Here is a 288,358-nt window from a genome sequence, read left to right on the forward strand (position 1 = left end):
CTCGATGCCTTGCCCTGGAATTTGGTAAAGATATTGTTGGTGGTCAGAGGATGAACCATATAGATTTGTTTTTCTAATCCAGTGATATAACGCGACATTTCTTGGGCAAATTAACGGAATGTTGTACATGTCAACTATTCGATTGAATGATGAGATTATGAAGTACTGACATCTTCCCCTCCCTCAACATTTCATTATGCTTTTTATCTCGTGCCATCATTTGGTCAAAATTGAATCCTTGTCTAAAAGATACTTTGGTTTTTAATCCCAATCCCATTACCCTCAGCTGTATTTTGTGTTATTGTGCACTGACAGTTGCATTTGGCTTAAAGCACTCACATGCCTTAGTTTAGCCTCTTAGCGCCAATAGATGTTATAATCTGTTTCTCGTAAGAACCCCAACTTCATTGATATGCAATATTAGATCACTGGAGGCCATTTTAAACTAGGTTGCAATTTATTAATAAGTAACATATTCATGTTGTGATACATGTATGCAGTTACAAAATCAACAAGATAAATAAATACAATGTGTCAACTAAAATATGACTAAATTATATACGTGTCCTTGTTTTGTTTAATCACCTTTTAAACACTTAAATCTATTTAGGCCTCAATGACATGGCAGGTAAAATCTTGTGAACATTTGGACCACCAGTTTATAGCCAGTGCCGCAGCACAATGAAGCAGGTTTCCATTGCAGCTTGGGCACAAAGTCTCTCAACCAAGATAGATTGTGATATTCTTCCCGCCTCCAGATATGAAACTACAGTATGCACTTAGTTTCCCATCTGTCTGCACACAGACCCACCAGCAGTAGCAGGGAACTCGCTCTCTCCTCTTTTGTCTGTGTGTCACTTTTTCTCTCCTCTGTGCTTTTCTTTCTCTATGCATGTGCACACAAACAAACCAATGCAGCAATTTCCCTTTCCCAGACCCCCAATGAATGGGCTGTGCTGTTTCTTTTTTTTGTTTTCTTTTTCTCCCCATCTCTCCATCCTTCATTGCTCTGTCCCGCTCATTTTCTTAAACTGCAAAATTGCTGTTCTGCGGTTGGGAGCCAGCTTCGATTATCTACGGCAAATTCCCTGATAAAGAACTGTGTTTCTGCGCCTATTCAAGCACTTAAAGCTCCTCTAAATGGCTTTAGCTGCAGGGTCCCCTCTTTGGAGACTACACACACACACACACGCGCTCTCCTTCGTGTACACTCTCTCTTGCACATACGCACACAGCCGCCCACACACACACACATTTCAACACCCATCATAGGAACTGCAGGATAAATTCTCTTTTTTAAGGTTTGTCAGCACATACAAACCTCTCTCTCTCTCACTGTTTCTGTCTCTCACACACACACAACAAGCCACAAAAACTCACACAATCATTTGCTTATATGCAGATGCTGGACAATCAGTGTTGAGTAAGTAGAGGAAATGTTTGTGTATTTGTTGGGTCTGTCTCCTGAGGAAATGGACAGCACGTGTCATGTGTTCAAGCAGCTTAAATGGTCAAATTAAGTTCTTATACTGAGAAGTTGATGGCAGATGGATGTGCTTACAATGTTTACCACCCGACACAGATAAGAGCAGCTCACGTCCTGTCCTTAAAGTCATTGAAACTTACATAAACAGAACACCAACATGGACTCTTATCCCCATCAGCATGCATGTGTTCAATCTTCATCGTCGTTGAATAAATGAACAACAGGTAGACAATGATCAAAGTCGTGTTACCAGGCAACACCTGCAATCCCCTCGTTAATGAATGCTTTAGCAAAGATAGAGGAGGACAGGGAGGAACAGAGGAGAAGTGGTTAGTTTGAATGAGATGTTGAATTAATGCAACTAGAATGGACTTATCCAAGTCAGCCAAGTCCAGACCAAAGATTTAAACATTAATAACCGTTAATCACTTACTGCTGAGAAGATCAAAATCACTGCATGCGTAAATGTGAAGCAGCTGCCAGGCTCTTTAATGCTCATTTAACTCGTTTCCCTCTGCTTGTTGTCTCTGTGCTAAGCTAAGCTAACTGCCTCTGGGCTGCAGTGTCATACTCAACAACCAGAGAAGGAGAGGTGTTGATCTTCTCATCTAAATCTCGGCAAGAGAGACAATTACATGAATTGTTGCTGCTATCATTTATAACAACTTCACATTCACAATTATCTCTCTTGTTGTTTTCAACAACAACTATTCAGAGCTGAAACCCGATGCTGCTCCTGGTGTTTTTTGGAAGGATCATTAAATTGGATTTTGGAATGCTAATTTTGAAAAGTGTGAATCACTACCGGGATCAGTATTGAGGACTGTCATGCGGGTCAATAAAAGGTCAGGTGTTTCCTCTGATAGACAAGTTATGACCTGCTGCTTATTTGTACCTGCTGCAGAGGAGATAAACCAGGGGGGGTGGGGGGTGTTGTGCAGATCACGCTCCTCGTATTTCAAGCCCCTTATGAAAACATAAGTCTCATTCATTCGTACCATGTTTTTTGTTTGTTTCTACTTGTGTTAGAGTAGTTTGAAAAGCTGCTCTGCCGCCGCCCTCCACGTGTGTATTTAGAGGTAAAGTGCTAGAGAACTAGTGGTGTGAAAACACTCACTCACACACATCACGTGCCAGTTGATGAATCCAAATATTTTTTTAAACAAAGAGGTGGCGACACACTCAGAATCAGCAGTGGCATAAAGTTGCTGTTGACATCTCTGCAGATAGACAATCCAAACAAAGCCATCAACTCACGATAAAATGTGAGTTATTATTTGTTGTGCTGGAGTAGATTAAAGAGTGTTATTGGTTTTGTGTGACATGATGGAAGTGATATCACTCAAATTTACAACAACAGAACTCATTATTTTATTTTATTTTATCCAAAAGTTGGGTAACAATACAGCTTTCTGTATTCATAACTTTCATCCTTGTAATCATTTTTGTTCAAGTTCAAAGTTATGCTTAAAGACACATGAACACACAAAACCTAAACGATTTATATATGTTTCATTTCGGGTCCATTTCCGTGGTTGGCTGTAATATATTTTTGGGAAATGTACACTACTTCCACGCTACCTCCAAACGATTTCAGAAGATTTAAAAGAATGGCACTCAATAGAGATTATACCTCCAGCAAGACCCAACAGTCTCCTTATGAAACCACATTTAATCCGGATTCTTTATTTAGACCTGCACCATACACCGACTAATAAACATCAGTCCCCTTAACATGTCTGAACATTTTCAAAAAGATCCACGAACTATACTCTGAGAAATCAACAAAAAAAATGGCCGAATTGCAATGTGAAAGAAAGTTAGAAAAAGAAAATCCATTTTCCGCCTCCTAATCGGATTTGCACCAAAGTTTGATTGGTTCTTCCTCTGGTCATGCCCCACCCCTTCACACAATTCCATTGAAATCGATTGAATAGTTTACAAACAAACAAACACAGGCAAACACTTCCTTGGAGGAGGTAATAGATCTAAAATATCAGTTGTAAACAAAAAAGCAAAAGAGAACATCGTCTCTGGATCATTACGTTTCCCTGGTATTCATAAATGCATCCTGAAAACACAATAGATACCAATATGCCCACTCACAGATTTGTATATTTACTATAGCCTAATATGTGGAGCATGACTCATCTGTTTACCTTCGTTGGGAAAACTCTAACAACATAGCTGTATCATTATCACCCTCTTTACCACTAGGACTGCAGCAGGCCTGGTGAAGGTACCAGTTCACAAACAGACAATGCTTGATCATTTAAATAAACCAAACACTCCAAACCTAATTAAATTAAAACCGAATCACTATGTGTTTAAATGCCGCTCTTGTAATTGGTCCGTTGCACTTGTCAGGTCATTACTTCATCTGAACACATCCTTAGATCCCTCCACTGTGGAGAGATCAGAGACAGAGGGAGTGTATTGTAGATCAGTCTCAGTCGGATTAAGTGTGATTAAAGTTCAACTACTGTTCAGTGTAGATTCGACTGCACTGCCTTAATGACTGATGGCTGAGCTGCACCTGTCAGACGAGACAGTCAGTGTGTGTGTTTGTGTGAGTGGGTCTTTTAACTGTGGGTGTGTTTGTTCCAATGCATATAGAGATGTGTATGGGTGGATTTGGTTTGTGTGTGGCTGCATGCTTACAAATGTATGCATGAATGTACGTGCATGGACGTGTGTTCCGACATTATGCAATCATCTGTTTCTCTGTGTGTGTGTTGACGTATTTGAGTATTTTTCTGAATGGAGTGGACTCATTGTATCTTCTCATCCTGCTAATCCCTTTTGTTAAAAACAAAGTGTGTGTGTGTGTGTGTCTGTGTGTGCGTGTGTGTGTGTCTGTGTTCAGTCAGTGCGATGTTCAAACCGAGTTCTCCACTGATGTTTGTGTGGATGCAGCTGTCTGTGGGGTCAGTGTGTCAGTTGTGGAATGCGACTGTAAATGAACCACTGTGTCCCCGCTGCATGGAGTAAGGCAGCCCACATGTGCGCACACACACACACACACTTACACGCACACACACACACACACACACAACAGTCCAGTGCACATTCTCTGTATTCATTCAGCCTCACACAACACATACTCCATTGGATTCACACACTAGCAAAGGCACAGCTCCAATTAATGAAGATGACATGGCATATTGTCATCAGTGTCATCCAATTATATGTGCGTAACAGATAGAAAATGACATAATGCAATTAAAAGACATCAGCCTGTGTCAGTTGAGTCAAGAACACCTGGTGTGGGCATGAGTCACCGAAAAAAATACAAGAAATTAAAGTCAGTGCTTTGTTAGTGAGTTTTCTGCCACAGCAGTCTTTTCATAATTAGCTAAATCAGTTCAGCAACAGCATTATACCCAAGCTTTGCAGTTGTGGATCAGCTTTGATTTGACAACTGTCGTCTTTCATAATCATGACACAGTGGGACTCCTGAGATGAAACTGATGAAGCCCTTAGGGGTCCTACACAGAAAGTGAATGTGGCTGTTAGTCGATTATTTGTGGTGCTACAACTTGAGCCTCATTGTTTTGTTGATGCTGAGTGAGAGACATCTGTCACTTGATAACTTTGCACTGGATACTGGACAAAATGTGAATATCCTCATAGCTTCTGTTGCAGCAACCTAAAGACACCAGATAACTATCCAGATACAACAGTGACATGCAGCTGTCCACCACAGGTAATATCTGTGCTTCATAGCTCTCCCTCTGTCTCAGTGCTTCCTGCACCAATGGGGAAGCAGGGCTCATGAAGATTTAACTAAATAGTTTAAAAATAATTAGAAAGTTAAATGCGTACATGCCTTGTTAAACAGGAATGTTTTTTTCTTTTACAAATGTCCTTATATATATTTAATCAGGTTCCCCTTCCTCCTCACTCCTCTTCGTCTTGTCTTATTTCCGTCTGTCTCCATAAAGTCAGGAGAGGGGGAGTGTGAGTAGACTACAGTCTGCACTATTAACACACGTCAATATCACGCCTTGTGGAAAATGGATTCCAAATAGAAGTTTCCTCACGTTCATGTGTGTGTGTGTCTGTTGCCGCCGTTCTCATATCTGCTCCACTGTCCTGATCTGACCTGCCGTACACCGTTAACTCTGCTGCCACCTGTTGCAACAAGCCCAGAGTCCAATAGTGCAGAAAATCATTTAGTGTGTTGAATAGTGTGTTGAGTTGAGCCATATTCAGACCTGCAGCACAACATTGGAAATGGAATTTCAATTGTTGCCACAGCCATTAGCACTTCAATCTTTACAGGTGTTCGAATGAAAAAAAATATATAGTCCAAAAAACACCCTTGATTTTGTCGCTGCTTTAGATAGATTAGAAATCAAGACAGTAATACAGCATCTGTCGTTTCTCATGATCTCAAACCTTTTGTTTGTTTTCAATCCCTGGAGACACAGAGATTCTGCTGTCTCTGCTGCTTTCTGTTGTCAATGCTCATTGGTTCTAATTAACCCTGATTTTTGTTTAACAATAGATTTTTTGAATCACTAACACTTACAACCAACACTGTAAAAATAAAATAATTTAAGAAATAACTTAATAATATATAGAAAATGGAGTAAATGCCAAAATAAATGTTAAAATAAAATACATATAGTTTAGTAATGAAATGTGTATTTCTACACTGTGTGGCAGCTTCTCACTGCGGACTGTGTCCTGAGACACCAGCTCTATGGTGATTAAAAAATCCATGCTGGTTTCTCCATCTTTAAACCTGTGGATTGGTTGTTAACTAGATGCACAGGTTTGAAATGTCACATGGTAAACAGGTTTGAAGTCCGATTAAACTTTTTCTTTTAATCTTAGCAGGAGCTATAAAACCAGAGTGACTGTGCTGGTGAATGAAGAGGATACAAAATGCAAACATCTTGGTTCACTTGCTTTTATCTACTGGGTCGTGAATGCACACGAAAGGACCAAGCGGTTCACATCCAGCTCATGCCCTTGACATTCTCTCTCCTTTCTGCACTTTATACAGAGGAAAAGTCTGTTTAAAAAGGAAAGGGGATTATTGTAAATGTTTATACTTTGACTGTGGTTTGTACAGTTGGACTACAGTTTAATATATGTTTTGTGTATTTACAGTTTATGTATAGGCCGATGTTTGGACGTGTGTCTGCGTGTGTTTGAATTGTAAATGAGAGTGAATAGCTGCTGGATGCTGACACACGCACACACAGACACACACACAAACACACACACATTCAGAGTGAGGCCAGCAGGCATGGATGTGATCTACATGTGAAAGAAGTGGTGTGTATAAATGTGAGAGTTTGGCAGAGGTCTGTGGCTTTGTGTGCAGTCAATGTGCCAAGAGCAATAAATTAGATTGGTACAGAACCATAACGCCCCTACAGCTTTATGTGATGTGGCAGGTGGGCTTCAGGATGGCCCTGACTCTCTCTCACTCACACAAACACACACACACACACACACACACACACACAAACACTCAGAGAATTGAAGGTCTGGATAATTTAAGGTCCCCTTGGATCAGATAATATGCAGACGACATGATATATGAAGTAGTAACATTTTGTCATATTTTAATGCCACATCTTTTAATGAGTAAAGATAACCTCAGACTGGACAGATAATATTTTAAGATTGCTTTAATGTTAAATAAAATCTTAGAGTGTAATTATCATGCATAGTGTACAAATACAGTAATATACACAAAGTACCATAAACAGTTTAAAACAATGAAAAATGTAAATTTAAACATGACAAATCTGGGTAGAGCACACAAAACTGAATCTGTTTGAGACTGTTTAAGGAGCGTATGTATGACACCAGGAAGAAGAACTTTTTACCCAATTACAATATCCTCATGTATTTGTGCCAACTGTCACTTTTCTATACCAATGTCTTTATCCATAACTCAACCCCTCTCTCCGTTTGATCTAATTCAGGCATTAGAGAAAGACTATTAAATCAATAAGTTGTTTTTCAGTTCAAAGACATCCGCTTCCTTCCTCTCATCTCGTTGTCCCACTGTCCACATGTGCTGCTCAGTTTTCACTTATTTATAGAATTTATAAAATACATCCGACAAAGTTAGATAAAAAAAATGCAGCAAAAATAGTCACTCTCAGTATGTCCGTTAGTACAGCATGTTCCATTTCCTCCACTCTTGTCAGGCTTCTATGTTGCTGCTTGTGTAGATCTGGTGAGCAAGTACATGGGTGGTGAATGTGTGTGTGTGTGTGTGTGTGAGGGGGGTCAGGTCTGTTTTGTGTCTATTGTGTCTACGAGTGTGTGGAGACGTGGTGAACTCAGTAGGATATGAGAAAGTGTGTAAAAAACGCTTTTGACCACTGTACGCGTATGTTCACATTGTGTGTGCGGGTGTGTGAGTCCAAGATGCTAACAGTGGCTGTATTGTCCTGATGGGACGGGCAATAGCATCGTCATCTGAGCCACTAATCATGGCTGGGCTGGAGATGAAAGACGCTATTGACAAGAAGTGAAGTGTTGGAGAGAGAGAGGAGGCTGGGTGGGTTGGTGGGGGGTTGCGTTGACAGAGAAGAACGAGAGCCAGCAGTAGTTACAGCGAGTGTACACAGTGCTGTATGTGAAATCATGGCTGGATTAAAACGGTTCCAACAGCCTTTAAAACATTATTTTGTGTCAGAAGTCGTCACAGACTAATAATCTAATAACCATTGAGGGTGGACCACAATGAGGTTTAGTCAAAACTAGGGATGGGTATCGTTTGGTTTTTATCCGATACCGGTTCCTAACCGATACTTTGAAAACGATACCGGTGCCTAAACGGTGCCTGAACCGATACTTTTTTCAAAAAAGTGCACAAAACGATGCTTGACTAAGAAAGGCTTTTTTTATTGCCAAATATATTAACTGTTTAAAGTAGATTATAAATATAAATAAATACAAAACCCTTTTTAACTTAAAACTATGAATAACATACGAACTGTTAACAAAAGTTTACACTATACTTAAATAAATAAAAATAAATACAAAACACACACACTCTGACTCGTGACTCAAATGAAGACTGAGGGTCGCTTTTCACTCAGAGACCCCCGTGTCTCCGCGGCGGGGGCTGTCGCAGGCAGGCTTCAGCCCGCCTTCGCCCCCCTAAAATGCGGTCGCTTTTATGAAACATTTCTCGGCGTGGTCTCCGTTCCTCCCGCCCCGAGCCTTTCCAAGCCGACCCAGAGCCGGTCGCGGCGCACTGCCACGGAGGAAATGCGCCCGGCGGGGGGGGAGGCAGCGCCGGGGAGAGGTGTCGCGAGGAGATCACCTGCCACCTGCACGGGAGCCCTGACGCACGCGGGGCGGGCAGCGCGGGGACAAGAGTCTGTCCACCGGCCGCGGGGGCCCGACGGGAGCCGCCGCTTCCCGTGAAGAAAGGAGCGGAAGTGTGAGGAGGCGGGACGAGCGGAGACCTCAGTCTTCCATTGGCTCAGGTACCGAAATGAGGCACCGAAATCTCCGTTTCATTTCGGTCCGGGTAGTTACCGGTTGTATTGGAACCGGTTCTCGGTACCCAACCCTAGTCAAAACTGGATAACAGTAGAGATGTGGACATTAATGGTTAAATAAAACTACTACATGTTCCAGATAGTTGCCTGTTATAAGTGTTGTCAATTAGTTTGAGACTTTGGTTTATCGACACAAGAAATCGAGCAAAAGGAACCAAATATTATCTTGTGTCCGTACCAGCTCGCATTACAGTGCACATAGCTAACATTCAGGGGAAATGAATGGAGAGAGAGTACTTTGTTGCTCGGCTGATTGCATTCGGTTTAATCTTCCATATCCAGACCTATCTCCACAGTGCTGGGTCAGCGCTGCTGAACAGTCAGGCTGCAGCCATTGTCGCTCTGTTAAAGTGGGAAAAATAAAATTATCTTCGTCTTGGGTGGTGCTAACTATTTGGATGCTGCAACGGTGCCCATACAGTGTCGTGTGGAAGAATTGTTTTGGTGGAACATTACCACATGGGGAGATGAGAACTGTCCTTAAAATGTCTAATTCGGTGCAAAGAAAAAATGTCATTTGTCAGTCAGTTGGAGATACTTGTAAGTAAGAGTGAATCTAACTCTACTTTTGACTGTAGTGTTTTGACTAAAACTTGAGCTAACATCCATCATCTTCATCACACAAAGAAGAAAGTAATAGCAATAATGGCGCTGATGATTTATCAATCCTCAAGCAGCACCTCTTCACTAAGGCCTTTGGCCTCAGTTAATGCTCCACCCTGCTGTTTATTTCTATCTTGCTTTGTACTATTACTTTTTCTTTTCTCTTCTGTTTTGTATTCACAGATATATGTAAAGCGTCCTTAGGTCCCGTGAAAGGCCCTATATAAATGCATGCCACTATTATTATTATTATGATTTAGGGATTCCAGCAATTTTGCTTTTTTTGGACTACAACTTTCAAGATTTAACCTGTTCCCCAGTGCATTCTGGGATAGACCCAAGCCTTTTGTGATGATGAACTGGATAAGCAGATATAGACACAAGTGGTGGGTGGATGAATGGAATGAAAAATTCAAAGATAATCAGTCCTCCCTCTCTTTGTCCCTCAATCTTTTTTGTCAGTTTTCATTCATGGCAATCTTTCCCCATCCCCACTGACTTTATATTGAACAGGTATGAAGCCAAATAGCTTTCACTTCTCTCCCTCTCACTTCTTCTTCTGTTTTATTGAGTTGAACCAGTTGTCTCCCTCTCTCCTCTTTCCTGTATTTCTCTGCTCTGCTGCTCTGTAGTAAATATACTGTAGAGTTCTTCCTGCAGCCCTGCTGGTAATTTATGGCTGTTTACCTGCTATCACCATGCTGCACATCAGTGGCTCACCCGGTGCTTGTTTTCATATTTGGGTAATGTGTAGAATGGGTCTACTCTTCCATTTGTGTGTTTTAAGCGCACACTGTTTAGATATGCATCCTCACCTTTTCCTACTTCCACACACCTGTGTCACAAATTGTGTTTTTGTGTGTAGTCAAGGTGCTTATGTACTTCTGTGTGTGTATTTCCACTTTGTCTCCTGTATCTTTTAACGCTTCCAGACAATCGATACGCAGAGGAGCAATATTTGGCCCTGTCTTCTTTTAAAAGATGCACTCCGCACAGTAGTGCGAGCCAAGTCGAGAAGTCAATAAAACAAAGCCGACAGTGCCCTCATTTGTTTTTTGGACCTCAGCACTGAGGGCCTCTGAGTCTGTGGGCGAATATTAAGTTTCCTGTCACTTGGATGGAAACAAATGAATCCCGTTTGTCAGATCTCTGGAAGTGCAAAACACAAGTCCATGAATATATTGACATCTGTGTTTGCTAACACATTTCTGTGTTTCTCTTTCTCAGGGCTAAAAGCAGTCAAGGCTGAAGATCAGGGGATGAGGTTATAAAACTACAGCGGAGAAAGGAGACAAAAAAGGAAGAGGAAGTCGGCTGCTTGGAAACTCTTCTTTGTATCATCGTACCCTGCAGTCCTATAAGGCACTGACTGATCCTGACGTGCATTACACAGTCAGGAATACACCAACGCCCACACGCTCACCCCCCCTCCCCTCACTGCCATGTCCTCCCACCTGAACCCACCCCTCCTCGTCCTCCCAATCTTCTCACTGCTCCTCTCCTTTTCCATGCCCTCCACCTCCACTCTCTCGTCCTCCTCCTCCCCTCTCCTCTCCTTCTCCCCACCTGAAGGAGGTCTCACACATTTGGTGGTGCACAACAAAACCGGCGAGGTCTACCTGGGCGCTGTAAACTGGATCTACAAGCTGTCCAGCAACCTCACCAAGTTACGAAACCATGTCACAGGCCCTGTGACTGACAACCCTCGCTGTTACCCTCCACCTGGTGTGCAGTCCTGTCCCCATGAGCTGGTGCAAACCTCTAATGTCAATAAACTGCTGCTACTTGATGCTGCCCATAACCGCTTAATTGCCTGTGGGAGTACTTCCCAGGGAATATGCCAATTCCTGCGTCTGGATGACTTATTTAAGCTCGGTGAGCCTCACCATCGTAAAGAGCATTATCTATCCAGTGTTGCTGAAGCAGGCACAATGTCAGGTGTCGTGATCTCGCCGAATATCTTTGGTGAGGGTGGAAAACTATTCGTCGGCACTCCCATCGACGGGAAATCTGAGTACTTCCCAACCCTGTCCAGCCGCAAGTTAATGTCCAATGAGGAGAACGCAGACATGTTCAGCTTCGTCTACCAGGATGAGTTTGTTTCCTCGCAGCTCAAGATTCCCTCAGACACGCTGTCCAAGTTCCCAGCGTTTGACATCTACTACATCTACGGCTTCAACAGTGAGCAGTTTGTGTATTATCTCACCTTACAGCTTGACACCCAGCTCACCTCGCCGGATGCAAGCAGCGAACAGTTCTTCACCTCTAAAATTGTTCGCCTGTGTGTTGACGATCCGAAGTTCTACTCCTATGTTGAGTTCCCCATCGGCTGCACCAAGGACGGAGTGGAATACCGCTTGGTTCAGGATGCTTATTTAGCCCGACCAGGGGCACACTTGGCACGTTCGCTCGGTATTGAAGAACACGAAGAGGTTCTGTTTACTGTATTTGCCCAGGGTCAGAAGAACCGAGCCAAACCACCCAAGGAGACTGCTTTGTGTCTGTTCACGATGAGACGGATAAAGGAGAAGATTAAAGAGAGGATTCAGTCGTGCTACAGAGGAGAAGGGAAACTCTCCCTGCCCTGGCTTCTAAACAAAGAACTGGCCTGCATCAACTCGGTGAGTGTTTAAGATTGTAGCTTCCAAAAGTTATTTTTGGATTCTGATTTTGTTATCATCATAAGCTTTGCTAAAGAGAATGGTGGTGCAGGGGTTAGCACTATTTTCCAATACCTAGAAGGACCTGGAATTGAATCTGTAAGCCTCTCTTAGTAGATTTTGCATGTTCTCTGTATGAGTCTAGGGGTTTCTTCCGGGTGGTCTTGCTTCTTCCCACAGCTCATAGACATCAAAAGTAGGTTGGACACTAAATAGCCTGTAGGTGTGAGTGTTATTGGTTGGTTTTCTCGATATGTTAGCCCTGTGATAGATTAGCAACCGGTCCAAGGTCCATCCTGCCGCTTGCCCAATGCCAGCTGGAATTGGCTCCTGCTCCCTCAGGACCTTCAAAAGAATGAATTAACCATAACAATTATTGTTGGAGGTTTTAGTTTGTGGTCTGGTGTGCATGGTATTGTTTAAATTTGTTGAAACAGAATAGACCATTTCACAGCATACAAGCGCAGTGTCTAGTTCCTGAAATGAGAAGTGTTAGTTTCAGTGGGTTTGTGTGGCTTCAGCTCAACAGTGGTTGGACCGCCTGCCTTTACCTCGCACCTTGCCAAAAGCATTTTGGTGGTCATGGGTTCAGGGTGTGTTAAAACCAAGTAAGCCTGGAAAGCATTTACTGTATTTATTCAGATTGCCTGTGTAGGTGAAAATGAATACAACTCTTAACACATCTAGCAATTTCTTAGAAGTGAGAAGGGAATCAAAGCCAGACTGTAAGAGAACAACAATCCAAAAAGCCTTAAAAGGACAGTGTTTGGGGCGAGTTCCAACATTAGCCTAATGTGAAATATCCAGTAACTGAATACATTTTAGCTGCACGCTGACACTGCAAAGCCCAGAATCTCCACCCTGGCAGGATGGCAAATATTCAAAAGCTGCTAGTGCATCCATTTGACGTTCCCTGGTTAACCTTTTAGTGGAAAGTATGAATCACATTAAATCTTACATGCAACAAAGTCATATTTTCCACTGTGGTTTAGGCCGAAGCAACTGAAGTGTAGGTGGGATTGCACACGTAGTGCCACATAAATGCTGTTTCAGTGGCTTTTCCAATCCAGCACAATAGCGACAAGAAGAATGTGGGTAGCAACTGCAAAACGTTTGACATGAGACCTTCAAGTCACATCCACCCATTCACAGACATTCATGAAGCCATTCTTTATGCAGCACCTTTTCTATGGTACATCATTTGCCAAGGGCAATTTGGAGTTCATTGTTTCGCCCGAGGACACATTGGTGCCGGAGGATCGAATCCCCGCCTAGTGGAGGATCTGCTCAACCTATGAGCCACAAAGAACAGTCTCTGGTGTTTTCTTGACCCATCTTTAATGTTGTTAGCTCTTGAATAGTATTGGTAGTCAGCATTGTATAGCATACTTGTGAACTTAAATCATCACTGCCATTCTTGACACCATTTGATATTTTTAAAATATCTTCACTGATAAAATGGGTGTATTCCTTTATTCAGGGGACGAGACGGCTGTCTCTCTGAGCTTCTATCTGCTTTCGTAGGAATAATATCTTAGGAAGCTAAAGGAGCTAAATGAACAGGCTGTGGAAAGCTCGTCTGCCTCATAGATGAGCTGGCCTAAGGGTCCCTTAGACATTAAGTGTGTGCATGTGGTTGTTTCACCTGCTCCCGTCACACACATTACACACTACACACACACACAGACCACAGCCCTGTATCCTCATGAATAATTCACATTGTCTCACCTTCTGTTATCCAGTCGGTGCTCCATAACAACCTGCCATAAATCTCTCTCTCTCTCTCTCTCTCTCTCTCTCTCTCTCTCTCTCTCTCTCTCTCTCTCTCTCTCTCTCTCTCTCTCTCTCTCTCTCTCTCTCTCTCTCTCTCTCTCTCTCTCTCTCTCTCTCTCTCTCTCTCTCTCTCTCTCTCTCTCTCTCTCTCTCTCTCTCTCTCTCTCTCATCCCATCTTCTTTTTGTCTTTCATGTCTTTCACTCTAACCCCATCATTTACATAAAGAGTTTTTCACTTTGCTAACCCTGTTGTCCCTCCGCTCGTTCTTTTGGCTTGATCTCTCTTGCTCTGCCAATCTCTCGTGTCCCCCACTCCTCTTCTGACCCTTTTTGTCTCCAATTTTCAACCTTTAACCTTCTTAATTTCCCCACTCTTGCTTATTTCACTCCACTGGTCTGCCTCTCTCAAGCATTAGCTCTTTCGCCATCCCTCTCTGCCCTCTCCTTGACTTTCCACTGAGTGATGAGGTTTAAAGTGACTTAGAGTGTAAAGCCAGTGCCCGGATGTGATCTGGAAATGCAATGTGAAGGGATCAGGCAATGCAATCATAAAGGCAGGAGAGTGATTGGCAATAGTTGCAACATTTATCGACACATGCAGGGTCCCCAGAGGATGAATCCTCCAATAACTAAAAATGAATTGGATGGATTGAAACATAATGTTGTACTTATTTTTGAAATGAGGTGCACATTCATGTTCCCCTGGGGATAGATTATACTCTCTTTGGTGATCCTTTAAATTTCACTCGAGTATTTCCATCACCTGTTCTTTGTGTTTAGTGCTAATGGATACATAGTAGCGTGGTAAATACTCTAAAGATGTTTACAAGGTAAACATTATAACTTTGAATCATTTGCATTTAGCATTTACTCGCATCTGTTCAGCTACTGGGCGTACTGGGACGTCAGGAGACACTCAACACTGATTGGCTTTCTGGACACGGCGTCACGCTCATTTTGAAACATTCAGCAGTTCAACTTCCAACAAGCAAAAGAAACAGATTTGTGTCCCTCTAAGCTGCTCTGAATTTGAGTTAATAGATTAGTATTAATACAAAAACTCTCTCCTGAACGACTGTGATTTTGAACCCTGATCGAATCATGGTGGGAAATGGACCAGTCTTTGTCAGATTGTCCATTTGCTAATTGTCTGTAATGTGTCATAAAAACTACTGATCCAGTTGTGACAACGTTTCGGGGAGTTCTTTTTGTGCTTTGACAGGTTGGTAGCTGTAGAAATGTAGCTGTGGCTGTCATCATCTCATTTTGAGGTAAATGTAAGAAATGTGAGACAGTCAGTGGAAAAAGTTACACACTTCTCTTGCTACACAGCAAATTCCCACTGTCTGTGTTCAGCAGGAAAACAATATGCCTTATTAAATAAATGAAGCACACTCAGCAAGTCATTGCTATAGTTGCTAATTCGATCTTCACTTTAAAAGTGTCACAGCTCATGTAAGACAGTAACAACATTACCTCTCGGTCACGAGCCAAGCGGTGCTGTGCGAGCCACATGTGGCCTTGTAGTCTAAAGTGTACTGTATAGGCATGTGATTATGCTAATGAGCGTACAGTTACATGATTGTCCTTTATGACCATCTGCCGTTCCGCCTACGATCGATCAAGGTCGTGTCAGCGGCGCTCGCTTTGGGACGCCGCTGTGATGAATTTATCATCCCCTCGTACAGACATGTTCAATGTTTCCTGACGAGAGCGGTGACAGCTTGTTGCCTCTGCGCTAGTGTCATGTGGAACCTTTCATAGCGGCTCATTTCAGGAGACAAGGTCAGGTCAGTCAGTCCACACTCAGACACTCCTCCCTACCTGGAAACGATCAAACTTCATCACGCGGCACAGCCCTTGAGAAGAGCATTTTATAAAAAATGCTCCAGAACTCTGTGAAATTTTTACTATTGTAAGAAATATAAATCTTTCGTGCCAAATTATGATACAGCTCCCGCAGTCATATGGCCATAAATTGCAATTGACTACTTCAGGATTATAGCTATTAAAAGGAAGAACTTTATGGTCACAATTCCACACCTGTATTAATGAACTTGAAATCTGTCCAAGTCAAATTATCTTGTTATTGCTTTAGTAGTAAAAGTCATCTACAGAAATTAATTTGTATGTTTCAGTCCTTGAGTGTCTCTGCAATGTCATCCATGCTTTGAGTTCTATATTGACTCTCCGGTGGATTGTGTGAAGGAGAAATGTAATTATACAAGATGGACAGAAAGATGGACAAAGTCCCAACTGAAGGCGGTCTCTGTTAGATCTGCTTAACCTCTATGCATTTGTCAAATACAGCTGATTCTGATCTAAGATCACAGTACAAACAGTAACCAATGCAGCACAAATGTGATCAACGTAAGGAAATGAGAATGAAGCTCAGGTGTAGACCATAGCTGGAAATAAAGAGTGACAATTCAACAACAGCTTGGGGTTAATCCAGATAAATGTAGCTGGGTTTGTAGCCAACGTCACAATGAAATCAGGTTTCCATTTCCATTGCAAACACTTGGACATTTCCACACATTTCCTCTAATCAAAAAATTAAAAACAGCCAGCAAACATCTCTCTCCACATTTCTCATCTGACGCATGATTTTCCTTTTCAAAAAGAAGCATTGTGCTCAACCAAAGACAAAAAGAAAGTTGTAGGTAGAGTCACATGGTTAAAGGTGGATCAAATCTCGGTCGCAATCTGGACAGAATGTAGGGTTTGATGTTTGTCAGATTGTGTGATGACTCTATAGTGATTTTTAGTGCATCGTATTTATGATGGAAATATTAAAAGATGATCCTTTTTCATTAAAACACTTCAAGAGGTTTTCTACCCACAAAGTTCTTTGTTGTCGGTCAATGGGTTTTTTTTTTTGGTGGCCATATTATCTTTATTTAAAATAGGATATACGACATGTTTCGCCAGCCAGTTGATTCTATGTCATTTCATGTTTCATTCTAATTGGTTTAGATGAATACATTATCTAACCAATACTAGAATTAGACACATTGTGGAAAGAGTTTTAATGTCAAACTATTTAGTAACTTTTGCAAATCAACAGCACAGTTCATATAAGACATAGTGTTGATGCTGAACTTGGTTAATTCTGATGAGGCGTCTTTGCATTTTCCTGCAGTATCTAACAGAAAAGCTTAGCTAGACATTCTCGGACCCAGTAATGTTTAAAAAAAAGAACTTGTAAATCCACCTCCACACCACGGTGGGTGTGGCTCACACTGCAGGTCTCTCCCTATGCATCTTTATGTCCACTCATTATAGAGAAGGGGCCAGCGTTGGTCTTGTGAGAGTTAAAACTGAGCGGTGGGTGACCTTCGCTGGCTGTGGGCTGGCATCCAGCTCTACAGCTCTGTAAGCAGGCCGACCCAGCAGCGCTACGGCTTCAGCATGACTAATGAGACTGATTCAGGCAGAGACAGAGAGAGAGAGAGGGAGAGGGAGAAAGAGAGATACTATCCTCTGTGTATATACATGTGCGAGTTTAGGACTCACCTTATCTCCTTTTTGCTGCGTCTCTCCTCTCATTGGATGCTCATTTGTGTGTGTGTGTGTGTGTGTGAGCGTGCGAGCGTGCGTGCGCACCTCTTATCCTGGCCTGTGAAGAGGAGGGACAAAACAATAGTGGAGGCAAACATAGGAAAATAGGCTGATAATAAGAAATGTGTGTATGTGTGTGTCTGTGTGGGCATGTGAGTCCGCATTGTCTACAAAAACACCAGGTGGATGTCGGAAGGAAAACTGCTTGCAATAACATATTGCAAGCAGTCTATTGTTATTGCCTCCTCTCTGTCCCTACCTCTCTCTGCCCCTTTCACTGTCTTTTCTCTCCTTCTCTTGCTCTCTCTCTCTTCCTTTTTTTCTCAAAGCATAATAGTGCTTATTAATATTTATCAGTGGTGATCACCGCTGGCCAGGATTATAGTCTATTTCTGTGGCATTTTGTATTCTCTCTTCCAGGCGGGTGGTGACTGGTGTGTGTGGTTGTGTGTCTGCGTGCATTTGTGTGTGTGTGTGTGTTTGTGTTTGAGTGTGAGCGTGTGTGTGTGCTTCCCTTTTCTTCGTTCACGCTCTTTCTCTCTGTTGTATCTTTCGTCTCATTACCGTTGGCCTATGCCTCAGTGGATGGATCACCCACATTGCATCATGCCTTGGACCTGCTGGGTTGTTCTAATGGCTGCACTTACATTATGCTAAGTGATATTTCCGAAATATGTGATAAAGAAACGTTATCTGTTAATGAGTTGATGCCTGATAATATCCGAATGTAGCATGTAATTACCCAGAAAGTGGTTTATCCTTGCTCCTAAAAAAACATGTTTAAGTGGTATTGATGGGCTATTCCTGTATTATTCAGACATATGCTTTTCACTTTTGTGGGTATTTAAGTGACAAGGTGGCAAAAGCTGCTTAAAGAATTTAGGATACCAATTATAGACCTGTTCACATATTTGTCTTGCAGTTTGAAGACTTCTAGTTGTCTGGGATAAGAGATTAAACTGTAATGATTTTATACATTAGCGCAAAAGATAAGCATCCGCTGTACGTAAGTTAATAATTGATTTAAAAGGATGGGGCCATACAATTATGAAATAATACTGTGATTGCTCAGAACATTGTAATAATAAGTCCACAACTTCACAGTGTTCACAACTTAAATGAAGAAACGTGCATCAATGGGACTTATCTTCGGAGAGCTAAGACTCTCTAAGTGTTTTTAGACCAGTCACTGAATTAGGTCAATCAATAAGTGCCTCTGTCAGATCACCATCAAAAAAACACCAATGGATCAAACATTGATAAAGTCCAGATGATCCAGTCCAGTAAAGTATTTTGTACAAGACACAGTACATCGTGAAAGACACTCATCGACATTGTGTAATTTCAAATATCCTAGCAGACATGGTTGTCTTATTCATAACGTTCTTTTTGTTGTTGATGTTTTTAGCTTGTAAGAGGCAGTAAATATGTGTCTTCGGACATCCTATAAATGTCCAAACTTACTGTGGTTATAGATCTAGTTTGGTCGCCATCAGTTGCTGACAAATAATTATTCAATCAATTAATATTCAATTTGCTTCAACAGCATTGTCCGCTGCCTATAAAACAATATGATGAGTGTGTTGATATTCAACCTATATAGTAAACATTTCACTGTAACACCAACACGTGAGTGGAAATTATCTCCTATAGACGTGTTTTAATACAATTGTTACTAATTTATGTTTTAGTCTAAGCAATTTGCAAATAAATGCAGTAATTGTAATTTTTATGAAGAAACTCTCTTAAATAAAGTCATTTCTTAGGTGTTGACATTATTTAACCATAAAAACTATGAAAATGGAGTCAAAGTCACGCGGGAGCCAACATGTGATTGTGACATTTTCTTCTAGTGGAGCTGGAAACAGATGGTGTTATCTCAGGTTCGAGGTCGAGCTTTTCTCTTTTTAAGTTTTTACGACTCAGTGGGAGATTTAATGACTGGTAGAGATGGATTTTTGTGTGTGTAGTGCTGAGGTGAACTGCTGTCAAATGCGGGAGTACAGCCCATTGTGAGAGACCCTTTTTGATGAGGTGCAGTTTTCTGCCTCTTGAGACATTTAGATGCATGACGGTGCAAAATGCTCGATACATACAGAACCTCCAGTCATTTTAATGACTCCAGCTGTAACACTTCCCCATATGTTTTTGTCTTGTGATATTGTTCGCCTCGGGGTGAATCGCACGGGGCCCATCATGCTGTGAAACCTTCCTAATTTATAGTGAATTCTCAATGGGGAGATTTCTCGCATCCAACTACAGTATGAATGGTTTCTGTGAACAAAATGTATTGCACAGTGGTGCTCTTTGTTAACTCTAGCACATGACAAACAGGATTAATGGCTTCTATAGGCTCATGATGGTGTCAGCTTCTTGTGGATTTGTAGAATTATGGAGCTTGCGGCTGCTTAGCCTTAAAGCTGTGTGACCCTTTCCTCTGAAACTCGCCAGTGGTCTGAAAGAGATTTCACATGTTGACAAACTACAAAAATATCAACTGACATTTTGAAGTTTAAAAGCTTCAGTGTTAGTGTCACAGTGTCTGTATCGATAGAAATCAGTAATTAGTTGTGGTTAAGTGGTTCAACGACTCAATAACCTCCAACTTTGCGCTTCTCTTTCATCATATCATCTCTGATTTCTCAGAAGGATCTGCTCAGAGGGAACTTAACACTCTGAGAGTCTCATTCATATATCTCATGACTGCTTAACTGGGTCAAATATCAAATATAACAACTTCTTGACTTTATTCAAACCTGCAACCGGTCAATACAGATCTCCGCATCACATTCAGACTGCTGACCCAGCAGCATCTAATGAAGAGTGTGATTATTTATTTATCTGGTTCATGCTGGGGTTGTATCTGTTTTTGTAGGTTTATGACAGATATGAATGTATTCATGTGTGTTTCTGACTATATGTGTTTGATAATTCATATATTTTTGTTTTTATGTATGCGTGTGTGTATGTGTGTTCCTAAAGCAGTCTGTCTCAGCTGTGCTTGTGTTTTCCTGCTAGCAGTGCAGCGGGCGCTGTGAGATGAGATCAACCTTAAACATATCTCCTGGCTTCATATTTTTGTTTGAAGGGTGTGAAGATGTGTGCTGCATACACATACACACGTTTATGTGATGACATAAACATATGAAAGTTACTGCACTAACTGAGCACCTTGTAAATTGAACATGTCCTACATTTAAAATAAAAAAAAAACATATTGACATGTTTAAAAGAAATCACATTTAACCATAGTTATTAGATTTTTCCTGTTAGGTGGGCAGTGTTTTTCTCCAAACAACAAAAACTAAAACCTTGTCACCTAAATGTTAAATTGTGCACAGCATGTTAAGCAATGTGTGTGCTGTCATGTGCACGAGTGTGTCTAGTTGGACCTGTGCTCATTCACTGCCTTCCACTTTTCCCAGTACAGTATTTTACAGGCTCCCTTGTTTGGGTGAATCCCTGCAGTGGTCTGTAATAATTGGATTATGGCTGTCCTGGAGGGCTTTAGTTCAGATTACACAGATTGTAGTCCTGCAGTGCTCAGATGGACAGTGGGGCTTTAAGAGCATCATCTGGCTTGTGTTACATAGAAAGAGGATGTTGGCACACTCGCATATGTGATGTTTGCCTACATTTGGTAAATCTAGGCCAATAGTAGCAGATGTGCCCCCCACGCAAAAGTTTAACAGAATCTATCATCTGCCTGTCTAGACATCTGTTTCTAGAGATTTATGGAGATTTAGATATCTGTTAGGGATGTCCCCCATCAAGTTATTTTGGCTCTGATTCTGATCCAAGGAAACAAAACTGGAAACAGTTTGATCTGAGTATTGAGCAGCTGAATAGAAACCTACACCCTGACAAAATAACCTTTAATTCCACTAGATCTGGATTTTTATTTGGATCCGCACAAATCTTTACAGCATCGATGCCAAATCCCTTAATGTGTTGGAATGTTTTTCATTAAGGTTCACACGAAATAATGAATATGTTGCAAAATGTCCTATCCATTAATAGTAGAGAACGAGAAAAAAGGAAAAGCTTGATCTGCCCCTAATCCAGATCTGCACCAAAGTTTAGTGGGTTCTTTCTTGACCAATACCACATCTTTCTACAGAGTTTTCTGGTAATCTGTAAAGTGGGGTTTGAATAATCCTGCTGAGAGCACATGAAAACAAACTCCTTGGAGGAAGTGATAATATTATTCAATAATGTAATTATATAATGTGTATAATATAAGATTATCTGGTCCATTGAAATAACAGATTACCTTATGTAATAGGGAGTAGCCCTCATGATTGAAATAGAAAGAGTTTGGGTTCAATACTTTTAAGTTTAACATTATCTATACATAAAAGAGATAAACTGAGAGAGTGTGTGACTCCTGGAAGTGATGATATCCGTTGGAGAAATGATGGTGTTGTTGGCCGACGTGCAGTTGTACAGGGGTTTTCATAAAGTGGAGTCTTCTGTGATCTCACTGGCTACATTTGAGGAACTTATTATGTTTGTTGTAGAAGCTAAGGCCTTGAACACAGTAGAATCATTCTGACTCATCCAACAGGAAAGGTCCAGTTGGTTACATTGACAATGAATCTGTAATCAACACAGTATTTAGACGTGTGCATCTCCCGCTGTGACATGTCACAGTGTCTGCTGTGAAAAAGGCCTGTGTGACAACTGACTGTATCTGAACCTGTGTAATGTGCCAGTCCAGGTGTCAGAGAGCTCAGAGTCACTCATGAGGCCACATCATTTTTCACACTCACTCTAACATTGTGACAGCCTGGCGCAAGTGCACCAGACTCCGTTGAGCACAGCAAAGCAAGGCCTGACATTCGAGTTGAAATAATTTAGCTTGATACCAATCCATAACTATGTATCTAGAGTAGGCCAGATGCTGATTAAGGGTTTTGGCGGGTCTCAAATAGTTTTAAATTTAAAAAAATTGGAATCATAGGCCTTTAAAAAGACAAAAAAACTATGTGAGAATGTGATGTATTATTAAATGAGGTTAGGGATTAGGGTTCAGGTTAACCCCTAACAACCCTTGGGTTAGGCCCTAACCCAACAAATGAAATGTGAATAATTATAATTCAACATGGATATAAAGTAACATTCCAGGATTGTTGATACGTGGAATTCTCCCTTTATATTGAGAAAAACGTCCATGTTTGATTAAATTGTAAATGCTTGGGACACAAAGATTAAAAAACCACATCCACAGCAGGCCGATCGTTAAAATCTGCATCGCTGCTGTCACCAAACGTCTGCTGTGCCAGGAAAACCCAAACCTCAGAGCGGAGCGTTCCATGTGGCGTCAGCTCAGTTGCAGGCCGAGGCGATCTGGGGTAAAGCGAGTGAGCTACTGTCCCACTGTGGCACATTAACCTATATGTCCAGCTGACACCGGAGCACTGGAGCTCAGCCCTTGCTTCCCCCAGTTCTCTCTGGCTCTCTCTCCACGGGATTCCTTTACTTTGCGCATTTTGTTTTTTCTCCACACCTTCATGAAATTATGACCCAGATAATGTTCTCATGGGAGCCAAGGCAGCCAAAAAAATACAGAAACTGAAACTGGCAGAGATTCTGAACGCCCTCCGCCTTGTTTCTGCACTTAAAGCAACAGGCTCACATTCATGATTCAGCCACCTTGTCTAACCTCTGCAATTAAACTCAATTATCCCAAAAGAGTGTTTCAAGGTGTTTCACAGTATATTGAGTGTGACTAATGGAGGCTCGCTGATGAAGCTTCCCGCATGTGTGGATTATTGTTTTGAACGATGGAGGACGGAACAAAGGAGACAATGAAGGGATTATTGTAGGACCTTAACGGATCATTTCTTATTTTATTATATCTCTTACTCTTTCCTTTTTTTACTTAAAGAAAGAAAATAGAGAGGACATGTTTGGGTTACGACTGACACAGACACAAGTGGCTGTTACTTTTTTCACACACCATCACACCTCAGGGTTGCAGGTCAGTCAGGCTTTTTCAGAATTATGTTACAGCTCCATACATGTGTCTTCAATCAGTGAGCGGGAGTGACAAAAAAAAAAGAAAGATGCAGTGGAAGAATGTTAGAAAACAGCAAAGGAATCGAAGAATACAAGTAAACCAGATCGGAGTATGGGTAGGGAATGAGCAAAGAACCAGTGTGGAATAAATCTAGCCGCAAAGTAAATGTTGATCTCATGGCATCCCAGCGATTCCTCTGCCGCTGACCTGTGGGGCCCAAGTCTCTCTTTCGCCTGCAGCTCCTCGTTCCAGCAGAGCACATCTCCTCACTGCCAGCCTCTCCCTCCATCTCCAACTCAATACTCCTCATTTCACCCGAGCCAAAACAACAGATGCTGAAATGTAGAAGGGCCTTGCCCCCACTGGTGAACTCGCAGAAAAGTAAAAACCATTTGGCAAAAATAAATAAGATTCAGTCCAGTGATGCCTTGCTGTATATGCAAGAAACAGAACCACACAAAACATAAAATTATTGGCGGTTCTTCCAACACCGTCACATTTCCATGAAGAATGTAATGGAGTTAGTGTCAGTTTCCTCACTGGCTGTCGTTCAAAATAATGTGGGAACCTTTTGTATTACATCATCAGGACAGCGCCTAGTGATGTAACTCGTTATTTAAAAAAAAAAAAATTGAAAACTTTTACATATATTGCTCCACAAGGTCTGACTTTTCTTTTACGTTCTTAGACAAAAGAGAGAAACGGATAAGGGCAGAAACCAGCCATATTTGAACACTGGCCAGCAGTCATGTTCCCCTCTGCATCAGGATCACCAGCAATGATTGAACAGTCTATTAACCTGCGTACCTTTGTGTATGCTACTTGACCACAGGATCCAAAATATGGCTCCACCGCTGTGTTCAAAACTCCACATGGTACTTGAAACCTAAATCCTTCTTGTTTCAATGCTGCATTCTAGCTCTTATCATGACCACAGGTGGTGTTGTCATTTAACTCATGTTAAATTTCCTCAATATTCAGCATCAATATCAGCACTCCCTTAAATTATCCTGGGAAATATCAACACAAATGATACTTGCGACAAACTCTCTTTCTTTTCTTGTGATATAAAGTTACAATAGTCATTATTAGGTAATGAAAGTAAGAACGTGTGGGTGTGTGTGTGAAAGCATGTGCATGTGTGTGCGTGGGTGTGAGATGCAGATGCCTGTAGTTCTGTCTCCATTAGAGCAGAATGTACTGCCAGATGTCTGCACCGAGTCCACAGTGTGTGTGTGTGTGTGTGTGTGTGTGTGTCTGTGGATATGTTGGAGAGGCTGTACACTTTCCTCTTTCCCAGTACGCACACACACACTCTCTCACCCACATGCACACAATTCCACATTGGTCAACCAAGTGTGTGGGTGTGTCTGTGTGTGTGTGTTTGGGTTTAAGCAGGTCAAGGCTTTGAGTGGCCCAGTCTATGGGACAGATGTCTAAGATCCCCACTGCAGCCCCAGTCCCTATAACACACAAACACACACACACACACACTGTCTTTCTCTCTCTTTCATGACAAACAAACGCAGATACACACACATGCACACACACACATGCACTCATTAATGACCAATTAGAGAGCAGATATTGGCTCGCTGGGGGAATCTAAAGGCCAACCAGTGTTGTTCTGCGCTTGCAACGCCAAGTCACAACAACAACAACCTGGATATCAGCCAGGGGAGTGTGTGTGTGTGTGTGTGTGCTGTTGACCTGTTGAAGTTTGGCAGTCCATTCCCATCTCCTCTACTTTAAAAAACACAACACACTAACAACACACACTAACCCTCTCTTAATTAAATGCATTTTTTCCACTCTGCAAGTTCTGTTGTTCATTGCATCAGCTGGCAAGGTCTCAGTGTTTCTCACATGGGAACGAGGCATGAGCTATGTTTAACATATACATGCGCGCACACACAGGCCCACTCACACACTCAGAGAGAAACACACGCACACACTCGCTCATTCACCCTGGGATTAGAGCGATGTGTTTATGCCAGTGCTGTATGATGAGATGCTTCAGACATCTGGCTCTCTGGAGACCATGTTGACAACATCTCTCTCTCTTTCTCCCTTCCCCTTTACCTCAGTCACTCTCTCTAGCTCGCCCCTTCTCTCCTTTTCTCCCTACGTGGGAGGCCACCTCTCACTGTTTTCTTACATCTCTGCAAATGAGAGAGGATTTGAAAAACAACGTTCTGACAATTGAAGTTGATTAGACGGATGTAGCTGCTTTCGTTCGCAATAAACTACACTGCAGTGAAGTGACAACAGAGAGAGAGAGAGAGAGAGAGAGAGAGAGAGAGAGAGAGAGAGAGAGAGAGAGAGAGAGAGAGAGAGAGAGAGAGAGAGAGAGAGAGAGAGAGAGAGAGAGAGAGAGAGAGAGAGAGAGAGAGAGAGAGAGAGAGAGAGAGAGAGAGAGAGAGAGAGAGAGAGAGAGATTTTTTTTTGATTTTTGAAAAATAACTTTATTAGGTACTATTTTTTAAACAATACACATTGAAACACCTAATAAGTTATTTTAAAATACACATTTGGCCATAAATAAATAAATAAAAGAAATCACACAAGATAATCAGCATAAACAAGTTCTTGATTTGTCACAGAACATAAAACATCTTGAAAACACCACAGATCGTTAAAAGAGTCCAGGTCACCTGCTGCTTTATAAAAAACGAAATCAACCAATATTCTGGATTTTATCATGTTGACACAGACAGGGACCGACTCAATGTGGACGTCTTGCTCTACCTTCCTCTTCCTGGTTATATACACAGCCATCTTAGCCTGCCCTAAAACAAAGTTTAAAAGCTGGCTTTTGTGTTTTTGTTTGCGAGTGTATTTAAAACCATAAATAAAACCCTGCTTGTTGAAAACCTCTTTAAAACTGGTAAAAACAACTTGTAAAAACAGAAACAAACCAGAGAGACGGTGACACTCATAAAAACAGTGAAAGAGAGTTTCCTTTTCATCACAAAATGAGCATTTGTCTTCCACTGTGTTCTTGATTATTGATAAGAAAGTGTTCACCGCCAGGATGCCGTGGAGCAACCTCCACTGGAGGTCTCCGTGTCTCTTGCTCAGTGGAGGTTTATACAACGACCTCCACTCAGGTCCGGTTTCCTGGGCTCCAGTAAAGTAGCTCCTCCAAGGAGTGTCTCTCCGTCCGTCCAGTTTTTTAATGTTAAGTGTTTTTACCAATAGTTTGTATAGGTTTTTTCCGGAAGCTCCCTCCAGGGAGACCGGGCGAGCCGGCTGTATCAGAGGTCCAGAACATTCCTTTAAATCCAGTGCCAGAAAAGAGGCGGGGAAAGGGTCCTCAACATTGGGAGAAATGGACCCATCTTTAAAGGAGTTTAAAAGCAAGATGTCTTGATCTGTGAGTCTTGTCTTCCAGTGGTCCAGCACCCTCTTCATAGTTCGCTCTGATCTGGTCCCCAGTTTGTTGGTCAGCCCTGTGGGATCTTCTAGTTCAGGACCAGTTAGCTCCACCACCTGGCCCAGCGTAGAGATCCCGGCAGCCTGCAGCAGTCTGGAGAGGGTGCCTTGTGCCCAGCGGGGGGGATCTAGAATGGTCCCATACAGGACAGGCTCCTGCAGCAGCCAGTGCAGGGAGTCCCCCTGTAACCTTCGCTCTTTTTTTAAAAGGTTCCAGACTTTAAACACACTCTTATAAAAACCAGGAAGAGATGGTGAGACTGTGTTGTTATTGCTCATTAAAAACAGGCTAAAATCCAGACCTAGGCTGTTAAAATGTTGCAGGATGCACCGGGATAGAGGTCTCCACAGAGCGTCCCTTGGCCCGGTCAGTAATCTTTGGACAAACTGAAGGCGGAAGGTAGCACCCCTGCTGGCCAGGTGGACCAGGCCCTGCCCCCCCTCCTCCGTAGGAAGGAAAAGGACACTCTGTGGGATCCAGTGCATCCTGCCCCAAAAGAAATCTATTAAAACCCGTTGTACCTCTGCCAGGAGAGAAGGTGGAGGATCAACGCAGGCCAGCCGGTGCCACAGGGTAGATGAGACTAGGTTATTTATAATTAATGTCCGGCCTCTGTACGACATTTTTGGCAAAAGCCACTTCCATTTTTTTAATCTACCATTAACCTTTTGTAGGACATTGTCCCAATTCTTCCTCATGTGGGTCTCATCTCCCAGGAAGACTCCGAGGTATTGGAGTCCTCCTTTCTGCCAGGCCAGACCTCCAGGCAACCTGAGCCGATCCCCCAGCTTCTCTCCAACCATCAGAGCCTCGCTCTTCCCCCAGTTCACCTTTGCAGAAGAAATCAAATTAAAATCATTTACAGTATCAGATAAAAAATCAATGTCTTTTTGTGTATTCACAAGAACAATAAGATCATCTGCATACACAGATAATTTAAAAGATACACTGCACCGGGGGAAACACACGCCTTTTAAAACCTTCCTTAACCTATGGAGCAGAGGCTCGATGGCCAGAGAGTACAACATCCCAGAGAGAGAGCAGCCCTGCCTCACCCCTCTGTTAATGTCAAAAGGAGCACTCAGCCCCCCGTTTATTTTAAGAACACTCGCAATGTCTGTATAGAAGACCCGGATCATGGCTATAAAGCCTGGGTTGAACCCAAAAGCAGCCAGAGTCTGAGGTAGCCTTCCGTTCTGTAAACTGTCATTTACTACCTCTAGCAGATCTTGTCCTACGATTTCCCAGAATGACTTAAAGAAATCAGCAGGAAGGCCGTCTATCCCCGGAGCTTTGCCGCTCTGCAGGCTCATAGTGGCTCTGTGCAGCTCTTCCTTTGTAATTTGTGCGGCTAGCTCCGTGTTGTTGCTCCTGCTTACCTGAGGGAGACCATTCAGAAAGCTGCTGTGCACATCTGGATTACTTGACCACTCACTCTTAAAGAGGTCTCTATAGAAACCGGTAGCACACTTCCTGATCTCAGACACGTCTGAGACTTCAGAGCCGCTACCCGTTCGTAAACAGTGAATGGTCTTCCTTTGCCCATTTTTCTGCTCCAGACCAAAGAAGAACTGGGAGGGGGCATCTATCTGCGAGATGTTCATAAACCGGGACCTGACCAGAGCTCCCTGTGCTGAAATGCCCAGCAGGTTGGCTATAGCCGACTTTTTGGTCTTGAGGGAGTCTAAATGCCCTCGATTTCCTGTAGAAGCTACTAAAGATTGTAATTCTTCTACCTGTCTCTCCAGATCTCTCATTGTCCGGGTTAAATCTCTACTGACATTGCGAGTGAACTGCTGGCAAAGTTGTTTTATTTTAGCTTTTCCAATGTCCCACCACTGCTGAATGCTACTGAAGGCAGGCCTGCTCTCTCTGTGGGAAAACCAAAACAACTTAAAAGCATTTCTAAAAGCCTGGTCATTTAAAAGAGCTGTGTTAAAATGCCAATAGGCGCTCTTTAAACGAACATTTCTAATAAAAACGGAGCAAGAGACTAAACAATGATCAGTAAAACCCACAGGCTGAATAAAACACCTTTTAAAAATATTTAAATGGTGTTTAAAACAATAGAGTCGATCCAGTCTAGCCAGGGATAAAACATTGTCTCTTGCATGGCTCCAGGTGTATTGCCTGTGATTACTGTTAAAAACCCTCCACACATCACAAAGTTCATGTGCCTCGGTTATCTGATTCAGCCTGAGACCTGATGCGGGATGTGGCTCTAAGTGATTCCTGTCCAAGGTGGGATTTTCTGTGCAGTTAAAATCACCTCCTAAAAACATAAAATCATCACCACTACAGTTTTTGACAGTCTCATCTAAAATGTTTAAAAGTGCCATCCTGTCCACTCTATTGGTGGGTGCATAGACATTTAAAAACACCAGCTTTATATTCTCATATTCAGCTTTTACTTTTAACAATACACCTGGAATAATCTCTTCTGCAATAAAAGAAAGTGGTAAAAAACTCCTGGCAAAAAGAATCCCCACCCCCCCACTGCAGCTGGACTTATGACTTAAAATCGCTTCTCCATTAAAAGCCCTCTTCCATTCACACTCAATGTCCTCGGTACTGTGGGTTTCTTGTAAAAACATAACATCTATCCTGTTAATGTCCATAAGTTTAAAAACAGCCGCTCTTCTAAAATCAGCTCTGGCTCCATTTACATTCAAAGTGCTGATTTTAAAATCACACATGGATAAAAGATAAGGAAAAACAGTCAGAAAACAGGTCAGTAAAAGAGAAGAGTAAAAAAACTTTCTAACACTCGTCATCATCAGTAACTATTTCGCAGTTAACCCTCAACATGAGTTTCCGGAGTCTGTAAATCTCCTGGTCTGTTATAAAACCATCGCTGCCTGTTTTCCTGGTGAGCGGTTTAGCGGACTTTAAAAATAGTTTTAAGTCAGGGAAATGATCCTTAAGTGATGGTAGCCTCTGGCCTTTAGTGGTTTGTAGGAATTTTTTGATGTCAGAGGGGGGGTATAGGCCTTGGGTGTCTACCTGAGAGGGGGGGGATACACACCCCTGGCTGGACCTCAGCCCACGGCTTGCTTTGCATGCTTTTGCACTGCTGTGCCCTGACCCTGAGTTTTTCCGTTTTTGTGTCATTTTAAACATTTCTTCATCACTCATGCCATCATCCATCTCAGTTTCATCTATATCAATTGGTTCTGGCTGGCTGTCGGTTTTTTTTCTTGCCTGCTCAGAAACACTGTTCACAGCGGGGGTTCCCCCCTCGACTCCCACCTCCGGGAGCGGACTCTCCGGGGCTTCGGAGGCTACCTCAGTCTCCAGCACCCCCCCCTCCACCAGAGGAGCGGGAGGCTCTGTCGGCGGAGCCCCGCCAACAGCAGCCTCGGGCTGGGTTGCTCGCGGAAGCTCCCCGCCAGTGGCAGCGGGGGCCGCTGCCTCAGCGGGAGCTGCCGCAGCGGTAGTGACGGCCGGAGTCGGAGCTGCCACAGCCGGGGCCGGGGCGGGGGCCGGGGCCGGGGCCGGGGCGGGGGCCGGGGCCGGAGCTGCCGCGGCCTCCGCCGCAGCTGCCGGAGCTCGACGCGCTCCACCCTTCCCCGGGCAGGAGCGGGCCAGGTGCCCCTCCTGCCCGCACTCAAAACACTTCATATTTTCAGATGTCACAAAAATCACATAATTAAACCCCTCAATTTTAAACGAAAAAGACATGTTCATCTCCTTGGTGTTATCTTTGAGGACCATGTAAACTTGTCTCCGGTGACTCACTACGTGCCTCAGTTTGGGGGATTTGCTCCCCAGAGACACCATTTTTATTCCAGACACAATCTGGCCGTACCGGGACAATTCTTTGGCCAGAGTATCGTTTTTAATGAAGGGGGGTGCATTGGATATTATCACCCTCGTGGCTGGGTTTACAAGTGGGAGAACATGGTTAAAAGTCCCGTGGATCACCACTCCCTTCTCCACCACCTCGTTCACCTTTGTTGTGCTATCTAAAAACATGACAATAGCTCCGTTCATTCGGGAGGCCGACCTGACCGAGTCACAGCCGACCACCTCTCCCACAGCCAGCGCGGCTTCTGCCACACTGCATTCCACCGCGGGGATCAGTTTGATTGCATGTCGGCGAGTCAGACTCTCAAAGTCTGCTGCCACTGCCGCTGCCACAGGCATGCTGCCTGTTAGCACAGGCGCACACAGGCGCGCACACACTCACACACTCACACAGCAAAACTAATCTAAACAAAAAAAACACAACTAGAGAACTAAAGACAAAAACAGATAAACATACACCTAAATGATAAAGCTCAGTAAAGTTAAGTCTTAAACCCACAATACCTTTCACACTCACACACAGCTCTCAGCTCCACGCTCACTCCGCCATGACAGAGAGAGAGAGAGAGAGAGAGAGAGAGAGAGAGAGAGAGAGAGAGAGAGAGAGAGAGAGAGAGAGAGAGAGAGAGAGAGAGAGAGAGAGAGAGAGAGAGAGAGAGAGAGAGAGAGAGAGAGAGAGAGAGAGAGAGAGAGAGAGAGAGAGAGAGAGAGATTTTAATGAACTAAAACAACAGGTCCAATTTTCTATGCGATATTTAGTAAGTTTCTCGAATCTACATATGCACAAGTGTTTTGATTGTGGTAAACTGATCTCAAGTACAATAGATGAAATACTTATACAGTGGTATCCCAAGTTTTGAATCCAAAAAAGGGAAGAAGGTCTTAGGATGTTGCACAAAAGCTGTTTATGTTGAGGTTCATTTGAATGGATTCATGTTGAACACATACTGGATACTTGAATTTTCATACTGAAACAGACTGAAAGTAGTAATTAGTGCAAACTGAAGCTGTTATCTGATTTTTTTTCCGGATTTTGTCTTTCACATATGAAGAGTGCAGCAGGAGATTGCTTGGGTCAGACGCGTTCACAACAGCAGTAAATTGTCGGGAGCATCCAGGGGACAAGTGGCGCCTGAGTAGAGCATGAAGGAGGCAGCACATGATGAATATGTTCCTTTGCGTTTCTTGTTTACAACAGCACATCGACACTAGAATGTAGTCTTTAAAATGAATCTTCTACGTGTTTGGCACCTCGTTAAATTCTGAGATATTTGTATTGTTCCCGTTTCGTTTTCCTCTTGTGTTAGAAACATCATCCACATTATTCTTTCAGGGGCTCACTTTCACATTTTTCGTGCATGTTGCTGGAGTTGTTAAGAGGGGGCTGGCACCAAAAGTTCTGAAAAGTGGTCTTGGACATTTGCATCCTCATCGACAGCCCCTCCAAAATTTTTCTAAGAAATTTCTGGACTTCTGAGCAAATCTGCAGCTATAGAGAAAAAACGGCACAACACAGACAGACGTTTACTGTGATTGTAGTTTTACGAGGGATGCAGGTTACCTGTTTTCTCCAGAGCCACATCTGTTGAAACCACATTCTGCTCAGAGCAGCTCTCCCGTGCACACGCTTAATGGAGAATTCATGAATCCAATCTCACTCTCTCTCCTCTCTCTATCTCTGTCCCTCTCTCTTCCTGGGTTGAGGCTCATTAGTGGCGACAAGAGCACTGTTGACCCTTAGCCTTCCCTCATGTCCCTCCCCTCTATCTCTCTCTTTCTTCTGTGGCTTTCTCTCCCTGTCTCCTCTCCTTTCCCTTGATCTCACTTGCCCCACTCTTTCCCTCATCACCCAGTCATCATTCACCCAGCCAGAGTTTGGCAGTGGTCTACTTGTGTGTTTGTGTGTGTGTGTGTGTGTGTGTGTGTCTGTGTGTGTCTATGTGTGTGTGTGTGATGCCAGGGGCCAGCCTGCGTCTGTGTGCAGGAGAGTTCTTCAGCAAGGACAACACAGGGGACTCTGTCCTTGTCCAACCCCCTGGAAATAGAACAAATGTGTGTGTGTGTATGTGTGTATGTGTGTGTGTGTGTGTGATGCTATGTACAGTGTACGGGGCGTGAGCGATATGCATTAATAATAATAACACGGTCAGAGGTGCAGCAGGCCAACAGGGACAAACTATATGGAGCCTATAAAAGCACTAATAAAAGACTACAGCGGGTCACCTTATGTTTGAGACCCAGTAAAGGATTCTGACACAGATTTACAGCAAAGGCTGTATAATCATAGGTGAAGATACTAAATTCATAAAAATGTAATGGGATACAATCCATGTCCATCCAAAAAAAGGGTTAATGTTTTTCAGGTATGAATGCACCTAATGTTTAGATTGTTTTGATTTAGATCAAAGTCATCAAATAACACAATTTACTTGGGGTTTTCTTTTCCTTCCTCTGAGAAAGATAAGTTTGTCATGCTTAATGTAGAGTATCAAACAAACTGTTATTTTATTATTAACATAGTGTCACCATCTCAGGTATGACCAACCCCAGCTTTCAGTGAGCTGAGGTATTACAGTAATGTGTTGGACAAGATGTCTTCATTTCTATTCTGTCTTGAGTAACTTAACTGGTAAATGGACTTTGCTTATATAACGTTTTTCCAGACCACTCAACACGTATGTACAGTACAGTCCCATTCACCCATTCACGCAATGGTTCATACACTGTCGGCACAGCCATCAGTATCTCACCCAAAGGGCACTTCAGAATGCACAGTGGAGTTGCTAGGGATCAAACCACCAACCTTCTGCCTTCTGGTTAGTGGACAACCCCCTCTACCTCCCGAGCCACAGTCACTTAACTTTACGTGACTGTGGCCTTGGCTGCACATCCTAATGTCAAACCTCTCTTGGACACACAGTACACATGAGATCCAACAGTGCACCTGGATGGACCAGTGTGAAATGCGTATTCAAAGTCATTCTAACTGCATCTGAATGAGATGTTTTTACATGCACTTTAACTTACGCTTACACTCTATTGGTCAGATCACAAATCTGGAATCCGTCTTGGTTTTCTTTGGCTACTTTTTGTACAACTCCAGTTCAGAGAGTGGTGGTCCAGCACTTGTTAGTGTTGAACTGTTAAAAAACACTCAAACAACCAGTACAATAGTGTTAAGTCAAAACACGTGTATATACTGCACCAGGAGGTCCCTGCTGTCTCACTCACACACATCAGTCACTGGTTTGGCTGATCAGGGATCAGATAAATGCCACAGCAGCTCATCGTAACACGGGCTTAGTTGTTTGTCCCAAAATCGCTGGGGTCATTTTCTCAGGAGCAACAGGAACACCAGCCACTGTCACAGGGGACCGACCCTGCGAGTGGTTAAATCCACTGACGGTGTCCTGGATTTGCTGAGTGACAGCTCGGGGAAGGTGAGAAGCTTACACATGTGTCAGGAAGAGACAGGGGCTTTTACACCTGCTTGACATGTGGGTGCATTTGGTACATCCATGGGGTTTTGGTCTGTCTCAAATACTTTGTGCATTTACACTTGTAACCAGATAACAGCGTATGAGGCCCAGTGTTGTGCCATTGGGGTCATCGTGTGGACCTGCATTAACCATGATTGAATAATCATTACATGTTGATATTTTATATACGTCTATAATGTCATCAATGATCATGATTACTTGTCTTGAGTCATAGACATTAATGTGAGCACATGGTGGTCAGATGTTTTTCTAAGGTTTTTCAATCATGTCTGTATCATTGATTATAATCTCTCCAGCGCCTCCTCAGTGAGTCGCTGCAGAGGAGTGACAGAGCAGACTGTAGGAATTACATGTCTACAAGGCACAACACAGCCAGCAGATGCCAAGTCTGCGTGAAGCCACATTTGTCTGCAGTGAAAACACGTCGCCTGAACGCTCCACTGTGCCTCAATCTGAGCTGTTGACTCTATGGTAATGATGCAAGTCAGGCTAAACATAACAAACCATTAGCATCCTCAGCATGCTGGCGACGGCGGTGGGAAGATGGCGATCTCACTTCAGCGCGAGCATGACGAACACTGGGAATGCAGATGAGTTTACAAGAGTGAAGCGCCTGCTGTAAATAAATCCAGGCCCAACGATGGAACAGCGAGTCACTATTATAAACATTTTTTTTTTCTACTCGGGTTGTGTTTCTTCAGACTTTTGGTTCGGACAGCAGCCGTTTTTCGATGCAGCAGAACAACAGTGTTATAGATATTCAGTAGCAATGCTTTGACCCCTAGTCATGTATCTCAACCATCATGTGACCTGCGATCATCATCCCGATAAAGGGAGGAACGAAAGAAGGACAGAAAGACGGTCTCAGACAGCTGCAGGCATGTGAAAGCAGGAAAAACAGACTAGCCCTCTGGGAAGGACATGAGTTCCCATCAAGAATGAAAACGATGAGGGAAAAGTATTAATACAGAGCATTCAGGGGAAAGAGGGAAAACAAGGTTGGGAAAGGTGGTAGAAAAAGGAAGAGGGGGAAGTGAGTGAAAGAAATCGATAGAGATCTGGTTCTGGTCTTTATCAGAGGAAACGAAGGGGGAACAGTGGCAGGGATACAAGGCCAGGGTTCACACTGTCACTGAGGCATGGCCATCTCTCTCTACCCCCCCCCCCCGCCCCCCCCTTTCTCTCCTCTTCCTCATATCTGTCTCAATCTTCTCTGCATCACTCAAATCACTTTCAGAACATTTCCAAAATTGAGAACGTGTTTATGTAAATTATGTAAAAGCCAAAGCTGTGTGTGTGTGTGTGTGTGTGTGTGTGTGTGTGTGTGTGTGTGTGTGTGTGTGTGTCTCACCCCCTCCCTCACTCCCTTTGACTCACTTTGTGTCTTTGTTCATTCAACTTAAACTTGCTGTTTTTTCTAGATGCCTTTGAAAGTCTGGTGGAAGGCAGACAATGTCCGCCACAGGCATTTTGGCAAAATTTATTTAAGCCTGCATAACACACACACAAACGCACACACACACACACACACGATCAAGCCCCGCACAATAACACAAATGAACATGCCAGCTTTCTCTTGTTCATTACAAGACAAAGTATCTCCATAAAGACTAATCAATCACACCACCCCTACAAAACTGCAAAGCTGTCAAGGGAATGTGTGTGTTTGCGGGTGTGTGTGAGCATGTGTGTGTGCATGTGCCAATTACCTTCGGTGTGAATGTGTAGCTTTAAGTTTATGTGTTGCTGTTTGCATGTGTTTAATTAGGTCTATACGTAATTCCCTCTGAAGGTTTGTGTGATTATTCCTTAGCATCTTTTCATTTGCATGGTTTTCACTGCAGGTGTCAATTTGCACATTGATAACATGTTAGAATGCTTAAAAAAATATTGGGACCTTTTTATGCTGATTTGGACAAGATGCAACAAATTGCAATAGGACAAAGAGGAATCCTGATGTTAAACATGTGGTTTAAACATCTGTCAAGCTTTTCCACAGATGAATAGTCCTAAAATAGATCAGATCCGTGTTGTTCAAATTAATACATGAAACAAACAATCATCTTTCCACCAGATTTTCTACCTTCAATGGACCACCAGCTGCTTTATCTCAGTGAACCACCCGCCTCCTAAAAGCATATCAGTGGGGAATGTGTGTGAAATCAGATTATATTTCACTGATTTATTTCATTTAGGCTACATGATTGACACCTGACTAATGTGAATGTGCTATTTTTATCTCAACGTGTGTTCTTCTTAAATCTCCTGTCAGCGGTGGAACTGAAGTTGTGCTTTTTCTAGTCTGCTTTTCATCAGGAGTCCGTGTGTGTGTGTGTGTGTGTGTGTGTGTGTGTGTGTGTGTGTGTGTGTGTGTGTGTGTGTGTGTGTGTGTGTGTGTGTGTGTGTGTGTGTGTGTGTGTGTGTGTGTGTGTGTGTGTGTGTGTGTGTGTGTGTGTGTGTGTGTGTGTGTGTGTGTGTGTGTCACGTAGTACCGGTAATACAGATGCTGTCGATTATCTCTCATACACATGTCACAGTCAGGGGAACCTCCTGATGCGTACATACCTATCACAGGCTTTTAATGACATGCCTATTACACCCCCCCCCCCTGCATACATACACACACACACACACACACACACACACACACACACACACACGGTATGTTCGTAAATCAGACGTGACATATCAGCATATCTGGGTGCCTGTACGAGACACTTTGATTAGGGTATGCTAATCTGACCTATAATTTACTTCCTGTCATTTCTCTGTCATCTGCACCCGCTGTCCCGCTCGTACGTTCACCCTCCCTCCCCCCCCTCCATGTTTATTCCAGTTCCCTTTGATTTACTCCCCATATTGGCTTGTCTCTTATTAGAAACTACTCTGCCAACGCTGTATACAAAGAAATCAATATTTAAAACATTAACAAACAGCTGTGCATTCATTCGAACCACGCTGAGATGCTAAATTGCTCGGGTGGACATCACGTCCAAAGAAATAATCAAAGCAGGAGTGTACAGAGGAGAACACCCCCCATCACAGGAGAATTCAGCGTGTTCCGATGAGATTAGATAACTTTTCAAAAAAGTCCTATAGGAGGGAGTTGAGGAAACTGAAGTTAATTTTTTCTAACGACGCCCATCAATTTCACACCATTTCTCACTCAATCTGTAGCGTCTTGGCTTAGCTTCAGAGCCATAAAACGTCTACTAAGTGCTGAGGGGATGGAAAGCCTCCCCCTTATTTAAGAATTAATGTTATTTTAAAGAAAGAGATTTAAAAGGTGTTAATGCTTGAGTTAATGGCGTTTCTCTCCTTCTATCCTCACCCCTCTCTGAACACCCCAGCCTCTGCAGATAGACGATAACTTCTGCGGCCAGGACTTCAACCAGCCTTTAGGGGGCACCACAGCCATCGAGGGGATCCCTCTTTACGTGGACAAGGACGACGGCATGACCTCCGTGGCGGCCTATGACTACCGCGGACACACTGTGGCGTTCACAGGCACTCGCAGCGGACACATAAAGAAGGTAGGTCTCCTGAAGTTTGTGTTTGTGTCTACATGCAGTGTGAAATCGCTATGGTGGTTGTGATGTAAAAACCTTGGAACTCTACTTCTGATGTCTCGTGGCTGTGTGGCTGGGGAAACTCTTAAAACATTTAACCAAGTTTGGGTCAAAACATTACTTTTTTGATAAGAATATCACGGCTAGAGGAACAATGCTGCTTTGCAGACACAGTTTAATAGGAATTTGTGTTATTTTTCATTGGGTCTTTTCTGGATTTTGACACCGGATGCTGCTTATACAGTACAGAGATATAAATTAATCAGTGAGTCAGTGAGAGAGATAGAGAAGGTGTGTGTGTGTGTTTTCTTGTACTCTACATTGTGAGGACCATATTGAGCATAGTCCGTGCAGAGTGATGACATTTCGGCCAAATCCTCACTTTGTCAAAGGCTTGTTTGAGGTTTAAGACTTGGTTTGGGAGTTAGTGTTGGAGTAAGGTTTAGGTTAGGGTTATGGTTAGCCATTTAGTTGTTGTGGTTAAGGTTAGGGTAAAGGGCTGGCCAATGCATTATGCCAATGAGTGTCCTCACTAAGATAGAAGTACAAAAATGTGTGTTTGTTGTTGTTGTGCATTGTAGAAAACCGTTTTCACTTTGGAACAATTTTGTGTAATATTGTGATGTGTTTTCAAAAGTCTTTTGTTTTGGTGTTAATGACAACTACTTTTGTCATCAGCTGTAAAAGTGCGTGTGTGTACTTGTGTGTGTGTGTGTTTTAACCGCTTCGTCATTAGATGCGCTCAAACACACTGAGACATGCAGGTTTGTGTGTGTGTGTGTGTGTGTGTGTGTGTGTGTGTGTGTGTGTGTGTGTGTGTGTGTGTGTGTGTGTGTGTGTGTGTGTGTGTGTGTGTGTGTGTGTGTGTGTGTGTGTGTGTGTGTGTGTGTGTGTGGAGTGGAGCTCATGCTGCTTGACAATCTGGAGCTGTGTGCATGTTATCTTGCTGAGTGTTGTGTGGTGGTCCACTCCCAGGGTCTGTCAAGAGCCAGGGAGGGTTTCTGAGTTGCCTGCAGGTGGGGGCGTGAAGATGATTTCTTATTTGTCCTCTGAGTACCTTAGCCGATAAGAATCCCAGTAATGAGTGTGTGTGTGTGCATGTATGTGTGCGTGTGTGTGTGTGTGTGTGTGTGTGTGGTCTGTGCTTAGTGTTGCAGCGGGTTTGTCAAAATCTAGCAGTAAGTAGTAATAGCAGTAATTTCCCGTCATGTTCAGCATAGACGCAGCATGGTGTCCCTTTGTGTGTGTGCCTGTGGGTTTACAGTAGGTGTGTGTGTGTGTGTGTGTGTGTGTGTGTGTGTGTGTGTGTGTGTGTGTGTGTGTGTGTGTGTGTGTGTGTGTGTGTGTGTGTGTGTGTGTGTGTGTGTGTGTGTGTGTGTGTGTGTGTGTGTGTGTGTGTGTGTGTGCACCTCAAGTACCCCTGTTGAGTAGACCGCATGGTGCGTGTGCCAATCAGCATCTCCTTCATCTGAGTTCCCACCGAGCCGCTGTGAGCTTGTTTCTTCTTCTATTTTTTTCCACCTCTTGCCTCAGCAGGGACACGCTGGAGTGTGTCCGTGTTCCAGATACTCCAATAAACAATCACCTGAGGATAAGAATCATAATTTAATTAATACATACATAATTTAAAATAATGAAATAAAAAAAGTTAGATGCATATTTTAATGTCATTGGCATTTAACTTTGAAAAGTTTCCAGAATGTTCTTTGAAGTCCACTATTTTTTTGCAGGTGCTTTTGTCCTTTGTTTCAAATGATCTCAATGAGTTTACATAGTACTTTCTGTCACGCTCTATAAAACTAAACTAAAAGGCATCTACATTATTCAGCTTAGTTTGAATATGACCACTCAGGATTTAGCTCTGTGTGTCTCTGTAGTCAGGGGAATGTGCTTTCTTACAAGCTATGATGATATGCACAACACACACACACCGGCACAGAGACACACACACGCCTCCTTATAGCTTCCTGTCTCTGGCGTTTTGCTAAGTCGACTGAAACCTAGTCCCCTAGTCCTTGCGCCTGACCCCTGGACTGTCTGTATGTGTGTGTTTGTGCAGACGGATGATTTGTGGGTGTGTTGAGCGTGTGGGGTCAGCAGATCCCGGATGATATCCCGCTGATCGGAATCCCATTTCCCCTCAGCCGGCCAGTCTTCCTGAAGGAAGGTGAACCCGGAGGTGGAGGCGGCCGGTGTCCTCACACAGATCAATGCAGATGCTGCAGCAACATGCAGGCGTCTGTGCGTGAGCAGGGAAATGGCGACACAGGGCAACAATTGCTATAAATCAGCAGTGACTCACACTGTTGTTTCTTTATGAGGCTTTTTTTCATTTGTCTGTGCCTGGTAACTCTTTCCTCTAAACCGAGAGTTGATTAGTTTGGTTGTAAATTCAATTTTTTCTCTCCAACCGAATTAGAGAACAAGTGTTAAACGGCTGAACTAGATTAGTGCAGAGTAAAACTCAGGACGGAGGAGGACGGGGGGGTAGAGTTAGGACGAGGAAAAAGAGAGAAAGATGCTGAGAGGGAGAGAGATGGTTCCGGGCTGTGTGGTTTTATTGCTTTTCATTGGGAGTTAAACCGTGCTCCTTGGCCTAATGAAATGTAAAGCTGCAGTGTATTGACGTCTACACAGGCGCCCGCTCACACTCATTAGAATTCATACAATGTGAACGTTGCTAAATGCGTGTTCGCCTGCGTGGACATGTCTCGACTGCTAGACTCCCTGTATCGATTGATCCATGAATATATAATCACCAGTGTAAATCTTAAACCTATCGACAGTCCGTTGAGCAAGTGTTGGCATCTCTGTGCTTCGTGAGAGAGATGGAGCTGGGACGTGCACCAGAGTTAATCCATGCTGCTTGACGTCAACATAATCACAATGCACACAGCATGGAGGGCCAAAATCCCTCCAACATTTCCATCCCTGTTGAGTTTGTTGAGTTTTCTGAGTAACATGTTTTATTAGCTGTCCTTGTCGGCTGCTGCAGTTCTTGGTTTTAAAATGTTCAACTTATCATTCTGTTGTAAAGTCTTTTCACGTTTTTTTTTACGTGGTGCAGTGGACGACATCTGATTAATATCCCTGAGTCAAAGTAATGGCTCTTTTTGGCCTTTGTTAATATACAGTTGTTATCAGAGAGAAGACAATAACAAAATACTGGCACTGAATACGCGGTGATCTGTGTATCAGACGCAACAATTAATCACTGAATTGATGAGTCCAATTTTATAATGAACAATTTTATATTAATGATAATGGATTAATCATCTCAGTTAGTTCTGCAATAGGAATGTGCCGCTTTGATAAATTAAAAAATTATTCAGCAGATTATGAAAATAATAGTTAATTGCAATTGAAACCTTTAGCACAGCGCATGTCTTAGAATGGATGGCCAATATGATATGTGGAATGGTTGATAAATAAAACGAAGTTTTCTTGGACCTATGATGTGCAATGGGAAACATTGCCCAAGCAGCAAGGTTCCGCCGATACGCTCGACCAATCATGAGTCAGTCTCAGGTGTCAATCATGACATTTTACCTTATTTTTACAAATAACTAATATAAACCTACAAAAACTGCATTAAAAAAACATTGCATACATCAGTGTGATAAGAACTGTCTGAAATTACAGAAACTATTGATGGGAATTACTTGTTTGACCTGTACTATGACTTCTCTACTAATATGGAGGAGGAGGTATATTTAAACTATTGATTAATATGATATGACCAAGACTGCAGCCACCAGGGAGCCATTGAGACGGTTTGGCGAGATTACAAGATAAAAGTTAAAACGTTATTGACAGTGCTTAAGATGCAGACGAGGAGTGGTTGAGGTACTTATTAGTTCTGTGAGCTGCCTTGTGCTCCGTTTACCAGACACATTCATAAAAAAAAGAAAAAAACCTCCTCAGATCTCGGTAAAACCTGGAAATCCTTTAATTCCCCTCATGTCGTCGCCTCTTTTGTCTACCGGGGAGAACAAGGCGCTCCTGCCACATCAGGGGAGAAGAAAAGAAACTCCTCGACAGCCTGTGGTATTTCCAGGTTTCAGAAACAAAGACAGACGGAGAGAGAGGGAGAGAGAGATTTACTCCGAGCGGTGTGAAGGTGTGTGTGTGTGGTTGGTTGGTTGGGAAAGGGGGGGGGGTGGTTTCTTGTAATTTCATCATTTCCCTGCTAGCAGCAAATCCAATTACTTTACCCATCGTTTCAATCTTGGAAGATAGCCTGAGTGACAGGATTGGAGTACAGCACTACCGAGCTAACCGTGCCAACAGGTTGATTGACACGACGCTGGCACTTCATTGCCTGGAGACAAGGAGACAAGGAGACGAGTAAGACTGGGGACACTCGAGGCTTCTCAGAGCTGCAGAGGTGAAACAGGAGTTCACCTGCTCCTGCCATGTCATTCGCCCCTCCCACTCCCACTCCGATTATCCAACGCAAGATGTTCCACTTGTTTCACTGAGAGTTTTTCACAGACCTGACACACAGTATATTTCCTCATCCACCTACCCCCAACCTTTACTGCTTTGTGTATTGTATGATAATCTCCCACCATATTCTAACACTATATAAAGGAAACCTCACCAAAGGTAGAGTTCCCATCGAAATACCATTTGAATATCTGGTGGAAGCCCAGAGAGGTCAGATTATCAAGTTACTCACAATCATTAGTTGAAAGCTCTAAAATGAATTGGTCTAGCTAACTGTATGTGAAGTAGATGAACTTGCTCCATGTCAACTAGTCAAGTAGTAAAATGTTACAAACACGGTTCAGTGTTACAACAGTGGTAGTGAATAATACAGTAACTAGTGGAAGTATATAACATAAATATGTCAGTTGAAGTGTATATAATATAGTATGTCATGTAAGTGGTAGTTTAAACTATAGTACATAATGTCAGTTGTAGTATATAAAATGGTATATGACAGTGGTAGTTTATAAAATGGTATACCATGTCAGTGATGGTGTGTATACATAACGTCAGTGGTAGTATTTCAAATGGTATATAATGGCAGTGGTATTGTTTATAAAATAGTAGCTACATAATTCCAGTTGTGTTGTATGTCATATGATACGTTATGCCACTCATAGTTTAAATCACCGCATAGTTTCACTGTTAGTGTATAGATATAGTATATAATGTCAGTGGTAGTAGGCCTATATAATATGATGTTAGTTTCAGTTCATATAAAGTTATAAAGAGTATTTCATATTGTTTATTTAAACATTTACTTGAGTGAATGAGCTAAGTTCTTATTCCATCATTGAATGATTTTCTTTCTTTCTGTATCTGTCTTTGCTATTTTAACAGAACAACTGATAGAAGCCTGAAGAGACAGAACCATCCAGTATTTGACACAGAAAGCAATTATTACAGAAACGTCAGTAAGACTGACAATATTTTTTGAATGCCTGTGAATCAATTTGAGTTTCCTCATATGAAGCTTATGATCCATTGGAGGGGCTGTGCCCGCGGGTCGGGAAACCACTTGTCGAAGCAGTGCATCAATCTCCTCAATTCCCAGGATCCGGCCAATGAGAGCGCCTCAGATCTCCTCCTGGGGTTTCAGATGGTCGTGCGAGTATTGGCTCTGCAAGCTAAGCAGTATTACTTTCTGTCAGAATGATTAAGACTAATCAGGAAACATGGGATGGGAGGTAATTTAGCATGTGAATGCTAATTAGCAGTAGCATTTAGACTGGCAGATGATGATTGAAGCAGCGCATCGGCTGCTCAGCCTGGTTAAATGGCAAAAACACCAAGCTGGAGATGATTGATAATGTTGGGCCGGGCCGCTGTCTGTTTTGTGTGTGAGCGACTGAAGTGTCTCTCCTCTCCGATACAAACTCATAATGAGCAGATGAGCACAACACCTGCACACACTAATTCCGTCTTTATCTCATTAACTAGAAGTTAGTGGAATAATGTCTTATCGGTTTCCTCAGAATACACAACAGGCTTTTCTGAGGCCTTGTGCGAGATTGGTGTCATTTATACATGGATGGAGCTTCCTGCCAGAGTGACTCCCGAAGGCTCTGAGCACACACACACACACACACACACATACACACACACACACACACACACGCACACGCACACACGGTATGCACATGCTCAAATGTGTGATCTGAAAGTTTACACCGTGTACATGTGTGCAGACTGTACAGCATCTAGGTAATAATACACATCCATATGTTTATGGAGCAGTGTTTTTTGCAGGTGTGTGTGAGTCTAAATATATATGAATGTGTGAGAAAAGCTGTAGTGAGAGGCTGTTGAGGGAAGTCTACTGTGTAAATCATGCAGAGATAATATTTCTGCTGTGAGCGTTGCTAGTGTTTGACTGAATTATCCTCCTGTTCTCTCTACGAGAGAGAGAGAGAGAGAGAGAGACTGACTGATGATCATATATAAAGTAAGACTTAAGGTGTTTTATATCAACATTTATAACAACTTTATATGTATGTATTGGGTTTTTTTATTCAACCAGAGAAAACTATCATTTACATTAACATATTTTTTAGAAGAGAGACCTGACTGAGTAGGCAGCCAAATACTGCTACAATAAAAACAATACAAACAAACACAGCTGTTAAACATCACATTACAATTCCTCAATATTTACCCTCACTGACAATTTCATGTCCTTCTGTAGATTACTTCAGGAAGAGAGGGCAGCTTATTTGTAATCTTTTTCGGGTAAGAAGAACCAACCCAAGGAGAGTTTTATATATTAAAGCCAGCCAATGTAAACATTTGCAGACATCATTAGCAGCAACATACAATGTACTGTGATGGGCAAGATTTCCACAACCAGTAATACAATACAATTCTCACTGGTGCATTCATAAAAATCAGATCACAATAATTCAGTGAAGGTGAAAAAAAGTTTTAAATACAGGTTTTATAGATGGGTTTTTTAAACATAAACCTTCATGTTTCATATTCATGCAGATTTAAGCCGTACATCCGAAGAAGATGTACTGGCTTAATAAATACAAAATAAAATAAATAAATGCAAAAAGTCTCATAGCTTTGGTTCGAGTCTTGATTTTTAAAAACTCATTTTACACAACACTACTGCACTTAACACAGTGGCTGATGCTCAGAGAGTGAGTCATATACCATCACTGTGTCCTTGAGCAAGACACTGAACCCCAGCGGTAGCTCGCTGTCATCCCTGTGTCACTGAGCAAATGAGAGGCAAATTGTAAATCATTTAAAGTTTCAAGGCGCATTATGAATGCAGGCTTTAGCCTACGGTATAGTGAGCCTACATTAATGCAGGCCGTGTTAGTCTTATACCGTTTGTTTGTCTTCAGCATTAAAGACACATTTTCAAGTTTTATTTTTCAAATTATAATCAACTGCTGCACATGAAAAGTTACTGTTTTCTTTTTAGCTCCTCTTCATCACCCACTGCCACCCATTGATAAACCATTGCTGGCTGCTGTGAGATTTCACAACACTGTACATTGGATGAGAGTTTTAATGGAGATCGGATTTTTTTGACAGCTTTCCCATCTATTGCAAAAAAAGGAAAGATAATGGACAGGACTTTATATCGTATCTGATATGGTCTATTAAAAATGCTTGAATGTTCCCCATCACTGATACAGCAGGTAGGTTTTTAAGGGACCGAAATAGATCCAGAATATGTAAAGCATGATGTTATATCATCAGATTTTCTAACATCTCCATCTGAAGCACATGTGATTAGTTTTCTTTTGAAGAAATCGCAGCACTTCTTCCTTTCTTTGTTACTGTCAGAGTTATACCATGCAGAAAATTAATGCATCAGAGTGAACATGATTCAGTGAGGCTGTACGTCAGACTGACTTCCACACGTTAAAATGTCTCCTCTGTGCTCATTTGAATTTGAAGTCCCCAGCTGTTGCGTATTAAAGAATGAGAAAAACGGACAGTAGTACTGGAAAAAGCCTCGAAGCCTTCTTTTCAAAGTCAGCACAGTGTCAGGTGAGGATGGACCGATGCAGAAATAGTCCTTCTTTAGTGCCTGTGAATGTAAAAAAAGCGGGCTCATGCCACCTCCGGGACAGGGGCTGACATGATACTGTGCCGCATCACTTTTTCACTGCTGCTAATGTGCCTTTGTGGTTGTGGGTTCAATTCCCAGGTGGGCTATAACTTCATACACTACCCCCTGTGTCCTTGAGCAGGGCATTATCTCAGCGGTCCCTCCGGAGGAATATGGCTCGGTGTTAATGGATGGATGACGTGCACGGGGAGCTAGATGGATATATTAGTGAGCTAATGAATCTTTGATAAGTGGGAAGGCTTTGTGTGTGTCGAGAGACAAAGTAAAGATCACGGCTAAACCTGTCGACTGGGAGACGACTTTAGTTCAAATAAAAAAGTCTCTGACATTGGTGTCGCTGTCAAAGATGTACTGGAATGTACTCTCACAGCACTGTAGCAAATCCTATCGAAAACCAACGCCATTTCTTTTATTTTATATTTAATCATTAAATGAAGAGTAGACTATCCATGCAAGAATATCCATGTTCTTGTCATGTTTAATAACTCAGAGCTGCTGTTTGTTTTAGGAGCAATTTGAATTCACCAAATTATCATAACAGTGTTATCACACACACACAGTGAGCTATTGACAGTAGTTTTCACAGGTTGAGTAATCAACCAGATCTTTACATGTAAAGCTGGGAGGTTTGCCTCGTAGTTTTATTCACTGACAGGTATCAAATTTGAATTAACTGATAATCAACAATGTAGCCAATACATGAGCAAAATTTCCATTCATTTGTCGCCATGCTTCCAACCATCCATCAACCAAAATTTGACATTCATTCTGCTTTTAGCTCTGTTTTGGTCTCCACCAAATTCTAAGGGAAATCGATACAATATTTACCAGCCTTTTATCAACTTGGCCTCTCTGCTGATATGATAGGTGAATAGAGAGGACACACAGTTTGTTCTTTTTAAATTGAACTGAGGTAGATGAGAATCGTAGTATTGAGACTGTAAGACATCTTTTTAATGAAGACCTGCAGGTGCAGCAACCTCCTTTGCCCCATCATTCATCCATAGATACAGCACAGATGATACTGTAGATGACATAGATGCTGATGGCTATTAAAAAGGCTTCTTTTGCATTAGTTAGTTGTAAATATTATTGTATAGTATATTTCCGACTCTCCATGATCCACTGTCTACACCGTGTACCAGGAAGGGCTTCCCCTTCTATGATGTAATCCACATCTGCCACAGTATGAATATTGAGCATTTTTTGATGACAAAATGAAAACGTGCAATGAGTCAAACTCAGCAAACCCACGTGGACGTCACCAGCCCAAACACTGAGTCTGAACATCCCACTGTTAGGACGTGCACCGCCATGAGTGCAGACAAACAACAGACACACACACACATATGCAGACGCTCAGCCACAGCCAGCGATGCAGTCAGACAGCTGTTGTGCTGATGACCGGTGTCAGGTGCCAGCGGCCTGATTCGAGCTGGCTAACCTCCCCACATCACAACATGTGTCTGCACAGATACAGGAGGTGATGGGCAGACATGTGTCTCCGAGTCTGGCGTGCATCTGGAGAACAACTGGCGTGTTGGGGGTCGCTGTGCGTCTGGCAATGTCGGCGTGTGTGCATCTGTTTGTGTGTATACAGGTCTCTTTATGAATTGTGCTATGATGTAGGTTCTAGGTAGAGATGTAGCTGTGTGTGTGTGTTGGTGTATGTGTGTGTGTGTGTGTGTGTGTGTGTGTGTTTGTGTTTGTGAACAATCTTCAGAATTAACCTCACGGGAAAGATTCTGCCTCAACGTGGGTTTCTGTCTGATTGAAAGAGTCATTTCATTGTGATTGTGCATGTATCTCTTACGTCTCTTTCACATCTTGGGAAATGCGTGTGAGTGCATGTGTGTATGCACATTTGATTAGAGGACACATGCAGGAAGGAATACAGACTTTGTGTGTGCGTGTGTGTGTGTGTGTAATATGACGGCACAGGGTATATTTTACATTTGTTTGTGTGCAAAGTGTGTGTATGCATCTCTGAGACACACTGAGCCTTAGATTATAGGTAATCTGACAGTGTGAGTGTGTGTGTGTGTGTGTGTGTGTGTGTCTATGTGTGTATGAGCGAGGCCATCTTCATCAGTGTGTGCACTGTTTAGTGTAGGAGGAAGTGTGTGTTTACACATTACAGCAGCTGTGCTTTCTTCATGTAGAATGGGAGCTGCCACTACACTCACACATACACAACACACACACACACACACACAAACACACACACACACACACTGGTGCCACTGGTGCCAGTAGAGATTCTTTGTGTGTGTTTGCTGCAGCAGGGAAGAGAAAGGGGGCAGCTGCAGTGTAAAGCCTTCATCAACTGCTTCTCTAGACTGCCCCATCTGTCTGTCCATTAATACACTCACACCCACACACTAATGCATATACATGGTCCTTCTGTTGTCTGAGCAGACACACATGGCGTGCTTCATACTTCACACCGGGCTCTGTCAGGACAATGATGTGTATCCTCTGATGTCTTAAGTGAGAGTGTGTGTCTGACACTATGTAACGCCAATGGCGGTAAAAACGATACAATCTAGCAAATAGAGGAATTGTGTTGTAAAGTTGACATGAAATGAATTGTCCCTGGAGCTTTACTAGAGGGATAAACATAGAAAATTCTAAAGATTTAACTGTATTTGCTGTTTTGAAGATGGTGGAAGAGAGCGCCAAACTTTCCAAATAGATTGAGGCAGACTGTGATAGCCACAGGATGTGACTCATACCATATTTGTACACGTCAAACCATTCAGGGTGGAATCAATCTTCTCTCATGTATGTTTCCCCTTAGTTTGTCACCTTAATGTACAAAGGAAGACGCGCATGCAGGCCCATATATACTCAGCTCCAACCTGATTATTATGCCTGTCCCAGCCCACATCTTCACCACTAAAGTGGATGTGTTCTTGTGCTGCCATTAGCCGACAACACATGACACACCTCAGCCATTTCACCTAATACTGCAGCAAAGCAGTCACAGCTGTGTATTCCACAAGTCACCATGGTCTGCTGCTCCACACCAGCCTGTTGGGTTGAGCGACAATTGTGCATGAGTATTATTATTTTTTCTTATCAATAGAAGGTTGTGGCAGAATCTCTATTATCACATACTAATAACAACATTTTCATTATAGAACCACTAGTCATTATATTGCAAATTTGACAGTGTCAAGATAAAGACGTATATTAAAGGGGAAGCACAAACAACACATGTCCATCCATCATCAGACAATCAGAGAGAAACCTTCAAACATAATTACATGTTATGTGTCTGTTATGTGCAGCTGACCTATGCACATCTACATGAACTGAATGTAAAGTATTTATCAATTGTAGGCACTCCTCTTTGTCCATGAATGTGTGTGTGTGTGTGTTTGTGTGACACTGTAATGCTGTGAGGCCGACCTTGGTTTTTCCAGTGTATGTTTTAGTGAAAGGCTGCTTGACTCTTAGACACAATAAAGTCATAGCTCAACACCCGTAAGTTTATGAGAGAGAGACACTGGGAGTCAAGGAGATGGAAAAATAGGAAGAGTGAGAGCGTTGTCCTTGATGATGTATATGCCTTTGATTGGCCGTCTCTCAAGGAGTGTCCTGATTTCTGATTCGGACACTTTGGACATTGTGATTGCAGCGAGAACATCTAATGTCTCAAGTGGCCTCTGCAATCAGGGACAATGACCCTTCACTCCATGGACTCTCTCACACAAAATCTCACACAAACACTCACACAAACACTCAGATATGCTTACTTACATAATGTTTAACAAGCAACAGCAGTTTTTTGTTTCCCTGCGTTTTGGCTGAATCTCTGCTCTCAAAGATTACTTGTCTCAGTTGATTCATTGGATACAGGGGAAAAAACAATGAATTTCTTGTTTTTCTCTCAAATCTTTCTACTTACATTATTCTATCAATCCCTGACGTCGATGTGACCCAGTGTTGATTTTTGAGTGAGAGTATGTGATGCTGTTGGGCTAAATACACAAATCAGCACTATTACACATCAGTGATATTTGGGCGCCTTTGTAATTTCCTGACTGCCAATGCTTGTCTCCTCTTTGTTAACTTTTCCGAACAAGCAGTTATCGACATAGTGAACCTTGCTTTGGGACAAACCACAGCTACTTTTAATAGAACACAGTTGCGAGTCTTTCTCTGCGAGAGGAGCACCTCTCTCTGTCAGAGAGGCTGTGAACTGTGTGACACACAGAAGCTGCTCTCACACACACACACACACACACATTCTGCAACCCTAAATGTTTTACATCAACCAGAAGAGCTGCATGTGAAAATCAAATTTGAAGCAGACATTAATCAGACTTTACTCCCATATCTCCCTAGTACAAAGTCCATGTAATGTCCTTTTGAGCCGATGGGTGAATAGAGCCACTCATTGTCTGGAGAATTCACAGTGAGTGAGTGGGCGAGTTGATGACGCTTCTATCATTTCTCCTGCCCACCCCCCTCTCCCAAACCGAATAGAATCTTAGGTGAAAACCTAATGGACGGTCCGAAACATGCTGACACCAGGCAGAATATATATACGTCACAATGACGTCATGAATATGTTAACTGGCGTATTGCGGTTCCACATCAATTTTCAACCATGGCCGTATTGTGCCCATTGACCCTACATGGTTAACCCACATAGTCGGTTGCAACCCACTCTTTTTTACCATTCTTTTACTGATTCATACTCTGCCTTCCTGTGATATAACTCGTCTGGTACAAAATCAATGCATTGATTGTCTGGATGCCTGTTGGAAGAAACAGAGTTTGTTTCATGAAGTAAAGAGACAAACGGAAAAACAGACAGACCAACAGATGAGCAAATAGTGGAACTAGAGAGACAAGCACATACAGGTTGACAGTGAGAGAATGGAGGGACGACAGAAACCCAACCAGTGCTGGTGTTCAACCATCTGCTGTGTGTGTGTGTGTGCACCTGTTCCATTGTATCTGGAGACACCGGAGAGAATGACTTAGATTACTAAGACTGATATCAAAGTCACACTCTAGGATACGCTCCAAGTGCTAGCCCTGCGAACTCTCTCTCTCTCTCTCTCACACACACACACACACACACACACACACACACACACACACACACACACACACACACACACACACACACACACACACACACACACACACACACACACTGACACTCCCTGTTTCTGTTTCTGCAGCCTGTTGGTTATCATTGAGTAGCATACAAAGCATCCAGATGAAAGACAGGCGACCGTTGCGTCATGTGTGTGCATATATTTTGTCTGTGTGCATGTGTGTGTGCAAGTGTGTGTGTGCATGTGCGTGTGTGCATGTGCGTGGGTATCTTCTCTAATTGAAGTGTACAGTGTCTTGGCAGGCTGCCTGATGTTGCGGAGTCATATGGAGGGACAATAGACAAAGAGAATGGCAGAGAAATGGAGACAGAATAAAGGAGAAGAGTAGAGGGGGGTAGAGGAGAATGGGAATGAGCTGATGATGGAAAGAATTAGACCATAACAACAGGACTAATGCAGTTAGTCTGTCCCAGTGGATCATAATGCAGCAATATTACATTTCTATCTACATTTCTATCATTACGTATCACGCTATATAAATGGAGTCATGTTTTTATATCTTTGAGCCTTTTTATTACAGCAACAATTCAAGAGGTGCGCTACATCTCCTCAATGTCACATGTTTTATGGTATCTACACCAAATTGTGACACTTTGCAATAGTGCCATATATATTTTATTAGTCCCTGTTTTAAATAGACCAATGGATGTCCACGCAGCTGTCACTGGATAACAGTTATACTGAAGACTTGTACCTATAATGATTATCAGACAAGCTCGGGAGTTATAAGGGTCCTCTATTTTAGTGGATTTATGAATTCCCATTTTGAAACCTTTATTGTCGTGTTCAAATTGCTGAACATATCAGCAGCTAAACTAGGATACTTTCTCACAGCCCCTCCTCATGTTATTATCACTCCATCTCTCCCTCCTGGGAGGCAACACCTCAGATCTTCTTAATATTCAAAGGCAGAAACATTCACATTGTGATCTGTTATCATTACTTTTTTTGAATAAAATAATTATTTATTCACTTTTAAAGTGAGACATTTTATTACTCCTCTTCTCTCGGCATTGTACATTGATCTCCTCCACATCTCGTTTCTGTATGTTTCTTGCCTCTCTCTTCATCTCTCTCTCGTTTTATTTTGTAATAAAACAGGAATTTTACGTACACAGACAAGGAGCAAAAATGAGCAACTGTGGTTGAAGCTAAACAGCATTGAACCAGAACCATCAGCTGATGAGCCAGAGTGGTGAGTTTAATCCATCAGATTACAGCAGATTACAATGCACCGGGGACGGCTGAATGGAAGATTATAGCGGAGAGATTATGGATAGAATAATGGTTGGGAGAGATAGAAGTTAAAGCATCTAGGATAGATAAAGGGATTGGTATTTGAACGTGTTTGCTGATTCGCACTTGTTCTCTTGTTGAAGCATTGGCTCAACTGTTCTTATCACAAATGAACAAGACAAGACCAGGATCTGACCTGCTACTCTTTGTGTTAACTCCATTTCGATTATTGGTTCTGTGCTGTGATGTTCTACCAGGTGTATGCATGTACCATATAATGGATGAGATAAATTATACACAATGTGTAACAATACTGCTCTAAAATTATGAATTCACATTATAGTGTCAAGCTCCTCATTCATTTAAATCGGCAAATTCCTGATCCTTCACTGGCAAATTTCTGCTGCCTCTGGGAAGTTACTAAGCAATTAATGACATTTACCATTCAGTATATCATTATGTACTAATTGCTTTTATCATTATTTATTTTAAAGTACAGTAAACAAATACGTTCTCCATAATAGTCTTTATAATCGGCTGTTGTCGTTTTCAAGAATGATTAAGGAGATATTTCTTGTCAATGCACAGGTGCAATGAGATTTTGTGCCGAGCAGGGCTGTATTAAATAACACACACAAGTTGAGACTATAAGTAAAGGATAAAACATGACATTTTATGTAAAGAGTGATGGAAATAGAGAAAGTGTTGACAGTACTTAAATCAGTGACGAATCCAAATAAAGTGACTAATCTGAATAAAGGGACATTACATGAATATCATGAATAAAAAATGACCCATTTGAACATTCTCTGATTTGAAAACTCTATGGGCAGGAACTCAATTTTAGTCAATCACTTTTACAAGAATATTTTCATTTGACTAATTTATGATTTGCTCCAACTGTTGTTAAGTTAAGTTAAGTTACGTTTTGGGGCAAACATGACAAGTTAAAGCCAGAGGAAAAAGTCTGTTCAGTCTCATTCAAAGTGCAATCGTAGGTTGACCTTCTGCACTCTGAACCAGTGGCGTGACATTTAATCCATGAGCCAGTCAGGCCAGCGGTAAATGGGACCATGAGACCTTTGGGACTTCTGACCATGTTAGTGGACCACGAGGCCTCCTGCGTCCGAGCACCACAACATATGACTTCTTCCCCACCCTGTTAAGAAGAAGGTTCCCCGAGGAGCCCTCGGCCAAGGCAGTGGAACAGTTTAGTGTGGTAATAACTTCTCTACTATGGTTTGCCGGAGAAACCTGAAGAAGCTGTTTCTGATACTCGGGCATGTAATACCCTTTTGAGGCCATAATGTACATGCAGAGGATACAGCAGAGGCAGCCTTATATCTCAGCACTTATTCGTATTAATAATGGTAATTTATGGTTAATTAAACAATGGTAAAGTTAAACGATTTTTCTCAGGGGACCACGGTTGCTACCGCAAGGACCCATCAGTGTCCAAAGGGCCAGGAGGGTTCAGAGGGTTTGTGTGTGAGAGACAGCTGAGGGGCAGACGAGGATGGAGGACATCTCTGAATGGTGGATGACCTGGTGGTTTTGGGGGGTTCAGTTTCAGTATTGATTTAAAAAATGTCCGCCCTCGTTTGATTAGATGACATGACACAGAGACAGTTGATTTTATGAAGACATTGGCTTTGGAAGGTCCAACACAGATTGAATCACTGATTGGTGTTATGAGCCATGATCAACCAATAAATACAGAATTTGGCAACTAAAACGAAAATTGTCTTTGTAATATATCTCAATTTATCTGATAAAAGGGTTATTATTTATATTCTGAAGAGGAGCTGCTAGCTTACGTACATTCTTGTAAATATTTGATGGTGTTTCAGACATACAGTGCATATGCAGAACAGTGTTGCTCACTGGAAAACACAGTGGAGAGGCTGCATCAGAAGAACAGACTGGGCAAGAGTGGAAGAGGAGGGAGCAGAGACAGGCGTGAGAGAGAGAGAGGGGAGAGATTAGAGATGAGAGGGCTCTCCACATCCTCCTGCATCAGTCCAAACAGCCTGCACACCAGCCAAGAGTCTCACTGTCTCCCTCTTTCTGTGTCTTTCTCCCTCCCTCTCTCTCTCACTCTGCCAGATAGATGACAGAATGTGGAGCGAGGGATTAGAAAGGAGAGATGCAGGAGGACAGAGGGAAAAAATGCAAAATGTGTGGGTCTTAACTATTGGAGATGGTTTTGCTGCTTGTGTAAGCATTCATGGGCGTGCATACCATATCTATTATCGATTATCTTGCTAATGGTTGTATCCAATTTTTTTTTGGTGAAGAACACAAACATTTTTTTGTTTTTTTATATTTATATTATAATGTATATTAATGAGTAGCATGATTAGCTTTTCATTGAACAACTGTCACTTTTTCACATGAACTATCAGAGCTAAGTGAGCCAGTTGATCACCATCTTGATGATCAATCTTTTACCCAGAATCCCCTGCCAGGTAATCCAAGGAGAGCTGGCCCTAAAAAAGAGCTTACTTTGTGGTAAAGGCCACTACTGAATGTGCTTGTCTTTGCATATATACTGTACCTTATGTATTCGCTCTGCAGCCCTATTATGATTACAAATTGCTTAAGGATAGCAGACTTTATATTGAACACCCCTCCCCCCTGCTCTGTAAGTATTTTATTATCGGAGCCAGCACAGCACAAGCACAGAGGACATGTTGCCTCGAATACTGGGTATCAAGCAGAATTGGAGCCCATGGGGGACATTGGGTGTGTTTGTATATACACACTATATATTGCCGTTGTTTTTTTCCTCAACTTTATTGTTTATTTGGATTGAACCAGCAATCTGCAGCATTGCTCCCAGGTCAGCCATCTATCACTTGTTTACTTCTGTGAAGGAGAAAGAAAAAGGAGCAGTTTGAAACATTTAAGAATCGTCAGTCAGCCTGAGGCTGCGAGCCTGCAGGCCGAGTTCAAAAGGCAAAAAGCTTCACTTGTGGAGCTTGTGGGGAGCTGCGTACAGCGGGGTCAGAGGTCAACAGAGAGGAAGTTTAATAAAGAAAGAAAGGGAGGGCAAGAGGGGCGTTTGATTGATTGTTTCCTGTCTGGACCTCAAGTCTGCTCTCATAATTTTCTACTGCCCAGCTGTGTCTCAAATGGTTGTTTATTAGGAAATATGTCTCTGCAGTGTGTAAAATATAAGAATTACGAAACAGCAGATGAATGATTTAACTTATTTAACCGGGGTTTAAAATATTTACTATGAAATCATCAATATGTTTAATAACCTGAAACAGTCGTAAAAATTCAGATTAAATCATTCAAAACAGAAAGGACAAAACTGAACATGTCGTTTTTCTCATGTGTGGGTCTGTGTGTGCCTGTTTGTGTATGTGCATTTGGGGTCACCCTTGGTCGTCCTCTTTTTCCTTTTCTTTTTAATTTTCTCCTCCAGGGTAAAGCAGCTATTCAACATGTTACACACACACACACACACACACACACACACACACACACACACACACACACACACACACACACACACACACACACACACACACACACACACACACACACACACACACACACACACACACACACACACACACACACACACACACACACACACACACACACACACACACACACACACACAAAAAGTCTCCCACAGCGGCTCAGAGAAAGGAACAAAAAAGGCAAAAGACAAAAAGATCAAATTATCAGCTACATTTAATTAACCGCAAGTAGACAGACACAATAACAGAACCGAATCCAGATTGTCTGTCCGCGAAAGAGAGAGAGAGAATTGAGTCGGACTGAAGCTCTCTCCATCCTCTCCCTCATTCCTTTGCAGCAGGGAGCGTTTCTTTTTCTTTTTTCTTTTGAAGCCATTGCTGCAGAGTGAAGTGATGACAGCTTATCGGATTAGGGATCTCTGGATAATAAATACCCTTGTTTGATTTCTCCACCCATACTCCTTAAACATGATTACTGCTTACTGTTACCACCAGCATCACATTATAGCACAGTGCGCGGCAGCACCGACATTTGCATAATGGTTATAAAGATGGAAAGAAGTGTTGTCTGCAGAGGGGATGGATGCTGAGCAATGCATTGAGCTGTCACTCCCCCTCCATCTCTCTCTTTCTTTATCCTTTCTCTTCCTGTTCTGTCTTGACCTTGTTACCACTCGCTATGAAAACACATGGAGCAGCTGACTCTGCCTGTGTAAGAGCTGCGCTGGCTGTGCTTGTATACAACCACCTCCAAAATGACTTCAACAATACCTTTAAAAAATGCTGAATAATTTACATTTATTATTACTTTTGATTTATAACCTTTGGCTGCAGTTATAGCACACATGTAGCCACAGGTGTGACTGTGCCATCTGAATCTCAAGCTGACACACACACACACACAAATCTGCTCCGTCCATTAGTTAATGAAAAAAATGAACAGATATACGGACAGACTTCCCTCCACTTGTAATGCAGCTTCAAAGTGGTCAGTGACAGATCAGCGTAAGTTTGCATCATCATTCAATCATTTAATTAAAATGCAAAGATGTCAAAATAAATCTCTTTGCATCGAGTTAGAGGAGGAACGGATACAGCATCTAGGGAAAACTGGTTGCCGTCTTCTGGGCTGCTCCTCCCCCATTAGCCTGGGCTGACTTTAATGTATCCGTTTTAGATAAATGTGAAAAAGCTCTTTTGGTTAACAAACTATTTTTAAGTGTTCTTATGTCTGCGCTAACTTAATTGAGAGTGTAATGTGGTTCTGAAGTCTAAGTTGACTGTGTTACTTCAGTTTTAAGAATCTCTCAGTAAAACTTCCATTCCCATCAAATCAATAATCACATGAATAGTTCTGATTCTGAACTTGTTGTATATGGATCAGGGTGCTCACAAAAAAACAAAGGAAAGGAAGAAGGATTTAGATCCTATATGATTTGATCACATGCTTAATCAACACATTCCACCACGTGTATTGTGCCATGGTTTGTGACGTGTATGTTTCTGTGTGTGTGCATGTGCACTGGTTTATCTCTGCTCTGCACCAGGCCAGTGTGAGGCCACATTGAGTAATAGAGGCCCTCAGCTCACCAGGCAGGTTCTGTTCCTGCTCCACCACAGTGACACTGACCAGACGCCCAAACTATGAGAGTGTAACATGCATGTGTGGCTCAGCAAATAAGTGATATCAGTGTGTGAATGTATGTCTATAGGCTACATGTATGTGTGTGTGGGCACAGATGCACATGTGTGCACATGCATGTGTTGCCTCTTAATGAACTTGTGACCTCTCAGTGAACTTCACTCCATTCTCATTCACTGAGCATCACAGAGAGCCTGTTAGCGGCATTAGCTAATTACAGCTGGGATGCTTGTTGGCTTCCCTCCCCACAGCTCTCGTGCACATGCATGGGTGTGCACGTGACGTCCCCCAGCACGGCTCTAAGACAACTCTGTCTAGACATCGCCATGATCGCTCTGCCTCTGCAGAAACAGAAAGGCATCTGTTGATGTGTCGTTCAGAACCAGTTGCTAGTGATGTTAAGTGATTTAATTTTACAGTGTGTGCAGCCTGAAAGTGTTCAGTTGTCTCTGCTTTCCAAGTTTGTTGAAAGACATTTAGAGGAAAATTATATCATTGAAAGTAAATTTCAATAATTTTAATTGCATTTAAAACCACTTCAAAAAACATATATTGGATATTGTTGAGTTGATAAGAAGAATAGACAGGAAGCTTAAGATTGAAAACACAGATAGAAAGAGCATTAGATTAATTCTCTATTTTCCTTCCAGCCAAATGAGGACAGATAAACAGATGCATGAGGACAGGCGAGAGATTGTTCTAATTTCCACAATGAGAGAGTCTTTTCTGGAACCTGGCTACAGGGTTTTTGTGTTTTTCATTTAGCCTTGAGAGCATTAGTGAAGTCGGCCTCTGGTGGGGGGTGGTGAGGCCTGACGTGCTGTCAGCTTTTCAATTCATCCCAGAGGTGCTGGACTGGGCTCAGGTCAGTTGTTCCCTGCGGGGCCACTCAAGTTTGTCCACACCCGGCCATTACTTTACAGACATGTTCTTCTGAACAGGGGCCTTGTCGTGTCGAAACAGGAAAGAGCTTTCTCCCACGTGTTGCCACAAAGTTTGAAGTGCACTGTTGTCTCAGATTTTATTGTATGCTGTAGAATTTTTATTATAGGATACGTTCACATTTATTACCTCCTCCACGGATGATTTGTTTTCATCTGTGTTTCTTTGTTGTCTGTTAGTTGGCAGCATTACACAAACATACCTGAACAGTTTACCACTACACTTGGTAAAGGGGCGTGGTATGAGTCTGCTAAGTACCCATAAAATATTGGTGCGGAATCGGAACTTTGGTTCCACTTTCTTTAGCTGCTTTAACCAGTTTCCTAGTGAATAACACATGGATCTAGATGAAAACTAAAAGTCGGTTTATCTAGGGAACAGATATAGCCCTTCTGAGTGCTGTTTTCAAGTGTGTTTTTAATTTCATAACTGTTTGAGGTGTGAAATACCTTTTCTTTAAATTTTAATAGCAACCATCCACTGCAGCTCAGCAAGTCAAACACACACAGAGAGAACCCTGAACTCACAAGACTTTAAATCTACTGGATTTGTAGAACATGTTCAGCCGAAGCCTTACTTCCATCTACAGTTTGAAATACAGTTTACACACGACACTGACTTCTCAATTGCTTGTGGAAGCAATCTCTCTCTGGTCAGTTTGAAGGATTGAAGTTACCTAAATAGTTTAAACATTATCTACAAATAGGCATTTGAGTGTTAAGTCAGATGTGAAAGTGTGGACTTGTCTTTTGACTGGAATGAAGTGACCTGTCCCCCTCAGCCTTAGAAGAAGTAGTCACCATCTCTAGTGGAGAAAAAAAAAAAAAAAATCTGTTCACTTCTTTCTCCGCAAAGGAAATAACATTTCCCCTGCTAGCAAATGGGAGAAATGCAATATTCCGTGGACTTGACAGTTAGCGCGACAAAGCACCACATGTGACACGTATCTCCCTGGTGAAACATGCTGTCGATTTATTGACTCCCTTGACGTCTCTGTCATTGTTTTTTCTTCCCTCCACTGTATGGACCTACTGCCTTCTGAAGCACATGCAGTGATGAATGTCTCCTGTGTCTTTGCATTGGTCGACTGAGTTTACGTGACAAATCCAAATCCGATATCCTGGATGCACGCTGCCAGCATTGTAAGGGTGATACGATTCAACAGCACCAATAACTCTGGAGATACACTAAATAATGAAAAACAAACTACTGTGTAGACTTTTTCTTACTCGAGGTTCAAAATGACCCCGGTATGATGAATGCTGAATGACTGATTACTTACGAATGTCCAGGGGAAACGAGGAAAAGGTAGATATATTCCCTTCATGGGGATTTTATTAGTATAATTTGCATAGGCACATCATTTTTAACAAATGGAGTCCCAGCAGTGTTTTCATTTTTTTGGTATTCAAATTTTATTCCAAAAAGAGTGTTACTTGTGTTTTTGTCATCTTGTATTCAACGCTTGTCCCTTACTCCACTGCAGTCTGATTCGATTAAGCTCTTACTTGCAGGCAATGCATAAATCTTTCACAGAACATTTCCTATTAAATCCATTTAAGGAAGTTCAGATGAGTGAACGGTTAGAGAAACAGGGCTACTTGGCCAGCATTCCTGTGTGTGTGTGTGTGTGTGTGTGTGTGTGTGTGTGTGTGTGTGTGTGCGTGCGTGTGTGCGTGCGTGTGTGCGTGCGTGTGTGTGTAGTGTCTGCATTTGGCGGACGTGAACTTTAGCAGCCCTGTCAGTAACATGATTACCCTCTAGCCATGTGGCCCATGAGTTGACACAATATACACACACATCAAACACGCACAGACACACACACACATACCAGGCCAGGCCAGGCCATACTGCCTGTTACTGCGAGTGTCCTGGCTTGGAGACCCAACAGAAACAGACAGCACCAAAATATCACTGCAGGGTTGCCGTGTCAACACTAGCAGATGCAACATTAATTCAATCAGCCATGGAAAGTCACCGAGCGGAATGGCTGCGAGAAGTCCAGCACAGTGGCAGTGTGTGGGAGACTCAGAGGACTGCAGAGAGTTTATTCCATGTTCCGGGTTCAGTTGACCCCTTGTATTTAATGGACAGCCGTCCCAAATGTCAGTTTTTAATGGCTTCAGACGTTTCGGGATCAAAAGAAAAACATAAATCCTGTGAGTGGTTTCTTGATATTTTTTCGGGGACAGGAATTGTATCTTCTCTCCTGTCGCTGGAAAAGTTTGTCTGAATTAGTGATGAGAGTTCAGAGCGGTTTTCTCCCGTGTCTTGCCAGGCGCCGTTTAGTTTGAACAAGTTGATGACAAGCGCCAACAGGCTCCAATCAAAATCATCTGTTGTTGTCAACATTCATTTTTTTCTTTGTTATTCTTGTTATAGACTTTGCCTTTGTCAGAGTTGCTGTCTTAATTAACTCAAATCTAACATGTATCAGTCGACATTTTCCCACTAATTTTGGCACCTCAGCTTCTTTAATGTGATGCAGATGGAAGAGCTGTGGTGACTGATGTCAGACTGGTTACCTCCTGTATGGATGACCTACTTAAGATCATAATCGGTATCCTGTTGTTGTGGGTGTGACAGCGAATGAGCAGGAAACATGTGGCACATTCCAAGTTCAGGGCATAACTGCTCAAATAGCCATTAAGCTTATAAGATTATGTAAATATTATCCTTGAGACCCAGTAGTAAATGTTTTATGCAACAGTCTTGCTCTGCAGCTCAGGTCCTGGGAACCATGATCAGTATTTGACACTGACAAATTCTATTTTGGTTCTGGACCTCTGAATCATCAGCCGCATCTTTAATTTGTTAAGTGATCAAATACATCAGGGCTGTTTTTGCCAGTTGACCAATCCGAGCTATGGGATGAATAATGGGACGCCATCCCTCTTACACAACCATCGTTCAACCTGGAAGCTGGCAGCTGCACAAGTTACTGAAATTCAATTTGCACAAATAACAACTCTTACATCAGCATATTTCATCCTAACACTTCTGCGTTAACTGGTCCATGACAGCAGGTTCCATGTGAAGCTTGGACATGGAAAGGGTCACGCTGTCTTTACCTAAACCACATATCACGTTAACCCACATTTTCCGCCATGTCCCTAAACTTAACTTGTCTTAAGTTAAATGGAGCTTTTACCAATAACAAAAATATAATTTTAACCAAAACCTCCAGTTGGATTTAGTTAGTCCTGACACTTAGATATATATATTATGCATACACCAAAAACACAGAATTCACATCTTTATTAAGATCACATCAATAACTACAGCAAATTGGATTACTAAGTAAGGACTTGAAGAAGTCCTCTTATTTTAAATGAATGACCGAAGTAACTGTTGCTGAATCCCAAAATCACAGTCATACAGATAATGCTCCAGCAGCAGGAGTCGGGCACACCCACCATCAAGCATAAACACAATGCAATGTTAGCGATGTGCAAACTCAGACTTCCTCCACAGAAAATGCAAAGCAAAAGATCCGAGAATAAATAAATGTGTCTCTGTGAGGTGAAGTGCAAAAAGATTCACAACACCGAATACTTCTAGCAAAAGGGAGAGTCAAAAGAGAAACCCTCTCCTCCTGCTCTCACTGGAATCTTAAGCAAAGTTAATATTTGCAGAGGGAGTATTGGATGACCTGTGAAAGAGACACACAGGTGGGTCTGTTTGTCCAGCTTAATCTGCGAAGCCGAGACAGACACAGAGCAGAGCACGCGACCACATTTCTGTCCTCGACTTGTCTCACTCATGGAGGGAGGATAAGAGTGGACGTATCCCTGCAAAGGAGAACCGGCTAAACAGTTGTTTATCCTCTGTGACACTTCCCAGGGAAACACGCCTGACAAAGAGCACGATTTGCAGATGTCGGTGTTTAAAGGCTGCAGTAAACGTGTGACTTTGAGAGGACTGGTTTGGTTGGCCTGTTACTCTTCTGGAGCATACAGCATGCTGTGTTCTCTAATCCCTCTTCATCCTTTCGGTGTCATTTGCAGTGAGAAGTGCTGCACTGTGCAATCTGGCTGACATTAAGCATATCCTGCCATTCAGCCCTCTTCTTTACCTCCATGACTGGTGGCTTACTGTGACACAATCTGTCTCTGGCATTTCTTCTTTTTTTTTTCTTCTTTAAAGCTATTCATCCAGGAAATGTTTGCTGAACACACATATTCTGTTACAACATCCTTCTGCTTTACTTCCATGTAAATCTGCACTGAGCCATGCACAGTTACTAATGGGGGCCACCGGGTAGCAGTTAAGGGTTCAATGCCTGGCTAAAGGGCATCTGACCCACATTTACCACCACCTGTTATGGTGTCGACGAACTTTCATATTTAGATCAAGTGATAACCACTGAGGAAACTGTTGTGAGGTGCTGCTCGTCCATCAGGAAAGTGTGAAGGTGAGCTGAAGGAATGGATTAAAAGACAAAGTGTAAGTACAAATGTAGAACGGCTGTATTGCAAGAACCTCTAACAGTAATGTATATGAAATAAACCAGGGCCAACCAAGATGGAAGTTTGTAAATGTGGTTATTTTGAGGCTTTATACAGAGACTTTTGTTTCTATTGTTGGCCTCAAGGAAAGGTCCGATACCAGTGCCTTGAAAATAAAAAGACATAACATAGTTTAACAGCTGTATGCACTAGCTCAGTTTAAACCCTTTGAAAAACAAATAAATACAGAAAATGAATGCTATAGAACTTTTTTATTATCTAGTTCGATAGTTATAACCGAACAAAAACACACAAAGAAAATAATCTAGGAGTACATAACAATTACTTCCTTGAAATAGCCCATATATACCCAGACTGTCCTAAGGCGCAGAATATAAACACACTCCAAAACCTGAGTGTAGTTGGAAAACAACCACCTAAAACCTGAGCGTTTTCTGAAGAGCTGTCAGAATTGCCAACGTTTACAAAAACTTTTATTTCTCAGCTTTTCAAACAGATATAGCGATGAAATAAAAAAACATTTGATAGCTTAAACATTTGGTTTTCATGCTCCCTTCTTCTTCCGCTTCCTCTCAGCTCCCCTCATTTAGAATGGTCTGAATCGCTACTTAAAATTGTAATTGCCTCAGAGGGCTGAAAAACAAGCAAATTGATTTCTGGAAATGGAAAATCTCATTTCACTTTGTAATATATTAGTCAATTACGTGAATTAGTATATTACGTGGTATCGTACGTAGATTTGCATTCTTTTTTATGCAGTATTTTCAATGCTGGTATCTGTATGGGAAGATATCTAATTGAAAGAACCATGACCTCACCACCACCACCAGCCCTCCTTGCCCTGACTGTGCTTTACCCCGTCTCTGAGGGATTTGGATGTGGCACCAGGGGACCAGCGAGTGGCACAAGTCAACATGTGCTGGGCCAATGGAAGACGTGTGTCTCTCTCTCTCTCTCCCTCTTTGTGTGTGTGCGTGTGTATGCTTGCACACATGTGTACAGGCACTAAGCTGCTATGAGGGGGGTCCACCAGGATTAGTATAATCGGGGGGGCTTGCGAGGACCCCCTCCAACCCCCACAGCGCTTCACCTCCTTATCCCGTCATCCCTCTGCTGCTCGGCCCGCCGTCCGTCACCCCCTTCATCTCCCCCTTTATCCTTCCCCCTTATCCCTATATCCTTCCCTCAATCTCTTTACAACGCTCCGTTCCTTATTCCCGCTCACACTCCCATTCATCTCCCTAACCTCATCCTCTTACAGTTATCCTTATCATTACCCTCTGCATTGTAGGCATTTAGCTCAGCGGGTTGGAATTACAAGCTGTAGTGCCTAGGCGGAGTGCGGCTCCGAGATACAGAGAATCAGAGAGTAGACGTCCCGGCCGTGTCGAAAAACGTCTGATATCCCCGTGAATGCTGACCAACCACTTGGGATCACAGTGCCTGGAAAAGCAATTTAAAGTGAGGAAGGTATCTGTGTGTAAGGATGCGCTATACGGATTTTAAGTGCTGATAACTTAACAAACGCCTACAATCTGAATGGAAACACAGCATGTACGTGTGCTTGATTTGTCTTCATGTTCTTCATTTACATTCCACAGGAAAGATGAACCCTTTATCCTCTGGGCTGTTTGTTCCTCACTCCCTTATGTCATCAACACTTGTCATTAAGACTACATCTTAGCTCTAAGGGCCTGATCTACTAAGATCCCAATTATAGAGTGCTAAATTGCCTGAGCATTATATCACGTTTGGTTGGTGGGCGTTTTGCGGGAGATCTACTAAAAATAATTGCGCAAATGATAACAGGTGCAAACAAGGTAGAGGTGCAGTAGTATTTAAATGAGTGTTTTGCGTGTGTTACTGGTTTCGGCCAATGAGCATTACAGTGAGCAGAGTGACCGCCTGTCAGACGCAGTCACAACCACAGCAACTATTTTCAGGTTTTGTAAATCACAATGCAAAGACACATATCATTATGTATTTTCATAGTTAATTAACGTAAATGTTCTTTATTTCCTTCACATTATGCTATAGGAAACCTTATTAAGGTAAGTGTTGGCTCCTCTTGAGCAACCACTATAAAAAAAACAAGCTCCTGATGAGAAGAGAGGGAAATGACTTCATACACATCATGTTTGACAGAGGAGGTGCTGTTTTTTACATGAGCTGTTTTTTCCTTATTTTCCTTATTATTTCGTTATTTTGTCTTTTCATCATTTGGATAGGGGTTTATATTGTTTCACAGTCCACAGGACTTTGTTTCTGAACTGTACCTGTTACATTTTGTGTGTTTGTTTGAACACGATGTGTTTTCTCCGCGGGCAAACAGCTCTTTTGCCATTTTCTAGTTTTCCTGCTCACACCTGCTCTTTTAGAACACCTTTTGTTTTTGACAAACGTAATCCATCAGATATCTCTGTGACTTTTTGTTGTCTTTGAGCCTCACATCTTCTTCACTTGCCTGGTCACCTCTTCGCTCATCGTAGAGACGACTCCTCTGAGCCAATGATGAGCCCGACTGTTTATAAACTGATGCTGAAATGACAGAAATGTAGCAGAACACATGTAGAACCCGGTGTGTTAAAAGGGTTGTACTTGTATCCTTCTTTTCATATGTGAACCTAGGTCAAGCTGAGATTTGTGACAGTGGACACTTTTTTTTATCAACCTGAATGTGCAGAAGCTCGGAGCCTGAAGAATGAAACATGTGTAACTACCTAAATACCAACCATCTGTGGATTACCTTAAAAGTGCATCAGTCAGGTCCTCAGGGTAAATAAAGGTTCCGCTGACCGTAGCACGGAGATGTAAACACATTTAATAAAGTGGAACCGCAGATTCTTTACCTCAGAGAAAAGCAGCCAGTTGTGTGAAGGTGTGCTACTCAAGCTTTGGTTTAAAATTCAACGTCATCCCCCATGTTCTCAGCTCTCCGTCTGCATATATCTCCTTAAATGCTCCACTTTATCCCATCCCCTCATCCATTTATCTTCCTCCCTCTGTCATCCACCCCCTTATTCCAGCACCGGCTCCTCCATACAGTAACTCAACGCTCCTCACAGTCAGCCTCATCTACTTATCTTCACCCTTTCTAAAGGTCATTACACGCACAGCCTGTTTTGCCAGATTAAAATAGAGGCCTATGGAAAGGAAGATGAGGTGTGTCATGTCTGCCAGCCTCTCATCAAGCACACACATACAGCGTGCACTTTCAGATGCAGGCACACATTTGCTGAGATGGACAGAAATACATGCAACCTGCTGCCAGCCAAAGTGCAGGAACGCTAACATGTGTGTGTGCATTTCTAACACACATCCCACACCTGCATGCGTTCTGTCACATATTTGCAAAGGTGCAGGCTTACGAGCCAGGACACAAAGTCTCCCCCACATGTGTTTGTGGTTGTACACACAACAACACACACACTCGATTACATTTACACCTCAAACGGGCTAAAATAAAGTTATAACAAACCTTAGACACTCAAAGGAAAGTAAAATATTACAGTTACATATTTACTTGAAGAGAAATGAAGGGATGTTTTGAAAGTGAGGAGGGAATGAGCAAGTTTAGAGACGAAGAGGAACTGGGAATTTCTGAAAAGAAAGAAGGGGAGGCATGGAGAAAGGGATTGCAGGATTTGAAATAACAAACAGCAGAAAACAGAACAAACTGGGCCTTTAGAACAGGAGTTAAAAAAGAAGGGAGGTTGTTCCTCTATCTGTTGTTTTTTTGAATTTATTTTTTGAGGGAGAGAAGCTGAGAGGAAAACCATAGGAGAAGGATTTGGCTGCAAGTGATGCCTGAGCCTTGTCGAATACAGATGAGTTTGAATTCACGTTTTTTTTTTTTAAAGAATAGAAAGAACCATTGTCAATCTGTTAAAAAGAAAAAAAACAATTATAGCAAAGGTAGCCTCCATCAATGGCGCCGTGACTGGTGCAACAACAGGGGACAAATTGGGATTCCACGGTCGCACAAGTCTCCCTCGCTGTCTGTAGTGGTCCTTGTTGGCGTAGGTGGTCTGTTTTATTTTGTCAAACATCACAACATATAATTGGAATATTTACAGAAATAAAGAATTCTGGGAAAATCAATTTGATTCCCATGGTTCATGATTTATTGTTTGGTTTTCGTGGACTGAAAACCACAAAGAACACATTCATGTATTGTTGCCAAATCCTTAAATTCACTTTCTTTCTTTTTGTTTTTTACTATTGGCCGTCACTTTCCCTCCTTCTGTTGCCTCCCTGTGTGTGTGTGTGTGTGTGTGTGTGTGTGTGTGTGTGTGTGTGTGTGTGTGTGTGTGTGTGTGTGTGTGTGTGTGTGTGTGTGTGTGTGTGTGTGTGTGTGTGTGTGTGTGTGTGTGTGTGTGTGTGTGTGTGTGTGCGTGTGTGTGTCCATTTCTTTGAGAGGGTCAAAGCCTTGTATAATGTGTGTGTGAAGCCCTCGTGGTTTTCACATGCAGATCAGCTACGTAAGACTCTCCCCAAAGGCCTTTCACATGGAACTCCTATAGTATTCAACTTCTTGACAAAACCCACTTGTCCCGTATAGTTGGCTGACGGGCCACCAGCTCCTTTCTGTGGCTATAGAGCTCCGTGGCTGCCGCGGCTGTTGACTCGGCCGACGGCTGGAGGGTCCTGTTGATTCTGGCTGAGATGAAGCCTTTGTTGTTCTGCGCTGTAGAGAGACCTCCGTCCAAATCTCTTTGTAATCAGGTTTTGAATGTTGACATTCTGTGTCCCTTAAGAGAAGTGTCCATGTGCAGTCCGTGTGCATTCTCATGCAAATGAGAACTGACACGTTGAATTAGAAATAGCGACTTGTGTTTCCTAATCCTGAACTAATGTCATGCTGCCAAACTTACACATTAATTTGGTGTGCCTGCGCCGCCTCGCTGAGTGACATGTGAATTCAGATTTGTTGTTGTAATGATGGCAGCAACTTCTGATTATGTTCATTGTGAGTTAATCTTTTGAATTATCCTGTGATTAAACAGGTTGTAATTTATCAGAAAGTCTTCGAAAGCACACACATTCAAACTTGAGAAGATATAGGTGCTGAACACAAGTGACGGAAAAAGGAAATGTCTGCACACCAGAATTTTTTTAATTGCCTCCCATGTAAAATTTTGGGCATGTTAAAAACAAAAAGAAGGGCGTGTGTGTAGGTAACACAAGGCCCATGTAAAGTTTCAGTCACAGAGTCGTCACCAGGGGGTAAATAAAAAGTCTCAAAGGGGTTTGATGTACATTTCTTGTCTTGTAAATAAATCTTTGTCCAAAAATGTCCATTACACGTTTCCAGATTCCAAGATGCTTTCCACAATGAGCAACCTGAACCCTTTTGCGAAATGTCGTTTTCATTCAGATTCAAAATAGAGAAAAGCTGACATTTCCCTGGTACACACAGTTTTTCTCTTTTCTTTGTTTACCAGGGAACGTCCTCTCTCTGGGGCGTCTTGATAGCCGAGGCTGTCAACCCTTTTCGCATTTAAGTTTGATTTGAAATTCAAACCTCCATCCTCTAAAATTTTACTTCCAGGAGTTTAGGATGTTCAGCAACATCCCAATGCTGCATTGTACTAGCAAGAGTTGCCTGGCAACATGAGCTCTCTGACCATTAGCTTAACATATGTGTATGCATTTGTGTGTGTGTGTGTGTGTTAAGGCCTTACACTTAACTTTAGCTCACTCAGTTTTATTGCACTTTGTTTCCTGTGGGGCATATGCTGCAGAAATAAAGGAGTACACACTGCTGATTCCAGAAGACATACACACACACACATCCACACGTACAAAGTCCCATTAAATATTAATCTGAATGAGTGGATAAAACATTCAATGTTTGTATGCCATTTACTTATGCACATTACCAGCTATAATGCCACAAAGCAAATTATCTTAAGGGGAAGTTTAGAGAAAGGAATGAAGGATTATCTTCTAACCTTGACAAAAAAAAAAAAACACAAAATAGTAACATTCTTAAAAACTGCAGTGGAATTTTCAGAAAATGTCAGAATTTCCCAAATGCGTTACCAAGTTAACAGAACTCAGCAAACGGGCCAAAGTGATGTGAATGTCTCGTTTTCTTCTTTTCCCTCTCCTCATTAAGTTGGCTGTGCCCGAGCTGTCCTTCCAGAAATATAATTGAAAACGGAGAGAAAGGCAAATGTTGCTTTAATCTCATTTGCGGGCGAACAATGGGCCTGGGACTATGCTAAATTCATAAAAGTGGCTTTAATGCAATGAAATTTAATGAGGTAATTTGTGATGGAGCGAGATGGTGGAATTATCCTGCCATGTGCAAGGGTGTACACACTCAAACACACACGTACAGGAGGGACGAGCCACCTGGGAAGTCAATCTCTCACACTGTATGGACGTTCATAACAGGAGTAAAAGAGAATATTCATATGCACAGGAGTTTTTATCAAGGTGGACTTGAATTGAGCTCTTATTTGTGTGATTATGTTATTTGAAAACATGCCGTGTTTGTCAAACAGAAAGATAAAGGTCCTCGCAGTCGAAGGGTACATGGAGCTGCAGAGTTTAAGAATCAAGATCCACAAATGCTGACACAAAATTAAAGATTAAAGCTGTTGTTGTGATTTGAAAAGATATGATTGGGAGTCTTGTGTAATGCATGCACACATAAACATGCTAAAATGCGTCTGAGAGGCTCCCTATTGATCAGGCACAGACGGGATTACATCTGTAAATCTAGTGATAAATCCAAAAGTGACTTTAATGCCACGGCTGTGGCATCTCTGGCTCTGGTTGTCAACTAGGTCTGTGGTTCGATCCCTTTCTTCCCCATTCCAGGGGCCGAAGTGTCTTTGGGTAAGACACTGAACTGAGATAAAGTGTATGATTGATGAATGATAGAGAGAGTGCTGCATTGTAGGAAGGTGATGGAAGCATGAAAGCATAGCACGCTATAAGCTAATGAAGCTAACATAATTCAATGGGTTTCAGGGGTTATCATGTCCGTTGAGTGAGCCTGCAGGCTGCTCAAAGCTGCTTCTGCTCCAGAGGCTCTCATCTGGTTTCGAGACCCTGAAACAAGGTGGTCGGAGTAGAGTCCCAACAGCTACGAGGATGCTCCTCTGCCAGACGGATCGGTTGTGAAAACTGCGATGCCGTCTCCTTGTTGACATTTTTACCGGCTATCGGAAACTGACGCTCGAAATGCTGTAAAATCGCATATGAAGCTTCTTTGTGATCAGTGTGACAGCAAAAGAGTAGAGACACAGAATTGAATTGTTGTCAACTTCTTGCGTATTTAAGTTTAACAGTTACATTTGTATTATTATTGCATTTATACACTTGCTCCAAATTATCTCAGACGGCCAATCAAATTATTTTTTAACTTATTTTTTACAGCATTAAAAAACACTGATGCTCGAACATCACACCCAAGTGAAACCTTTTTACAACTTTCCTCACAGAATAGATATTATCCTCTTTTAAAGTTTCAAACATTTTGTGTTTTACTGTCATCATTGCGAAATTCTTCTTCACATATTGGTTTAATTTCCAGGCAGCTGGTTAGCTCACGTACGCCAATGTACTTAAACACCATATATCGCTTTTTTGGCACCAAACCCGCACTATCCTCCATTTCATTATGAATGAATCACGAGTGAACGCTGAAATTAAAAGCTGTGAATGATTCTCTTCATTTCATGACCTATTTCAGTACCCTAAAGAGTGTTTTTAAAGCTGCACCACTGGATAGGAGAGTCTACACAGTATATTTGTGTTCCCCTTTGATGCAAGCGTCTGTAATGTTATGCTAAGAGATAGCACTGTATGGGGCAGTGCGCTGTGTTTTCATTGGATTGGCTTGAAAAACTAGGATAATATTCCACCTGCATATTTTTCCTTTCTCCTTTTACTGGAGCTCCCACCACATCCTCCTACCACACCATGCTACTTTTTCACTAGAACAATTCATTTTAATCATATCATTTTATATTCGACTTTGCAACAGTGTACATACACAAACACGCACTTCTTTTTTTCTGCTGCCAAGTCGCGTCGCTGTTGCTTTGCTTCCTCTGCAGAAGCCAATAACAGTTTAACTGCGCTGTCACTCAGCAGCAGCGAGCGGGTACGAAAGGGAACAGAGAGAGACGGAGGGGGGCAGAGACATGGAGCAAGCAAGAGATTAAAAGTAGAGAGATGGATAAGATGGAGTGAGGAAGCTGGGGCAGAGGAGAAAAAAGTGCCAATTAGATCAAGTAAAACATGGTAAAACGATGAAAAATAGTAAGATCAGAACTTGGACGAAGCACATTTATTAAAAAGTGTTTTAAGAGTTTATATGACGTATCGCTTTAAGGAGATTATTCCACAGAGTGGGAGCTCTGAAAGAAAAAAGGCCCAGTCACCTCTGGTCCTCAGCCACTGTGCAATTGAAGGGCTTTCTCTGAGGACGTCTGGTTAAGACCAGGCACATATGGTGTTAAAAGATCTGAAATGGACTTAGGTGCAGATCCAGAATGGGCCTTAAAAGTCAGCAATAAAATGTGTTCTTAAATCTACTGGAAGCCAATTAAACAAAGCTAAAATCTGATTAATATGCTTTTATTGAACAGATTTTGACAGGCTGTAATTTATATCGACTGCTGGCTCAGGTGCAGGTGAAAGCATATTGCTCTTATTTATTTTTCAAACACGACTACACATGAGAAGTCTTGAACCTTCAGATACCCAGCTCTTTTTTCTCCATCTATGTACGGAGTAATCTTTGTGCCAAGATTAAATATCTCTTCCCCCCCTGTACGTCAGCCAGCCCTCTAAGCTCCATTAGCCAAGAGATGAGGTGAGGACGAGCCACATTATCTTAACGGAGGTGAATCACCTTCCCACTGGCTCCATAGGGGTTAATCACACTCTCATCTCGGGAATGGGATGGTGACGGAGGAGAGAAAAACAGGGTGACCTTCTGCACTCTTGCGGTCTACAGTCTCAGGTCAAGGTGGATGGGTGTGGACTCAGACATAAAGGAGTTACCATCACAATCCCTGGAGTGCATTATATATCCCTCCATGCATTATTTCAATGCCCACATGTTAGTGTGTGTCATCTGTGTGTTCATGCACGTCTGTGGGAGTGAAACTGTGGAGCAGCTGAGCAGAAAATGAAGTTCACCCACTGGGTGTCCAGCCCTCTGTGGGACTTCACATAAATCATGTCTGTTTTGTTTCTACTGTCGCCCAAAATGGGTTTTTACTATGCATATAGTATTTTTTTTTTTTTTTATCAAGGCCCATGAGCACAATATGATTTATAGAAGTTTAAACAAGTTGTAGAATAAAACTCTGAAACTGATGTAGCAGATTGTCTGCTACATCAACTTTCAATATTTCATATTATTTAGTATATTGTCTTGTCAACCAATGGATAGATTGACATACATTTTTTAAGGAAGCCCACAATCCCCTGATGACCAGTCCCAATGACTTTGGTCCATGGGCCATTCAGGGTTCATGGTCCCCACAGGATGAATTCTAACAACAGACTCATGTCACGTCACCCTGAAACACAACACCTTCACTGACAGCTTTGTTTTAACCACATGATTCTACAGGCAAGGTTCAATATTGAATTGCTGCCTCCATTAGGAATTAAAACCTCTTTTATTGTTCTAAAGTCATTGTCTAAAGCAAATGGTGCATTTAGGGTCCAAATAAAGTTTTGCAAGTTTTAACACCTGAAAATAATTTCACTCCGTCAAGTGCATGGGCTTGGTCTCTTGATAAATCATGTTTTGGTTGCAACATGCAATAAACCAATCAGAGTGCCATCTCCCAGTCCCCTTTAAGGTCTGGTGAGCTTGCACCTTGGTGGATTGCTATCATTCAATTCAATTTTATTTGTGTAGCACCAAATCATATTAAACAGTATCTCAAGGTGCTTTACATAGTACGTGTGAGACTCTCAGTAACAGGAAGAAACCTCTAGCAGACCCTGACTCAATGTGGGGATGAGAGTAAAGTTAGGTAGAAAACATTACTCTGTATCCATCATGTTTCAGCTCTGTCAGACTGGTTGTCATAAGAAGTGTGATAATTATAGATTTAAAGATGTTTTTAATGAAAGCAGCACCAGTTAATATAATTATAATAATCGTAAACCAATATGAGGATGACCTCTTCCCAAGTAAGAGGGAACGATTGGCAGAGGAGATAGTTGGTCAACATCGCAATTTCTTTCTACCGCCTCTAGACAGCAATGCACCAACAGTGCGTCTGACCACAACTCATTTTTGAGGCCAAAACGCCCATGGGCGTCAGATGTCTCAGATATTTATCTGCAGATCGTCCTTAAACATTAGCATACATTAACAATCAGACTGTAAATCCCCGGCCTGATTGCTCTCATCCCGATGGATTCCACAGCAGATGACCTTTAAGTCCCAAACTCTCATCACCGCAATCAGAGACAAGTGTCAGGTTGTTCCAGACACCCTTTTCCTTAGATAGTGCATCACACACACACAGACACACAGACTCACACACACACACCCTTCACCCAGCTATATGAAGTGACACTAATGGAGCGTTCCATAATCTGCTCCATCCATCTATCAGTAATGGGCTGCACGATCAATCTATCTCAGGTGGGGGTGGCTGGCGGGCGGGGGGGTGTATCAGTACTCACCCTCATTGTAGCAATCGCTCATACGCTGTGTAATAACCGTTCTCTGGGGTAATCTCGGCCGGGATGAGACGGCTTCCAGCCAGCCTTGACCCTCATGACACTATGGCTGTTGATGATGTCATTTCCTCAAATAGGACCCTTGTCTTGAAGTGCGTGTGTGCGTGAATGTGCGTGTGTGTGAGTGTGTGCCTGTGAATGTGTATTTTTGCAAGATGACTGCTCATGAGTAGCGGTCAAAGCTCTGATCTCATCTGTCTTCCTCAGTGCACTGATTGAATCGAATGACCAGAGAGATACGGAGTGTTCAAAGTTGAGTGAGCTTGTGAGTGTGCTTGAGTGTGTGTGCGTGTGTGCATGTGTGTGTGTGTTTCTCATTACTCGGAGGAGAACATGAAGAAGGTTGCTCTATTGATTCTTCTTGTTTGTTAGGAAGACGTAGCGGGACATTTCAGCTTTTCCAAGATCCCTGTATTAATGAGCGTGTTCCTTTGAGGAGTGCCAGCAGTCCCGGGCAGCTCACTCTCTCCTTCCGCTTTTTCATCTTCCACCATCTTGCAGAGTTCACACAAGGCTGGCCTACTGGGAGGATGCTGAAACCTTAAAAAGACAAATTAAATATCCATTTATTGTAAAGAAATATATGGAAACCGCACAGGCTACTTAATTTAATTTGCTTTACTTGAGGTGTATACGATAAAAATAACAGCAGGCCCATTCCTGCAGCTTTAGCAGGACTGGGCTTATTTCATTTTTTCTTTTTGTCAGCAGTAATTGTGAGAGCAGTTTATTTTCGTCAGCTCGCCTGTTGTGCCAGATGTGTTTCTTAGTCCACTTTCTGCTCTGCTCTGTCTGTTCCTCCGCGCCATCTTAATGGGCGCGCTGTTGTGAAGAGCAGCAGTGATCCATGACCTGTTTACACGCCTTTCAGTTTGCAGAGCGCGAGTTTACCCAACTTTCTGGGCCGGCATCAATCTTAATATTGTAACTTCACTGCATGTGTCAAGCAAGCTAAGTAGCATCTAATTGATGTAGGGTTCGGTTTGTTAAAATATGATATTGTTTCATGGGATAAAGCTGAAACATTCAAACGTTTTAATTGGAGCTAAATTTGGTGCTAATTCAAAGCATTTTTCATCATAACAGCCAAATTAAACAAGAGTTCCCTGAGTTAACCTTAAAAAAAAACGAAAAATTGTCTGAAGTTCTCTCTAACACAGGCTGTTGGAAGTTGCAGTTCTCTGATTCTCCGACATGGAGATCAGGTCAGGCACACAGGCCACAGCACACAGGGGGTCCGCGCATGTTGGCATGTGTCAGACATGTGCTCAATCACAATGAAAGACAAGATCTGTTGTTTCAAACAACATCAAATGATCACAAACAACACATAGTTAAATTCAGATGAAAAGTAATCTCTACCAAATGTGAGGATCATGACATTTGTTCATCTGGAGTAAAGGATGCTGTTGCACAGATGGGTCAACAAGACATCAGAGGTTGATACTTGGAGCGCTCTGCTTGTTCACATTTGCTTCTTAATGACAACCAGCATCAGATTATTATAATCAAATTATTTATTAGTTATTTTACATGAAACCACAATCTTCGCTTCACTCTAGCCAAGACCTTTTTGTGGCCAAGCAGAACTAAAACCTTCACAATCGATGTATCACACACTGTGGACGGATGCTTGCAGACACGAGTAGCTGATCATCAATAACATTTTAGCGACACACAATACACAGGGACTGTTTGTGTATTTGTGTATTCCTGGGCGAGTTCTCACCTGCTCTTAGAATTGTCCACTGATTGTGTCACTCAGGATGGAAACAGGTCTGAGCAGGGCCTGAGTCTACATGTGGCTTCATCAGCTCTTTCACTTGGTCATTAAAGGTTCAATGAGTTGACATCAGTCACAAGCATCAGTCTGGTTATTTTAATCCCATGAGGCTGAGAATCAGACACATTCCAAACTGCCACATTTGGTTTCAATCACAATCCAGTTTGTGGCAGCTTAATATTCTGTTGCTATAGAACTAATGCATCATCACTGGGATGTAGCGAAAGATCATATGATAACTCAAGTGAAGCATAACTGGTGAAAATATGATGATGTGGACTAAATAAGATGTCTGCAGTTTTCCAGAGACAGTTTTGCTTACGGCAGCTTTACATGATTCTGTCAACATCCACAGTACTTTAAGACCAGAATGTTTCAATGCTGATTTGCTGTGCGTGTGTGTGTGTGTGTGTGTGTGTGTGTGTGTGTGTGTGTGTGTGTGTGTGTGTGTGTGTGTGTGTGTGTGTGTGTTTGTGTGTTTGTGTGTGTGTGTGTGTGTGTGTGTGTGTGATGTGTGTGTGTTTGTGTTGCAAGCCTATGATGGAGGTACAGAGTGACAATGGTTGCATTGTTTCTTGCAGCAGCTGTGATCGTTTAGAGGCAGAGACCGAAAGATTTTGTGTGTGTGTGTGTGTGTTGTGTGTTGTGTGTGTGTGCTTTTCGCTGGCATCCATGTGGTGCCAGTGTGACTGCAGGATGGTCGCACCTCACTAATCATGACATCATGGTTTCCACTGGGCCATTGCCATCACTCCTCGCTCTGTTTTCTGCCCTCCCTCTGTCTCTGCACTCGTTTCTACTGGCGCTGAACTTCCTGTCTTGGCAAAACTTCCCATGTCTGCGCACTCAAAATGTTCTATATTTCTTTCTTTAAACCTGTTTGCCTTTCTTTATATTTCTTTTAGTGCTTTCTGTGTAACCATGTGGTCATCCCAAGACTAAAAGGAAAATCTTTCAAGCGAACAGGGGAAAGAAGAGACAGAAAAATGAAAGACTTGCTTAAAAAGAAATGAAAGGAGGATGGTGGGATTAGGGCACTTACAGCTGGATTGGTGTCTTTTACTGCCTGGCACAACACACACTCACGCACATACACCCACACACACGCACACACACTCATGAGCACATATACAGGCCCACCCACAGCAGAAAGGGAATCAGCCCATGCCCACATTCCTCCCAAGCTTACCACATATACACACAAACTCATGAGAACCACACTTAATGTATGTATGCAGACATACACAGTGCAACAAACATGTTATTTTCCCTGTATAATCACTCTCTATACATAATAGTAATAATTATAAAAACAAGTAAAGGGACTTCATTCTTCAACTCACTTTTCTTAAATAAGCCTTCGTAAGAGAAAAGCAAAAAATAACTAATGTCCAACAACAAAGTACATGTCTAATTTTATAGTATATTAATTGAAACTAAATTAAGTTCTGCATTTAACTTTATATGAAAAACTGTAGGTAAAAGGTTTCCCCCAAGGGTTGCACATAATTGCAGGCAATTGAATTACTCAGTCAGTAAAATGTATATGTAAGCTCAGAGACGCAAGTTAAAAAGAAATTTCAGCATGATGATGTTTTTTTGTCTTTATCATGGTGATTATTCGCTTTTTTCGCTCTGTGGCAAATGAAAAATAAAGAAAGTGAAAGAAAGAAAGAAATTAGGTCAGAATTTCACTCCAGACTCCTGCATGTCCTGTTTTTGACCCGTTAATCCAGCTCAAGCTGCTCGATGTGTGGACGCTTTCACTCCTTTATACTGTCACCTCACCTGATTCCATAAAGCCTCCACAGATGATAACACATTTCCAGCCTAAACAAAGACATGGCCCTAACATTATAGCAAACAGACAATATAAACCTAGAAAAATGAGTCTGGCAGAATAAACTTAAATTAGTTTTTATGGAATAAAAGCTTTTAATCGGACCAATTATGTAAATAATAGTAGTTTTCTTATTATTCATTATTCTTTCTTTAATGTTGAACTTGAAACCAAATGAATGATACATATTATGTTATGGTAGAACATATTATATTTTCCTTTGTACTGCAAAGAACATTTTGCAGTTTGATGCTCGTTTAAAGCCAGGGTTGGAAATCCTGGAAAAGCTAGAAAGAGCAGGCTTTGAAAATATGCAACCGACAACTTTTCCTTGACTTCTGGCTGTCGTCCCTGCTTCAGCTGTGTATTCCTCCGTGTTCATGTGCAGTGAGAGCACGGGCAGACAGGTCAGTTAGTGACAGACAGGTACACCAGCCAATCATGGAATCTGGTTCTAGTTACAGATTGAATCCTGCGAGCGCCACACACACCAGATTTGTTTCCCTCTTCTTTCCTGAAAACTATATTAATTGATTGTTTCATAATCACTCACTGTAGTTTTTAGCTACATGTTGCCCCATGTTGCCCTTAAACCTGACAAGATATGATAATCCCCCCATGGTTATCAGGATGCATTGCAATATGTCGCGCTTGTAACCAATATGCCAGCGTTGCTATATCATTTTTTCATGATGTAGGAGGTGGATATATAGATTTGACATGTTTCTTAATTTGACTTTTGAATGAGAGTGAGGTCATAATAACACAATGAAATGCAGCTAACATTAGTGAGAGTTTACATAACACTGAGGACAGTTGTCCCTCTGAACACACAACATCCTCCCACAAACACACAAATTACTATTGACAACTTCACATTTCAAGTTGACAGTTTGCGCCCTCATGCCCTTGTACACCCCGGCTCTCTTATACAGCCTGTCCGACCCCTTAGGTCACATTCAAATGATGACGCTGTCACTTCTACAACAGCCAACGTTTGAGTGGATGCTTTTATATTCACAACCCCACAGCTGCATAGAGAGCTGGAGCTTCTGGGGTCGTGACAGCAGATCAGCCCCGGGATAGTGCTCCGTCAGCGGGCAAGATTCAAGACGCCACCCTGGCTCTGTCACGGTGGAGGTGGTGGAAGGTTTTAGAGCTGCAGAGAGCAGCCCGAGGAGAAAATCAAATTCAAAATTTCCTCTCTGCTTGTATTCTCTTTCTTCTGTTCACTCATCTTCCCTCTCTTTTTTTCTTTCTTCCCTCAAACCCTGCTCATGTCGTTCATCTCTGATTTAATGACACAGCACTTTCTGCTATTGGTGCTGCTAACACCTCCTTTATTACTTAGACTTCTCCAACCTCCATGTTAATAACTGTATCATCTATCTGAAGGAAAACAAAGGTTTTACAGATGAAAATAAACATTAACATAAAACTAGAACGATTAAAATAAAGAATATCTTTCAAATTGTGATATTAAAGTTAACTACCTTCTCCCTGTGCAGATGTTACTGTAAACTATTTTCATAGGGCTCAGCCATAATTTGTATATGAAAATATCCCTTTGAAGCTCGTTAACTATTTGACCATTGCTGTTTATATGTTCTTTTATTGGGATTTCCGCCTATGAATGATGTTATGGACAAATTTAACTGCACTGAAGGAAGTGAGAATGAGCATACTGTACAGCCGCGGTACATAATAAAAAATGATTCAATACATTGGCAGTAATATGCTGAAGAATAAACGTTATCCTTTCATTGTAGGGGTCAGTCGATAATTCTGTGAACACCATGTGAGAAAACGTTATATTTTTGACTGATTCATGCAAATTTTATTCGTTGGACTGCTATTATGTAAAATGGGCACCAAGTTGCCATCAAGGAAAAATAAACCAGGGAGAAAAAGGGACGAGACTAAATAAAGAGAAATTTAGTAGGAAAAGAAGGCTGGAAATAACAAAAAACTGCATTTGCTAATGGTTGAAATAATATTCAAATCTTTGCCTGGGGGTGTGTTTGGTTTTTGTAATGGGTGTGCGCCGGCTGGGTGCGTGGCGGTTTAAGGAATGCAAGCTTTAGCAGTACCACCAGCTGTGAAATGAGCTGGGTGCAGAAGCAAAACCCCATATTCATAAATACAGCTATACAACAATAATGGGAAGGATGAAGCCTTTCATAGCCTCCAGTCACGTGGAGCACGCCTGCAGGAGTGGTAGTTTACAGCCAGGCATTATCTGCAATGACGCTGTGGTAAATAAAAAGGTGAGTAAATTATTGTGTGACCCTCGGGGATAAGGCAGCAGTATAAACAAAAATCAGTTACATTTTTGCAAAAACACTGATATATATTTGGCCCCTGAACAAATCCATCCTCCAATAACTTGCTCCAGTTTGATGCGACTCACTCCAGTGTTCAGAACGAATTCACGTCATAAAGATTTTTATCATCTTGGGCGGGTTGTTAAAGTTTAGTTAACGCTATTCTGTGCACATAAAAAGGTAATTTGGGTTTAGTGTGGTTTACACTACAGTCCTGTTTGTTGTTTGGCTCCATAAAACATCCGCTTTGGTGCGAGTTGGAAACTGTATGAGTTGTTAGTGGATTTAACTGCATAAATAACCTTTGAAACCTGCGGGTAGCAAGTCAAAAAGCTCAGTGGGCTGAATTGTGTGTGTGTGTGTGTGTGTGTGTGGATGTGTCGCTGACTGGTACTATAACGAGATTACCAGTCATGAGAAACACTCGGCATGTGCACTGGGTTGGTTGCGTGTCTGTGACTTGTCATGAAACAAGCAGTGTCCATGTGCTGAAACCTAATGTTTGCTAGCACCCTGCCCAACAAAGACCTAGTACAGCAGGGTTGGACTTATTACTGAATTGTAACCACTTTAGCATCACTGTCCGTCTGTAAGGTGGCAAGTCCACCATGTTGAGGCCAGCAGAAAAAAAAGAAATCCCAACAGCTATTAGTGATTTTCAACATTTTGTTCAGTCGTGGTCACCACAGTAAAGGGCTCAGTGACTTTGGTGATCTCCTGAACCTTTCCCTCTAGCGCCTCCATGATGTCTAAGCGTATAGATTTTAGTGTCATCTCTCAACTATTAGAGGCATTGCCATGTCAGCTGGGACAGACATTCATTCCCTCAGGATGGCTTTTAATGAGTCTGTTTTTTAAAAAGAAATTTGAATCATCACACACTGTTGTTATATTATGTATAAATGTTGCATTTAATACCACTTTTAAAATGTCCAAAAAGCCTAATTTCCTCTAATTTTACATAATGGTTCTTAGACTTGATTGACCTTACTGAGCACAGCCAGTGGTCCTGTTGGATTATTGATAATAATAATAATAATAATAATAATACATACAAAAAAATCTCAAATGGAACACACAAAACAAAAACCCTGATAAAAACCAAATAACTCTCAATATAAAATAAACATCATAATCAAACATTAAAATATAAGATTGTATTTCAGAATCAAACAAGCAGTTCTGAGGAGGTGGGTTTTGAGTAGAGTCTGGTGGTGAGGCCCTGACAGCGTGCTGCTGCTGGTACACATACAGAGTGTGTGTGGGGGGGGGGGGGGGCAGATCTAATAAAAGTGCGACTGATATCATGCTGTATGTAACCTGGTGTTAGTTACAGATAGGACAAGTGTCTGGTTACAGCTCCTCTTACACTCATTACATTGATGGACTGTAACTCTATCTCTCACTCTCTCTCACACACACACACACACACACACACAACCATGTTGTTAATTAATTGGCAGATGAGTTACGACCCATGTACACTCGAGGGAGTATTGTCAGGAAAGACACTAAGAGGAACTGCACACACACACACATATGGATACACTGTATCTCTGGGGGCAAAGCTATGTTTATATGCATGAGTGGAGAATTACAATATGTTCACAAGTTACACCATGCTATAGAATGGTTTAGAAGAAATTAATGTGTTTTTGCAAGGTCTCTTTATTTTTGTGCGATTACTGTGTCAAAACGTGCGAAAGGCAGAGAGAAGTAGTGAGAAAAAGAGTGTTGAGGTTTCCTGTGTGTATAGAGGACGGCTACAGGCAGAGAAAGACTGTTTCATCTGTGTGTGTGTGTGTGTGTGTGTGTGTGTGTGTGTGTGTGTGTGTGTGTGTGTGTGCGTGTGCGTGTGCGAGTGTGTGTGTTGGCGCTGTTCGTTCCCTCAAAGCACATTCCTCCACATACCACAGAATCCCTCCTTGTCCTTTCTCTAGTTTTCCTCACTTTTCTTTTCTCTTCATTCCCTCTGATCTCTGCCCTCATCTTTCTCTCTCATCCTGCCCACAACTCTCAGCATCTTTCTTTTTTCCTCCTCTCTCCTCCCTCTTGCGTTTGTTTTCATCCCTCTGTTTGTTTTCCATCTCGCCTAAAAGGTTAAGATTTGTCTCTGCAGATTGAAACGCTTCCTCAGCTGAGTGACTGAGAGTTGCTTTTGGCGGAATACTGTACACTCTGTGTTTGGTTATAGAAAGGTTAGAACTGCGTGCTGGCATTAGTTTAATAAAATAAATCAATATGAACTTTAGAAACAAAGTTACCTGTTAATTGGTGTTAATATGAGAACTCGGGCCACCCATTATCCCCTCACGTCAGCAAATTCTTCCGTGCCTAAAGCTGTCTACTCATTGGAATGCACAGACACTTAGGCTGCTAAGAAATGGCCTCCTGTTCCGGGGACCAGTCATTTTTTTGTTAACAGGGTTCCAGGATACTTCTTTCCTCTCCACTACCGCTGCCTCTATTGCGATCTCTCCGAGTGTGATACCTCTATGCAGACACACTTACTACACAGCGGTGACAGCACCAGGGGAGTGTGTTATTGTCTCCTGCCGTATGGCTGTTTTAAATGGCAATTTGAAGCTCGGCTGGCTCTATAATTAGCTGTGAGCTCCCACAGGAGAGGGGAAAAAAACGAGCTTATCGTCTCTCCTTTGTAATTACACAACTGAGCAAGGCGACAGACACACACATAAGCAGACACGAGTACTGACAGATGCACAAGACATATGAAAGGCGTGCATGTATCAGCGACTACATGCCCATTTCTATTTCCCACCCGCAGTAAAGCACTAAAGCTTCTCTCACGGTGTAACTTTCTGCGTGTTCTCCAAAGGAAGTGGCTTTTATTTCTTTGTGTCAGCAGCTGCGACAAATATGCATAAGTGGAGATGAATGACAGCGCGGCAGCGGAAGAGACGGAGCAAAAATATGATCGCTGCGCCCTCTTTGCCAGCGCTCTCCTCGTGTGTCTCGTCCCTGTGCAGCTGTGAGGCGCTATACGGCAGCAGACAGACATAAAGAGGAAGACCGAGTGTGTTAGAGACCGGGGTCATTAATCTGACTGTCCACTGCTCTGCCTGCTCCCAGGACCAGAGAGTAGGGAGAACGAGGAGAGAGAGGATGTGCGGAGAACAATGAAACCCTGTGAGTGTCACAGAGCACAGCTACCCAGGACATAGCATAAAAGCTTTATGCAAGTTATCTTCAGGTGCAGCAAGACTGGCGTGTCGTCCCTGGACTCTATATATGAATGGATGATGCATTGCCATTCCTCCCAATATCCAGAAATGAAACCAAAATATCCTGGATACAAACACTGCCATCTTGTGCATTTTAAACCACAAGTCTGTGCGGTAGCGATTGGTGGATGGAGCTGCAGGATAGGTCCCGCCAACACACACATCTGACCAATCGCGAGTCAGTCTCAGCTTTCAATCGTGAGATTTCACCCCATTTATATAGCATCAAATAACCAGTTAATACCAAACTTACCAGAATTTTTTCTAACATAGACAATTGTTACATAGATAAGAAACACCTGAAATGGCAGAAACCATCTTTGAGAAGAAATATATTTGACAGAATTCAGCCACCAGGTAGTGGCGCCAGCTTCACTGTTAGAGAACAGTGATGTTGTCCATATTATAAAGATTCAATGGTTGACATTTATAATATAATTTATAAGTCTAAAAACCTGCCTCTGCTCTGCATTCTTGTTTACATGTGTCTTTCTAGTCCCCCAATATTGAGATGGTCATTTTTATGTGAGTAAAATAAACAGGTCAGTATCAGATCATTTGCATTGTTAGATTATTATTACTTTATGATCTCACTAAACTCCCAAAATGTAATACATTGCACTTTTTTTGACAGTACATTTTGGGCTTCATCATGCACTCTTTGAATCATGGACAGGGCTTTTGGCCCTTTCATATGATTATGACAAACTAATGTTCCAAGTGTACTAAGTTAAATAGAAAGTGTAATGAGATAAAAGTTGAATGGTAGGTATTTACCTCAATGAACCCTGGTGTCAGGTTTACGCAGAACAAACTTATTGGCTGCTGCAATCTGTCTACTAACAAGTTTTTGGAGACGCACTGAGGCAATTCCACCAGTGACCGCACAAATAATCGCTGGATCTGTGTGTGTGTGTGTGTGGGGGGGGGTGTGTGTGTGTGTGTGTGTGTGTGTGTGTGTGTGTGTGTGTGTGTGTGTTAGTTACTTCTGGGTTTTCAAAGTTGTATGTAATTCAAAGTAAACTGATGTAACATCGATGATTTTGTATCCATAGTAACAGTGAACAGGGAGGTGAGAAAAGAAGAAAGAGTAGGAAGGGTCGAAAAGAAGACCGGGAAAAAAAGGCCTCTCGTCCCTACTTAATGTGAAAGCTACATTCTCAGATGGAGATTAATGAATGGGGAATAGAAGCACATTTGCTTTTCTTATTATCTTCCCAGCAAAAATTAATAATGCACACCTCCTCTCTTCTTTTAATTGCTTTTCCTTAATGTACTATCACCTCACAAACAAATTGGAGTAAAACAAATATCAAACTAAACTACCAACACACACCTGAACACACGCTCTCTGAGCTTTATCACTCACTCTTAAATCGAGCTCACTTATTGCTTAAGGTGTGGCTATGGATGTGTGTGTAAGTGTGTGCGCACATGTGAGATTGTTTGGAAGTTGCATGTTTCCAGACTATGTAAGTTTGTGTGTGTAAAGCTGTGATAAGCTTGTTGCCTTTGAAAACGTCTCTCTCTCTCTCTCTCCCAGAATTAATCGCCGTGGCAACATGCCAGAGGAGGGGAGCAAAGAGAAAGAAAGAGGGAGACATTTATCATTCGTTCAGTATTCATTCACCCTGTGACCGCACCGTGACATTGTTTTCTTTATTTAGTTCATACGGGCCATCAGCTGATAATTTACACGCACTACGCCTTTAATAATGAGTGTCTCCTTCTTGAGGTGGGGCCAGCTCCGTTGTTTATGTGTACACACACAAACACATGATATACTCAGTCAACATCGGGGTCTTGACCACTTTTTGTCAAAGTCAACACACAAACACACACACACTCAACACACATACTGCAAGAGTGGCAATGATGAAGTATCCTTCCCTCCTCTTGTTTGCTCCAGTCAGGCTGATCTGAAAGAACAGAACCGTGAGTGTGTGTGTGTGTGTGTGTGTGTATGTGTGTGTGTGCGTGTATGTGGTGAAGGTATAACGCAGAACAAAAGATGGAGTCTTGGCCTGGGTATCTGCTTTGTAAACTGGATGTCCCAACATCTTATTGCTACATGCCTGGCTATGGGCTCTGAGATTGAGGTTAAGGTTTGGGTTATGGTTGGGCAGGTTATTGTTAAGGCAATTTGTGTGTGTGTGTGTGTGTGTGTGTGTGTCATGTACTGAAATCTTATCCTTGAAATTCCTTTCCCTTTCTTTAAATCCATACTCCTCTGTTTACCCTGAAGACAGCGGAGCGGTGGTCCTCAAGGCCCACACCTCTCTGCACTTGACAAATTGAGCTAGTTTAGCAGTAGTTTCACTCCTCACTACAGGGCAATGCACACATATACACACAAACGCACACACACACTCACACCTACAGAGGCTCCTGGACTGCGCTGTACAGAAGTGGGATCTGCTTGGCTGCCCATGTGTGTCAGCTGAGCTGTTACATCAAGGGAGAAACCGAAAAAGAGAGAGAGTGTGACAAGTGGAAGAGAGGGTGGGATGAGAGAGAGACAGATGGAGAGAGAGGGAGGGAGAGAGAGAAACAAAAGAGAAATGCAATTGTTTCCAAAGCTCTGAGGAGCGGGTGAGAGGAACGGTGGTGCCAAATCAGATATTGCAAGGGATGTGAACGCTGTGCAGATGCAAATACAGACTCACAAACACGCACACACACACACACACACATCACTGATAAGGCTGGAGAGATGAAGATTTGTCCTCAGTTATCCTCATCTCAGAGCTGTCGAGATAAAACTATTATGGTTGGAGTGTGAAAGCAATAGCTCAGGGCCAGCAGATATATTTTGGGTGCAGGAAGGCATCCTCCGTTCGGATTGGTCTCTCTCTGTTGACCTTGAAGTCGTCAGGGTCACAGGTTAGGGGCATCCCCAAGCATGGGGAAACACAGAGGGCCACACACTGAACACCTCCATATAACAGACGTGCCACCACAGTGCTGCTGCTTTATCACCACAGTACTTCTGCTGGCAGAGCGTTGCCTTTTTGCGTCTAACGGAGCATTTTCCTGATGACAGATGTCGTCAAATTAAGACTCTACTGCTGTGCTAAAATAATACTAATGAGCAGTGTGCACCACTGCAGCAGTGACACAAATATTACTGCTACTCTATAACTGTAGCCATGAAAAGGCCTTGCATGTAGTCTTCAGAATGATTATTTGACACAGCACTGCCAAATTAATGTGGATATCTACTTTTTAATTGGCAATCATTTGGTGCTATAGCATCTCCGGAAACTGAATTGTTTTAATTCTTATCCGTAGGCAGGCACTTTAATCCAGAGTGACCAACAACTTGGGGACAGCTCTAAATCCTCAGTGCAGTACGGCCCTGTTGAACCTGGTATTCAAATGCATCCTAGAAATTTCTCCTGTGACTGGAACTCACTTCCTCGCTCTTTATGCAAATAAGTAATTTGTGTTATCAAATACCAAATGATGTTGTTTTTACCCAGTGTGAGATAACAGATCTTTCAGATGTGTCCCATATGAACTGAGCCCTGGGGCTCCCCTGTGGGGAGGGGATGGGGTAAGGATGTCCTCCCAGGGAGATGTGTCTTTATTAACCTTAATCTTGTCCCAGGGATTTTTAGTGAGTTGAAAGATGATATCACTGATCATCACCTACAATTCATTCACATTTGTCTACTAAGTTTACAACAGTAGAAGTCATTTGTTACATTACTTGTCGTTACTCATCCTATTAGTTTCCTTGAATAGGCCTCCAACAACCCCAAACCTGCCATACTCACACGTCTGATCTTATTTATTTAATATTTGTACAGTGAAGCTGAGATGTTGGTTCAAAGAGCAGCCGACCAAGCCATCGGAGCTTTTCACTGCTCATTAACATCTAACTTATAGCCCCAGCACACAGTCCCCTCCCCAAAGTGAAGGACACGGACTTCACACGTCGCAGACTACAGAACAGAAAACTGAATAAATATGTTTACCACCCAGCACTCTTTCCATCATTGTCCTCCACATGGAGGTCAAATGTGCTCTGATGTGCAGTGAAACCATGACCATCCTGCTCATGATCATTTAAGCATGAAAAAAAAGTGGGGCTTAGGAGTGGGTGGTTTTTAAGGGTTGTATGTATCTGAACCATTCTCAGCAGGGAAATATTACAGAAAACATATATTCTACACACATTGTATGATTTACAATTCAAATATATGCACACATACACCCAGCCTGGAACCCGCTCACAATGACAGTCTTCCTCACCCACATTTCCTGAGGTGATCCAACATTTTCAAACCAGCAACTGCACCAATTACAATCCATTCTGCTGATGTGTGTGGATGTCATTAGATTCACGTTGGCCTCAACCTGCAGGATGTGCCTCTGGGAAGAGAGCGGACCTGTTGTTTCAGCACACAGACAGACCTAGTTATGTCAGCAGCAGTCTCAGGGGTGGCATGGCACAAAGGGACAGAAGGAGCCGAGGGAAGAGAAAGTTCACAAAAAGTACCTCAACATGTCATCTCATCTCATCCAAATCTGCCACTCAGTGTCAAGGTACATCAGCTCAGTTCAGGATTCTCAATTTTGTATATCACTTGAGTCATCGTCATTATTCTTCCTTGTTTCAAGATAATGACACTTGTTACTGTGAGTGAGACAGCATTGAACCAAGTGCTCCTTAATGGACCCCCACTGGTAGAGCATTTATTTTAAAAGTAATAAAGGCTGCTGCACACAGGAGGATTTTCAACCTGATCCTAAAAACAGACTTAATGACAGATTTAACCAATTTTTAATCGTATAATCATCAGAACGCACACACTTGCTGTTTTTAAGAAACAATTTTGCAGTGGAGATTCCAGACTCTCGTTATCTCACAGAAACTCGCAAGATTCTTCTTCTCCAGTTTTTTTATGGGGCTTGGACAAATCAACTTTTTGTGCTCATTACCGTCACCTTGTGAGTGTGGAACACTTGTGTGATTGGACGTAACGAGAAGAAAAAACAAACATGGAGGAGGATCAATGTTGTGTTTCCTGCATGAAATCGTAGCTGAGAAGGCAAAATTGCAGCGTGAGCTGCATGTGAAGTAGAAATGTATTTTTGTTTTTAGTCGCAGCTGTATAAGTACGCAACATTCGATTGGTCACACTTCAAGGTCAGCTCAAAATTATGTGGGTATTTACAATTTTTTTTCATTTTTTAAACCCCTCAGAGCAATAAAATTATAGGAAGGGGCAATCCTGGTCTAAAATCTGCCCGATTATTCTCAAGTGTGCAGCCTTCTTCACTATCAGGCTAAATAATTTAAAATGACGGACATTTTTTGCAACACAAAGATAGCAGCAGAATAATGAATTAAGAGTTGAGAAGGTTGCAAGTGTGGGAGGAAGAGAATAAGGGCGATGAAGTGAACAATAGGGACAGAAAAGAAAAAGAGAAAGCTGAGAGTGGTATGAAGGAGATGAGGGGTAAAGAAGCAAAGACGACAGAGAGGATGAGGAACGAAGCATGCGCTCTTTCCACGGAGTGGTTACAGCTTGTGGTTACGATCAGAGCAGGCATGAGAGGAAAGCTCTGTGTGAGTTTGTGTGTGTGTTTGTGTGTGTGTGTGTACGTGTGTGTGTCAACTGGAAGAAGGTTTGTGAAAGATTAAAGAGGCATTACGACTGCAAACGCATGCTCACAACACACATGTGACTGTTTCTGCTTGGCCCAGGCTGACACTGGAAAAAAAGTACAGTGTTCTGTCTTACTATCTAACAAGTAGGGTACATATTCCAGCCTGGTAAAGGAAGTTGAGTGGGGGCACACGTGCTTATCTGTTATTCTCCTGACTTGAATAAAAAGAGACATCTTCTGTCAGTGTCTTCTGGTTATAATGTGTCATTGCTTTGTAGCACATATTCCCCAGCAGGAATGTAAGTCAAAGGGTTACAGTGAGATTTTGACAATCTCAGTGCCCTGCAGTTGGAATGAGAAATCCTCACAGTGTTAATAGTGCTAATAATGCACGCCAGGGGTCGAGAGAAGAAAAAAATAACATCAGTATAATGCAAGCTGTTGTCAAGTTATACCGCGGAGAATTTTCAATGTGAGTGCATCTAATTGCTCTTGCAGCTTCAGCCACTCCTGTCACATCGTAGCACGTCCAGGCAGCAGGAAAATGAAAATGGTTCACTGCTGCTCAAAACAACAACTACTGGGGAACTAACATGTCAGCCGCTCCGAAACAGTGAAAACATTTTTTCATCATAACTTGGGTCTTGCTTTTGTAGTTTGATACATTATTAGGCATGGATAAGACAATGATAGCCAAATAAATAAACTAATTTGACAAGCCATCTCATAATGTTCTTTCTTTCCCCGCTTCACTGTGTTTTTGAGTGTTAACTCTGTTCCACGCCAAGACTGAAAGTAGCAATGCACAGATTTTATGTATGTTTTTTTTTTGCCGTGGTGGCAAAGAGTCTGTTGTGGTGCGAGAAAACAATTCAGACACTTTTGGGCCACTGCTAAAATCTAGGACAACAAAATTGAAATGTTCTTGCACTGTATCAATATGAAAACTGAAAGTTGCACGAGAGTGGAAAAGCCAATGTTACTTTTTGAAATGCACGCTAAGCTTGGATTTGGCTTTTCTGAAACTCAAGAGAGTTGGAAAGCAGCCAGAGCTTCTTCATGTGTTGCTAAAGCTAATGCACGAGCAACAAATGCTTCCTTTATTGTATGTGTTCTAGGAAGTGTGTTTGACCACGACTGATGGACACGTGTGATCACTTGGAAGTTCATCTCAGCAGGGGGCAACTCTGGACGACGGAATTGGCATAATTCTGATCTTATGACTGGATTGCTGCTGCTATAGACACTGGTTGTGTGTGGATACTGAGGACAAATACATGTTCAATCAGACTAACATTGTGAGTGTACTGCACTTTTCATTGACCGTACCTTGGCAGTGCTGTTCTCCTTTAGCCAGAGCCAACTATTGTTAGCTGGTAAGAAAACAGCTTCATAGTGGCATGCTGTCACCGACCAGCTGTCTGCCTGTCATTCCTTCTGTGTGTGTGTGTGTGTGTGTGTGTGTGTGTGTGTGTGTGTGTGTGTGTGTGTGTGTGTGTGTGTGTGTGTGTGTGTGTGTGTGTGTGTGTGTGTGTGTGTGTGTGTGTGTGTGTGTGTGTGTGTGTGTGTGTGTGTGTGTGTGTGTGTCACCTGGGGCTAGCCTCCTGTTATGAGAGCAGTGGTGCGACAAAAGAACGATGATTAATTTCACTCCAAGTAACCTGTCTCGCTGATGTGGGTCGTGTGTGTGTGTGTGTGTTTTTGCTAGAGAGAGAGCTGTAGACTGTGAAGTCAGCAGGTGTGCTGTGATACTTTGGACGCCCTCCACTTAGGGTCACACACACACCCTTGCATACACACACACTGAGACGACTACATTGTAAATCCAACGCCACGACGATCTAACACACTCTCACACATCATTATCTCTTCCTACCTCCGGCAAGGAGGTTTTGTTTTTATTTGGATTGTTTGTGTGGTCTTTAGCCGGATCACAGATAACAAAATACTTATATGGGACAGGAAATAACCCATTAATTGTTGTGTGGATCAAAATAAACAGGCAAGCCTAGGTTTTTTCTTTCACTTTCTCTGCAGCCTTTCCCGTAGTATTCCTCCAATATACGGCAGTAGCAGTGATGCATGTGCATGCACGTGAAAGTTGCTTTTACAACAGATTCATAGTGACAGGTACAGACTCAAGAGTGAAAGCGTGAGAGAGAGTCACATTGCATGCCACTTGCGAGTATGCCCACAGCTGCCCGCAAGCTAAAACTATGAGGTCTGACTGTCTGCATGCACGGTAACAACTTTATGGAAGATAGTTTTAGGTTAGGGTTAGCCATTTTGTTTGGATGGTTAAGGTTAGGGGCTAAGAGAATGTATTATGTCAATGAGTGTCCTCACTAAGATAGAAGCACATGTGTGTGTGTGTGTGTTTGGTGTGCTCGCAGACCCATGAACCCAAAATCAATTTCATTAGGGATCATGAATGCAGTGAGGAGCTGTTAACACACACTCATTCACCAGCACCCTTGCACACACACACACACACTCTTCAGTGGATTTCATTAAGGAAATGCCTTTTCCCTCCCTCTGTTCCCTCCGTCATCAAAGGGCTACTTGAACACTGAGGACACTGGTTCATTACTCGGCCTCACCGGACATCTGTAACATCGGTCTCACTGAGAAATGCTAACAAGGTTAACAAGCTGCTCCGATCTCCCCCTCTTTTATCCTCTCTGCATCCTCCCCTCATCCTCTTTTCTCTCCTCTGCTTTTGTCCAGCCGTGTAATTAAGTAGATGTTTAACAGCTGAGGTTGGACAGGGCACTGCTGTTTCTGGACACGCACACACACACACGGTAGGTAAAGGACGTCTGTGTTTGTGGCGAGGTGGAAGAACAAGAGGAAGTGAGAGGGAAGAAAGGGGGAAACAGAGAAGATATATTGGGGAATAAAATAAAGTGAAGGAGTAAATGGAAGGAAAGAAGGGAATAAATGGAATACATGTTTGAAATAACAAAAAGGATTAAGATACAAGTGGATAACTGAGTTAATGAAACAAAAAAATCATGTGGCAGTGAAGCAATCAATACCAGAAGTAAAAGGCATAAGAAAGAGAGTGAGGAGAGAAGAGAAGTCAAACACATCCAGTGTAAGAAAAACCAGGAAGAAGATTGAAAGAACGTTTAAACAACATGAAAGGTGGTTTGGAGAAAAGAAAAGAAGAAATAAATGTAAGCAGGTGAAGTCTTTCCGGTGTACTTGACCCGAAGGTGTGACCAGTGTTTGAACCCTGAATGGTATTAATCACTGCAGCAGCTAAACCTCATTACTCAGCTTTGTTCACTTTCATTTCTTTGTCCACAGCTACACACTCACTATTGCGTGCCCTCACACTCAGCATTCCTCTTGTTATTGAACTGCTAAGCTCATCTTCCTCCAGCCTCATTTGTCTCCATCATCATCATCATCACCAACAACTTTTGCCAGTATCTTGGGCCCAGTTCATGCTTGCATTTCCCTTTGTGTTTCATAATAGTCCTGCATTTAGCACGCTAGTTAGAGCTCATTATTGGGCTTATATCAAAATACAGTGTTCCCAGTTTTGTTTTTATATCCTGTAACATGTGTGGTGCAATTCACTTAAACACTGTAAAAACCTACATTGCCTAGCCTGATCAACACCAAACAGTAGTCAGACACAGTTTTCTTGTAGCTGGTGGAAAACGTTTAACTTTGAAAGAGGCAGATATATTTCCCTCTAAAATGGGGAAAAACACTGGACATACATTTATCCACTGGCTGGAAAAACAACCCCAAAGCAATGCTGATATAGTTGGTTGTATAATTGTTTACTGTAAAAGTAATTCAGTCAATTATGAAATTGACTGAATTGAGTTTAAAACTTGTTCCTATTTCTCCTTTAGACTATAATTGTCTATATTTGTTGTTGCTGGTGTTCCAGGTGTAAAGTGTGCTTTATTAGGAAGTTGGATGGAGTTGCTTAGTGTTAAATATAATTTAATATTTGATTAAATATAAAGCCGTGTTGGCTCCTGGGGTTGGCATTACAATTATACTGTTCATTACAGGAGAACCTTTCTTGGCCTAACTCTACTCTAAAAAGTGATGATTAAAAACACTTTTAGTCACATTGTGATACAACACAGAAACTCATAGGGAGAATTTCAGCGTGGATGGATGGAGAATTTGACATTTTCTTCTCATCCAATTCCCATCATCTTCTGCTATTATGTTTGCCCAACCTTAACCTTAATTGTTTTTCTGCCGTATCCCAAATGAACTGTAGGTGTGGTAGTGTGGCTCACATCATCGTATTTGAAGGGATGTCAAATGGAAAACACTCATATCAGCTTTTTTGAAATGTGATGACAATGTTCTGTGTCTTGAGAACCCATTGTTACATCTTAATACTTTATACACTTATAGCTAAGTGTAAATGTTGTGTAGCAAGGTCTGCATTTCTGGGTGCACCGGTTGACTTCAGCATTTACAAAGGTTACAGTGTCCTCGGTCATTTCAGCGTTGGTTTGGTAATGAGCTTTGTCCCAGGAGGATAGAGGAGACAGTTAGGTCTGGTGGCGGGAGGGAGGCTGAGGAGGTGGCAAACATGATGGTAAAGATGGGAGGGGACTCCAAGGTCAGAGCGTGGGTTACAAACTCATCAGAAGGAGTCACCTTTAACTTTCATCCAAATGCTAACTTTCCCCACAGTATCATATCCGTAGAGTTGTGTTAGTAGAAATGGATGAGAGAGACTGTCCTTCACATGAAAGGTTTAAGACATGATATCTACTTTTCCGCCGTCCTCAAGTAAGACATGCAACTTGCCCCTGCCTCCTCTCTGCATCATCCAGGAAAAGTACCCCGGAATATTGCAGAGTGCAGCATCACTGCTTTAAAGTGACTGCACAAATTTTGTCATCGTTTGGCTTGTTTCATCTCAATAAATCTTGTGTTTTTTGAAACACTAATTGAGTGATAATTTGAATGCAAGAGCATCGTTGAATGTTTAGCGCACTAATCAGAGAGCGGTACTGCTGAGCACGATAATAATATGCATACTACAAAAAGGTAAACTAATGAAAAACAGTCTGTTTTAATGACTCTTAAGCTGTCAGTAACTTCAAAGTGGGAACCTTTATGGGCCTTTTTTTCATCTGATAATCATCCTGGGAGCAGTTATGAAAGCATTTTTAATAAGAACCTTTTAAAGCTGGTAGACAGTGCTTTTGGACCGGAGCCTCTTTCATCTTATAGCCGGGGCTCTTTGCTAATAAGTTCCAGAAAGTGAGAAACTGGACAAATGGAAACATAAAAAAACAGCCCGATGCCCCAGTGTCGCCCCTTTTTTTCACTTTTACGGCTTTGAATTTAGTGAGCACAGACTACAAAGAGGGAAGATGTGGAATTTATGGAGCTGGTCCCTGCAGGTTATTCCAGCTGGGTAAACAGATGACATTTATTTCACACTCTAGGAGTATAACGCTATGCTTAATTAAAGCTAAACAAAGTTCTCCACTAGATGTGATTACACAGTCCACATCATTTCAGTGTGAATTCTATGGAAAGCAAATAAAAAGAATTGATTATTTGCGGGTTAAACAAACTCTCTCACCCTTAAGTACTGCCATGTCCTCAGTGAAGACTGTGTTTGGACAGAGTAACTTCCAGAGTGCAGAGGTCGCAGAAGTAGAACAGAATCCTGCAGGCGACTGGAATAGATGAGAATCTATAGTCACCTGCTCCGGTCTGTGGTCCCTCCCTCTCCCTCTCCCTCTGTGCCAGCTGACCTGAAACCCACTCCAACTGCCCTCTGCCCCGAGCTGTAGGGCAAAGTATGCTCCCTACTCCCTCCTTCACTCGACACAAGTGGTTTGACGGCCTCGGGCATGTTGCAGTTTTAGAATGTTTTGTGGGTTTTTTAGTTTTGTTTGTTTGTCTTTCAGAGAGAGGTTGAAGTAACAGGAATTACTAAAGGTCACACTCAATTCACCTCTAAAGTCTGTGTGTGTGCCTGTGTGGGTGCAGTGGCACAAGGGACAGCTAAAGCATATGATCTTTTGACAGTTACAACCTGTGCACACCCCCTTCACACACACTTTTGTTCTGTAAAAGACACTATGAACCATGAGATGCAGTAAACTGCTCAAATTAGAGAAACACCAGATTTGCCTTGTATCACATTCCAGTCAAACCTGCTGCTTTTCCTTTATTTCCACTATAAACATATTCACATTGAGCGTTTGGTGCAACATCTCTACGTTCCCTACTTTGTGTCCTACTTAAGCCCAATACTTCTGCATTGAAGCTATGCTGTAGCTTATGCATTGAGACTCTGATTGGTCTGCTTGGTAGCATGGCATTTTCATTAGACTTGCCATAATTTTTTAATTGAGTTGAAGAAACAAACACGGACAATGTCTTTTTTTTCTTTGTTGCAATTCTATAACAAAAAGTAATTGCTCTTCCACATCCATCAGCTCCGACTCCAACACAATCCGCTTAATAACACTCGCCATAGTTTTCAAGTAAAGAGAGATGCTAGAGAATGGACCACTTTACTGCTAACACTAGCATTTCGGAAGTGTAGTTGCAGCTTGACTCACACACACACACGTACAACTATGACTCCTCGGCCCTTTGTGTAGGCTACGTGTGTACCTGCGGAGTAGCTTCGACGCAGAAGCATGAATTGGGCTTAGCAACGCCTCAGAGCTGATTGTTTGAGCACTTGACTTTTAACCAAAGCCACTTCCTTCTCTTTAGCAACTTAAGCACACACTGTGATGACAGCCTGTCTGTTAGTGAACCTTCTGCTCAGCGAAAGATTAAGGGAACTCAGGAAGTGATTTGGCAGATAATAACCTGGACGACTGTTGGAACTATAATGAGAAAAAAAAAGAGAGATGACAGAGCGAGTCTAGACAACAGAAAGTTTTAGAAAGCTTAACTGCTGCAGGTGATGGATGAGCAGGTGAATGTTGGGAAATTAGAAAGAGGCAGGCAGAAAGAAGTATGAGGGAAAGGAATAGATTTAGTTTCTGGCATGACTCTGTAATTTTGTCAGTAGACTCAACACTGGCAAGAACCAACAAAAGAGCCATCATTTAGTTGAGTTTAGTTTACACCTACTGAAGTCTGGCACCTTAACCAAATGGTCTGATTGTGAGTTTCAGCATAAATTGAGAAGCATATGAAAGTGCTGAAAATGTAATCTGCCTCTTCAATTGCGGTTTTTCAGCTGACTGCAACATTTTAAGTAAACTTTTTGAAGTGTTACAGCAAATTAAATGGGAATTGGCTGCCTTTACATAAGATGGATGTGAATACTTAATTATCCTGAAGATGTAGCTAGTGTACATTGGAATAGAGCTCCACAAGATTAGATGGAATAAGTCAAGAATTAAAAAGGTTTAAGGTGGGGTTGTTGCTCTTCATGGTTAGTAGTGTTAAATACTCTAATACACAGGCGAGGTGGGCCATGTAAACCCTTCAAAGTGAGGACATGGGATTGAGATGTAGTTGGTAGGGAAGGAAGGATTGTTAGGAAACATTGGATTTTTCCAAGTTTGAATTTTGCTCTTGGAAACGCAGCTTCTTTAAAAGTGACCTATTTTCTCTGCAGGAGTTAGAGAGGTGTAGGCAACTGGACTTGTGTTGCTTGAAGATGTTTCACCTCTCACCCAAAAGGCCTCTTCAAAACTGAAGAACTGTTTCTTGATAAAGCTACCTACTGTACACTGTACGTCTCCTGAAGATACCCTGACCATGCTGACTCATAACTCAATCATCACAGATATATGCATTTTCTCCTAATTTTACTTTGAAAAATTAAATTCACTGCGGTCTTAAAGTCTGGGAACACTTCATTACATGGTCTAACACAATTGGACCCAACTGTATGGGTGCTTTTGCTGTCTTGAGTCCTGAAAGTCGCTTGCAAAGTGCAATGTGATTGCTTTGTGTTTGCGAGTTAAGAGTTGTCTGAATTGGTGGTCAAATTCAAGACAGTTAGTCTATCTCTACCTGTAGGGTAGCTAACACTAGTTGACTGGATGTCCATGCTCTGTTTAGTAGAATACTTCAATACTGACAGTTCATAGCTGTACAGTAGAACATTTCTAAAAAGTTCCAAAAAAATGTTTGATCTTGGAGGTGAATAAAGTTTTTTTGTGTGTTGTTATGATATTTCTTGCAAAGAAACTACTTCCTGTGAGAAACGTGTTGTGTGTGTTCAATGGGAAGCACCGGATACAGAATTCAAGTGTACGTTATTTTTTTGTATTGTTGTTTATAGTATTGTTGACTAATAACCATGTTCCTCTATCCTCTCCCAGATCCTTGTGAACTCCATTACCCAGCCTGCCTTGCTTTATGAGAATGTGGTGGTGAGCGATGGAAGCCCCCTTCTTAGAGATCTTCTTTTCGGGCCGGAACACCAGTACTTATACACCCTCAACGATAAACAGGTATGAGAAGCGCATTCATGAACGCTCAGAATACAGTGATACACATCCAGGTGATGTTGGCAGTGTGCAGCCCATAATGTATCTTCCAGTCTCAGTTGTCAACCATCAGTATAAAATTACTTAAGTTTTAGTACATTTTTGCTTTGTGGTTTTTAATGATGGATCTAGTGATAGGTGTTAGTCTGTGGTACACACACACGCACACACAAACACACACTCACACACACACACATACACCTCAACAAAACACTGCCAGTGGCACCATAAGGAGTTCATGCGAAAGTATATATATAGCAATCAAGCTAATTACATACATACAGTACCACATACGGTCCACATGCATTTGCAATTTTAACGGTATTACACATATACACACATGCAGTCTAAAGTGCTTATTAATATCATGAATATTAAGTGTATCAGGCTCCACACCACCCTTCAACCCGGGATAGACTACAGTATATATACAACCTCTGCATAATAATTGCTGTGAAAGATTCAGTGTGACGGCTTTAATGTATTGAATCAAGCTCAAGAGAAATAATTAATCAGTTTTGAAGGGTTTTTGATTGTTTGCCTGTTTGTTATTGGGAAGCACCATGAATTTAACTTAAAGACATTTAATTAAATCAGCATTTAAACCATTGGCTGGTTTTTTAGCTGTGTTGCAACATTGCTAATCTAGAAAAGAGCGTTGTTTTTCAGACAGTTATGTGACAGTAGTTAATGGCACACATAGTTTACACTCTTTGAACATTCTAAAGCAGGTTCAGGGATCGTCAAACAACTTAAGTGAATCAAAATGCTCAATACACAGATAAATGAGTATTGCTGGCAGAACATTTGTAACTGTACACCCCTCAGCCCCGCCCCCTGCACGCTCTATCCAATCCCACCTTCCCAATTGTTTTTTGAAACTTTATTCGTAGCTCAACGCAAGTAGTCTCATTGGACGTAGGTAAGTAAAATGTAATTAATATAGCTACTTTCAGAACTGTGGTTACAAAGTGCTTTACAAGGATAAAGGTGAAGATAAAGAAAGCCAATATATTACTCACGATGCTAGTGGCTAAAGTTAATTTTTATCTGAAATAACTAGGCATTTCCATCTTCTATTGGCACATTTCAGCACTGAGAATATTCACCATTTGCATTTAGCAGTGAATTTGACCGAGCCACAAGAGCAGGCTGCATCCCATTTTACCTGTGGCTGGCCTGGCTGTGGATCATTCAGAAGGAGCGGCTCAGACACAAACAGAAAACATCCTGTTCTTGTTATTGCTCCAGAGAGAAGTGTGAGAGAGAAGTTAAACTAGTGTTTTTTTAAAATAATCCTACAGACAAATGCTGATGAAAATACAACCTTCTTGGCCGAAGTGCAAAGAATTTTCAAATGCATCGCCTCATTTCTAACACTGACCTCATCCGCTGGGTTAAGTAAAGTATATCCAGTAGCCCTGGGCCCCTCATTCCTGAGAGTTTGACAGCACAGTTTGTCTAGAAGCTGCTCCTCAGCCTCCTCCCTTCACCTTCCTTTACCTGCGTGACTCTATCTCCTAACGGTTAATGACCATGATGTGATAACCCTCAGTGAGACTCCCCCGCACGTAGACAGTAACTACCATGTGAGTGCTGTGTAATTTACCAGCGATTAGACATAATTGACTTCCATGTGTCTGGATGAGCGCGAAGAGGGAGTGGAGAGTAATTGATACAAATGGACATCGCCTGTGTTGATGTAAGACTGGGGAAATAAGGCCCTTCCATCATTGAGCAGTCTAGAAGCTGAAATATACTGTACAGGGAGATATATAAATATATAATCAAGCCTAGGGAGTTTAGGAAACGCACACACACACTGAAACACAAAATAATGTATTCATAGAAATCAGGATGTAAATGTCAAAATTATTAACATTTACAATTATGGTAAAATTTTAACATGGACAAAATTAGAGTCTGTGGAATATGGATGAGTTCCGATTCAAAACACAGCAGGCAGTGGTATAAAGCTGAGTTTCTGGATCATGAGCACAATACAAAATCAGCCATATTGCAAAATATAACAGCAATATCAGGTCTTAGCCAAACCGAAGAAGGAGAGGGGGTCTGGAAGAGAGAATAGAGATTTGGGAAACCTTCCGCGTCCTATATGTTAACAAAAATAATACTGATGTGTCCACAGAGGCTGTAAGACTGAAATAATGACATCAATTAGAATGAACACAGTGTAGTGGCATTGGCCCCATGTCCAAAGAGCATGTCTTTGCTGAGCCGCTGCTCAGCACAATGCAGAATGCTGAGCAGAAAGGCCATGCTGGGAGTATTTGCACATTTCCCCTTTAACTCCTGTCACCTGCATTAAAGATTACTGCTAGCTTCACCTAAAAGTCTTTCTCAATTATTAAAGCTACTGTTGTATTTTTGATGAGCACTGATATGTCCAATACATGTCCGTGCATGCCACTGCAGTGACTCCGACAGGTAGAAGTCAGGTGAAAAGTACAATGCTGCTCTGCTCGGAGTTGACTGATGAGACATTTTACTGGTGTTGTTTGTCTGTTCCCCTCTAAAACTTAGACTTTATCGACATTTTGGGAAATAATCTTATTTACTTTCTTGCAGAGCATTTTAAAAAAAGATATCACTCTCATATGAAATAAGCTTTAGCCAGCAGGCGATTAACCTAGTTTAGCATAAAGAATGAAAGCAGGTGGAAACAGCTTGCCGAAACAAATCTGCCTCCCAGCACACTTGAATTTTATTTATTAACATGTTGTGTTTTTTCTTAATCCACAAAGAAACAGGAAAGTAAAACAAAATTATCGCATTACAGGGAGTTTGTGTGATGGCACAGTTTTAACTTTTAAGTCAATGATGTTGTTTTGGCAAGAGTCTGTGTGCGTTAAGCTGTTTTCCAACATGAACTCCGGAAAAAGTCCAAACAATGGGGTGCAGACTTTTCCATTGCCTTTCATATATCGACAACGTAGCAGGAGATTTTCTGGGTCACTTAAACTTTTGCGTTCTCTAACACATTCCCTCTGAAGTTCAGAAGATTATCCAGAGTTCAGTGCATGTCTGAAAAGAGTGATAGGTTTATTCTAAACTGTTTGTTGCCATCAGTTGTTGTACTGATGCTGATCTTATCTAATGTTTTGATCTAAAACTCACCAAAAACCTTTACAATGAACTATTCTATAATATAAATGTGATTAGTTATTTTTCGATTGCAATATGAATAGATTCAAGTGGTTAGGTTTATTTAGTGGCTTCTTTTGTATGAGCTTTTCTTTGCCTAAGACCTGTGGTGAAGTTAGTTTTGTCTTTTTCTTTATAAATAAATGTGTATTTTAAGTTTGTGTAATTTTGTTCTGTAAAATTCAGAATCACAGTATTTCACAGAGTAGATCAGATCAAGTGGCTGTCTCTCTGGAGAGCTGATATAATGGGCTTTTACTTAAACGTTGACCAGTCAGAAACAGATTACATGATACAGAGAGAGAGAGAGAGAGAGAGCGGTGGTGAGAGTTGAGGAGGTTGGGTATTGTGATTGGTTTGCAGGATGTGCTCTCCTCCTTTTCCCGACTCTTCCTGCCTCATCTGTGCAGTATTCTTGGGGGTCCTCACTTCTGTCTCTCTCAGATGGAGTGAGTTTGTGGAGTAAGTGCTCTCCCAGTAGCAGCTTCACACAGCATAGTATAGAGTAAGGATCTTCCTTCTGCTGCTGAATGTGAACTTGTGTTCCAGACAGTACAGGACCAGGGGCTGTACAGAGCCTGCCTGCAGCCTGCTGATGAGCAGCTTCTTCCTCGCCAGAGGCTGTCTGTACTTTGGATAATGTATAGTGGTTTAAGGTCGCTGGCCAAGCCCAGGGGTGTATAAGCCTCAGCACTATTTTTAAGCAAAAAAAGTATGGAAAACAAAAAAAAAGTGTTAAACTACAACTCTTTTGTCTAGTCTGTGGACAGAATTTGACTTATATTCAGGGATCCACTCTGAGGAGAACATACTATGTATTTACAATTCTCAAACAAGATGTGCAGAGATGTAGCTGCTTTTGCCCAAGAGCACAGATTTGCAATATAGCAGTCAGATGTGCAAGAACATATTTTCGTGTTCGCTTCCTCCGATCATCGCAATACCAACCACCGAGGTCAACAGGGTCATTTTTCTGAGATTTATAATAAATTGCAATGAAATAATTGCCTAAAAAATATAATTCCACGATCACAAACTTTCTCATCAGATAATTTTATAGTTGTGTAGGTGAGTACAGTTTTTACTTCAAAATCTATTTAACACTGTGCTTCTAATGTTGAGAAACCAGATAGACTGCTGACGCCAGTGATACGACTGTAACAATCTAACATCAGCTTTGGGAAGGGGAGAGGTGAGACGGAGAGAAAATGAAAGAGAGAAGGTGATGGAGATGAGAGGAAGCAGAGGCACTGCCCTCTGTGCCCAGGATAAGATTAGCATCATGTCCCAGCGCTGTTCTCCACAAGCAACATCTTACTGACCTGATCACATTCGAACAATGTAGACAATTACAACACACACACATACAAAGTAGGCCTATCACTCCTGTTATGATTGGATCTCAATGGAGTGTGTGTGTGTGCGTGAATTTCCCTTTACTTGAACAATTTAATCAAACACTGTCAACATTCATATTCTGATGGTTTGTCATCTTTTAGCCTCTGTATTTCCGGAGTGCAGTGTTGATCATTCATTGAAATGTTTTATCGGATTCTCATTCATTAGGCCTACTGGTCTACACATCGTCTATACTGTCCACCGGCAATTTGTGTTTTGGGGCCTTTATATCCTTTAATGCACAGGACAGTTTAAGCTTGTAAAAGGGGGATGGAGAGAGAGTGGGGAGGACATGCATATATGGCCATGAGGCGGAATTGAACCTGGGCCTCTACCAGCTGAGCTTTACGCTGATGACAAGGTTTTAAAGAAATGATCATTTAATTTTTTGCTTTTTAAAATTTTTCTTGAAATTCGCATGTGGAGAGCTGGGAAGTGATATATTTAGATTGAAGACATTTACTCCCTTGGGGCTAACTACAGTAAAGCTCCAGGCTGTATGAATAAAATAATTCGATAAAAGACATACAAATGAAATAAGAACACGGGGCCTCTCTGTCAGGCGACATGTAACAAACACTGATTTGTGCATAAACTCTGATAAAGTATCTGCATTTTATTAAAAGTTTTTGTGTGAAAAAAGACCAGTGGGTGATGCACTTCACTCCGCAGTACAGCATCACAGAACCTTTCTCCACATGTCCTTTCAAATCTTATTCTATTCACATGAGGAGTGTTTCCAGATGGGCGCTATACCTTTGCTCCGGTTGTCCTCTTCCTCCCCCTGTTCCTGTCTCCTTGTTGAATAATAGAAATGCCAAGTGATGAGAGCTCAAACATCAAAAAGCCCATTTCCCAGCTTGACAGAGCAATTTACCTTTTCCCATATTCAGCCGCACACGTAATTAAAAGCGGTGGATTGGACTGCAGCGTATAGACTCCGTATCTCTATAGCAGCAGTGGCTCACATGAACACGCATTCGCACCCACGTAGAGTGAAAACATAAAGTCCTCTGATTCACTGCAGGTGGAGTGTTTTCGATTAGCGAGCGATGGATTTATACATGGCTCTCTTCGTGTCTGCGCTATACACACACATATTCATACTCACACTCAGTTTTTCTACGTTCTCTGGTTCCATGTATCTTTGCCCGCCTCCAGCTTTTGGTCTGTCGCTGTCTGGTCGGTGACATCACATCATTTTTGCGCTCATAAAAATTAACAACGGCACTAGATCAACTTTATCGTTGCTGTTGTTTCCCCCCCTTGCATGTTCAAACTGTCCCGATTTAATAAAAAGCAGCAGGCTATAGGAGAGATTTTTCATCCTGTCGTTGCCAGACAGAAATATTTCTTGTTTCCTTTTATGTCCCTGTGGCTGACATCACCTAATTGCTTTAAAATAAAGGACTAAGTGGATTACATTTCATAATGTATTGATTTCTGCTGTACTTTTCAAGCAAATTACTCACTTGTCGTATAATTACCAGTCTTTCTTCCAAAGTGCAGCTGAGAGGTGAAGCGTGCTATTTACGTGTTCCCCATTATGATGAGTTATTATGTAATTCCATAAAATATAATAGAGTCTCAGGATTTTATTTTGGTTTCGTGTTTTTCTTTTGAATTTGTTTTGAGGATTTGTAATCTATTTCTTCGCGTAAGCTCCTCGTTGTTCAGTGCAGATCTGAGGCTGAGCCTGGCCTCTGATCTTTTCCCTGCCTAAGCCTCGGCACCAGATTTCCGCCACTGAACTCACAGGCACAAGGTCAAAGCTCTCTGCTTGTAAAACAGCTTCGTAAGGTGACCCCTACCTCGGTGGGGCCGCTCAGACAGTGGCATAATGGTCTGATGATGTACCTCCTTGTATTGATTTAGCTACAGTGCAGGAATATACTGCGCTGCTGTACTGCACAGTGGAGAAACCCTACGCCTGGCACTACATCAGAGAGGGCTCATGTTCAATTCACTCAGCACTTACTGCACTTGGAGGTCAGGGAGAAAAGACTTGCATGCACTTCTTTTTAAAACGGCTTCTTTGGTGTTTGTCCAACTTTGAAGTTGCTTAAAAAATAGAGATGTTAGTGGAGACAGGAACTGGGAGAATAATGAGGAGAGGATATCGAAGTCTAACGGAAGTGCCCTTGGCCCTGTCGCCTAATTGGCGAGTTGAGTTTTGGGGATGGCATGTCTTGGCATTTTTTTATCGTGGGCAAGCTGAAATCACAGTGACAGGATTGTTAAGACTACACTGCTTAAAGATAGGGTCTTTTCAAGCACAGGGTGCAGTGGATACCATTCCTGATGTGTCTCTGAGCAAGGCATTATAGTCATTCAGGGCCACTGCTGTCTGAACTTAAAGACTAACTGGACTTTTACTCTTCACAATAGATCTAAACTATCATGCGTAAACAACACATTATGACTTTTCTGAGTCAAAATACTGTTTTTTTAGTTGATAATTATACAGGAGAAGGACATTTTGTAATAAGTGTTAATCGCCGTCTGTGGAGCAAAATGGATGTGTTGTGGGGGTTTGGGAGCTGGAAATAACTATAGTTCTCTTGTGTTTGTAATCAATTTAACAACGGTAAAGATATGCATTACGTTTTTATATGTATCCTTGCGGGGCAAAGGTTAATAATTTATAATAGCTTTTAAGATATCATGTTTTATTCTCTTGTGTCATTATTATTTTAATCATAGGGTTCTGCCTGACATACTTTCTCGAATTTAAAACGTATTTTTAAAAGGCGTGATACCTTTGTATTTCACACACACACACACACACACACACACACACACAAGCAAACACACACACACACCTTCCCCAGCTGTCAGACTGTCGAGGCAGAGAGATGAGTGATCGGCCGATCACAATGTGATTTGTGAGACGATCAAAGAGACAGACAGGAAGAGAGGGGAAGAGAGAACACAGGGAGATGTCTTCATGTGGTTGTGTGTGGTTGTGTGTGTGTGTGTGTGTGTGTGTGTGTGTGTGTGTGTGTGTGTGTGTGTGTGTGTGTGTGTGTGTGTGTGTGTGTGTGTGTGTGTGTGTGTGTGTGTGTGTGTGTGTGTGTGTGTGTGTGTGTGTGTGTTTGTTTGTGTGTGTGAGGGAGAGAGTGAGTTAGACAGAGTTGGGACGTGGATGTCGAATGCATGTACCCTTTATGTTTGATTGCATGTTAAGATTCTTGACCCCAGCATCATTGAGGGGGGGTAAACACAAGCTGTTTACTTACCTTTTTTAAATACAAAATACCGTTTACGCACCTTTGTAAAGTTTGACACTAATTCATAACCATTGTATACGCAGCATTATATTAGAGTTCAGAGTCCCTGCCCTTTCTCACCGTTGCCCGGCACCCGACCCCTGCTCTCCCGTCTCCTCCAGCTCGCTGCTTGCACCCTCTCAAAATCTCTTTTGCAAACTGACCGAGTTTCTGTGGATCCTTCCTGTAACAACTGTTCATCAAGATGGGACACAGAGAAACTGCTCCTCCCGTTGATTGATTGATTTAGGGTAGTTATCAGAATCGCATGCTAGCAATTACATTTTTGACTTTCCATTATTCTGGTTGGACATTAACGTGGCCATTTTCACAATAAATGCACTCTGTGTATGTTGTTATGTGTTATTACACATGCATGTGTGAGAAAGCAGGATTTTATTTTTGTCTGTCTGTATGGAAGGTAAATAAAAACACGTATACCCCTATACTGTTCCTCCAGGTGACAATAGGCCTAAATAGAACACTTGCCTTCCTTGTTGTCAGTAATATTAAGGGTGTACGATTACATAAAGTCCCAGTGCGGTTTTAAGCTGTAGGTTGCTGCTTTAATCTTACACTGTACACAATACAGGACAGTAATGTCGCACAGCAATGTGTTCCTACTGTTTGCCTTGTGCAGGAGGGACACAAAACAGAAGAAAGGCAAAGAGAAACATTTTAAAGAAGTTTATTGAACAGGTTTGCTAAAGATAGATAAATAGATAGATAGATGGAAAGAAAGAAGGGCTGAAATGATTCTTGAACCTACACAGGAACAACAGTCCAGAAGTCCCCAGCAGCAGTTGCATCCTGTTTTACCTTTTACAAAAGTAAAGTCTGCGTGTTTTCGCCGCTTGGGAGTAGACGCCTCGTTTTTGAAGTCAGAGTCGAGGGAAAGCGAGACTTTTGGACACGCACATTCACACACCTTCATCTCCTTCCTATTCTTTGGTTATTTTTGTTAATGTGGTTTTATGTGAAGTCAAGGCAAACATGTTATAGTGTTCTTCTCTTTACTGAATCAACTGTACATCTCCCCTCAACCCCACCCCCCCAAAGAAATTAAAACAGATATGAACTGAACCGGAGTATGGTTACAGCCCTAATAGATATGGATGGATGGATTGATGAATCGATAGATATCTAGATAGATACAGAAATGGCATATATGTATATATATATATCTAGCATCCAGCTTTCATTGTTTCATCGTGTGTGTGTGTGTACCTATATGCTGTTTGTTCTTGTTTTTCCATCTGTGTGTACGCTCCTGTGTTCACTGAATTTGTTATTTAGAGCCGCATGTTAAAGTTCATGCAGCGTATTAACTCCAGCCTGCAGACCATCTTTACGAGCAAATATGTCTGCATCAGTGTACACATGTCAGCACAAATTGCTTATCTGCGTGCACTTTGCTGGTAACGTGTGTGTTGGTATGGCAGCCTTACTATCCAGCATATCAAGCCATCCATCAACCTATTGTGCAGCGATAGCACCTCATACAACCCCCGTATTATACAGATGGGACAATTACAGCCGGGCTCATAGCTGCAACTAGCTGGGACCACACGGGCCCCCCGAATGTGGAATGAAACATCAGTCGTAATTATATTTGTGTCTTACTCATCAATCCTTCCCTGCATTCCTCATCTCGGCCCCTCCTTTTCACACCCACAGCCCCTTCTTTCCTCTCATCAGCTGCTGGGCAAATTAACAGCCTCTCCATCATGACCCAAATGAGAGAGGCTCATTTGTAGCTCTTATTTATTTGTTATAACAAAACACATGAACATCCACCCCATCATCTCCTCTGCTCCTCCGTCTTGCCTTCACTCTGGAAACTTGGCAGAAGAAAGAAGAAAAAGCATCATAATCCAGCTTGAAGATTTTTTAGTCGATAAACACTGTCAACTATAAGTTTGAAGAGCAAAATTAATGTTTAAAATGGACAGTTTTCCTATGTGATCTCCTTTTTTTCCACCTCTTCTCCTCTTTCTTTTCTTCTCTTCTCTCCTCCTCCTCCTCCATCCGCTATCCACAGATGAATATGTTCCCCTCTGCAGCAGCAAATAGGCCAGGATGAAAATGCCATATTTAATATAACTAGGTGATTCTCACTTACTGTCTCTCACACACACACACACACACACACGCCTGGCATTATAAGACAAAGAGTCTTTGGCTGAGCATCTTTCGTTTCCCATCCCATTATCTGTTTTCTAAAACTCAATAATTGAACTGCTCTCTTGGAATACATCATCCGCCCCACAATCACGAAAACCCATTGAATAAACTTCTCTCCCTGGTTATTGTGCTTCAGCATGACATTTTTTTTCACCTCCCTCTATCAGATAGGCTGTATTACTAGCAGGGTATTTGTCCAGGCGCAAGTAATGACTACAATTTGCTGCTATTTGGTGTCCTATAAGAGGCCTGGGGCTGGTAATGGTAGCATTGTATAGTAGTTATCAGACACAGGTTTCTATTATCATGCTATGAATCTGCCATAAACCCTCATGTCTGACTGTAGATCAGAGTGACAGGGGGAGGAGATGTACAGGGTGAGGAGGAAATTGTGGGTTGTGTTGTTTGCACGAAAGCTGTCTGGGGATGCAAAGTGAAATAGCATCATATCAGGAACAAACAACATCCCTTCTGCAAAAGAAAAAAACTTGCTCAAAAATATATTATCAGGAGTGATCTGTGTTTTCAAAATGTCATAACCGTATGGGTCAGTGATGATTCAGTTAAAGACAATAAAACGTCATACTCTCTTCATTGGGTTTGGAGCCCTGTGAGGCTGTACTTAAGCATTACTGTGCTTTGAGCTCAACAATGATGCAAGCATGCTAACATGCACACAAAACGACGTGCATGCTGATGTTGACACAAAAACTAAACAATAAACAGATATGTTCCAAGTGCGTCAAACATCCTAAGCCTTTTTTTTTTTTTCCTGGAACACACCAAGAAAAGTCACAATCTGTACGGTTTTTATTCCCTCTTCTTCATTTCCAGAAGACTAGGCTCAGAAAGTGCATTACTCTACCCTGCTGGTTAAAAACACAACAATGGAGTGCAGCTTTGTAAACGCAAAAATATGTATTTGTTTGCTTATTTAGAGCAGGGGATCTGAAGCCAGGTATGAACTTCAGTACATTAGGCTGACGACTTTTGATTAAAAATCGCCAACACGTATGTGTGAATCAGGACCTTTGATGCAGACTGCTCACTTGCACCACAGCTGGATCAGGTCCTCACAGAGGCCTCTGCTGGAGGTTGGCAGTTGTCAACTGGTGGAAGCAGGAGTTTGGTCACTGGTGGGAACAGTAAGGTGCTGTAATGGAACATGATGAAAAGCACAGGATATGTAGAATGAGGACATGTTTGAAGTTCACAGTGACAAGATAACTAACATATGCGTTGGTTTCTGATGCAGCATTTTGGGCAAAAGGCATGAGAAAACCTTATTTACTGTTTGAAGGTTAAGAAGTTTAGAAAAAAAAAAGGTACATAAAGGTAGAGTTTCCTCTTTGAAGGTTTCTACACTGCTGTGCCTGCAGCTGTGCCTGTAGCTGCCATTAGAATTCACCCTCAGCACCTTCCAGCTCACCTGGTGTGCCCCCTGCCTCTGCAGTGTTATTGATGTTGTACTTCACCTGACTGAGGCAGCTGAAGGTGTGTGTGTGTGTGTGCGTCTGCATGAGTTCATGTGTGTGGACTTGTCTTGGGTGGTCAGCGATGTATTTAAGTATTTAACAACTGCACCAGAAAACTTGTTTCAAACTCTCACGTTGCTTCAAATTGCAATTTTTGCGGAGTGCGTGCTTGTGTGTGTGTGTTTGCCTGAGGCGGCTTCCTGTCTGCCAATCCACCTGTCACCAGCAAACAGCATCCAGCACATTGAGATTAAACATAGGGATGCTGTACGCTGGATATTTTGGAAAAGAAAGAGCAGAGTAAACATCTCATGATTAAAGCTTTTGAAATGCTCTCATAAAGGATAATTCTGTGACTTCAGAGTGTTCGACAACCTGGGTGAAATTCAAGGTAACGTGTGCTTCCCGATAAGCGTGCAGACAGATGACAGATGGTGAAACTGCCGACAGCGGCAGAAAACATGTCTTTTTAATGATAACTGCAAAGGGAACTGTCTGTGGGAATGGACTCTAAATGGTGTTTCCTGTCTGTCCCACTGCGTCCCGAGATGTTCAGCATCTTTTTTTGGTCGCAGTTTAAAAGACAGGTACATTTGGAGAGCATTGTTTCATGTCCTTCTTAGTACCCGAGTTCTCTCATTCCCCAAAAGAAATCATTAAAGTTCCATCTTATCTCAGTCATGCAGACATACAGATGGCAGCCGGTAGAGATTTAGTGGACAAAAGGAGTAATCCTTGATGTTTATCTCAATGGTGTTAAGTACAATGGCATATTCTTTGCAAGGACTTCACAGGCTTTAGGCGAAACGTAGTCCTCTTATGTTCTAATGGGGAGTTAAGCAGAAACCTGTCGGCCATGTGTCAGAGCCTGTATGAAACAAAACAAACAAAGAAAGTAACTGAAGGTTCAAGTTGTTATGCTCATCCCTCATTTATCTTCTGAAACGGCCATTTTCAATGTTAAACTTTGGAGATGTGTCGTACTTAAATGTTGTCGGGTTACATTGACAACATTTCTTCTTATTTATTTTAAACTAAAGCTGAATCGTTTTTTTATTTAGTTTTTCTGGTTCTCCTGCATTTTTTGTTGCAAAACTATAAATTTGAGTGATCTGCAGAGTTGAGTAATGTTAGGTTCTTCACAAGTTTGGGGCTAAATAGATGTAAAACAGTACTGGTGCCTAAAAAGTGCCAGATTCAATATTTATTTTCTTAACTAAAAAGCACAAAATTATGGTTGAGGATAAGAATTTCTTTTTAAGTGCTTAAGTAAATTGGAAGATAATATGTAATATAATAACTGTCAGCAGTTTAAAATTTACTTAGCTTAAACATACAAACATAAGTGTGTCTCAGGCTCTTCATCAACTTTTGTTTTGTTTTGTTTTCAGGTATTTTCTTCATGTCCTGGTCATTGCCACACTTAAAATGTGTACTGCCATTGGAGTTAAGTCTAATGTTAACTAGACCCAAGCTGTGATTTTTATGTTGCCTCGAATCAGGACAACTATTTCACTCAGAAGCTCCGGAAGCGTAAAATCTTTGTTGTGATTTGGTCCGTAAGGTAGTGAAGGTGCATAAACTGGTGCAGAATTGGTGCTGGATTTCGGTACACAAGCCCACTATTGACTTTTATTGATGTTGATCTTAAACCGTAAAACCAGGTGGAATATACACAGCTCTTAAAGGGATAGTTCACCCAGAAATGAAAATTATCTACTCTACCACTATGATGGTTGGGTGGAGTGTTTGAGTCCACAAAGCACTTCAGGATCTTCACGGGTAAACATTGTTTTAGCCAAAGTGACCTCTTCTTCAGTCATAATAAAAAACAACAGAAAAAAACTCCATATACTGCTTGTGTGGTGTCATCCAAGTGTCCACAAGCCCCAGCAATCATATTTGTCTCAAAACAAGGTCGGATGTAGCAATGCTAGCTGACGTAGCCACTCGAAAACAAACCTAACGCGTGCATATATGATAGAAAGTTCTTGAGCATATATAAAGTCCTGTTTGTCTTAATCTGTGAGGGTGTTGTCCAGACATTGAGGATTATTTTGAGTTTTCAGTGCAGAGATTCTAGTTATTTCCTGTTTTCTCTACATTCGGTTTAGTATCTGTCAAAATAAACAGCTTTTCTTGCATCACTATTTTCTGATCCAGTGAAGAACTGTGGGCTGTGCACAGTCAATAACAGAGAGATGTTTGTCAGAGTGTGTAATCCTAACCCATATGTGTGTTTACATGAGCTTCAACCTCGACCCCCCCCCCCCCCCCCCCCTTTAGCTCGCCTTGCATGCTGCAGTGTGGAGCTGTAAGCAGCACCTCCAGAGCTGTTTATCTCTGATAGTCACAGTGGGCTTGTTCCTCCTTAATCTCATGTTCCAGGCGCAGGACACCTCCAGTACATCCTGTTTAAACCAAGGCCTATATTATGGACTGAGTAGTTTGAAGATGGTTTACGCAGGGTATGTGTGCAACATTGACCAGGTCTGTGTGTGTGTGTGTGTGTGTCTTCTAGGTTACACGTGTACCAGTGGAGAGCTGTGAGCAGTACACCTCCTGTGGAGCCTGTCTGGGATCAGGAGACCCTCACTGTGGCTGGTGTGTGCTGCATAATGTGTAAGTGCACGTACTGTTTACTATGTCGTGTCCGTGCGGTAATTTCAGTCGCTACGATACGAAAGTGCTCCCTGGTTAATTATGATTGGATACCTGGACGGACAGGGGTGTTTAAAACCTATGAATTCCATTTGTCATGTTCATGGTAACAAGATTGTAATTATGTAGATGTGTCTGCTACTACATTTATGTTTTAACACAACAAAAGCCACAATTAACCACTTTATTAAAGGGCTGGGCTCAAGAAAGGAATATGAAAATATATATGTATTGATTCTGCTAACATTTACATTTCCTTTACATGTGTATAGTGTCAATACGAAACTTCATTGTGTAGCTGAAGGGTGGTCGATACAGCACAAACCTCAACCAAGGCCCTACAGTCTCCTCAAATTCAAATTGCACACACTCATAAATGTCAGTTCCCTAAATGTGGCAGATTTTTTTTCATCAAGATTCATCAATGATTCTCTGGGAAAAGTCCCAATCTTGAAAATATTAAGAAGGAACAAATGAAATAATATACAGGTGGAATAGAGAGCTTGAGAGAGAAAGTCAAATCTTACCTATCTTACCACTTTCCCCTGAGGTCAATGATTCGTTCTTCATGGTTTGTCAGTTTCCAAATGTAACAAAAGTTGCTATAGACACAGACGGGGCTTTCTAATCATGATCGGGGGTGGTTGGGCTTGATTGGACTCATCATGTCTCCTTTGTAGTCCAATCAGGGTCTCACTGGTCAATTTGAGTTTCCTAAAGATGGCATTGGTGTAAGAAAATAAGCTTTTTTCTATTTGAGAATAAACTTATATTCTGCTCTTGTCACGAAACATAAAACACTGATACATTCCTATAATCAATAATACATAAAGCCTATAGCACGTAAGAAGCAGGTTGGGGTGATGGAGAAAGCTGTGGCAGCAGCTGGTTTGGCCGGGAAGACACAGGCAGAGTGGTCATTGACAATCTTCAGCACTGCCACCTGTTTTGATATGATTGGGTGTCACTGGTCAGATGATGGCCAAGCAGCTCCTGAATGAGTCACTGATTGTAATGCAAGAAGGAGCAGCTGGTGGATTTAGCGAGTGCAACGTCTGTGCTCCACCTGAGCTAATGCACTATTCTATTCGTTTTTTATTCACTCTCGCAGAAGCCCAGCCTGTTTATAACGATCCCCAGACAAGTTAGAAGTCCAAGTATCATTTCAGATTCAAATTTGTGTTTCAAAACCATTATAGTAAAAGGCACTAGGAAAGGCTCATGTTGATAGTAGATTTAACCCGTCTCCCCCTAAAAAAAGCCCATGAAGAAATAGGAGGTCAAACTGAATTCTGCAGGCAGACTTTTAACTAAGAGGAGCGAGCACATCAGTCCTGTCTTAGATGAACTGCACTCTGCTCCCTGTTTCTTTTAGAATTGATTTCAACGTCCTTTTAATTACCTACAAAGCTCTTAATGGCATAGCAACCTCGTACATCTCTTACCTTTTAATACCCTGTCAACTACAAAAAGCCCTGAGATCCTCCAAAGTGCCCAAAGTACTGCGAAAAACAAACAAACGGCAAAAGCTGCGTTCAAGAACAATGCTCCACTACTCCGGAACAGCCTGAATGTCAATTAGTAGAGCTCTTTGGACAGCTTTAAAAAATAACTTATTATTAATTCATATTAACTGACATAGACTTAAAATGTTTGATCCTGGAAACACATTTTTCATTATTTATGTTTTCATCTTTCATTTTAATAAGTGTGTTTAAGTAAAAAACACATTAGATCACTCTATGGTTTACCAGTAAAGCACCAGCAAATAAATACAACTGCAAAGATGGAACACATTTAAAGTACACATAGGCTACCTATTATTGCCAAGACATCAGGAACCAGACTATGGTTTTGTCTCTCTCGAAACAAAGACTACTTTTCTTTACAGCTTAATTGGAAAAGTGCTGGTTATCTTTTCACCATTACCAAATATATTCCAGTCACAAAGAGAGGTTCTGTGTGAAACCCAGCATCCTTCTGCTGTTCACTAAATACTGTGGAGGCTATCACTGATTCAGTGGAGTCGCACTCCAAACAACCTGAGATATTAACAGCTGTTTGAGGAACCTGAGGTTGTGTTTCACAAGTGAGAAGCAGCTGTGGGATTCAATTACCCTTCTGAACCATGATGCTGAATAAAGTGTGAATTTCTGAATCCTGATTCATCCATTGATCTATTGTATCTGTCTCTTGTAGATGCTCGAGGAAGGACATCTGTGAGCGAGCGGACGAACCTCAGCGTTTCACCACCAGAGTGGAGCAGTGCGTCCGGCTCTCCGTCCAACCTGACACCATCTCTGTCACCATGTCCGAAGTGCAGGTGCAGTGAATAGTTTTGGGTTTTTGTTTTGGTGCTTTTAAATATTTGTGCATATATGTGTCTGTGGTGGGAGAAGTTGATGTTATAAAGATGGAGAGGAAAAGTGAGTCAAACAGATCAGGAGCGGGATTAAATGAAGCGTGTTCTCATGTCATCGCAATCTGTCCATCATTTTGAGAATGAGCTGAAAAGTGACACATACCTGAGAAGCAATTTCTACTGTGTGGTAATAGAAATCCTCTATATTCCATTACCACTGGTGTATATCAGTTTAATTATATGCTGTCTCTCATCTCCTAGTTGGTGCTGCAGACGCAGAATGTGCCCAGTCTGTCTGCTGGAGTGAACTGCTCCTTCGAGGACTACATAGAGACGGAGGGACGCATCTATGGTGGACGCATCTTCTGCCTGTCGCCCTCTACGAAGGAGGTGGCCCCCATCACACGAGACCAGGGTAAATAAACGACACGATATCTGACTGGCTGTCTTCCGGAAAATATTTAAATTTTAGAAAAATTCCGAAACCAGCAATGCATATAGAAACCCAAATTGTTTTAACATTTAGTTCGTTAAAATAGGAATAAACAGTGTCACATGCAAAAACGTTTTTGCAATAATTGAAAAAAAAAAAGATTAAAATTGATCATTACGAGTTTCTTATTTCCATAAAACAAAAACAGCCATTTGGCCTTTTTACCCATGGTGTTATATCATGCTGAGTTTTATTTTGTTATTTATTTAATGATCTACTTTAATGACTGCAGTGTGATCAACTCTTCCTCTCACGCTCCTTCAAGAGGCAGGAGCCAAGTGATTGGCTGAGAGCTGTAAGAGCGACGACAGCACAGTCGTGAAATGAAGAAAGCAATTTGTTCACATGAGGTTATGAATTAGTCCTGCTGCTCTGGAAGCTGCACCCTCTGAAAAGGATGCACACATATAATTAGTTTGCTTCATTCAGCCTGTCCATTCAACTGTTTGAAACACAAAATTATGCTTTTTAACTACAGCCAGAGTCAAAATGAGACTTTAGAATTTAGAAACTGCTGATTCTAAACCTTACTGAATAAAAGCTTGAAATACAGTGTATACACACAGCTGAACCATTTCCTCCGCAGAGCGACTTCTCCACAAATCCCATTGATTCTGCTCCAGGCTCCTGCACTCTCCAGCAGAAACACCGTGCACAATGCATGTTCCACCTAAACTGGAACGGCACTCAGTGGAGTGCGTATACCTCGGCCACAGAGGAGCAATCCCACACATGACCATAGTTCTTATTGTAGAAATATAACAGAAACAAAAGAAGTGGTCTGATTGCCTCAATGATTGATTTGTCATAAAACAAATATATAAACTGAACATGAAAAACAATGTAACATGTATAATGTTTCACCTTCAACTACATGTATCTGCTCTAGAGGGAAAAAGCTTCAAACTATTAAAGACACAAATAGACACAACTAGAGAAGCTGCAATTTAACAACAATAAATAACACTGGTGGAACAAATAGTTGAAAGAAGTATGCAGTACTTGGATCCGAATTCTACTTTTTTACATTTAATGTCACTAAATATGCCAGATTTTTTAAATAAATTAATTGAATGTTTCTGAAAAAAAAAACACTTCTCCAAGCTTAGTGGAAACAGCTGAACCACATACTGGAAGGAAAAATCCCATTATTTTCTGAGCATATGTAAAAAGAAATGGATGAAAACTGTGATTGCGCACGATCCTGGTTTCATGAAATATAAGCTACACACTAACAATGAGTGAGTTGTGCACTATCCAAAAACAGGAGGATCCTATTTTGGAGAAAAGGACTAATAAGTATACGTGAATGTTTTGTGTGTACTTACAGGTGATCGACGCGTGATAAAGTTGTATCTGAAGTCGAAGGAAACAGGAAAGAAATTTGCCAGCGTGGACTTTGTGTTCTACAACTGCAGCGTCCACCGATCGTAAGTTTTTGTGTGTTTTTAAACTTTTTACACGATCTCTCATTGTTCACATGCCATTTTATCCTTACTAACCTGAATGCTAATCCACACAAACACGGATATGATACACCCAGCAGGACACAGACTGGTGGGAAGCAGTGATCAATCGAGCGCTGCCTGTGGTGCTTTTCTAAATACAACAGTGGTAAAATGTTGGCCTGAAAATAAGTCCTATAACGGGGGAATGGAGAGAACAGCATGCAACCTCTGCTAATTCATTATTCAATGTATTCAAGCTTTTTACAAATCAATTACTTAATTAAATCTCAAGCAATGAAGGGAGCACTGGTGACTGAAATATAAATGGATTCCTAACCATGCAAGACGTGGAAGAGCAGCCAAGCCTGAGAAGCTAAAACACGCCAGTTGTGTTCCTTGAAATGAATTATCCCTAATGTAAGTATTGGAATACTGATTGGCTTTTCAGCACTGGTATGGAAACAGATTTCACATATTGTGCAGCTGACTCTTCTGAGAGAGAAAGGTACCACAGACACAGGCTACAGCCACACTACTAGGGCTGCAACTAACGGCTATTCTGATAGTCGATAAGTCACTGATTATTGAAACGATGAATCGACTAATCAGATTATGAATGACACAAATTCTCAATTGCTGTTATTTAGCCAACAGCTTTTAAATTTAGCTTGAGGTTGTTCGAGGCATGTGATGACTGAACAAAAGACAATAAAGATCGATCAATTATTTTGAAAAAAAGTCTTTAAATAAACTTTGCTGCATATTAAGGTACTGTTGACACAAAAGCGAAGAAAAATCTAGTTTTTGTCCATTTAAAACCAAGGACAGGCAAAGTGCTAATAATTTTTTTTTAATTTAAATTCAAGTTTCCCTTTTTCCTGTGAACCAAGAACAGGCCAAGTGCTGATACTAAAAATAAATTAAAAATCAAGTATCCAATTTTTTTTTTTACGAAACTACAGTCTTCTTCGGACTAAATAATTGTGATTAAAAAAAGACGTTTGTCAGGCAATAGAATAACATTTGGCTTTTAAACTCGTTAAAAAAAAGTTTAAACCATATTTTTTGTAATAGATTCTAGAATCCTGCGCACAGGTATATGTGTTTAACATCTGTCCGAGGCGAGTCTGCGTCGTCTGTTACGATGTCAAACGTGCCTCCTCCTCAAACGCGCGTGTCCTGCTTCGATGTAGATTAGGTCCACCGTGCAAATATTGCAGGTAGTTTTTTTCGGGCTATGTTAAGAGTGAAGTTCTCCCGAACTTTTGACTTTGCGATGCAGCAGACGCCATTGGTCCATGTTCTGTCGCTATTGCACATGCGCGACTTTCAGAGATAGGAAGGGAGCGAGATGGCTCACTCCTCAGCTACTTCGATCAGCACCTCCGGTAAAACAACGTTTAGTTCATCTTCACGGCACGGAAAACACGCGCTATGACGTAACCAACGATTCATCGACGAGTAAATTCGTCGGCGACTATTTTTGTCATTGATTTTTGACGACGACGTCGACTAAACGTTGCACCCCTACACACTACTACTTTTGTTTTAGAACACTATCAACTGTTCTACGGATACATTAAGTATCTCTCCTACTTCGGAGTTTTAGAGCCACGTTTGGAAATGCTGCCAGCCCAACTTTAGTTTAAAAACTGGACGGCTTCGACGGACGAAAATTTAAATGTTTGGAAACGATGGGGTAAATACTAAAATCCGTATTTTTGGTCACCCTTCACTGATTCGTCAGGCTCATATCATGTGACCCCCCTTTCAGAAGAAAACAACCGGCATTAGCTTTGGCTACCAGAGTAGAACTCGCTGACCATGTTGTCTTTGCTAACAGCTGTTGTGCAGTTAAACTCTGCATTTTACAATGATACGACTGATTACATGTGTAGGAGATGAGCTGCAAACGTGATGCTATGAAGATGCTTTGAACCCCTGTGAAGAAACACTTTCATTTCAAGGACAGGATGGAGGGAGTAGAGAGAGATAGAGAGGAGCAGCGAGATCATCCTGATAATGAATGAAGAATCTGTTCTTAATTGATCTGCCACCTTAAATGAAGGTTAAATGAAAACAAATAAAATGTCATTGACTAAATGACTCTTGGCTGCTCTACTAGAGAAGCGGAGTGAAATTCATTCACTTACATTCTCTCTCTCTCTCTCTCTCTCTCTCTCTCTCTCTCTCTCTCTCTCTCTCTCTCTCTCTCTCTCTCTCTCTCTCTCTCTCTCTCTCTCTCTCTCTCTCTCCTCCACCTGGCACAAACTCGCATCTCACATAAACTGTGGGTGTCGATACAGACCAAATAAAAACCAATCTGTGGCCTTCTCTAATGCGGAGTTCTCTCTCTCTTGCCAAACATAAACTGACGACAGCTTTACTTCCTTTCTTAATGTTTATAGCATTTAAAAACCCCAAAATAAAAAAGTAAGAGCTTCCCGAAAAAAGCTTGTCACTTATAAATATGTCTAATCAATCTACTTATTTTGGTTCTTCCTGTTTTTCAACCAAATGCTAAACAAGATACATTGTCCTTTTGTTCACTTAAAGTCTTTTCACAATCTGTATTTTTCATATGCGAGACGTGTGCATGTAATTATTCTATTTGTTTTGAAAATTCGCAGTGGGAGATATAATGTCTTGTTTTCCATCCGATTTCTTTCTTTCATTCTTTCTACTGTTTTGTCCGTTTGTATGGATGTTCCTGGATGTCTTCAAAAGTCCATAACACTGACTTGTAAAAACTACTGATTGTGACAACACCTTTGATTCCTGGATCAGCAGTGTTACAAGCTGTGTAATGTGCACTTTTGCTGGCTTTCAAGCCACCATCCCTCCCAGACTACTTCTCTCTTTTCTTGTCCTACCTTCCAACCATTCTCCACTTTCTCTTCTCCCACTTGCTCATTTTACAAGTCTCCCACCCCCATCCCCAGACCCCACTTAGCCCTCTCCATCCCCCCCCCCCCCCCCCCCCCCACCCCAACCCTTTTTTCTTTGCGCCGCACTCGTTCATCAAACCCATTTATTGCCTGCACTCTGCTCTTGGCCCTGCATATATCTGCATAGTAATAGGCCGTTAATTAGACCTAGCGAGTGTGCCTGTGTGGAGATGGTCATAATGGACTGAGCTTGAAGAGAGAGCTCACCTGGGCCACTTCTCAGAGCCTCCAGGCCTAGTTCAATGGCTCTGATTCATTTTGTGATTGTGTGTGTGTGAACATGAGGAGTTTCTGTTTTATGGGTTAGCACTATAGTGTCATATTTGTGAACATGCAGGAGGGGTTTGTGTGTGTGTGTGTGTGCTCCATTCCCCTGATTAACCAGCCCTCAAAGCCGCCTCCTCTTGTTGCTGCATAAACAGCCATACTGCTGTTTAAGCCTTTGATGATGGCTCTGCTGGCCCCTTGAGGCCCCTGTGGATGACTATACCACCAAAGAGCAATTATTACTGCAGAGGCTGTCGCAAATATATTATACACTACTCCCCCTTTGCCGTCACCTTTTACTTCCAAATCTTTGACCCCGCCTGCAGAACGTGTGGCGTCAGAGTCCAGTGGCAGATAATGGACTTTTTCCTCGTGGGCGTGTTGTAGCCTGGACTCCCGACAGTGGACGTAGAGACGTACAGTATCAGCACACAGGCCCAGAAAAGGCTTGTGTGGAACTTCATACATCCTCTTGCAACACGCCTAAGCTCTTGCATCTCTGGCCATACATGTTTCTCATGCAAACACACACAAACAGGTGCACACACAGCCAGAAGGGGCACACAGAGACAGAAGGCACACACTTGGAAATTGCACTGCGAGCTATTTGCATACGCTGTTACAATATTAGACATTTGCATTAAAAAAGAGGTTTGGAATGATTTAATTGAGCAAGCGGGAGGAGGAATTATTCATCTTTAAAGAGAGGAAGGGAAACAAACGGGAGGGAGATTGCTGCGGGGAAGAGTGGGACAAGGAGGAAAATTCACATTCCCTGAGAGCTCTAGAGGGAAAAGACAACTGAAGGAGGAATGGAGAGGGAAAGAGAGATATATAAAGCTGAGTGTTAGCGAACGAGGGAGAGAGATTGTGCCCATTGTGTCAGGAATAATGCGTCCCACACAGCTAAAAGGTTTGCGCCCCAGCCGTAGGCCACCGTGACCATTACAATATGAAAGGGCGGAAATCTATGCAGTGAAAAGAAACACTCGAGGGAGGGGAGAGGCCCACGCTCCGGCGCCCAGGGAGGGGCTGTCACTTCTAGGCTGGCCGTTATCTGTTGCCTCCTGTTCCGCGACCAGCTATCCTCTGGTTAGAAACAGTTAAGAGTCTATTAGTGGATTTTTTTTAGACAATATAGTTGTTGGTTATTTCCGTGAATGTGACCCTGTTTAATTAAAGTGAGGGTGGAGACTCGCAGACTAACTGCTTTTGGACAGTGACAAGATGCAGTAATATCTCATAATGAGTCCCCTGTTTAGAATCTAAACTCTTCATTTGGCTCGTCTGCTGCATAACTTAATCATGTGTGCATCATTTTATTGCTGCTCTCTTTGCAGCTTTATTGGATAAAACACAAGGAGGCCTACGCATAAATCCAGCACACTTGGTCTTATCTGTCCGTCTTCTCAACCCTGCTCCCATGTCTTGGAGATGTGATGTCAAACCATTCACAGGTTTTTAATCACAATCAGGATCAAGAGCTGATAAGGACTCAACCATTTCTGCTTGTTTTGCCATTAAATGTCATTGGCCTGTTTGATTTGGGGTTGGCTCATGTCGACATGTTTTTGAGAGCAGTAGATAAAACACTCATCTCCTGATTAGGAAAGACTCACTGCTGTATCCACATTAACCAGAATGAAATATAGCATATGATCATACATAGATGCTTTTGTGCAGGTCTGCTGCTCGCATATCAACGGCTTTGTTCCATCGATCCAGCCTCGCTAGCACCACAGCTCTGAGGAGATGAAAAGGCTTTTGACCCGGCTCTGTTGCTAGGCCTTGTTAAATAGCAGGGGATTTTATTGATTACATTGCAGCAGCACAGCCACTTACCCAATCCAGTTGTCCAGGCATTGACAGCTCTACTGTAGAACAAGTCTCCACTGCCCAGGTGACTCGAAGGAATGCCAGGATGTCAACATGGGTGACAGCTTGTGTGTGTTAGTGCATCTCGGCTCCACAAGTGTGTGTGTGCCATCGCAGACACGAGCGTGCAGGCACAGCCGCGTGAATGTGAGCGGACATGTGGCTGCAACAAGAAATCGATAAACCCCGGGGTTAATAGCGAGGAGGAACTGGCTCACCAGCTCTACTAACAAACATCATGCTGTTAGCATAACCTCAGTCCACCTTTCTTCCGATGGAAATCCACTTGCATTGATTACAAACCTCACACTGCAGTTCAGTCTTGTCATGACTAGCTTATCTCTGGCTATATGAAGACCCCTCTGTCACTCTTTCGTCTAATACAGGCGATATAGGAGTTGACCCTCGAAGATCTGAATAAACCAAGGACAACAGAGCCAGGATTAGACATAAATCTACTCTAATGCCAGTCTCCCTGGCAGCAAGGTTGTATTGTGAGCCGAGCCGTCGTCTCCCAGTTTGGAGGACCTGGGTTTAAACCCCCATGGTGGCTCATTACTGTGGTGTTTTGGGATTAGATTTGGCAGAGATCACTCGCTGGCTAAACAGTAACAGTATTGTGAATCATACTTCCTCTGACATTAGAATAAAAACCAAACTTGAACTGATCTGATTTGTGCATTAGATACATAGAAAATATACAAAAGGAAAAACAATAGATTTAAGTAAAAAAACACATTATTTGGTGATGTTAGGTCTACTTCTATGTCTTCTTATTTGTTACTTTAGAGAATAAAATTAGAAGTACTTTATTCCACTTTTTTGTCTTGCAGTTACAGTCCCTAACAAGTAGAACACCAGAGTCCTTGAGGTTAAAAATATCTGAGTAGAATAATGGAGATTGTGTGGATATTGAATAAACCACTGCTTTGTTAAGTTAGTCCTAAATGCTTATAAATGTATGTTTCTATAAGTAATCCTCACTATAATCCTCATTTCTAACTCTCAAAGAAAGGATTGAAAGTCAAATAAATGTTAAACAGCTTTAAACCCTAAAACCAGATGAAACATACTCAGCCCTATTAACAGGATGGTGTAAAGTTGGGGAACCAGATTAGACAACCGGCAGAAACAGTCCAACCATTCAGTGGATTAACGGCCACCTGAGGAATCTAACTCTAATATGCAATCTTTCTTCAGCTCTTTTATTTAATTTTGCGACTAGCATATAAACTAGCATACCTTCAAACAGAGTCAGGTTAGCGGTTTTCCCTCTGCTTACTTGCTGTTCTCTTGCTAAGCTAAGCTAACAGCATGGTGGTTTTAGCTCATTATTTAGCATGTTATTATTTTTCTCTCACTCTTGTCTGTCTGTCTGTATGTGGAAAAAGGTATTTTGAGAAACGTGCATGTTATCGCCTTCACACTTGGCAAATGTAAGGTTAAGGGCCCCAGTAAGTATATTATTGAATTTGGTCCGATTTTGACACGTAACATGTTAAATATTAACAAACTCTGAATAAACAGGTGACAAGAGCTCTGTAACAGGGTCTCATCAACGAAAGTGGCTTTGTTGATTGTGACAAAAAAGAAAGAAATTAGAAATGTTTGACTGAAAGTGTATACGTTTCCCAGTTGGTGATTTTGCAAAAACGTTTTAATTGAAGCACTACATTCAAGCTCCATTTTCAAAGTACAATCTGTCCTCAAAATCAAGAGCCCATTTTCAGAAAATCGGACCCCACAGGTTCCCTGTCAGTTTGCAGGGTGGATGTGAGTGGGAGAGCAGAGACTGTGTGGGGGTTGATCTGTAGGAGGTCTGACTGAGAACAGTGACAGGTCTGGTGTGTAATTAGAGCCACTTAAGTGAAACTCGGTTCGGAAGTGGTGTAAAGATTACAAAGCCAGGACTTGTTGTTGCTGGGAGAGAACACCAGGTTTAAAGTTGTACAGCACCTTCTTCTGTCACTCTCTGTAATTATTGTTTTTAACTTTTGACTTTTATTCATTTTTAAACCCAGATGGGAGTTGATTTTAAGTTCACACTGAGCTGACAAAGACGCTACATTAAAATTACAAGAATATGATGATAGAGTTTGGTTCCTGTTCGCCCTGTGGGTGTCACAATGACAATGAAAGCTTAATACAGCACTCATATAAAAAATAAAAGCACTTTCAATCAAGATCACACTGAGAGTTTGAACCAAAATAAAATCAGGCTTATTTCTCCTTTTACATCATGAAATTACACTTTGCTAAATTGAAAACTCAATTTAACTTCTCACACAAACTAAGTAAAAACCTAAACCAACCTTTGTGTTTCTATACAATCTTCCCTTGCTCTTTGTTTCTGCTCGTGACGAGGGCCGTGCTTTTGTCTGTTAATCCATGTTTGAATGTGTATGAAGTCACTTTGCTTCCTCAACTCTTAAGAAGAAAAAAAAGACAAATGTTATTTAAAAAACGACTTATCTTGGTCTGCCAGCTTAGTTTTGTGTAAGCCTGCGAGCATGGAGAACAGGAGGTGAGGATTGGATCACCGAGGTTTCTTTCTCTCTCTCTCTCTCTCTGTCTCTCTCTCTCTCTCTGACAGCTGGAATGAAGTCTTAATGCACGAGGCCACGCTTACACTTGTCAGTTCAACCTGAATTCCTGAGATCTGACCATAAACATTTGATGTTGTGCGACCATGATGAAGCTTGTCCAAGCTTGGCCTGTCAGTGTGCGATACGCCTAGGTTTGCTTTTGATCCGTGTTTCCACTCTTTCTGTATTTGACTTGGCATCAGTTCTCCCTGAGCATATCGTACCTAATCTATAATGAATTCAGGTCATGCTAGCTGGGCTTTCCGTCGGTGGATTTATCCTGGTAATAATGAGCATATTTTAATATAAAATCTGGCAACTTTTCGAGGTGTTTGTCTTCTAAATGTTGCCAAAAGTTTTCTTTTTGATTTGCTCCCAGATAAAAGAACTGAATAAGGAAGAAATTTAAGAATTACAAATCCCCAACAAAGAATTGTCTAATGACTAATGCGGGTTCACACTGCATTAGTCATTTGTTTAGAGTAGTTAATTGAGTTCTTGGATGCCAAAGAAGATCAGAGCTACAGAGACAAGAGAACGGGAAGGGAAAGGTATTTGATTTTTTTGCGGAAAAGTAATTTAAATAATAGAGAAAAACACAAGTGCACTAACCTGGCTCCTGTTCTTTCTCAACTCTCCCTTCTCGCTTGTTATTTAAGACCCACCCAAAGGGTAACTAATTAACTTTAGAAATGACAACCTGTGACCATGATATTAGTTATTCAGCCACGGAGGTTATGTTTTTGTCTTGGTTTGTTTGTCTATTAGTTAACAGTGTGATAATCCGTTAGTAACACACAGATTATCACTACATCGGTGGAAGGACGCAGTATGGGTTAGGAGGAGAGAACCCACTGAATGTGGTTGAGAATCCGGATTGGGGCATATTCAGGATTCTTTTCTCCCTTTCTTTTACATTGCAAATTCTTTTGGGGTTTTCTCAGAGAATAATTCATTGATTTTGTGTGGAATGTGGTGCAGATCCAAATAAAAATCCCAATCTAGTGGCTTTAAATGGGGTATACACTCCATTCTAGCTTTACTCCACATCTTGCTGTTTTTGGTTGATTTAAATGATTGTGTTCGTCCAGGTTGTACAGTTTCCGTCACACCTTTTTCCTAACCTTTTTTCTGCAAGGAGAGAGAGAATACTTTGAAAACAAAATATGAATAATTGTTATGATGATAGCCACCATAGCCGACCATACAAAGAAAAAGAGTGGTTTACCTTTAATATTAAAACTCCTGCATGTTCTTCTCTCACTCACTACAGGTGTCTGTCATGTGTAAATGGAAACTTCCCATGTTACTGGTGCAAATATCGCCACATGTGCACGCAGGATGCCAGCGACTGCTCCTTCCAGGAGGGACGAGTCAACACCTCTGAGGTGAGAGTTAAGCGCACACACACACTCACACACACACAAACAGCACACACACACATTAACAGACAAAATGTCAGAATTCACACCCCAAAAATCCATTAGCACATGTAATAAATTCACAAGTATAAATAGATGAGTGCACTCGACACACACACACACACAAACACACACACACACACAAGTATGTTCAGTGTCTCACTACAGAGCATGCAGCTGGGACCTGTGTTTGTGCGTGTGTGTGTGTGTTTGTGTGTGTGTGTGCTACCATGAGTGGCCCAGCAGCAGCTGTTGTACTCCAAGCAGAGCTGGATTTATTTACTTATAAACAAGGCAGGGTGAATGAGTATGCAAATGGAGCTCGCACTACGCTCTCAGATGTTATATTTGCATGAAAGGCAACATTGATCCAGGAGCTCGCTGCCTTTCACAGTTCCTCTGTCTCCCTCTACGTCTGTTACTCTCACTGTCGTTCATGCAAACACAAAAGTAACAATGACAAAGACGTCAGCTTTTGTGTTTCCAGAAAAATCTCTTCTTTTGGACAAATATCTCTTCTTCTCCCCTTCTCTTCTCTCCCCTTTCTTTGTCGCCTTTCAGACCTTACATACAGTCAGGAGGTGTTCATATGAATGTGCAAGTGTGTCTGCGTACAGGTGTTATAAGATATTATCTGGTTTGTATGTCTGTATATACTCTACATCCATGTATGTGTTACTGAATGTGAATATACGTGTGAACAGTGTCTTATTCAAGACATTTTTTGCATGCGTCTATAAAATGTACCACAGGAGTGAGTTTTGTATGTTCAATGATGTCCAATTGTGCAAAAGAGTATTTTTGTGTGCGCGTTGGTGTTGGTTTGTGTGTGTATGGAAGAGATACCACTTGACTCCACACACCCTGTCATCACATGTTACATCCTTCCTGTAAACACAGCATGCTGACATCCACCCTCATCTTATTTGAAGTGCAACAACAATTCATCCTCTTATTTTCCTTCGCTCTGTCCTTTCCTCTTCTGATACCTTTTTGGTGCAGCCGCTGCTATGGTTACCAAGACTCTTTGAATGTCAGGGTGCTTCTGCTGAATTTTGATAGACACACAAACACACACACAAACACACACACACACACAGACACAGTACCAGTGTCACCACCACATCCTTACATGGATTATGGGTATTAAAGCAGCAGGCAGTGACAGCTTTTGGCTTTTGGGATGGATGCATGTGTTTTGATGTTTCCTTATGTTCTGAATTGAATAAGCGATGCACATGTGCACTTGAGCCGGGCACAAGTAGACGTAGCAGAAGCAGCTTTGTCGTCACACGTTTATCTCCTCTCGCCAAGATTGTGTTCCAACTTGCCAGTCTGCAGCTCCTGCTGAAAGCAATATTGCCCATCTACGCTGCCGGGAAAAAGTTTCCCCCTGTGTCATTAGCAGTCGGTTGCCAAAGTGATTGAATTCACACTACGCTGGTTATCTTCCCAAAGGTATCTGTCACTTTTCTTGAGGCTGACTTCACTTCATATCTGATCAAATTCATAGCATCTGTGAATCTGTGCCACATGTAAATCACAAAAATACGCTCTTATCTCTTTCTCTGTGCGTGTGCGTGCGTGTGTGTAAATAGAAAACCTCTGATGTATAATTCCTGCCCTCCTAAAGTAAACATAAGTCTCTGCCATCACTTCCTGGGTATGTAAATATATATAAATCAGCTGTATTGTGACAGCAAATAAACAGAGAGGCACATTAGGGGCGACCAGGCAGAAAATTGCCAGAGTCGGAGAAACACTTGAGAAGACCATCAGCAGAAATGTGTAGAAACACAAACAATGGGAGGAACAAACACGGAGACAAACAAATTTGCTCTGCTCCAGTGAATCTCGGCGTTGGGCTGGTGAAACAGACTGGGCCGAGGCTCGCCCCTGAGGTCGGCTCACATAACTTCATTCAGATTAGAGAAAATAGGAAAATAAGATTAGTATTTTAATAAAAGGAACAGCTAAAGTAACAAAAAGGGGTTGTTAGCATTTGTTTTCCCGTGTACAAGCTCGCCTGCTAATTCATCTATTGATTGTGATTTTCCTGCTCGTTTAATTAAGTAGTTCATTCATTTTTTACTCTGGATATTTCATGTCCCATAAATGAATTAGCGCAGCACATGATTGACAGCAGAGACATGAAGTCGCTGCCAAGTTACAGCTTCAGACGGCAGCTATGACAAGAAGTGACTTATTTTTCATTTTCATCTCACTGTAAAACAAGTGCTCCGACCTAAACCACCACCGTATACAGCAGGTTGTTTGTCCTTAGCCTGAAATGACTTATATGAGCGTACCAGCAGAAGGTGTAGAAGACCATTGCAGTTACGGTAACAGAAATAAACTCAGGATTCTAAGATAAATCATGTGTTTGACTGTCGATTTCACACAGGAAGCAAACAGTGTCTCCTGTGTGAACGTCTTATATTTTGTTGACCTGTCCATCCACCTCATCCTCCGTCTAGCACAGAATTTTTCACTCTTCATCACTTCCTCCTTTGTTCCTGTCATAATTAATCCTTTTTGCTAGAGGTCACCTCACAATAAACCGTAACTATGGGTCATAATAAGCTGCTCACACAATGAAGGCTTTAGCTCCATGCAACAACAATCTCATCATTAGTAATGACCTGAGCTGCTGATTATTGATGATAAACTAATACTGCCTTCATGTTGTATTGGATGTGTCATTAACATATGTGAGGCAGACACCAATGTGGCAAAATATAAAGGAAAAGTATCAGAGAGCCAAATAAAACAATGTGGAAAGTTATCAGAAGTTTACTCTTCACAACTTTAATCAGGACAGAAATGAATAACGGTAAGGTAAATGGATTTTCACCACAATGCAGTGTGATGTCAACTGGCTGTGTGTAAAAGTTAAACTTCTGCTTTTCTTCAGTTGACTCAGAGCAATAGGTTTGCATGGACATCATGATTCTGCCAGACATTTCAAATGAAAAAGAGGAGAAATGGATGCGTTGGAATCAGAGACATACAGTAATGTATTGTAATTTTACAAGCTTTTCTTCTGTGCCATAAACTGGCAGCATTACCCACAGTGCAACTTGTGAATTAACAGTTTTACCTTTGAGGTTAACGTAGCTGGCGGCGGCTAGCCTTAGGAAGAAATAACAAGTGGGCGACAGAGGACCAGCTCATTTTTTTCAATCTTGTTGTCTTCAGCACCAATTGATGCTGACATGACGTCACTTGAAGCAGATAATTGGACTTTGTGCAGCTGCCTCTAGTTATTTGATGCTATTAAAAATGAGTGCAACTAATTGACAGCTGAGATTGACCTGCGATTGTTGGACCCTCAATCCATAACAAGATCGCAAGATGGCAGCGCTCATACAAGATATCTTGAGTACATTTCTTGATAGTGGGAGCGATACTGCAATCCCATCATCGTCTGTGGTGTGAAATCCCACATCAAACAATGTGCATTGGCGAAAATGTCAAACTGTATTAAAAAAACAGAGGTGCAGACTGGATGATTATGGATGTTACAAGGGACACTGGTCTATTTGAGAGAGCATATCACGATGACAAATCTTCTCACTTCAAGAAACACATTACCCACAACCAACCCCATGCATTTTATTTCTAGTGCAGTGGTATTTTCCTCTTCACCTGAAAAAGTTGTGCTTTTTCACCCAGGCCGGATCAATTTCCTCTTAATGCATCTGCAACAGAGAGCACTGAGGCGTGGAATTTAGACAAATGTTTTCTTTCTGTTAATTTATTCCATTTTTAGGAAAGTGAAGCTTGAAGCTGTTCATGAAGACTCGGGCTGAGGGAAGTCATGTGAATCTGTGGATCAACACGCTCATAATTTATGAGCCAGTGCCGGTTCTGCCTCAGCCGTTCAGAGCAGCTTAACTATCGAGGCACTGACCTTTTCAATGAGTGGAACTGCAACTCACCACCTCACACTGCTCTTTCTCTCTTGCTTTCTTTCTATCTTCCTTTATGTTATCCTTCATTTCCCTTCATTCATTAGCTTCTTTCCCTTGTCCCCTATATAGTTTTTTCTTCTAATTCTAAATTTGTCTGTCCCTTATTATTTTCTCGTTTCCCCTTTTGTTCCTTCATTCATCCTCCATTTTCTCCCTGTGGTCCTTGCATTGTCCTCTTTTCAGCCCTCCTCCCATTCTTCCCATTTGCCCCATTCATCCCTTATATCTTATTTCTCCTCTCTTCCCCTCCCTCTCTCTCTTCTCTCCCCCTCTTCTGTTATTGAAGCTGACCTCCTTACTGTTGGTGAAATACAGTAGGTCCATGATGCATTGCTGCAGCAGGGGGGGATTGAACCCCTGGCTTCGTAGCCTAGCCTCAATGATAATCATTAGCAGGTTGTGTGTGGCTCCAGATGCAAAGAAGGTGAATATAGATGGATCAGCATTAGCCTCCGTGCTGCTAATTAGATGATGAATCAATGTGATGAGTGAGTTGTGTAGTCACCTCACCTTTATAGGACACACCAGCGCAGGCGTGCATGTACGCATGTGCCAACAAGCACGCACGTCTCACTTATCAGTGCTTGAACCGTGCCATGCATCTCACCATCCACATGGGCTCTCCCTGTTTTGCCCTCTAACCCACTGACCTCTTCCTTCATCTTCAACCATTTCTTTCTTCCTCTACAAGTCATGTACCAGGAGCCAGACACCCTCTCTGTGTGTCTCAGCTGAGGGGATCAGAGTTACAGCTGCCCTTCCATTGGGTCTGGTTGCAGGAATCCAGGCTGGTACACAGCTCGGAGATACCCAGCTCGGAGACTCTGGGGCCGGGGCTGGCAACGACCGAGCTTCCCTTCTCCCCCTGAGTTTCTCTGGCTGTGCCACTAATAGACTCAGCTTTGTGTGTGTGCGTGCGCGTGTGTGTGCATGTGTTTATGCCCCTGCACATGTGTGTTAATTATTCAAAGTGAATTAAAGCTTAAAGATGCATCTCCAGATGCCTCCCTGATCGTTGGCGTGTTTAATGGAGAGAGACAGATGAGATGAGAAGGGAAAGGTGGAGCATCCACAATAAAACAAAAGGGGGGGGGGGGGGTGGATGTGGCCTAGTTGTTAGAGAAGGAGCGAGCTTGTTAAAACAGCTACGGGCCTCATATATGAAACTATATGCGAACAGCACAAAGAAAATTAGAAGAAACGATTATTTCTGTAAAAAAAAATATACATAGATAAAAGTGTGTCTGTATTTTCCATCCTTGCTCTGGTAAGATTTTTCTAGCTGATAATTTTGCATATCTCACATGTTGCCCTGTCATTTAACAATACATTTCTAACAGAAGATTGACCAAAGAGGAGAAGGAGCGAGCAGGTTGTTGAAAGGAATGGGATGAAGGAGTGGGAGGAGGATGAGGGTGATGTTTAAGTATTCAGGAAATGAAAGGATACTTCAGGGTCAGGACACCACCTTGTGCCTCGTGTGTTCTTAGCATCTACTCAATAATTCTATGTCATTTGGCTAATGCTCTCTGCCCTACTTTCTGCTCTCCCTGGAAGCTCAGCTGCTTAAACTCCAGATTGCCTCGGAGTTAGAGAGCTTACTTTCGTCTGCGGAACATATCCATTCGTAAAGATGAATATGAAGGATGTATATAGACATCAAGAGGACACTCTTTATCGTTATCAGTCGAGATCGTGAATTCCGCTGTTGCTTTATTCTAATCAGACCGCACCTCTCCCTCCTGCAGGCGTCTTAATATACCTCACTCTACTGTTGCTCCTGCGTCACTGAGGCACATGAGTAATCTTTGTGTGGGTACTCATTTCTAAAAGAGTTTTGATGGTGTTCACTGTTTCAACAGTCATCAACCTGCTAAATGATGCACTGAGGAGGAGAATGAGGTGAATCAGCTGGAGTGTCAGTGCTCCTCACTCGATTGTTTTATAGTAGCAGAGGTAAAGTAAAGCTATTGATATGATTGATTTTTTTGAAATGTTCCTAAAATATATTAATCAAAGAGTGAAATGGTTATCATGGAAGAGTTGACAGCATAAACTGTTTTTTGTTTCCTGTAGTGCAAAATCTACCACGATAGCACTACATATTAAATATTGTTGATGCTAGATGGCAAACTTTCTAAAGCAACTAAATACAGTTACATTACATTACATTACATTTCATTTAGCTGATGCTTTTATCCAAAGCGACTTACAATAAGTGCATACAACCATGAGGGTACAAACCCAGAACAACAAGAATCAATAAATCTCTCTCTTTAAGGGCCCTGTTAGACCACATACCTTCACTGATTGGGCTGAATGGTCATATCGGAATATTGCATACACATGTATTGAGATCCGATACTTTCATATCAATATCTTAGTCTACAGCAGATTTCACTTGTTTTAAGATATTGGCATTGTACACATGCATTCTTTATTTAACTAGGCTCTCTTCACTATTTCTTTGTAAATATACCAAAATTTAAAAACTAAACCCTGGATCCACTTCTTGATCCAGATCAGCACCAAAACTTAACGTGTTCTTCTCTGACCCATGCTGATCCTTCCATCCTACTGTTCATTAGTTTCCGTGTTATGCTGATGGAAGCATAACCTCCTTGGTGGTAATTGCACGTGTTCTGTTATGTGACAATGTGAAGGCTGTTCAGACACAGTGAGATTATTTAACAAGGCTGAGTCACTTAAAGGGTTTTCTATTACAGGTGCCAATACCACACGTTTTTGATACCATACTCTAAGGAGGAGAAAGAAAGTAGAAATATCAAACGCATTATTGGCGGTGGAAGTAACGATCAAAGTCAGAAAATGTCTGATCAAAGAATGTTGGCGGATAAGCTGTTATGAAGGGATTTATGGACACAGTTCAGTGTGAACACTCTAAGTATTAAGGTTCAATATCTAGCCCTGCAGTTGTGTTGGTTTCACCCCCCCACCAAACGGGAACTGATTGAGCTCAAAGGCTGTTGAAAAGCGCTGCATTCTCTTTGAAGCAAACTTACACATCGTTCACATAGACTTCCGAACACATCCGTGTACTCGGAAAGGTGAAGTTTGAGATGAACCAGTTCAAAGACTCACATGAACTTCCCTCTCCCAGACACGGGTGTATAAATTATTGTGCATGATTCATATAATACATGTATAGTAAAAGGAATTGCCCTTTGTTCTTCAGGAGATGTAAAACCATTTTGATGAGAGGTGCTTCATTCAGAGGCAGACATTTCAAAGAAACCTTTATGAAGATGAATCTTACAAGATCCCTATATATCACATGGTGGGAAGTTCATTGTATGTTCGCATGTCTGTTGCTTTCCTATGTTGGTTTTCTTGTTATAGATTAGTGGCAGGGAGGATTCCTTTCATGTAGAGATTTGAGGGAAACCTGTTTAGATTACAGGTGATGAATAATACCATCAGGTTTGCTCAAGTTTTCAAAACTAAGTCAAATTGGCAACATTTTCCAGCGTCTGCCGTAATGAGGTCAAAGCGCTGCTTATGTTCCTGCATCTGTTGAAAGATCTCAGTTCGTAGCAGCGCAGAATATTTCTGTGTTTTATCTGTAGTGCCTCACCCGCCTCGCTTCACATCCCCTACAGTGAAGGGCTGCGAAGAGTGGGTGGACACTCCAAAAGGCTTCTGACACAGTTCAAAGTGTCTTTTATTGAAGAGAAGAACTGCAGGCGCTGTGCGGTGAGGTGCCTGCCCTCCTTCCACCTGAGACTACGACTGAGCTTCATTTGAGCAAAATAGATGAAAAGTTTCCGTATTGAAATGAAGCGCGGGGGATCAGTCACAAATCTGGAATAAAAGATGAAAACAGGTCTCGTAAAGAGAAGCGACCGCTTTCAAAAAGTTTCCGGCCCCAGTGTAGTTGGCTGCCTGATGCTATTCACTGTGTCTTTTGTTTGAAGCCGACGGTGTTGTGTGTTGCTTGAACTTTTCCAGCCTGGGACCTTCGGGTGGAGAAGAATTGTATTCTCTTGTCCCGAGACTAATACTGGAAGTAAACTTAAACACATGAAGTCAGTACATTTATCACAGAGTTACTGACCTTGAAAGGTTGGCGGATTCTTAGGTGGGTCACAGAAGCATCTTGTTATTCACTGGGTCACGGTCTAAAACGGGTTGCAAGTCTCTTTTCGGTCGGTTCCCACATGACAAGGAGCAGTTTGTCATTTTCATTTCACAAGATTAAAACAAAATTCATCAAATTTTGGTCCTGCGGCTTGAAAAAAAGAGAACAGAGGGCTGCGCTTTGTGAGGCCACCCCAAATAACTTCTCATTATCTGTCATGAATCTACCGTACCACCCTCAGGAATACACACACACACACACACACACACACACACACACACACACACACACACACACACACACACACACACACACACACTGTGTATCTTTTAGAGGTTTGTATCGATCCACCAGCTGATGCTTATCCGCCACATCCTCCTCTTTGACCATCCAGACCTGATAGCATCCAGATGGACACACAATCACACTCGGTCATCAGAGATAATACACCGGGTACTGCTGCTCTAATGGAGATGTGTGTGATGAAGAATATAATGGAGTAAAGGTCTTTTTCCCAGTTGTCACAGGGGTTTTTTCTATAGCTTTTCTTAGTATTATATTGAACTGTAGGTAATAGGTTTATCTCGAATAGATTTAGAAAATGTTTTTGTTTTTATTTGTATTTTAATCAGTTATCATGTATAATACAGTATATATATATAATAATAAATAATAATTACAGTATAGAAAATTAGATGTCTATGTTGTGACTGAACAGGTTTAGAGCTAACAAAATGCTTATATATGCCTTGCTATATTCTTCTGAAAATTAGGCTGCACTCCAATCATACAAAACAGAATAACTTGTGTTATATGTAACCCTTTTAGATATAACTTCGTGATTCATTGTTTTATAATTTAACGCCAACAATATAAGTAAATCTCTTATTATTCCCATGTTTGTTTTTGTATGCCAAAAACTTACAAATAATTGTCCAATCACATTTGCCTTCCACTAACTAGTAGTATATAATATTTAGTTCTGAGCATTATTTCACAACATGCTAATTCAATTAATTTTCTTAACATGATAATGCTAATTCACTTACAAACAGTGAATTAGTTTGTTCATAGAAACCAGCTCTTTAAGAAGTACATATGGCTCTTTTTTGTAATAGACTACTGAGTTTCTACTTGTATTTGTTGAATTTATACTTATATAAATGTATTATTGTTAATATTTCTCATTATATTTATAAGTATATACTTATGATATTGGTCCCTGCACTGACAACAGCCGCTGTGCTGAATATAAAAAACACAACTTTGACTGTAATATAGCTGCAAATGCAGTACACACAGACCAGCGATAACTGGGCTGTATTCAGAGCTCCACAGGATATTTATGGCTGCGCAGTAACATTAACTGCAGTACACTGCAGGGATACACATACATACAGACAGTCCCCCACAGTCACCACACCGGAGAGCTGCTCGCCCTGCTGCAGCAGAGGTACCCTCACAGTGACTCTGTCAAAGGGCCGTTAATGTGTTTCTGGGACTGTCAAAGCTCTGCCGGTCCCCCTGTGTCTCCGGCTGAGGGAAGGAGAGTTAGCCCTGAGCGCTGCAGAAAGGGGAATATTTTGAACCTAACTTCATGCACTTCCTGAACCAACACATCTCAAACCAAGAATTGTGTCAATGGGGGGTCTAGTTTCTGTCAGATAAGGGGTCCTTAAGTTGAAAAAGTTTGAAATCCACTGGTTTATGTATTATAGAAAATAAGGATCCAGCTTTAATTATTGTGTACTGACCCTTTAAGAGGGAAAGACAGACATACCTACGTGCATATATACACATACATGTACTGTATATGTTTTCATAGGTCACTTTTGAAACCAGAACATCAAATTGCATACATTTTCTGGAGACTTAACCACTATCAGGACTTGCCTCAACCTAACTCCCACTACAGCCTTCTTCACAAGTCATCACCTCAATATACGATATAGATCATGCAGACTTTTTTTAACCCATAACGTGGCTGTGTATATGGATTTAGGTCCCCCCAACATGAGTAATACCTGGACACTCACACACACTCAACTTACCCACAAGGTGAAAACAATACCAGCAGCATGGCTCGCAGTTTGTGGTTTTTAACAATGTTGTGGAACGAGTAATGAGAACTTTTTAGAAACCGCCGTCATCTTTTGGAAACATATATTATAGCAGCGAGCACTTTGTGAATTGTTTTCTTTCACCAAAGTGAACTCGTTTACAGAATCAGCGCTCGGTCCCTGGTCTGCACTGAACTGAAATATAATGTCTCGGGAGGTTTTTTGTCTCTTCACACAATTTAAAATGTCCTTGTGACTTTAAAAATCTCAAACCTCAATTGAAACAATTTGAATACGTTTTACCAACATTTTCAGTTATCGTTAAAAACCCCAGAGGGTTCTGCAACAGAGTAACTTAGATTTAAATTCAGACTTGGTTAGGAATAAATCCAATTATAGTCCAAGTGTGTCTTTGTAAAACCAACTTCTAATCAATCATACCACATATCCTTCTTCTGGATTAAAATATCTCAAGGGCTGTGAATTTCAGTCACTTTTATAGAATTATGTATTATTTTGAGCACAGAATCCTCATCTCATTACTTCTGTAGATTCCATATTAAGTGTATGTGCTGTTCTAACAACCTTGGGCAAATCTACAGAATAAACAATTAAATCTATTTTACATATCCTCCATCATATATAAATATAGCCTTTAAATAGCATGCAGAAACTATATTGGTGAAGAGTCCATACCTCTGCCAAGGCTAATGCCTCATTAGCTATATGTTAAAGAAACACAAATCTGTATTTTCTCTGAGTAGATTAACAAATACTTACAGAATATTCTGGGAAGCACAATGTTAAAACACTTTGCAGTAGAATGAACATTTAGCAGGAGAGAAAAAATAATCAAACTTTGACGCTTAATACGCTTCAAGTTTCATCCAATGAGCCTTTGTTCAAAGTTCAAAAGGACAAGTAGCTCTACTAAGGAGTACATGCCAACCCATACAGAAGACAGTGCACATTAAAACCAAATAACATTGCATCTGGTTCACAAACACAATTAGTAATGCTATGGCTGTCCATACATGTTATCACCAGTTTAAAAATAATCATATTAGGAATAGAATAAATATATACATATGGAACAAACAGATATGCAGGATATTGCATGCAACTGAAAGAACAATGTCTACGAGCTGTACAAACACATGTCAACCAGCTGCTGCACTGATGGACATTAGATTGTGTCAGTCCTCAGTTTGACCTCCTCTCTGGGTTCTCACATGAAAGAGATTTCCAGCAGTCAGTGCATATATTCTCAACCTGTAGGAAGTTTCCGATACAGGCTCAGAGTGAAGCAGCAGTAACGAGTTGTTTTGGATGCACGGGCTGACAACACTCTCTCCTTGTGTTCCCTCGCTGCTGGGTTACGAGAGACAGACATGGAGAGGTGAAGATGAAGTTAATAGTTAATGAAGAGTGAGAGGAAACCACTCCGGAGGAAAGATGAGTCTAAATATGGGGAAGTGTTTCAGCGGATCTATATGGATACAGTCTTATGACTTGTCTGTGTATTGATCGAATGGAGAGATCTATTGGGGCTACTAGCATGAACCATTACACATTATTGTGTCGTTCTCTGGGGCCTGTGAGTGTGTGCGTGTGCATGTGTGTTACTTTGTGTTAGATGTCCTCCTCTACGGGTTTGACTATATCATTGTTTCAAACAGAGACATTGCTCAGCAGATGACGCGTCCTCCCTCTCCTGGGAGATGTGGTCATCATATTCAGACCTTTTTCTTTTCTTTTTGGTTTGTGTGTGTAATACAGCGCACCGGTCGATGGGGTCTCGCCCCCTTCCTCTCCTGAAACGGTTCATTGGACTGTAACGCTAATCCGCAGGGACCCTCTACACTGCGGTGACCCCCCTTGACACTCACACACATAGACAAACACACAGAGACCCCCTCATCCATCATACTCGGAGGTTGTCAGTGCCTCAGTGAGGTGGCCTCATGGGTGACAGCCGGCAGCCAATGGGGGCCCTATCTTCATCTCTGACATCAGCGGGCGTTTGACGTCTCAAAAAGTCATTTGAAGTGAAGGAAAGAAAGTAAACTGATAATATGACGGCTGTAGGTGCAACAGAGCTGGATATAAATAAAGAATATGTCATGTATACTTCTTTTATCCCATTAAACCTCCAACTTTCATTATCCATCAGGATAATTTAACTTTATAAACATCATGCTCCTGCCTCCACATGTAGTTTGGTTCATTGTCTCAAAGGTACTGTTCTGGTTGTGGTTCCGTTGGCCTGAGTCTTCTACTCCATTCCATCGTAACATCGTATCCCAGCAACCAATGAGGAGGAGGAGATAGGTTGGGAGGGGAAAAGGAGAGGCTGTAGAGGAGAGTAAAAAGTCAATATGAATATCCTGTTGAGCCTCAGTGACAGCTGGTGTTCCTGGCCGCAGGCGTCATTATATTTAAATAAAGAGCAGAGCAGTTAGGGAGCAGAAAGGGAGAGGATCAGATGCACTATAGATAAGGGATGAATACATGTTTTTTTGTTCAAACCAATGCTTATACCTGAGCATGGATTTAAAGCGACCTCCTAAAATATTTCACTGAAAACCTTGATTCCTCAGTAACTGCTGTAGCTTCAAAGTCACCTCCTCAGGTTGTCTGAACTCCATCGCCTTTATGGGGCCCTCAGCAGAATTTGATCTGAGGGGCTCGCCTATTGTCAATACTTGATCATTCACAAACTGTTGATCTAACACACCCATTGTCAATTGTATTAGTTGTAGCGTGTTGCTTGATGCCAGCCTTTATGCTTCTATGGTTTTTAATCTTAATAACACATGATTTCTGTCAGATGGATGTCAAAAACGAAATAGTGTTGATCCCACATCAGCCTTGTATTACTTTAACTTTAGAAGCAATTACTCTTGATCTAGCCACTATCACAAAATACATAAAAGTAAATATTGCCCTTTTAAATAAAGATCCAAATGCTATGCATGTATATAGTGCTTTGGTTGTTATGGCTATAATTAATTCAGAATGACATAAACTCTGTGTTCAGATGTGAGGAGTGAGGCTTTTCTATGAAGTACACCACCTACGTGCTTCAATAGATCCAAGACTCTGCCTTAGAAAATATTTATATTAATGGTGAAATCCAGGATATTTGGTCTACTTTACCTAGTTAAAGATGTTTAATGCATCGCCTGAAGTCATTATTAGTAAGGTAGGAGGGGTCTTGCTTAATTTGCCGGGCCCTACACATCGTGCGTGTTGAGCATAAAGGGTCGTCCGGTTCTGATCACATTTGCACATTTGTATGTAGGTTAGCTTTTGGATAACTGCCCATTAAGCTATGATGCTCAGCATATTCAGCACTAAGCAATTGTATATATTGTCAATACATGTTTTTTTTCAGTTTCCCAGGTCAATAAGACCTGCATATGCATTTTGTAAAAGTCTCTGCACTTGTGTACACCCACCCACAGATGTGCAAGCAACTGACAGATATTTTGTAGATATAATAGAAATGTAGCATTGGATAATCTTTGGAGCATGGAAGGCAAACTTTTTTATTTTTTTCTAAAAGCTTACCATCCCACCTTTGATCATAGTTTCCTTGTATTTGGCCCCAAGGCTACTGTAAAACACTCCACAGGCCTCAGAGAGCACCAGCTTACTGCACAGAGCCAGAGGGAGAGATTTAGTGTGTGTGTGTGTGTGTGTGTGTGTGTGTGTGTGTGTTTGTGTGTGTATGTGTGTGTGTAGTAGGTGTGTAAGAACGAATATGAATGTATTTGGTTAGTGTTTCGACTGTTATGTGCATTTAGGGTGTATGTATCTAAATGGAACATAGTGAGTGTGTGTGTGTGTGTGTGTGTGTGTGTGTGCGTGTGCGTGTGCGTGTGTGTGTGTGGGAAGTAGTTTGGACAGATATAAGCGGTGTGTACGACTCCCCTTGCTGTGCGCTCCACCCCTGCCTCGCTCTGTTGGGAACCTGACCTCTTAGACTCTCATCCCCTACTTTAATAAACGAGTGTTTGGCTCCCAAGACCTTGCCTCGCCTCCTCATCTCCCCCTCTCCCCCTAGTTTCGCTTCACCCCTCCTCACCTCTTTCTTATCCGATGGTTTATGTCAGCTCATCCCTTGCATCAGCGTTCATCCCTGACTTGCACTGCAGTAAACTCACATCTCAACGAGCCACTCCCTTAGATTTACCTTGTTTTCCGGTGGTCACCCAGTTGCAGACTGCTTGTACTGGAAAACCTTTACTGGTGCGAAAATAGTTTTTAGAAAAGAGAATGCCCGCTCTACCTAGACTCTTATTCCAGGATGAAACAAATGTGGTAAAAACAAGGTGTTAGTGGGAGAGAAGGAGAGAGGAAGTATGAAAAATATCAAGTGTGAGTGGGAGGATGAAAGAAGAGAGGGGCGTAAAAGTGAGGGATGGGAGGAATCCCCCAGGTAAAGAGATGGTTGTGATGCATTGTGTAGAACTGCACTGTTATCTGATGCAGACTCAGCTCTAACACCTGTCACCACTCCTAATGAAACAGCTCCCACAATCCTCTGCTCCCTTCTCTTTTGTTCACTCCCTTGCTCCGCTGTGTGTGTCTCCCTTGCACTCGTCTTCCTATATGTGTTTGTGAAATTGTGAGTCTTTGTATGCAGGTCCTATGTGGCTGAATGTCTGTGTGTGTGTGTGTGTGTGTGTGTGTGTGTGTGTGTGTGTGTGTGTGTGTGTGTGTGTGTGTGTGTGTGTGTGTGTGTGTGTGTGTGTGTGTGTGTGTGTGTGTGTGTGTGTGTGTGTGTGTCTGTGTATGTCCACATCTGGATGCTTGAGCCTGGTCTGTCCAACATTAATAATGACTGCTCCTTCAGATGAGATACTGCTCTGCTACCACTCTCTCTATCTGGGAGGAGCACACACACACACACTAGGCTTTTCTAGCCCTACTTTACATTTTATTAGAGCAGTAGTTCATCTGTGTCGCCATCTGTGAATACTTTAAACTTTCGCTGTCAGCCTCACTAATTGACAATCTGCTTCTCTCTGCTCACTTGCATCGATTTCATCTCCTCCTCCTTCCTGTGGAAAGCTATTGACAAAACATGATGATTTTCAGATTTCATCAGACAGAAGCATTTCAGCAAGTCATTTGTAAATTGATAATGCATGTAGAGTGTGGGTATCATTCATTGGACGGGTATCTCATGCAAACTTCTCCTTTCCAAACCTGCTTATTGGTTTAATGCATTCCTTCAGGGCACATACAACTAGATCCCATGTGGTTTGAGTGAGTCCAGTTAATTCCTCCAGAGCTAGAGTCAAACTGATCTCTCCTGTAGAGCACCTTGTTTGTCCTTCTTCATCAGTAAAAGTTATTATCACACAGCAGACATACATCTTTAATGTTACATCTTCACTGTTACGTTTGTACCTCTGTCCATTTCTTTGTTTGAAAGTATGAGTGTGCAGTCATTACTGGACACAAAGATTAGTGGAAGGATGTGGGATGAATCCAGGAAGAACCCTTTAAAGGAGACATATTATGCCCATTTTACCACAAGTTAATATGGTTCCTTTGGGTCTTAATGAAATGTCTGTAACATATTTTGGTCAAAATACCACAAGGATCATTTAAAACAGCACCCCTTTTTACCCTGTCTAAAACAGGCCTCCTTAGATTGATCTGTTTTTAGTGTTTTCATAATATGACCCCTTTAATGTTGGTGCAGATCAGGATCAGGGGGCAGGTCCAATCAATTTTGGTGATTTACTGATTTCTCAGGGAAAAAAATGGATATTGATGAAAACAAAATCTGCATAATTTATTGACCTTACTTCCAAAGACAACTGGGACTGGTATTGATGGCCCTTATTGTAAGTCACTTGGGATATAAGCGTTAGCTAAATTAAATGTAATGTACTTTGAAATACTGTTTTAAAGTGTTTTTTAGTCCCTATTGCACAATAATGTTGCTGCAGGACTATTCTCCAGTGCTGAGTCAGCTATCTTCATGTGATTTGACATCTCCGTATTTATCTACAGAAATGTTGAACTACAGGCTACTGGATTTTTTTAAATGTTCCTTGAGGCATTTTCCAATCTGCATCTTCCCATATGGCATCAGTGCCATCACCTGCGGCTGTGGGAGCGTGCTGCATTACAGTGACGGCTGTGTAGAGGTGTCTCTGGGTCCCATTATGTCCAGACCTCTCTCTACCCTCCGCACCCTCTCATCCGTTCCCAGGCCAATCTGAAAGTCATTACTGTTGCTCCATTACACAGAACCTCGTCGCAGCCTCGTATAGAGATGACTCTGCAGTATGTGGTTTAACGTCAGGTAGTCATTCCTGATTAATGCAGTTCCCACTGATTTATCATGGCAGATACAAACGACTGATATCCTAATAGGAAAATTATAGTTTTGCTGAATAGCGCTTACAGTGGAATAGGACTTAATTTATAAGCTCTACATTGGTGTTTATTTGGCCTTTATGATTGTTTCCCACATCTCCAGATGCACATTAAACATATATTAGTAGATCTAACTAGTTCAGCATAATTTATGATATTGCAGAGGCTCTTAGCAAGCTGCAGAATGTCTTTAAAAAGTTGCAGTCTATCATTCATATTTCATATGAATTAGAATTTTTCACAAACTACCATCTTAGAACAACAAGGAGGTAAATCACCGCTATTATCTGTAAAGTGACACTTGACTCAGCCATCATTGTTTAAAGTCACTATACAAACAGACAATATACAGCAGAGGTTCATAATAGAAGCAGTTCAAAACGTAGCATGAGCAGTGATGTAGCGTGGCTTCTAGCTGAGGGCCGCATATTGTCTTTTGATTAACTTAGAGCTGAACCGCATATTGTCTTTTGATTAACTTAGAGCTGAAAAAAAAAGAAACACCAAGGAATTTCAATTATTTTTGCTTCAGTTAATATGATGCAAAGCCAAACATTTGGTTATTGATTGAAGAGCAGCAAGGAGCTGCTTAATGGAATCTGCTGACCCCTCCGTCTCCTGCTCAAATCCCCAAACTGTAGCTGGTTTACTGTACAGCCTGATGGAATTAACGCTGCCTCTGGATCTCAGTTTGGTCCACGAATCAGAAAATCCTTTTGGAAATAAAAGAGAGAAATCATACCTCCTATCCATCTCAGCCTTGTATTAGGGGAAAGGGTTGATTCCAAAATGACATGCACTGCCACATTTAATATCGAGTGTTTAATAAGTAGGACTAGAATTGTTCCTCAAGAGTGTTGATCCTTATTAAGTAGAGCTTTTGAGTCTGATTCAAATTCAGATTCTTTGTTAATCCCAGCAGAGCAACTTGACACACTGTCAAACCCACGTAAATAAATAAGAATAAATAAATGATTAGACACAATCATACATCAACATGCCACCAGTGCACAAATCAGCAACATCAATAACAATAATCAACAACTTTAAGCATTCTGTAGCCTGATGGCAGATGGAATGAATGAATTTGAGTGATGATTTATTTCATGAGCTGACAGATATTAGCCGCGGGGTGGTGACAGAAAATTCCCTTGAGACCACATCATTATGATGGCGTCTGATTCCTTGTTCTTTCTGGAACACTCGATTCTTCCAGAGAAAGAACACCTTTTAAATAGCATAAACTGTTCTCACAGACAGATTTTTTTTTAATTCTTTATATTTTCTCTCATTTTCAGGAGTGTCCTCAGATCCTTCCCTCCACTCAGATCTACATCCCTGCCGGCATCATGAGGCCCATCACCCTGCTGGCCCAGAACCTGCCGCAGCCTCAGTCTGGACAGAGGAACTACGAGTGCATCTTCCACATCCAGGGCAGCACGCACAGCGTCCCGGCTCTGAGGTTCAACAGCACCAGCATACAGTGTCAGAAGACCACGGTAAGACTCAAAACACGTTCACGTGCACACGCAGCTACGACTGCAGCAGCTCACAGAGCGGACTTCCCAGCAACGTCTGTTAACCCGATAAACGTGAGTTTATATATGAGTTTAGATTGAATAAGGGCCTTGTTATCGACAGATTACCACCGCAGCCAGTCTTAATCAACGACCCCTCTGCTCTGACCAATCCCAGGCTGTTACCTCTGTCAGCAGGAGCTCCGTCCAGGACAGCCACATTGGTTTAACCATCGGGAGGCTTTACAGTTGGTTAGTTGCAGTGTGAGACGGAGAAAGTAGCAGTAATAGACTGGTGCGGTGAGGAGTGGAAACCGAGGCATGTAGCCACAGGGACTGGCTGTCGCAAAGGCGCTCGCTCTTCATTTCCACCCGTCATTCCTGCCTCTCAGCCCCCGAGCCAAACTGTCCCCGCTAATGGGGAGCAGCCGTTTCAGCTATGTTAATTTCCTCCGCTCCAATCAGGGCATGAGACAGAGGAGAGGCATTTTAACGACACCAATTATGACTTACTTAACGAGACATATTATTAACATTTGAGCCGCACGGCGCAGCGCTCGCTCACGATGATAGGTCCAACACAGGGAGTCCTCGCAGTTTAAAGAGGCAGTGGGAGAGCATGTATGTGGCTTTGGCAGATTTCGCCCGGCCGCCTTTACTTCAGCCTGTCACACACTTGTCAGGGGGCTCTGGGTCGTTTAGCCGGCTGATGCATTGCCGCTGGGCTCAGAACACATCACTGATTTGTGGCCACTTGCTGTTTTTTGAGTTCTACCCAGTCACCCACTCCCTCGTCACACAAAGGGGAAGATTGAGCTTCAGTCGAATGGTGACTTGGGAAATAGTTCTGGGGGACGTTATTGAAGTGGATTTTTTAGATCGTAATGATGGTAACCTACAGTTATTTTGTGCTTAGGAGAGCTGTGCATATTTAGTGGCTTATTTTTCTGTAATTGCCCCATGTGATTGACTTCTTATAGATTTGACTTTTTGGGTTGGTATTACTCTCATCATTACATATTAATGTCAAAAGCCATTTGAATAGAGTGAGCTGCAAAAACACTGCAAATACTGAACATCGAATTCCGCACTGAACATGCACTGAACTCCAGATAATCTCCAGACATTTTCCGAAGGGGCTGTGGGAGGCTCCGGATTTTCTCAAGTAAGAACTGTTGAAAATTCTAATTCGCCACAAGTGAGTGGAAATGTTGATGATGTTTCTAGCACGCCCGATGGAAAAAAGAATAAAAACAAATAAGAATACAAATATATCGAGATGAAACGTGGTGCCATACACGTAGAAGAAGGTGAAGATGCCAAGAGAGCTTTCAGTGTTGAGCGCCCACGCCGGTGTTGATGCGCTTTAAAGAAAACGTGATCCCTGCAAGGGAATAACTACTCTACGTCCTGCCTCTGCCTGCTGCTCCACCCCTCACCTAAACGCTCTGGAGATTTCTGTAGAATCTGAGCTGAGAATCTCCTGCTGCTTTGTTCAAGTGTGAAAGGCAAACTCCGGACCGAGTCCAGAGCCAATTGTGCAGACATTCTCCGGAGTTCATGTCTGAAAACGGCTATGGTGAAACCCTTAAAAGACGTGATGGACAGCTTCTATCACTGACAATGTAAACCTATTGCTCCTCAAATAAGAGCTAAGCCAAGTTTTATATGGACCTCAAACTCAGGCATTTTTTCCGAGAAGTTGAAGTTTACATCCCCGGTGTTCAATACACTTGTTACCAGTGCTGCAGCTAGGAAGATACTTTCCCCAACAAAACTCTGATACAGCAGCAAAAACAAAACTGGATCAACACACGAACGCTCTTCATTCGTCAGTGTGACCCTTGATGTTTTGTAAAAACCCAATGTTCTCTCTGCTGGAAAAATGGTAAATATAAAGGCTTCAACACAACTTTGCAGCTGTTGCCGAAGAGAGTGAAAATGTGTGTGTGTGTGTGTGTGTGTGTGTGTGTGTGTGTGTGTGTGTGTGTGTGTGTGTGTGTGTGTGTGTGTGTGTGTGTGTGTGTGTGTGTGTGTGTGTGTGTGTGTGTGTGTGTGTGTGTGTGTGTGTGTGTGTGTCCGTCCGTGTGTGTCCGTGCAGTATTGTGAGGGAATAATCCTTCTCTCCGTGCCCCCTCCTCACTTTCTCGTCAGGTGGGACCGTGATAGGATCCAATTAAGGGAGCTGTAGATAAAATGATGATGAATTGCTGTGTTGTGGTAGACTGACGGACACAAACACACATGAGCACGCACACTCACACACACAAACACAAGGCAAACCACTAAAACACACAAGAGGGAAGTAAAAAGACAAAGAGAGAGAGAGAGCCAAAGAGGAGGTGAGGGAATTTTGGAACGGACAATGACGACACAACAAAGAGTGTGATGAAGGACATAAAAAGAGGGAAGAGAGAATGAGAAGAACAGAGACAGACGGGAGATGGGTGGGGGCGAAGCTCAGCAGACTAGGAGGGAAAGGAACTAAACGAATGAGGGAGAAACAGATGGAGAGAGAATGAATGTGGAATATAAAAGATGTGCATGTCCAGCAGAGGAAGGCTGAAAGAAAAGGAAATCATGATCCGTGCAAAAGTGGGAGTGAGACTGGATGAACTGGACCACAGGGTGGAAGGACGGCTGAGACAATAGGAATCAGTTTCAAAGTGTTTCAGATGTCTAATGATGGTTTGGAGATATTAGATCTGCATTACAGTAGTCAGGAAAAAAAATATCAAGTAAATGTTGAGATAATCTGTTAAAAGAAAGCAAAGACGACTCCCACCTTTCCACTCCCAATGTGAACCCAGATTATTACACCTGGATTGAGTTGTGTCCTTTTGAGTGCAGACTGATTTGAAACGTGTACATTAACATTTAATACGTAGATTTTATGTAATGCAAACTGACTGCTGACTTGAGGTTACAACATTGCAGAATAAGCAGGTTCATATGTACATTATTAATTACATACCATAATAAACCAGTGACTCCTCCAATATTACACATTAAATTATGTTTACTAATTTGGACAAATACAACAAAGCCTGTGATGATGTATACAAAAGTATGTCCTCCTGGGTTCTCTGGTTCTCTGATGCTCCCTGAACACAGCAGACATAGAGAGAGGTTTCCCTCTCACACTGGCCACCGAGCTTTGTAAAATGAAAGGTGCCATGAAAGGTGCCATATAAATCTGTGTAAACATGATATTAATATTTTTGTCAAATTGATATAACTGTTGCAAGATGCTTCTTTTGAAAAGGAAAATCTCAAAAGGGTTGTGATAATAGAAACAACTCACATTTTACATTCACTTTGAAAAAGCTATAACCAATAAGGAAGGATCCGAAACCCAGACAATCAATGACGTAACTTCAGCCGGTCACATGACACATCCCGACCAATGTGACTTGACCACAAACAGGTTTAGGTTTAGCACTTCCCACTGTGGAGGTTTTGCTATAGTAGTCTCTACGTTTACGTTAGACATCAATATTTATATATTTTTTTTCTCTTGTAGGCTTTTGTTTATAGTTTAATCTGACCCTCAGTCTCTCGAATAGAAATCATCATCATCATCATCATCATCATCATCATCATCATCATCATCATCATCATCATCATCATCATCATCATCATCATCATCATCATCATCATCAATATTCACTTCCTTACAAATTTGGGGGCGACCACACACTCACAATAAATCAAATTAATTCACATAGTCAGTTTAAACATTATAAATAATTAAAATATCAATAGAAAACTATTTCCATCCATGTGTGAATGTTTCCTTTACCTCCCCTTTACTAGTAATTACTTCCTCATACATAATAATTAGTGTGTTTTCAGGAACAATGAGAGCACGAACCCAGAGGCTCGACTCAGACAGTAGAAGATCCGTGATTGAGAAGCTGCACCCTGGTAACCATTGTGCTCAGTATCCTCAGCAAGCGGGTGTGTGTACATGTATCACAGCTGCTGTGACGGGGACAGTGGAGTGTAATAAATCACAGAGAAAATTAGCCAGCAGTACATGTACACTCATCCATTCAATCTTACTGTCTCTTTGTGCATTATTTAGCCCCTCGCCAAACACTGAAGCATTGAACTTGCATTCTCAAATACTCCAGGGACCCAAAGTATGCATGGATGATCACAGGAAACACACACACACACACACACACACACACACACACACACACACACACACACACACACACACACACACAGGCACCCCCAGATACATGCAAGCTGCGTGGATACATACTGTTTTGTTTCATGGACAAACACACACACCCTCCCCAGGGGTTTGGGAGCCCAACGCGAAGCAGACATATGGAGATTCTCCACATGATCCTCTCCCTAATCATGTGGAGCAGACGGAGAATGTAGCATCAGCAGCAACCGGCAACCTGCTTTACATGATTTATTACACTGACACACACGCTATCAATATCTCTGTATGCACGTGTGTGTGTGTGTTTCCTACTGTAAGTCCATGCATCTGGCACAATGCGAGAGGCACAGTACATTTTGGGAGGGTGACAGACTGTTTGTGTGTTCACAGTCCACAAATTTGGTCTCAACTTGGCAGAAGTCTGGACTCCAGATAACTTCCACAAACATGCTCCATGTAGCACTCACACACTCACACAGTACCGATGCAGTACGTTATACAGACGTGCATGTTCCTCTGCAACATTAAAGCTAGGGTTGGTGAGCCCGGGACAGCAAGCAAGATGCAGCCCCCTCCCTTCGACCCTCTCATGAACAAGTACTGACCGACGACTGCTACAAGACGACTTCTCTGTGACTCTCTTGCTCACTTAGGACAATCGTCTCTGCTTCAGCGCTGTGTGTCTCTCTGCTTCAGTCATGTGCAGTGAGAGCAGGGACAGGTCGGCTACAGACAGGTACGTCCCAATGTAATGACTGCTCGTCCTGCGAGAGCCACCGACAACTTTATTTTGTTTATGGCTATAGGGACGTGAGGAGGATTCAAACAAATGAGATAAAAAAATATTTTAGGAACAACTTGACCTTCAAGTTGTTCTGTCAAACGCATGTTGGAACAGTGATTAAGTTGATGAGCTCAAGTTGAATGATGGACCAAACTCACAAGTTAAAAGTTGAAACTGGGACTTGTGTGTGTCTGCTTGCTGTTGCGTTTAAAGTAGCAAAATTACAATATCAATATCCTCTTTGCAAATAAAATTATTCCATTAAAAATATCACGAGTACACACATTAGTTGTGACTTAAGGCTCCATTATGCTTCTACGTGTCCGTTTCTCGGAGAGGGTTGCACAGAGAGCGGAGAGTCTTTTTGATTTTTACATCTCCGACGACTGTTCGTTGAAAACAATTCACCCCCAAACCCATAGGTGGCGCAACGGAAGACGAGCTCAGAGAAGCCTACCCCATTTATGGGAAGAAGAAGTCCACGTGTGTCTGTTAACCTCTGTCGGCTGGTCTCCCACACACTGAACCATGGCAACTAACAGAACTAAATAAAGTGACACCCAGCGGGTCAAAATGCTGATGTTATCGTTTCTTAGCGTAGCGGTTCCCCGGTCTTGTTTCCGAACTCTGTTGCTAATTCCACAGCTTAAAGCTCCGTGTAGCTTGAAGCTAGACTGAGCTAGCTAGCTTCCATCCCAGCTAGCTCCCCTCCCAGCTTCCACACACAGTCAGCAGGGACTTCCGGCACTAACTACTACCCAGTGTTTGCTTCTAACCTGACGGTATTATAGAAACAGTGTCATGATAGAAGTGGAATTAAAGTCGTGATGGCGGGTTTTTGCACTGTTACCAACGCAGTTAGAATGGTGGCTAGCCCGCTAGCCTAGCCCGCTAGCGCCGTTTTGAAAGCTCGTTATAACCGTATGTGACCGTGCACATATGCCGTCAGTGCAATAACGAGCCACCGTCAGCCGGACAACTCCGCTGGCTTAACACACACGTCACATTAATCGTAGAATCGTAGTTGTGTTTGGGTTTATTGTCAAGCAGGAAGTTTGAGGTCCGGAAATGACGGCGTAGGGAAATGATGTTGTTCGCGGACCAATCACAGCCAAGGTCTGTCCGTGGGGTCTCAGAAATAAAGACGGACAGTTAGAAAAATCAGAGGTGTACGAAAAGCTCTCCGAGGCGCTCGGAGAGCGCGTTCCACGACGGATAGGGCGGTCTTATCTGTCCGTTTTAGAAAAGACGGACAGATCTGCAGTGCTTGAGTAAATTTGCTTTATTTCATTATAACTACAAAAAACTTTTTAACTAACTAACATTAGGGAAATATTGTATTTTTATTTAATATTAAAATCAATCAATCAATGTATTGTCTTGTTCTTTAAATCAGTGCTGACTTCTATCCAAGACATCACTTTTACCCTTAACTGAAACGTTTGACTTGCCTGAACATAACCACATGTTAATCTTAATTTAGTCATTAGGAAGGTACAGAGGCAGAAAGTATGTGAATGTATCTTGACTGTGTTGGACTTGGTCTGGAGCACTGACTACATTGGGACAAGGATTCTGAATTGGTTTTTGTAATAGGATTTAATAATTCGGATTATAATATTGATAGCTGAATGAATACTGGAACATTATTCAATTTCATGCAAGGGCAGGCACATGCAGATTCAAGTGCATGTTGTCAGTAACAGTCAGTGCTAAGAAACCTAGACCCCCTGAATCCCCTGTGTGCCCACTTTGAAGACACCAAAATATTTTTATCTGGATCTGAACTAGACCCATTTGTTCTTTGAGAGCTGGGACACTGTCCCATGGAGAGCCAATATGTCCTTCTCAAACCTGGCCAGGAGACACAGAAAAAGTGTGTAAATTATAAAGAAACACTGCATATAATCCATGCCAAGAAAGCTGGTAAAATACATCCAGCGTTATTTCCTCTGATTCGCTGCTACACTCATTGTTCTTTGTGCTCTCTGAGACTAGTCTCACCTCTGCACTCTGACCTTTCACCTCTGGAGCAGGGGCTCTTGCTCAGGGACATACACAGGTCGTTTGGTATGCTGTGGCCACAGATGCACTTTGAAGTTGATTGCAGCCGCTGTATACTCTCAGCCTTTCAATCATGTATGATTGTGGCTGGGTCTTTTTGGATTAAATTAAACTTGATTCAGGTAATTGGTACTCAACTCAGAGACTGGGGACTTGAGACTTGACCTATTTTAGTTATTAAGTCAACTAGAACACTGGTACGATACACTGATACTTGCTTTACTCTTTCACTGCAATTCAGTACAGTTTTAGATACAGTATTTTCATTTTCTGTATTTAAAACTTTGAGTTCACTTTTGTCTTTTCTACTCCTCTACATGTATTTCAGTATTGTTACTGGAAAGTTACAACTTACTTTTTGGATATCCATGATTTTGCTGTTCCACATAAAAATGGATAATTATTTTATCAGCAAAGAGATTGAAATCTCCATTGTCTCCAAAAATAAACAAGGAATAAAATGATTTTGTTTTAGATACCTAAATATAAATGTGTATTTATTTATTTTGTGGTACTTTATCCCCATTATGTGTTATTTATTAAAAACAATTCATTATATTTATATGACCACTATACACATGTATGCCAACAGCAGTGGCAGGAACATTACTTCCACTTGGATTATTTACTGTATATTGTGGTGTTGGCACTTTAACTTGGCCTCTTCTCTCACCTCTGTTAGACTAAGTGATTATGTTTATTGGCAGTGAGTAGTTTGCAGATATGTTCAATATACAGGTTTGTAATTAGGATGATATTACAGTTATTCACTACAGTACAGTTATTTACCGTGAATTAGTTGCACAGGTCCCTCCTGCAAACAACACATGCATGGCTTAGTGTAGAAACGTAAGTGTTTTATATTATTTGATTCATTATTTGCATTTTTTTAAAACTTTAGTAATCCATTAATGTGTGCAAAGTATCTGCTTTAATGCACAAACAAAGGAAGAACAATAAAACAGAAGAATTCCATTAACTAAAGCCCCATTGAACTGAAGGGAACTGGTATGAGGGGATTGTGTGTGTGTGGCTGTGTGTGAGCACTGTATTTTTAACACACACTATCCTTCAGCGTATCCTTCAACATGACTAATTACAGGAGGGTGACCTGCACATGGACGCGCACACTTATGCACACACCTCTCTGGGTTTTTTTCTTCCACCTTCTCCTACTCTCAGCAGCCAGCTGCTCTGTTTTGTTAACATTGGCAGTTTTCAGTTCCCCCAGACATTAAAGCACGTACACACACACACACACACACACACACACACACACACACACACACAGACACACACACACACACACTGGCCATATCTATTCATACAGTCCATGGAGACATGCAATCCATGGAGACGATTCATGTAGCGAGAGAATAAACGAGTGCGGGAGCAGATAACGAATGAACCCGAGCCAGGCTGGTGTGTTACTGTAATGAGGCCAGGGACGGCTTTGTGCTCACCTTGTACTTTTTACACCTCCTCCCCTCCCTCGCCTTTTTCCTCCTCTTGTCACCTCTCCTCCCTTGTTTCCTTTTTCGTGCCCCTCCTCCTCCTCCTCTCTGCACTCTTATCGCCTCCTTGTTTCAACTCTCCTTCCTCAAACTGTCCTCTACTCGTTTTTTGTCCCCTATGTTATTTTCTCCCTGTGTTCTCTCTCTCCTCGACCTCTTTTCCTCCTCTTGTCATCCTCGCATTGCCTCTTGTTGTTTCCCTATTTGCCCTCTGTTGCTGTCCTAATCTCCTTTCCTAATTCCACTCCTCTCACTTTCCCCTTCTCGCCTCTATAAGCTTTCCTCCATTTACATCCACCCAACTTTTCTGTCCTCATCTTCCTCCCCTTTTGTCTCGTCTCTTCTCCCCCCAGCCCGCCTAAGTCCTCTCCTCTCTCCTTGTCTCCTCTCCTCTCCTCCCTTGGGGGGGTACACACTATGAGTTGGCTCAGGTAGATTAATTACATGCAGTGACATGGAGGAGCTGGCCAGAGGCTTCAGTAATGAGTCTGATTACTCATCTCCAGCAGCTCCGGGCGCTCAGGGGAGGGAAGTCAGGACAGTAGGCCAGCAGAGGGGACTCACAGTGGGGGAAGAGCAACTTCCACCCACTGGGATCCACCGATACAGAGTTTTTAAACAGCACTAGTGCTGCCGCTTAAAGATCAGAGTGTCAAAAGTCACTGACATGATGGTAGTCACCGCTCCGTACATCAATAAGTAAAGAAGATGTACCCAATACAGTAAGAGAAGGAAATTGACATGCCTTTCTTTATGGTTGCTGATATATTTATTTATTTAAAAACAAGAGAAGCTGCAGACTGCCGCAGGACGGAAATCCAAATGTCTAATCTCCAGTAGACCAGAGGATGCCCAGTATGGAAGAAATCCTAAACAGAGGCCAAGGAGGTAACCCGGAGCTGGATGGCTGAGAGACAAAAACATAATTAAATGCAATAAATGTGGAAAAAACAAGTGTGGATAATAAATCATAAAACAAAAGACAGCTAAAATTTCTCATTAAGCCATGCCATGACTTTTCTTTTCAAGACAGATGATTCTAGGTAAAGTATTCACTTGTTCTCAGCCTGTGTGTGAGTCAAAGAAAGAGTGAGGTGAGGTAATGGTATAAGCTGTGAATGGCTACAGGAGTGTTATCATTATCACAATTTCCGACTTTTGGAAAACAGTTCTCCTTTTCTGTCTCTTTTTGAATGCTGTCTATCAAAAAATGAAAGGAGACTTTATTAGGTAGAAGAACCACTATATGGTGGTTGTGACATTTAAAGATCAGTGAATGGTTGATTAAATCTTAATATGAACTTAAATGACTTGGAGATTTACAAAATGAGAGAGTAATAACTGACAGGACCAGTGTGTATGATTTATCAATTAACACTATTTAATTGGAATTACATTTGTGGTCGGCAGAGAATAAATCATAATGACATTGATATCCATGATTTTCTTTGCTTCTCGCTTTATTGAATTGTCATTTTCACTCCAAAATATCCCCCAGGAAGCCGGTGAGACGGCGGGCGATGCTCGGTGTGAGCGGTGGCACGGTTTCACTGTGCGGTTTGTGTCAGCGTTTTAAACCATGTGACGGTATGAATAAAGCATGATGTGGCGGGCAGCGGGGTGGGCAGGGGCTGACAAGAGAACAAGGGCGCCCAGTGTTTTTGGCGATGGCAAACAAGTAGAAGCCCTTAAAGTTTAATGGGGGCCACGCCACAGAGAGAAGAGGAGTGGTGTGTCTGTGTGTGTATGTGTGTGTGTCTGTGTGTGTGTGTGTGTGCGTTTGTCCTGTGGTTTCTCTCAGGCTCCTTGCTGCCACACGCAGACCTCAAGCCAGTGGGACGTAATAGTGATGCTAATAAAGTCAACAGCCGACCTCATGTGTGATGGACTTGGATCACACTGAACTAGTGGGAGGAGAATAAGACCATCAGCCTTTCCTTTGTGGCCAGAGAGTGTTTTGGTTGATTCCCTCTGCTCCGAGGCCACTGACCTCCCAGAATCCTGTGGTTGCGTTGGGATGTGCTGCTCTCAGCTTCTCACTGACTCAATAGAGATGCTGACTTCCCACAATGCGCCTGTTTACAATGTCTCCTCTTTCCCCCTCTGGCCTCTTGTTTAAGTTTGACTCTTTCTTCTATTCGCCTTTTTATTTCATCGCCTTCTCCCCGAGGCTGCAGAATGAATTGAAACCATGATGGATCTAAATTAACACAGTATTTTTTTACATCCGCTGCAGAAGCTCGTCTACTTTGACCCAAGCAGTTCATTATTTTAAAAGCCGAGTAAACAGTATGCAACTTTTAAAGTCGTGAGATCGCTGTGCAGTTCACACTTAATGACTCGCTGCCAGATCTTTCAAGAAAAACTTACCACTTGTCTTCACACTTTCTTTACTCCCAAAAAACATACTTGAAAAGAGACACGATGAGTCTGACTGATGCTCCTGCTCTTCTGCGTCACCCTGCCAAAGATCAGAGTGGAAACAGTTCAGTGGACCTCACAGTTGTCAAGAAAAGAGAACGACTCCGGACGTATTTTTTGCCTGAAATCGAGAGAAAAACAATGGATCCCAATCTGACAGGCATCCTTTCTTTTTTGCTTTTTCTCTGTCTGAACGCGGCTGAAGCCCAGTGCTCTATTGCTTGATTTCCCCGATTATACCATCGATGTGTGTGAATATCCACTCCTTGACATGTTGGTACCTGACTCATGGTACAGCCAGAGTAGAGTTGAGAAAAGTTTTGGCTTGTACGTGCATGTGTGCGTGTGTGTGTGTGTGTGTGTGTGTGTGTGTGTGTGTGTCCTCTCAGGCCCTGTTGCCCATGGGATGGTTGAACCGTGTCTACAAAATCCAGGTTGTCAGGGAACAAATTGGAAATGCCAATTTCACTTTACACTGCTCTGTATCTTATCTCTCCCTTACCCTCATCCCACCACTTAGCTCATGTGTAAATGAATAAGGTCCTCTCACACGTCTTACCAGCGTCCGATTTCTGTCTGCCTCCACCGTTCAGACCTCTCCTCCTCCCTCTCCCATCCTCCCCTCTCCTCATCTTCTCCTTTCCCCATTTTCCTCTTGTCACCTCTCCTATCTTTTCTCCCTCAATCCTCCTCTTCCTCCATCTCCATTCACTCATGCCCACTCAACTGTAGCCCATCTGTTATTTCTCTGTGAGTATTTATCAAATATGTCTGTTTTGGTGAATATGAATTTATACATGTGATTTATATGCATTCCTGCTCAGGCTGTATCGCTGTCTGCAATGACCAAGCTGCAGCGAATGACTATGCAAATGAACCAATATCTCACACACTTCCCAATTTAAGTATAAATCAGGAGTTTTAACACTGCCTCCTTGTCTCTGTGTTTCTCCGTCTCTCTCAGTACGACTACGAGGGCGGTGACATCAGTGACCTGCCGGTCGACCTCTCCGTGGTGTGGAATGGAAACTTCGTCATTGACAACCCGTTCAACATTCAAGGTACACCATTTTTGGTTGCTGCTTGTTTATCTGTCGGTAATGATTCCCTGGGAAGCAGACCAGCACTTTGTGCAGTTTCCTCTCCCCCTCCATGAGAAATCTGTAATTTCATTTTTTGACAGGCATCAGTGAGAAAGGTGAATGTGTACCGTTTGGTTTGGAAAAACACTATTCTTGTGTCGGGGATAAAAGGGGGGGCAGAGGGAGTGATTGATGGATACCAATGATAAACAAACACCCAACACAGGAATTAATAGGGATGGATGTTGGAGAGGAAGATAAACAAATGTAGAGAGAGATGAAAGAAGAAAGGATGAAGAGGGAGAAAGATGTGGATGACAGGATGATAAATGGACTGTGTAATGGCGGTGGGGGGGTGGGGGTTGTAGATGAGAATAAAGGAATTGATAAAGAAAAACAGAAAGCGACATGGAGGGATGGCATTTATTATTTTTAATCGCTATTTGTGCATGAAGTGGAAAACAATTACCAATTCTAAATTCTTTATCAAGTGTAATATATTGGGTGGCGGAGGCTAATGATTTTAGACGTCCCATTACACAAGATAATATAAGTCTTGCTCTCAAGTGTGTCAGGAAGTCTTTTGCTGTGAATTTGCACAACCAGAGTCAGATTAACGAACCCTTCCCACTCTATTCTCTACTTCTTCTTTTTTCAACCCCATTCACTTTTCAGTCAGACACACATGCACATTTTAATCTCACATCTTTTGTCTTGTATCTGACCTCATTTTGATAAATGTCACACGCACAGTTAATTTGCAGATTGCTTGGAAATTAGTTGCTTATCGGTCGTGACCTAATTCGTCTGCCAGTGTAATTTTGTTTAAAATATGCTCCCTGAAGCTTTTCTGTGGGTCTGCGCTGAGAGATTCTCTCTGGGGATCAAACAATCTGTGTTTTAACATGTGCTGAGAAGTGCTCACAACAAAATAAAGATTCCCCCTTTTTCTGTACAATCAAGTAGATGGATTTAGTGACTGTTCTGAATCAGTATTCAATATTCAACAAAGGCTGATCTTTGGTGAATTATTCATCCGGCACTTGTATCTGTATTTATTTAATGAGTCTAGTCATTTTTCACACAGTAGTTTAACATTTATGTCTGTAATGGAATGTTTTGGCCTGAAACATATTCAGATATAAAGTTTCCTCATATTAAGCAGTTGTTCAATCATGTTGAGTGAATGATGTTAATTCACTAATGGTTCTGTGTTTGCCTTCTGTGTTTTGGTTCAATTAAAACAGCATGAAAGTTTCAAACCTTTCAAGTGGACATAAATTGTCCCACCTTTTAGCAAACTTTTCTTGTGTGCTGATGAAGTTTATTTAATTGTTTGTTGCTGATGAAGCAGGTTGTGCATCTCACTAACTGTGGGGAGATACCGGTCTGTCCATATAAATTAAAGCAACATTAAAACAAATATTAGATCTTTGTTTTGTATATATGCAAATAAACACAAAAATCAAATGCACATACATAAACCACACAAAATAAATAATAAATATCTGTGGCTCGATGGTGCTAGATAATGTTTATTAGAGAATAAGTCCCAATTAGACTTGTGATCGCTTACCAGTGTTACCATCATCCTCAGCTGTAGTTTATGTTTAGTTGTGATACGAGGTCCATGCGTTACAAAGCTGAGGAGCGTGGTTAACGTTATACCTACTGGAGCAGTGTTGTCATTTTTAGCACATGGTTAGGTGTCATAATCGCTGGGATCACACCAGACACGGAAGCTGCAGGTGTTAATGGTTAATCCTTTTTTAAGGGTTTTCATGTTTCACATGCTTCAATCTTTTTCCAGAATGTCCTTTAGCCACTTTTTTATCAGAGTAATTCCCTGGGTCAAAGTCAAACCATTACTGGCCACAGACAAGATTTAACTTATTTTAGTAACAGTAACAATGCAGGATCCATTATCCAGAAAATGGTTTGAAATATAATTTTCTCAACCTTTCCTGACTTTATTGATAACGAACAGATGAAATATCAAGTCATTTCACATTTTGGGGGGAATCGAGTAGTCTCTAGTTGTGTCCCAATTCAGAGGTGAGATCCTTCAGAGAACCAGTCTAGTCATGGACTTTGTAGACTGAGAAGACCATGAGGGCCGAGCTGAAATGAGACTGTTTGGTATCTTACTCTTGTGACCAGCTTGTCCCGCCCTTACAGCGTTGTGCATTGTTAGCTACTCTGAGCCGTTACGCTTGCTGCAGCTCAGCTACCCAGAGAGTGAAGTCGTGAGAATCCTCATGCAATAAATCCTGGAATAGGTTTGGGAATGGAAGGACGCATTGTGAGGTAATTTGGGGATTTCAAATTGTTAGCGGGAAATACAGCAGTGAGAATAAACCTCATAGGCTACAGTCCTGCTTTTCTGTTGCATCACCCGCTAACACATTCAAATCCCCAAAATGTCCTCACAGATCACTGTTGATATGTTAAAAAAAAAAACAGCTCACTGTTGAGTTGAACAATGAGCTGTGAGGACTTCCGGGGCACCCTTGTGTACCATGAAGAGAATGTACTTATTTCTTTCAAGTTATCTTGCGTTATCTGGAAGACTTTGAAAAAAAAAAGTCATCTCAGGGCGTTTGGCATCCATCTCTTTCATGAGGTTTTATAGAGAAGCACTCGCTACAGGCCCCAGGGATGTGTGCTGCGGAGAGCGCCTCACATGTGACAGGATGGTGTGGAGCTCTGAGAGTTCTCGATTTGTGGAATCCAGTGATCTTAGAGGCTGTGCAGTGTGTGTCTGTGTGTGTGTGTGTGACGAGCTTGTTCCTGCTGCTATGACTGTGAGTACTTGCTACTTGACTTTCTACGTGGCAGGGAATTTAATGCATGCAGCATCCCAGGCCAATGGCGTGTTCCTCAAAAGAAGCCAAACGCAGACTTGTGAAACAGCTGGCGAGGTTATGGATGAGTAGTTAGAATGAATAAACAACACTATCACTCCCCACTAGATATAGTATGGCTACTTTGTTCTAAAGCCTCTCAGAATACCTATTATGATTATGAAATTAAATTCAATGCTTAGTGTTGAAGGTCTAAAACTCGGTATTATGAAACCGTCCTCACTCATAAATCTCATAAAGACCTTCTCCTCCTTTTCTCCTCCTTTTTCTCTCCATCCCCTATTAATCCCTCCCCCTCGCCGTCCCCTGTCTTTTTTCTCGCTGAATAGAACAGCAGCATTATCCGTCGGAGGCAGAGCCGCACTGCGCTGACCCGATTTTGCCCCCGTGTAAAGTGGAGATGTTAATGTTAATTAAATCATTCATTTGGTTCAGATTAATTAGCGTCGCGCTACTTTTAAGACGAGCCGTGGCTAATCAGATTAGGGCGAGCGAAGGGCCGAGGCCGGCAGATGGATCCGAGAGAAGCTCTCTTTGAAGTCCGGCCGCCGTATGTCTGCCGGGGAGGAGGTGGGGGGGGGGAAGGAGGTAGAGGGAGGAGATCCTTGCATGCTCTGTTGTTGTTTCGTTTTTTTCATGCATCTGTTTTTCCACTTTAGCTCATTTCAAATCTGTTTAATTGGTGTGACGGCAAACAAACCTGCCTGCAGGTTCAGGCAACAGAGAATCAACTCCGGAAATTATGATACAGATTAACAGATGACAAATGGAATCAAAACAGAACTCAAAAGATCTTAACCATTCACCGGAATATCCTGCTCTCGCCTGGATGTGACTTCCTCTCCTCTGTTAGTTTTTCAGATTGTGTGTGGGTTAAGATTGCTTCTCATCTCTCTCTCTCTCTCATTTTCTCTCAACTTCTCCCTACCCTTTCCTCCCCTCTCTCTTTCTGGCAGTTTCCTCCCTTTCCTCTGATTCACCCGGCCTCTCGGGGCCCCACCATCTTTAAATTCATAACAATTCTTGTTGCTGTTTTGTTAACAAGCGCAGCTAAAAATCCTCCTCCCCCTCTTCCCTGTTTTCTTTTCATCTCCCTCTCCTCTCACTACTCTCAGGTGCTTGAGGTTTTAATTATTTATTTATGTTTCTTTTTTAATATATAGATATTTTTTCACTTTTAATGACTTTTTCCACTCTGCAGAGTTTAGGGAACAGTTTTACACACAACAAATTATCAATTCCCTGTTGGCGTGAGAAGACATTACCTGTTGAGTTAATATCTGTAATATCCCTCTAGGTCGCTTGTTCATATTTCAAATTTTTCCTCTCTATTTATCTGCGGAGCTACTCTCTCTTGTCTTCAGAGTGGTTTTAGGTGTTGTGTAGGTAATAAACATTAATTTATGCTGGTCCTGTGCTCGCTCTCTCACTCACAGGCACAGAGGAGCCTGATTACTTTTTTCTTGCCTTTTTTCAATTAACAACTTAGAGAACTTTATGTTCATCAGAAATTAGAATTCTCCAGCAGAATAAAAAAGGTAGATTGCTACTTTAGTTCATGCATGTCAATTAGGATAACAATTATATACATTGTTGCTGCTATCATTAATAACATCTTTGCATCCATAATTATCACTGATTGTGTTCATTGCAACAACTAGTCTGTCAGAGCTGAAACATGATGGTTACACGACTGTTCCTGGTCTTTTCTCTCCCTTCCTCTCCACCCACTTCTCATCTCCTCCCCATTTTTTTTTCCTCACCCAAACTGGTCAAGGCAGATGGTCGCCCACATTGAGTCTGGTTCTGCTTGAGGTTTCTCCCAGTTACCGAGGGAGTTTTTTCTCTCCACAGTCGCCAAAGTGTTTGCTCATTGCGGGAACTGCTGGGTTTCTCTATTATTTTTAAGGGCTCAACCTTATATCCGAATCAGAATCAGAAACAATTTATTGATTCCAGGGGGAAATTGTTTTTGTTACAATAGCTCAATGCAAGATTAGAAATATGAGCTTATAAAGATTTTAAATATATATAAAATAAAATGTGAAATATGTTTGTTCTTTACAATGAGTATTTAGTGCAAGCATGAATATGTCCGGTATTACTGACATTGTAATGAGTCCAGTCGGTTGACTCAGAGAGTCTGACACTCAGGTTGTATAGTTGGATGGCCACAGGCAGGCATGACTTCCTGTGGTGCTCTTGCATTTTGGTGGTGTCAGTCTTGCACTGAATGTGCTCCTGTGTTTGACCAGCACCAGCATGTGTAAAGTACCTGGAGATAATGTATGTTATGATTTGGCACTACACAAATAAGATTGAATTGAACTGAAATGCATTATTAAAACTCTCAATCCTTTGGAAGATTTCCTAAACTGCAGAGTGACAGAATACGTTAAGGTTTCATGACAATTTATACTGTATCTGAGTCTCTCCCCCTCTTTCTGTCTCTCAACCAGCTCATCTTTACAAGTGCAGAGCTCTGCGGGACAGCTGTGGTATGTGCCTGAAGGCTGACCCCAGGTTTGAGTGTGGCTGGTGTGTCGTGGACAAGAAGTGCTCCCTCAGGCAGGAGTGTAACGGTGGAGGAAACTCCCATCTCTCGCTGCAGCTGGCTGACGGTGCAGGATGGATGCACGCCACCTCTGGAAACAGCCGCTGCACCCATCCAAAGATCACCAAGGTAGGTTTGTGCGTAGGGGAATGCTTGTGGGTGACATGGCTGCATATATAGAGACAGGACTACTCACCATTGGACCAGAATAAAATATTAAAATGTTTGTGTGTGTGTATGTTAGATGATGGGCTTTTTCTGTGTGTAGTTTAGCTTTGTTACATTATGGCTGAGTTTAAAAAGTTTTTTTTTTCTATGTGCACAGGATCAGACAGAATATCTGATGTATATGCATGAGTGTGAATGCCATCCATTCCTCTGATACTGGTTTCTGAGCATATGCTCTTATGTAGTTTGCATTCACAGCTTTAAACAGCATACACACTCCCTCAGTGCTGGCTCTATAGTTAATGTTAATTGGGAACAGTTGCCTGGTATGTAGGGCGATACTGCTGAGCTGTCGCCTGTCTTTGAAAATAGGCCTGGAACCTATCAGTATATTTTGGATTTTTCGAGGGGCCTGATCACTCAATGCCTCCCGATGCAATTGGATAATGGTACAACCCATCTGAGCAGCAAATCGCCTGAAATAGTGCTATAAGTGCCGTTGTTGTTTTCTTCTCTATATAGTGTCCCCATTTGTTTAATACTACTGCACTTTGTACCAACCACTCCTGAATGATTGGCCTGACCTGTCTGAGGCTCTACGAGATGACGTGATGTAGAGTATTTTCCATGAGCCAGTGCTCAAAAAACATTTGATGCAACATTGGCAGGACACCAGATTAACATTTGACCTCTTGGCTATGGTCAAACAAAACAGAGCAACCTCACAGCTCATCGTTGCCTGCAGTGCTAACACACGTGATGTTTAAACCTGAAGTGACTGTGGTTTAAAATGTAAGACTAAAATTGTGAGTAATAGAACTAAAGCCTGTTTTTAAAATATTGCCCAATAGATCTTAAATAAAGTATAGGTTTTTATGTAAATCAATTTAAAATAAAAGACACAGTTCGCTTTCCAAAGCAATAGTCAAGATGCTCTGTGTACAAATATAAACTGGTATAAATAACACAAACCATTGTAATTACACCAGTGATTATATATTTATAATGTAAAAATAGAACTGTCAGCGACACCCAACAGAAACTCTTCTAATCACTCTCCCTCCAGTGTTACAGTTCTCAAATCACCTGCGAAGAAAAGCAGCGCGGCCTCTTTGAGCTCTGTGTTATAATCTCGTCCACTCATGAGGAGTGTTAATGTCGCCTGCGGAGATCCAAGACTCAGAAACCTTGATAGACCATTGCATCAGCTGTCTTTGTTGAAGCCCCCGTGGCCACGAAAGCCCTACGTGTCCTGAACCCAGAATGAAAGCCGCTCGTTTTGAATGTGTTGCTGTTAAAACACACACATGTCGGGACCTTGTGGCTGCCCTTGGCACAGAGATTGTGTTATTACTCATGGTTACGTCACACTGCTACTCCAGAGACCACGACATGTAAAGGTTTGTTTGGTTTTGGTTCTGTTTTTGACTCTTTGTTGTGTGTCACTGTCTCTTTGGTTGTCTTTGGAGGACTGGAATGGTCAAATTCCCCAAAAATGGTCTGTTGCAGATTTTCTGGCACATCTGATTCATTTATTTAAGGCTGTAGATTGTTTCATTTTAATATAGATCATAATCTCAGTGGTCTAAAAACAAAGGGAAAACATTTTCAGAAACTGACAGTATTCCCACTTGGAATCATCTGTCTGCAATATGTAAAGGCCCGGTTGTTGATCAAATGAGTGAGGGACAATTTATTTTCTTTTAGCTGTCTTTTTTACACTTATTGTGTATATATCATAAGAAATAAGACTTTTTATCTAACTGTTTCAACTGAATCTCAGAGTATAGGGATTTTCTCTTAAATTTAAACTGTTGCATCAGGGCAGTGTGATTCCAAGGACACAAGATGGAAAAAGGAGAGTAAGAGTAATGCTTTTATCGATAAAAAAAGTATACAAATGGAATGATACCGGGAGTCAGAAATGTCTAAAGAGTAATGAAAAAGAAAATGAGACATGTTGACAGTAACAATTGTCCATATTTCTTGATTTATTTTGTCTATTTAAATTACATTCCTTTCTGGCAGAGGTAGAAGAAACAACATCTGTTTGTCAAGTACATCAGCTATCATGAGTATCCATACTTGTAGTTAACAGGAACAAGCTCAGGTGGTAAACATTTGGATCCTGGATTATTTATGTGAGGAGACCATCAAGTGGAGCACCAAGTGTATGTTAGATCTGCAAATGTAAAGCTTCTTCATTTAGTCAAGGTTTGGGTCTTGGACATTAGTCTTTTTAAGAAAAAACAAGTTTATAATTGTGTCTGAGGAGCAGTATCTAAAACATTTGACTTCACACTGTCCTGATTCTGAATGACTGCTCTGGTATTCAGTCAGTGTCCTTGTTAATCATGTGATGACAATAAACCCTGAACACATTCAAATAGGAGGAGTTGATCCTATCGAAAAAAATATCCTTTAATAACATTACAGTCTCGCAACACCTAAAATCCATTTTTGTGAAAATCATATTCCCCCTTCAGTTCTGCCAGGTTTTTTGAACATAATAACTGGTTTTATAGATTATTTGTTTGAGGCAGAATTCCCTAGAAAGAAAAGAAGAACCACTGCAAATTGAATTTCCCATAATCCCCATTTGACTTAAAGTGTTTTAGCTGTTATCCTCAAACTATTCTCTGACCACATAAACAACTTTCCCAGTCTGCAACAGCCGATGGCTGCTGCTTCCATCACTAATGTGCCATTGGTTACCACTGAGACCACAGCCAGTTTACCATGTGACAGCACACACACATGTGTACGACTACTAGGAAACCTCTGCTGTAATATTGATGATTTGATGTGGCTACTGTGTGGTCCGGCCTGCAATGTAGAGGCCGCACCACCTCAGAGTGACGCCACAGGACTTTACTTCTTCTGGATTCTTGGTCTGTGGTGTTTAAAATAAGTGGCCAAACATAGGAAGAAAAATAATGGCAAAGGTAACAAAGATCAATTACATTAATCCCCTATAGATCACTGTAAAGCCAAAGTGGTTATTTAGCTCCAAGGCATCCTAAAATTGTAAAACAGTGGAGGAAAGTAATTTTTTTCATCTTTGCCCACACAGCATACATCCTCATATTTGACTCTGCACAAAATTGATTAACTTCTGCAAACTCTCTCGGCTGATGTCGCCTCAGTGTTGACTTATAGTCAAAGCAGCAAATATATACAAGTCATCAGTGATTGTTTTAGGGGGGGAAATCAAATGCTCCCCTCAAAAAAGACAGCCAACAGGGGATTCAGTGTCACACTAAATGATGGAGTCGTAACAAAGCTGCCATTCAGTTTGAATATCTGGCCGTTGCCTCCAGGATTCACTGGTTAGTGGCTAGTATCTGGCAGGGTCTGCAGGGCGTTTTACTCGCATCCACAAGCATTCTGGGACCCATGTGTTCAGACAAGTCCCAAATCAGTTTGGTTGCTCATGTGGAACATTTATATCTGTTGTCCTTTTGCAGTTAAATCCTGAGGCTTGTTAGTTAGTGCTCATGGTTGTATCAGATCGCTATCCTGCCCAAAAAAACATTTTCAGCTTTGGGCTGTTTGTACTTTACATTCCGCGGAGAGTGGTGGTTATGTGCCTGGATGTAGTGGTGTTGTGTCAAATCACTGTAACGTGAGTCCAAAGCTGCTTGAGGTCCCATTTCCACGCTGTGGCATCTGCCTGCATGCCCACAGGCTCAGTAAGCGCTAGTTATCTTGTTATGTGGTGCCATACTTGTATACTTCCCAGAGTTTGTGAGGTTACAGTGGAAATCCACTCTCACATGTCAGAGGAATATTATTATGTACACAAACACAACATTCTTTCATTCATAGCAGCCAGTAGGTACAGTGGTCTGGATCCATCTCTCTTACCACAGCGATCATGTTTCAGATACATAGCTGGAGATTATAGTGTGGTTGATAGGAAGCAGTGTTATTGCTGACCTTGGAATATGTGTCTGGTCAACAGCCCTACTTACTGTCGGTTAGCCATGTTTCATCCAACACTAAAATATTCTTCTCAGGCCCCCCCTACCCTTACATGCTTAAAGGGATGTTGAGATTTCCAGTTCTTGTTTGTGGAAGTGGTGCAAAGTGGTACTTAACTCAAAATAGGCCCTGGCTATCAAAACCTCACCTATCTTCTCACGAATATGGATGAGGAGCGACAGATGGCGCCACCACAAGCACCAAGGCTGGTTTAGCTGTGTCAGTGAAAATGACAGTTAATGTTGGATACAGCTTAAACATGCAGATTACCTTTCATGTAAAACATCATTCAGGACCATGAAGCCCTGTTTTTGTCCTGTCAGTGCCAGTGCCGTACCAGGAAGCTTCAGAACTTCAGTAGCCTTATACATAAAATGAATACACTTCCAAACACTTCACATGATGTCGATACCTGCTGTACTGTTTTTGGATTGCATTGTTTGAAATGGGTGCATTCATCTAAATGGTTCAATTATAACTCTTCCCCTTCCTGACTGTAGGATCCATGTTAACTGTACCGTTTACCACTATTTTGATATAAACCAGATTAAGACATTAGCCTGAATAAACTGTCCTTTCTGATTACCTAGTCTAAATGAGATCATGTTTGGATAATCAGTAATCATATAAGACAATAGAGTATTACAACCTTAGAGTCATTATGTAAACATGTACATATCTTAATGACATTAAATAATTAGAGTTAAAGCCTTTACAAAATAAGAAAGAAAACATTGAAAATTGAATATGGCAGCATGGTACATGTATCTATCTCAGGCTGGGGTTTTTAAATTCTGGCAGGAACATTGAACAAATGAAGTAATGAATGTAATGTGAGTCATAATCAGACTATATGCTCAACATGTAAATGGCAACATGAACAGAGTTCTAATTTAACATTATAATCCTAATGTCTAAGGTCAAAGGTCAGATTATTAGTGTCCCTTTAAAGATAGTCATAGTTACTTGTGAGGGCTGTGCAGGGATTCAAACAGACAACAAAATTTATTGTCAAGAGCAGCTTAAGGTAAAAGTACAGTAGCATCATACATTAGCAGTGAGACAAATTCTGCAGCACAGACGTTATGTTCTAATGTTACAAATGCACAAGTTATAATAATGTTCCCTAAAGCCTGTTTTCCTTGCCCTGCTGACTGTGTGTGTGTGTGTGTGTAGTGTGATATGTTTCCATTGTGTTCACTGGTCCCTCTATAGAACCCACCCCTCGATAATGTTAGTAATCACTTCCAACCCACCAGCGCTCTTCCTTCTCGTCCTCTGTTGCCTCCCAGTCTGCGGCTCTGCCACCGTTCACATGCCAGGCCTCAGTGGCTATAGCTGATATTGTGTTTCGTGGTATCATGGCTTCTTTCTTCCAAAACCATCTGAAGCCCAATTTCCACACCCTGACATCTGCCGTCCATATCGTTCCCGAGAGCTTGATAGGGTTTCACTCTGAGCAGTGTTTGCCAGCTACTGTGTTTGTGGGACCAAAGGGCAGCAGCTCTATTGGTGCCCAACGGGTTTAGCTTCTGAGTAGTGGGCAGCATTAATCCCAGCTCAACTGCTCTGTCTGGGTCTCCCTCCTCATCTCTCCATTAAGTTCACATCTTCACTGTCGCTTTACGGATAGTTTGCTAAAGTGTTATAAGGGACAAGCAACACATTACGTCTCAAACATGGCAGACATTTGTGCCAAGATCTGTAAAGCTACTGATGAAGTTGCCAAATGTATTGTCTGACAATCTGTGGATGAAGTTTAGGATCATTTAAAAGAAACAAGGTACTTAAACTGGATGTAAAGTGATCCTAAGTCCACAAGTGTGTTTTTGTGTGATTGTACTGATGTTTATTTTGTGGTAATAATAAGAAACTATTTTATTCTACTTTTTAATCTTTTATTTGATTTCCGGAGGTTGTCAAAACAGTTTTTTTAGGTAAATGTTGTTGCTGATAATGATTCAATTTGAGCAGTTTCATGCAGTTTTTATTTATTTGTTTATCTCTTTTCTATTACAATTATTTTCTCTGCATTGTTCAAAGTTGTACATTCAAACATTGATTTGATTTTGTACAAGGAAAGAGTTGGTAAATTGTATTTGAAAGACCCTTTTAGTGGAATCTTCTTCACGTCGCGAAGCACCAAAAAATACATTTGTCTGAAATAATAAAGAGAGAGTTGGTAGCCAGAGGATAGCGATGGAGTCACTGACAAGTCGTCTTCTAGCAGTTGTCAGTCAGTGCTTGCATATTTTCCATGTGTAGCCTGCTCTTGCTAGCTTTTCTGGGATTACCGGCCCTGGCTTTAAGTCCAAAATCACTGACTCATACTGTTTTATATTGTCTCCATCAATGAGTCATAGGCATTTGGTCATGAATCAAGGTACAGGGTCTCTGCAGACTTTCTCCATATAATAGTTTAGGATTACATCTCATCTGTGTGGCAACACAAACTGTTCACCCCCTAAACTAGTTCACACTGTTGAAATCACCATTTGTCAAGGTCTGTTGTTTGTTACTGTCTGCGCTACAATAACAGCATCATGCCTCCAAACTGTCAGCGCCTCAGTTTGCATTTCCACACTGGGCTGTCTGCTCAGCCAAGCACCTCGGAAGAACAGGGCAATGGACAGATTATACATAATTACCTTGTGATGCTTGTTAGGGATTAGATTCATGTGTGTGTATGCCCATGCTGTAGTGTGTGTGTGTTCGTGACAGCCACCGTCCATCAGTCACCATATTTGTTTTGTCACACCACACCTGTCCCCGTTACGCGCCATAATCTTGCTAGATAAATCACATTATGGGTCGGCAGTGTGACCGTGCGGTACACCGCCACAGCCCCGCTGATAAAGCCAAGCCGGCGTAATAAGTTTCAATTAAACCGCAGAGATGATGCTGCTTTAGTTCTGTGTCGGCATAACTTGTTATTTTGCCCTCTCTTTATCTCATTCTCAGTGTTTGTCAAAGGCAAGAGGGTGATTTTTCTTCATTAAAGCTAGAATCACCTGATACAAGCTGTGTGTGTGTGAATGTGTGTTATGCCTGTGTGTATGTCAGTTTCACAGTGTTTAAAGTGTGTCATGTTGTGGGACCAGTAGTTTTCACACTTGAATATGAAGAAATAAAATATGAACCTGTGGATTAATAGTGTGTGTGTATTTGTGTTTGTGTGTAATATGTCTGTTAAATGTGACAATTCTTTGAAATCCGTTGGTCAAGGTAGTAAAAATAAAAAAACACTCTTTTGTCTCTTTTTTTGGCAATCTCCAGTTGTTCCCTGAGACGGGGCCTCGCCAAGGGGGAACCAGGGTGACCATCCTGGGGGAGAACCTGGGTCTGCTGTTCAGAGACATTCAGATGGGCGTCCGGTTGGGCAAAGTGCCCTGTGTGCCTATTGAGGAGGAGTACGTGAGCGCTGAGAGGTGAGTTCAGGAACAGAGGACACAGATACAGGTAGTTAAACACACATGCACTGAAAGGCGTGCACAAACTGAAAATGATACGTATGCTCATAAAGTGCACCGACACGGATCAAAGCCTTTACAGTCACATGCAGAGAAGCAGTTTTCTCTCACTGAAGCTCACACAGCACCATCTCCTACCGCTCTCATCCTGACCAATCAAGCACCAGGAAAGATAACTGAGCGTGTTTCTGTGTAGGTGTATCCTCATTCAACAGCTGAAAAGACATTGACATCAGGTTTTTTCTCCTGTCTGTAAATTCCACCTGTCGTCCCCCGCCATTACTCCCTGCATACGCTCATTCCTTTATTTTTCCCTCCATCCTGACATTTACTCCTCTGCAGGGTCCTACACGGCTGAGGAATTGAGTTCACGCAGATCAAACAATCTCTCTGTAGTGCAGTTAGTCGGGAAATGATGCATGTTGAGATAGAGGGCATCACTATTCAAATATACCACACACATCGGTTATTCACCACATTATTCCTGAAATCCCTGCACCACTTCAAACATGTGATACTTGTTAGATTCCTCCCTCTTTCATAGTCAGGTTCATTTCATTTTGACTTTCTCTCACTACTCCTGAGACATGGATTCAACTCCAGTGTGTATTTCTGCTGCAGTGGTGTAGTGTGATGATGTGACTGACCGTTCATTCAGTCTTAATGGTCTAAAACTCAGTACAGGGGCTGCATGTATAGGCTTAGGTTGTGGTTATTTTTGTCCTTGCATCTGATCTATTTTTGGCATAGTTGTGTATTTCTTATAAAGGTTAATTAGTATTATATTATTATAATTTTACAAGAAAAAAGTTGTAATTTCACTAAAGTAAATATCATAATTTTAGGCTCTGTATCTGTTTAGTGGTGGAATATCATGAGATCAGCCTCTTACCTATGTTAAAATTAGGAAAATGGAGCATGTTGTTAAGCTAAGGTTTCACAAATAACTAAATACTTCATATTTTGGCACATGAGCACCACATTCTCCAAAGTTTTAGGACTTTAAAGTGTGAAAAAAAACTGTTTATTCCGGCGAGAAAGAATCTAAACGTTTGCTGTGGAGAAAATGTTTGGTAGTGGCTGACTGTAAATCAGTTACTTATATATTGTGTGATATTCAAAGGGGTTTTATAGTTTCCCAATGAGATTGGTTCAAGAATTTGGTAGAAGTCGAGTTCTCTTCTCATCTTGCTTATTTCCCCAGAAAAATATTATTATTTGTTTTCCCGTTGGTTTTGTAATATTTTGACTTTATTCTTGCAAAAGAAAATGTTTTCATCAGAATGTTTTTCTTGAACATGGCCCAAATAGCATTTCATTCTAAGGTGAATCTGTTACTAAAGAACAAATTTTATTCACCACAACAACAGAAACACCCTGACCTCTTGATCTCTTCTCCTCTCTCTTCCTCATCAATCCTTCAAACTTTCCATCCACAGAATAGTGTGTCTGCTGAACGACGCTACGGGCTACAGGGTCCAAGAGGCTCAGGTGGAGGTGTGTGTGAGGGACTGTGTCAACGACTATAGAGCCCTGTCGCCGAGGCCATTCACCTTTGTGGTAAGGACCCTACAATGACAACAAAGGTTTTCCAACTGGCGTTTTGTTCAAGTTGTTGTTTTTCTAACACTGGGCCTTGAAAAATCTCTAGGAACTGGAGACTTGACATAAACTTGTGTTTATCTCCTCTCTTGTCCAGACTCCATACTTCACCCGTATCCAGCCGTCTCAGGGGCCCATCTCCGGCGGCACCAGGGTCACCATCGAGGGAAGCAACCTGAACGCAGGCAGTTATGTGTCCGTCAGCATAGGACCACAGCCTTGCTACTTCAAAAAGTAAAGAGACAATTTTCCTCCGTCTAAATAAAATTTTAATGATCCCTCTGGGGAAATGGGAACATGGCAGCAGAGGATATTAGATAGGATTTAGGATTTAAGAAAAAGACAAATAAACAATACTTTAGAAAAACAAGTTCTTAATTATGAGTGAGGGCACAGTGGATAACGCAAGAGACAGATAGATATAATGTAATGTGTGCATAAATAAACAGATTTGTTAATGTGGAAAAATGTCATCAGCATACAGATATTACATGCACATGGTAGCATGTAATCAGTGTGTCAGGTTAGGAGGTGTTTGTGTGTGTGAGTGTGGGGGGGGGTGTTAATGTTTGCATTTAAGAGTGTGAGCACACTTGCTGCTTGCAAACACACATCTTTTATTTGTCTGCACTGCTCTCCTTAATCTGGTGCATGACAAAAAAATCCAAATTATCACCACAGTTGCTTGCATGTCACATGCATGGATTAGCGTCTCGCGGCTAATCTCCACTGAAGCAACTGTACGGTAGCTTTGATGTCACAGCAGTCATATCTGTGCCGCAGCTTCCTCACAGTAATCCAACAGATTCCACATCACCACAACTCTTCACTCACCTCCACGTCGCCTTTATCTGTCGCGCCCTCACTGTGCCCATGTGTTTGTGGCGTCTTGTGAAGGTTGCTGGGGCATGTGTGCTTGGTGAATGGGGTTGCTATGGTTACAGGGCAGGGATACTGTGGATTCTTTCTCTCTCACTTTTTCTCTCCATCACATACACACTCCCCTCCCTATGTGTGAGTGCCATGGTGTATAGAGACACAACAGAATGTGCAATACTACATTAAAGTACACACACACATACAGGCACACGCACACATGTGTCACTCTTGTGAAGTCATGGCCCAGAAAAGCAGCCACCACTCAACTGTGCTAAATACATATTAGATAATGTAGCTACTGGGCACTGCGCACAAGACTTCAATTGAAAATAATAGTTTGCCTTTGGGACATGCACACAACACACACACACACACACACACACACACACACACACACACACACACACACACACACACACAGTGTGTACACACATGAAGACACACAACCTCCATCCCAGTGTTTGCGACTGGTGCAACTGATGCTTTTCAAAGCACCAATCATATTAGGCTTAGTATAAAAATTAAACATGACCTATAAACTATTAATCCCTACACCACACCTATATCACTTTTTTTGATATATAAGAACTACAAGCTATTAAACAGTAACACACTTTCACAAGATTCAATATTGAATACTTTAATGCCATTGACACAAAGTTGATTAGAATTTGTCTTGTCAAGCTCACCCACTCTTATAAGAAACTAGAAGGGCTTTGTGAGAGCACATACCTCTACCAAGGCTAATGCCCATGTCAACGCATTGTTTCCCATTAACGTTTAACACTGTGGTGCCCAGCCATGTTCTACTTTTCAATTTTTTTTACACTCCTCATAAGAACATAGGAAATCTCGGAAGTTGTTTTGCTCCATTGCTGCCTTGTATCGCTGTGTGCAGCACTATTGCTATTTGACACATGCTCACTTGTGCTGTCATCCACAAAGTCTTTACCATTTATGCACCGTCAAACCTTTTAGTTTCACCTGCAGTTGGTATGCAATGCAGTTCTTTCTCTCCCACGGTCAACTGAATCTGTACGTGTGACAGCAAATTTTGTTGTGTTTTGGGGGAATTATGTGGGAAATGCTAATGGAAAACTTAAACAAAATTCCTGGACCATCACATTTGTTTAGATCCCTGCCAACACTTAATGTGTTTTGTTCTGACCCATAGTGCGTCCTTCTACCAAGTTTCACAGTCAGCAGTTTCTGTGCACTTCCGCTGACTAACAGACAAGACAGACCAAAAGAAAACAAAAGCTCCTTGGCAGAGTTAAAAATACAAACTTAAGTACCTCCTACAGTATGAAATGTTTAATCAAAATTCAAGCTTTAAAAAATCATCTGTCGGTGCTTCAGTAAATGTGATTGAAAAATGAAAATAAAAACCAAGCTCTGACACTAAATTTGGATTTGTGATCAAAAGCTGAAGCTAAGATACAAAGTCTGATTCCCGCAGACCAGGAAATTGGTAATTTCACGGAACCTGACAGGCTTTTTGGGCTGAAGTGCGATGACCACAAGTGGAATTATTCAATCAAATTAGCAGCATATGATTTTAAGAGAATTAGATTAATGGGCTGAGGCCAGACGCTGGTAATTACAAGAATAATGAGGAAGTCATTAAAGATGTCAACGCTTTGACCTCAGTATTTAAGGTGTGCCCTGGCACAAGGAAGAAATCATTTACTCTTTAATAGTATCATAATTCTTTTAGAGTGGGCAGACTCTTTGTTCTTATGTGAATTGTTGCTTTCTTCTTTAAGTTCCTGTATTTTTTGGTAGATTTCTCTGTAGAAGGAAGTCCTGTGAAAAAGCAGAACCTTTACAGATTTCAAAGCTCAGTTCAATTAACTTCCCTATGAAAATTGTTTAAATTTTACATATTCATATATGTTCATATTTCCAAAGCTTTTTGGAAATGTAGCACTTGACTGAGTTGACCGATTTTTCTCCTCCTTCTTTAGTTTATAAAATGCTTAATTGATCGCTTTCCACCAATGTTTCCTTGTTGTCCTGTGTCCATCCAGGAGGAATGCCCGGGAGATAGTGTGTGTGACACCAGCTGGATTGGCAGCTGGCACTTCATCGGTCTTGGTGGACATAGACGACGCTGAGCTGAGAAACCCTGAAGTCAAGTTCAACTACACTGAAGACCCCACTGTCCTGAGGATTGAACCTGACTGGAGCATTGCCAGGTAAGCCAGTGAAGTGCGATTTACTAAACTGGACTATTTCTTGTATTTCGTCCATTTAGGTCCATGATGATTCTCGACCTTAAGTCATGCAGCACTACACTCTATATCCCCACTTAAATGAAGAGAGCAACATCCCTATGGAGAACACGCTCTAGCAAAGGTTTCTCATTTTGGTAGATTTATTGATTCTATCCTTTCTAGGGCACATCCTGAATGTGGTTGACTTTCCACCCGCTGCCGCAGTATTTACTGCAACCTCAGATATTCACAGATGCTGGCACCTGATGTTCCTTATATGATTGAAGTCCTGTCAGGAAATGTCAAAGCTGGATACTAGCTTGCAATATAATTCAGAATGTATCTACAGTACAGTTTTGTCTTTTACAAACTATCTTCTCTGAACATGCAGTGACTTAAAGTATTTTTATGTTATCCACCATCTGACTAAGCCAATTCAATCTTACACGTTATGTCAGATAATTTACTGGAGCCTGCATTTTCTTTTCTGTATCCCCTCTGTTATTCAGCTATTTTCGTTCATTTATTTCAAATGTTGAAAGACGTTTCTAAGCGTTGCCCTGTTTCATTTTATTTTACCTCCTTCCCTTTCCTTCTCTTCTCTCTGTTGCTTCCTTCCCGCTGGTGACTCATCAGTAGATGGTAGCAGATAGATGCAGAGTTTGTTAGAGAAGAGTGTTGATGAATCCTGCCCCGTTCCCTGTTGCTCAGTGGGACTGGCCCGAGAAACAGCTGAGGCCCAATCACTGCCCCACTGTGTGTGCGTGTGTGTGTGTGTGTGTGTGTGTGTGTGTGTGTGTGTGTGTGTGTGTGTGTGTGTGTGCGTGCGTTTGTGCGTGCGTGCGTGTGTGTGTGTGTCTGACAACAAAAAACTAGGTTTCTACTTCTGGAAGCTAACTCAGGGGTGATGATCCCATATCAAGAAGACATGCATGCACACACACACACACACACACACACACACACACACACACACACACACACACACACACACACACACACACACACACACACACACACACACACACACACACACACACAAACATACACACCGCACTGATTCCCAGAGGCCGAGAAAAACACAAAACCTTGCACCTGCACCTCACAAATGGCAACACAAAGAGTGTGTGTTTGTTACAGCTATAGAAGAAGCTTTTATTTGGCTGATGTGTTTCAGCCAGTGCCCTCACGTTGGCTCAGGTGTGAAGTATAACCAACCAGTGAGATGTGATATCATATTGGTTGATATCTGCTTCATTGTCTGCTTTTGTGCAAATACATGCACGCCTCCGGAGCATCATCATTGTGCTTGGGTGATGATAGATAGAGTGGATGAAAGACGGTGAGGACAAAAAAACGAGAAGTGTGCATGTGGGGGATGGAATGATGATTTTCCATTTAGTAAGAAGAAAGAGGACTTCAAAAATAAATCAACGAGAGCTCATCAGGGACAGCAAGGGAAGCTATTTGGGTTGCATTAGAGGTTAGACAAGCAATTTTGGTCCAAAATATTTCAATATTCTCCCAAACCAACTGCAGATGCGAAAGAGGATTGCCACTTCTACAGCAAGGACTGCCAGGGTGCCCTTAGGCAAGGTACTAAATCTTCTTACTGCTTCAGTGCTGCTCAATCTGCATAACCATTGGTAAAGTGGTTGAACTAAATCCAGGCGCACAGACAGGAAGCCGTCAGTTTCCTCAGTATCCTGAAAGTGCAAATTAATTAACCACAGTATTCACTTTATTACAAGCATAAAGGTCACACCAGTGACTGAAATAATAAAGTTATTTCACACACTCCCACAGAAAAGGTAGAGGATTGGTGGGGACAATAGCAGGAACTCATGTAATTAGAGAGCTAACTGAACAACGGACATGCTAGCAATCCTCACTTGCTAGTTTTCTGTGTACTGTGCTGCTAACTCCCCACTGAAAATTGTTCCATAATCACACATTCATTTGATAAATAAGGTTTAATTGAAGTGGGAAACCTCAATTGCCAACTTTCCCAATGCCAAGTGTCAAGTTTAAAATACGTTTTCCCCACACATCATAGATTTTTTTTTTTTTTTATTGAATTTGTTGTTGATGTTCTTTTACTTGTTTCTCATTTTTGAAACGAAAATGAATAGTCTCATGACTACTGCCTCTTCATTCTTCAGTCTCAAAAGAGAAAGGATTTATATTGGTTTTTCGACTCCAAGAACTGATTTGTGTTATTTTTATTTTGAGTTCTATTAGAATTAAGTCCTAATGTATTTCGAGAAAAAAGTGTGAAAGAAAGTTCCAGTAATTCCACATGCGAAATCTTCAACGAATCTCATTGTGAAACCCCTTTGAATGTCACACAGATATAACCTATTATATACAGTCAGTCACACGCAACCATACATAAAAGTGTGTGTTCTTTATTTCAGAATAGAAACAGTTCCTTGAGCAATCTTTTCAAAGTCCTGATACTAATATGGTGCTAAAGAGCCTAAAGGTTATTTGCAAACCTATATTATAACTTAACAAGACGCTCCATATTCCTCATTTTAACGCAGGCAAAGGCTGAACTTCTGATATTCCCCTGACACATAAACCTAAAAGTATTATTTTCTTTCTCATTATATGATGACTTAACTTATGTAAAGTTAAGCAAAATTATATCTGCACAATACTGTGAATTTTTCCTCAAAGTCCCATCATTACCTTTTCCTCAACATGGCCCGAATACTTTTTGTACCTAGCTACCTGCAACTTATGGCTTTTTTCTGGAAGCAATCCATAGTGTTAAAAAAGAGGATGGAGCAACGGAGCTAATGAGCTGCTATAGGCTCCTTGGATCTCCATTAGCCTTGTCGATACGGCTGACTATTGGCACCAACTAAATTCAAGTGTCAAAGTTAACAAAAGTTAAACCTGAAGTATTGATGCAGCCTCATTTTTCCTCCACAAGCCAACACACACTTTCAAGTGTGTTTCTGTCTTTACTGTGTGTTTCCTTTTATTCAGCCACTATTCGATGAGTCAGGTTTTCCTGTGAGGTAACTGTGTTGCAACAGTAAACTTAGAAATTATTTTTTGAAGGATCCCTTGCTTATAGTGAGAAAGGACATATATGTCACAGTGAGAGGAAGATTAGACCAACAAACAGACAAGGAAAACAGAGACAGTAGTGACAGATGGAGGGAGAGAAGAGTGGGAGGGAGGGCATATAGAGAGGGACACTAACAACACTGGTTGGATTTCCCCAGCTATCCCTGGAAGTTTATCCTGATTGTCTTGTTGTCTCTTCCCTGAAGCGTGTACCTGAGCTAAAGAGACTCAGTTAGACAAAGAGAGGAGCAACAGGGACAGAAGGACTCAGCACAAATATTCATCAAGCTGAGGAGGAAGGAGACACAGGACACACAGCGTTATATAAGTGCAGGCTCATGCTGGCCCATGGTGTGTTTGTGGCAATGACATGAATGTTTAATAAGAAATCAGTTCATTTGAATGTGTCCTCAGCTCCACTGCTCCCTTGTTAATCAGCTACCTCCATCTCTGTTATATGGAGCCTAGTGCTATTATGCCATACAACTTCCTTTTACTTTCTTTCTTTCTTTTAACATCCTATATAGTATATGAGCAAATACTGTTTATTCTATGTAACAAACGGGTATTTAAGCATTACTCATGCAACTATGTGCTTTAAAGTGTCACATTAATATGGCTTTATTGCTTTCGTAAAGGATTAAGGATTAACTAAGGATTAAATAGTATTTATTTTATATAATTCAGCTAAACAGATTACATTACTGCATAGTTAAAGTCCGAACTTAAGAAAGACAACTCAAGGAGGACCATCCTTTGCTGTGACACAAGGGGGAATTTAAAATCATTTATAGATTTTAGACATTACTTTAACTTTTTGAAGTTAATTAGACTTTGCTCGACAGAACAGACTGGATTCATTCAGAATAAATGTAACCACATCATGGCAGACTTTAATAGAGCTCAGCCTAAACTGAAGTGTCTCACTTCTGCCTTTTTCAGACATGACCTGCGGGTAAAATCCGGTGAATAGGCTACAGAGTTTACCTGCAGTCTGCCTTTCACGCAGCTGGAGGTTTTCTGCACAGACGTATTCACGACAGCAACAACTACTGCATTTGTCATGTGAGAGGTGAAGCAGCAATGTGCAGCAGACAGAGGCAGTTTATTTTTATTTTTGTGTCTGTCGTGTGTAAGAAGCATCATCCCCCCCCCCTCCCCCACACACACACACACACTTGTTGCTGTGAATCCAGCAGGGAATCCACACTGCTGTGTCCTCACATGGAATTCTCCTGGATTTCTATGGTAATTATACTAGGAGGCCAGGCGGAGAAAATCCACAGAGACAGAGTGTCTCACTCTGACATTTCCGTTCACACATGCACCTTCTCCGGAGTTCAGTGCATTTTAAGGCAGACACCTTCAAATCATCAGGAGGCCCTGGGCTGCTGGGGTAGATGGCTACTTTGGTAACGGAGCAGGTGACATCACAGGGGGTTGTTGGTTAGTAGAGAGTGCGATGTAAACAAAATCCAAGATGGTGTATGAGAACTCTCTAGGTACCTCATGTAGATTGTACCATGCAACAGTCACTTCAATGTTGTAGAAACACTCCTTTATGGTATTGTCACCATCTGTTGTTAATAAAAGTGGCAAGCTCATCACCTCCTATCTCTACACCCTCGTTTATTTCCGTCCAAACTGAATCATCTGAAAGCTGTCAATGGCAGTGTTGGGATTTGGAGTATCCTCCTGTGGTCATGTCTCTTTGAGGTACTCCAATTCCTTAAAAGGGCTGCTAGCTCATCCATCTTACTGTCTGGTGAACTCAGATTTCAACTGATAGATAAAGGATACATTCTTTTCCTTCAGTCTCTGTTGTTTTGACCAATCTCTCCTCCCTTGTCTCTTCATTCTGTCTCTGCATCCTCTGTGGATCGTCCGCTTGACACAGATGCTGCGGGGTTGTCCGTTGTTCTGATAACTACACCGGCAAGTTTTAACACTATCAGCTAGTGCCTGGAGACAGTGGCTTTGGAATAGAAGCCTAGCCGAATGCAACACTACACTTTCTACAAAGTCATTCCTCACAGAAAAAGCATAGCTTAAATAACTTATTGATAAACATTAAAACACACTTTGCAAAAGACAGGAGCTAAAAATTTGGAACAGTTGGCTTAAATTTAGCTCTAGAGGATTTCAGTGCTCTTGTTTGAATACAGTATTACAAATAGTGAATACAAGTATGTGAAAGTAGAAGCAAATCATCTGCGGTACGTCAGCTGTCAATATACCAAACACTTGATGACCCCATCACATCCACAATCACAAAAACTCCAAGGAGACTGAATGAGTCAGACTCATGCTCCGTAGCCAGAAATGGGCAGGCTGCCAAACTACGGGGAAAAAAACACTAAGCGGAGAACAATAGGCAGAGGTATCAGTGATGTAGCAGATGCTAAGTCTACCTTTATCATTTACACCTGTCATTCCCTATCAGTACCATTTGCTGGTATTGTAAGTCTTCCTTGATTATGGAGGGGGAGAATGTCTCACATTAGACTTTATACGACTCTATCCAAGATGTGAAGAGGCTCATGCTCTGAATCACCGTATCACTTACTCTGCTGTTCGCTCTTATTACATAAGTCGTATGGGTCAGATTAACTTCTACAAAGAAGACACCTGCTTATTTCAGAAATCAATTGCAATATGTGGTAACTCACCAGAAGGATTGAGCTTTGTTGTCGTGCTGAGTAGAGTTAGAAGAAAGAAGGGCCAGTGATAAAGGCTTGTTTCTGTCTCAGTGAGTGACATATTGCCACAACACAACCTATCATAATGTGATACTCATTTGGTCTGCTCATATGCCTTTTATATTGGTCTGTGGACATACTGCATCATTACCTCTTCCAAGAGGGTTATCTTTCCATTGTTGTTCATTTATTAACTACAGAACCAATTTTCTTGAAACTCTGCTGAAGGCTATTGGCCAAGGAATATCCAATAACGAAGAGTGGTTTTGATTAAGGGGGCAGATTCTTTTTTTCACCTTTTTAAACATTGCAGGTTGCATTCTCTGAGCACACTTCAAGTTTAAACAAAACTTGTAAGGTTACTAAAAGCCTTTTAATATATTATGAAGAAAGGTAGAAGGATATAGGCGACAGGAACAAGAGGTAATTTACAGGGCCAGCTCCCACAAGACTCAACAGTGTACAATCTGCAAATATAACTGTTCCAGATACTGTATACCAAGATGGCTGTTTTTAAAAAGTTTTATATAATACTTTGTCATAAATCTCTTCAATGTTCAAGCAGAGCTAAAAGAACAATACACCAGGAGACATGTGGCAAATCTGTCTAAAGAAAAAAGGACTTCTCTAGTTTGGTTTAAGTCTGGGCAGTGACAAGCTAAAGCAGTATTCCCCTGTGAAGAGCCCACATCGTAACAGCAACAGAGGGAGAGAATCTTCAAAACACTCATCTTTGAAGTGTAGAAAGTGGATTCAGCTGTCAGACACAGGTACTTCTGAGTAGAGACGCAGGCGTATTACATTCCAACCAGCAAGAGAAATGATATCCCCCTTTTTTAATGATATTAAAACCATGGATTGAACTACAAACTTCACCGAGGCCTAAACAACCCTTTGGATATTCACTCCAGTTTTTAAAATATGCTTTAGTGCTGCACATTGTTTATGACATTTTCCCGATACATTATTATCTCAGCCTTTTATTTCAGAGAAAAGTCAAAGAGACGACAGTACATCCTCCTCTAGGCAGTGGGGAAACTGCAGAAAGACACACAATAGGGAATCTTAGACACTATATTTCTCAGAGGCACTGCAGTGAAAGGCAGTGATCTCCTTGCAGGAAACCGAGCAGGGTACTCAGAAGTTGGAACTGCCGTTGTAAAAACAAGGCAGGCATTGGGACAGGAAGACATCTTTCATAAAAACCTTATAAATCCAGTTTAAGTGTAGCAGTGAAAAGGACGAACTAACACCATTGCCTCTAAAAGTGGCCAGGTTCCTCCATGCTATAGATTTTGTTTTATAGTTCACTTTATGATCCTTCTTCACTTCGGGTTCAAAGGAAACAAATCCACATATCATTTTGGGTCAGACCAACGTAGGACACCATTGAAGGATACTTAAACTTTCACACAGACTTGCATCCTCAACCAATTTGACTGAGCTTGTGATCGACTGTTGTTTCTAATGCCCAAGCAGCCTCGGTCATGGACAAAAGAATTAAGTGTGTTTAAGAATTGATCCAGCCTCGTGGGTCTCCCTTCACACACCACTCACCAACAAAATTACTTTTTGGACATCAGCCAAGTTTTGGCATTACTGGATAGGAAGGTTAAGGAAATAAAGAGAAATCCTGCACTTTGTATCCATCGACACTACCCTCTTTTCTTTGGGAACATTTGTCAAACTGCTCCATGCACACTGCAGTAATATCCATTTTGCGTTTACATTATAGCAGTTCGGCCTCTACCAACCTGAGATACCATGAGATACCCACCAACTTGGCCTTTCTTTTTACTCATCACCCACTCTCTTCCTTTTTATCTTTTCAGTGGTGGGACTCTACTGACAGTGAGCGGTACCAACCTCGCAACCATCCGAGAACCAAAGATAAGGGCCAAGTATGGGCAGGCGGAATCGTTTCATGTGAGTATTGATGTGACTTACACATATTACAAGCACACACACACACACACACACACACGCACGCACACACACACAAACACACAGGTCCATGTTGACAGGCAGGCTGTGCAGAAACACACACCACTCATATGCACAAATTGACATTCAGCAGTCCCGGGCATGTAGTATCTACAGTATACCCACTTTAGATTTAGATTTTCTCATGCAGTGCTGTTCTAAACCTGCCTGTTTTGAATGCACTGTTTTCTTTGCCTGTGGTAATGCTGGTCGCGACTTTCTATCTAAAACTGTCAAAGTGAACTGCTGTAATTCAGTTTAGGCAAGCAAAGATTGGTCCTGTCCACAGAGCAATGAAGCTGTGACACTGCTGCTACACAATGAGCTGCTCTTCTTTCAAAGTTGATTTTGCATGTCCAAATCTTACTAAATTCGACACTGCACTTTCTGGGGCCCTTAACAATTTTCAAATGTGACCTAGATATTTGAGCCAGACAAAAATATCTGGAATTATTAGATGGACAGTATCGTACATACAAGAAGTGACATATATAGTGAGGCATACCCGCCTGAGCACACAAGCACATCTGCAGACAAGTTCTTTTAAAGTACTGCTGAAGGTGGCGGACGCTCTGCCTCTGTGTTTTGCTCTCATCTCCTTCAGACATCTAACGTTACCTCAGGCCACATAGCTTTTCAAATGTCACCGCACCACATGAGTGTTTTTGACACACATCGAGAGGCTGTGTGTGCATGTGTGAGCGAGAGACAGAGGCAGAGGGTGATCGGGGGAATAAAGAAGAAAGAAAAACAAATCCACACAGAACCCCTTTAAGGAGTTGAAAAGTTTCTTGGGTTCTATAGATACTGTTCTCAAAGCACTTTGATGATTGTCGCAGTGAGTTGAGGCTTTTTAGTTCTTAGTGTTAGGGAACTAGACTTGAAACAATACTAAGGCTCTTCAGCCTGCAGATGAAGCTGCCCTTCGTTGAGGCAAACAGCCATCGCTGAATCCCACACAGTCCTCTATTAAACAACTCTGCACTTAAGGACCAGGGTGATGTTTTTGAATGTTGTTCCCCATTCACTACAAGTCACGACACGAATACCAGCCATTTTCCAAAACATTCTATGGTGTTTCACATTTTTGTCAATGCATTTTTCTCACCTGGTTTCTGTTGCTTTCTGTGTGATGTGGTACAATAAAACAGTCAGCTCGCAGAGATTTGTTTGAGATAGGTCACAACAAACATCATGATTCCTTTAAGCTTTGTCAGACTGGCATTGCGGTTGCATTGCAGCAAAAAGTAAACAGAATCTGTACATTAATTTAGAAACCTTTCCCAGATCTGACAGCGTAATAGCTCTGCATTCACCAGCCAAATAATACACATCATGTTTTTTCATTGGATATTTACATTTCTTTATTTTTATCACTGTAGAGGTAGACATAATAGGCTGTGTTATATCAGTAACTATGCTTATTTATATACATTGTGCATGTATATGTGCTGTAATCAAAATCAATGAAGCGGTTTTTCATAATTGGCTTCCTTCCTTTCAAAGGATTGTGGTAACACATCCATGATAAATGGTCTAAAACAAGACAAAAGTGCTGTCCTCCAAACAGCCCTATAAATTCATGCAAACATTATTGTTTATTCACATATTCTCCAAAGCAATGATGTAATAAATGCACTAACAAATGCACACAGCACATTACTGATTATTAACAGTTGATCATAAATTTGCAACCAATTTACATTTCCAATAAGGATAACAGCATCGCAGTTTCACAGGGCATTGACGCACAAAATGGATGAATTATTGTTCCCAACAGATCCATTCTAGAGAGAAAAATATAACCTGAGGGTTATTCTCAGTACTTTAAACAGAGAGTCTGTTGACTGCTTATCCATGATATTATTTTCTTAATGGAACTATAAATATATTATGATTAAAAGCATTGAGATTTGTTTCACTCATTATCTAGTATGTAGTTTTATTCTACCCTTCTTCACGCCCTTACCTCAAATATTTTAAAAAATGGAGATTCTCCTGATGACTGCAAACATGAGCCTCAATATGTGCTTGTCTCTTCCCTTTTCAGAACTGCACGGTGTATAACAACTCAGTCATGGTGTGCCTCGCCCCATCGGTGGCCGATTCAGAGCTGGGATTTTCGGAGGCCGGCACAGGCCCGGACGAGATCGGCTTCTACATGGACAATGTGAATGCTCTGGTGGTGGTGAACGAGACATTCAGCTACTACCCCGACCCCGTGTTTGAGCCGCTGAGTCCCTCCGGAATACTCGAGCTCAAACCCACATCACCACTCATTCTCAAGGTCAGAGGTGTTATTTGCTCTGTACTTGCCCGTACTATCTGGTTGATTTTATTATTCCTCTGATCTGTTGTTTTTAGCATGGATACAATGTTGCCTTTGTAAACACGTATTAACTTGACAGGGACTCGTTCTGCGATGCTGTGAAGCTGCGATGCAGCAGAGACTCATATCTTCTGCTCTCAGACAGCTTTTGCAGTGGGAATGAGGCTATTGACATTTACACAGAATGTGTCACATTTGCTTGGTGTTAAATCGTCTGGATTTCAAGCTAATTAATTCCTCACACCATATTCAGAGGACGATAAATGAATCACTTGCAAATTGAAATAAAAGGTTATCCCTGATTTTAAGCTATGGTGGGATCAGCTGCTGCTATTTGCCAGAGCATCCCCCCCAACTTACAGTGAAGCATCAGGCCAGGTGCTGATTCCTGTTAAGGTTTCCATTTGGCACATAAATTAAGAGGCTGAAGCTTCAGCTGCATGTCCTGGCTTGACAGTCACCATGCTCACCAGCGTATCTATGTAGAAGAAAATGTAAAGATGGAGAATATGCTTATAAGGAAACAGATCAGACAGTTCTTATATCTAAAGGACTAATTGAATTAGATTGCCAAACATAATTATATCTAGTTGTTGCTGTGTTTGAATACAGCTACTAATGTTACATAGAATCCAGGACTGCATCACTTCCACAAAATGGGGAAAAGGAAAGGCAAACAATAACAGACAAGGAAGAGTTAAAAATACGAGATCTAGAAGAGCAGCAAACCTTCATATGTAGAAATATTACACTGAAAGAACATGAGAAAGCTTGAAAATGGATGTGTTATAGACAACCGGACAGAACACTGGGTACGTTAGGCAGTGTAAAGGAGTTTCCAGGCGGAGTAGTAGAGTGGAAACAATGACTGATAAGATAACATAAGATAAGACAAAACTGATTGATCCCACACCAGGGAACCTCCCGTATTACAGCAGCAGACCGGTCAGAATGAGGTGGACTCATTGAAGAGAATACAAATCTAAAAGAAGTCACCAGAATAAAAAACAAATTTTAAATATAATTCCTCAATATGTACATAAACACCTTTGACTACAAAAAATATATTGTTCTTATTGAAAGAAGTATTTCAGTAAAGTGCAGTGGTATATGATCATTGCACAAGAGTATAAATGCATAAGGTAATAATAAGATAGGAAAAAATAAGAACTGGAAATTTGATTAGAATGTCTAAATAAAACAGGAAACACTGCTGTGCAAAACACATAACCTCATGTCTTAATATTTGGTATAGAAAACCTACAAATTTCACCTCTAATGTTGCTGCATTTATTTATATTTTTTTAACACCTAAGAAAAGACAACATTCCTTACTCCTTATTTACCCAGCCAATATCACTCTTGCACACCACCTCTACATGTGAAGTTATCCAAACCTTTTTTAATATTTTCTTTCATAACTGTCATTGATTTTTATGTTTAACACTTTTTTATTGTTTTTTTTGGTTAATCACTGTCATTGATTTTGAACAGAGTATTGATGTGGAGCAGGCATACAAAAAGTCCCAGCTAGTGGTAGATAGATAGCTTTTTAGATGACTACAAGAGTCTCAAACATATTGAGCCTATCTTGTATTAATAATGACAAGTACACACACACTCACTCACACAAACACACACAGACACTCAGCAGCAGTTTTTTTTCTCTTATTAGAAAAAAAAAAGCACTCAAATGTGTTTACATGGTCTGTGAGACGGGGAGGAAAAAAATCTCACAGATTCATAATTGAAAGCTGATAGCAACCTGGCTGATAGTGCGCACCTTCCAAGTCCTATTCCCGTCCTTCAGTAACTAACAGCAGCTTCTTTGACTGCGGTCCTCCTCTGCGGCCCGGAGCCCTCTTAAATAACACTGCCTGCAATTTGTGTAATTCATTTCTGGTGCCGCGAGGGCAGCGTGGAAGCACACAGTCCCGGAGTCCAGGAGATTTGGATTCCGTTGGTTTTCATTTCCATCAACAGTGATTGGACTCAAGTAAAAGGAAATTAATTGGCAATTTTTGAGTGGTTGACTGTGCGTGTCATTATGTGATCACACCGTGCTCACCTGAAATGTTTAGTCAGAGCGACTGTTCGAGAGAGGGAAGTGGAAAACATAGCGATGAGATTGGAATCAGTAAATAAAGCTGGGCTACTCCGCGACTTCAGAGATATTGTTTTTAAATTCCACCTCACACAAGTAAATGTTGTACGTGACGCCAAAGCTAAAGATTTCATACTGTACGCTGCTATCAGTTCCTCCTTGTCAAAGAATAAACGTTTGTTTGCTATCATTGCTAAAAAGGGAGAAACATGCTGCCTTGATCATGAGTGTCACTGTGTGCCGAAACGTCCAAAGAAAGTAATATGGACACACAAGAGACCTGGAAGAAGTGGGCATTTTGGTTTTGCTATGAAATTGTAGGACCAACATTTCGAAAATGTAGTCGATGTGGACTTTGCACTATATAGGTGTAAAACGGTTATACACCTTTTACCTAACCTTGACCTCTACACAATAAAGGGACAATATAATATAAATCTATTGTAGAGCAATGTTACATTTGCTCAGATTCTTTTGTTCAGTGCTTTTATCTTTTGTTTGAATTTGCCTTGACTCGGTTGTGTTACCACAGTGTGTCACGGTGTTTATTTCCATGAAGAAATTGAAAGCAGCATAACCAGTGTAATTTATTTCTTAAATGATAATTTATTAGCAAAGAGCCTCTCAGTAATTGTCAAATCTCCTGCTTGGCTTGTTGGTAGAACTGCCTACCTCGTGGAAGCACTGATGAGATGGACAGAAATGCAATTTGGCAAGATGGGATGTGGGGGTAGCGTGTCTCAGATCACGCACTGCGCTCGCCACGCAATTAATTTCTCATCTGAAGTGCCGGGTGTGTTTTTAGTGAGTGTGTTAGCTAGAGTAAAAAATATTTATCTGGTTGTGGTGTGTCCTGAGTGCTTTGCTGTGTGTGTTTGTGTGTCTTTGACAGTATGGCCCGGCGTGATGCTTCTTGCCTGTTGTGTGTATGTGTGGCAACAGCTCCGTGTGTGGCTGTGACTTGAGTGCGTGTGTGGCTCGAACTCTGCATGTGTGTGTGCGTGTTTGCACGATGGAATGGGATGCATGTTTACAGGGTTGCAGAGCGGGGCTGGGTGGCAGCCTGCAGAGACGATGGGATTGGAAAACGGAGTCTGTCTCTGCGTCCCACTGCTAAGCCAGCGGGACACACGGCAGCTATCTTCCTCTCTCTCTGTCTCTCTCCATCTCTCCCGTGCGCCTGCTATAGTCCCCACACATTTGTCTACCTCTCTTATAATCTTCCCTCTGTTCTCTCCGCTCCTCGCGCCCGCTCTCCTGATGTTTTCTCGCCGCGTTTCCTATCTGTCTTCTTTTCTTTGTATTCATTTTTCCCCCTTATTGTTTTCTCACCGTTACGTTGGGATCCCTCTTTAGGCCCCACAGAAGTGCCTCCTGTCTGTCACAGAGTGGGGCTCAAATTGGACTTGGTACATGGAAATGAAAAACTGGAACTGAAAATGACAAATGTTACAAGAAAAACACCTTCTGTGCAGACTTTGTGTGGAATTCAGTTTCATGGACAGAGGAAAAACAGTTTTGGTGCATGTGGGGGAGGGTTCTGTGTACCACCTGAGTATAAGTCAAGTATATATACATCCAACATGGGTAAATGCTCTGTATATATTGAGCACTTTTCTAGTCCTGATAACCACTCATGCACTTTAAATTACAGATTTGTTATAGACCCATTCACACACATAGTAGATAGTGCATCCTTGTGAAGCACTTCATGTGTCACTCAGGGTCAATTTGAGCTCCAGTATCTTGCCCAAGGACACCTTGGCATACTCAATGGGGGAGATGGAGATCAAACCACCAACCCTCTGGTTAGTGGACAGCCTGCTCTACCTCTTGGGCCACAGTCAACCAATTTCATGTTTTGGTCGTTTTTTTTGCCCGAATCATCAGCATTTTTCAAAATAAAACAACAATTTTGAAGATTTGATGGTTGAAAACAATATAAAATGTCATTAAACCACAGTCACATAAGCAAATGTACTGGCAATTCTATCCATCGTCAAAATGGACTTGATCCCTACTAACAAGTGTTGTGTTTGTATTCTAAACCCCATTGCTATATCTTGTTTGTGTGCAATTGAGCTCCATTACTGTCTGAAACTATAAGAACATTCGTCATTGTGATAAACATGGGCGCTGTAGTTTTGTTGTATTTCATCCTGCTGCTGTATTTACCAGAGCATCAAATGTGTATTCATCAACAGACAGAACTACAAGCAGCTGCTTCAGGAAATCCCTTTTAAGAGAAAAGATGAAATAAAGATCAATATCATCAGTAAGATTTTTTAACAGTAAGAAAAATATAGAGCATCGAAGGCCTTGTCCTTTAAGTCATTTTTAATTGAGCACTTGACTGTCGGTGAGTAATTTCTCTCTGGCTCGTATTCATTTGCAGATAATTGAATGATTTCATTAGAGGAAAACGATTAAAGTTTTACTGAACAACTTAACTGCTAAGCAATTAGCAGTTAGAGGGTTACACTTGAAAGTCGTCCTTTCAAGAAAAGGTGTTGATGGTATCTCATGATCACTTCTCTGTGGGAAAATATGAGCTGAGGCCGTCTCCTACCTCTCATGAATTTGTTCTCGTTTTGTGTTTAGGGTCGTAACCTGATCCCAGCGGCTCCGGGAAACAGTCGCCTGAACTACACGGTGCTGATTGGAGAGACTCCCTGTGTCCTCACCCTGTCGGAGAGCCAGCTGCTGTGTGAATGGCCCAACCTCACTGGACAACACAAAGTCACGGTCAGACCAGCGCTCTGTGTCCTCTGCCTCTTTATCTCTGTCACTTTGACCTGTCCTGACTTTGCTTAAAAGTTGCACTTTTCTGTCCCATTTTGTCCCCGTGTGCACTGAATTGATTATCTACACAAGAATTTGATGTTATGAGCTGATTCCTTAATATAATTTCTTATCTTTCTCATTCATTAAATTATTTAAAATTTTTATTTTAAAAGCAATTTTCTTGGAAAGCAAAAAAAAGACAGCATGGTCCCAGTAACTCATATTTATGAATATGAAACATTGGAGGCTGACAATCTCAGCCTTTAATGTCACTCTAACCTTGTCTGTGAGTTATGAGAATGACCCGCTCGTGTCGCTTCTAAACGATTCCGGCCGACAAATCCGGGGACACGCTCCACTGAGCATTCACACCGAGGCTGCTGTTAAATATGTAACGCACAATTAACATGTTGCTCTTCATTGGCCTTGAGCGGGCCTGTTGCTGCTGAAACAAGGCAGTGGAGAAGTTGAGTTCAGTCACGGGAACCAGACTCCTGATAAATGTCTGTCTAAGAGCCAATCTTCCAACTGTTCACCGTTGCAGCGCTGTTAACGTGCACATCCGTTAAGTGTCTGAAATGTCACGTCTCACAGCCACATTATATCCTCAACATGACCACAGTGAACCTTTAGACACGTCTGCAGATGTAAAACCATGTTCCTGTCTCTCTGCTGAAGTGTATCGGTGCCAGCAGCTGTGCAGGCGTCAGCACTTCTCCACTGCAGGTGCTGCTGCTTTTGGATTTGAGTGGTTTTCAAGTCCCCTCAGTGCCATCTTCATTTTTCATGTATTTTTATTAGCTTCCCTTTACTTTGAGGGTGTAGACATTTAATAGTGCACAGAATATAATGTACCTAACCCTCAGTAAATCCACCAGCCAATCCTCCACCCACACTCCCACTTTAATCAAAGCTGCACACATCACCGCTGCTCCGTACTTATATCTCCATGTATTAACACCGAACTTTGTCTCATTCATCATGTTTTAAGATTTCTGCTACGACAATGGAAAGATCTGAATAATCATGTAAATGTAAATGTTTGAATTATACCATCCACACTTAATGAAGAACCTGCAATGCCTTTACAAAAGAATGAATTAAACAGTGCGAGGGTAAGCCTAAAAATATATCATTTGCCCTGCATCACATCAAGTGCAAGTGTTATCACACATCTGTAAGTGAGAGACACACATCGGAAAAGAGGAAACAGCTTGACTAACAGTTTGCCTCCGGTGAAAATCAAGGGTTTTAAACATGTTAAATTTTCCATTTTGTGCACATATGACCCTATATGAGGTTAGGGTGTCCTCATGTTCTTGTGAACGCGATACGTTGGTAACACCCATCTGGAATTTCATTACATTGGACACAAACATTCACTTCGAACCTCAGATATATTTTTTAGATTAGGTCGCTATCTTAAAATTTTGACTAGTTGTCACTTAAATTCGATTTCAGTGGTCAAAGGTCACAGTGACCTTATCTGAATCTGTAAATACTGAATCAGTGTGTAGACTGAAGCTGCAGTGGTTGTTAGAGGAATACAACCCCAGTGCAGTAATTCTATTTTTATCTACCAGCATAGGGTCATACCTGCTCTACATACTAAAAAACTGCCAAATAATAAGAAACCTGCTCTTGCCAACTCAAAACTCACTTTCCTCGAGTTATGCAGAAACATAAAAGGTGGTATTAAGAATAGAATTGTTTCTCCAGGATGCCACTGATATGCAGACACTAAGCTTGTCTCTAAGCTTTAATCCAGGAACCTCGTTCTCTGTATAAATCTCTCTGATGTGCAAATTTTGTCCAACTCTCAGCAAATCCAAGCTAAAGCATCATTGCAGCATCACTTAGTTCTACTTCCTGTTTTGTATGTGAAGTGAAGTAACTGTAGCTAGCTTCTTTTTTTTCTTACCGCCACCCACAGTGTGAATGATGCCGCTGCTCCATCCATTTGCAGTCCAGAAATGTTTAATAGAGCAGGAAGTAGTTCAGAGGAAAGTCAAAGAACAAGCGTGCGATGGCGTCCCGCGGCAACCATTCAGCTTTACTTGTCCAGAGTGGTGAGCTGTCAACAGACGGCAGATCTGAATTCCCTGATTCACTCTGACTGGAGCAGACTTTCAAAATCAGCACGCAGCTCCTGGGGCATCTGCACAGAGGAAGGTCAGGTCTCCTTCAGGCGACACGGCATGAATATATTTGGATGTTGGTCTGAATTTCCCGCCAGAAAACCCACTCAGCCCCCCCCCCCAGCTTTAAACTTATCACCAATCTTTATGACATTTACTCACCGCCAGCTACCGCCAATATACCTAGAAAGCCACTGACAGAACATCCATGTAATTCAATATGATAGCTCTCAACGGAAATAGCCAGCTCCAAGGTGGAACTCTCTTGAATTTCTTCCTTTTTTTTAGCCTCCCTTTTTTTCTCTTTTTTTTTCAATGAAATGTCATGTCGAATATCGGAGTGATGCAATGTGGTGGCGGGGGTGGTGGAGTTAGTCCTTCGTTTGACAATAGCCGAAGAAAAAATAGAGCTGTCTGTTCTTATCTCTTCTGCTGCTGTGTGTGTGTGTGTGTGTGTGTGTGTGTGTGTGTGTGTGTGTGTGTGTGTGTGTGTGTGTGTGTGTGTGTGTGTGTTCTAGTGTGTGTGTGTTACTACATGCAATGTGACTGTGTTTGTGCACACAGCTGTGGCACAATAATATTCCCTACTAAACTGACCTACATGCATGGGACCCCAATGGGTGTCCAGACATACTGCGCTTGTGTGTGTTTGATTTGTGTGTTGTTGTACAGTAAGAAGTGTTGAGTGTATGCGTCAATGTGTCTTTGTGTGTCCCCTCAGATGCTCAGCTGTGTGTTGGCAGCTGTGCACCTCCCTCGAGTTTTCGAAGAAACTTGTTTGTTGTTTTGGCCTTCAGCTCTTTAAGTTCCTCCATCAGTCCTTCAGTCTGTCGGAAGAATAAAAATAGAAAAACGCCTCGAAAATGTGTCACCAAATTCTACTTATGCTGCGTTTGAGTCATTGAAGGATACTTTTCCCTCTGGTTAATTGCACCAGATATGCCAGTGACCTCTGATTATATAACACGTATTAATTTGCAATGGGCTTGGAAAGTAACCCTATCGCTGAGTTTCCCAAATCCAACGTGACCTTAACCTTCTCTTCCTCCAGTTTTATATGTTTAACCATTTTTCAAAAACAAACTTGTTGAAATCTCATGAATATTTAAATCAAAATACCTCAGCTCACAGCTTTTAGTTTCATGTGGACATAAATAGAATAATCAGTCTAAGTTCCATTTTATGGGACCTTTGAAATGCATATTTCCCTGACGTTGTTATAGTTGTGTCCTTTACCTCAGAAAAAAAAGCCCAGATGTTGGTAATAACCTTTCCACTGTCTCTGCTCTGTTCTGTTAATGGAGTCGTGTTCTGTTCAAGTGTCCCAGGAAGTGTTGACACTGTCTGACAGTGAGCACAGCATGAACAACACTAGGACCATGACAATGAATCAGCTAAATGTAATTAAGTCATCACTAATTTAAACATTTACACCTCTGATCTTCCTGCTGTCAGAATGTCCTCAATAAAAAGGCGTGAGAGGAAACGCCCTCCCACTTTTAGATTTAAAACAAATCCCACACCCTGCTGACACTGACTTCATCATTTGCTCTACTTGCTGTTCTTTTTTTTGGGATGTGTGAGCTACACAGAATGATTTAACATATAATCACTTGCATTTTCGAATGTAAATCGAATATTCACTCGTTATAGTTCTGTTGTGTTTACCAGCCAGTAACTGGTCCTGTGGTTGGTGGGCAGGTACATAGTGGGTTTATCATAGCTGTTACATTGACAGCAGCTGCCTTATGACATCGGTAACATAAGATGTGAGGGCGAATCCAAACAATAAAATGATATGCTGTAAAATCAAAACAATAATCTGGAAATATCACATTCAACCAATGGAACTGTAGAGTTGGGTAATGGTGCTCTGTGGGTGCATGGCTGCAGAGCTGTTTTTAGACATGAACTTTCAGGGAAATCTTTCTGACTTTTTCATGAATTTACCTGTCAAACATGAAAAACGCATCAGCAGGAGATTCTCCAGTCAGAAGTCCGCACAAACACAGAAATCTCCAGAGCATTCAGGCGAGGGGTGACCCAGCATCCAGGGGGCAGGACATAATTTATCATTTCTGTGGAGATGTTAAAACATTGACTACGATGCTCATCGCCTGTCAAAGATTACATCTCTGTCTCCTACGTGTATGACACTTCTTTTTCAACCTGAGATCTTAGTATTCTTATTTCCAGTTTCGTCAATGCCGCTTGTCAGAAACGTCATCAACACACCCACTCGCTCTCTATGAAACCTTCGGATAATCTCCTGCTTTTTTCAAACATTGTCTAGAGATTTTACGCGGAAACTGGCGGGAGAAACTCTGCAGAATGTCCGGAGCAACTGACTCAGAGATTTGGGTTGTCACACACAACCCCTCTGGAAAAAGTGTAGGAGATTATCCAGAATTCAGTGTATGTCTAAAACCAGCACAAGTGACCCATTACACAACCAATTGTTGTCATACAAAAATGAGGTCGATCAAAAAAAAAAAAACGGCTCTGATAGTAAAATGCATGAAGTGAGCCTGTGATATTCTGTTGACAGTTATTAGGCCATAAAATGAATCCTGTATGATGTTTATACTGTCTAGACAAAGACTGTCTTTCATCCATCAGTCCATTGTCATCTAGTATTGTACTGTAGGTCACCAGCATATCTCAGAGCCAACATACAGAAACAACCTCACATCCACACCTATGCTAGAGAAATAATCTAACCCTGACCTGTCAGTTCTAAAACTGTGAGAGGAAGCTGGAGGACCCAACCACCGTGCTGTCCTGCCCAGTTGTCTCGCGATCTCTTGAAATCACACATTTCCGTTCCACAAACTGATAAAACAAACTCTTACTTTAATTGTCTTCTCGTTTAATTGTCTCCGACATTGTAAATTCAATTTGTAGGTTATGACTACATTGATATTGATTTAACAGCTCCTCTGTTTTCTTGTTTCAGACTTTGATAATGATAACATGAAAGTGCACTTACAGAAACTTCAAAGGACATAATCGCACCTCATTTGAATCTGTTATCAACCCCCCTGCAGGATCGCTTGATTTGACGGATTCCAGTGCAGCGTGCCTGTGTGTGTGTGTGTGTCAGTGTGCGTGTGTGTTATTCCCCCCTCTGCGACAAACTGTGCTTATGTAAATGTAGTTAGTCAGACAAAAAAAAAACATGTGTTTGACTTCCCATAATTAGCCAAGCTCCTTGGGGAGATATTTAAATGCTGGTGATTACGTTTTTTGATTACTTATACTGTGTCTGGGTGTGTGTGTAGTCTAATAAGTGTGTTTTGAGTGTTTCTATGTGTGTGTGTGTGTGTTTGTGTGTGTGTGTGCGTGTGTTTGACTTTAACACCATCGGCTGGTTTAACTTTGTTCATATACGTGTAAGAAATGAGAACATCAACAATTACCCTATTCCAACGCAGTGAACCAGGTGCTAGTGCTGGTTCGGAGCCGGTTCAACTTACAAAGCTTTTAAAGACCAGTTTGATTTTCCATGTTCTAGAGCCACTTTAGAGGCTTGTCATTTCGTCAACATATGTTTCGCTGTCTACATCTCAACACCTGACCCACGAGCTGGCAACTATTATGTATCATATTATATTCAATGTGTTCATTCATTCATTTATTTAGTGCAGCCTTACTCTGCTTGCTCTCCTCTCTCTCGCTTGCACTGACAAACACATACACACACACACACACACACACAAAAACACACTGAAAATGTTTAAATGTTGATTTGTTTGTAACGACCGCCACATGATCAACACTGATCACCACATTCACACATACTCACCGTGTCATCGGACACACGTGTAAACTCAAGGCGATTCTTACTTTTAGACCTGAAATGAGTTGGTGCCAAGTGTTTTATGGCCAAGAGCCAGTTATTTGGCTGACACATAGAACTGGTTCCAGATAAGACACTGGCTTCAAACTGGCCCTGGAGCTGCCTCGGTGGAAAAGTGGTACAACAGAACATCTGTGTTGAAAACCCACTTACTGGGGATGTGCAGACAATGCAGAGGAGAGTAAATCATTTAAAGCACTGAGCAAGTTAACTTGTGAGATCTTCATTATCAAAGGCCTGTGAAGCTGCTCCCCCAAAGGCAAGACTGGAAAAAACCTTTACCAGTAATGTTCAAAGCTGAGGGGATGTAAGACTCCTGTGTATCAGCCTGACAGAGATCAGCTTGTTTAGCACAAGCACAGAACAGATAAACATTTAATGAAGCTTGTGGTATAAATTGGGTCAACCAACTTTTCTTTCAACAGACCACCGCTGTTTGATCTCTTCAGACCATTATTTTCATGTGACCACTGCCTGGTTTTTATGACTTACTGGGAAGTGCTGGCTCACATTTCCAGAAAATTTGACAGAGGAAAGTAAATCAGTTTTAATTTCCTATTCAGTGGTGGAACTGCTTTTGAACAATGCACTGAACCTCCACAGCCCTATGGTGAATGACTGTGTCACTTTATAATTAAGGAGTTACTGGAACTTGTGTTGTTTTTTCTCTCAATCATTTAATATTTGTTGCATTTGTGTGTTCAGATCCGTGCTGGGGGGTTCGAGTACTCCCCTGGGACTCTTCACATCTACTCAGACAGCCTTCTGACACTCCCCGCCATCATCGGCATCGGAGGGGGCGGCGGCCTGCTCCTGTTGGTCATCATCGCTGTGCTGATAGCTTATAAGAGGAAGTCAAGGGACGCTGACCGCACACTGAAACGTCTTCAGCTCCAGATGGACAACCTGGAGTCCAGAGTGGCTCTGGAGTGTAAAGAAGGTAGGTCACAGAAACAGTGTACACTGTGCTAGCCACAGCTTTTAATGACTCTACAGTAATTTTGATTAATATCTTTATTAATGTAAAACAAAAAACCATAAAATTCACTCAAATGTAACAATTTAACTGTTGTAGAGAACATTAGATATATCTAGATAATATAAGGAAACAAATAAATTATTTTGTTTTTGGGTTAAGACCAAATGAGGTGTTAAAGTAATAGTTTAATCTTTTGGGGAAAACAATAATTCTCGTTCGTACCATTGCTATGCTACAGACAAATACACTTTTAATCTAAACACTGACATGACACACAGATTGGCTGGGAAAGCAGAGGGAAAAAAGGGAGGTGTTTTCCAATATTTTCATGGATCTCTTCTGAATAACCTTGGATCTAGATCAGGGGTCTCAAACTCAAATTACCTGGGGGCCGCTGGAGGTAGTATCTGGGTGAGGCTGGGCCGCATCAGGTATTCCACAAAAAAAAAAAACTTTGCTAAAAAAATCCAAACTTCTCTAATGTCATTACTAACAGTTATTTAACTTCAATGGGTTCTTCTGAACATGAATAGAATATTGAAGAACACGAACAGTTCTTGTAAACATGGCTTCTCTTGCCTACTTCTTGCTGCCAGAGACCTGGCAGCGCTTTCTCTCACATAGCTGAGCCACATTTGGCTTGAGGGAGGAAGCAGTTGAGACCCTCAGTATGGCTTGAAGATGATCATCAGTAAGCCTGGACCTGTACCTGGACTTATTGAAGTTCAAGGTGGAGAAGAGCTTTTCACACAAATATGTGCTCCAAAAAAGGCACATGGTCCGCTTGAACATTCGGGAAAGCTCAAGGAAGCTGGGGTTCAATTCTCACAAAAATTGCCCCAGCTTGTCTTCCTTTCCACTCACCTCCCTGAACTTGGCTTTGAGGTCAGAGTTGCACTGCAGGCCAATGAGCTCCATTTGAAGCACAGGAGGGGCATCTTGCACATCAAAGGAGAAGGGATCCGCAAAATTTTTGTAAAAGTCGCTCTGTGCGTCTTGAAGTCTGCAAATCTATGATCAAATTCCTCCTGTAGCCTCACATTTTTCTATACATTTTTGTGCTTACTTTGTGCCGGCGTGTTGGCTTGCCTGCGTTCTGGGACTTATTTGAGCAGATCCGGTACCTCTCGTATCGAAAAAAATATGAACATTAAAAAAAGTTTTTTAAGAAATGATTAAAATAAAATATAACACTATAATGTAATCACTAGAAAATTACGGAGCCCGTTGACATCGGTGGATGAATTACTAATTTGTGGCCACGCAATAACAAGATAATCGAATAAATTATATATAAAGCTTTCTTAACAACAGCATCACAATTTCATAAAATAATAACAAATGCAGACTTCTAAGATGAACCAAAATAACTAGCACATCGTCATGTACAGTCCGTGGCTCGGTGCGTAAATGTCACCACCAGAGGATGAGGGAATTTAAATCATTAAAATTCATCCACACATATCAGGTGTAAATAATAATGTAAAACAGCCCAGACTGTAAAATGTAGATATTAGCTCAATGACGTGTTATAAACTGCTGCGGTTTAGAATAATCTGTCTGCGTAAAGAAGCTCCCAAAACCTCACAGCGCAGCGTGTGCGTAAAGGAGCCGTGGTGTCCCTTGAAATTGCCTTCAATTTAACAAATTGTGTGTGTGTGTGTGTGTGTATGTGTGTGTGTTCCGTTCCGCTGGACACAGAAGTCGCCTTTGCTCAAGACGCCACTTTATTAATCACTGACATAAAGACTGATACCGTCACTGCAGTATAGCCTAAATAAGTCCCACTGCATTGTAAGTGGCATGTGTGTGCTGTTTTAAGTGGCGTTTTATGTGCGTTCCGGGACCTGTGCTCGTCGTACCTGCGCTGTGATATGTACTTAGCGTTCCGGCACCTTGTGATTTATAAATGAAGCACTGGATACATCATGACCTGCGCGAAAGAGGGCAGAAAAATATGAATTTCACCCTCCTGCACCGCACATCCAAAGCCACTCTTTTCTCTCCCGGCTCTCTCTCTCACTCACTCTCACACGTACACACACACACGACCCCGCCCCCCATGTCACACACTTGCATGCTGCGTTCACTGGTCAGGCACACAGTAGGAAACCAGAACATCATAACATTGTCCCACACAGCAGCTAACAGCGGAGCTGCTACAATGTTTGTGCGGGCCGCACTAACATTAAACTTTCATATTAAGGTGGAGGCCACAAAATATCGTCCCGCGGGCCGCAATTGGCCCGCGGGCCGCGAGTTTGAGACCCCTGATCTAGATGGAAAAATCTGGCATGTTCAGGGGACTGATATTTTAATCAGGAGAGACTTATATAGCAATGAATGAGAACGAGTAAACTAGAATGAAAAATCATTTATTGTCATCATTTATTTTGAAATAGTCTGTAGTGCCAGAGCAGTGTTATGAGTAAGAAGCTTCTGATCTTGAGGAGACTTTCCCTGGAGCTCAGACACTGGTGGTGATGATGAGGGATGAAGCACGGAGTTGGAACGTCGAGGATGACTAGGAATCCCGAATTGAGATGGTGCAGGGGTCGCTCAGATTCGCCCTGCTGAACTGACAGCGGAGAGAGAGAGAGAACATTTTAAACTCTGACAGCTTAAGGTTGATTGGCTCAAAGTGAGTGTGTCAGGATTTGGTTGGATAAAAAGAGGATGAGCTGGTGGAGCCTAGGAAGAGCGGGAACTGTGCATGTGACTTAGGAGGTTATGAACAAGAAGGCGGCCTATCTGACTGAACGTTCACTTAGCTTTATTTATGAGTATGTCAGTCGGGCGCAGATCTAGTGAATATAGATGTGGTTTCATAAGGGGACTTGGCGGAGGTATGAACTCTACAGGCTAACATTCTAACCAAGGGATCGTTCTCAGAGAGATGAGAGATAGAGTGGGAGAGACAGCCTGCTGGGAGGGAGGGAGAGGGGCCTTATGTGAGGTCACACTGTTAGCTGTAGTGTCTGATGACTGATGTAGGGACAGTCCAGCTGTTTACACTCCCTATAATGACACAGGCACACACAGTTATGGTACAAGGTTACAATATGATTACAGCACAGTCGTGACACAGAGTCACGGCTCTTTCAGCCACCAAGGATCAGCTGTCAGACAAAACCCACGGCAGCTTTTGATTTAAAGTGCGGCAGTTTCAAGGAGAGCGGTGCAAGGTCACGTTTTCAGAAAGGTGTTCCCACCTCGTCTGAGTATCAAGACATTTTTTTTGTTTTTCAAGACACAGGACAGAAACAGGAAAAGTGATGATTTTTGTCGATACAGAAAAAAAACATTCAGTTTTCCAGGAAGTAGAACATGAATACGCCTGCAACACCCCCCAGTTGGCCCGCTGAGACGAGACTGTGTGTGTGGGCGGAGGAACAGATGAAGGGGGCGGTCTTCTGTGTGCGAGGTTGGCTGCTCGCTACGAGGAGTTTTCAGGGGGAAGTGACAGGGGACGTCAGGCTCCGTCGGCCGTGAGAAGCAGACTCTCATCTGAACTAGTTCATCATCAGTCAATTAGCTACATTATAGAAATGACAACTGCTGAATGGCAAGTGTCACGTTTTAGTTCAGGAGAGATGATTTTTCTCAGATGCTGCACGACCAAACGAAATGCAAATTGAGCTTCAAATAAATGAACGGGCAAAGAAAAGACTTTGTGTGGAATTTAGCAAGAAGCAAAAATGTATACACATAAGGAAATAGAGTTGGAACCGATACGCTTTTTAGAACACCATGGGATGTCACACAAACAAATTTCTGTTACAAAACGTACGCTAACACAATGTGCACAAGAAGTTAAAATATAGCGTCAAACTCTGTCCATACTATTATTTTCTGCAAATCCAAAGATTTTTAAAGACTCCAGCATATGGGAAACAACATTTTTTTCAAACAAAGGTCATGCGGACAACTAGTAACCTAGTTTCTGTATATTGGATTGTTATTTTGTGTATTTTTACTGTTGAGTGTGTTGTAGTCAATTTACCTTAAACACTGACTTCAACTATTGGATTTAAGGTTTGACAGAATAACCCAATCTTACCTTTGCAAAGATAATTTCTTCAGAAATGAAGCTCATTCATTGAATTTGAAATGGTTGGTATTTTAAATTAATAAACACACCAGTACACCCATTGCTCTTCTTGTTGTACATGGTCTCACTCAGTTTGTTTCTGCGACTGACTAAGAAAAAAAGGGCATTTTGGGAAATGGCCACAATGGCTGCAGTGACAAAGTCTGGCTATAAATCTAATTTTATGAATCCTGATGTGCTGCAGTGTTTCTGTCTCTATTATTACCAGACCTTTTATAGCTATAACCATTTACTTATTTAAGTAATTAATGAAAGATTGTTTAGAGAATAGAGGAACAGATGAAACACAAGATGACAGAGGGAAGTGGAGACAATAACAAACAGGAGAGAAAGCATGTTCCTGAATATCTAACAATCCATTTTTCCATCCTTCTCCTTTTCTCACCTTCTTTACATCCCTCTCCTCTTTCTCTTTATCTCCCATTCTGCCTCTTCTACTTTGCCTCTTTCTCCACATCACTACTGCACTTTCCACTTCTTCTCATTTCTGACCTTTTACCTCCTAATCTTTCGCTCTTCTTTGTCCCCTTCACTTATGTCCTCTATCCCCTGGATTCCCTTTCCTCTCTGTCCTACCATCCTCACTTCAAAAACTCATGATCTTTTTTCCTCTCCTTTCTTCTTTTTCTTCCCCTCATCTTTCCTTCATCTCCTCCGCTTTATCCCCCTATCATTTTCTGTTGTGGACCAAGCAGGCCAATTACAGCTGGGGGAAATTATGCATGAAAACTCATCCGTCGCTCTCTTAATAATTATCCACTCATGCAAGTAATTGTCTTCCAGGAACTTTGTTTTCTGTTTCCTTTTTCTGCTTTTTTCCCTCCAGGCTGCTTTTCACTTTTTCATTCCATTGTGCTGGAGTCCTTTTTGACAAAGATTGAATTTACTGAAGTCAAGTCACACAAGTACAAATTCAGTTCCAGACACGTTCAGCCTTTTCTTTCAGTGGATTTTTCGTCTAATTGTCACATCCAGATTTATTTTTGGAAAAATTAAAGTCAGACAAATACGTATTTTGGCTTTTTCCCGTTGCTTTCTCTACATGTCTGTGACTAAAATGAAGTGACTAGCTGATCCTGGGTGGGGTATTGTGCTTTAATGGCTGTCTATCCCTGTATTCCCATCATGGTTCTGTCTAGTCTGCATTTTACTTCTCATTTATTGCCTTTGTGGGACTCATTATGGTGTTTATTTTTAAGCCTTACTGTCTAGCCCCTTGTTAAAGACGCAGACACTGAACCTGAAATGATGCACTGTTGGTGTCTATCAACAGTTCCTCTCCTTATTTGTGTCAGGCAGGTTCCCCATCTGACACATTCATCCTGTTTACAGTGCTGTCACACACTGTCAGTACAGTCTTGGTTTGTGATTCTTATGTCCACCGTCCATCTTTGCAATCAGTGCCATTGGTGAAGCATTACAGAATTACCCTCTGCTTTTAATTACATGGGATCACAAGTGTTACAGATTGATGTCATCAACTTAGATGAACTTGTCACTCAATGATTTAAGCATGAGCTACCGCTAGCTTACCTATAGTGCACAGGTTCCCACATGGCCCTTCACATTTCCCTATTATAACATAGGCCCGTTTATATATATATATATATATATATATATATATATATATATATATATATATATATATATATATATAAAAATATAAACCATGTTGCAGTTGCTTTTTTTAGGCATGAACCCCAGAAAATGGCTGGAAATGTTTTTTCTGGCTCAGACGCAGCGGGACAATCTCGGAACATTCAGACAAGGGGTGGTATCTTGATAAAGCATGCAGGCTGCATGATAGGACAAAAAATCAACAGTGAAAACCAGATTTTTGTTTACTGCACATCAACAGCTGCATTGGTACAATCACGAAAAGCTCTATAACCTCATCTTTTAAAGTTTCATCTTCGTAGACATCTTTTACCTTTATGGTACGTCTTTATTGTCTTTTTACTGCTGCTTTCTCACAATGGCAAAGTTTGACATTTTCCGATATTTAACTATCGTGCTGAAAGTAAAAGTTTCAGATAACCTTTGGAGCCACTGACTTGGACATTGCATTCTCACATACACTGCCAAACAGGACCAATCGTAGTTTGATGTCTTTAAGATAACAAGCTAAAATAGACTGCAACAATAATCTAGTGTATTTATAATTTATGAAAGATAATAATATAACGTCTGGAATGGAAACAGAATTGTGTTGTTGGTAGACGAGGTACGTCAGAGACACCATATAACAAGAAGCAGCACACTATGAAGATGCTTCCACAGTGGCTGTAAATAAAATCAATGCCAGATTTATTGTAGTTGTTCGTTTGCCAAAGAGAAGAAAAAGGAAAGACTGTTACAGCATCCTACCAAAAGTTAAAATGTGAATAATAGTAGAATAAAAACATTGAAAGAAAGCAGGTGCAAGCTCAGCTCTGTGTCTATACTGCAGCCATCTAGGAGCAGCCAATTTAAATAACCCCTGGAATTCCTCGGATTTTACAGTATATTTGCGAATATTGATACTTTTTATTCTTAAATTTCTATAAGTTAGAATGAAAGTGAATCGATTTTTGTTTTATCTTTCACGTCAGTCCAAAATGTCAATTTCAGGAGCTTAATAACTAGGTCCTTCTAGCAGAAGGTGTTCAGTGGCAGGTAAAAATGAAACTGCTTGTTGTGTCTACAAACACCCTCGATCAACACCAGAGTTTACAATGACAAGAAATTAAGTGCTTACACAAGGGATTAACCTCTATGCCTCTACTTCATTTCTTCCCATGATATGTTTATATAATGGGGAGAGATGAGCAAGTATGTGTAACCCCCATCCGCAGTCTGCAGGTGGATGCTGGGGTGGTAAAAGAGGAATGAAAAATCTTTGCAGCTCAAAGAGGGCGCCAAATTGGCAGGTTGTGTGTTGTAGAGGCTTGTGGAGAGTGAGACATGTCACATTATTAGAGCAGAGCAGCTCAGTAGGACAGCCTGGACTAGCTCTCTCCCTATGCTCCAGCTTTTAGTTCCCTCAAACAACAAGACCATTTGCCATCGGTCAGTAACACAACTTCACATGTTAAAGGTCACCACGGTTGAACTCGGAGTAAGGATTCATGTCACCATACTGATGTCACTGAAACTAGTTAATGTCACCACTACAGAATTCCATCTTTTAAGATGCTGATGGGACTATAGGAGTTTGCATAATCACTTTTAAAAGATCTACAGGCAAATTCCAAATCAAATCCGTAACCGTCCTTTATCCTGACATCTCCCTTTTTATTGTAGCTTTTGCTGAGCTTCAGACCGACATCCATGAGCTGACCCAGGAGCTGGACGGGGCTGGGATCCCCTTCCTCGACTATCGGACGTATGCAATGAGGGTCCTGTTCCCTGGGATCGAGGACCACCCAGTGCTCAAGGAGATGGAGGTACGGGTCAGTACACCACCAACTGAACTTGAAACGGATACCAACTAACCATGAAGAATCAAACGCAGTAGAACCAAATACTAGGCCGGCAATGTTCAAGGTACATGCGTTGTGGTTGCTTATAGCTGCGACGAGAAGTTGAATCCAGAGAAGTATTTCGGAGAAGTACTTTGAAATTTGGATTTAAAAGCATAAAAAATCTCCTTCTGGCTTAACAGCCCTAATACTTCTGTAGCCATTATCCCATGACAGTTTTCATCAAAGACGGGCACCTCAGAAAAAAATCTGAGGCAAGAAGAACTCCACACATGGTTCACCTAAAAGCGATCGCATAGCCTGTATTTCACCTACTTTATCTGAATGTATTCAGCTAGTCTCAATGAATGTGGAGGGGTTTTCGGGCACCTTAGTAGCCTCATTAGTTGCCTCTCATGGGACAAAGGCATGTTGTGTTCTCATGATGTCTAGAAGTGGAGTTTTAAAGTAAAAATCACCAGAAATTGTATATAAGAAATACAAGAAGATTATAGAGATGTTAGAAATGATAGAGTGTAGCAAACGATGAGGGCAAAGATAAGAGGAGGATTAGAACACAGAGGGAGAGATAAGATCCACAGTTACTATAATTGTATTATAGATCGTTGTTAATTTATTAATTAAGGGAGTACATAGGACTACCCTGCTGAATTGAGATGCAGCGGATTTAGAAAGACATCTTATACTGCCGAGGGAAGTGAAATTAATAGTACGTCAACAGAGACGACGCTCCTCCAAAGCTAAAAAACCCGAGCCAAGTTTGTAATCAGCAGTATCATTAAGATGTAGTATCTGGTGCTGCTCCATTGACTTTGATTGGAGCGCTGACTTTCTGAAGTCGAGGAATAATTTGTTTGACCTTTTACAGCTTCATTTAATCGTTCTAATCCAGAGAGTGGATTTATATTCCTATGAAAAAATAGAAAGACAAAAAGTCCTCTGGATTTTTATAGTTTCCATTTGTGAATTTAGTGATTTATCCTCTGCTATTTTTGGCGAGGGGGAACATAAGTGATTACTTAAACACAAAAGAGTTATCCTTGGACAAAGAAAAAAAAGTAAATTATGGTTTCCAGCGGACACTATAAAGCTATAACTTAACTAAAAAGAATACAGAGTAATTAGATAGTGTTCTCCAGCAGGAAGGTAGCTGAGGAGTAAATCTACTTAAACTCAAACGTTACATCCATTTATTTGCTTTACTGCTTAAACAGACAAATATGAACCCTTGTGAAATATTGTATTCCAGGTTCAGTATTTATTTAGACCATGAGTCTCAAACTTATCAGATCTAAATCCTTTCAAACCCCGTTTTAGATTTAATTAGGCTTTCAACATTTACAGCTTTGTAAATAATTAAAACATTTAGAATCTGTAATTAGTTCTGCAATTATTTTTATTGTCTACAAAAAACAGATACAACCTGAATATTGTCATAAAGGTGATTTAGAGTGAAACTTCGAGTTCAACTTCAACTTTATAAGCTTTGGCTTATCTAGGTTGTTTTCCTATGAGCGACAACTCCAGTTGCATCACTCACATTTTTGTGACAGAAATTGAAACGTAGGCGGCCGGTGCTGAAGCGACTGTGTCTGAGGACCGCGATGGCTCCGAGCCTTTCAAACCACCGGCAGTGTTACATTTTTGATTTATGCATGAATGTCAAGATGTAGAGATGTCCAAAATGATTGACTCTACATAAGCATAAGATGCAAGATGTTTTGAAACAGGAGGAGCCATTATAAGCCATGTTCATCCCATAAATGCAGAGTTTCATCAAAAAACACATTAGTATCTCAATGATATGTAATCTAAATACTTCATTTAGGAAGGAGTACAGAGAGGTGAAGATGTCCAGGCAGAGTTAGAGAGACTTTCAGCACAGAAGAGACAGGCAGCACAGAATCAGGAGACAGGAACAGGCTTTGAATTTAAAAAGAATCTTTCTGCCTCTGCTATGACAAAGTCAGGTTCTCCGGCTCCGCTCTCCTGTCTGTACATTTCCCCACTCAATTGTAGGCGGGCACAGATGTGAAGGGATCTTATGTGTTTGATGGTTAAGTCTAGACTTCCGTCTTTCTCCCTCTATATTTCCCACAGGGATTGCTGGCTTAATCCAATGGCCTGTGCAAACCAATGCTCCTAGATTTATTGCTCTGTGTGACTGCTCTCTCCTCTAATCTGGACAGCCACGCTACACACCAGTTATACTCTCTCCTTCACACACACACACACACACACACACACACACACACACACACACACACACACACACAGGACATCACAAACGTACGCGGCTTTGCGGAGAGCTGGATGTGCCCTTCTTGAAATTCAGTAAAGACTCTGCTATCTGCAGTTCTGTACTGTATGTACATGCGTCTCTCATCTCATTGCTCCGACTCTCTTCTAACACACATTCGCATCACACTGATTTTCCACCCTGGAGGCCCGAGAATCTCATTTAGCCCTTTAGAGCGAGGCCCTGACACTTTATAATGGCACATCGAATGAGAGAGAGAAAAGACGTTACAGTGGCACAAAAGGATGACAATAGAGAGCGCGAGAAAGAGGGGAGATGGAAATGGTGTGTGTGTGTGCGTGTGTGTGTGTGTATGTGTGTGTGCGTGTGTGTGTGTGACAGAGCCCCACAATGACAAAGAGGAGGAGAAATTAAAATGGATGAAAGACCAGTGATGTGAAACAGTCAACAATAAATGTGAGGGGGAGATTAGAGCGCTGAGGAAGAAGGAGGGAGTGAGAGACAGCGAGGCGTCTTCGGGGGGGTTAGCGTGCTGTTGATGAGTAGTGACAGGTGCCAGCCACTGGAACAAGCATGGTGCACCTCTGACACCAATGCTGACGAAAACCGTCCTGCTATGCCCCCGTGCTTCTTCCCAGACAGAAGAAGATCTCTGACATTGGGCTGATTGAACAGATAAAAAGTCGAGAGTTTCCCACTGACAGCGGGCTGTTGACGTGTTGCTCAAAGATTCATTGAAGAGCTTTCACGTATCTGAAGCAAAAGCTGATTCAGCAAAGTGGCAAGAAAACACTCAGAGGGACTTAGCCAATAAATAATAAGCATTTGCATAAATTATTGCATTGCAGAGGTCAAATAATAAGCAGAATGGAGAACACCATTTTTTCTTTACACCTGGCAAAGCCTTAGCAGAGATCAGTGAATGCATGTGGTGCTTTGTCTCTGTACCTCAGCAGCTATACAGCAAAACAATCAGGAATTTTAATATATAGAGAATATCTTTATAGTTTCTGTTCTAACTTGTCTGTCTCTGTGTTTCTCCAGGTTCAGGCAAATGTTGAGAAGGCACTGACACTGTTTGGCCAGCTGCTGACCAAGAAGCACTTCCTGTTGACGTTCATACGAACCCTGGAGGCACAAAGGTATCACACTTCCTTTCTTTCTTTAATACTTGATTTGATGGGATTAAAATAACAAAGATTAAAAAAATACATGTATGTGCAGGTCAAAGGAACCCCTTCAGGCTTATGGTAGGAATCTCATCTAAGGAAGCATGATGAACAACTGCATAAATCATGCAATCCATAAAAGGCTTACAAAAGACAAACAACATAGACAAAGAAATAACAATTAAATGAAAATAAACAATACACTAAAAGTGTGTGTTATTTGTTATTTATTGTTCATATGTGTCTAAGTGTAAACACATGCATACAGACAGCTATAGTCATTTTAGATAGTTTGGTTCTCAAACATCTAAATATGTTCTTATTAATATGTTTTCCCCAACTTTTAACAATGTGAATAAACAATGTCTGCCACTTTTGAAAAGCAATGTAAAAGCAAAATAAAAGCATTTAATATCATAGTAGAGATCATGGTAGACTCCTGGTTTTGGGATAAGGATCATGTAAATGAAAGGTTCCATTATGAAATCTATGGTACATTCATTGCAGTATATGTAACATGATGCTGTATTTTGATGGGAAGCTAGATGAGAACCAACAAAAGCTGTGACGAACGTTTGTGGAACAGTTACATGGAGAGTGTCAATGTATTTCCAGGTCTTTCTCAATGCGAGACAGAGGCAACGTGGCTTCTCTGATCATGACGGCCCTGCAGGGGGAGATGGAGTACGCCACTGGGGTCCTGAAACAGCTGCTGTCCGACCTGATCGACAGAAACCTGGAGAGCAAAAACCATCCCAAACTGCTGCTCCGGAGGTGAGGGAGACGTGGAGAGACTGAGATAAATTGTAGACTAGATACTGGACATGTTCCAATTTTAATAAGATGTTTCACGTCTCATCTCAGTCCTTTAAATTGAACCTGCTTAAAACTTTTGCTGTGAAGAAGGACTAGGTATGAGAGCAAAAAAGATTCTTACAAGTAAACCCACAAACCAAATCCTAGTATGCGTGCTACCATTGAAACCAGATATTGTTAAATGTTTATTCTGAATGAGTCTTGTAGTGATTTGTAATGTTCCTTTTTATCAACCTGCTGTAAAAACTGGCCACAGCATAGATCCACTGCTCGTTAAACTGTCCATTGACGAATCTATTTTTCTCATTATCATCCGTCACACGGCACCACATAAGGCAATTATAGGAAGGGAACTGTTGCAATAGCCATAGAAGTTTTGGACTTCTTTAAAGATTTCTCCCTCCACAAATGAGGCAGGGAAGTAAAGCTTCTGTCAGCTTCACTGATGTGGAAACAAAAAACATAACCCTGGGTTCTGGCACACTCAGAATCACTGACTGGCTGCAATATGGCAAATACATATCGGATACATCCGGATCATTTTCCAGATCTGAAGCAAACCTCACCTCTTCATAGTTATTAGCATTTTACATATGCCTGATCGTTACTATAAAGATCTCTGCATTACTCCTCTGCATGATTTTTTACAAAAAAGTGTTTGATCTTGAGATGTTAAACAAAGGGAAAATAAGTTCTGGATCCACCTCCCTGATCTGGAACTACACCAAAATTGAATGGGTTCTACTGTGACCCATCCTTTTAGCTGCATGGCAATCTATCCAGTAGCGTTGGTTCAATGCTGCTAACTAATAGACAGCCAGATGGATGGATTGATTGACACTTTATTGATCCCGGTATCTATAAATAATCATTTACTATTTACTTTCAACCAGGGTTATATGATTAAAAGCAAAGGAAATAGTGGCAACAAATTGGCAGCAAAAATGCCTGAGGGCCAAGAAAGGCCTTCAAATGACTCCTGTCACATCCATGTCTGCACTGAGGCCTTGACCTCGCTTAATGGGGTCACAAGAGTCTTGTATTGATCTGTTTTAGTGGACCAGTTCTTTTATGGACATTTTTCTCAACCAAACTCGGTATAGTCCTTTTAATTAATACTTAATTATCTAGATCTATCTGACAAACGTCGTAAGACTTGAAAACTCATAAATTATTAATGTTTTTATGATCGTGTGACTCGCTGATTTGTAGCTTTTCCTTTTAATGTTGTTTTTTCTTTATTTTCCTCTGTGCAATAGAACGGAGTCTGTGGCTGAGAAGATGCTGACCAACTGGTTTACATTTCTGCTGTATAAGTTCCTCAAGGTAAGAACAACAACACCCAGCTATAATCATCCAATCTTCTAAATGCTTAATAAACAGTCATGATCTAAAGTGGATTAAGAACATATCGTGTAATATTTTAAATATATCTCCATTGCCGTTGTATTAGGGAGTTTTATTGAATTCCCCAGGCTTATGTTCTTTCTGCGTTGGATTTATCTCAGTGTTGTTATTAAAAGGGTTTTCCAGTTTCCGTTGCATATTACCGTGCCTTACACATACAGAAGATAATCAAAGGCTTGCGGCAGCTTTGTTCTGCTCTCAGTTGTTGTAATGTCTATTTTCTTTTGTGCGAGGATTCCTCACCTCTCATAATTTCACTCTGGTACCTGACACGTCCTCGTCACTGATCTTCCTGTCATTCTTTTAGCTTCCCTCCTTCTGATGTCTCTTTCATCAGTGTCATTTCTGTTGTCATTATTACTGCGGTCCCTCCCCCCCCCCCCCCCTCTCTCTCTCTCTCTCTCTCTGCCTTAAGGTCTTTTTCATCACCGGGGGGTGCGCCGTCGCTCCCGCTGTCGTCCCACGCCTCCTCTCCTTCATCCTTGCCATCCCCTGTCCCTTTTCCCTGTCATTGCCGCTTATAGAAAGTCTTCTCATAAAATGGTTTCTGACGTTTCTCTCTCTCGCAATAGTTTGTCGTCTCCTCTCCACATTATAATTACAAAACTTTGAGTTGTCCTCATATGGCGTTATAATCCTAATCCCATTATGAGAGCTAAGCCACAAGCATTATAGGCCAATGTTCATTCAGTTAATGTGGAGTGTTGGGAGAAAATAACATTAAGTTTTGCGTCATTCTCTAGTTTTTTTCGATTGTGTTGTTTCACAAGGATGAATATGATACATTCACCAACGAATTTCACAATTGTCTTTTTGTAACTTGCAAAGATTTCATTTTATCGGCGTTCACACTTTGCATGTATATTCTCAATGGCTCGAGGAAGTGCGCTTTTGAATTTGGTGCAATTTGGTGAGTTGAACCAAAACTGGCCCACCAGCTTATTTTGATCAAATCAATTCAGTTTCATTTTATGAAAAACAAAAATATCTAGAATATCTTCACTGCAGATAAACCAGGTAGGATGTTTCTAAAAAACTCAGCACATAACGTCCAGCACATAAACAATGAATTAGTTACATTATATTGTAGAACTGTTTGAGCAGGACTCACTAATAACAAGGAATAATTCAGAACATGAACACAAGACAAGAGAACAGGCAGGTTTAGGACAAACTATATATGAAGCATCTAAACTGTTACTTAAATCCCTTTTACTTTTAGGTTTATTTTCCTAGAAAATAAGAGACACAGTGTCCATGACTCATGCATTGCCGATTTGGTTTCCATTGATTGTTAGTGGTGTAGGACTCAGAGACTATGTATCTCCCTGAACAGCAATCCCTCATTATATCCTCAAAATGTAAATATCAGTATACAATCAGGGAGCCCTAATGACGGCGGTGTGGAGGAAAGGCACATTTTGTCGGAACACGCGCAGCAGCCGAGCAGCAAAGGCGGAAAGACAAAGCAAGAGCACAACAGTGTGATGTATACTCCCTCTGTCTCGTTAGTAGCTAGCTACCCACCTAATTGGCCCAGATGCTAACAAGGTTCTTAGAGCATATGGCATTGGAACGAGGGAGCGAGGAGAGAGAGAGAGGCGGGAGGGAGGGAGGAGAAGAAGGGGTTAGAGGTGGTGGGGAGAGGGAAGAAGAATAGAGGGAGTCTCGACAATTAGGAGGAAGCAAGGGAGGGAGTGTTGCAGGGAGGAAGTGAGGGGAGAGGATGTGGGAGGAAAAGAGTCAGAGACAGTTAAGTGTAGCAAATGTAAGAGGAGGAGCAAGAGTGGAGGAGGGGCAGCGTTCAAGTAACGACAGAAAAAGAGTGAAAGTAAAGTAGACAAGATATTCGAAGGAGACAATCCTCTAACTGGAAATTATGTTTCTGTACAACTAACATTCTATTGAACATAACTTTTACCAATACTTTAGAATGGTGTTTGGTGATGGTTGTTGTGGTTTTCTTTCTTTTTTTCTTAAAGTTTATTGAGCACATCACAAAATGATTTCTGGAATTATTAAATTAATGTTGATAGTGAATAACTAAAATAATGGTGGGGGGGGGGGGGCATATGAAAAAGGAATGACAAGTTGTCAGGAAAGTATGATAGGAATGCAGAGGCAATATTAGATATTTTATGAGACAGAAACTTGTTCTGAGATCAAATATAGGGAGAGCTATATCACTTCCACTTTGGTATCGTCTAATTGAAATCTATTTTGAGTTTTAACAGATCAAGCCCTGATCCCCTTGCTTGTCCTTGCATGCGACATGATGACATCATAAATATGCTAATTCAAATTTTACATCGTCTAGCGACATTTAGCCAGCAATCAAGCAACTTTAGCAATTTTCCATTTGCAGTGGATCCATGACAGTTCAGGGTTTGACCTTTCCATGTTTGAGGTAATATTTCTTCTTAATTACACAGAAAAACAAATATCAGATTTTTTTGTTAAATACAACGTAAGAATAAGTTGTAAATTTTCCTGAACCCTTCTGTGGGTGTTTTTCTAACCTTTGAGGTTAGGAAATATTTCTTGTAAACAAAAACAATTTTCTGTTATATTCAGTATTTCTCACCCGGATGCATTATGCATATCATTGTAGTCTAATAAGGCAAAGAAAAGAAAACATGAAACTCTATGGTGATGCCTTTTAAAGGTAGAAATTGAGAGGAAAACTAAATGATTAAACTCATCTGACAGTAGTAAATCATACAAATATCTTTCCATCAGTCTTAAGTCGCCATTGTGCTAACATGAATTGATGTATTTTCAAGCATACTCTTTTCTAAACTGTCCTCCTTTTACAAACATCCCAAAAGCACTTCTTTACAAACATGGTAAAACGTCCGTATTTATATAACACTTCTCTCGTCTTATTGATCCACTCAAAGCACTTTAAGGTACAAATTGCACTCACCCATTTACCCACACATTCATACAGCACTTATATATCCTCCTCTTTTTCTATTACACAATAGCCACCAGGGGCAATTTTGGGTTCAATATCTGGCCATAGGACACTTTGGCAATAAGACTGGTGGAGCTGGTGACGAAGTGGTTAGTAGATGCTCTGCTCCACCTCCTGAGCCACAACCACCTCCACCTTAGTGGATAGATTGACAAATTCAGCATCAGCAGGAATAACCAAATAGTTTTTGAGCCAATATTTAGCCATGCTGTCACTTGGATGGAGCTGTGGTCGCCAGGTCCCATTTATAGATACACTTGACCGATCACAAGTCAGTCTCAGCTGTCAATCACGACGTTTCATTCCGTTTCATTATCAAATAATTGAAATCGAATTTACTAGACCGATGAGCACATAATAACTACCTGAAATAACAGAAACCATCATTGAGAAAAAAGAGTCATTGTCCTATCCACTAACAAGGAGGAGGTGAGTTCTATTTAGTGCAGCCAACCACCAGCTACCAATGAAGACGCTTTGGCTTCTCTTTTTGGGAGCAGCCATTTCTACATCTATGATAACATCACATACATCCTACATGTTTGCATCAAATCAAAGGTAGAGACAGGAAGAAAATACTGTGTGAGTGAATTTGAGGGAAAGAGAGAGGGAAGATTAAATAAATAGTAAAGGGTGGAAGATTGGTATCACAGGGAGAGAGGGGGGAAGCCAGAGAAAAAGGAGGAATGCGTGATACAAAGAAAAAGCAACTTGTTGAGTGTGCTTGAAGGTGAAACAGATAAATTAGTACTTTTCCCCCTCTCATCTGGCTCCTTCTCTCAAACACACACACACAAACACACAGCCTGAAGTATCTCCCTGAGCACGGCACGGTCGATCATTAAACTCTCGTCTGGATGAGTATTGGCTGTGATGTGTCCTCTCTCCCCTCTCTAAACTGCCGCTGCCTCGGTCGGGAGTGTTTTCCTTTAGGCCCGAGTGATGACTAATTACAGTATTGATTGGCAAGTGTCTTTGATAGAGGGAGAAGTGGGGAACATATTTATAACATCTGGGTCTAGTCACATAAGACTCACTCTGGGATGTAAACAAATGCGGGAGACCTGAAAAGGTTCTTTATATAACAGCTGCTTTCACTCTTTAAGTCCGCAAGACAAAAGAGATTTTTACGTAGCACCACAGTGTCCTTCATGTTGCGAGACATTACTTTGAGGTCTGATATTTAAAATGTAGCGTTGAATTTGGTGTTTTTTGCACATGATATGTTCAACATTAATACATTTTAAATTAACAGTCGACCAGTTCTCTCTAGCGCGACTGGGTCTCATCCACGAAAGCGACGTTGTCAATTACAACAGCAACAATGGCTGCTGATTGTGGTTACAGCTCCACTGAACTTTGAATAAACAGGTGAACAGATCCTTGTGCAGCAGGGGTGGCACAGTTTCAGGGTTCTGTCGCAGTCGGTCTTTACTTGCTGCGACTCAGCATCACTTTAGCTTTTTGAGAAAGAAAGCTGCAACCAGCGTTACCACAGACCAAGCAAACAGGCTTGTGATACAGAACCAGTTACTCAAATGAGAGACAACAAGAAAGGAGAACCACTGACTCTAGAGCTTCTGTTTCCCCCTCTCTCTGTAGGAGTGTGCTGGGGAGCCTCTGTTCATGCTTTACTGTGCCATGAAGCAGCAGATGGAGAAGGGACCCATCGACGCCATCACAGGAGAAGCCCGCTACTCCCTCAGTGAGGACAAGCTCATCAGGCAGCAGATTGACTACAAAACACTGGTCAGTAAACTCACAGTGTCTCCAGGGTTCTGCGGCTGTCCTATCCGATCTGAATCACTGCACGACTCGTTACATTTCAGTTACATTTGACAAAGATGAAGATTTTAAAACCAAACTGGAAGTAATCAGCAGTAAGAAACGACAGAGCCTCTTTTTCCCTGAATGGATGTGGAATGTTGCTTCAGGATTGGGTCCAGGGGAAACATGAAGCTGCAGCACCAGTTATGTTTGGAGAGAGGATGTGATCCGTCTGAAAACTGGCCCAACCTTATTACTGTGTTATTCACTTTGTCTGTCCAAAAAAAGAACTACAGGTCTGGAATAGAAACCACACAGACGAACCTCATTAAACTCTCAGTTAATTTTTACAAACAGTTTAGGAAAATGCCTGGATGATAATATAGCTACTGCAGTGGTGAATGTAAGAATTTCATCATCAGGGGCCATATAGGGGCCACAATTTACACAGAGGGGCCCTTACTCGTCCAACATCTATGCACAGTTCCTGATTCAGTATAATGCACATTAAAGTCATTCCTTGTTTACTTTTAGCTCTGAATTGAGCAAAGCCTCATGTTATTGTATATAACTTGCAGTGTTCCTGCTTAAACCTAATTTATGTTTTCTCTTTCCATTTTGTTTTTTCTTCTGCCAGACGTTGCACTGTGTAAACCCAGAGAATGAGAATTCCGCAGAGGTGACAGTCAAGTGTCTGAACTGTGACACCATCACTCAGGTCAAAGAGAAGCTGCTCGATGCTGTGTACAAGGGCAGCCCCTATTCACAAAGGCCAAAGGCGTCTGATATGGACCTGGGTAAGAAGCACAGTGCTGCACATGCATGAATGAAAAATGCACGGATTTTATCACTTCAGCCCAAAAAACACAATCATAACTTGTACAAGTTAGCTGTACTATGAGGAGTTATTTGTTGCACTTGTCTCAACTGCTGGTTAATGTCAGTGGTCGTAACAGAGCTGGAGATGTGTTGGATGTTTACTTGAATCAAACTCAGGTGACTAGATTTTAGTTGACATTATTGGTATTACATATAAGATAATTTTATTTTGACTACTTTGGGAGAGTGCAGAAACCTGTGAACACAACATTTTCTTATTATCACCTTATAAGGTTGCTCACCTACATATTTTGCAGACACAGTGTGCATTGATGTGGAGTCCTGTTCGTGTCTCACCAGTTCCTGAGGAAAACATGTGGCTCTGTAAATGCTCCACATGTTCATCAGCAATAGTCACAAGCTCTGAGCCATTTAGTACTTAGAACTAAAAATATACACGTTGGAAAAAGGAGTTAAAAGCTAAATCATAAGCTGAGAGCAGCTAACCTCTTTAAGGTTTCATGGAGCCGAGAGGAGCTGCAGAGGCCTATGAGACATTGGTCATTTGAAAATATTGATTTGAGCATCTTTAAATTGCGACTACAATTCAAAGAATTGGATGAGTACACTGCAAACACATCACAAATACATGCACTGCCAATATTCAAAGCCTGCAACGGTTGTGATTAAGGAATAAAGAAAATGAAGAAAACATACTTCACTGTTTGTTGTTTGTTTGTAGCTTAAGAACTGACAACTTGTGTTTATCTAATCCTCCGTTTCCTTTTTTTCCTGAAGAATGGCGTCAAGGTCGGATGGCCAGAATCATTCTGCAAGATGAAGATGTCACAACTAAGATCGACAACGACTGGAAGCGCCTCAACACCCTGGCTCACTATCAGGTACACGAGCGCCGGCGTGCACTGCAGACAGGAACGAGCAGGAGCTGTTAGCTAAGTCGCTCTCATACTGTATTTTGTTGTGTGTCTGTTTGTGCAGGTGACGGACGGCTCAGTGATCGCCCTGGTGCCAAAGCAGAACTCTGCCTACAACATCTCCAACTCGTCCACCTTCACCAAGAGCCTCAGCAGATACGGTACGGCTCACGCTCTCCTCTTCACCTCATCCTATTTAAATCATTCTGTCTATGATTCCCATTCCTCCCGCTGCACCCTCCATTGCTCTTTCATTCTCTCTTTCTCTTTGTTTTTCATTGCCATGATTGGCTGCCGTACTTTTTTTTTTTTTTTTTCCCGCCTCCCTCTGAGTGAATGGCAATCCTTTTTATCCTCTGCTATCAGCCCGGGCCAAGGCTATTCCATGGCTATTTCCAAGCAGTCCATAAATAACAGGCATTAGAGTAGACACCTTGATCCCAGCTGACAGAGTGAAAGAGAAGAGAGGCAGAGAAAGGGAGGACCCCTGGCAGTCAGATAAACAGATAGATGCCCAGCATTAATATTGTATACTTCACTAGAAAATTTGAATATGGAGAAGATAAATGGCTCTGTAGTTAGAAGACACTCAAACCTTGTCTGCTACTAAGAAGGAAATTATCCTTACATTTACATTACTGCTAAAGACGAAAAATGTTTTGTTGAAGGTATTATCCCCTTCTCCTGTGTTTGTCTATGATATGAAATTCAATTTGGCATTGATGTTGAATTAACTCTGGTGACGGTTGTGGTACCTGAAAACAGGAGAAAAATAAGCCCAGAAGAGACAAAGAGAGAAGTGGAGGTCGTCAACAAAATTAGGAATATTATTAGCCAATGTCTTTTTAGCCGTTTTCAGAAATTCGTAGAATACTGGTTCAGGGTATTTTCCTTTCACATATGAATAATGCAGCAGAAGATTGTCCTGGTCACACTCGAGGAGTGTTGCCTGTGGAGAGCGTGTAGGACATGAAGAATGAATCCGGTGACATTTTTCGGTGGCCAACTCAGACATCTGCGTTCGCGTATAAAACCCGTCTGGAAAATACCTCGAAAGCAGCTCATTGTTCAATGACATCGCATATGAAGGTGGCTATTTTCACCTCCACCTTTCATATTGACATTTATACAATGGAAACCACTTATAATTATCGAGAAGCTTTGGACAAATCATTCCTACACAACTGCTCCTTGAATAATTCACACATAGTTTTCAAGTCAGCTCACAGAGTTTGGTCAAACTGGGCTGAGGCAATTCATGACAGTGTTTCAGCAAGCTCAATCAATAAGTGACGCAGATAGTGACACAAACACACACACACACACGCACACACACACAGCCAATAGAGAAGGTAATGGTCCACTGAAATTCATGAGGTTATCATAAAGATCAGCTCTACGTGTGATTGTTGACCAGCATGAAGAAATGTCTTTCTGCTGTGAACAACAAAGCTCCTGCTGTAAACTGCTCCTGCAGACTGGCTTATGTTTAGGCTCTCTTCTAATTCATGAGGTTGTATGACTCCCATTGCGTGAACATATTAATTTCACTGTAAGGGAGTGTGTGCATGCTGTGCTGTGTTCCGTGTCTTATCTGCCTCTACCGCTGTGGCTCAGTGAATTATTTTGACCTCCCTTTCCTGCTCAGCTCGCCGTTTTTGGAATTCTCCCGAGCATAGCTATCACTCCCTCTCTCCTGCAGCAGGTGTGTTACGTGGTGAGTGAAGTGTAATGCTTTGTCTCTGACCAAACTTGGCTTGGAGCAGGGGAGGACCCTCGTCCAGTTTATCATGTATCTTTAGATTTGTAAATGTTACTGTTCTCCAGAACATTATTTGATATAATAGGGTGATAATTATATAGCTCTCAATGAGATAATAATCTGCATTAGAAATAAAAAAAATTTAAACAAACAGAAAAAATGAAGAGTACATGTCAAAAATGTCATTTTGAAATGTCAGGACTAATAGTTGATTCTGATTGGTCGACTACATCTATCAGTGGGACGTCATTACCACAGCTCCACCCCCTGATCTCTACTGCACAGATTGCAGCGTTCATCTGGGATATTTTGGCTTCATTTCCTGATAGTTTGAGGAAGTGGAAAGGCATCATCCATCTTTAAAAACAGCCCATGGATCAGTGTCACACCTTGCTTTTGCTTTCGTGTGTGTGTGTGTGTGTGTGTGTGTGTGTGTGTGTGTGTGTGTGTGTGTGTGTGTGTGTGTGTGTGTGTGTGTGTGTGTGTGTGTGTGTGTGTGTGTGTGTGTGTGTGTGTGTGTGTGTGTGTGTGTGTGTGTGTGTGTGTGTGTGTGTGAGTGATGATAATGATAGGTTTGGTATCAGAGCCACTCCGCACCCCGCTGGCAAGAGCAACAACAGCACTAGCATAATCCCGCTCAGCCTCATTCACTGCTCTATCCTGTGCTCCCCCATTACTCTCCATTTCACCCCTCTCTCCCCCCAGATGTTTAGTCTTTGTGTCCATTTCCCCCCCCCCCCCCCTTCATCTCTCCACTCCTCTCCGCGTCTGCGCCACGCGGCAACATTTTTCTCTTTTATCTCTCATCCATCCATTCCATATTCCCTCCTTCCCCCAGGATCGGAGCTACTCAGCAGATAGTCATCTCCCCCCCAGTGCACCTCACCTCCCTTGTTCCTTCCTCCCTCTCTCTCAACCCTTAATGGAATGGTTATAGATATGCATCTCTTTGCTTCACTCTAATCAACTCTGACACCCACACCATGAATAATGAAAGCAGCAAAGAGAGAAATGGTGGGGGAGAGATATTCAAGTGTGTTTGGGGGTATTTACTGGTCTGGTAAAATGGCCCTAACAAGGCAAATTAGCCCCTTTGCATTCACTGCACCACGGTTTCAAAAGGAAGCTGACATAAAGCTGATATAATCAATCTGTCTTGTGTGTGTGTGGATTTAGAGAGTATGCTGAGGACAGCCAGCAGTCCAGACAGCCTACGATCCAGAACACCCATGATCACGCCCGACCTGGAGAGTGGCACCAAACTGTGGCATCTGGTGAAGAACCACGACCACTCGGACCAGAGAGAGGGCGACCGGGGAAGCAAGATGGTCTCTGAGATCTACCTGACCAGGCTGCTCGCCACAAAAGTAAGACGCAGGGAATGAACCCGCACATCTCTGTGTTGTTATTTTCTCAAACAGCACTTAGAAGATCAGAGGGACACTCAAACCCAACACTAGAACTCAGACTAATGGAACCTTTAAGGTTGTAGATGTGGAGGAAAGTACTCACACTGACTGTCCTTGAGGGGTCTTAAAATCCTATATAAGGTAAATTATATACCTTTGACATTTCCATTAAGCATTTTGTGGAATGTTTGTCCAGCTGTAAGCTTTCAGAGGCATTGAGCAGAACACAAGTACATTGCAAAGGAGAAGCGTCTAGATGGTATACAAGCTTCAAGTATTACTTTAAAATTGCATTCGAATTACTTCAAGGTAGAAACTGATTATGTGGTATGACTGCTGTTAATCTTCAAGAGAAAAACTGAAACTTGGATCCGGAAAGCAAGTAAAGCCGTTTTCAGAGAGGAGAAAAGGCCGGAACCAATTGTGTGGACTTTTCCAGGTCTCAAGACACACCACAAAGCAAATTGCCAGGGAGCGAAGGGAAGGGTTGTCTAGCAAAGTAGTCAGACACGAAAGCACAATTGGGTCCTGTTATGGCCAAAGCCTCATAAATTTACTTAGGCTCAACACTGTGACTGCAACATTAAAAGATGACACCACGCTGGAGTCACGACTAAAAAAAAAATAAAAATAAAAGAATTGAGGCCTGGACATTAAGAAAAGAAAACTGGGAACATCTAGACCAACCATGAAGGGTGGATGGTCCAGATGTACGTAATCACACTTACTCATACCTGTGAGAAGAAAGAGTGAGGAAAGGAGGAGGAGAAAGAAAAGACAAAATACCCTAAGTCGATGATTCTCTTAAACCAACATACACAAACAAACGTGAAAAAGAAATCCCAATACAAATGAATAACAGGCGCAGCAATGTATCTGCCACAACATCATACCTGCCACAGACATTTTGGACAGAGACACCGAAGCAATTTCTCCCACTCGAGTCAGCCACTGATTGTTGACAAGCAAATACTGCAGGAGCACAGGGAAGTTGTGGTGAGTGCAGACAGTCAAGTTGCAGAAATCAGAAGTGATCAGAATTAGCAGGGTGTTAACCAAGAGAAGAACTTCTAGAGCTCCCCCCACCACCACCACCACCACCACACACCCACACACACACAAACACACACACATACACGGACAGCAAAGGGCACAGCAGGGCAAACCCCTTCAGCACTGGACAGCTCCACAAAGGAAATGACAGAACTGACAGTTGCCGTGTTGGAGGCCACACTGTCTGCCAGCTGCTCTTGTGCCATAGATGTTTTCACCAGGGCTAACATCAACCACGGCACCACCTGGCTTACTGGCTTTTCTTCTGCAAAGCATGAAAAGTTTCAATGATATGTCCCCGTTTTTTTACAATGAAACAAACTTGGCTCTCTCTAGCAGATCTCCCTTTAGGCCCCACTGGAGACACTGACCTGAGCCGGCACCACAAAAGCAGTCAAACCGTTATCTGAACCGCTATCCTTAAACCGAGCGTGCACAGCAACCTTTTCACCAAACACAGATTTGTGAGTGAGAACATATTCATCCGCAAGAATCGCAGCATCTGAATATGTGTGAGTCTTATGCTCATTAATGGAAAGTGGAAGCCCTCTCAGCTTTTTAACCCCTCCAAGAGCAAAAAGGTTTTAAGATCACTGAACGTTTTGACACCCTGCACTGAGCACCATCTGTCAAATACTGCCTCTTTCTGGCAAGCAAACTAGACATCGGTTTGAAACTCAAGTTTTCTGTATTTGCGGAACTTCTGACGATAAGCCTCTGGCACAAGTTCAGATGCTGCAAAATACCAGCTTTAACGTTCTCACAATCAAGGCTCATCTCAGGAGGCAACGCTGCATAAACCTCCTGGACTTTACCCGTTAGTAAGGACTGCAGTAAAAGTGTCCACACATCTTTGGACCAATTTGGTGTTTTTCCGACCGACTCAAATCATCTTCACGCAAGGCCAAAACAAGATGGATGATCCTGCTCACATCAGACTCCGGTGAAGCCGAGGGAGACGCGGCTACATTTAGTTCTAATTCTTTCACAGGCAGTCTCTGCTTAGTCTCTTCCTCAAGTTTAGAGTCAGCTTCATCAATAAACTGCACTTAGGAGATCTGTACTAAAGCATTTTACCAAACATAAACAGAGCCAGTGAAGCATTTATCACGTGCATAACCACATGATTGATGGTTGGTGATAGATAGCAGTATTGTATGTATTGTCTTGATTGACAAAGCCTTTTTTTCTGATTTGTGCTAACCAAACAGTTAACCAATATACCTGTACGTCTATCCTTGTGAGGACACTCATGGATGACATTAATTCCCAAGCTCATAACTGTAACCGTAACCATCGCAACTCACACATTCACACACACACACACACAAACACATTTTTCCTTGTGTCTCTCAGTTCTCTGTCTCCTAATCATACAAAGGGGGGGCCGAGCAATGGGCAGCAGTTACAAGCGAGTCGGCTTTTCAATTTCCACTGGTAATAAGAAAAAACAGATTAATAAAAGGTGGGCTTGTGGTGCAGAGTGCAGAGAGGCAGATACAGGAGGTGTCAGGAGACAGGTAATTTGTTGAGGGATTGAAGATTTGGCCACGCATGATGAAAAAACAGAGAGGCAAATATAATTGAGTAGCTCATCTTGTCCTTGTCTGTGTGCGTCTGCCTGCCCAGATGTCTCATCTATGCACATCTCAGCACTTTGATCCGTAACTGGGACAGAATTCATTCCTGTTCCATTTCAGGAAGGCTGACTAAATGCGATCCCCAAACATTTCTGCAGTAATAGATTCAGCCAGCCGGAGAAGACCGGGAAACAAATGTGTTGTTAAGGAAATTCAGTCCCATTTATGTTGAAGAGCTGTCATTGGAGGAGAGTCCGGGTCGAGGAGCTAGGCTTCCTGTTTGTGATTCTGTGCAGCTCAGTGACCAGCGCAAGGCAGTAACAAAGCCTAAGTTATTGCTGTGATTCACAGTGGGACCATTCCCAGTGAAAACATACACACATATGGCCCATTCAGGGGCTGTGGACACAAGTGGCTCGAAGTGGTTCACTATATTCTGACACACAGCACTGTCACACTGTTATTTATCAGCCTCTGCCTTCTCACTGACATGTTCTTATTGTCTTAACCTCTAATACAAAGGTTTCCATAATAAGTAAATATCGTTAAAATTTCAAAATATATTAGAGAAAAGAAATCTGGTGGCCTACTGAATGTATTCAGTTAAACGTATAAGACATAGTGCAGCCACCTTGACCATATGTTTGTTCACAGGAAACTAAAAACACAACTTATGGTGTGTATACTGTGACAACTGGTATTCAAGCTCGTCTTAAACTAAAATGTTCTCTCATTCTTATGGAACAACACTGATTACCAAGCATAGTTGAATATACAGTTACATTTACAAATACAATTAATGACTAACTAAATTAAAATCGTGGTTACAAAAACCTTTCAAAAAACAGAATTTACCTACTAATAATAATAAAATAAGATAATAAGTTTAAATTTTATGAAAAACACTGACAATATCTTATCTGCAGATAAACCATGTAGGATGAACAAAAAGTTTCACTCCGCGACACACAAACAATAAAAAGTGACAAGGAATAATTCTGAAGTAGCTCCAGAGCAGTTACACAGGACCAGAGAACAGAACAACAGGCAGGTGTCAGACGGGCACTGCACTAGTTTGAATAAAAACTACGAAATGGAATCTAATATTCTTTTCTCACTTTTCTCACTCTACCACTCAGGGTACGTTACAGAAGTTTGTGGACGACCTGTTTGAAACCATCTTCAGCACGGCACACAGAGGCAGTGCGCTGCCCCTCGCCATCAAGTACATGTTCGACTTCCTGGACGAGCAGGCCGACAAACACTCCATCAATGACTACGACGTACGACACACTTGGAAGAGCAACTGGTTAGTGAGATAGTTTTCTTTCTCTCTCTTTTTACATTTAACAATTGAAACAAACTATTGCCATGGATTTACAGTTAGAATTACAAGATGGAATACACTGAAGGTTTTAGAGCATATATACTATTTAAGTCATCTTGTTTCAAATGAAAATACCAAACGTTTGTTTCCAGCTTTTCAGATGTGATGATTTGTTGCTTTTCATTGTTTTATGTGACATTTAATTGATTCAACATAATATATAAGATAACATGTGGTTGATTTTAGGTTTGGGGACAAAACAAAACTCTTCCTCACCTTGGACTTTGGAATTTTGATTGATGTTTTTCAATCATTTTCTTACTTAATTAATTTACAGCACTACACTTGATAGCATAGACTGTGATCATTTCAACATTAACATTTTCCGTGTGTTATACAGAGTTGTATACCACTCAAAGTTTTTCTTCCCAGATGATGTTCCATAAACTTGTGTTCCAAGTGTGCTTACTACCCCAAGATCACAGTGTTTATGGGGGCTTTGTAATAATGGATGGACAGTGGTAATTAGTGGCCAAAGTGTATTTAAATGGCCTAGTAACTGAGTTTGTTATGTAATAGAATGTGGTGATAATGATAGTGTTCTGCATCCCATCTGCTAATGCCTGGAAAGTATATATTACTGTGAATAGTTATTCAAACTTAAGTCATTAAATCAGTGATTGCAAGTCTGCAAAATGCACAGACAAGTCAAATAGCTGCTATATCGTACGCTTGGTCGTAATTTACTGGATGACTTCAGAACATCTTTAAATTAGTGCTGCGCTATTTCTCATACATTATTTATTCCCATTTATTTGATGGGAGACATCTGACCAGACAACTGACACATCACCTGAGATCATAGCACCTATTGAGTGAGATAAGAATAAACACAAGGTTTAAATGTACACAATGCACTGATCAGATATTAAAATTTGAACAAAGTAAGTTAAATACCAGTCACAAGGGACATAGTTATACAGGCTATTACCAGTTATAATGTGCTTCCTGTAAATGTGTGTTTCTTTACCTTCTGCAGTCTTCCTCTGCGTTTCTGGGTGAACGTGATCAAGAACCCCCAGTTTGTATTTGACATTCACAAGAACAGCATCACAGACGCCTGTCTGTCTGTGGTGGCCCAGACCTTCATGGACTCCTGTTCAACATCAGAACACAAACTGGGAAAAGACTCACCTTCAAATAAGCTTCTCTACGCTAAAGACATCCCCAACTACAAGAGCTGGGTGGAGAGGTAGGTCAAAGTATAACACAGACAAACTGACGTGCAAATCCACAAAAAACTCAACTAGAAACTCACTTAGTTCCTTTTACGACTTGAAGTATTAGGGCCACTTAAAGATTTTGAGAATAAAGTGTTAATATTGCATGACTTAAGTTGTAATCTTACAAAAACGTATTACAAAAAAGTCATACTTTAACAAGATTAATGTCTCTACAAGAAGAAAGTTGTAATATCACAAGACAAAAGTTTCCAAATCAGGAGGAAAAAACCTGCATTAAAATATGAAATGTGGAGCAGCCTGTTAAATTATACTTAAGTATGGGTTACAGAAATAACAAAATACTTAAATTGCCTCTTCGGTAGAGTAGGAGATGTGTGATAGTGGTTTTAATACACAGGTATCATTGATTACATGTTGTGTTTATACATGATGGATTCAATGAGGTTTCTTATTTTCTCAAAAGACAATGAGATTAATCGTCTCAAGATTTTTGATCCAGTCGAAGGAGAACTTGGCAAGCACAAATACTCTGTTGTACTTATGAGCTGGTGGAATAATAATAGTAAGAGGACATTATAGGTTAAAACCAGAGAGAGCCAATAAAAGCAAATACGTGGAAATATGAATTACATCATATATCTTATAAAAGCAGTTCTGCAGAGGTGAATTTTGAGCGATGTTTTGAAGGTTGGCAGGTCAGTGCAGCCTCTGAATGGTTGGGAGAGAGGGTTCCAGAGGGAGGAAGCAGCTACAGAAAAGCCTCTGTCGCCCCAGGTCTGGTGCTTGGTCCTGAGTGGAGGTGACAGGAGGTTGGCATCAGAGGAGCGGAGGCTGGAGGAGAGAGTGGTGGTGGTGGTGGAGCAGAGGAGGGAGCCTGGTTATCGAGAAATTTGGGTGGAAGGTGAAGAATGATAATGTGACAAGCGCCGTGGAGTCATGGGATCAAGGTTATAACACGGTATTAAGATTTTAAAAAAGCTGTAACTCCCAAAAATACAGGTTGAACTTTATCTGGTTCTGGAAATCAAAGATTGGAGCTGGGTTAAATTGATGTGAAGCAATCATGTGCTGTGAGTACAACAGTCTTACAGTCTATTTTTACAAAAAAAAAATATACACCTTTGACACAACAATAGTGTTAATGTCTAATCAGTGAAGTTCACACAGTGTAAAACTACCAGTTCTGCCTGTGACATTATCCACTTGACCCTATGAATCAGATCCAAGAAAAAACACTCTATGACCTTAAAATCCACTTCACCTGTTAAGAATCAAGTTTGGAGAGGAAACATCCGGGTGAATAAAGGATTTGTAACAGCTGTTCGCCCTCTCTCCAAACAGAGGCACGCTGAAATACATCCTCTGGTGCACGCCACATCTTTTATTCAGCACCGAAAGTTATGTGCCGCAATCAAAAACTTGATCTTTGCAGCTGCATTGCAACGTTACATCCACCCTTCACCTGAATGCTCTGGTGATTTCTGTGTTGTTGTGAACACGTCTTGTGCTACGTTGTTCTTCTCTTTCCTCTTTTCTACATTGTTCTCTGCTCACCCCAACCTGTCGAGGCAGTCTGGTTCTGCTCGAGGTTTCTTCCAGTTAATCGGGGAGATTTTTCTCTACACAGTGTTCAAAGTGTTCGCTCATTGTGGGTTTCTTTATAATTTTTTTAAAGTCTTGTCCTTCTAATGTAAAGTGCCTTGAGATAATTATTATTAAGATCTGGCGCTATACAAATACAATTTAATTAAATTAAATATGTGAAAGGCAAACTCCTGAGAAAGTCCTGACCAAATTGTAGGGACAGTTAATGTCTGAAAAAGGCTCAACTATCTCCCTTCACTCTTTGACAATTTGCCTTGCCGGGTCTTCAACCGCATGTAAAGATGTTCTGATTATTCTGATACTGAAATTTTCAAGATATAATGCGAGCTGGGCAGGAAACATCATCTGCCAAATGGGGATAATTATGTGTAAAACAAGTGGCTCAAAACTAAATGATATATCCAAAGTGCATTGCCCTTCTCCTCTTGCCGCTGCAGCACTCATGCACTTGGACAACAACAGGTTTGACTGTGCTACAGTAAGTCCTGCGGCTTGCAGAGAGCATTTGGAGGCAGAGATAGGGATTTATAGGAGAGGGTTAATTGGGTGCAATTAAACCTCGTTTCGCTCATGCCTCCTAACCCACTCTCAACCTCAGACTGCCCTGCTGCAGTAAACCTTGAGATAGTTTAGATATGGATCCTGCAGGCAGGTTCAGGTGCAACTCAATATTGGTATATATTCTCAATATACTGTGCTATTCACCGCCTGCTACATATTTACTGGAGTTTTTGCTCCTCTGCTGCGGCCAACAACACTGAGTCAATAATGTGAAGGTTGTTGCTCAGACAGAGCGGACCTCAGTAGGTGCAAGTCAACGCTCAACATGAGGGACTGTACATAAATAACTAAATCTTTTTTTATGTGTAGAGCAAGGCCTTCTGTATCCATTTTTTGTTTACACAAGCAATGTTTACTTGTACGGTGAAAATTTTTGTCAATGCAGAAGGAAAACTATCGGGCACCTGCCTTCTTTTAAGTGAATTTCTAACTCTCACGTCTGCCAGTCCACTGGGGTCTGCCCCGGTCATCCTGACGTTACTGTCGTCTCATCTCCATCCATGCTAGCGTTTGCACGGACCCCTTGTCCACGTGCAGCCCAGTAGCTGTGACCAAGCTGACTGTATGTGTGCATGCTCCAGGTACGATAGATGTTATTGCTCAACATTATCCAGTCCAGGAGTCATCTTTATATAAATGGCAGTTAACAAACAAACCTTATAGCAGATTAGCGCCACCTACTGGAATTGAATGTTGGATAAGGTACGTAACAATGGAGCGCCACACCCGTGCAGACCCTCATTCTAGTATGAATGGAAATGAGAACATGCAAGTGTAATCGATTAGAGTAAAAAAATCTCATGGACACGGAACCCGGAAAGTATGGTCAATGTTTTCAGGCAACAGCTAATGGCAAATTGACAGAACTCAACAGATTTGTTTTACATTTTTTATTTTGTAAAAAAAAAAAGAGGCTACTGCAGATTTCATAGTTATATGTCCAAACCTTTCGGGCCACAACAGATGAAGAGGTCTACAGAGAACCCATCTGGAAAGCTCACGCTGCTAAATATTATTTAACAAAAAGCTATTGTGGATGACCATGATATTCATGCTCAGACTCTGTTTGAATCAAATAAGTGTGTACGCTTTTGGACGTAATACAGATGTTTTCTTGATGTTTTCCTGTTTGCCTGATGTCTCCTCCAGGTATTACTCTGACATCTCCCGCATGCCGGCCATCAGCGACCAGGACATGAGTGCCTACCTAGCAGAGCAGTCCCGCCTGCACCTCAGCCAGTTCAACAGCATGTCTGCGCTGCACGAGATCTACTCCTACATCATCAAATACAAAGACGAGGTGGGCTCCGTCGATTCCCAACCCCCCCCTCCCCCCCTCACACTACCCTCCTCACTTGCCTTGACTAATACCATGAGGTCATTTTAATTCAATTACACTGATAACCAGTGGTACAGGCTGGAAGGTATTATCACCATTAGGATGCACATTAAGGCATGAGCTCAACACATTACAGACCTAACGGAGCCACATTAAATTAATGTGGTTTTCATTTCCCCCCCCTCGACATGTACAGTGTCCCACAGCTGCTGCCGGCTGATTAAAACTCCACATTTCTGCTCAAAGTGGGTTCTGATATCTGATAAAGGAACAGTTTGATATTTTTTGGACATATGCTAATATGTGATATATATGATAAAAATCAGAGAGTTGAGGATAAATCAGAGCAGAGGTTTCACACAGGCACAGAAGCAGCGTGTGGTGAAGAGCTGAAGTTGGAGCGCAGCAAATGTAAGCACAAGCGGGTTCATCTGAGTGCAAGCGCAAGGTTTCGAGTGGAAGCCTTACAAAATCGGAACTTGAAAACAATACGTACTAATAACCCTAAAACTAAAACTGAAAGCCCAAAGCCCTTGAATAAAGAGAGAAGAAAAAAATATAGAATTTCATGTAACTTTCAGCAACAAAGCAAATAAATTAGTGTATATGACAAATATTTAACTATTTTTGCATATGTGATCAAGATGTACATTCCTCATGTTTTTCCAAGCAGAGAAGAAGGCAGGATTAATTAGTCAAATAATGTGTGTGTTACTTGCTTCTGCTGAACGTGTGTGTGCATGTGAGTGTGTGCACGCTTAATGTCCTTGTTTAAGTGGACTGATAATTTAGCCTTAAATCTGTTCCATGGCCCCTCATCCAACCCATTAAGACTTAAATGACTGAGAGAGCCCCCTCACACCCCCACCCTCCAAGCTATTTAATCTTCCTCCATCTCCTTATCCCTCCTTCTATCCTTCCCTGCCTCATTATCCTCCATCCTCTCCATCCCTTTATTTCCCCCTCCCATGCGTCACTGCGGTTCATTCCACCCCCCCCACCACCCCCCTTTCACCCTCCACCCGCTTCTGATGGACAGCCCTGTGTCCTTTGCAACCTGTGCCTTCCCCAGCTTTATCGCGCTTTTATGTGGTGACCGATAAGTTGTCTCAGCCTCCCTCCCTCCCCTCCTCCCTCCCTCCCTCCCCTTCATCCCTCTGTAGCAGCAGTATTACAGTGGTTACGCTGGCTGGCTGCAGGTGTCTCCATTCAAACCAAATACTCCCCTTCATTACAGCCTATTATACAGATGTAGGCAGCTGCACAATCACAGTCGCCCTCTGACACATGCCCTGACCTCACGCGCACACACACAAAAAAGTGCGTGCATGAATGTACACGCTCAAATTTGCCTGCTGATACACACACACACTTCAGTAAGAGAGGACAAATGCACACACACATAAATACAGTCTTTTTGCACCGGCTCCTCTCTGCCCTGTTCAAGGCCCACATAATAAAACACCAACACACACACACACACACACACACACACACACACACACACACACACACACACACACACACACCCTCTCCAAGTAGCCTTGATCATGCAGTTGTGTACATCCCCCTCCCCCAGACACCTGCCCTCCTAACCATCTCCGTGCTGTCAGCATCCGTTTAAAATGTGATCACTAACAGAGACTCTGACATTAGCCACAGAGCATTTGTGGCTAATGACTTTGCTGCATGCACCAAGATATAAAGAATTTATCATCTTTCTCCGTATTTGTGTCCAGATCCTCACAGCGCTGCAGAAGGACGAACAGTCGCGCAGACAGCGGCTACGCGGAAAGCTGGAGCAGGTGATCGACACCATGGCTCTGGCCAGCTGAGGACCAGCCAATCACACTCCACGGCTAGCAGAGAACTGGCCAACCAACACACCTTCCCTGACAAACCGTTGACGCCCCGTGACATTTAGACCCTCGACGTTTGACGTCTCTCGCTGTCGCCCTTGTAAACAACAACAAACATGAGCAGCAGAAAAGACTGCCAGGACACAAGCACCCAGCAGCAGCACACTGGAGAGATAGCAAAGTTTGGACCTAAAGCCCCGCTGGCAGGGTTGGTGTTTTTTTTTGTTTTTTTTTGTCCTTTTCTGAGCCACCAACCCAGCCCCCGAACAACCAAATCAAACGCACCGACAGCCTCAGCAGATATGGTCCTCAGCTCAGGAGAGAGTTCATTTTCATCAAGGCCCCTCATCACATGGAGAGTCCTATAGGGGCAGCAGCTGGGTACTTTGGCCACAATCAGGAGCGGTACATGCACAGTGGCCACCAGAAACTCATGGAGCTGGACGCAGAGCTGAAACCCTGCAGGGGGAAAGGTACAAGTCACCAGCGAGTCGCTTTCCACAGCCAGAGCTACGGTTCAATAGCAACTGTGGGCTAATATAAATCCAGGAGGTGATATCTCTATACTTGATCCCTTTCTCTTTCCTGTTGCTGCGCTCCAGGGGGAGGTCAGTGGTCAGGCACAGCTACAGAGCAGCTGCCATGGAGCTGGTAGAAATTCAGTGTGTTGCTCAAAGACACTTCAGCAGGACACTTGGCTGCCACCGCAGAGCAACCACGAGGAAGGACTTTGCAGGGAAACTTTTCCTCCAGTACTGACTCTCTATCAACAAGATCTCTGAGAAAGGACATCCTCAGTTTCACCACTCGGCTTTTGATTTGTTATTGTATTCGATTCCGTTGCTCCCTCAACTGCCTACTCTCCCTAGTGCTGTGCCACTTGTGTTACTGCTGAATTTGCACAACAAAGCTAAATCAAAAGAGAGAAGAGGATATATGAATATATATATATATATATATATATATATATGGATATATAAATACAAACCTTTTGTTTTTAAAACAAATGAGAAGTTGAATTCCTTTTCCATTTTAATGTACAAAAGATAAGTTTGACAAGAGGATTTGATATTTCCGAGATGAAAAATTATGAGGAAAAAGTTGTCCTGTGCCATGTTTTCCTTTGAATGTTGTTTAGTGCAAAGAGACTTCTTTTCGTTCGATGAAATGTGCTATCATGAAATGTTGCCATGCTTACCGACTGAAAGTGAGAGTTTAAAAAATAGGTAACTGGCAAAGATATACATATATATATATAATTACAGACACTTTCTATATTTCATGAGGTCTTTGGCTAGTTGTGTGCTACATCACTGGCGAAAGGACAAATGGTGTCTGGAAGTCGCCCGTGCGCCGACCGACCTACAGTGCTATTGTATTTGTTTTGAAGCAACCAAATACAGCTGATTTAGATGAAGTCATTTCTGTGGAGGCCAGCCTGGTCGCTGTGTGGTGGTCGGACCACTGGAGGAATTAGGCAGCCGTCAAGGTTGAACCGTGGCACATGTTCTCTGCAACTTCTTGATCTTGTTTTATAGCCTTCCCCCTCTTGTCTGAAACATTTTATTAGATGTGCCATCTGACATGAAGGCTAGTTTTTGGTGTGATGCAAAAGAAAGTGAAACAGTGTTGTCGAACTTTGGCTTGTATTTTTTTTTTTTCTTAGTCTGCAGTGAATACGGTAAAAGCTCAAGGCTCCATTTTTGAAATGTGAATGTGGTTTATGAAGCGATAATGAAATGTAGCTTGATTCATGTGAGTGGTGTTTTTGTACCAGTTGAAGGCCTTTTTTTTTCATTCTGTGGTTTTACAGGGGTATAGAAAAAAGTGAAGTACGTGCTGCACCACATAAACTGGCAGTGCTCAGAAAAAACATGCGTACATGGACAAGACATTCCTTTCTCCTATGACAGTGTTAGAGAAAAAAATAAGATTGACAGGTGATAAACACACCGGGGTAATGTCATGTAAACTCCATGTTTGATGAACTGTCATTCATCCATGAGAAGCAGATCAGACTCATCAACAACTAGATCAGATGAAGTGAACTACTTATCCCTGTTTGTTTCTTTTAATAACAGAGAAAATAGGAGATGGTGAAACAGGTTGATTTCCATAAGATTTACAAGAATGCTGCAGTTACCAATGCATCAAAATAATTTTGGTTACATCCACATTACTATGTTTTTGTTTGAAAACACATCAACTCTGCCACAAATACGCCTGGGTCCACACGACTAGCAACCAACATTAGCCTCGGCTACCAGTGTAGAACACAACATGGATAATCAATTACAAGGGTTCTGCATTTAACTATGATAAAAGCGATCACATGCGAAAAGGAGCTGATATTCGAACAATTCCTGTTTACACCAACACATGCATGTCTGAGTTTTTTGGCATGTTAGTATGAACCGGAATTAAAACTCATCCTCAGCCAAAACGCTTGTGTGGAGAGATGATCGTTTTCGATGGAAAGTGCAGTTTTCAAATGAAATAGGGTAGTATGGATTTATCCTTTCTTTTCCTTCCTGTTCAACAGCGCTTCCCTCAGTTTTTTTTCTTCCTGTGGTACAGTGGAATTGACCCTTCAATCAGTGAACCCCAGAGTACTCATCCCAGTTTGAATAACATAGAGTCTGCAGACACCTGGGGGGTGTCTGCGAACTGGCCTGCTAGGTTTATGCTAAACTGCACCACTTGAGTTATCATCCCCTCTTACACTTAGACAGTCCGAGGAGAGCAAAGTGAGAGATGGCAGTTATTACTAACTTACTTTGGTTTTTCTATCTTGGTAATAGATCCTTATGACTGCAGTGAGTGCTGCTCTTCTGTACAATCCAACACAGCCAAGGAAACTCAAGTATACTTTCCAACACAGTTGTCATCTATCTACAATGAGACTCACACCTCCTGTCTTCATTTTACAGTGTCTCTAATTAACCTTTGCTGGATAGATACTTGTTTTAAACTGAAGTTTAAAATGCCAGCTAGGAAAACTTGAAAAGATTTTTAATATTAATGTAATAATAAGGACACTAGGCAGCATGTTTTTTGATTCCTAAACTAAGTTATCAGTTCAAGTCATGTAATTGAACTGAAATAATTGTATTTAAATCAGTATAGAAGGGATGCTTCCACACCTGCCTTGTTTAGTTTGGACGTTAGGACTTTTAAGGTTGGTCTGAACCCAAATAGCAGGAGTGAGAATTCTCTTTGGTTTTTATTGAAGAGACAGACTCAAGTCCAAACAGAAGAAGTGGTTTGGGTCAACATCAAACTGAATCATGTTATCCATATAAGATTTTTTTTCTTCTACCACTATGCTATTATTATGATTGCAGGTTAAATCTTTCATTTTTCTCCTTTCAAGCAGTAAAGGCTGCCAACATAATTAATCCACATGAAACCATTGTCAGGCAAAGAGCAATGCAGAACATGGATGTGATGACCACAGAACATTGCAAAATTGTCAGATGGTCAGATGTTGGCCGACATGATGTAACAAAAACCCAAACCTTGGTTCAGACCCTGAGAAGGACTTTCTGTTCAGAAGGCACCTGGTATGATACAAAACACTAAACAGACTAATGAACATAACCCAGTGATATTGTTCAGTCACAGCTGGCACAGAATTAAATTCAGGGTGATATTTCATTTAGTGTGTTTGGCCGTCACTATTTTTCATATTAGACCCTTTGGATTGTGTCTTTTGAGCAGCACTCCCTCCAATTAAAGCCTCCCTATTAAAAGGAAAGTGGGAAATAAAAATCAAGTTTTGAAGAGAGCCATCAGGTAAATAAGGTCACCGCTGCCGCACATGAGGTGATTACTAAATTGACATGCTAATCTTTAGGTTGATGACAAGGATTCATTATTTGAATCCCATTTCCCAACTATAGAAAAACTAACATTATATTTTCCCTCAGCTGAGAAAACAGGTTTGTAATATAAAGATATTCAGTTCCTTAATATTCAGTTGAAGTTATAAGGCAAACTTAGCATCAGTGACATTGTGTAGCCTCCAAGCCAAACACATTTTGCTGCTGTCAAGTGAAAGCTCTTGACTCCGACAAAACCACATTACCTTTGAGGGATTAGCATGTGTAAAGAAACCCTTTAAAAAATGCAGTGTATATTTTTTTGCAGTTCAAACTGAAACGCCATGTTTCATCTGACAGCATGAATGTGTTTGGACAGACTGAGACGTACTGTTTGTGCTTCCATACTTGAACCACTGATCTACACAGGGTAAAAAAACAACATGCAGGGCAGCAGACCAAAGCTGTCGTCATCCACATCAGGAGAGGAACTCCATGACAGGAGATTAACTTTGATCCATCTGCTTCTCAGCACTTCCACAAAACTGGTTTCACCATTCAGTTACAGTCTTTTAAATAACTAGGAAGTCATTTGGTTTTCTAGGGCTGATGATTGCTGAAATCGAGACATTACTTCCATGTACAGGCACTCATCAACACATTTTGTTCAATTTAAATGGGTGTTTTGACAGCAATTCACTTGCTCATTTGTTCTTGTGTTAAAGGCTTGTAAAGATAAGTTTAGAGATCTGGAAAAAGAGTAATGAGGCTTATTAAGCCTTGTTGATAACTTTGTAAGGGTGTAAAAAAGAAAAGGAAACGTTTAGCAAGATGGTGGGATAAGACTCACTTGGTCTCTGGTGCTTTTGTTTCTCAGCCTCTTGTTTTCTGCTTCACCACTTGTCGGGGTAAAAGATGAAAAGACTTGGGCTAGGCAGAGGAAGCGCTTTGAAGGCAATGTTACCGCTTCATTTTCCATTCTGTTGCATCTGTGGCATTCAGCTTTTCACAGAAAAAGACAGTGATGAAATGATGAAGGAGTCTCTCATTGACCGACAGAGCTGTTCTCTGAGCTTTGTCAGCCCCTTCTCATACTGAAAAATAGATTCAAGGCAGATGTTAAAAGTTGGTCATAGAAACATATTTAAAACATACATTTTTGTGTTAATTTACTTCAGTAATTTGTGGAATTTTCTAATTTCACTTCTTTCTGAGAGAAAATTTGGAGGTCTTTAGCTTGGCCCTAGTAAACCAGTTGTCATCTTGTGTATTTCAATTTCAATTAGTCATAAACTAAAATTCATTAGTTTGTGCGTTGAGGGAATATGCTGGACATACCTGCTACACCCATTGAGGTCTAGCTTTTAACAGGAAACTCCACCACAACCACCCCTAAAACAATATATTGTAATATTTTACCTTGTTGTTGATCAAGTCAGCTTTGGTTCACTGGCTTTATTCTTTGTCTTTATGCTAATTTTATCTAAGCTAACTACATTGTGACTGCAGCACTCTTTTAAATACAGAGACACAATAGTGACATCATCATGGAGCTCTAGAAGACAAGAAAAAATTAGCACATATTTGTTGCAAGTGTATATCAATAAGGTGTATAAAGATGGTTAGCTATGTTAAGCAGAGGTGGATGTAGATATAAAAAATGAAAGAAATAAAATAAAAAGACTTTACGACTTTAAGGATTTTTCCCATTATCGAAAGAACACAATGTCTTTTGTTCAATTAACCTTTAAACAGCACTGGATTTGCTGGTGCTCCATTCTAGCTGTTCTGCTAAGCTAAGTTAACCACTATTTCTAGCTTAATTTTCATTAGACTGGTTTCAGTCCTCACATCCAACTCTCAGCAGAAAAGTGAAAAAGAACATCTTCCAAAATGTCGAACTTTTTCTGAAACAAGGTGTTAGCAACCCACGGCTTTTCCAAAACTTTACAAGTGTATCGTAAATGTGCTTATTTTTCAGTACAACTTCCACCCACCAAAAATGACACCACCTCAGACCCATAACAACACACAACCTTAATACAACCCCCATTCATCTGCCATTTCAGATTTGATCCCCCTCAACAGGGCTTTTCATCCCGCCAGCTCCAACTCTCTGGCATCATCACCTGCTGAGTTTGATTAAAGTACATTTCAGAGGCATATAGGACATAAAATATCTTCACACAGATTAAGAGGAGGTAGAAAGAAAAAAAATAACTTAAGAGTTTTAATACTTTATGAATTCTGATACCTTTTTAAGAGTTTCAGACTTGAAGCTGCTGTGACAGGTTTTGGCTGTTTCACGCCCGTGTAAATATCCTGCTCTTTCCTATTTTGCAGATTTATTACGTGTAAATAGACACGCATCAAGGAGAGATTAAACATGTTTTTTGCTAAATCTGGCTCGTCTGATGTTTTTATTTCCCCTCCCTGTCCCTACATATCCTCAAAGTTGTGGATTTGAAAGTTGTAACAAGTTTTAAGTTTATCTCAAGTGCACGTCACCACAGGAGAACTCAAAATATCAAAAGTAGCACATATGAGACTTGTTATTGTACTCTGTGTACTCTATGTATTCTGGAAAAGAAGAAGCTGCTGCTTCTCTGTGGATTTTCACTCAGTTGTGCTACAGTGATGTTGCTGAAGACATTGACAATGATTCCTACAATTGCCCCAATTTTGGTTAATTACTTACAAACCCTTATCTTTGTACACACTGTGTTACTACATCTAATGCAATATTAGCCCAGTAGTATACTGCAGGTAGTAGTACTTTATTTATTTTTCAAAATGGAGAAGATAAAGACAAGTAGCACAGGACGATGGTTGGTGAGGGATTGATACTTCAGATGAATAGAAGTAAAGAACCAGACTGTGTCTTCAAACGATTGAGGACTGGCACAGTCTCCAGTCTTAAACCCCATGGAGCTGGTTTGTTCAGTGGCCAAGAAAGCTCAGCGCACCTGAATTTAAGGACACACATGGAAAAAACACAAAGAAATGAATACAGCATTTTCATCAGTTTGACAACACAACTACACACAAACATAACTCACATGAGAAACGTGGGGCAGACTACAGCAGAAGCGTTTCTACCACACAAAAAGTAATGAATCTGACTGGGACATGTATACACAGAAAAATCTGGTATAATGTTAGCAACGGATATAAAGAATAGCAAGTGTGCATATTGGGTAGTGATGTGCAAAACATAAAAAATATATATATATAAATGCACAATAAACAGTATGCATGCAATAAACAGAAATAATAATATTAAAATTAAAGACGTAAAGGTGCAGGGGTACATAAGTATAGGGAAAGAGGATTATAGTCGTAATTAAATTCTATGGCTGTTGAAGTCACATGCTGAACAAGAATAAAGAAACTTAAAACAACACAGTTGGCAAATAGCTTTCAATAATACCATTATTTTTTTGAATTCTCAAAAATGTCACAAAGCATTGAACAAAAGGATGTAGACTAAATGACCCATAAGTGTCTCTGCTCCCAAGTGAATTCCAGCTCTAAGGACTATTGAATGAGGGAGTGATTTCTGTCTTCATCCCTCCGTTCCTGAGCAAATCATATCAAAACAGATCAACTCCTCTTCCCCGTCACGTCCCTCTGACCGTCCAGTTGGAAAATATAAATTTTAAAATGCACCACACGCTCCCCATGGGAACAAAAGGATTTGACAGGCAAGCCATCAATCAATTAAAAAGTCCATTATGAGGAGAGATTCAGACCTCCAGAGAGAATCTGCCCTGGATATCACAGACACCTTGTCTTTGTTCTGAATGGAATTGACCTCACTTTATTATCCTAAGTGCTTTTTCAAAATCCTTTTTCCTCCAGATTCCTCTCTCTTCCACCTGCAGGGCTGTCTCAGACTCCTGTGTCTTTCTGTGCGTGGAGAGGTTTCAAGCTGAGGAGCAGATTGGAGTGTTTCTGGTCTTTTAGAGAGACAGGCTGAGATGGTTTCCTCAGGGGTTTCTTCCACGCTCCCCTTCCTCTCCTTTAATTTGCCTCTTGCATACTGTTTGAACTCCATGCTGCAGCACTTTTGTCACAGCATGTAAAGCGAGCAGTGCTTAGATTAATCCACAAGGTGCACACACTCTCACTGACAGCAGATACCATCTCCCAGCGCCCCTCTGTTTGGCTTTTTCTTCTCACATATCCGGGCATCTGATTACCATGTTTGAAATGTACTTGTTTCTTATTTTGCTCGTCTCTCTCTCTCTCTCTTGTGCCTGGAGGCATGTCTGGCAATTCAATAACCCAGACCACTCTCAGAACAAACACTCTGCCTTGCTCTAAAGATGCCCCGACACGGAATAAGAGACAGAGTCACGTTGGCCTGGGGCCCCCACACCTCTGACTCTCAGCTGGTGATTAAACTGCGATAAGACCTGTCTGTGTCCACAGAGAGGAGGACAACATAACTGAGGAGAACAACAGTGAGAATAGGAAAAACAGGGGTGTAGAGTGAGACGAGTGTAGAGATGGAAAGCAGGCTAGAGAGCTGACTCTGGTCGTCTTGGAGGAGGTGGGCGGTTATACTGCCTGGCTCAGAACTCGCTCATTCTGTTGTTATGAAGCCCCAATAAATGACGACCAGCAGGGGAAATAAGATGATAGCGCAGAATCAGGGCAGCAGACAGAGTCATGTCAGCCGTGGCTGCTCCCTCTCTGTCAAAGCTGAAGAAAATGAAGTGCTAAACTGTGACTGTGCTGGTGCATGACCTGACAATGCATGAAGTGGAGCGTGTTTTGGACATATTCATTACTGATGTGTCTGTCAAAATCACTTATGGGATTTACTGCTTTTATACAACACATTAGCTCTACACTTTACGTAAATATAAAGTTGGATGACATGACAACTCCCGAGAGTGAAGCCAAAGGGTCTCGATCGCCAGCTAATGGCTGCCTTCGGTATAAGCTATAAATCCTGCCTCCTTCATGAAAGCAGATGAGACATGGACAAAACTAAAAAGTCAGAATGCAAATATTATAAATAATAAAGATAATTTCCGTTAATTCAGGGAGATCACAAATAAACAAACCTCCCTGGGAGAGCATAACATCCGTTCTCCGTGATCAGACGACAACTGGTCAGCGCTAAGTTAAGGTCTGAATGCATCCAAATGTCTCTGGAATGGGCTCTGATATGGGATCACTGAAACCAAGGTCAAAGGTGGCCACTTTCTTTCCCCTGTTTGAATGCAAATGCGACTACATACACATCAACCTGGAGACACATTCAGGACAAATTTTATTGCTAAATGTGAATGCGAATACTTAATGTAGAACAACTAATAGCGAATTATCGTACTTTTAATGGCAAGTATGTCAATGTCAATTAACAAGTAGTTGGCACAGTTAGTTTCATAAAAACATAGAAACGGTAATCTATTTGCATGTTTCCACAGCTTAAGCAGTAACTCTCTGAAAATAATATTTTTTTATGCTCGGAACCTGGAAACTGTTTAAATTGACTTTTCACTGCACCAGGCTGGATCAGTGAATTACAGAATAGCCCTCATAATTCATAGCATAACCTATAGCATCGGACGACAGACCACATGAGCCAATGAAATGCAAATGTGGTGTTATGAATTCAGCTCCTAGTTCGGCTCAAACTATTTTCACCAATCCGAACCCCCCGCCTGCTTCGCTCCTCGTCGCTTGGGCTCAGTTCACCTTTCCTCTCACTAGCCGCCGAGCTACCAGCACACTTTCATCTCCCCCTGTCTCAGCAGGACGGCCTGATGCTTGAGAGCCCTGACGGAGGAGAACAAACCTGACGAGACAAAGTAGTCATCTAATCACCCCCCCACACACACCTCTTCTGTCTCTCCACCCCACTCTACACTCTCTCGCCCCTCTATCCCCTTCTGTCACTTCTGTCATCCTTTTATCTCCTCCGACCTCTCATCTGCTCCCTCCCTCTCTCACTGCCGGTCTGCTAGAGCCGCGCTCCTGCTTTCTCTCTCCCAGTATCACTTATGGCTTGGCTGCAGGCAATGCTGCGGTATTGGAAGCAGCATGGGGCTTGAGGAGTCATCTGGTACTAAGCAGAGCTAAGCCCTGCTTCCGAAAAGCATCTTAGCACGATGGTCTGGAGAGGTTTACAAAGAATATCAGGTGATAAAGCAGTAAAGCTGGGCACTTGGCCTTAGACACCTCAGGGGGGCCGAGATAATTGAGCTAACTAAAGTCTGATCTGAGGTGAATTTAGAGTCAAGTTGGACTGCACACTGATACAGAGCAGTATCCAAAGTACAAGGTGGCTCAGGTTCAAAGCACCGTTAAGTGCAGGAGCCAAACTTAGGTCAAATATTTCGTGGTGTGATGCTGCACTTATTTATATTGAGACACAATTAAACATCATTGTAGTTGGCGGAAAATAAAATTCCATACTTCATATTTCAATGTTATGAAAACATGTTGATTGACATATTTGTCGAGTTGCAAGTACATTGAAGCTGACCATTTGTTTGCAGACAACATAAATCATATGCATCACAATATCTGTCCATTCATTTGTAGTGACTACAGCCAAAATAAACTTCTTTATTGTTATTTTTACTGGAGCAGTGCAACCTGCCCGTTTCAGTGGGCTGTTTGCTTGGCCTGTGGTGATGCTGGTTGAAGCTTTCTTTCTGTAAAAGTGACCAATGATCAATCAGATTTTTTTTCCCTCATTGATCCTCCATACATGTGGTGAAGAAATAGGTCAGGGCTGTTCTGTAAGACAGTATGAGAGCTTTTCCAAAACAGGATTTCTTTCAGTTGCTTTTGTGCTGGGTTTGACTGCTGAGTAGATCAATGTGCACCTTTTCTCTCCGACATCCATATAATATGTGTTTGTAATAACAGGCTGACTCACGTGAAATGTTGACCTCAACTCAGAGAAAAACACATAATATGAAACAGTGACTTTAACAGTGTTTTCTATTGATAAAGAAGCTCTGTTCTTACACACTGTTTCTTTCTCTGTGGTTTATTTCTAATCACTCCCCTGAGTGCGCCGGTCTCAGCGGATGGATGGATGGATGGTGCTTCCTCTGATGCATTAAGTCACTTCTTTCACTACACAGGCATCTCACAAAACAAGTTGTACGTGCTGAGATGTGGCTCGTCGCCATGTCAATGCAACAGTCCAGTGAAAGTCAAGGTCAAGGAAGTGCAAAGCTTTATGTGATACTATAATTACCATGCTTAGATTTTTAGGTAAGCGGCCCCCGGAACATCATCAAGACTTCTTTAACTGTTGTTCTGTGCTATTAAAAGGAATCTGTCTGAGGCTGTACAGTTTTCGGAGCCTTGTGGAGCTGAGGGTGGCAGAGGGCTGATGAGAGTAACTTTCTCTGCATACCGAGCTGATTTGACTGCCTCAGATAAGGTCAAACCACTCACACTGTTTAAGTTGCCGTGATTGCAATGCACTTCAGCACCCCTTATATCCACACCCACCACTCTCACACAGACAGGATGTCTACCAAACTGTCTTAATTTTGAACTAAACATACATTTATGCTTTATGTATAGAGAGATGAGTAACTGGATTCACTAAATTGAGTTAAGGACACAGAATTTAATCAGGTATTGTATAACATAATATCTTGTCCCAGTGGCATTACCATATTCTCTGCTGCTTTCCCTTTTCTATTATCTATTCAATTTGCTTTCATTAAATTCCTTCAAAGTCTTACCCTACCTGTCTTTAGGTTCTCCAATCATACGTCTGTCCTGTTCTTGTGAACCGTTTTTTTTTTCACCTCAACACCTGTTGGGAATTCACACCGTTTCATTTGGATATAAGGATGAACTTTTGTACTTTTTAGTACATTGTACTTTGTATTTAGTCGCAAACATTCAATCATCTTTGAACAGTTGTTACAAGGTTATGTACTAAACTGAGTTTTGTTATCTGTCACTGACAGAGATGTCCACATCATGAAGATGAGAAAACAAATGAAACCAGTCTCTTGGAGTTCAGTTCAGGATTGAGATTAAGACTTTGAAGAAGAGACAAACCAGTCCACATGTGCTTTGGAAACCTTGTATGTATGTCACTGTTTCTACTGAGGGTATGTGCATTCACACATGCACACAGTTTAACAGTACAGGTCGAGGCAGGGTGGAGGAGGATGTTGTTGGAGATGAATTCACTGCACTGACAAGGTCAAGACTCAGAGGGTCTGTATGTGTCGCATTGATTATCAGACGCACTGTGCAATGGCACGGCCCGACCAGCTTCACAGACTGCAAACCACACAAATAAAGACAGACAGGGGAAACGCTGCTTAGTACTTAGCAGACAGGTGTGGCTGTCAAGCACGGTGTGTAAAGACAGTGAGTCTGACAGACACAATGCAAGCCAGGCAATCTAAACATGGGACAGGGAGACAAATGTCCTCACACTGAAGTTAGTGTAGAGAGACAGAGAGAGAGAGGAGGAAGAAAAACTGCTGACATTCCATCTGACAGGCAGGTAAGATGACACTGTAGAGTAAAGAAAGGCAGAAAAGGAATACATGAAGGAGAGGGAGATAATTAGATGGGTTAGCTAGGCAGGAATAGATAACATTTGGATCGTGGTGTGTGAATAAAGAGAGAGAATCTATAAGTGAGAAGAGAGAAGTCGTTTTTAACTAACAGCCCAGAATGAAGCTGCTGTTTTTTGTGGGATGAAGCACCGTTTCCACCACAGTTATCACTTGTTGCCGCAGATATAAATTGCGTTCCATTTCTAGCCACTCTAAACGTAATGGCTCACTGATGACCTGCAGGCTGATCAGTTTACTCAAGGGAGAGAGGCTACAACAAATGTTGTTTGTGGTTGTAAAGGACCAAGCAGTGAGGCAATGAGGAAACTGGAGTCGTAAAATTAAAGACCTAGGTTTTTATTAATCCAAAGAAATACAAAACATTATAAACCAAACATTTTATAACTGGGGCTATAAAAGAAGTCAACAAAAGGTAAATATACATAACGTAACAATTGAAGAGCGTGTTAACTGAACAAAACTAAACACAATGAGACATGAAGCAACATACATGGGCCAAACCAAATGGCAAACAACGGGTAAACAATATGCTATGTTTTTCATTGCTTTTCATTTTTATTAGCATACATTGCACCAGGTTAGCAATGACCTGTTTATCTCAAGCGTCCGCGAGTTTCAGAGGTCCAGGTTCAAAGCTTGACATCTCAAAGAGTTGAGTGTTAAATGATGCAATTAAAAAAAGCTTAGTACTGTTACAGGCTGCTGTTGAGGTGTTTTCTTTTTTTGTTCCCACGTCTGGCTGCTTGTTCAAGCCGAAAGGTCAAATTGCTGGTGTTTGAAACTGGAAGCACATGAGCTTCATGTGCCTAATTGTATGTATCTGCCTGAGGTGATAAACCTAGTTTTTTATATATTTTGTCTTTTTATACCTCAGCACCGGCAACAAGCATGGCCAGAGGCATTATCTGTCAGGGTTGTGTGTCTGGCCACTCATCCCATTCTGCTGAATATGATTTATGATATTGAGTGCCTTGAGAGACTTTTGGGTGAAACTTTCACTTCGACTGGAGATGGAGTGGTCATCAGAAGTCAAAGGTCATATTATTATTTATTTATATTATTGTGAGCAGAGACAACCACACGCACAGCTGCTCCATATGTCACCGGATGTCCTCCTTCCTCGACTACCTGCTAATATGTTTCATCAAAACATTATCTGTCTGTTCGGGAGGCAGATCTCCTTGTGGAGTTGAGCGTTTTGATGGGAGGGGAGGGAGAGGATCCATTCAGGCTCAATTTTTCCACGTTGCAGTTGATTCAATATAAAGTCATTCTTGGAAGAAAAAATAAATAAAATGTACCCTAATGTATCTGATATTTAACCTGACGCACTGTTTGCCCTGCTTGGCTGCTCTGTAGCTTCTCTTGCACTGAACGTACTGTACAGCAGACCCTTATGTCTGGTATGTTAGAAACAAAGAGCATAACTCTCTCAGTATATGGAAAGCTACAAGTGCTCCTTGTTTCTCCAGGTGGTTAATGGAACATGCTTCAGGGATACATCTTTACAGGCTTCAGAGCAACACATAAGGTTTTCATTAATCATTTGAGAGAAATTGGAGCCCCAATTATTCGGGACCTTAACTTCCCCTAATGATACCCCAGATTTTGCGTGACATCCATTCTGTCTATTCCTGGCTATATGCTTTACTTTTACTGAATGATTGACTTACCCAGTGTAGCCTTTTTTGTGATCTTTTGTTGTTGTCTTTTATGGTCTTGTAAGCTTGGTCTGTACTGTATGTTTTTTAAGTTTGCTGATATGAAAATGAAATATTATTATTATTTTTATTATGATGACATCTTATATCCTAACCTATAAGGTCAGCTTCATTGTGAAATCATAATTTAATTGCCTTGTTCTATAATGGTGTATTGGTCAAACATGTGAACACATACAATGAAAAAGGCACTGAGCTCAAACACTTAACACCCTACAGAATATATATCACAGAACAATAACAGCAAAACTGAACAAAGTCAAGGCAAATTTATTTTTATATCATTGTTTCCCATTAATTATCTACACTGTGGCAGCCGGCCATATTCTAATTTCTTTAATCATGAACCAAACATTTTTTTACATGCTTCGGATATTCCAACTTGGTGTGTGCAGCGCTATTTGCCACGTACTAGCTTGTGCTGCCGCTGCTACCACATGCTACCGCATTCATGGGCTGCGGTCGATAGAGTTTTTACTGCCTGACAGTGAGACCTCATAGTTTCCGCTGCAGTTGTGGCATCACTGCAGTTCTTTCTCTCTCAGAAGAACTAATCATATACTCTTTAGTCTGTGTACCTGTCACTAGGACTCTGTTGGGTGTGAGAGTGACCTTTGTGCATCGCTGTTAAAGCCATAGATTTAATTCATTATCTGGGAAACACTGTGTAAACATCACAAATCGCAAAAAACACTTCATACTTTTCATCAAGTTCTTTCAAAGTCCTCACACGCAAAGTAATTTTTCTGACATTTTATAGATCAAACAATTACTTGATTAGGTCAGATAATCTTTGCAACCGTAAATGAAATATTGTTAAAACAGCTATTTTCAACGTACATCAATGCAGCTCATTACTGAAAGTAATCCTGAGGTGAATGCTTGTCAAAAGAAATCTTGAGTACTTTGATCATACAGAATATGAAAAAACATTTTATAAAAGTATGGCAGGGACTCTATAGTCATCTCGACTCTGTTTACTCAGTGATCATTATTATTCTCAGCACATAAATAGGAAGGGCAAAAACCTATACTTCAGTTTGAGGTAATATCTAAAAATAAAGATGTTTGAGCTGCGAAAACACAGGATCTGCATATTTATATAGCGAAGCTCTCCATATGACATTTGCAGTGCATGTGGAGAGGCACTGACTCTTTGCTTGGTTCCTATCTTGCCTGGAGCTGAATATTGTGTGCTGGCAGTGTTCAGTATGCAAACAGAGCATCAAACATATACAGCACACTGTCCACTGTACACAGAGTGCCTATCATCTTCGTTGTGACACTAGCCACACACCCATGGACAAATTGTCAACACTGCTTGCCTGGACCAAGGTACTATATGCACTTAATGCTATAGTTAAGGGATGCAAAATAAAACCAAATCAATAATTATTTCAATACAATTTTAATTAATGTCAATAACACATATATCTATGTGATGCTTTTGTATTTTGCAAGCACAGTGAGGAAGTAGAACACATAATTGATCTACCCCAGCTTTGTAAAATGTTTCAGTGTTTGTCCTTCTCTAAAACTGCATCCTTCAGTCAGCAGCAACTACAATTGTCTATAAACAACAGCAAAAATCAAAAACAACTTTTAACTGATTTTCTTTTCATCCTTATGTAATTTTTGTTCGTCTCGCCCAGCCTTACTACTATGGGAAACAATGGGAAAAGAATGTGACAACAACAATGGGGCTTGGTTCAAAAAAGCCAATTTGGAGAGAATCCCTGCAGCTAAAAAGAAGCTGGGAAGAAAAAGCACCAACCTGAGGAGACACCTCAATGTGCCAAATAGACACTAAAGTAACCAAATGTTAAGTAAAGTAAGGTGACTTTTCAACCTGTTACAAACTGTAGTGGTTTAATGTTGTGTTTTCACAACATTGTGGCATTACTGCATTTTTTGCAGATGGAGTTTAGCCTCCTCCCGACATGTTTGTTTATGTTGTGTTAAGCATGCACTGCTTGATCACACAGTGACTTAATAACCATACACATTTTATTGCCATGTCTTGTTGATTGACTTGTTGAATGGGTCCAAGAAAGGTAAATGTAGTATTGGTGACACAAAAGTTTATGCAAAGAGGTTCTGTTTTCTCTCTGTATCCAAATACACAGTCGGGCTCCCTGCGCTCTGGAAACGGGAGGGCGCTTTGTACAGTGCGTCATAGCCCACAAGAATACGGCCTTATGTTTTTAATTGACTAATAATTGCAAGTGTTTCTTCCACAGTGGAGCATAAATCAGAGTCAGTGTACGGTGCAAAAAGTATTCTCTAGTTCCCATGCTTTATTATATCGTGGCCATGTAAGATTTTTCTTCCCAAATGTCACCAGAGGGGCTCAGTAGCTTTCCCCCGGGGCCGACGGCATTTGACATGTACAGCGTGAGCAGTCAGGTCGTGGCTGACGATCGCACCACACAGTTGGAGCACAGAAATACTGACATTCAGCTTCACATCGCAAACGATTTACTTGTGCAGTATGATTTGGAATTTCTGCATTTCTAAAATACTACAGTGTATGCCCAGCTTTAAAGTGGTTTACACTACAGATAGTCAGATTTGCAGCTGGGATACAAAAAGGAGTCTCTTTGTTTTTTGTCAGTTAGTTACATTTGATGGTCTCCAGGAAAAGACTGTGATTTTACTTCTGACTTTCAGGATGCACAGATACATTGTCTGTGCACATTGTATAGTCAATGTGGAAGAAGCATGCAGAGCATTAAGCAGCACTGCAGTTAATTATTCAACGTGCAGTAGCATACATCGATGATGTTTTACACACAAAGTCCATTAGGCTTTGCTATCTTAACAAACATGTAAAAGCAATCTTAATGTATAATGAGTGGAAGGATAAAGGCACAGCTTGTTTTTCTTCCTTCTCTGCTCCTTTCTTTCTGTCAGAGAGCAGGAGGCGGAGGTAACCTTGGTTGACTGTATGTTGCGGTGTTTTGGAATTTGAAAATGAATAACTCTGTAGTGAAAAGAGAATCTTTGGAGGAGTGTAATTTGCAGAAAAACAAGGTTAGATGTCTAATGGATTGGAGTGACATGGCAAAATGAGGAGAAAGCATTTTCATTTAATTTCTGTTTCTGGTTTTATTGTTATCAGCAGTGTAATCAGCAGGGAAATCTGCTTCTCTTTGTTTCCTCAGTCTGGGCAAAGCATTCTGGGACCTCCACAGTCTAAAGTATCATGAGTAGTAAAAAAGTTGTAACAACCTTGTGTTTGTAAAAGCTACCCAAATCAATATTTTCACATATTCTAATGATTAAATTACTGTAAAACTTTTAAAGTTGTAGTTTTGAATACACAGAGAACCCTCTTCTCTCTCCGTGCAGCTCCTTTAGCACATGATGCCCACTAGTGTCTTTCAGCTCATTATTTTGATTTCACGATTCACTCTTTTACTTGGCTGAATCTTTTGAAATTCTCAGTAATTATAATCCACGATCACCCAAATCAACCTGCCAAAAAATTATTTGTCTGTCACAAAAACTCAGATTTTTTCATTCCATTTCATAAATACATTTAACTATTGTAGTTTGCTATCTGAGATACAGTGAAAACACTCATTCTGACCGCAAAATCTTGTTTCAAGGAATTCTCGGCACTACCAAGACCGAAATGTATTGTTTATTTATTGTTAAATGTATTGTTAAAACTGATTTACAGGTGACATCACCGTTAGCTCGTCACCCTGGCTGCTAGCAGCTGTTTACCTGAGCTAACAGGCTAATCATCTTCACCGAAAATTATCCTTTGAGTCTGCGGACAAGTTTTCAGCGACAAATCGGATCAATAATATTACTTCTTGTACGACTGATTGTCCTGACATAGTGCTCCAGTTTCTGTTTATGTGTTAGCACGGATTAGCAGGTATCTGTGTCTCTGTATCTGGCTAGTTAGCTTAGCTTGGCTAAGCGGCCAGCTAATGAATTGGCCCTCGGGTTAACCTAAAGGCAAGATACCAGCAGCAATGACGATGCTACAGGAGTGTATAATTGCTTATCACAATTGTTAAACCAACAAAACACCAACATGAACTGGTTCACATGTCAGAGAAGAGGGGGACAGTTTATAGTGATACTATTTTTAAACTGAAGGTGACTGTGTTTGGAGAATTAAGCTCCACCACGTAAATTATGTTCTGTGTTTCACTTGCCATCCTCGTAATGTAGCCTATCGTTCACATTGATGCTACACTTGACTGATTATGTTGAAGTGAGTAGCTTCAGTATTAATGTCACATAAAATATTATTCCAGACGTAACGTTGGTGCAGGTGCTGTAGTGTGAAATTGGTTGAGCCGGCATTATTGACAAGTAGCTATTGCGACTGTACGCTAACGTGACATTGAATTTAACCATTTTGATTGATAAGACTACCACAACACACACAAATTATTATACTGAAGAAACAGATTTACTGCTAATCAAACGTGAATAGTTAACTTCACATTTGCATTTTAAGAGAAGCTGTTTAAAGTAGTGTAGGCTACCGTTGCCTAAAACACTTTATTCAGATAATTGGAGTTAATGTGTTGAAGTGAGGTGATTATGATCTGATGAACTTTGAAATGATAAACTTGTAAAAGTGTGTGAAGGAGTTAACCTGACGCATGTATGACTCAACATATGTCTGTGTTAAGTTTTACTCTAGGTGACTCAAACAGCCTGCACCCGTGGATGTCCAACTTGAGGAGACAGAACTGGAGACTCCAACACGACTGAACACTGAGAGGCATCACTTCACCACTGACTTCAGGTACAGACCTCTTTTCATAACTTCATAAACAATCAAAGCAAAGTATTACTTAAACCAAAGAAGTATTGAACATAATAAATTACATTATAACATACCTTTAATGTTGAAGAACTGCATACTGAAAAATGTTCGTGCAGTTAAATTTAAAACCATTTTTACATACATTCTAGAAGAGGAAGATGTTCTAACCCTCTCCCTTTTTGCTACTTTTTGGATGGGGACACTCCCAGCTAAAGGCACTTCATATCTTCATATCTTGTCTCACAATATTGATATCTCTCTAACCCTGCAGGAAACTGCAGTGGACAGTGGACCAACTGAAAATCAAAAATTCTAGATTCTTTTTCCAGCATAACCTACGGCCTAAAAACTTTATTGAATGCATATTTTGAGGTGCACATCTTTATCAAGTGGACTTTTTTGTTATTGCTCTTCTCCACACATAGAGTTACAACACTTTTGACAGTAATCGCACACTATGTCAAAACCTCTTTTTCTTATTTACTATTTCTGCTTTAATTGACCCATTAAGACCTGATGCACCCACCATTTGAAAACAACCCCCTAAAACCAAGTTTAAATAAAAAATAAAAACCACGAGAGATGGGCAAAAGTGATTATTTACAATAAAAGTCGAAGGTTTAATCACTGAAATCATATACATTTTATGTAACTATCGGATTTAGAGGCTGAGAAATAAAGAGGTTAGTGACTCTGTCTTCGGGGAGGTCTGAATTTACGTTTGCCTTTGGTGATACTGGCTCTTACTAGCTTTACTCCCTGAAATCCTCATTCTCTCCCTCTTGCCCCTACCTGCCTCTCACCCGCTGAGCCCTGGCTAAGTCTGTGTCTGAATCTTCTATGTCTGTGTCATTGTTGTATTCACCCAAGTAACTGCTTTACTCTGCTTCAAGGTCGCTACCCTTGCTTAAGCCGTCGACCGATGTCTGGGCCACAACTTTAAATATTGTTTTTATGGGCTAAAATTGCAGAAAAAAAGAAACCCATTTCATTTCTCCATGCTTGAATTTCAGCGAATCACTATGCATTTCATTGGTCATGTATCATCCGGCTCTAAAGGGAGAAGCACACAGGTGTCAGACTTGGTCTCAAAAGGAGAAAAGCACATATTGCATTTTGTCTTAAAGGGAAAAATCAGATGTTTGAACCAAAGTTGTGTTGATTTTTTTCCTGAAAATTTACAGGACAATCAGTTGATTGTTAAGGCTGAACAATCAACAATTTTGTTGATGTATGTAGGCCAGTGTTGTCAGGTTGTTGGGTAGCTGCATTGCCACACTGATCTAATAACTGTGCTTCATCTGCATGTGTTATGGAGGAGATATACAAGGGGACAGCACCAGGAAGGTCTAATAGTTGTAGAGAAAAGTCCATAATCAGTGCCAACAGCACAGTTAAACCTTAAGAGAGCATCTGGAGAGTACAGGCAGCTGAGAGGCGAGCAGGACTAATGAAGTGAGCTGTAGCTTATGAATGGCAACGGCTGGCCGGGTGAGTGAGAGTGCAGACAGCGAGAGTTGCAGAGTTCAGAAAACCCTGTCTGTGCTCTTTCTCTGCAGCTTTCGCTCCAGCAAACTGACACCACAACCTCCATGCATTTTTCATGACCCGTGTTGGCTGACAAGCTCTCTGCGGCTCTCTCACTTTCTCTCCTCTTCGAATCTCACCTTCACAGTCGCGCACACACACACGCACGCACACAAGCCTAATCGCACACGCACCGTCACACATTCTTTCACTCTCAACTAAGCTATCTCCCGAAACCCTCAAAAACCATCAGTCTCACCAATTCAATCCCTAATGCAGAATGGCATTTCATTCTGAGAAGACAGCGAGGGCAGAGAGACACTGAAGTGGATGAAAGAAAGAAGAAAATGAGGGTGAATGAATCTTAAAAAAAGAGCCTCAAAGCATGAAATTCTGCCTTTAGCCTCTAGATAATAGCTGCTACGCTCCCATTTTGGCAAAGAGAGTGACAGTGTGCAAGTAATGGGATTACAATTGTCTGAGTTTAACTTTTCAATAAGAACTTGTTCAATAAAAAGTTTCTGTAATCTGATGGCAAGCATATTAACAAAAAACACTAATACAAAGGCCACACAACAAAGACAGAATTGAGAGATTATGTAATTAGCAGACAATTACTTTCTTTTTACTCAGTCAAGAGAGCTATCGTTTGTGAAAACCCTGTGAAGCCACTTGCTGCTTAAAATGTGTTGTCTATTTGAGATGTTTCTGTACAGGTGCTCTGAGCAGCCAAAAAGGGTATCATTACATTTCAAGTGGCGACTGGCTTGTCCAGGTTTTCACCAATGACAGCTCACCTGACCAGTACAACCATTACTTGACTGCAGAAAGTAACTCTGCTTGTTTCATTGTCATTATCCGTGGTTGCTCACTTCAATGTGTTTCCATTTTTAGGCTTGCGTTGTAGCTTTTGTGGTTGTGTTGTGACTTTCGGATTCTTTTTTTCCGAGCTGCCACACGAAGAGAAACACATGGACAAGAGACTGGAGGGAGACTGAGCCAGAGACAAACCTGAACTTAGCTGCCAGCAGAGTAAGGCCATGTGCTGGGAAAGTTGAGTTTGGCTAAAATTGATTGGTTCATGTCTGGCTGTTGTTGGGAGACCAAGGTGGGGCCCAACACTGCTTCAGTCATGATGGCTTTGGCTCCATGTTTCTTGTTGAGTTTTTATGAAAACTGAAGGTTACCACAGGTTCTCTGTCATGTTTGGATGGGGAGGATGAGATAAGGGGTGTTCAGCTGCAACATGCCAATTCACCACTTTATGTCACTAAATTCTACACACTGCAACTTTAAAGAAATCAGACTCCATTACAGAGCTGCGATACAGGGCATTACTTACTGCAGCTGCGTTAATCATTCATATCAAATGGATTAGCCTTCACGTGGATGCCGATCCCAAAAGCCCAATACTGCCTGTTGTCATCCACAGCATTAGTCATGGCTACACACTGAGTCAGTCAGTTCAATGACTCTGATGAACAAATGTCCAGCAGCATAGGAAGGTTTAATTCAGTTACAGGATAATTAGTTTGTTATGAGGACAGTGTTTTCCATGTGCCTCTCAATGCTCCACTGCTCCCACATTACCACAGACATTATTGTTTACTTCTTAGTATTAGTTGCCTGTTGAGCCATGTTGATTAATTTGCATTGTGCTACTATTGTGTTGCATTTTTCACTGTAAGGTTGTTGTATCGCTTTTATCCCCCAGGTTGACAATTTCCCAAATAACATCCTAGAGGGTAAGAGATTTGTAACGATTAATTGCTGACGGTTTAAAGAAACATTTTGCATTTTCTTTTTTCTAATTTACTCAGTGCAGTTAACCGAACAAAACTAAATCAAATACATTTTTAGTGTAACCACAGTTTTCCTTTGAAATTGCATTAGTTTTCTTAGGTGCACTTGCATACAATTTGTCAAGGTATTGTCATTGTTTCCTGTTTCTTCACGTGCTTCCAGACTGATGTTGAGATCAGAGCTCTGTGAGGATGAGACAGTGGAATTCCTTGTTCCTCTTGTCACTGAAGATAGGTCTTAATAATTTTGACTGTATGTTTGGGTTTGTTTGTTCAATAAACAAAAGACAAAAGTCTGTCAGAAATTTTCCCTGGCATTAGATCTTAAATCAGAAAATTAACAGTTTTCTGACATATTTACATTATGTGTGTTCAGCAGCAAAATGCTTGTGGATGGCTGAGAGCCAAACTATTGATTCTCCTGGATCTGCTGTACAGCCGTGGCCAAAAGTTTTGAGACAAAGTTTTGACACAAATATACATTTTCACAAAGTCTGCTACCTCAGTTTTTATAATGGCAATTTGCATATACTCAAGAATGTTATGAAGAGTGATCAGATGAATTGCAATTAATTGCAAAGTCCCTCTTTGCCACGAAAATGAACTTAATCCCCAAAAAAACATTTCCACTACATTTCAGCCCTGACACAGAAGGACCAGCTGACATCATGTCAGTGATTCTCTTGTTAACACAGGGGAGAGTGTTGATGGGGACAAGTCTGGAGATCACTCTGTCATGCTGATTTAGACAGAATAGCAGACTGGAAGCTTTAAAAGGAGGGTGGTGCTTGAAATCATTGTTCTTCCTCTGTTAACCATGGTTACCTGCAAGGAAACACGTGCAGTCATCATTGCTTTGCACAAAAAGGGCTTCAGAGGCCAGGATATTGCTGCCAGTAAGATTGCACCTAAATTTACCATTTATCGGATCATCAAGAACTTCAAGGAGAGAGGTTCAATTGTTGGGAAAAGGCTTCAGGGCGCCCAAGGAAGTCCAGAAAGCGCCCGAACCGTCTCCTAAAGTTGATCCAGCTGAGGGATCGGGGCGCCACTAGTGCAGAGGTTGGTCAGGAATGGCAGCAGGCAGGTGTGAGTGCATCTGCACGCACAGTGAGGCAAAGACTTTTGGATGATGGCCTGGTGTCAAGAAGGGCAGCAAAGAAGCCATTTATCTCCGGGAAAAACATCAGGGACAGACTGATATTCTGTCAAAGGTACAGGGATTGGACTGCTGAGGACTGGGGTAAAGTGATTTTTTCTGATGAATCCCCTTACCGATTGTTTAGGACATCTGGAAAAAAGCTTGTCTGGAGAAGAAAAGGTGAGCGCTACCATCAGTTCTGTGTCGTGCCAACAGTAAAGCATCCTGAGACCATTCATGTGTGAGAGGGATTGTCCATGATTGCCAGCAGTTTTGCCAGCATCCTGTCCTCCACCACCTCCTCCAGGATGACAAGCTTAGAGCCAACCACAGACTCTGCCTTCCTGATGATCAGTGCAGTGCTTAAAGTCAGCAGTGTATGTGGTTAAGAGTAAGGGGGACAGTACAGTTCCCTGGGGGGCCCCGATGTTACTGATCAGACGATCAGACACACAGTTCTGTAATCTCACAAACTGTGGTCTGCCCGTCAGATAGTCATCGACCCAAGTGATGAGGGGAGCACTCACCTGCATGCCCTCCAGTTTGGCCTTCAGCAGTCTGGGCTAGATGGTGTTGAAGACGCTGGAGAAGTCGAAGAACGTGATCCGGACTGAGGTGTTGGGTCTGTCCAGGGAGGAATAAGCCTACCAATAGTGGAGCATCTCCGTTATTCTGTGTTATTGTTTATTGCACTGTGATGGGATTTGGGCCTCTCTAGTTAGTTCTTTGTCTGCTTAACAATCCTCTCCATTCTCTACTCAGAGTGCAGCAACATACAGCATCCATATTGATTTTTGGCCCAGTTTCTGGTAACAGTTGTATAGAGCATGTTAAAGTTGTCAAGTCAATAAGAGACCCTTAACTCCTGAAAGAGTGTCTTTTGAAAGAACTGCAGAACTATATCAAAGTATTGAAAAAGTAGAGACAAACTCAGAGTGGAAGTTTTCCAAATAATTATATTTTTGGTAGTTGGTTGCTGAAATGATGCTTCGTGTTTTCCTTCTGACAGTGACTGCATTTAACTTGGCGCTCTAGTTTGTTAACTAATGATGATAGAGTGTGGAGGTCTTCTCACCCTCTATTATATCTATTATTTTAATTCTCATACAAGTTGAAAATGTACAGGAGTCATATTTGCACAGTATCCATGGGACACACTGTCAAAGAAAGACATGCCAAGATCCAGTAAATACACATGAGTAGGGGGAAGTTAAAGGGATGGTTCACAGAAAAATAAAATTAACCCATTATCTAATCACAAACCATTCCTACGGAGGAAGGGGTGAAGTGATTGAGTCCACAAAACAGCTTTGGAGTCTCAGGGGTAAACTGTGTTTCAGCCAAAGTGAGTCCTTCTTCAGACATACTAAATCAAAACAAAAACAAATAACATGCCTCCATACTGCTCCTGTGGTGTCCACAAGCATTCATATTTGACTTGTTCGGGGCCTATGGACACATGGATGACACCACAGGAGCAGTATGGAGGAATGTTATGTTTCACCCACTCAAACACTTCACCCAAACCTTCATCGGCCTAGTGGTGAATGGATAATGAGTGAATTTTCATTTTTTTCCCCCATATATTTATATTTCTTAATAACTGATGACATTAATGTTGATGATACAAACTCTCTTTTCGAGGATTGGGAACCAGGTGTTGTTATTCTTTGTTCAGTCTATTGGGCAGGTGGCAACCAACGTCAAGGTTCATTACTACTGTTTCTTCTTCCTCTTCATTAAGTTTATTGGCCGGTGGAATACCCACTACCTTTTTATGGTCTTGTATCGACTTCCAAGCCACGGCATTATGGCTTTAACTTTGGCACCATTTTTGACATCCGAGACTATTTTAACTAACACTATCAAGAAGAATAAGAATGCATATATTGTGCATTTTTTGGGCCATTATTCCTTTTTGGACACTTTTATGGAATAAATATAAAATATACCTAAATCAAAGTAGAGCGATTGTATTAACATTTAATTTATGGCTTTGCTGTCACCTTTATCAAATATTGATTTTATCGGAGCAGAATGGAAATGGCTGGTAAGTGACGGCCAGTGAACATGTCTTGATGGTCAAAGTTTCAGTAACTATTGTTCTATCGTTTGACAAAATAAACAGATAAAGACATGTAAATGAGAATAGTTTCAATGTGAATTAATCTGTATCCAAATATAGTACAAGTGAGCACAGAGAGCAGAAAAGAAGCAAGCAGTTGTAGAGTTAAAACCAGCTGACCAGGTAGAATTCAAGTATGACACCATTAATGAATGAAAGTTATAATAAGCATATAACGTAATTCCACTGACATTTAGCTATTCAAGCAAGTTTTAGCAGCTTTCCACTAGAAGTAGTTATTTTAACCACAACTGTTCTCAACTACTTCCTCAATTGACCAAACATAGTACAGCCACACACCAGGTTTTGATCCAGGCCTGTTTGTAAATGACCACCCACACCGATTTTACACCAATTGCACAACCACCAAGCACTGATGCTGTCGGATGGAACATAAAACCCATGCCTCTAGGTCTAGGAGAATACTTTCTGTATTCTGTCAGTAAGTAGGTTTTCCTTTTGTGAAAGAAAAATAAATTAAAAAAAATTTTTTTGTAATTTAAAAGTTAGTCAAAAATTACTACACAAGTGTAAATGTACAGTAAGGATACCTCTATTTTTGTGTTTCTCATCACTGATGAAGAAAAAACGGTTCTCTGTGTCTTACAGTATCGGAAAGTATTGCAGTGCTCTTGTTTATGTGAAACTGGCAGTACTACAAGTACTTACAAACCACATAACGAGTTAAGATGCCTTGGAGCAAAATGTGATCCACACACCGCCGAGCCGAACTTGAGATCTGCTACGAAGTAAACACTCAAACTGGTACAGAGCTCCAAGTGTCTGTGGGGATATCAAGGTTAATGTTTCTGATGCTGTTAGAGCTTTTTATTACTGCCAATAAAAGTCTGAAACACACTGGTAGTTGGCAAACTCTGTAGTTCCTGCTGTGCTCCTGGAGGTTTGTCGTGCTCCCCAACGATGAAATTGTTTTCCAAAAATTAATTTACAAAACTTCTAAGAGCCCACAGCCTTCTGATGTAAACAAAATGAGTGGGGGAGTATTCTGTTCAATGTAACTTCTCAATTTCATACAGAGGTTAGTTGGAGAAGAAAAAAAGATTTTCAATAATGCTTTGTCCTGCAATGTGTGAACACTACGTTCCAGCTCTCTAGTTTTCAACTCCAAAGTTTAAACTGTTGGTAACTTTCTAAGTCTTTAGTGGTTTTTGTTGACGGTGTCAGCTGGCACTGTGTGAGCCTGCCTGTCAAAAATAGATTGCCACTTTAACTACAATACAACAAAAATAAAAAAATATTCTTGATTGAATGTGAACTTTTGCTACAAAACTGAACAATTATTCAACTAATTAAAATATGGTTGCGTTTCGGAATGATGTTATGTTTATGTTACAAGTTTTTGAAAATGTTTGTTTAAAAAAGTCAATAATTGTAGTACGTATTGATAACAATTATTAAGTATTTCCAATGAACTATCTAGACTGTGCTGTTCTAATGTGTCCTGGCACAGTTTCATAATGAACCAAGATTTTTTTACACTTCTCATAAAGCCGTCTTGTTGTTTTGCTCCATTCTATACCCGTGTGCAGCATTATTTGCCGCATGATCTACGGCGGGATTGTCCATAAAGTTTTGACTTGCCATGCAGGCAGGCAGACATCATAGTTTCAGCTACAGTTGTGTTCATACCCTTAAATTGCATGCAATGCAGTTCTCTCTCACACACAATAACTTGTCCCTTTTTAGACTGCATGCGTATCAGGTTGGTGCATGTGCACACCCACTATACCGTTAATTATTCAAGGAATTCTGCGGGATGTTTAACATCTCGTAGCCAGTTTTTACAGGATTTAAAGGGGGTAAAGATAAAAAGAGGTTAAAAAGAGGTAGGGGTAAAATTATCTTGACATGGTTGGCTTGACATTTACATTAGGGAACATGCGGATTGTCTGGTTCAGTAAACAAATCCAGAAAGAAAATACAGGTCAGCATCTGTAAAATAGTGGTAGTAGGTCATGGAAAGCAGAGCAGAGCAGCTTGAACACTACAACAATCAAGCAATACGATGATCTTGCAAGAGATGCAAGCTAATGAGGTTGAATCTCATTTAATAAATGAAAGGCCTTTTCCTTCCAGTTGCCACATTGAACACAGAGCAGCACTGAGCGTGGTAGGGTGTAACTTCTACAAATTGAGTTTTGTTCCAAAATAAGTGCAAATCTCATTGAGAAAGCAGCGTGATACATGATATGTTTTCTCCCTCAATTTTGCCTTAGTGGATAGTGCTGTCAGGAGCCATAATTCTAGGTAAGCTGCATTGATATATATCTGTTATGATGTTGGGTATTTCAGGAGGGGGGAAATATATATAAGTAGTTATATTAAGGTTAATAAGGTTTCAACATATATGAAGAAATCAAAAAAGTTTTTGATCTGGTTGGGTTTTAACAGAAGGTTCCATTTAGAAACTGGCTCAGCAATTTTCTGGATTTGTAAATTTGGATTTGTATTTGTTGGGGTAAACCAATATGTTTTTTTCAGGGGTGATACACGATGATACCGATCTTTGGAAATCAAGGAGACAATAGCGGACATATGTGTTCATTTTTAGTAAAGATGAAAGTTTATGGGCACCCAGCGTTTGTATTATTTTTCCACCCTGTATTACAGAGGAACCAGCTATTTTCAGAGCAAATTTAAATTGTTTAATTAAATTGATCAGACTCAGAAAAGAAAGCGGTTAATTCCAAATCAATGCATCTCCGTTTATCCTACTTCAAAAAGACAACACAGGCAACAACCGGGTATAAATCAAATGTTTATTAACTATTCTTTACTTACAGGGTATAATTGCAAAGATCGTTCCTGACACTCAAATGATTCACAGTCAACAATATTAGCTAAAAGAGATAAAATGGGAACCGTGGTAATATGGGTAATGTCTCGGATTAATGCTAATTATCATAAAAAATGCTGAATATAGGGTAATTTTATCATCCCCCATTGGTACTTGTCAGCTCTTATTTCAGTTTGTCAGAAAAATCTGTATTTATCAACAGTCATAATGTCATGTCTTCTAGTCTACAGCTCAAATCAGCTTCTAGCTACAACTTCTGAACATAAATTAGGCTTAATTATCTTGATGGAATTTAAATCTTAATTAATGTCAGTGTTGATTAATTTAGTAGCCACTACAAAGTGATGTACTGTTTCTGGTTTACTGCCCCAGAAACAGCTTTCCGAGTGAAACAAACTGTTACTTTTGTACCAAAGAGGAGAACCCAGTGTAACTAGTTTGCATGGATGCAATTGCAGTGATGAATAAAGCAGATCTCAAGCATCTTTACAGCTGGAAGCATGCAGCTTAACTGAAGAAGCTGCAAAGACAAAATGGGTTTTGTATAAGGTTAATGGCCCTTGATATAGAAAGGATTTCTCACCCTTGAAAGCAGGTACCTGAACGTCTTGCACGCTGATTCTCTTTGTAAGTGAAAAAGACACATTTAGAGTCAGAGATCAGAGAATCCTTGTGTTTTGCCAACATGGACATCGGGATGCAGAGTCACTCTCACTCTTGCTTTTTTCTACATTATTTAAGAGTTACTTACATTGTAGCATGTCATGAAGGAGCATTGCACCATTAGCTGTGTGAGGTGGACGTAACACAGCCCAGGTCAGAAAATAAGAAGGAAAAAGATTTGGCTTTATAATTGCTTTCGATTTGCTGATACTGGTTCCTTTTAATAAATATACCTGGATCGGCCATGATACCAATCTTAATTAGATTTGGACCCCTCTTGGTGTTATGCATATCTATTTCATCTGTTCTCTTCTGTTCAATCTTAGTGTGGAAAATAGCTTAGGTTATGTTTCAACCAAGCCGCTAAAAGACAGAATAAACAGCAAACTTTCAAAAATATCTAAGTTTAAGAGGCGATCACATCTGATGTTGATCCGTCACCTGGGACTTGCTCTCTGGTTGTTTGGGTAGGGAAGAAACATGTATATGCTGATTCAATACCATCAGTACTTGGGTACACTTTCGATATGTATTGTGAATTATTTAATAACAGAGACTAATTCTATCATGAGCAATTATACTGTGCCAGTCATGTCTGTTCTTTTGTTGTGTTTCAGTCAGTGTATAGAAACAGCATTTGTCACTGTAGGCTCTGACACATCAGAGATCCCTGCACTGCAATCTCCTTAACCATCCTTCTAAGCAAACAGTCAGAGCTCTGGATTTATCTCAGGAGACATCTCAGAAGTCACCACACACAAACACAAACACCTTTTACCCCACTGCTAAGCTTCAAGCTGCTTCACCTCATTCATTCACATTCTTACCTTCTCCTCTTGCGTCCTTCCTGCCCCCTCTTCTCTTCCTGCTCCTGACTGATCAGGGGTCAGCTAGCAGTGCCTCCATTAGTCACGTCTCATTTCTTCCCGGCTCCCAGACTCTGATCCAGGGTCAGGGACTGCCCAGCAGCCATTTCCCCTCCCTACCAGAGCACGGGGGTTCTGGCTGACCCTACCTCTTATCTCTGTTAAGTCAGACACTCGCTAGCGGTGGTCCTCTCATCGCTTCTCAGCCCCTCTGTTCTCCCTGTTACTGCCAGCACATACACCCATGCAGGTGTATTCACAATGTGTATTTTTACTCAGGATATTTTAGAACTGCTTGAGCTGCTCCCCCCGCGACCCGACCCCGGATAAGCGGATGAAGATGAGATGAGATATTTTAGAGCAATGGATGTAAGGAAAAGTGCACATTAACACAGATGTAGTTAGTCAGTGGGCCTCTGGACGTGCCTAATGCTTGGTACCGGCACAATGATTATAACGACAACAATCACTGTGTCATGCCTGGGACACACAACATAGCCGGCTGGTTTGCTCAAGTACATGCCGGGTATTATTAAATGCTGAAGAGATGCACAATCGAAAGAACACACACCCGATTCACCAGCTGATTCTGCCTCCTCTTCCTGTTAGCTTTATTTGTTTGGCTAGCGACTGGATTGAGGGTTTGTTTAAATGCAACAGCGCCAATGAACCACAATGTACTTTTTGGAATCTCATAGTAGGAATTCTCGAATCTTATCTCATGTACAACTACTGACTTCTCGTATTTTATTGAATCATCAAAAGTGTTTGTTTGTGACCTTTTCCCTTGTATAACTGTATATATATATATATATATATATATATATATATGTGTATATTTATGTCATTCTTATTTATTTATTTTTTCTTTCAATGTATTAACTCTTCATTGTACCCTGGGCACCATTGTAAATGAGGGTCTTATTCTTCAATGTGTTTTCTGAGGCTTAAAAAAATAATCAATCCAAAAAAAAATAATAGTGACCCCTATTGAAAGTGTAGGAGCAGCGTTTCTGTTGAACTCACACGTGTGGGTCCTGCGTTACTGACACAGAGCTGCTACACAGCTGGCAATAAGGGGCTGAGAGGTGGCGCTTTGATTGAGCTGTGGGAATAGACTGTGTACCAGTCATGTACACCATATCCCCAAAATAATGTTATTCCAGATTAATAATAATAAAAAAATGTAATCAGATTACGGGGGATATGCTCCTATAATCATTGATCACAGTATGTCTCCTGTGTAAACATGGTGTTAATACCCTATTGGGCCATCTTCGAGAACATGTCATATAACAATTTCTCTTCCCAATTCTGAAATGTGCTGTCGAGAATACCCATAATTGATCCAGCTTACTTATTTATTTTTTACCATTTAAATAACACAAAAAACATTTCAATTAAATCAAAGACACTTGGTTTTTGTTACAGGTTGTGGAGCATTAGTGTGGTTGATTGGAACAGCTGTTAGTGGAGTATTCACTAATATGATGAATGGTGCCATATATTGAAAAAACATGGGGGTATGCTTTGTGCATTTGCTATTTGCAATAGAAATTGTGTCACTTTGTGCTCATTGATAACATTTTTTTTTTAATTCAACAGAGAAGTGTTCAGATAATTAGTTTTTGTTCCTTTATGGAAAATTGCAAAACCATATCTCATGCTTCAAGCTTCTAAACATTAGTATTTTATGGTTTTCTTTTATTATTCACTAAGCAAATGACAAATGTTGCCTTTCCCCAGCTTTAGTAATATATAATATATATAAGCAAAATATTTTTGTTGAATATAATAATTTTTGCAGATAAAACTTTTTTACCTGCTACAGTTTTATAGACAATACTTATAAATTGAAAATCAGGTGGTTAATCATATTAAAAATAATTTGGACGCTGCTCTACTTATCTCCATACTCTGTGAAAGTGAATGGAATTTCTATAGGTTTTTGACTGTTGACGGACAAGGGAACACATATCTGAAATTTCATGGACTCTATGATTCACCAGTCAACAAAGAACCAGCGTAGACTAATAAGTCTTAACTGCAGTCTGAGCCAGAGTGTTTCTATTCCTCTAGTGAAATGAATTATTTGTAGGGTTGTTAATGAGACTTTTCTCCCACTTCTATTCATCCTTGCTCCAACTCCTCCCTCCCTTCCTGGTGCTCCTCCAACCTGACCCTCTGAGCTGGACCTCCACTGAGCAGCTGAACTTGTTCCACACAGCTCGATACTCCCCTGTGCGTGGCCACTGGGGGTTCTGGGTGGCTTTGTGAGTTTGTGTGTGTGAGCCTATGATTTCTCGCCTGCCCTGACTCTCTCCTCTCCTCCAGCCTTCTCTCTTGCTTTCCCTCTTAGCCCTGAACTGGCTGACCTGTCGGAGAAAAAGAGAAAAAAACATGTAGTAGTCCAAACTTTAGTTGAGTTGCAGTCGGGATTAAAATGAGCTCACATCCTCATCCACACCAGACTCAGTCATGCAGTGAAATTGAATATCTTTTAGGGCTAACGACACATTTGTCATTCAGCGCGTTTACATCATGTCGATCCCGCACCTGTTACCCGACACGTCAACACGTTTACAAATTCTCACTCGAATGACTCCCTACTAAATTGCTCCCCTTGATTGGCAATTTGTAAGACTATTCTATCAAATCTCGTATTGTCTATCTTGTCTTTTCGGGAATTTCGATGCTGCATAATGTCAACTCATCCCACTTTGTCTTCTTTAAATGATTTGTCGTTGACGTGGCTGGTTTGCGCTGACTTAATTATAATAATCTTTTATCAACTGCCGCTCCAGATAGCAATTTCAGCACCAACGAGGTGTTTTTTGCACCTGTTTAACAAGCACTGCTGCCATTTTATCCTGCTCTTTACTCTCGGATTTTTTTTCTTCGCCTTGAAAGACGTGTTTCATCTGGAGTGGGGTTTGTGCTACCCTGCTCAAGTGTTTATTGAGGGTGTAGCCTATGGGGCAAAACAAAGCGAGATCTATAAGTGCGGCTGAAGTGAACGCCGAGTGTTTTGAGTTTCCTGATTTCAATCAATAGCCCAACCTTGGTTCATTTAAATCATTCATAGTCTAATCTTGAATGTAATAGTGGCCTCAGGGCATGATAAGCTGAGCATCTTGTCTATAAATGATGGCACGGCATTAGCCACTGGCTGCAGAATGACAGGGAATCGATGCGAAGGGACCTGTTTCAAATGCAAAAGGATATTTACCTGTATCACTTTAAAATTAATGAGAGAGTAAGCACTTCTTACATGATTTATGAAATTCCATTCCAGAGATATTTTGTCCATCTGCTATAATTATTGCTATATTGAGCGCCGGCATCTGCCTGCTATCGGGGTCTCCCTCCGTTTCCCTTTCCTGCTTTATTTTTCTGCACTTGTTTGAGCACGCGTCTCCGTCAGCGTGGTAACAGCGAGGCCCCCTGCCATGTAGATCACTACAAGTGAGGCAGAGACAACCAATGTGAAACTGCAACCTTGGAATAATCCTGTAACTATTCCCTCATTAGCAATCCTCTACTGTAATGTATAGTGCATGCGGAGGGGAAATATGAAAGACTTTGTATCTATTATGGAACAAAGCTGGCTGCTATTGTGAATATGGCTCAGTAGACTTGCAGTGTGAATGAACTGTATGCCCAGTGCTCCTGTGCCTGTCAGGGTGTGGGCGCCATTTTTGTCTGAGAGCTGAAAGTAGGTTATTAAGTGCTACTACAAAAGGCATGATCAAAAACACACTTTTTCAGACCAGTGTGTCATCCGCGATACTCAACAGCTCCTCTCACTAATTAGTCCCTCTATGGCTTTACACTGCACAGAGAAGAAGTAAATGAGAGAAAAGTAGTACTTGGATGGGAGTGTTTTCATCAGGGGATGTGAATGTAACAATAACCATGACATACTTGACATTATAGTCATGAGCACAGCTTCGTGGTTAAACCTGACCCCCCCGAGGATGACATCTTCAGCAGAGTTGTTGTCCTTTTTCTCCACAAAAGTTTGCAAGACTGTTGGGTTATTAAATCCGACTAAAAGTCTCAGATCCCTGGAACGGGAAGCTTCTCTTTAATCCATGTTTTACACACAAATGTAATCTCTTATTGTTCTTAAAGGAACAGGTCTACCTTTTTGACTGCATACATTCGGACTGAATGTGTCACATGTTAGAAAGGTCGTAACATGGTGACACCAGAAATGCAGACATGAATATAACTTTTTATTAGCTCATTGACAAAAAATCAGCGAGCACTTTAATTTAAAATTTAAGATGTTTTCTCTCCGCAAAAAATAAAAATGTATTATTCCAGCTTTTCAAATGCGAAAAACTATTATTAATCTTTGTCTTACAATATATTAGATAACAATGAACAGATTAATTTTATAATGAAAGTATTTGTTATTTGTAACTATTTCTCTGTGGACCTTCTTCTGAACACTGTAGTGGTTTTATCTAAAACAGGAAAGGGCATTCCCTTTTTAAAAAAATGATATCCTATAAGCTGTGACTTTTACCATATGTGGTGTGTGAAAAGTGTTTATAGCCCTTGTCAGATCTCAAATGAAAACCAAGGGCAGCAGCAGGTTGACCTGTACCTCCTGTTCCTGACCAGACTGACCAAGAAGAAATGAAATGAAAAGAGAGGCCTTGAGTCTTCACAGGCAATTTGACAATCCAAATAGCACTGGTCAAACCATCAAGAACCTGCTTCAATTACACAAATAAAAATACTTTAAAATTTGATTTGTATGCACAGATACCGACAATCAGCAGAAAATGAAAAGCAACATCTATCACAGTTAATGATTGACTACAAAAACTAATTATATGTCGCGTACAGAATATTTATTCAATAAACTTTTTGTTATATTCTGCTAATATCTCCGTACAGTCCACTAGCTGATCATCCTGTGTGTGTGTGTGTTGAAAAAAATAAACTGGTTTAAATACACACCCCTGGAAAGAAAGAAAGTTGGACAACCCGACAGCACGACACTGTTCCAGCCAATCCGCAATGAGAGTATTTGTGGTCATAAAGAGTCTCTGAATAGTCTTAAACAGTATAAGCTAACAGGACGCGTCTCCTTTTCTTAGAGCGATTTTCAAATATAGGGTTAGGATAAAACATGTGGAAACATCACCTGTTAAAACTCAAACAAGATGATGCCATTATTCCTCTGCCTTCCATCGAGAGATGGGAGGACGACCTGAAAACGGGCTTCAGAAAACATACACCACCACTACTGTTTCACAACTCCTGTAAACCATTGGGAATGCTACTTTCACAGATATGCTCCAAATGCCAAGTGCTGTAGCACCACAGACTACAGCTTACACACAGACGATAAAATAATGAAAGGGAGGTGACTCCTCTTACTGTATACATTTTTGTTTTTGTTGTATGTACAGTGCACCAACCACACCATGGCAATTTTGAATATATATGAAAATATACGTGGCAATAAAAATTATTCTAATTCCTTCCCACTTTTTGAGACATGTTGTTCACCCTGGCGATGTAATGCATGAGGATGGAGGGTGGAACTTCTGAAGGAGGGGTGTATTTTCCCAGAGTTAGTAACTCCACCGCTTTCAGCAAAATATCGACTGCTCTGATACATTGCAGTTACAAGTCTGTAAACGGCCAATTACCACAAGATATTTCAGTGAAAACTGTACAGACCGATATAACAAACTGGAAGATGAATGTGTGAGCTCTCAGAAACATTGTTTGACTAAAGGGAACCTGGAGACAAAGGACAGAATCATGAACATCACAAAATACTGAATATAATTTTCAGAACGCATAGATATTACGGTGCAAATAGATGAGAGTGTTGTAGATTACCAGCCTATTCTGAACATCAAAGAGATCATCTAAAAACGCCCTAATGTGGTTGATTAAATTATGGTCTCAACCGTGGCTGTTACACAGCCCCAGGTAATATGTAACTTACATAGGTCAAATTGTAAATTAAGAAAATACCTTGTTTCATAATGACATCATTTGTATTTCCCCTGTAGCACATAAAAAGGAGAAATTAGATGTGTTGTGAAGACATCTAGGACATGGCCGAGTACCTATCTTCGCTCCCAGACGTGAGGCTTTGAACAATTACAAAGATGTTCATTTATCGTTTATCAGTATAAAATGTTTCCTGCCCCGTGTGGCAATTTCATAATCACATCGAGTCAAGGCCCATCTGTATTCAGAGCAGCTTTCATTCCAGGCAGACCGAATTGATGGTGTGCGGCTATTGTAAAGTACAAACTTGTGCAATCAAACTGTCAACACTCCCATTTCTGTCTCAGGATGTATACCAGCTCAGACACTTCTGTTATTACATTTGATATTCAGGATATACGGAAGATTAGCCCAGGCATACGTACATGTATTTTTTTCAGGGAATAAATGATTGCTTTGAAAAATAAAGTGCTAGCCGTTGGCTGACTCTGACCACAGTAATTTAGCTTTAACTCTCCATATCAAATGAGCTGTTGATCAACTACTCGCCAGATCGCAGAAGTAGCTCATGTTGGTTGCACTGGTTCAAAGAATATATAAATGAGTGAATGGGTATGGATAGAGATAGAAATATTTATATATATTAAGTGGCTTAACAGAAAGCTTAGATTAATTATCTCTTGAAATAAGTAATGTAAGCTTTTTCAATACACATGCTTCAAAAAAGGAACTAGTCAAAGTCAGATTGCTTTATTAAAGTTGCATTGAATTGTCAGACACTTTTTAATGAAATAATATACTCAGGCCTATTCATTCATATACTGCATATTTTCGTAACAGCTTGTGTTATGTGATAGTTAGCAAAATTTTAAGAACCCACTTGGTTGCTTTGGTTTTTATTTCTACAGAAATCCGACATGGAATGAATGTGCAGTATTTTTAACATCTATATAAGCTTTGATGAAACCTCGTCAGCCACAAGGATTTCTTTTATTGTGAAAGCATATGACACCACTTTCACTTTGCTTCTGCTCAGGTAAGTGTAAGTACTCCTAGCAAAGTTTCTAGCACATTCAAATGGATCACATAAAGACAAAAATAGCCAATAGTGTATATCTTCTCAATGGCTTTGCTGCACTGTAAAACCTAACAGTACATCTTACTAAATGAAGTAAGTTACAATAACTTAATTCTCAAAAAAAGTTGAGGCCACTAATTATCAATAATTTAACATAACTCAAAAGTAAATTATTGAAGTAATAACTTAGTTATTTTGAGTGCGCTTAAATTCGAGAGCATTTTGAGTACTGCTGACATAAATTTTTTCAATGACTCATTTTCTTTAAGTTGATTTTATACTAATACAAAAAATGCAATTCCCATGGGCTGCTTTTTTCCTATTTCTTAGGATTTTCAATTGTATTTTTGTTTTTGTTTATAAATCATCATATTTTGGATAAGTATGCATCCAGATCATCTTTAATAATCCTCCAAAGTGGAACCTAAGTGAGGATGTTAATTACATAATGTACAAGCAGGTATTTTTAACAACTTGATTGACAGAAAATGAATTGCCAACTAATATTATACGTGATTCATTGTGTAGCATATGTACATTTGAAAGTTATATATATATTATTTTAATTTCCTTGTCTTATACATCTTTTAATATTTTGGAGTGTTGAAGGATGGGGCGAGGGGGGTCAACTTCTGTTTGCGATTTCTAAACGATTTTCCAGCCCAAATCATTATCGTATTTTATAGTCCGGAAATAAAAGCACGGTTCTTTTATATACAGTCTATGGTCTATACGCAAGTAAACGTCAAGACTCTAAGTTATTAGTCCGTTCATCTTCCGCTCCTGCAACAATAAAACCTTGTTAAAACAAATGAATCGACTCAGTCAACAGAAACGCGAGAGTGCTTTTACTCTGAAACGGGCACAAGAAGAAGTGAGTGGTTTAAGCTGATGACCTCAGGTGAGCTGACCCGCTGAGGTGAAGCGGATCCACGGCCAATTCACTGCAGAAACAGAGACAGCGAGGCCCGGGAGTAAACTGTGTCAGATATTTGGAAAAGCCATTTGAGCGTTTACAGACTCATTCAACTTTCTCCGTCACCTTCCTGTGAGTCTGATCACTTCCGGTAACCTGCCGTTCACCTGCTGTCACACACGGTACCGACGGGGACGGGGGGCTTGACCGGTTCGAGCCGGTCATCTGTAGGTTTGCACCAGGCACCGGCGTGATGGCAGAGATCCGCACGAAGAGTTTTTTGCTGGACAGACTTCACTACTGACCGAGAACCCCGTGACGATACGTCCTCCACGCAAGGTAACGTTGTTCTTTTATTGCTGCTCTTCATGTCTTGGATGCGTTAGCATCACTACTTCTGCTGACATTTAGGCTACAAAACAAGGTGTAAATGACGCCGTCTCGACTTGAATTTGAATGTACAGGCTTATGGACACCTAGATGACACCACAGGAACATTATGGAGGCATTTTCTGTTTTTTTTCTGTTTCAGTTACTCCAGTTGTATCAGACCCAACACTTCACCCACCCTGCCATCAGCATAGTGGTGAGTAGATAATGAGTAAATTTTAACTTAATTCAATCTATTTCCAAAGATTTTTTTGTATTTGTTCAGTCATAACATATGCCCGAACCAGGCAGTGCAGTATGCAGGAGGAATGATTACATACACCAACTTTTAAAACTATCATAATATGTTGTATCTGTAACCAATGTCTTAATCAGCTATTTTGAGCAAAATATAAGCAACAAAAATATACCCAATCCAGAACTCTGCCCTCACTATATGAACAACTCAAAGGTAATGGTCCACACAGCAATCATATTATATTGTTTGTAAAAGTACACTCAACTACACAGGACCTGTATTCCCTTTTCAGGATGAGATGGAGGCAACCCAGGAGGGAGCAGTGGCTCTGGTTGCAGTGGTGGATGAAGCGGAGGTCTCTGCAGGACTTTCCTTTGAAACTCATCATGTGTCGATCGTTCTACAAGATCAAGTTGTAATGTCTAACAGTTCTTGGACTGATTCACTGGTAATTTTGTGTGGACTGATCTATGCTCTACATTTGAGCTACCCTGAGAAGCTGAGTGGCTTCTTTGAGTTCATCCAGGTTGTCCTGTTAAATCTTGATGATGGGAGAAAGCAGCTCAAAGCTAAATTGCAGTCCTTGAGAAATAAGCTGGAGTAGGTTTTCAGTAGCTTATAATTTTGAATGTCAGCATCGTTTTTTGCTTGCATGCCAAATACTGGTAGCTAATGACATGTATATAGAGTAAACTATGGCACCTCGGATTTTTGTGTTAAAATAGATCCTATTCTTGGATTGCTTCTGTGGTGTTGTCACTTCTCTTCTTTACCACATGGTTATGGGCATAATAATGTGCTTTGTCTGCTGTAGCCTTTAAGATTGCATATGTGAAAAATCTGAGAGATATTCCTTTGAATTTCAGTAGCTGGTTGCATTGAAATTAAAACAACAAAATAAATTGCTCAAACTGAGTCATGTTGGTGTTTTTATTTTGAGTTAAGAGTTTAAAATGTTTAAGGTTATCAGTTTCATCAAATGAACTGAGTAGCCATAATAAAGTTTTAAGTTATCACAACTACAATGTAATCATTTTCTTAAATGGAAGACAACTAAGTAAATTGAACTTAAGTGGTAACATTTGTATAAAGAAGGTTAATTTAAGTTAGTCTTACTTAATTCACTTGCATTCTGTCAACACATTGTAAATAAGTTTGTGTAGATACTGCATATGAGTATAGAATACTAAATAGATTTAAGGTCAGGTAACTTATAGGGATCGGCAATATTAACTTTAGTTACTCAAGTTGCCTCATCAATAAATATTTGAGCTACTTTTGCTTAAATCAAATAATTTGTAAACCTTAAATTGTTTGAGTTAATAAATTAAATGGTTCAAGGCAATCAGTTTCAGCAAACAGTTTGAGTTGACCTAACTTGTCAGGTTTTACAGTGTGCCTGTAAAAAGTACCACACTGACATTTGATAGCCACAAGCTTGGAATGTGATCCCTGATGAAGCACACTGAGAGCTGCAGGTGCAAAGGTATCAATTCACAGATTCCAAGAACACAGTACACCCACCAAAACGGGAGGACAACGAGGCTTTAAGCCATTTAATGTGAGTGTATGACTGTGTAGTGAGCGTGTGTGTTTAATCACGAGTGACGTGATGGGTCATACGTTAACAGGTCCGGACTGGTTTGGACTTGGACGCAACAGCAGATAACTGGCAGGGTCTGGTGCAGAGCTTTGGGGATGCAGGCTATTGCGGGTTTGCAAAAATTGACCAGTGCAGTATACTATTGTCTTGCAAATGCAATTACGGCTGAAGCTTTTGTTAAGTGACCATCACCACCATGTTGTCCCAGCAATGAAACACTTCAGAGAAAACATGCAAATAGACACTTTTAAAAAGTATTGACTGAAGAAGACAATTTAAAAAAACTGATTATATTAAAGTTGAATAAGGAAACTTAGAAATTTGACTATTACAACAAAGCATTTGATTGACGAGTGAAAAGAAAGTATTTCATTCACACATCCATTTTGTCTTTGTCTCTTTTCCACCTCCCACTCGTCTGTCCCATTTTTCTTCCTCATTGTCATGGCCATTCTCTCTTCAGTCACAGTACGTTGGCCTCATTTAATTACAGCATGTGTGTTGACAAGGAGTAAAAGTAGATATTATTAATTTCTAGGCTAAATTGGGGTAGTTCCCAGGGCACAAACATTTCTTGTGCTTTTTTAATTAATGTACAGTAGCAATCAGGCCACGATGGGAACATGTTTAAATCATAGTGTCCCCACATCTCCTGTTTATATGACATGTCTACATCTAAATCTTCCATCTTACCTTGTTTTTGTGCATCAGTGTGAAAAAAAACAGTTGGAGGGCACTTTATTCTTAATGTTCCCCAGTTACATTAAAAAAAAAAAAACTTTTAAAAGGTTGTTATCCATGAAAAAAAATTATGCAGATTTCAGTGTTTTCCCATTTATGTAGCAAATGGGGTAATTTTACCTTCACCAATTCCTCTGACCTCTTCCAACCACAAGTTAATAATCTGGAAAGACCCTATCAGAATCAAAATCAGATTCCCACCATGTGAAAATTAATCCATGTTTTTAGTTATTTTGTGTACACACACACACTCACACACAGGGATGCACATTCTCGTTACCAATGCTTATTCCTGTTACACAATGTTTATTCCTGTTTCTAATTAGTTTTCTGTAAAAAAATCAAGACTTGTTGTTTCCTTAGTCATTTGTCCACAGTTTAAGAAATTACAGGCTAAACATTTTTATGAATTTGAGGTTTTTGCATTCTTAAAGAAATACAACTTTTGTACAAAATAAATCATAATGTCTTCCTTGTCAGAAATATCTATTTTTATATGTGATCCATAATTTTACTCAAAAAAAACAATAAAGCTATTAAAAGGCATCAGCCTGTAGTTTAGGGGAAGGGAAGGATCAAGATCATCTTTTAATAAGAGGCTGAACAAGTGGATCTTTAAAATAATCTGAGGTGCAAACCGGATTGTATGGAGTTATTTATAATGGAGACCAACAGACCCCAGTATGTCCTTAAAAATAGGAGATGATAAAATATCTAGTGGGCTTCAGAAGAGGTTTAAACTGCCCACTAATTCAGTGAGATCTTGCAGGGAGATTAGAGAAAAACAATTGACGGCCATATTGGATGCTGGTCCTGACATTTCTAAACAGGTAAACAGAAAACATGAATGATCAGTGACATGCAACTCTTCAGAAAGAATAGTCACGATTTTAAACCAAGTGCAAAAACAAGGAAAGCATCACCGTAAATAAATAAACCTGTGATTCATCATTTTACACAGATCTTCCTTAAGCTCTCTGCAGGAGGAAAATAATATATTTAGCTCCCAGCCTCTCTTCCAGCTGCACTATCTTCCCTTCACAGGTAAAACTAATGTAAAAGTGAATTTTTTGTGGTGATCAAACATTGCCCTGCTCCATATATTGCACAGAAAGAGTCAGTGATTCTAATATTTCATACTCCTGCCTGCTGGGATGCAGACAAAAAACCCTGCGCTGTACTATCATACTATTATTTTCTCCATGTGTGTGTGTGGTTGTGAACACGTCTTTTCATCTGCACTTTGTCCTTTTCTCTTTCTCTCTCTCTTTCTTCTCTCTCACTCTCTCTCGCTCCCTCCCAAGCCCCCCACAACCCCCTCTTCTGGTGGATGGTGCTTGTTTAGACTTTTTTATTGTTTCTTTATGTAATGCTGCTGAGCCACAGACAAGAAGGGGCCCGGCGAACACTGCAACAATAGTGTGATGGATGAGGGTGGCTGCTGTAATTATATGAGGACCAACAGGTAGCGGAGCACAGAGACAGAGAGCGGCGGCCTGCTCGGCGATGATAGCGCAGATCCGCTCTGCTCTGTTTTGTTTTGTTCTGCTGCGAGGCCGACAGAGGCTCAGATACCAGGGCGAACACAAACACACACACACACACGGTTGTGTCTCAATGACCTCAGGGGACATTATATTGACTTGTATTGATCTCCTGAAGACTTCCTCTTTACCTGGGTTATTTGGTCACCCTATACCTGAACTTAACTACAAAACATGTATTCAACTTAAAAATTGTAATGATTTAAATTATTGGGGAAGTTTGCTTTTTGTCCCAATAATGTGACTGTATAAACAGAGTGAGGTCCCCACAACATGAGTAATACCTGGACCTTACACACATATACACACACATTGTGTGATTTGGTCCCTTTGCTGACTTGGAATCCTGCAGTACTTTCTTCTGATAAACCCCCCCTCCAAAAAATAAATAAATAACTTGAGTGAACTGACTGAGAGAGCAGAGGGAGCAACGCCACTTCAAGGTTTTCCCACTTGAGTGTATTACAGAATTATTGTCGCAGATGATGGCTAACAGAGACAGACAGATTGAGGTCGTTACACAAGAGACGCAGATGAGAGAGAAGATGAAAAGGCATGGGGGGCTCCCTGCCGTTTCAATACAGTGGTGCACTGCGAAGAGAGAGACGGGAAGAAGAGAGGAGATGGAGGGAGAGGACAAGAGAGGAGTTGGGGGGGGGGGTTGAAAAGTAAGACACAGTCCTGAAAAATGTATTGGTATAAAGACAAAACGAAGGGTGAACTTGTAAAAGAGAGTTTTGATGGTCTGAGTGAAACAAGAGAAAGGAACAATGACAAGTTGCTTCACAGCAAAGCTTCCACATTACAGAACTAACTGGTGTCCAGCAGGAGCATCCAGGTCTATGGAAGAACCTGCAGGAGCCTCCAGGTCTATGGAAGATCCTGCAGGAGCATCCAGGTCTGTGGAAGATCCTGCAGGAGCATCCAGGTCTGTGGAAGATCCTGTAGGAGCATCCAGGTCTGTGGAAGATCCTGCTTGGTTTTGTGTGGGAGTGTCATTCTGCAAAGTGACACTTTGCTCTGCAGGAACCTTTCCTCTGTCAGCTCCACTCAGCAGGATAATGAGCTGCTGTGTAATGTGTAAATGTTGCAGGCTTGCTCAGTTAGCATCCACCCAGGACCAGCAAGTATCTTCAGTTTTCAAACAAACCACTTATTTTTAGAAAATGTTGAATTATTTTTCCTACCATTTTGCTAACAAACCTGTTCTCATTATGCAAAAAACTGTTGCCGCCACATGAGCTTGTTTATTGTAAACTACAAACTCATAGCAACTGGAGCTGTCTTTTTTTTATAATAGAAAATAAATCCAAACAAATAGAGCTGTCGTTGGAGGAGCTGTGTCTGGGGCCCCTGATTATTAATGCATCTTGATACACTGCTACATTTTTAAAGTACACGTATCATTCTGGAAAAACAAAAATTCAGAGCAGGGATAAAAGTGATATATATTTGTTTATAATGTTGTTTCAAGGGCTGCAAGGGTACAGTTCGCAGGTACAGCAGGTACAGGAGGGTTGGGCGGTTAGTTTCAGACAAAAGCTTTGTGCACAAGAGTTTACAATATTTTAGGTTTTGTGAAAAAAAAAGGTTAACAGGCTACAAGTTTTGGATGCTTGAGATTCTGCTTAATAATTTAATCTTCGCTTAACAAGCTGTGGTTGTGTAAAACTGCAACTGCTCATTAAGCAGAGGAAAAGGAATGACTCATCAGAAATGACACAGATCGTTTTAATTTAGAAACAATACTAACATTACATTGTCTGTAGGGATGTTCCAATGTTGTCTGCCCCATTTCTGATGGTAGTGCCTCATGTTGGTGTATCTGAAAACACCAGTGTTATCTTTGTGCCAAATTAAGACCATGTAATATCAATGGTCACCAGAAGACAGAATTGGGTACCTGACATCAAGCATAAGCAACCAACCATTATAAAGATACAAAAAACAGGGAGCCTGCATGGCCTCCTTCATACACAGGCCTCACCACTGCATCCCAGTTTCCTCTGACCCCCAAAGTCTGTGAAGTTCACTTCACTGTCAGTTATTAGCTGCTCTCCATATGCCGCTGTGTGGTCCTGCAGAACAAGGTTGTGGTGCTGGTGCAGTGCGGTTCATCATCATGCATACGTGTTCATACGCTCATCTACCTGCACCATAACAAATGAGCTGATTACCCACTCCTGGGTGCAGGGTTATTGTGTGTGTGTGTGTGTGTGTACATGTGTGAGGCAGAGACAGAATAGGCAACGGGAACAGGTGTGTAAGGGGGAACAGACACCCCATATATCATAGTGTTGCAGATATATACCCCCCCCCCCACCCCAAGTGCCTTTACACACACACTCGCGCACACACACACACACACGCACACACACACTAGTAGACGACAACCCCTGGAGCTCGACCTACATGGTGCGTCCTCCTGCCTCAGATCTGACTATTCATCACTGCATGGCACCACTCCCCCACTGGGAGGGAGTTGGGTTTTTTTTGGGGTAGAGAAAGTGAGGGGGGGAGACAAAGGGGAGAACGAGCATGGTGTGCAACATAGTGTAGGGCAGGTTGCCCTTTAAACCTCCAGAACAATGGGACCTTCAGCATTACAGCTGCTAAATAAAAGTCTTCCTGGTAAAAAGAGGAAAATGGGAAAACACTGCTGGATCAACATGGGCTAAAAGAAACTAACAGATTATATAAAGCCGAAATCCTGATGTCATATTTAGAGTAGCTGCAGGTCCAAGAGCAGATGTAACTCATCTCTCATAGATGGTTTATTTCATCAGTTTTACTGAGAAACTGAAACATGTTCTCTGGGTTTACTGTCCATGTTTCTTGAGTATCCAGTCCCTGGCAACTTCACAGTTATCACATGACTTCAGACAAACACTCCACTGCTTGCCAAGATACAGTTAAAGTGTGTAATGCACTGTGAAACCTCAATGTGTCATTTTATTGCCATGCTGCTGTAGGGATGGAAATGTCAGGCCCTTATTTGTGTTGGTCGTTCACTTTCATCCAAATTCAAATACGTCACCAACTATTTGACAGTTTAGCGTAAAATTGGGCACAAACCTAAGTCATCCCCAGACTTTTCCTGCAGCACCAACCCAAGGTTGGTATTTGAGGTTTCGAACCTCTCTCTTACAAATATTGAGTGGTGGATAGACATATTGTTGACCTTAAGATAGGGCCACAGCAGCTGTTTTTATTATTTTTTTGAGAATATCTCACTAGATGGAGACAGTGGGTATAGTTGGCCGTTGGCTGCGTTTCTAATACAGCATTCCACTAATCCTCTGACACCATTTTTAAAATTCCTCTTTGCTAAGGGAAACTATGACCTGAGCTGCAAAGTACACACTGAGAATGGCCAGTTTTCTTTAAGATTTAGATGCAGTCATGAAGATAACAAAAAAAACTGGCTATTTCAGTTCCTGTCTCTCCATGTCAACAGTTCCACCAAAACAACCTCCCTCCAAAGGTTATATTTACATTGATGTGTATCTTAATGTTGTGCCCAGCAATAACGCTTAGCTATAATTCTTCAGGGTTTTGCCTAATTCTTTTAAACTGTCTATCCATTTTAGAAACTTTTTCCTCTAACAGTGTTTCCTTTAGTGTCTTAGATACCTTATGTTGTTTTATTCCTTAACTCTAATGTTGTTTAGCGAGAAGGACTTCACTGCTAAAGCCATACATAGTTTAAGATTAGATAGAGTTTAAAAAGTTGCATTTAATTGTAATTCACCAGCATTTTAAATTGGTTCTGACATATGTCCTTATCTAACAAGGCTTTGGAGTCTAATTGGTCGCAGTGTGAAAGTGTTCTGTCCACTTAGCTATTAAGAACGGCTGCACGGATTGTCGGGTCAGAATTTACCTCAAAAATGGCCTCTGCCAGCTGGATAAATTCATTCATTCAGAGTTATTGTATCCCTCTGGGACACTGATAACCTGAGCCGAATACTTTGCCACTGTTTGTTGGGCACAGTGATTGCCCTGGTCTTGACTGATCAAGACTTGGATGATGATGTTACGGGGCAAGATAAGCATTCTCAAAGAAACACATAAAGTACTTTGTTTATTTCACAAGTGCCTTGGATAGTAGCATTTTTCACGTTACAATGATACACTAAGTGATTGTTAGGCCAAACCTTAACAGGGTTTAGAATGGAAAGGACAAATAACAAACAGTTCTGTTTCTTATTCACAGTTGAAGAAAATCTGCTTTGGACCTCCATTATATGATCTCACACAAAACACCCTATCGTGATCCGAGGATACTTTTTGTAAGACTTCCATTCAAAATAGTGGCTACTTTTCTCTGGCACACACAAACACGTTTGGGGTCAGAGGTGTGAATTGTGTCTCTTCAGTGATACTTATCTCTACTAAGTGGTCTTTTATACCACTGTGTAGTATAAAGCATTCCCCGAGTTAAGTACATGCACATTTGGTGCATTTTTCCCTTTCACATTCTATAGTTTATATATGGAGTTTCCTCATATCAGATTTTTGATGCAAACCTACATGTTCTAAGCATTTCCATAACTATGAGGCTTTTCAAATGAAATGCCTGCTATTACCACTAGATCCGTGCCTGACCATTTGAAGCACACTTGCAAAATAACAGTTCACTATCCAATGTTTAAGTTACCACTTGTTAAGGCACACACGTGATGTATTTTATTTTTACATTTTTTTGCAGCAAAAAACATTCAGTCGCCACTGTGACTTTATTTGGCCACTCACAAGGGTGAGGGTAATTAAACCACTATATACCCTCTATGTAACAGGCTCAGGCATAGCGTATTGAGCAAATGCTATGGCGACACTGATCAGGATCCGATGTTAATTTAATCAAATTTTTATATGTATATTTGACTTCTGCAGTATATTATTGAAACATATGGTAAAGGTTTGATGTAAGGTTAAGACAAGTATTGATTCAACATTTTTTTCCACAGTTGTCACCTCAACTTTAGCAGAATTTTTCAATTCATGCTCTGTTTAGTCTGTGCCAGTGTTTCATGTTTCGTCCTTAGTAGCGCTAAATGCCCTTGATTCTCCATGTGACTGGTCCTATAAAAGCCAGTGAATCTTTTGTCTTTATTCAGCCTTCAAAATAGGTTTCTTTGAGATAAGACAGATTTTTTTCATGCCAGACACAATCTCTGTCTCCCTCTGTTTTCCCTCTGGATCTGGAAAAAAAAGGAGAGCAGCGATGATTTTAATTGCTCTCCTCTCATCCACATCTGCCCCACCACATTCATCAGTTCCTCTTCCCCCTCTTCAGAAAGGGGCTGAAGAGTAAGGCGGTGGGATTTTATTTTATTATTTTGGGGCTGAGGGGGGGAGTCTCATGGGATGGGGCACATCTGGGAAAGGAATGGTGATGGGGATGAAGAGATGAGGCAGAGAGATTGGTCTTTGTGTCTGTATGTTACAGTACGAACTTCAATGTGCTTTTTTGTGTTTCTGTGTGTGTGTGTGTGTGAGTGTGTGTCTGTGTTGTGTGTCTCTCAAGGGGGGAGGATGGCTGGAGAGGGCCTCAAATCCTCTGGGAGTCTGTGATTGGAAGGCAACTGGGACTCAGGGAGTGTGAAGCAGAGGTGGACGAGGGAGAAAAAGACAAGTTGGAGGATGGTAGGGCAGCGAAGGTGGAGGCAGAGGGATGAAAAGAGAAAATTTATGCTGCGGTGCAGCAAAAGCTCAATTATACGATGAAGAAAGACAAGTAAATTTTTCAAAGTTGTTGAGAGGGAGCTCTGCCTCCAGCAAATAGCGAGCAGTCCTTGAAAGAAGCGCAAGTTGCTCTCCATTGATCAAAACCATCATTTGAAATCATTGCAGTAAACCTGTGCTTTCACTTCTTTTTAAAGAAAAGAAAATCTGACCACAACACCGACACATTTTTTTCTAATAACAGCCTTCAACAGAGCATAGTCAATGGGTTTCATTACTGAAGTGAGGCTTTTTTTCTATCTTTCAAAGAAATTATCCTCTGAAATACCAACATAATCATTGCTGCCTCAATTGCTGATCCACTTTTGATACAAGGTAGAAGGTTTTTTGGTACCACATCACACCCTCAAGCTGTCCAACAACAGTGGTGAGGAGCTTATTTTTTTTCAACACAGCAATATTGATTGGACATGACATGATGATTTCTACACTGAAATGCTTGATTGATTTTGTGCTTTTTCTCTACTTTTTGGATAAAATTAAATGAATTAAAGTTAACAAGGAGAAGGGAGCCCTTTGTGATGTGATGATTTTATAAAATGATCTAGCTTGAAGATGTCCATGAATTTGGAGATTTTTACATTTTATGACATCTACATTTGGTCTACCATGATGGCGTATATACCCATTCACAAACCAAGTAAATGAATTACTGCTCGGTCAACTGGATACAAATTATATCGCAGGTTTTTAATCATAGTGTCTCTAATATGCCTGATGTATTTGAAAAACAATTAAGTGTGAACAAGCAGCATGACAGATGAGGAGCTGGTGATAAAAAAAAAGGAGTCAACAGATGCGCTCACACACAAACAGTGTCATTGGACATATGTAAACTCAGACAAGGTAAAAACAACAGAATTTGTAAACTCAAGCAATGTATTGAGAGATAGTGGGGCATGCTCAGTTTGATTCGATTTGGTTGGCAGTGCGCAGCGTGAATGATAGAGACACTGAGAGGATCAGTAAATTACTGACAGAGCCGGTAAAAACTGCAAGGAAAACCTTTTTATGGTCTAAACATTGACAGTGGACTGGTAAAGCTAGCTACAGACAAGTGTGCTTGTCAAGATGCTCTAGATTCAGCTTCCACTGATCTGAGATTAAACTGTTGAAACTGTAATTATAAAAAAATACTTCAAACGTTTGTTTTCTTTTCAACTTCATAAGCAGTAACCAGTAAGCTTTGACATTTTTCCTCTGAGCTGCACATTTGATATGATTGCGGAGTAATCCTAACACTTGTTCATCCAGGACAGATTGCAGAAAGGTGAGAATGTCCAAGCAGAGTGCAAAGAGATGCAGGAGACATACATTCACCATAGAAAATAAAGTCAGCACAGGATAATGTGAGAGGACCTATGCTTTCAGATATGCACAGGACTTCACAGTTTCTCCGTGTTTTCAACGCAGTTTCTACAGAGGTTACCAAAAGTAAAACAGGAAACATTAAATGAAATGATAATAAATAAAGTAAACACAACTTAGGTAGTCAGGCAAGATCTAACAGTAAGTGCATTATGACTAACATTTGTCAGAGCATCATGTCAACCTCAATAATCTTTGCATTGCAAATGCTAAACAAATGGAGGTTATTTGTACTATAAAGTTTGTGAAACGATGTAGATGGTCTTGCTTCCTGTGTAGGGTAAACGGACTGAGCAGCAGTGGACAGTGGTTCTGCAGCTCTATGCAACTCTCTAAACGTTAGTAGTGTATAGGCCCCTGGTGGTAACAGTGAGGAGAAGTAGAAGGCTGTAGGTGTGAGGGTGTGTGCTGCTGGGATGAAGGCACCATGACATTGAATGATCTGCTCATGATTAACATGAACTCTTCAGTGAGAAACCCCCAAAACCCTTAATATTATTATCCTTTCTAATGTTTATCATCATTGTATGAAACCGGAATAGTGTATATATATATTTTTTTTATATATATATATATATATATATATATATATATATATATATATATGACAACTACCTCTACTCCACCATCACCTATCTTTTAACTCTAGAGTACTCAATCACTTGTTCTTATGTGTGGGGTACTTAAATTACACTGAATAACAATAAAGGCCGTGAATGATGCGATCTACAGAAAAGGCGATCGGTGCTTGATTGGTTTGGTCTGCCCTTATTCTTTACAAAGCAGAAATATGCATCTTTCACATGTCCTCAAATGAACTGCAATTTTACATGTGAACATACACTCAAGCACATGACGCACTTTGACCCACCCCAGCTCACAGAAGGTTAAAGCTTTTTGGCTGTTCATCGTAGGGGGTCTATGAAAAAAAAAAAAAGAGGGGGGAAGTAAGGAGCGAAGCCGGAGGAGTGGGACTCCCAAAGGTGGCGTCCCGGATGCTGGGAGGCCTCGGAGGACCCTGGGATGATTGTCTGTAACCTTCCCCCTCTCCTTGCACTGTTCAAGGACATAGTCCTGTGTGTGTGTTAGTTATTTTAAGCACTTCAGCATCACGTTTTGCCGTTTAAGGATTCTCAACACTAGAGCTGTATCAGGCTTTAGATTGTGTGTTTGTGTGTGTAATGGATTGTCTGACAAGTGCTAATTATTCACCCGCAGTGGGTTTCAGAAGAGACACAAACCTCCTTATTTAAACAGCTCCTGCGCCTCTTTTCTAACAGATCTTCATAATGTCTGTAAAACCAACATTTCATGTATATTTCAGCAGCTGTACCAGGAGGCAGATGACTCAGCAAGCAAGGAGGGGCAGAGCAAAACACACATTAAAACACAGAGTGGAACAGAGGAGCACCAGATTAGTCCTCATTATGGAGCATTAATCATCTTTAATCTGTTCTTAATCCAATATCTTTACCTCACTTTATTAATAAGACACACTTTAAGACTAGATTAGACTGGAAATAAAGACTGTCTTGGTGAAAGGAGATATACTGATGGTGGGAAGGGTCACAGTTAAGGAGCAACAATGGAGAGATACTCAGATTTGGAATTTTGATGTGAACCAGTGCTGCACAAACACCACACAGTTACAAAAAAAGTCAATAATAGTGAGCAGGGCCTTTTATTTCCATAACTGCAGAAGGAAACAGTGCTTAATTTATGACATGCTTGTAATGGTTTAAATTATAATTCCCTTCTATCGGCAATATTTTGATGTGAAGCTCCTGTTTGCCCTTATTCTCTGTCCTCTCCTGGGACGAGGCAATATTAGCACAGTGATGATGCTGCAGTGAACCAGGTGAAGTGACATTTACTCGAGTTAAAACCTTTCCTCAGTTCTTCTCCAGCCAATGGCCAATTAAAAAAACAGGTAGAAAGGCGATAGTTTTGTCTGTATGTTCTGCACTTGGCTGTTGACAAATAATAATTCATAATCATGAACATAGCACACTGGTTTACGGATTATGGAATTGTTATGGACAAGGTAAAACAAATGCCGTCTGTCTGCAGTCTGAGTGATTAGGCCAGTTTGTCATGAATCTTGTAAAACTCACAAACTTATCTACCGTCTGAGAAACACATCCCTGAAACCTGCACAAGCAACAACTACACCATGTCTGAGTAAGACTAAAGTGAGTTATGCATGAAACTGTTTCATGACCATTTTTGCCAGGAAGAAGTTGCTGTTTGCAGTATTGAAATCTGAAAATACCAATTTAAAGGCCAGACAATACATTTGGTTGTCAGTCTTTTAGCTACAGGTAGGTAAAAGTAATGCAGACTAATCTAAACAGCCCTGCTGTAAATCCTACGATCATTAAAGTTATAATGTTCAGTTTATGGTAAAAATGTTCAAATCATATTCTATCAGACAGAAGTGGATCCAATCTGATGGTCATTTTGGAGGCTGGAGTGTGTGGAGCTGTTGAGCTGTATTGCATCATACTTACAAGTGTTCCTGTTATTTGTCCCAATGATAGTCAGCTGAAAAAATATGTATAATGCAATCCCATGTAAACAATGTACAGGTTGATGATTTGTTTAAGTTCCAGCCAGGCCTCACAAGTCTGCTCACTCATTCCTAAAACTTTGGATATTGCTATGCTGGACGTGAGGTCACCAAACTCCAGGAACTAATGACAATCGAAAGAGAATAATCTCTTCCACAACCAATAGGGACACACAGCTGTCTGTCAACCACAATTTTATTACATTTTCCTCATATGTCCTACACACGTTTTTTTTCCAAAATGATTTTTTAATACTTTGTCCAGCATACGTTGCAACACACATCATATTTTGCACAAACAGATAGGACTTACAAATGCATACATGCATTGATAAGTAATTTAACATTTAAATTGCAACAAACCCACATGTAGAAATTTTATTCTTTATAGATACTAAAGACAACGCTGCTGACAACACAAACACCATGACCTGAAAATTCACTAATGATGTATTCAACAGATTTTAAATATTTAAATACTTACTTAAAATGTCTTTGTTTTTTATATATGCCACCCTATTTATGTAGACTTCCTGAATACGCCCATTAATTCTGGGAATGTGTTTAATGCAAAATGTAAGCACACTGCTGAAATCAGGGTTAGTTTAAATGCCACAGAATGCTGACTAAATTAAGTATTTTACCTACATTTTTTTTGCTGCCTATATCATTTTTACAACCATATAATCTCTGTGATTTAGCTGAAAGATAACTGCTCACTGTGATACTGGTTTGAGAAGGTCACCACATAATCACAGGAAATTATGCAAAGGACGAACAATAACAGAGTTTTCTATATTTGTGTTTCAAATAATGCATGGTTACACACAACGGCAAATTCAAACAAACAGAAAGATGGAGCATAGCAGAAAAAGTTTTCGTTGGTAGTGGCAGAACTTGAAGCAGTCTCAAGATGAGGTTTAATACAAAAAATACCAATCGTTAAAGCCTGAAACATTGGAATTTAAAGTGAGCAAATTAAAGTTTTGTACAAAATGATGCTTGATGTTTTTGAATGAGCGGTAGTGGGTACGGGTTTGAAAGGCAAGACGTTACTTAACCACGGCAAACAAAGTGGTTAACATCAGTGCCATAACCATAGCAAGTTAAATTGCAAATTTTGACATTTTTGACTTGAGCACATGATGGACCAACAATCACCCTACAACCCCCCCAAAAAACACTGAAATGTGTTAGTTACCTATCATGGCGTTTTCTGCACTACAATACAATTGTTCTTATAACTATCCTTTACAACAACTTTCCTTTATGGGTTGGCTTTTTCTTCTTGCTTTGTATCAGCTTCTTATTAGAAGAGGTGCATGTGTAATCAAAGTTGCACATTTTTCAATCGAATGTGCTTGTGTTTACATATAAACACCTGGGACTGTTTACACACAGACAGAGCTTGCTCAAATTTAATACTCAAGAAAAAACTATGATCCTGGTGCAAACTGTTGCAGCGTTTTTTAAACTGTCCGACAAAAATCCTGAAATGTCCTGAAGCATCTCTGATACAGTTCAAGCTCCTGAACCAAGCAATTAAACTCACTAAGTTCTATTATCTTTCTCAATAGTGGGTGTACTGTGGAATTCCTTATCGCTTGATGCTGATTCCATCTGTCTTTTTCAGAGGGGTGATTTCTGATTTCTGTTGCATCAAAATTCAAGCCAAAAGAAGTTAAAATGGGACTCGAAACGTGAGATAATGAAGAATCATATGAGGAAGTGAAGCTCCATAGAAATGACGCTTTCGACCAAAGATGGAAACAAAATACCAAACAACAAGACACTAAACGAGTACCTCTTCAGAGTTAAAGAAAAGTAAGAATAAGTGCAGCCAATTCAAGGTGCTCCCTTATATAATAATGTTTGTGTCTGGGAAATACGTTAAACTGTACGTGGACCTGTTCCCCTCCATCAATCAACTTCTTTGCCTGTGAACACGACAGACACCTCGCATCCAGCCTCTGAGTCACATCAACCTGCCTGCCCCAGAACAGGCTGCGTGGGTGAGAATGGAAACACAAGCAAGGAAAAGACTGACAAAAGTGAAGCAACAGATTGTTGTTGTGGAGGGCCGGGAAAAACAACATTATCTGGTTGGTTGATCTTGTTGAGCTGGCCATTTCAAGAGTAGCTCACAAGCCTATAAAGTTTGGGAACCCCCGGATTAGTCTTAACTTCTGGACGAGTGAGAGTGTTGGGGGATGGGGAAATTTGTTGATTGTCGAGTGCAACTGTGCAGAATAAGCACAAAGATGGACAGGAAAAGGCCAAAGCCGTCAGGTGCCCAATTTAGAAAAAAAGAAAAAAGAAGAGGAGAAACGAGCAAAACATAAAAGGTATGATTTGGACAATAGATCTCGGAGGGGGTCTCGCCCGGGGCGCAATTCCATGTAGAACCGTCACTGGTCCAGAACATATTTTGTGCGTATCACAGCTGCGGGTTCCTAGTATTTCCTTGAATAAAAGCACATTTCTATACGCAAGTAAACGTCAAGACTCTACGTTATGAGTCCGTGCATTTTCCGCTCCTGCAACAATAAAACCTTGTTAAAATAAATGAATCGATTCAACAGAAACGCTTTTACTTTGAAAGAGGCACGGGATAAAGTGAGTGCTTTAACCTGATGAACTGGCGCTGAGGTGAAAAGCGGATCTATGGCCAATTTACACCAGTAAGAAAGACAATGAGGCCTGGGAGTAAACTGTGTCAGATATTTAGAAAAACTATTAGAGCGCTTACAGACTCATTCAACTTTCACGTCAGTCTGCTCACACCCGGTAACCTGCTCTTCAACTGCTGTCACTCACGGCACTGAGGGCGGGACCGGTTCAAACCAGTCAGCACCAGGTCTGCACTAGGCTCCGGAGTGATGGAAAAGATCGGTACGAAGATTTTTTTGCTGGACTAACTTCACCACTAACGCGGTTGAGGCGCACTGACAACAGTCCTCCCCGGTCAGCAGGGACGTGGCGGCGGCGGTTACCAACATGAACGTAATTTACCTGCATTTGATTGATTTTGCCAATAGCAGTATACCTCACATCTAGTGAGTGGCCCAGTCCTTCGTACAATTTTCTGTATGTGGTCCTCGGGAAAAAGTTTGGACACCCCTGGGTTAACATTAGTAAGTTTGTGAACGTGTTCTGTCAAGCTCTAGTTATAGTTCTTGTTTTTCAACCTCAAACTCATTGGCTTTGGCTCATATTCTGTGTTGAACATATAAAAGAACATATTTTCGATGATTGTACACGGCACACCCCCCGTACACATTTACATTACAAATGTGGTGTTCGGATCCACTGGACCCAGTTGATCCAAGCTGCAAATTAGGAGCGGGATACAACAAATAGATAGCTTTGAACGTCTGGCTCCTTATCACAATCAATGAACATGGCGTAAAGATTCTGTGCTCAGAGGGCCTTAGAAATGATTTTTGAAGAGAGAGAAGCTTTTGAAGACAATGAAGAAGAGTCTGAAAGTGAGTAGAGAATGACAATCAGCCAGCCTCAAGTAAAGCCCGTCTGCAGCCAGCAAGTGGAGAAATATGGATGTCAAATTTTGAATGTTCTTTTGCCCAAAGAAATGAGCCACCCCGCATGGCTACCAATGTAATAAGGATGCAACCAGTGCCAACACAGATAGCGGCCACTCATGAACAGGACATCAAGTCTTCTTTTGAACTTTTCCTCCCAGATTCCATCCAGAAAATCATTCTGGATTGCACTAATTTGGAGGGACAGCGTGATTTTTTAGAGAGGTGGAATGAGATGAACCAAACCAATTTATTTTCATACTTTGGGGTTCTTATCATTGCTGGAGTTTTCAATTCCACAGGGGAATCCACCGATCCCCTGTGGGATGCATAAACTGGCAAGATAAATTTTCCAAGAAACGATGTCTCTGGAAATCTTCCACATTATTTCCAGGATTATCTGCTTTGATAACAAAGCGGCATCAGCGGCAGAAAGCCAAGCTAGCTGCCATCAGGACAGTATGGGACAAGTGGGTGCCCCGCCTCACCCTATTTTACAACCCTGGGCCTAATGTCACTGTTGATGAGCAGCTGATGCCATTTAGGGGCCGCTGCCCCTTCAGGCAGTAAAAACAGTCTCAACCTGCAAAATACGGAATCAAGATCTGGGCTGCCTGTGATGCTGCTTCATCATATGCATGGAACCTGCAAGTGTTGTGTAGACTGCCAGAGTGTGTTCAAGTTATAATTGAGTTCCAAGAAATAAACGTCAATACTGATATAAGTTTTTTCCACCCATATCTTGATTGTACTTGATTTTTCTTGTTTAATTGCCTTTTATCACAAAAAACGAATAGCCCTTTTATTCATAAATGTGATATATGGCAGGTCAGGGGTAAATGACAGAAATTAACCATATATGCTTGTTATACGGATAAAGAAAACATTAAGTATTTTTACATAAATTGTTATAGCTGTATTGAGTGAAAGACCCATTTATGCAGTGGGTCCACCAGACCCGCAAACATTGGCTGATAGACAAAAACATGAACACAACACAAGGGTTAAGGAGAGCAAACCATGTGGAATTGTGTAAATTGTGTTTTATCTAGTGCCCTACAAATACAGTTATTCAGCAGTATTCCACAATTTCACCTTTGCCATGCATGTATAACAACTGTTTGTCGACGTTTAGTACGTTTCATTCACTCAAGGCACATATGTCAAGAACACATTCAGAGAAAAAGTGGTAGGTGAAGACGGTCATGATTTAAGATTTTAATTAACCATTTTTTGAGAAGGACATGTTTAGACACATAAGGGGGCATTTAAGACCCAAAACAATGGTGCCATGTCATTTCAGGGCCTGTAAACAAATGTTTACTCCACATATAATGCCCACAAATGGAGAGAACACCAAGATGTTATTATGATGTAGAAGTTGTGCTGCAAACTGTTTCAAATGTTTGTCAGTATGGACATGGAACAGGATCCAGTTCAGTTTTCAGATGAAAATTAAACTGCCACTGCAGTTACAGTTCAAGCCTTCTTCTTGAAAATGCAAACCATTCTCCATGTATCACAGAAGGCAACACAGGGAATCATTGAGCATACGGATCAGTTGTTTTCACTTTCAGAACATCTGTAACTAAGATATTAGAAAACACAACTGCCCTGTTACTGACATACTTGTAAATGATATTGTGCAGGCAGTTTCAGATAGTAATGTTTTGCACAAATCAGTTACATCTGAAGGACCACTGTCCACATCTAAGAGATGAAAATCATTGTGGAGAAGTTTCCATTTGTTAAGCCTGTAGAGTACCTTATTGAGTCGTCCCAGTATACCTTGATGTACAGTTGCAAGCAAAATTATTCAACCCCCATTGCGTATTAGGCTTATTGGCAAATTGTAATTTTCAGCTGTTTGCAATAAACAAAGTAGACAAGAACAGTTGAAATATTTCAATAAAACTAATATTACCATGGTTTTCATCCAAATTCAACACGAAATGCTACTTTTAATCACTACTGCAGTCTCAAAATTATTCAACCCTCGTTACAATCACACCTGGTGCAACTAATCAAGGGCTTCAATAGTTCAGGTGTGCTTGAGATAGATCACAAATACCTGGAATGGCCTGGGGTTTGTGGAAAGTGACGTTTGATTGCATGTTATAAATATGGCTAAGTCAAAAGAATTGTCCAAAAGGTTCAGAGAAGAGATCATTGCCTTGCACAAACAAGGAAAATTATTCAAAAAGATAGCAAAAGCACTGAATGTCCCTAGAGATACAGTTGGAAGCATAGTTCGCAAGTTCAAAGTTGAAGGAACAGTGGCTACGCTACCTGGACGTGGCAGAAAGAGGAAGCTATCAGCAGCTGCTACCAGATTCCTGAGGAGGCAAGTGGTCAATACTCGAGTATCTTCAAAACACCTGCAGCAAGACTTGGTGGCAGCAGGCACTCTGTAACGATCTGTTCAGTCTGTGTCTGTTTTGATTTCACTTCCTGTTTTATTTTGGTGTCTGGGTTCTTGTGTCTCATGTCTAGCTTTACTTCCTGTTGGTTTCCCCACACACCTGTACCTTGTTGTCATTAAGCATTCCCTATTTATACCCTGTGTTTCCCCTCTGCCAGATTGTCATTGTCTCCTGTGTGTGTACATGCTCTCCAGCGATTTCTTCCGTGTTTGGACTACCCGGTTTTTGGACTCTGCCTGGATTTATGACATTCTATTTCTGCCTGTTCCCTGTATGGACTTGTTACTTTGGACTATTTAAGTAAAGTTTTATTTAATACTTTATTTTTCTGCCTCTCGTGCTTTCTCTGCTACTGAGTCTCTGCCTAGTTGAGGATTGTCACACACTCAGGTTTCAGTTTGCACAGTAAGGCGCATACTAAACACAGAAGGCTTCAATGGCCGGACTCAGACCCAGACGTACACCACTACTGACCCAAAAGCACAAGAAAAGTCGGCTCCAATATGCTGTAAACCATATAAATAAGCGACCAACGAATTCTGTTCAGTGGAGCGATGCAATCAAACTGGAACTTTCGGATCCACTGGACCCAGTTGATCCAAGCTGCAAATTAGGAGCGGGATACAACAAATAGATAGCTTTGAACGTCTGGCTCCTTATCACAATCAATGAACATGGCGTAAAGATTCTGTGCTCAGAGGGCCTTAGAAATGATTTTTGAAGAGAGAGAAGCTTTTGAAGACAATGAAGAAGAGTCTGAAAGTGAGTAGAGAATGACAATCAGCCAGCCTCAAGTAAAGCCCGTCTGCAGCCAGCAAGTGGAGAAATATGGATGTCAAATTTTGAATGTTCTTTTGCCCAAAGAAATGAGCCACCCCGCATGGCTACCAATGTAATAAGGATGCAACCAGTGCCAACACAGATAGCGGCCACTCATGAACAGGACATCAAGTCTTCTTTTGAACTTTTCCTCCCAGATTCCATCCAGAAAATCATTCTGGATTGCACTAATTTGGAGGGACAGCGTGATTTTTTAGAGAGGTGGAATGAGATGAACCAAACCAATTTATTTTCATACTTTGGGGTTCTTATCATTGCTGGAGTTTTCAATTCCACAGGGGAATCCACCGATCCCCTGTGGGATGCATAAACTGGCAAGATAAATTTTCCAAGAAACGATGTCTCTGGAAATCTTCCACATTATTTCCAGGATTATCTGCTTTGATAACAAAGCGGCATCAGCGGCAGAAAGCCAAGCTAGCTGCCATCAGGACAGTATGGGACAAGTGGGTGCCCCGCCTCACCCTATTTTACAACCCTGGGCCTAATGTCACTGTTGATGAGCAGCTGATGCCATTTAGGGGCCGCTGCCCCTTCAGGCAGTAAAAACAGTCTCAACCTGCAAAATACGGAATCAAGATCTGGGCTGCCTGTGATGCTGCTTCATCATATGCATGGAACCTGCAAGTGTTGTGTAGACTGCCAGAGTGTGTTCAAGTTATAATTGAGTTCCAAGAAATAAACGTCAATACTGATATAAGTTTTTTCCACCCATATCTTGATTGTACTTGATTTTTCTTGTTTAATTGCCTTTTATCACAAAAAACGAATAGCCCTTTTATTCATAAATGTGATATATGGCAGGTCAGGGGTAAATGACAGAAATTAACCATATATGCTTGTTATACGGATAAAGAAAACATTAAGTATTTTTACATAAATTGTTATAGCTGTATTGAGTGAAAGACCCATTTATGCAGTGGGTCCACCAGACCCGCAAACATTGGCTGATAGACAAAAACATGAACACAACACAAGGGTTAAGGAGAGCAAACCATGTGGAATTGTGTAAATTGTGTTTTATCTAGTGCCCTACAAATACAGTTATTCAGCAGTATTCCACAATTTCACCTTTGCCATGCATGTATAACAACTGTTTGTCGACGTTTAGTACGTTTCATTCACTCAAGGCACATATGTCAAGAACACATTCAGAGAAAAAGTGGTAGGTGAAGACGGTCATGATTTAAGATTTTAATTAACCATTTTTTGAGAAGGACATGTTTAGACACATAAGGGGGCATTTAAGACCCAAAACAATGGTGCCATGTCATTTCAGGGCCTGTAAACAAATGTTTACTCCACATATAATGCCCACAAATGGAGAGAACACCAAGATGTTATTATGATGTAGAAGTTGTGCTGCAAACTGTTTCAAATGTTTGTCAGTATGGACATGGAACAGGATCCAGTTCAGTTTTCAGATGAAAATTAAACTGCCACTGCAGTTACAGTTCAAGCCTTCTTCTTGAAAATGCAAACCATTCTCCATGTATCACAGAAGGCAACACAGGGAATCATTGAGCATACGGATCAGTTGTTTTCACTTTCAGAACATCTGTAACTAAGATATTAGAAAACACAACTGCCCTGTTACTGACATACTTGTAAATGATATTGTGCAGGCAGTTTCAGATAGTAATGTTTTGCACAAATCAGTTACATCTGAAGGACCACTGTCCACATCTAAGAGATGAAAATCATTGTGGAGAAGTTTCC

The 288,358-nt window shown here is 41.3% G+C and overlaps 1 protein-coding gene across 1 annotated transcript; it reads left to right on the plus strand.

Moving 5' to 3' along the window:
• Nucleotides 1–11,075: 11,075 nt before the first annotated feature.
• LOC133005651 (plexin-A1-like) lies at nucleotides 11,076–227,763 on the plus strand. The gene is made up of 32 exons (XM_061075400.1): nucleotides 11,076–12,254; nucleotides 37,744–37,926; nucleotides 96,815–96,946; nucleotides 110,995–111,095; nucleotides 113,334–113,457; nucleotides 113,758–113,911; nucleotides 115,320–115,419; nucleotides 124,386–124,500; nucleotides 142,367–142,567; nucleotides 154,516–154,612; nucleotides 159,957–160,180; nucleotides 167,480–167,631; nucleotides 169,113–169,233; nucleotides 169,373–169,509; nucleotides 172,185–172,352; nucleotides 179,983–180,076; nucleotides 182,184–182,420; nucleotides 187,168–187,311; nucleotides 194,053–194,287; nucleotides 201,720–201,868; nucleotides 205,203–205,300; nucleotides 205,943–206,101; nucleotides 207,403–207,469; nucleotides 212,130–212,276; nucleotides 212,932–213,091; nucleotides 213,912–214,015; nucleotides 214,113–214,209; nucleotides 216,987–217,177; nucleotides 220,992–221,161; nucleotides 222,219–222,431; nucleotides 225,739–225,889; nucleotides 227,668–227,763. The coding sequence occupies exons 1-32, from the start codon at nucleotides 11,076–11,078 to the stop codon at nucleotides 227,761–227,763; spliced, it is 5,700 nt and encodes a 1,899-aa protein (XP_060931383.1).
• Nucleotides 227,764–288,358: the final 60,595 nt, after the last annotated feature.

The sequence above is a fragment of the Limanda limanda genome, chromosome 7 (genome assembly GCF_963576545.1).
Source record: "Limanda limanda chromosome 7, fLimLim1.1, whole genome shotgun sequence".
NCBI classification, from domain to species: domain Eukaryota; kingdom Metazoa; phylum Chordata; class Actinopteri; order Pleuronectiformes; family Pleuronectidae; genus Limanda; species Limanda limanda.

What these genes read in the sequence shown, in the direction of transcription:
- LOC133005651 (XM_061075400.1), top strand. Translation starts at nt 11,076, where the DNA reads ATGTCCTCCCACCTGAACCCACCCCTCCTCGTCCTCCCAATCTTCTCA. An exon ending in GGCAGGCGGAATCGTTTCAT is followed by an intron (nt 180,077 to 182,183) that starts GTGAGTATTGAT and finishes TTCCCTTTTCAG; the next exon opens with AACTGCACGGTGTATAACAA. An exon ending in CCCAAACTGCTGCTCCGGAG is followed by an intron (nt 206,102 to 207,402) that starts GTGAGGGAGACG and finishes TCTGTGCAATAG; the next exon opens with AACGGAGTCTGTGGCTGAGA.